Raw genomic sequence first — 242,950 nt, forward strand, 5'->3', positions numbered from 1 at the left:
ATTTCTTACGCGGATATTTCCGCTGTCCGACTCTCAATCGTGTGTTCATCCGTCTGGTTTACACGCGGGGTGACGAAAGATAGCGAACAGCCGCAAGAGACGCTTCGGTATCCCTTCTCTACCCGAGCGCTTGCGGTGCATTCGTTATTATCAGGGCGTCGAACCGAAAGTTTTTTCGTAGCGGTTTTCGTTTCGGTACAAAGAAAACTGTTCAGTTCCGGTTTAGCTCCGCAGTAAAAAAATAACGGTTCGAAGACGGTTCGAACCGGTTCAGTTTCACATGGTGTAAGGATAATTGATTGCAGCGAAAATAATCCCCTTTATTCTTTCAAACAGAGACAGAAATAAAGTAAGAGGTTACAAGGTCCTACCATGTGACTTGTAGACAAAAACACGGAGCCCGTCTTGCGCTTTGGCACATTGTTGTAATGTGAGGTTTCTGGAGTTTCCTACCCAAACACCGATGGATGCCATGTATTGTGCACTTCGAGGTCTTGCGTTACCCTCCATTTCCCTCCGGAGCATAATATTTTGTTTCGATTTTCGTTCCGTTCCGGTCCGCCCAAAAATAACGTTTTTTCTTTGGTTCGCTCCGGAGCCCTGGTTATTATTACGATAAAAGCACACACTGCCTCTCCCACCCAACGACAGCTGTGAGCGCTGTGTATAGGCCTACATGAAAGAACTGATGTTCTGAGGCTGGAACAACATAGAAGGGACAATTACATACAAAGCCTCAATTTGCCTAAGAAATTAACGATGAGAGTATATTATAAGTGAGCAAAAATGTAAGAGTGAAAGGAGGATGAGTGAGAGAGAGTGGCTGGTTTGTCCCTTCAGATGACGCACCCTGGAAGTCGCTGAGAAGGCGTGTTAGCTTAGCTCAATTGGTAGAGCCCTGGACCGGCAATCCAGAAGATGTGGGTTCGAGTCCTACAGCTGGCTAACCTTTTCAGTGACTTTCATCTTTCATCGTTATAGGCCTACCAGTCGGAGAAGCGCCTCTTGCCGCTGTTCGTTATGTTCCGTCACCCCCTTGATGAACACGCAATTGTGAGCCGGGTAGCTGAGTGAAAGAATGCATTTGTGCGCTACTCCGCGCAAGAAATATGTAAACGGAAACCAATTAATCACTCGAAAAATTAGACGGTGTCGACGCGTTATGGTTTTCTTTTTTCTCTCTCTTTTTTCTTTATCTTGTTATTGTTTTTTTTTATTCTTCTTTTTCTTTTTTTCTTTTTTGAACATTTGTTGCTGAAGTCCCGATCGCTACGGTACAGGTGCCGCAAGCGATGGAAGTAAAACTTAGAAGCTATGCCCTTTATTTAATGAATGAGCGTATGCAAATGAGCCGCTCACGTCAGCTCCTGGCCGATGTATCAAGGATCACAAAAAGAAAGTTCTTCGATAGCGTCAGCTGTTTCTGAATTATTCAGCTGGGGATTTTTCGTGAAACAGCCGATTTATCAAACTGTTGACGACCCAATTAAGCAATAATACAAAATCGCATACAATGCATTCAAGGGGTTTGGCCGAATTCATTGATTTTTTCGCCATTTCTCACGCGCAACAAATGTTATGTATGCTTCCGGTATCGTTTCTGAAGCCTGTTTTTCGCCACTGATGCAGTATCTCCATCAATTAACACGCGGTACCTTCATACAATCAAATATACGCAGAACTAGAATCGCAACATGGGATTACGTGTACGTACGAGAGACTGAGCAGAGCAGAGCTGTGAAATAATTAAGTTACAATTAAATTACGAGTAATTAACTTACCGTAATCAGTTATACCGTAACTAAATAGTTTCAGAGACGAGTAACTGTAGCTGTAATTTTACATTTTGCCTGTAGCTTGTACTCAACTCAAGTCATGGTTACTTTCTGCTGTGTTTCTACTGAGTTAATTAGGTGTAAATTTGTGACGGCTGTTCTTTGTTTTTAGAAAACCTCACGCTTTTCTACAGCGTTCATGTTTCCATTTTGCTTGCAGCTGCTCGTTTAGCAAACGTTTTTATATTCATTTGAAACGTAATATACTCAAACAACGTGTGAACTGCACAGTGATGGTGATGGCGATGTGATAAAGAAAAAAGGGGATGTGAGTTATGACGAAGTCGAACTGGCTACGCCAGTACGCTCACACACAGAAAGTACAAACAGATGTACAAACTGCGCAGTATTGGTTCTCATCCCACCTATAGTCAACACTGTATTATTTTATACCTCCGATTCTCATGAATTGAATTTATTTTTGATGGTCTGTATCAAGCACCTTGAGATTGAATACCACGTCTGCTGCCATAGAAGTAATAATTTAGCGCCAATGTTAGGTGTGCTTTCTGTTTTGCTTGCCGCTCAGGTGACCTGTTGTCAGCATATGAACTGCGTTGAACGTATTTATCTTATGGTGATAACCCGTGGCCTTACTTCGCTAGACAACTGTGACCATAAGGGACGCCACAGCGGTCGGTATTTAACTCCCCTTTATGTTATGTAGCTTGTCAAGTCGAAATTTCTATGACAACCTGTAGTTTTAGACAGGGTGTCGAACCGAAACGTTTTTCGTTCCGGTTTTCGTTCCGGTTATATCATAAACGATCCGGTACCGGTTCTGCTCCGGAGCAAAAAAATAACGGTTCATACCGGTTTTTAACCGGTTCCGCTTCTGCTGGGAATATTCATCCCTCCAACAAAAAATCAATGTTACAAAATGTAAACCCGTTTATTCCGCATACATGGTATTTAATATTGATAGACAGCTGTGAAATTGGTAGCTCCTGGTTCCTGTAGGTTACTGTCTGTTCAAATGGGCTTTCTCCTTTCTTGAAGCGCATGCTACAAACGGATTTGTTTGTCGTGATGTCATACGTAAAGTACTTTCTTGCTGGATTGGAGCGATCGCGTCCCATCCGTCTGTTGCTACTGTCTAGCCAGCAAGCACCACCGCACGAGTACGACGCAAATCAAGGAACACCTTCACTCACAAACGCGCCCGACAGCTCCGTTTTATTTTCTTCGTGTCCTGTCCACAAAAGAGTTGCCACTTCGCACGGGCTTGCCCTCGCGTATACGTAAATGTATTCAACTTAGCTGCTCTCAAACAAGGGACGCGTTGCGCGACATTACCGATAAAGAAGCCGTTATGCAGCCCTCTTGGGTCGCTGTTTAGTTGAGGAGAGTTTGGGGGGATCATATTAAAACGAACACTACGGCACATTGCTAGAGAGTCTCATGTACTTCTAAGTCTGTGTGCGTGCGCGAACGATAAACCATTACAAAGGGAGCCTAAGGGCCATAGTATACCGACGTACATTCCACCGCACCCGTAACCCTCGTATAGTATTCATGACATGACTTCAGAGCACACGACGTCTGTTTCATTCGCCTATCCGTAGTTCAAACCAGCGAAGTTTTTTCTTGTGCCGAAAACCGTTAAATATATTTTTCGGTTTCCCTCCTGAGCGAAAAAAACGCATACGGTTTCGATTCCGTTCCGGTTCGCACCAAAATAGCGGCTTTTTTCGGTTTTCGGTTCCGGTTTTCGGTTCGCTCCGACACCCTGGTTTTAGACATTGTGTGTGTGTGTGGGGGGGGGGGGGGTTGTAATGTGTGGCCACTTTAAATGCGCACAGCCTGAAGTAACTTAGGAGTAACTCAGTTACATTTGACGAGTAAGTAATATAATTACATTTTAGTTTCGCTGTAACTTAAAAACTTTTAGAGCCATGTCACTAACTCAATTACATTTTTTGATACTTGTACAAAATACTTCTACAAGATACTGAAAAAAAGTATTTAAATTAGGTTACTGTGTACCACGCAAAAGGAGTAACCGAGTAGAGTACCTAAATACTCAATTGAAAAGTATATGAGTAAAATACAAAATATTCAAACAGTACCTCGTTGCTTTCAAGATGGTATCAAGTAACCATTTGCGAAAGAGGATGCGGGTAAATCCTGGAATATCTGAGGTGAAATGCGTGCATGTGTAAAGTGGCATAGCGCCCAACCGAAATACACGAAGTTAATCTCTTTCTCGGCCTTTCTGTCCCCTGAAGAAAAAAAAGGAAGGAGGTATCCTAGAAGCAGCTTAAGAAATGAGTACAAGTTATCGGTGTTAGATTCTAAAGATTGACTAATGAACTGATTTGTAGAATACCAAGTTATTCCCAAGTGTATTTAAGATAGTGGATTGAAGCTACGTACAAGACTGCCCGACGGTGACCCGGGCCTTTTCAGTATGAGTTGCTCGGGCAGGGAAATACATTGTAATTAAAATACTGTTTAAAATATTTCTGTGTTGTTACAGCTTCAGAACATCAGTTCTCTCGAAAAATATATTTATAATTATATTTAAATACTAATTTTTGGGTATTTGTTCTTGTAAATACTTTATAAATACTTCTAAATACCGAATATACTGACTCATGTCTTAAAGTTGCCGTGCATTTGACCTTTCGGGAAGAAGGGCGAATTTGGTGCGCAGTGTTTGAGCGAGCATGCATGCGACAAACCATTTTAGAGGGCGAGTTTTTCGCTGTTGTTGCGGACAATGGTCGCGGCTGATTACCTTGTTGTACGAAGCATCTTCACCAAATTTAATACCAGCCTTTATTCATCGGCACCTGTGGAGATGCTGTTCCCCTTTGAGAATCTGATTGTACGGCCGAACAGAAGACGCCTAAAAGATGCAGTCTTCGAGAAACTTCTAATATTAAAATTGCCACGATAATCTAACAAATAAATGCTATTGTTCCTTGCTGACTTGTTGTTATGATCATCGTTATTTCTGTAATTCCATATGACATCTTCTATTTTGTATGTAAATACTCATGTTGAAAAGTATTTATGAAGAGTATTCAAATACCCCTTTTAACAAAGTATTTTGTATTTATATTTAAATACTAAAAAATGTATTTATGCCCATCCCATCCCATCCCATCCCATGAAGCATCATGGTTGCTCCAACTATTATATAAGCGATGCTAACACTTACGGTTTCATTTCCAATCATGTGCAATCGACTATACAAAAGGTAGGTGGTAATGCATCGAACTTGTAGTAGGCCACACTTTCGTTCTAGCAGTGTGTTAAAGTACTGTAAAGTAACTGTAAATATTGGCAGCAGCATTTGAAAGCTTATTCCGAAAGAAACCCACACTGCTAATTTTTTGTGCGACAGAAAACTCTAAATATTTTTTGTATAACGACTGAAATTGCGGTGAAAAGACGCCGGGCGACGCCTGGTGGGAAGCAATCGCCCATTCGTCGAGCAACTGTTACATGTCCCCAACCCTATATCGGCTAAGTCATGGGCTAAACAGCCGGCTTCTTGAACTTTCTTTGAAAAGTTTGTTCAAACAAAATAGTTCCTGACATATATTCTCTCAAAATGCAAGAACATTTGTACATCGTGGCATGCGTAACAGACCTGTAAGCAGAATCACCATGACAGTCACCTACCATGAGAGTTCGTGTCGCGTCTTAGACACAGAGTTGCCCGTAATATTAAATCTGAATTTTCTAAAGAAACGACGAGGTGGATTTGAACGAAATTTGTGGCGTTCATGTTCTGAGCAGCCAGGCTGTCAAATGAACTGGCAGTATAAAATTGTATGCCTGCTGCTTTACAGTACCTTTAATAGCAGACAATATACTGCTTGACGGAAAGCCACGCTTTTACAGGATCATGGCGAAGTCTTGGCCGCTTGGAAGACTCCGGGAGCGGATCGAAACACTCCCAAACAACTCAAAGTCCTGAAGTTAGTCAAATTTGTATTCAATTCGCTGCTTAGTTGGTACATGCTAAAACGACTCTAAGCGTCAGCGGATAAAAGTGTTGCTAACTCATACGACTATGTAAATTAGATGTTCTCGCATTCAGTTGTCTCACTTTGCGCTCACAGGAAAAAAAAAAAAAAAAACCTAAGCTAGATCAGTGAGCTGGCGATATTTACTGCAAGAAAAAGTGCACGACAGGATTGGGTTGGATTGCAAAGAAAAATAACGTGGAGATAATTGTTCCTACAATGTAGAGTCATTCACTGGGGCTTGGTGAGGTTAATGACGAAGTGCCAGGAAAGAAAATGAAAGAGCGAAAAAGAGAAAAGAATCTCATGATTGTGCGGGATTACTGTGCGTGACCGCTAAGTTCCATTGTGCACGGCGAGCTCAACAGTGCCGAATGGGGAATCCCGGTTTTTTTCAGACGTGTGAAACAGCTCGTCTACCGAGAAGCGACAGTCGAGGTGACTGATGCGTAACTGATGCCTGCTTTTCCCGCTTTGCCCGCTGACATCTTCGATCGTCTGCTCTGACATTATTCTCAAAGTGTGACTTTTCCCATCAATTTACGCAAGATTCACTTGCAGTGTCTTTCTTTGTTGTACCTCTCTTCCATTGCTATTAGAATTATAATAGTGCCGCGCAAAACAGCAACTCTACACAGTACAACGTTACATATTACTGCCTTGTAAACTTCAATCTGACGTGAAAGATTCGCCCATGTTTTTGCCACAACAAGCAGACATGACGAAGGCCTTGCGTGACCTTCCGCAAAAGAAGTCAGTTGGACATGAACAGCAACTCAATCAAAGGCATATTTCAAGATTTCACGAAAGCACTCACTGACATTTTGGCCAACTACAACTCTAGGAGTACGGTCTTGGTGCAGTTATGCTACAGGAGTCTCCAGAAGGATAACGGATATCTGTTTGCTTCACCTGCGATGTAGCTAAACCGAAGTAAGCTCAGACAGAAAAAAAAAAAAAAAACGCCTCGCAGACGCATGGGCCACACACGAGTGCTTCTGAATGTACTTCGCCGTCCTATACAGTTCACAGTTGAAGCACAACGCAAACCCTCGGTACCATACTCTATCGGAAGAACTGACGAGCTGACGTCATAGCTGCAGCGGCGTCGCACAGCTTAAAGTACGCTCCCGAATATATAGTATAGATTCCGGAAAAATACATGCGCACAGAAGACGTTTTATGACGAAAACCGGCGCTTCAAAGGTGCTGCGTTTGGCAACTAAACAGGCACTAAGAAACGCTATCGTTGGTTAACTGTCACGGGCGTATTCTAAGACGCCTTAACGTTTGAGAAAAGTGACTGACAAAGACTCGGTCTTGAGAATAATCCTGGAATACTGCCCGAGTCAGTGGCCGAAGGTGGAAGCGTGAGGACGCACAGAATAAAATTCACAAGCTTGGCGGCCGTGCTGTCAGTGACGCACGATCTACTAACGCGATGGTCGAGGATCGTGATACCACCGAGTTCACCAGGAAGTACTTGAGAGTGTCCACAACGGTCTCAATGCATTGTGCGATGTGGAGCAAGTGCACGAGTCGGTGTGGAGGCCAGTGAGCAATTAGTGGAAGCAATTATGACTACGGGAGCAGATGCCAGACATGCCAGAAGCTCAACACACTACAAACAGAACATTTGTTTATCAAGCTGTACAAGCTTCCGGAGAGGGGTCATTGACAACTATACGGATCCACCTCTGTTACGTACGCTGGTGAAAATATACCTAACTGTGGTCGAGTGCAACTGGGTTTTTTCGAGGTGGTACAACTAAGCATAACCACAACCAAGAAGATTGTTCGGGCTCTGAAGACAAGGTTCGCACAGGTTGGGATGTCAGACAGTCTGACGACGGACCATACGTTGGTAGACAGGGATTGGAAGCCTCTCTGAGAATGGGGAAGTAGATACGGTAGCATCTATTTATTAGGAAGGAAACGTCAGCCAGAAAAGGCACGTGCACGTATGCACTGTCCACAAAGTCACTGTCAAGCGGAAAGAACAATGCAGACGACACTGCCAAGCTTATGCAGGACCCCGAACAGGCCTTACTGGCACACCATGTGACATCAGGAACAGAGCACAGAGGTACTCTGCGAAACAGAGGGATTCCCGCCTTCAGAACTTCTCATGGGAAGACGACTGCGGACATCCGTTCCTACGACGGAAACAGCCTTGAAACATGACTAGACATATGCAGACGTCCACAAGGAACGAAACACCCGGGAAAAAGCAAGACAGCATCCTCGTCGGAATGCTAGGGACCGATTTCTTGTCAACCCTTGCACCCATGTCCTTACGCGAATTACAGCTCAAAAGTGTGTGACGGCCCCTCAGGACAGCCCTGGACTTATATTTTACAAATGCGACGGTGAGAGGCGACAGGACGGGCCGCTAATGTGCATGCAACAAAAAACGCGAAGACATCTACAAGCTGAAGGAGATAACCTGTAAATGAAGAGTTTGAAGACTTCCGAGAGGGACCCTAATGTAAGTACCAACGGCAAAGTCACCGGAGCACGGGTGAGCAGAACAAGGAGCGGGAGCTAGTTCGGGGTTTGGAGGTCCGCTGTTAGTACAGGGAATAAACTGTTTGCTATGGTCTCTCTAGCCCCTGTTCCCCATAGTACAACATCACTACATAAAGTCTTTGAACAGATGTCCAGGGCACAAGCAAAACAGTTGCCTTCAGTAAAACCTTCCATACTTTTTGTCAACGTTCTGTGTTTCAAGGCGTTGTATTTGCTTATCGTTTTCTCAATAACTCCCTATTATACAGGGTGTCTTTTTTTAGGCGATACAGATTTTTCATTAAAAAAAAACTAAGGGCTATAGACATGCTGTTTTCACTTCTATCATCTCTGGGCCGGCGGACGTTCTTGGCCATATGTTGCTCGACCGTCAAATGACTAATTACCTAAAAATCGTTAATTAACTTTTTATTTATAAAAGCTACGAAGTGTTCCCAATGAGAAGATCTGTTCCTTTCGGTGACCTGATATCGTAGCAGTTTTCAGAACAAAAATCCGTTCGGTAGATAGTCCGCAAAAAATTCGTCAAGGAACACCATTTTTTTCTTTATTTTGTTCATTGCGCATCTTCGGAGACCCGTCTTTCCTTCACCCCCAATGTGAGATGGTGAAGGAGCCTCATGCGTCGAAGATGCCGCCACAGTGCCGCCTCATGCGTCGAAGATTAGCTTTAACTTGCGGAAACAAAACAAAAATACATGTATCGGGTGATGCTATCAGAACTGCCCTTATCTTGTGTTGCATTTTCTGTTAATCTTTTTCCAGGACGCAAGAGGCGACAGTGTGCTCTTTCACCCTCTCACATTGGGGGCAAAGGAAAGACGAGTCTCCAAAGATGCGCAATGAACATAATAAAGAAAAAAATGGTGTTCCTTCACGATTCTTTTGCGGACGATCTACCGAACGGATTTTTGTTCTGAAAACGGCTACGATATCAGGTCACCGAAAGGAACAGATGTTCTCATTGGGACAACTTCGTAGCTTTTATAATTAAAAAGTTAATTAACGATTTTAGGTAATTAGTCATTTGACGGTCGAGCAACATATGGCCAAGAACGTCCGCCGGCCCAGAGATGATAGAAGTGAAAACAGCATGTCTATAGCCCTTATAGTTTTTTTTATGCAAAATCTATATCGCCTAAAAAAAAAGGACACCCTGTATATGTATATCATCTCACATTGTCTTGTTTCACTTCACTTTTCCTGTCTGTATTGGTACACGTTGTTTGCATATACTCGTACTGTACTAAAAATAGCAAAATTAGTATAACGGTACCACCCCAACATGTGATGTGTACCACCCGGGCTGTATATCCATATTTGCGATTCCACTGCGAAGACCTGGGTGACGCCCGTCAGTCACCACTTAGGATATATCTTGAAACCTTTCATCACCGCGCTTTACTTTCGACATATTCACCTTTGCTTCCGTGCTGCTGTTACACGTGCAGACGTATACGCACTCGGGGACCTTGACGGAGGTCGATCAACCCCGTGCATGTAAATTGCAGAGCTCCACCCAAATTGAGTCCGACCGTCTTATAATAGAGGAAAACTCTCCCGCTATCGTTTCCAATCTGGGGCGAGAAGAACTTGTTTCTTTTTTCTTTTGCGGCCGAAGCTACGGAAACCTTCTCTCCCGTGCTCAGGTGTTCCCATGAATGGCCCAGACACATTTTTAGAGGACAAAATAAAGAGTTGCCGAGGAACCGGTGCTCTGGTTGGATTTCGGATATATAAAGGCGAAACGTTTCTATGGCGGTCACATCAGTTCGTCTCATCATCTCTAGCCATGAGGACCTTTGTAAGTGTAGCTCTTGCTCTAACGTTATTCGCCTTCAAAGCGAACGTAGCTACTTTCAAAGGAACTTGAAGGGAAACCTCCACGTTTCTTTGGACAAATTTTGTCTGTTTTGTGCTCAACGTGTTACAAACTTCCCAGGTGTAATCCAAAAATTATGCATTATTCAAATATGATATACCGATACCCTAACTAAACAACTGAATTTCAAGTAGTTTCGTGAGGCATTGATGCCGGTAGTACAGAAGCGAGCGCTATGCCAAAATGGTATTGGATTCGAAAATCTGTGTATAGCACAAGTAATTTAGTTTTCGTCACTTCAGTATGCTTGGTATTCTCAACCTCAGGTACCAAACGTACTCGGAGTGCACGAATACCCCGATGCCCTAATGCAATATGCCGTGTTTTAAACATCAGGTTAACGTCGAGAATGTAAATTATGTGCACTGTAAGCATAGACATTGTGGCAGCCATTAATTGATCTTAGCTCTCTCTTGAGCCGATACTCGAGATCAACAGAAAAAAACGTTCCTCTGCATTCCATTTCAGGTTGCACTCGTCGCTCTTAGCGTTGTTGCTGCCGTTACCGCTGGAGGCCATGGTGGCTTTGGAGGCGGATTCGGGCATGGTGGTGGACACGTTGTCCTACTAAAGGGTGGCCTTGGTGGTGGCCATGGTGGCGGCTTCGGTGGCCATGGTGGCGGCCACGTTCAGGCCCTTCGAGGACCAACATACCTTGTCAAAACTGTTCACCACGTGCACAAGCTCCACGGTGGTGGAGGCCATCTGGGCGGACACGGCGGTGGATACGGCCACGGAGGTGGACACGCTGTCGTCTTGAAGGGAGGTTTCGGAGGTGGATACGGTGGTGGTCACGGCTTCGGTGGTGGTCACGTACTCGGCGGCTTGGGAGGTGGTCACTTGAGTGCAGGAAAGGCTGTTGTCGTAGCTGGCAGTCACGGCGGTGGCGGCCACGGGTGGCATTAATCACGTGAGTACTCTATACCCACACACCTGGATACTTTCGCCGCTATGGATTTGCCACCCGCAATGCCTTTGTTTTCGTTCAAGTGCTTGACCATAAATGGTCAAATTTTCGATGGTCAGTGTGTTTTTCATACGCAAGATAATGGCCGTGTTTTGCTGAATATTCTTTTCTGTCTCCTGTTCTTAGATGACATTTCTGCGACTTCCGGACTTTTCGCCTTAGAACGCAAGCTTCTAACAGCGCGAGCCGTTGAAGAAGCTGCCCTTGGACCTTGAAAATCAGGTCACTCTACCTCCTCTTGTACATATCATGTAAATAAACAATCTCTATCTTCATGCATTTACTCTTCACCTATGTCATTTCTGTCTATATATACTCTGTGCATAACTTGCAACTGGCAAATAGCTGAAACGCAGAACTTTATTCACTGCTACCACTATGAAGCACCCAGGTAATACGCGGTATAGAGTGGACGGATAAAGTGCAAAGCGGTTTAAAGTGGACAGTCCTAGCAAATCCCTGGATACTTATGTGAGGCACAAGACAGCAGTTCCGAAGCCCACACGTAAAAGAAAAAGAAGAGGAAGAAACAGAAACAAACGAGCAAAAACAAAAATATATTGAGGTACCCACGACAGTGCGACGGAGACGACGGCGGATCGGCGAAGGAGAGTCCAGGACACGGTGGTCCAAGGTAGAGTCAGTGCAAGGGCAATTAGACCCCGCTTCGCGTTGGCCAGGAGCAGCCGAGCAGCCCATTGCCCCCCCTCCCCCGAGCCCCCTTCTACTCAGCGCCGTCTATCGGCACTACACAGAAGCGCGAGCACTAATTCGACCGACGGAGAGGCACCGTCCTCTACATCTTGGTCCAGGAGCCGCGGCATTGCGCATGCGCAAAACCGCGGCGGCACCGTAGCCCACCCGACCCACTGCTGACAGGTAGAACGCAGCAACGGTTGCCTAGACACTGTCTTTTTATAATGAAATAAAAAAAAAACAACTAAGAAATAGCAAAAGTCACCGACAAGGGCAACTGAGTTGCAGATAAAAGTTCCTCAATGAAAATATATCTGATATTTCACGAAAGATACAAAAAAAGAATGTAAATACACGTACTCAGTTACTTTTACTCAGTTAATTAACAACCCTGAACTAGGTGCCTAACATGAACCTACAACCCGTCTGCACGACTTCATGCCATTAACAAAAAAGAACGAAATCGACGAATATCAGTAACATACACGATATAACTGTATCACATTCACCGCAAACATCTGCATCTTACAAACATTTATTAACATCTACAAATAAGAAAAGCTTATTGAACAGAACTGTAATTTCCGGTATAGAAAGGTTAACATGATGGAAAGTAATCGTTCGGATAGGCTGGAACATTCAAAGGGACAAACACAAGACAAGCCTCAAGGTGCCTGGGGACATGAACAGTTGAAATATGGCAGCCGTCGAAGAATCCAGACAGCGACGGGATTTGAACCAGGCATTTCTCGATTACCGGTCCAGCGCCTTGACCAATTGGACCACGCTGGCATCCGACGACTTGCCTGGGGGCCTCAATTTGACTGACGGGACACGCATTCGCTCCCACATCATCTCTACAATTCTCCTTTCACACAGACATTCATACGACACAAGTACAAGACACGGCATCTGGTGAACATGATGGGAAGTAATTGTTCTGAGGCTGGAACAAACAAATGGACAGACACAACACAAGCCTCAAGGTGCCTGGGGACATGGGGGGGACATGGGGACATTGCTGAAAACTCTGCTGAAGAGAAAACGTCAAAGTGACAAAGTTTAAATTGATTTTTTTGCGCATAAAAATTGTGAAGCACCCTTTCCGCCGAGTTCGTCGAGCCGAACCGAACCCGAACCTGAACCGAAAACCGTTATTAACCGTTATTTTTAGCCGAACCATAACTGAACCGAACCGAAACTATTGGCGCCATCTTGGAGCTGAACCGGAACTGAACCGAAACTGTACCGTTAAAAAAATCCGTCAACCGGTTCAAATAACGGTTCACACGTATTCAAATTACCGACTGCGGGAGATATTTAAATTATGCTACGTAGGGTGTGACTGATGTACGCCAACGACTTCCTAAAGGAGCGTTGCAAAGGATGATGCACAAAGGTCTAAATTTGCTCTATATGTGCAAATTTAGTACGTTTGTGGTCTAAATGAATTGCCACAACCATTAGTCTCTTTCTTGACTAAACGTGTGTGGGATTAAATGAATGTCACAGAGTGGGCACTGCATTTCACGCTTTGTCATCACAGTCCTTAATCCGTGTGCATGAATGAAAATACTTTGAATTAAACCGTGAACCGTGGTATATCGAGTAAGATGAAATAATGTGATGTGCATAGACAAATTTACCAACTAAGAATCCCTATTGCTTACTCTGAGGGCAAAAAATTGCGTAATTATATAGCCATTGTAGTACCATCAAATTCACAAAGAACACATATTTTGCGTAGATTGTTGCATTCAGAGGACCATTTGTGAAGTTTAGTAACTATTTGATGTCCTGGAGAGTAAATTTCAGGGCCAGGGGACAACAACAACAAATAAATCATGACCTGGAGTGATTCGGGGACGAAAAGGGGGAGTAAATGTAGTCGAGGGACCTAGAACCTGCAATTACTCCCCAGTCTACTTATTATTTATATATTTTTCTTAGTTGTGTTTTCTCACTTTATTAACTCCCCTGTGATGCTGGTGCTGACTTTGAGAATGGTGGTAGCAAGGTAGTCTTTGCCAATTGTTGGTACATAAGCAGAGCATCACCGTTTAGTACGCTCAGGACCAATCAGTACGTAGGTAAAAGTTGCATGTTATAGGTCTGCTAGCGCAAGTTGAAAGGATCAAAGTGATGTTTGCGATTTGCTACGAAAGCAGGCGTTACGATTTTCTTAAAATTCAAATATCTCCAAAGTGTCACATAATGTTAACTCTGATCGTGGTTGGAGGAGAACATCTTATTTAATAGTGCAAAAGTCCGCCATGAAATATTAAATGTAACAACAAAAATGTTCAAACGCAGTACACGCCTACAGCGACATTATGATGGAGTCAACTCCGTATTATGGAACCGGCTCGTGAATGGAACAGTTTAGAATTAACCGGTTTGAACCGCTATAGTTGCCTTCCGGAGCTGAACCGGAATTGAACCGATAACGTTTTCGGTTCGACTCTCTGTCGAGGAGCCCGGGGAGCACAGAAATACTCAAAAAGTTAACGATAAAAAAGATAGAAAGCAAGCGAGCTGGTGGCAGATATCCATAACGAAAACCGGAGACTAGGCGAAAATAAATATAAAAAGACGCACATAAACACAAATTTCTGTGTTTGTGTGCGTGCTTTTTTTTTATTTACCCCTAGTCTCGGGTTTCCGTTACGGAAAGAGTTATGCCTGTATCTCGAAACCGAAACGTGTAGCTGTGCAACCCGATGTTATCCCAATCGTCAGCGACAGCACTGTAACGAGGGTTGTTTACTTTCTATTTGCAATGTGGGCATGTGAGACCGCGATAGTGAGCTGTATCAGTTTTCTGTCGAACAAAGTGCTCTGTGCTACTGTTCAGCTAACACACTCACTCTTGTCGGGGAAGCTGTAAGGTACAATACGCATGTCAGCCATGGAGATTTCGTTCAAAGGAAAACGAGCTCTTGTGACCGGCGCTACTCAAGGTAAGAAAGTCTGGTTGACAGAATTGAGATTTATACCTATGCTCTTGTTGTGTCGTTACAGGAATTGGAAACTACATAGCAAAAGAATTGGCCAAGTATGGCGCACAGGTTGTTGCTGTGGGTAGGTCTGTTGACAAACTGGAGCAGCTCCGAACAGAGGTACGCTGGGCATGATAACTGATTAATACCCGAGGCAGGATGGGCACGCCTTCGCATTGTTCCTTTGTTATTATCAAGCTCACGCACATCAGAAAGAAGGTCTACATGTTTATAAGTAAAAAAAGACTGCAACGTGCTTGAACTTACCCACAGCACGTCGCTGGCGGACTAACAGGAGTTTAATACAAATTCCACTTCTGAAAACTACTTGGAAGTGGTTAAGCACCCAAGTCAATCGCTATCTTACAGTTATAGTGGTAGTTATAACACAGTACAAATGTACACAGAACAACCAGATGCAGAGCTGTATCGAAGCAAAAGCTTCAGGTCGGGTACTACTGATATTTTGAACAGAGACTGTCCTTTTCTGTTCGAAATATCGGCGACTCCCGACCTTAGGCTTTTGCTTCAGTCTGTCTTTACCGGATCACTGGGTTTTGCTCTTTTCGAGATGGTGAGCTATGGCTTTTAACTTTTTCTTTTATGTGACCTGTGGTAAATTACAAGGCACAGTGCGGGAAGTTCTTGTCAATAAATGACACGTAAGACACAGAAGCATGCAGTACATAGTTCATATCTCAAAGACGAACATTTATATAAGTTGTTTTGGAAGTTTGTATAAGCGTTTGAAGAAGCTTCCAGCTGTTCATGTAACATTGTTGTTTCATTCATGGTTGAAAGCCACATTCCGGAAGTGTGGTAAAGGCTTTGCGAACTAATTAGACATACAAATTCACGAACAACCAAATTTGTAAAATTCGTCATACTGATCCCCCCCCATATCTGTGTAACTCAGGGCTTGCCCTAACAGTCCTGCTTACAATATTACCTACGAAAAGGAAAATCATAAATAAACATTCCTTCCTTCCTTCGTAACGCAAGGCAGACAAGCTGGAGCTCATAATCTCACCTTTTGAAAAATTTCCTGTCTATGTCCCTCCACAAGTGCATTGGCAGTGGCAGCCAAAAATTGACCACTTCTGCACTTACAAAAGCCCACAAGTACTGCTGTTGCTATTATAACAAAAATGTCAATAGGACCTGCTCAATGCACTTGAAAGCTTATTGTGCAAGCTTTTGGGTATATGCCATTTCCACGTTGCACGTCTTGTATCTAACCTTTGTCACAGCCACTTGTCTTGCATTGCTTTGCATTACAATGGACCTCTTTCACAATGGCCTATGGCGATGGGTGTGGCACCTGTGACCCTGAACGTGCCACAAACATTCTCTCTGCACTGGGCAGATGGAGTTTTATGCATCTAATTCAGGTAGAACACCCCTTTCTGAGTATGCCACATGCTCAGGGGCCATGATATGGTGAGAGCCCAACTGGTGCAGCTCCAAGACCGGTTTTGTGACTGTGTACTGTTCCCCTGGGACGGTTGTTTTGTTGCGTGATAAGGGTGGTTCGCGAAAGAGCCTCTAGGCTGCAACGTGATTAGGAAAGAGGTTCATTGCTCCTCCCAAAATACAAATATGTGCAATGACCCTCATCACTCTTACCTCTCAATCACTCAGTCTTCATCATTCTTACCTCACTAATCTCCTAGAGTCTTGTCAAAATCGTGCCGCTTACTTTATCTCGAATAATTACGCTTATCGTTCCCGCATCACATCTATCAAACTGTTCCTAGGTCCTCCTCATCTCGTACTCTCTAGAACGTTCTCTCGTTTATGTCTGTTTCATAAAGTTTTGCATAATCAGCTCTTAAGGCCTAACTTTCTCGTACCGGCCTCCTACGTTTCACCTCGCCTTGACTACCCTTTCAAAGTTCCGGCACTTCTTTGCAGAACTGCTCAGCATTCGGAGTCATTTTTTCCATTAGCCATCCGGGAATGGAACAGCCTTCCAATGTCGCTGGTAATGTTTACTGACCACTCCATCTTCAAACAGGAACTCGCCAGATAGCTTGGCCTAACATTTTATGGAGTAATTCTTACTTATCTTTATATCTCTTATATCTTACATTTCTTGTGGAGGTTGGCCTTCTGTGTATTGATGACATTCTTAATACAGTACAGTGCTCCATTGGCTGGCCTTGTCATTTTTTCTGGGGTATGTATTTGTTGACATTCTCCCCTCCTCCTCCTCATGTAATGCCTGCAAAGGGTTTTTGAGGTATATCCGTAAATCAATACATAAATTCTCCTAAGACTGGCTCAGGAAAATGGTCTCAAATTTGTTCTACTTCGCTCGTTGTGGCCTGCAAGAAGTTCCAGCTTTACGAAGTCCTCTCTCAACACGGTTCGACCGAAATCCACTAGGGGCCCCAGGTTGTTCCGGTTTAACCCAAATTTATGTTTCAGACATGTTATGTTACCCCTCTTGATCATGAAGGTGATTCCATTGTAGCCCACTTTATGTTCCATTTTTCTTACTCCTGGGATGGTGATGCTTCGGAACGTGGCCTGTTCTCTTTGAAGGGTAGCTCGGGACAATGAAAAGTTTTTGTGCCAGCTGTGTATTAATCCAGCAAATGGGAATAATCTTGGTGTAGCAGTGTGCAGTTTGTCTTTCGCGAAAGATGTGGCAAAACATTAGACTGAAACTGAAACTCCTGCGTGTACCCTGTTCGTCTCAAGTGTGCATTTATATCAGTGAGCACAGTTTTGATAGAGTGGTGCTTTGTTAGATTACACTCAGGTCCTCAAAGAACAATGATTTTCAAGTGGTTTGTGCAACTTGGTGACGAAAAATTTTCTTTACCAGGAGCCAGGAACTGAGCCAGGAAGTCATGATGCACTGTTATTCCAATGTGTAATTTGTGGGAGAGCTTTCCTATAAGTATGTGAGCTGTTTGTGTGAGCAACATATTACTGAGTTGCACGCTGAAACCTTACAGTTTTAGTTCTCAACCTGTAATTTTCCAATCTACATTTTCAGGTGGATTTGAAGGGACAAATGTAACAAAGCAGAGCAACCTGTTCAGTGCCTCTATTGTTTACATCTTCTGTTGCAATTTTGTCACTCCTTGCCTTTTTTTTTTTCATACACTTTTGATTTCCTTTCTATTTTGCCTTATCGCATCTTCAGTGTTGAACGAAGAAAAAGTAACAGTGGGTTTCGTTTCGCAGGTTCCAGGCATAAAAACCATTGCTGTCGACCTGTCAGACTGGGAAGCTACTCAAGATGCCCTGTTAGAAGTGGGAGATATAGACCTTGTCGTGAATAATGCTGGAGTTGCTGTATTGGAGCCTGTTGGGGAGATTACTTCTGAGGCTTTTGATTTGTAAGCAGTGAATGATTATCTTTGTATACTTTTCTATTAGTGGAACAGTGCAAAGCTCTTACATACCTTTCGAATAAGCACAGAACAACACTCGGCTGATTGGTGAACAATAGTCACGGGCTAATACACATTATAAAAAATAAATAGAAAATACAACCACGTGATATGCCCATTTCGAATGTGTCTTTGTTAACCAATCTGTAATAAAATGGCTGCATTTTCTGCATGCAGTGTGTGATACACAGACAACTTGCACTATGCTGAAAAAAAAAAAAAACACTCCTGCTTTCAATAACCACTATTTGTAATGAAACCATTTTAAAGCAGCAACCTGAATGAACATCACTCAGTTCCTTGTGAAGCCCTTGCACCATGCAATTAGTATAGTATTTTTCTCCAGGGTCCTTGCCAGAGCATTCCTTTTTTTCTTGACAAAATCATCAGGCTCCCAACCCAAGCCAAAAAAGGCTGATAGTGTTTTGTCAAACTAACACTATGCAAATTATGTAGTTTTCCACGTGTGCATCTTAATATACATGACTGACAAAAACTTCATCTCTTATACAGACGAAAGAAAAAGGAAGCTCCAGTCACACTCAGTGTCATTGAAAACTGGGGCGTTCCCAGGATTTTTTCCAAGGGGGTGCAAGAGGGCAAACCCCCACCCCCTACCACATGTTTTTCTGGAGGCAGACGTTGCGCACTGTGTGGGTGTGGGTGTTCAGAGGTTCCTGTCATGACATCTGAGAATAATCATTACGACCTCTGACTAAAGCGAGCATTATTTTCACTAGCGACCTTGGAGTTCCAGGGGGGGGCACCCCCCCCCCCCCCCTTGCCTCTTTCTCGGTACGCCCATGATTAAAAACTACAGGGTGTTTGCTCTAACGTGTCCAGAAATTATATTTAACGCAAGCGATAAAAGAATAGCAAGTGGTACTTTTCTGATACTTGAGTAAGAAACAGGTACTGCTTTACTAGTAGCACCTGTTTCTTAGTCAAGTCGCTGAAAAGTAGTGCTCGTTTCTCTTTTATCACTTGCTTTAAATAAAATTTCTAGTACACGTGAGAGCAAACACGCTGTATAAAGGAACAGTACTCCATTTTAGCTCACCCACATGATTTATGCAAAACCTGAAAGCTTGCCACAACAATGTGTAATGCCAGTGAGCAGTTAGAGAGCTTAAGGCATACAGGTGTCCAATTCTATCAAATTACACACACACACAAAAAAATATATATACAAACTGTATATGTATACAATAACATATGTATAAATAACATAAATAATATGTATACAAACTGAACAGAACGTGATGTGTTTCAGCTAGCTTGATGTTTGACTTAGATCTGTGGAATATCACTATGGGTTATTCTTGGCTGGTGTTAGGTTTATTTTTGAGAAACTTAATGCACTTATAGATATTATGCATGATAACTGCGGGCTTTTCTTGATATGTGTTTGTCTTATTACTCTCTCAAAATGACACACTAATGACGAATCAGTGCATGGAATGGCCCTGCTCATTCTTGGGAGATCCTCTCCCTATGCACCCTCATGCAGATTTCCCTGCTTCATGCCGTGTCAGAGATGTTGAAAAACTTCCAAAAAATAAAAAAAGTAGAGCGTTCTGTTCTGAACAACCCTTTAATGATGCTTTGTAGTGCATGTCTGAATGCAACATTATTCGTATAGTTGTACTATCAGCTAACTCCTCAAACAGGATTATGTGGTTTGCTAATGTGTCCAAATGGGTTTAGGACGTTTGCACTTGCTCCTGTCTCGAAAGCTGAAGCTGCATGTCTTCTATGTTGTTCATCAAGTTGGTGAGCCTGTGTTTGCCTTGATGTGAAACATTTGCTAATCATACCTTGATGCAACTTGAAGGTTTATGATGTATGAATTCATTTCCTTCACTGTTGATATGCATGGAATAACATTATGCCTACTCACTCATTTCTTCCATCGCAGGTCATTTGCTACAAATGTAAAGGCAGCTATAAATGTCTCGCAAGTGAGTGATTTTTTTTTTCACCTGGGCATCTGTTTTTGTAAACTTACGCCTAACCTTAGAAAACGATCTTGGTGTTCCCTGTTGTGCATGGCAACTAGTTTTCTCCAACCTGCCCCTCAGTTTTGGGAACACATTTTGCAATCTGTTTCTATTAATACTGAAATGAGGGCTAAGTAGAAAGCGAGCTGGTGATAAGTATCCATGATAACAAAATCCTGAGATGAGGGACAAGAAGGGACATACACACAACGTTTCTCACACACACTTTTGTGATGTTGTGTGTGTATGTCCCTTCTTATCTCTTGTCTGGGGGTTTCGTTATCATGGACTGTTTCTATTAAGCATGTTTCTTCATCTAGTTACAGTAGAACCTAGTTGCCAAAGAAGCAACAATATCTTTTGTCTACAACCTCTGTTGCACGCTTCATTAGTTGGCAATCCACAATAGCATGGTTGGATTTGATCGTGTGTGCTCCATATTTGTTACCGCAGTTACAACTGTAAACATGACGTGCAGTGTCCTAAATCGTCTGTTGTATTTACAGTGTGCGTGTTGCTGCAACATTTAGTGTTGTTCGTTAGTTGTGTGCTACCAGTCTGAACTTGCAGTTTATTCAAAAAGAGCACCCCTCTTGTGTTTTACATGCAGTGCCATAACATGGGGAGATGTCCTGTACAATTAGCCCTGCTAGATAATAGAGCTTGCAAACATGTAGAACATGTTGGAACAACTGTGAAAGATGGAAGTCACTGAAAAGGTTAGCCAGCTGTAGGACTCGAACCCACATCTTCTGGATTACCGGTCCAGAGCTCTACCAATTGAGCTGTTGAGCTGGAACAGCCTCAGAACATCAGTTCTCCCATGTTTGAACAACTGTATCTATTGTAATGACTGTGACACTTATAGTGGTGCGAAGTATATCTGGTAGCAACCCCAAGCTGAAGGTTACACCCGCTCGTTTGCCGTACACTACTACCAGTCATTTGCTCGGCCTAGAAATATGTCACAGAGCCGCTGTGCCTATGATGGGACTCTGTTGGCATTGTTCATCTTTATCTGTGTCCCGGCGTTCTCTGTTAACTCCTCTTGTTGTCTGACGAAACGCAAGGGCACTGAAGTCAGGTTTTTTTACACACTGCTGTGTTGTCACCATGGCTTACAGTTTTTTTATCTGAAAAATAAATACATGGATCATGAAGCGAGAAGGTGTGACATAGCAGACTAGACCGGTTCCATTGACTAGATGGTTTCAGGATTGCTATATTAATTATGATATGTAGAAAGTGAAATACACTGGCTCTTGTTCATATGTGTCCCCTTTTAATTTTGTTCAGATGACACCTGGTGGGGCTGCTCCAAGTGTGTGAGGTCCAGTTTTAACTTATTGACATGATCATGTGTAGTGACGCTTCAAATGAGACATCAGATGATTGCGACTGCACCTCAGGCCGCTTAAGGCTTATGAGCAAAAAGAAGTGCTCACATACATATTTGCTGCCAAACATGGACAGAAATAACATTTCATACAAACAATTCTTGAAAACCTGGTGACATAGCTAATCCTAATCTATCATTATGCTATTATTATACAATACATTTTTTTGAGTGAGCAGCTTTTTTCCGTTCAGTGGTCAATGGCCCTTGGGCATTGGAATAGTCTATGGATGCAAGCCTTGCATTTTGCACCTCTGGCTTCGTGGATAATACCAAAATTCATTGTATTTGCATCTGTTTCTCCAGATATGCATCCGTTCCATGAAGCAAAGGAAAGTTCCAGGCTCTATTGTGAATGTATCCAGTCAAGCAGGAATAGCAGCACTGGCTTCTCATGCTGTTTATGGTGCGAGCAAAGCAGCATTGGACCAGCTGACAAGAGTGATGGCTTTGGAACTTGGACCTTATAACGTAAGAGAATAATTCTCATTTTGGGACATTAATGTTGATTTGTAGAAACATATTTGCCTCTAGTGTACAGACGAATCTGTGACAGCGAGGTAAGAGACAGAAACAGTTCATGCGATTAACTGAGATTCCTATGCTCACGCCATGCATGTAATTTTTAATGTTACTCTCCTGCCACCTGCACCCTCGGAACAGGAGCTGCACGGGTTTGACAACTTTTGTCTCATAGCCACCCGTGCCATATCTTCACACAAACCAAAAGTGCATCACACCAGCCAAGCATGTCTGCTTGCAGACAGACGCTGTCAAAAGGAGATTACGAGCACCCTATTGAGGACTGCGTCCAGTTCTGGGCTGGTTTGAAAACACTTTGCGAATATGTCTCTAGCATAAAATGGCTGAGAAGGCAACCCGAACAGATCGGAACCTACATACATTGAGAATGCAGCCATCAGACAATGTCTCGACTTCCTTTCTGCTTGTGAGACATCAACGACAATTCCTCGCTGCATCCCAAGGACCTCCCAAGGTGAAGAAGGTTGCATGCTCCGAAGGCTTCACACTGTCTGTTACACGGGGGTCTTTGTGGCAGGAGAGCCAAGAAAGCAATGACTGGCAAATCAGCTAGATGCATTGCGCAGGCATCCGAATCTCGCTTTGGACTCACCAGTTCCTGATCAGGCAGTGCAGGAATAAACACACTGAATTGCTCCTCTGACAATCTCTTCGTACTGCCACGAACTCATTAAAGGAGCAATGAAGTGACATTTAACATGGCTCAAAACCTTGTCTCATTCGTCAAGCTGTCCATTAAGAGTCACCATACAAAATGTCTTCACTGTACAGTGTACTGCCACCGTGCATTGAAGTTTACAAGGTCAGTCGGAGAAAGCAGCCGTGGAGAGCCGACACGATCCTCGCGTGACGTCGGCAAGTCCTCGTGCCCTTCTCCTTTTTTTCTTTCTGCTCAGCTCACGCACTGCTTATACTCTCATGAGCTGCGTAGGCTTACGTCACGACATACGCTTCTCCTTCCCTCATTCCCGATGCGCTCTCTCGAAGGTGGATAATTTTTTAAAGGTGCGCGGAGCAGGAGGGTTCTTGCACGCGCTGCAGGTCACCTGTGCACGTTGTTCTTTCACAGGAGCTCATCTTACTCATTGCAGAACATGCCGCAGCCAAAAACAAAAAAGAACAACAAAAAAGCGGGGCTCACATCAGTGCTCCTTTCTAAAAATAGGGAAGTCCATTGGCCAGAATAAAACAGACAGGCTAAAAAGTAGTGACAGGCTTCATAACCACTCATAACAACGGTGACATCACGGTGGGAAGCTCAGCCACCGAGTGGCCGCGAGAGACATCACGTGCTTACGAGTAACAATAAGTATGGCAGAGGTTCCCACACCTATGATTAACGCAAAGGTATGTTCCACTGTTTCTATCTCGACTACAACAAACTATAACAAAGCAAAATGTGAACAACTGCATCAGGGATACAGGGCCATTTTTTGCACAGCAGTCGAAACAGAATTGGAGTACTTTTTCGTTGACGTTCTCGTAGTCTGCCTTCCTGGTCACACACTTCCTCTTGCAGTTGCCATTTTGCTCCCAAGTGGATAAGATTTCTCGCTTGTTTGTGTCGCCTTCAAAATATTGAGCTCTTCAGCAACCTGGCGGCACGTTCCTCCTCTTGAAGCCTGTCCAATACTTCTTTCTTCTCAGTCGTCAACCCCACAAGTTTTCTCTTTGGCATCACTGTGGAGACTCCGTAGAGTTTTCTGGTGGGCTTTGCTGTGGCAAACAGCTCCAACTAAACTGAGCACAAGTGGAAGCGTGACACCTAAGCTGAGTTGTGAGCCACAGGATGTGAGCCCTTCAGTAACATTTCTTCTCCCGTTCGATGGTTTGAGTGATGTTCGGAAGTGTGGAGTGGGCTGCCAAAAGGACGTCTGACGACAAAGTCGCTAAATAATAACTTTTAATATGTTTACATCAGAAACATTGTGGGCACATCAAGCCGCTCAAGTCTACTCGAGGAGTTCTCGTCTCATCTCTCTTACCGCATTTTTCTTAGGCATTGCAGGAAGAACCCTGTCCTACTTGTGGGATAGGGAGGTGTCCAACATAGAGAATTTTGTCCCCACGTATTTTCAATGGGCGGCTGCCGGTGCAATGAAATCTTGTCCGACATAGGGAGTTGTCCAACGTTTCATTGTACTTGCAGTGAGAAAGAGCATTAGCATATGCATTTTTGCTCTTCTTTTACCATTTTCACATTCCTTCTCTCTACTGTGCTCTGTGTACCCATACATAAGTATTCTTACTCCCTTCAGATCCGTGTGAACTCTGTGTGCCCAACAGTTGTCCTAACCCCAATGGCTCAGGTTGGCTGGAGTGATCCGAAGAAGGCAGAAGCAATGAAATCGAAGATTCCACTGCACCGCTTTGCTGGTAAGGTGCATCCCATCTACAGGGACGAGCAATATTTCAATACATTTTGCGTAAGGTACTCTTTAAAGCATAGTATATGTATTTACGTTAGGGGTGTGCGAATATTCGAATTCTCGAATTCGAATCGAATATCAAACGCTCGAACTATTCGATTCGCGAATCGAATATCCAATATTCGATATTTCGAATATTCGACTATTCCACGAATATGAACGACACAACCGGAAAGTGGACTTCACCTGATGCTTCCGTGCATGAGGTGAAGCCTGCTTTACGAAATTGCTCTTGCTGCAGGACCAACACAGGTGGAATGGTGTTTCGTTTAAGATAACGTTATCCAAAGTTAGTTTTGTAGACATCGTGTGTGGAAGGGGTGGCGCCCCTCCAACATGCAGTTTAGCGGTGCCGACGAGGGACTTTGATTTGATGTCTGTGAGGTTGCCTTTAAAAAGTTAGGACTCTTGAATAATGACTACAGCCCACGAACAAGAAGGGTGTCTTAAAGATGTCCTTTACATCTAAAATTTCAGTAGTGCAACTTCCTAGGGCGAGTGCAAAGAAACTAAAGGGTGTTCATGGCGAAGCTGAGGCAGGATGCCAATTTGTTTGTTTCAGAAATGGCCTGTGGTTGTCTGAAACAATTACAGCCTCATCCATATAACATGCTACTGCCTGACATAAAATTTTGAAATGAAGGTAACCACTCCAGTACTCCAGTAAGTGTAGGCTCACCTGAAAAGCAGGAAGCACTCTCATGTAAAATTAAAGAGTAGGGGCTTTAAACAGAAGAATTGCATGTCTCTCTTGTGACAGTTAATACCAGAAAAATTACACTAAAGCCAAGGGCTACAAAATGGAAACTTTTAGTGCGAAAGTCACATGTTGTAAATTTTGCACGAATATTCGATATTCGATTCGGTATTCGGAATTTTTTCCCTCATTCGATTCGATATTCGATTCGACTTAAAATATTCGGATTCGCACACCCCTAATTTAAATACAGAGTTGCTGTTAGATTATATCTAGGGCCTGACTTTTTAGGGTTAAACCCGTATCCACCCGATATTTACCCCCCGAACGAAATCTGTAAAATTAGGGTTTAACCCGAATCTACCCGAAAACATCTGGGTTGCGTGGCGCACTCATAAGCCTGCATTAAAATAAAGTTTGATAACATTGCTAAACATTAGTTCCATGTTAAGACAAATTTTTATTAAACAAAAAAAATCACCCGAATACACCCGAATTCCTGACGACAGAATATGCCGTAACGGGATTTAACCCGAATACACCCGAATTTTCGAATGAAAAATATCACCCGATATTTACCCCCCGAATTTGGCCAAAAATAAAACCCGAAAAAGTCAGGCCCTAATTATATCTAAATATCAGCTTTAAGTATTTATTTCCTTAAATACTGTAAGTACACATACCCAGTTTACTCAAATTTGCATAATCGATCCATTTCCCTAATTACCGCACCCTAACTTGGGGCCCCCAAATATTGGTTCTATTTTTCTCCATGTATTAATGCACAATGGCCATGGTGGCATTATTGGCATACATCACACAGGAACTCTTCTAGTGCTCACAAAATGTATTGCATGCTCTGCTTATGGAAAGTAAACGCAACACACACGGAATTGTGAAAATGCGGGTGCTTCCTCGAATGTCTGAAACAAATCCGAAGATACTTATACCAGGTGTTCGACAAAGGTCCCTCGGCTAAATAATTCGTAAACAGGTGGTGGTATCGAAAAGCTTTCTTTTCACTGAGCATCCCTGAGACATCGACCAAGAACTGAACAGGGAGCGGCGAAATTGCATATGCTCATTTATTAAATAAAATTCCAAGCTTTTATATTGCGCTTTGGACGCTTTTGGAACCTTTGTTATACCGATCGGAACCTTGAGTGAAAAATATTCCAGCAAAAAAACCACGTCGATACTAGTGATTTTTCAAGGAATTAATTGGTTTCGGTTTACAGTGGAACCTCGTTATAGCGAAGTCTCACGGGAACCGAGAATTTGTTCGTTGTATCCGAAATTCGTACTAAAAGAATACCTCCAGAAATTGGAGGAGATTGCCACTAAGCTGCTAACAAGCGCGTGCACCACGTTGTGGTATGATACAGTCAGGCTACAACACAAAATGAGCACTCAAAAAAGCATATTTATTTGAAAAAATCTGTAATCGATTGTTGCCTCGTCGCGATAGCATTGTGCACGACGATGTCGCTCACCTTATCGAGACAACGAAGTCCGTTGCAAACATCTGCTTCTGACGCCGTCGGGTGTTCCAAGAGGAAGTCCTTTAATGTTCGCACCATGCTAAGCGCCTCGGCACTGGTTACGCGAGAGTTCTCCGTGCCTTCGTTTTCGCTGTCATCGCAGTCGTCATCGCTGAATGCGTCAGCTCCAACCATCGTGTTCTGCGTGGTGACGGCAGCGATTATGTCATTGTCTGATAGCTCAGCTGCCACCACGAGCTCGTCGTCGGCCGACAGAAAATCGCACCATTTGCAGACGCTTCCACACGCTGGCTTCCACTTGGTGCCTAGCCTCGTTTGTTACCGATGTCGCCTCCGTGTCAACTTCCTCCGCGATGGCCGCGAAGCCTCCCTTCGCAAAGCAGTTTCAGATTGTGGTGTGCGTGACGTTGTTCCACGCCCCGAACAACATCTCAATCGCATTTTCATTTCCAAAGACAACGCTTTCCGTTTGCGAGATATGGCGTACCAGCCGAAGGTGTACCCACGTTGTCCACACTGCCAGAAGGGAATGAATCACATTACGTGTGGTCACGTGGGTGGAGGAGGACTGGGCGCGGAGGTGGAGATGTGGCGAGGAGGAAGCGAGAGAATGGTGGCGGAGCGCCAGGCCAGGACTCGATCGCTCATTGAGTTCATTCGTCCTCATCGGTGACACGTATGCGGCGTCGCTAATCTCCATGGATAAGTCATTCCGCGATAAGAAATTCAGAGCCAAAACTTCGCAATAACCGAGGATGCGATGAAAATAGAGGAGATTACTTCGTTGTAGAAAAAAAATCCCCATAGAACCAAAGCATGGCCAATCAAGTAAAGAAAAAATTCCGTAATAACCGAAAATTTGCTGTAACCGACTTCATTTCACGAGGTTCGAATGTACATATTTCTTGTGCGGAGAAGCGTTCCCATGTGCCCCATTCTGCAAGTCGGCTTCACCTCATTACTTTCGAGCATCAGGTGAAGCCTGCTTTACACTGTTTAAAATATTCTGTCAGAAGCGTATACTAAGAGGGGAGTAAAGTCCTGTAGATCACATAAACAAAATACAGAAACCGACACTGAAGATTTTTGTTTAAGTTTAATCTATACAAGCTTTAATTTATACACGCTTGTAAATTAAACCTAAACAAAAATCTTCAGTGTCGGTTTTCCGTATTTTGTTTGAATATTCTGTCACTAAAGTCTACAAATTTTGTGAGCTCACGGTGATCACAATACTCTGGGCATTGCAGGTTCCAGTAATTGTACACCCAACTTCGAGAGTTATGTTCAGTAACAGATGGAAATATGTGCAGTTTCTAAAAAAGTACAGGAAATTCACAATGTAAACATAGAAATGAGGGGATGCACACAAAGCAGGCTGCATGTAACATGTTGAATTAACTCTCAGTGCAGTTCATCCCACTAATGCAGTCTACCATACACAACACAGAGAGGCCCTTCTCTCACGATATGTTATGCTGGTGAAAAGGTTCTCATGTTTGGAGCAGAACATCATCCAATGAGCACAACACCACAAAATATTTCACCATGCGATATTCTAAATTATTTGAATTGGGCCAATTCTGATTATTCGAATTCGATTCGATTCGCAGTGTAAGTGAAATACAGTAATCCCTCGTTACAACGAAGTCGCTTTATTCGGATTATCGCTTTATTCGAAGTTCCCCTGTGTCCCGTATAAAACGCATGCAGTTTTAACCGGATTATTCGAAGCATACTGTCGTCCGACTCCGCATTTTATGAAGCGTGAGCCGGCCCATATGCCCGCAGCTCCCGCACGAACTCAGCATTGGACTCGCGGAGCGGTGGAGACGCTGGGCAGCGTTCTCTGCAACCGTTCTTTCCCTCGTAGAAAAGAGGCGAAAGTTTCACACCATCTCCTCTTTTCTGCACGGAAATGGTAGCACGCGCGTTCCACTCGCTCGATCGGCGTCTTGCTCTCCGCGCAGTTCCCGTGTTTTCGAATGGCTCCACTGAAGATCTCACGGAAGTGTATTACGCTCGAGCAAAAAGTCGCACTAATTAGAGAAGTTGAAAAGGCTACTATGCCTTTCGTGGACGGAGCTGGCGGCAGCTGAGATCGCAAATTGCTTCGCGCACGCCGGATTTTCTAGCGGTCGTGTGCACGATGAACAAGAGCACGTCCCAGACATAGAGGACTGCGATGGTCTCTACAGGCGAGTGCATGAGCTCGTCGGACAGGAGGCGGACGGTGACTTCTCTTCGTATGCACTTGAAGACGCGGACGTCCCCGTCATCTGCCCTACCACGGACGAGGAGATTGTGGACACTGTGATAGGACGCCGGTGCGAAAGTGATGATAGTTCGGATATGATGAGCTGCGGGAAGTTCCAACCACGGCTGAGACTCAGGACATGCTCCGTTTGATCCACAATAAAATTGAGTGCGGCGGTGGTGACGACGGCCTCCTGCAGTGCGTGCACAGACTGGAGCAGGCCCTCCTGGCGCCCAACAAGGCTGCGCGTCAGACGCAGGTCACCTCTTTTTTTTTTTTAATGAAATAAAAATGCTACCATGCTGATAACTTTCCAAGGTATGTGTCTTTTGGGATACCGTTGTGTGCGCACAGTTCGGGCACCACTGGCGGCATTTTTAGCCGTTCCCGCATTTATCGAAATACCACTTACAACGAATTTTTTCCGGTCCCGACGACTTCGTTGTAACGAGGGATTACTGTATTTGTAAACTACAGTCGCTGTCCGATTTTTCGTACTCGGTGCGGATCGCGCAAAAGTCAGAATAATGGAGCAGTCCGAAAAAACGAATTTCGCTTCAAAAGTCAACTTTATTAAGCACTAGTAGGTCGGGAAAAGTTATCGATACTTTCTTGACGGGCAGTTTTCCAGCCCCGCCTGATAACATCAGGTTCTATTTCCCGAAGCGATATTTCGTCACTGTATATAGAGGAAAACACCGCAATCACCTTCGTTAGTTCAGAGTTTGACAGCTGTGCAGGGAGACAGCAAGTCGTCGATCGATATCCCGAACACGTGGAGTCATATCAGTACAAGTTCTGGCAACATTTGGCATCACAGCATTCCGCAAGTCGACTTCACCTAACGCCTGCTTGCTTTAGGCGAAGTTAGTTTTACGGCACTGTCACGCGACTCACGGGTGGAATTCGCGAATACGCTACGACAGTACATCTCTGTGCATGAGAGAAGGAAAAGGTTGAAGAATGTACGTGACAAAGCGTCTGTCCGCTCAGGAAGCACCAACAAGGGGGCATTTGCAGATGGGCCACAACACTTTGGTGAAAAAGATGAAGCAACGTGGACTTCACGTGCATTTGTTGTTTGTTTGAGAGTGATCCAATGAGACCATTCTATGTGCACGAGAGGAAAGGGAAATCCTGAGGGCGCTGCACGAAAGGCTGACCTACTTGCATAACGTATTTAGACAGCGTTGGCCGCAATGAGGACACAAAAGCGCTATGACAGGCCTCCTTGCCTTTCCTGCGGCAAAACTTTGACCCACCTCTGCCAATGGAATGCTCGATAAGATGAAGTGAACGAACGATACGAGTCGCCAATAGGAAGCGAAACTTGTGGGGCACGATCGCTATTGGTGTAGTTGTTGCCGGTTTCTAGAGGTGGAAAGGGAGACATGGTACCTTTTGACCTGTTTCAAGTCTTATTCCAAGTCCAGTTAAAGTGGGTCACAAGGAAGAAATGAGCAGTGCGCAGTTCTTTGACCTTCGCATTGCATCACGCGCGTTTGATGAGCTGGCGACCATTCGGGACGCTCGCTGTCAGGGCAAACAGAGTTCGAAATATCGAGCGACAGGGCTGTGCGGCATCTGAAATTGTGGACTTTGTTATAGATTAACTCTATATTGCCCGTGGCCATTCCGTGAACGCGTCCGAATAATCGATCATGTCTGACAAATCAGGGCACGAAAAACTACCGTATTTTCTCGATTATAAGACGACCTTTTTTTCCAAAATCCAGTGTTCCCAAGTCGGGGGCTGTCTTATATTTGAATATGCGCACCACAATGAGGTCAGGGGAGAGGCGGAAGCGGGTGAGGGGATCGGCCAATAGTGCGGTGCGACCGATATCACGTGTTGCGGTGTCAGCGCGATGCAAGTGCGGCAATGCGGGCACAATGGGGACGGCCGGGACGGCATTCATTCTTGATTCGCTGACATGGTGTCGGTCTCCAGCGTTTTGATGAAAAGTTAACACTTTCGTAAGTACAGCAATAATTTAGCGGTGGCAAGGCGGTTTCAAGTATCGGTTTCAAGTAAGTGTTACAAGGTGGCTAAAACAACAGGGAAAGATCAAGAATTGTGCCAGCGCAGTGAATTTTGGAAACTTGGTGCAGTGTGCCTGACCACGTTGTCATGCACACTCTTAAGAAATATGGTTTGTCTAACTTTTTGGATGGAACGGAGGACAATGAGCTGTGTGCAGTTAGCAACAAAGAACACAGTACAGTAGAACCCCTTTGTAGTAAACTCTCTGGGACCAGGATGAAATTTTACTAGATCAGGAGTTTTATTACATCAGGTGTGCCATTGAATGTATAGGGATTCTATCGGGACCGGAGTTCTCATTTACTATAAGCAGAGTTTTACTACAAGCGGAGTTACTATAACAAGGTTCTACTGTAGTGTGGAAAGTGATGATAAATAAATGGTATTGTGCATTGATTCTAACTGCTATTATGCCTCCCAATTCCTGTTTACTTTTTTTCCAAATTTGTGTACCCTAAACTCGGGGGTCGTCTTATATTTGAGGTCGTCTGAGATTGGAGAAAATACGGTATTCACACAGCTCTGAGAGAAAGCCTTTCGATGGTGCCACCTGTTTACGAATTACCGTATTTACTCTGATGTTTTGCACCATCGCATAATTCGCGCACCTCTAGTTTGGCACAAAAATGACAAGAAAATAAAAAATCGCGTAATTTGTGCAGTCACGTTTTCATGTGCAGATATCTAGCCCACGTGTCTCAGTGACTGCGGCAATGACTTTTCGCTTACCACGCGGTTTTTGCAATGCCGTCAGTAGTTGTAGAAGTTGCTGCGGTGCTTTTGTTTGATTTGCGCACATTTTAGAAGGATGGTCCACTGACACGATGGATGATACTGTCACTCGAACTACAAAACGCGGAAAGAAAAGCTGGGCAAACACGCTATGAATGGAGCCCGAAGTTTTAGGGTTTAACCCGATTCCCGATTCTCCCCCAAATTTGCACCCCGAACTGAAGGTTGTCTCTTTAGGGTGAAACCCGATTTTTACCCAAGTTAATTAAGTTTTCTCACCCGAATTTGCTTGAATTTAGTGCACATGTTTATTTACCTGATTTTTACCCCCCGAATTTAGAAAAAAATATTTCTCGAAAACTTTAGGCTCTAGCTGTGAACTTACAGCACAACATGACAAAGTTGGTGAACATAGTGTGCTTTCGGTTGTCAAGCACAACTAGCCAAATCTTCAAGCGGCGTTCGTTTCAACATATTTCGCCGGTAGATGAGCAGTAGTTGCGTGGTATTTGGGTACTTCTTTGGTGTGTGCACAATGCAACGATAACATCAATATCGGCTCTACTGGAAGCCTATATGATTGGCATACTAAAATTTTGAATCTTTTGCATCGTTTGGATATCGTAACGAACTTCCCCAACTTTTCCGACTTTTGGACTTTTATGGGGAGAAAAAGTGTGCAAATTATGTGAGTAAATACAGTATTCGGCTGACGGACCTTCGTGAAACACCTGGTATATACAGCAGGGGGGCTCACTTTTGTCACTACCTGTTTCACCTTCTATGGGTGAATTGTAACCTGAAGCGTTGTTAGGCTGTGTGTCATTACACTGATTACTTTTCTCCCTGCAAAGTAATCGCTCCCACTCATTGGTTCCGAGGGTCTAATAGTTATCTAATAGTGGCCTAGGCCTCTGAAGTGTATCTGCTTTGCAAAGTCTTAATCTCTCATTCTTGGAAGAGCGTGTCCAGGCCGTCAGCATTTTCTTCTGGCGTTTCTTCACCTGTGCCTGTAAACCCGTTCTCATCTTTTCTGCTCGTCATTCTCGTCCGTCCACGCTTGAACCGTTTGCTAAGAACCGGTAAGCGGTATTATGATTTGCGGTTTGGGTTACAGTTAATGGACACCAGAAATATTAGGTTACGTTATGGTTCCCAAAAAATTTCAGTTCCAAACAGTTTTCGGTTCTGTTCCGGTTGCAGTCGCTGCTTGCCGCGCTGCTGCAGCACGCAAACAGCGTAGCACATCAAGTAAACAAGCAGCCCAATGCACATTGACCGCTCGAAGACAACACGGCCTAACAGTGGGGGAACGCAAAGCGGTTGAGACGAAGCCGAGAAGATCCGAAAGTTAGGGAACGCGAATCCGAGGCCAATGCAGTTGCGACCAAGAGACGTAAACGGTACCAGACGTGTGTACTTGAAACGAGTGTGCATCAGTTGGAGTTTGCACTGGCCAGTGCGGAGTCGGCGGAGAAGTTTCTGAACAACGAGTTTGAACATGTTTTTGATGTTCGCGAACATGTGGAAAACTTTAAGGTGTGCATCACGTGCAGTAGTTCCCTGCAGTGCGATAAAATACCCACATAACGGGTACGTGTATCTCACCGTTCCGAAAAGTTTGCCCAGTGGACGATGCAGCCATTGCTGTCACATCTCCGCACATGGGTGCGAAAAGACGTGCATTTTTCCTTAAAAGTACACTCTCGCACTGCAACATAAAAAACGATAAAATATTCGATGTTTCGGAACCAATCCTAGTTCCATCATGAGGATGAAATGACTTGGCTGGGCTACCTGTTTATCTGTTAAAGGCAAATAACATTCTGGTAGGAGGCCTGGATGTTTGTTGATGGTGTTGTTTGTCTTCTTGATGAACCAGGATAAACCAAGAAGACAAACGGCGGCACCAACAGACGTTCAGGTCCCCTACCGGAATGTTATTTGCCTTTAAGAGATATACTCAATAGGTAGCCCAGCCACGTCATTTCAGACCTGATGATGGAACCAGGGCTGCTTCCGAAATGTCAATTATTTTATAGTTTTTATGTTGCAGTGCTGGATTGTACTTTTAAGGTATAAATATGACTCTCTCTGGCCTTTGGATCATTTTCATTACGTACATCAGTAACTGTGGAACACAGACAGTTTCCAAATTTTTGTTACATATTAACTTTCCACACTGTTTGTCGTATGGAGTGATTTCCGTGCTGTCAACTTTTTGGGGCACAACTCAAAAATAGACAGTCATGGTAGGATGCTGGAAAGAGTCATGCTTTCTAGACCACTTTCTCTCCTTAACACAGGAGCACCAGGAGGGTATGTTAATGCTGCCACATGGTCTTTCTGTGCTCCCGATCTTTCATGGTGTAGCCCTTCTGTCTTCCCAATCATACTAACCTATGCTATACTACTAAACTAAACCATACTATCGCTTCCCTATCATACTAAAACTCCCATCTTCAATGAATAGGTCAATAACATGTCTACCGTATATGTATGTTTGGCGTAGTGTTGCAAATCTGTGGTCATAAGAGAGACAGATCACACAAGCAAGTATCGTCCCTAGTCTAGGGTCCTTTGTTACAGGTGTTTACCATTAGCTCCCATGCATTTTAACCATTCTTTCAAAGAACTGCACGTTAATCCTATCAACTGCGCTCCTATTTCTTTATCCGTTTGTGTACTTCATTTGTGTATCCTATTGGGTATCCCCTATCCAGCACCCACTGATTTAAATCAACATTAAATTGTTCTATTTACTATCATGAAGATTTAATTGAAACAACCACATGACATGCTAATTGTAACGGTTCTATCCTGATACATTCTTTTGCAGAGCCAAGTGAAGTCTCAGATGCTGTGTTGTACCTTCTTAGCGAACGGTCGTCCATGATCACTGGCACCATACTTCCCATTGATGGTGGTTTTACAGCTTGCTGAAGATTTGGGGGGCTTTTGGTGAGCAGCTATGTCTACTATAGCCACCTTCAACTTATAGTCCCGGAAGAGGTGCATAGGTTGCACACAGCCAAAAAAATTATACTTTTGTACCCGTTTTCCCTAGAATTATATTATTGAAATGTACAATAGTAGGTGCAGCAAGGATCTCCCTAACTTAAGTTGTGGTGGATGTTTTTGTATCTGTCTATCGTACACGTCTGTGAAATATACACTTACTGTAATTTCATGCGTATTAGCCGCGGCTTATGCGCAATTTTTTTTTGTCACGTACGCTCTGTGGCTTATCCACAGGTGCGGCTTTTCTGATGACCATTTTTCCCTGGTATTTTCCCCATACGCCAGTTTTAACGAAAGGGTCTACAGTGTCTCTGGAACAGCATCGCCCTGCCGATGCACGAACAGTGCATAACAGTGGCACGTCCACATTCGAGTAGATTGGTCTTCCTGGTGCCTTCATCCAAGCAAGTTTAACGAAAGTGGTGACAGTGATTCATGTCTTCTGGAAAACGACTGACCCGTCGATCCATGAAAAACATGCAACAAGGGCACAATCCGATCTTGGTAGAACACTACAACTGACCTCCTTTGTTGTACACCATCATGCCGACCTCGGAGTATGGACCACAGGGTTTATAGCCTTCTCTATGGTCTCCTTTGTCGCACATATCAGTCGCGCCGTATTGCCCGCGGCTTATCTGCGAGTGCGGCTTATCCGCCAGAAAATTTTCAAAACGACCCTAAAAATGGGTCATGCGGCTTATCTGCAGTGCGGCTTATACGCGTGAAATTACGGTAAGAGACTTTGCAGGCAATTTCAGCAAATAAACTGTTATAGCAGACACTGGATGTTGCCAACATGATGAGCATCCCCTCTCCAAACATGCCACAGAGAATCTTTGGGAATGTGGTAAACAAATCACATGCGAAGGAATGAGCTGCTTGGAGCTTGGCTGAGGAATTTGTATCGTCATGATGACTTTCGGTGGCCTGAAAGGCAGCACTGGATATGGGACGTGCACGCCGTCTTGACTGTGCAGCATTTGCAGTGGTGGCTGTAATATCGGAGTGATATTGAAGATCGTAGGCTTATGGACTAATGACATTGAACATATAGTATGTGGCAAGTTCCTGTCAGCTACCAGTGATGCCAAACATAACATTTCTAATTCTTCATGCAAAGACAAGTTCCGGTGCTTTCACTTGACAGTAAGCAAAGTGCTGCCTTTGTAACGTTGTAGTGGATGAGGCAATTAAACATAGAAGGACAAACACAACACAAGCCTTACTGCTCAAGCATGCCACTGCTGGTGCCTTTTCTTCACCTGCCATCATTCAGTTGAAGTGTGCTCTCTTTGTGTCTACAAATTAGATGGCACACGCCTCAATCTAGCTTTGCTAAGAGTGCCTACCGTTGACAGCCCGGTTGGAAGCACTGAAATGGATCCACTTCGTAATGGTTTATTGAACAGGGCCCAATTGGAAGTGATTCCACTCGTAGGACGCCCAGCTTGCATGCGATCTCGCACAGACATGCACCAGACGGGCACCAGCTAGACCGGATCTACTAGTGTGGGCCCTGTGTTTTCGGGTTTTATGTTTTTTGAAAATCTGGGTAAAAATCCGGTTTTATTAGAGGAGCCGTAGAAGAGGGTAAAATCGGGCGATATGGGGCGGAAAAGGAGATTTTCGGGTGGGAAATTAAAAAAGTGCTTCTCGCATTTTAGGTTAACATGATATGTGGAGCAGCTGTGCTGAGTGTCCAATGCTTAGCATTCTCCAGTGCCCGTATTGGTGGCTGAATTGGCACTTTGCAAGTTCATTCATGCACTGTTTCATTTTTGTGAAAAATGCCTATTGAAGTTCTGCTTCGCTACCTTTTTGGGCATCCTCGATTTAGCCAGCCAGGGGGGAACGCATGTTTGTTATTGTCCGTGGTACGTCCACTTAGCGTACCTGCCCTAGCGCCTCACCGCCTCTGCGAAGACAAATTTTTCAATATGCTAACATGTTCACATATACAGGGTGTCTTTGTTTTAGGTGGCAGATTTTTATTAAAAATCTACGAGAGCAGGACAGATGTCGTTTTTGCAGTTGAGTTATACGACCACGCGGACATCCTCTCGAAGAAAGTATGCAACTAGAAGATGACTAATTACGTAAAATTCGTTAATGAACTCTTTAATTAGGGGATTTCGGGCAGAAGCGAGATAGCAGAATCAGAAAGTGTCCTCGCTGAAAGCCATTCCATGTCTAACAAATCCTGTTAAAATATCCATCCTCGCATTTTGATATGCAAATGAGCCGAAACCAAAACCGCGGCGACTGGGAATGCAGTGAGCACGGCGCTCATTCCACATCACAAGGCCATGTGATTTGGAATGATGGAGATGATTGGAGTAGGTGCTGATTTGCTGGCCAGATAAACCACTTTCTGGCCCAGAGGAGCCTCCGTCGGGGTTCTTGAGACTCGCTTTTTTGGTTTCGGCTCATTTGCATAGCAAACAAAAACTGCTCGTATCTTGTAGCACAGGAACATTTTGAAATCGCTGACAGCTGGAATAGCTTTCGACTATGACAGTCTTTAATCCTGCCATCTCAGTTTTTCCTAGAACTCGTTAATTAATAAGTTAATTTTCGGATTTTAGTTAATTAGGTAGTCATCGAACACTGATGCAACTGGCTAGGAAAGATGTCCGCCAGGCCAGGCATATCTGGCACTCTCGTAGATTTTACAGCGTCGGCTGTATAGTGGACACTTTCCCGAGATTGCGTCGGCGGCATTCGGCTGTCTGCACAAAACTTTTATCGCATTGCGCTCAGCGCTGAGAGTAAGGAGGAGGATTTCGCCAGTTTACAACTGCTGTTGATGGAAAGTGAGATAAAAACCAAAGTACGTCAGTTTTACAGCGTCAGCTGTATAGTGCAGACTTTCCCGAGATCGCGGCGGCGGCGACATGTGGGGGGTAAGGAGGAAAACCGCACCGGTTTACAACCGCTATCGGAGGTATCACCGGATTTTTAGTATATATAGTAGAGAGCGTACACGATAAGAACCCCTCTCACCTTGTTACCACTCATCTCGCCAACCATTTCAGCGATCACAGATCAATACTCATCACGCTTAAACAAATTTGTCTACACACTTTCATCCGGATTCATTTCACTACACGCACAGCTGACGCTGAATTTCGCATTACACGAGTTGTAACAGTCCTCTAATTTTTTAATAAAAAATCTGTGGCACCTAAAAAAGACACCCTGCATAACTCATACACAAAACAAAGAGCTTATCAATAACAAGGTCGACCTTTCCTGGTGTAAGTGATTTCTTTGGTTTGGCTTCAAGGGATTCTCCCCCGTCCTTTCTGGGGCAGCTTGTCCTCCGTAACACTGTTTGCAAAGAATAGCACTTTGCCAGAGTTCCTGCACCATATCTTTGGTGTGTTGGCAGATTGCTTTTCATTATGCGCACTGCGGCCATCGGTGCAAAAGTGTATCCATTGTTCACGTGGTACTGCAATGCCAGAAACAGTGCTATCAGTATGAGGGTATTCAAGCTCTAAGGTCTCCTAATTTTTTTTCCTATGGTGTGTGTGCGCGGGCAGCAGCATAGCAGCATCTCAAAAGATGCAGAGATGTCTTGTAATTAAGTGGGTAATTAAGCAAAATCGTCAAGGTCATCAAGCTCTCGTGGCACCACATGGTCTGAGTAACACTTCAGACACTAGATATGGCGACGTTCAGCTTGAAAGAACAGCATGCTAGTATTAGATTTTTACACCTGTGTGGGATGACACCCTCCAAAATTCATTGCCAGCTAAGTGAAACTTGCGTAGACTTCGCCGCGGCCAACGTTGCAAAAAGTGCATAGGACACCTAGGTGACTATGTAGGAAAGTGACAAAGTTTTGGCTTTCTGTTATATATGCTTTTTTATAAATAAATTAGAAGAACTTAGAACGTGAATGCCCGTCATATGTACAGGATTCGCCAAGATAAAGTAAGGGTTTTTAATGAAGATAAAGTGAATGAAAAGTGCATTTGGGAGCCGAGCTCTGCATTGAAAGGTTTATTATGTGCTAAATTTTCTTGAGAATCGCAACTTGGTCCAGTTCTTTGTGAAAAATTGAAAAAGTCTTCCCTCTTAACATACAGGGTGTTTCATCTACTGTGATAAATTCTAACTGGCGACATACTCGCCGGGACTTTTGGCAGTTACCTTCTGGAAACTTTTGCCACCATTGAGGAAGGCTTTGAACCATTTTTAATTGAGGGAAATTTATTTTTTTTCAATGGAACTTTGAAAATTGCCAAACATACCTTACTTTTTTTTACAGAAATATGAAGTCCTCCACGGATAACCGCAGACCCAACAAAACCTATGCACAGTATCGCAACACAAATTGTATTAAAAAATAGTAAAAATTCCGTTTTGGCCCCGCCTGCTTGATTTTCGCAAAGAAGCGCCCCCAAAATGTGTGTCTAGATGAGGAGTCCCCCCCCCCCCCCCCCCCCCGCCTTCATTTCTTTTCCCTCCTTTGTGATAAGACTGTTGCTTTGTTTCCTTTGTGATAAGACTGTTGACACCAGCATCAAGGTCAAAGCGGGGGAAGGAAAGGTAAAACAAGAGGGAACACTTCCTCCTCTCCCCGAACCTTAGGTGCGCTCATCTTTTCGACAATCATGCAGGCGGGGCTAAAGCGGATTTCTTACTAATTTTTTAGACTACTTCTGTTGTGATACTGTGCATAGTTTTTGTTGGGCTGTGGTTATCCGTGGAAGACTTCATATTTCTGTTAAAAAAAAAGTGAATTTCGCTTGGCAATAGACCTCTCCCTGTTTGTAAACAAATGGCGTCATAGTGTTCGACAGCGCCACCGGTTTGGTAGAGTTGAACTATGCTCGAAGCTGGGGCGAACAAAGTCGCGTCCGAAAACCACGGTCGTGAGGGGATTACGATGATCCCTGAAAGGAACGCGACCTTCGGTCCTACTTTTCTTTCAATAGGAGGTAGCGAACAAGTGCCCATTCGTGGAACCCAGCTCTCTCCTTCCGATCTGTTTCGGTTTCAGTCTGTCTACCAACGTCATGATGACGTTTCTCGGGTAGAGGTTTATTTTCAAAGTTCAATTGAAAAAATAAATTTCCCTCAATTAAAAATTGTCCAAAGTCCTTCCTAAATGGCAGCAAAAGTCCCCAGAAGGTAATTGCCGAAAGTCCCACAATCCGGCGCGTACGTCGCGAGTTAGAATTTTTTATCACTTTAGGTGAAACACCCTGTATAGACGCTTATTAACATATACAGGGTTTCCCAGAAAACGTCTCATTGAATTATAATAAACTACACCTCCTAGAGTCATGCAGTCAACGGCATTTGTTCTTACTAGGTTTTTGCCACCTCCTGACGTGAATGTCGTGTAACATAAGTTTAATTATGTAAATTTTGGCGAACTGAACTCGGAAATTTGCCAAGTAAAGGTCACTTTTTTTAGCTCGCCAATGTGAAGAGCGTGCGGAATTTACTCAAATTAATGATGATTGACAGGGATATTGAGGAGCTATCCCATCGGAAAAAAATAGCCGAACATCGTGCTCTACGGAGCTCCCAGAGGATAGCGTGCAAGGAATTTTTCAGTGTAATCGTTGTCAATTGACAGAAAGGAGGATGGGAACCCAGCCCACACCAGCATCGTAGAAAGAGATAGCACAGGCATGGCTTATCGCGTCTGACTTCCGCTGGGACCATGCCTTCCCTCTCCCAATTTCAGGAACTCTCACTTTTTCTACTATCACTTTGTGGGCTGGGTATGCACCCCCCTGTCATCGGACAGACCGCGATTCCGCTCAAAAAGTCTGATGCTCGCGCGCGTTATGCTCGTGTGCACCGAAAAGCATGATGTTCGGCTATTTTTTCCGATGGGATAGCTGCTGAATATCACTGTCAATTATCATAAGTTTGAGTAAATTCGACATGCGCTTCGTATTGGAGCGGTAAGAAAGTGACCTTTTCTTGGCAAATTTCCGAGTTCATTGCGCAAATATTTACGTAATTAAACTAACGTTACATGCCATTCACATCAGGAGGTGGCAAAAGCCTAGTAAGAAGAAATGCCGATGACTGCATTATTCTAGGTGGCGTAGTTTTTTAATTATAATTCAATGACACGTTTTCTGGGACACCCTGTAAACTCTTAACGTATGGGTCATTGTAAAATGGCCTATACCGAGTGCTAATAAGCCTTGTGTGTTTGTGCACTTGTGTAGCTTTGTAGCAGCGTAAATTTTCTTACGATATGTAATTTGCAGTTTTTTTTGTTAGCAATTTCCAACCGTAGTACACAGTTTCGTTGTACCACTTTTAGTAAATATGCCTTCCAGAGCTAATTGCAAAGCTCCCGAAAATTTACATCAGCTCAAGAAAATGACTGAATAGGGTGTTAACAATCTAGAGGAACAAACGGTTTTTCATTTTTCGTAATTTACCGGAACAAATCTGGACGCCGAAAATTTTCGAGAAAACTTTTTAGCACTCCATACGTCATTGACGAAAGTTCCGGTGTCTGCCGTGCCAGCGGTATTCTTTACGAAGCGGACAAAATGCAATTCTTTATGTTGGCTGTAAAGGGTGCTACGAAGGAAGACGAAGTGTCCACAGCTGTGTCGACACACACAGGGCTGAAGATGCTACCATTGGCTGGCCAGTCGTGAGCGGCGCGTGGACAGAAGCTTTGAGAAAAGCAGGGAACATTGGCCGGAACGGGAGTTCTGGAACGAGACCAGAGGACTAGAAGGGTCGACGCTGGCTGGTGGTTTGACTGGGATTGAGGACTTAATAAACCTACGTTATTCTTTGGCAACAGGAGTCCGTCCACTGCTCCAATCATCTCTCGTTTTACTTCATCTTTTACTTGGGCTAACCCTGTATATAACAATATCTGAAGCCCCTAGCTTTCCGTGATTCCGTGAAATATCGCAGAAATGATGATTCCCGCGGAGTAGCCTTTTTTTTTTTTTCGCGGAAATTCCGCTTAATGATGCAATTCACTCTTGAGTTATAAATTTGTGCCCCCTCTATGATGATGATGAACCTGTATGCGACCGTAGTGTCTTGCCTACATGAACGACGGCGGAAACTCCGATTCAACCACACAGTTGGAACGCTTACTTCCGACTCTCTGAGTGGTACCTACAGCATTCTTTTTCCAATGTCGGTGCACTTGTCTACGCACGTGGCCTTTACTCGCGCCGGGCTGGCGGTACGATCGTGTTACGAGTGTGACATGTAGATCCCCGAGCCGGCTCTACGAACTGATGCGACGGTTTGTAGTACCAGGTACCAGTCGTACTTCGAGGATACCGGCAAACGGCGCCGACGCGCGAGTCACATGGCGCGTTCCTTCTCTCCTTGCGTGCAGGAAAGGGTAGGGTGAGCCAGTTCCACCTAGATACAGAAATCCTGCTCATTGCTTCCTCTTCCTCCTTCGCTACGTGGACATTAAGAGTTAGAATTCGTCTACAGTAGCAGACGAATTGTGACTCTTAATTCTAACTGTGATTCTTAGTACGTGGGGACGTTCAATCACAATTCGCATACGACGGTGGCTCGTCTTCATGGCCACGACCACTGAAAGCACGTTCGTGATTGGCTGCCGCCGTTGAAAACACGCTCCTGATTTGCTGACTCTTGATTGTTACGTCACGTCGACGAGCGCGCAGGCTTTCTGTATCTAGGTGGTGTTGGGTGAGCCAACACCACCTAGATAGAGAAATCCTTGTCAATGAACACTTGTAAATAAAGCGCAAAAAGGTCTCAATCTTTCTCAAGACTGATTTTCTGGAATGCGTCTTACACTTTTTGTCTAAATATGTAGGTCTGCAGGTTCCAGGTGAACTGCAATCATTTGCGGGTGCTTGAATTCCCAGAACGGTGAATCGCAGTAATTACTGCGATTCACCGTTCTAGGAACAGACGAATTTTGACTCTTAATCGAAGGAGGGAGAGGGGGCAGTGAACAGGCCTTCTGCATCTAGGTGCCGTTGGGTGAGCGTGCATTCAGAGAACGCCAAGAACCACAGAGAATGACTTCTTGATTTTTCAACGGTTTCCGTTTGTGCACGTTAACTCTAGGCATTGCAATGTCATGTCGCACCTCAGCAATAAGACTGTGCGGGATCGTGGTCGGGAGTACAGAAACGCCGGATTCTGTGAGGGCTGATGTATGTTCTGCAAGGTGTGTGCCATGTCTGTCGACCATCGACGCAAATCTACCATCGACGACCACATAATGAGCAATAAACACCGCATAAACGCCGACAAGATGAGAAGGCAGGAAGGGAGGCATCAAGGTGGGAGTGCCGTTGCATGGTAAGTTTATCTGCATTCAAACGTGTTTTTGCCACGTTTGCAGGATGCCGCGGAAATTGATATTTTTCCCCGCGGACAGCCGCGGATTCCCCATTGTAGTCCCGCGGAACGAACAATTTTCCACCTCAAAAAGCTAGGGACTTTAACAATATCATCTCATAATTGAACCTCTCTAAGTCGAAACATCCCAAACCGAGAAAATGGTTCTGATCTGATTGTCCGTCCCATTGACACCCATGCATTTCCCGTTTCTTACCCTCCTGTAGCTGGCCAATAAATTTCAATACGGTCCTAAATTTACTTTGGCACGTACATACTGGTATGTAGATGTCATTGCAGCAAAAATAGTAAAAAGGGGATTAGTCGACTTGTCCCCTTATTGCACACAGATTCAATTATCCTAATCCATATTTTAGTCAAGACTTACTCGCAGCTGGTGGTTGGTAATGTGCGTAAAACCGTTATGCGGATAACTAAGACATCTACGTGGCCCTTTGCCATCTTCTTGAACTGCGATGATGTCGTAGAAGCCACGGAAAGAGTTGCTAAATTTGTTGTCCACACAATGTTTCTATAATGTGCAGAGCATTATTTCCACGCACTTCTGCACTTTTCCAAACGCGTCATGCTTGTGTGCACATTCATTGAATCAAACATGAGTTAACCTTGTTTCATCAGCAAGGGATGTACCGGACAGGATCCTTTATGGGACTATGCTGAAGAACAACCTCGAATTCACAAAAAGCGTGACGTCACCACGGAAGAAACAGATTTGTGAGAAGCAACAAGAACACTGTTTGGGTGACCCTATCTTCCACGGGGAACCCCAGAAAATGAGCATTCCACTGAGCAGACTTCCCATGTTGAGGAGTATGGCAGGGTCCGTCTCGATGAATATACGTTTCACACAGGGGCGGATCTAGATGGGGGTCCGGATGTCCTGACCCCCTCCTCAATTTCTGTCTTCACATATAGTGCTTAGTTGACCCTAGATCCCGTGTCTAGCATGCTGTCCATGGCTGGACCCCCTCCTCAGAAAAATCCTGGATCCGCCCCTGGTTTCACAGTCACTAGTACAAGCTGCCATCAAAAAGTGATTCTATTGAATTAAAGTGAACAAAACATACTTAAAGGCAGAACATATAATTGCAGTTAAATCCTCAAACTCTGTTGAAGGTAATGCTGTGAGCATAGGTCGGCGAATTCACCGACACCGATGGCAATCACAAAGAATAATGTGATGTTTAGGGATGGCAACGGTGTGATGTGATGTTGAGTGATGGCTAAGATGTGATGTGATGGTGAGTTTGACGTTGAGTGATGGGCAATGATGTGATGTGATGTTGAGTTTGATGTTGATGATGAGCAATGGTGTGATGTTGAGTTGATGGTAATGATGTGATGTTATGTTGAGCGTGATGTTGAATTATGGGTTATGATGTGATGTTGACCCTCAAATGAGTTGAATCATGTTGATAATGTATGTCTAGCACCGTAGCTGGATGACGGTGCGTCTACTCCCCCGTATCCGAAAAATAGTGGGTTTTTGTATTAACGCTGCACACGTTATGAAGGAGAAGCATTGAACAACAAATTGTAAATAGAATTACGAAGCGTAGAAGAACAATATTACACATATTACACCGGTAACTAAATACATGCAGATAGGAGTTCTTACCTCCTTTAAGAAGGCAGTGCAAGAAGCCGTTTCAATAGAAATTACAACAGGAGCCCTAGTAAAACTACAGAACAAGGCAGTCCACGCACCTTCAAAGGACAACGGTAAGCGGAAAAATCAAAGACACCAGCTCAAAAGGAATACTACCGTTTTGGAAACTCTGCACACAGGCCAGGAGAGTACCCCATCATTATGGCGACATTTTGCTGATGTCAACGACAAGGTCACATTAAGAAAATGCGCAGATTTACAGCAAAACAACAGACAAGTGCCGATAAAGAGAAGCCAGCGTTCGGAATCTCTCCGATGTGGACGATCTACAAACCATGATCCGATTCACGTTACCGTGTGCATTGAGGACGATGGATGCTCACGTGGAATTTGACACTGGATCGGCAATCTCTACAATGTACTAACAAGGTTCCGGAAAGCTTTACCAGAATTCAAGATAGAAGAAACGTCGACAGTTCTGAATACTGCATCTCAGCAACTCATAAAATGTGCAGACCTTCTGTGGGTCATGTTACAAGCCTGAGCCGGCGTTCACACGGGGCAACTTTTCCCAGCAACTCGAAGCAACTCAAACCAACGTCTTTTGAGCAATTTCGAGTCCGCGTTCACACGCAGCAACTCTGTAGCTCCGCCCACAAGCAACCTTATGGCGACCGGACAATGTGGGTTCGAATCGAACTGGTGGAATCTTTTATTTAGCTGCTGTTTGTCAAATTTCAGTCAGTTTTATTACTCCAATAGATCATTATTGCCGTCCAGAAGTGGCAACTGATATGTTTCCGTGAAGTTCGTAAAAAAAAGAAAAAGTTATCTTTAGCTGCACCTCCAGGATTTGAACCTATGAACCCACGAACGAAATCCACAACGCCATCGGGAGTCACGTGGCAATGCTTCCCTCTCTGATTGGCCGATGCACGAGCAACTTCTCAAGTTTTCGGTCCGGGAGCGATTCGCAGCAACTCGGAGCAACTCGAGTTGCCGGAGGTTGCCGGCTGACAGCAACTCCAAAGTTGCTCATAGTTGCTGCAAAAAGTTGCCCCGTGTGAACGCTGCCTAAAAGAAGGAGTTACCGTTATACTCAATGGATGAGCCCGGATTTACCACGTTACTTGGTAGAGACTGGATGACAGAACGACAGCTTCCGTGGAAGGACATGTTCCTCCAGACTGGGAGCCGACAATTGCACCTATCGCTCCAGAAATATCAAGCTCAACTAACTAAACGGTGTGAAAGCGAAATTCACATTGACGCTGGAAAGAGCACCATTTTTTTTTTTTTTTTTTTTTTGCGAAACAAGGATTCCTACCTTGCCCTTATTTTTTGGCCGTATTGAAGAACTAAATCGTCTGACACAGGGATTCTTGCGAAGACGGATCACATTGAATGGGCAATACCAGTGGGGAACCAAATGGTCAGATTCGGCTTTGCGGGAACGTTAAAGTAAACACACTCTTCCGTGGGTGGAGAACATTTCTACCACACTAAATGGTGGACCGTTCTTTTGTAAGTTGGACTTTAAACGGCCGTACTTACATTTGGAAGTAGAAACAGACATTGTCAACGCGTAAGGGGGTCTACAAGTTCGAATGACTGCTGTATGGAATTGCAAGTGCGCCAGCAATATTGTCGCGGACAACGGAAAGTTGTAAAGTTGTTGTTGCCGCGTACAACGGAAAAAAGTTTTACAAGGTAATTAAAGTAGATTTACACGTTAGGTTTACAGTTACAGCGGGTATATAGTTTTACAAGGGATTGATGGTGTATTGAATGTATTCCTCAATGACATCTGTATTGTGGGAAGAACCATAGAGAACAACACCTGGAGGGACACGAAGAAGTCCCAAAAAGTTATGGATTGCGCGCGACCAAAGAGAAATTGAAACATTTGCTAAATAGCAAGCGAGCTGGTGACTAGAATTCATGACGGTAAAACTCGGAGACTATGGGGACACAACTGTTACAAAACTGTTACAGATCCCCCTTGACGCAACTGTTACAAAAGAAACAACAGTTCATCTAGTCCACTGAACGTGAGAAAGCATTCGAAGCAATCGACGCTGAAATTGCTTCCGAGAAGGTACGTGTGCCTTACGATGACAAACTGCCTTTGATTATAGCGACAGATGCCTCGCCATGGGGAATATGAGCAATTTCGTCACACATCTACCCAGGTGATATCGAACGGCCAATAGCGTTTGCATCAAGAAGGTTGTCAAGAACGCAGCAAAAGTACACCAAACAGTGAACAGAATCTCTTGCTATTGTTCATGGTGCACGAAAGTTTTTCGAATACCTGCACAGAAGACGTTTCGTAATGGTAACTGACCACAGACCTTTCGTGTCTATGTTTTCATTGGACAAGAGCACTCCGGTACTTTCAGCAACAAGAATGCAGCATTATACCTTCAAGCTTTTCAGTTTGATATGAAATACAGACACACGAAGATGCATGGAAATGCAGATGCTCTTGAGAGGTTGCCTACCTCTAGTGAAGAATGGACAAAACGGGACACCATAGATAGACAACATAGAGTGGACATTGCGGCTCCGATATGTGGGTTACCATGCACCATTTTCTACTCTTCACACAGTTTCTTCCGTGGTCGGCACCTGACGTACTCAGCAAGTCACCACGGTGGACAACGACCGCAGTAACTGCATCAACCGCGCCGAAGCAACACCTCCTAGATAGTAGGTCTGCGCATTGCCCAACTCACGGAGGCCTGCGTGAGCTTTGGGAGCTGCTTCGAGCGTTTCTCTTGTTCGCTCTTTCACTGACGTCATAGCAGCATCCACAGCAGGCCTTCGTGTGTGACGCTGTGTCAAGTGTGGCGCAGGCCTGATGCTATCTAGGAGGTGTTGGCCGAAGGCAGCGGGAAAGATACCACACGTGTTGACTGACGGATTTTCAGCCCCGAGATCGGCAACCGTGAACTTGTTTTCTACGTGTGTTCCTCTTAAAAGTGCGCCCGTTTGGATTCGGCAGTAGGCATTGCGGCTTCTATATGTGGGTTACCCTGCACATTTTTTTTACTCTTCACACACGTGAGAAACGATTTTCAACTACATACTGAGAAGAGTAGTAACAGATTGCTCTTGGAGCTGCCTTGCCCACTTGCTTTGTACGGTACCATGTGTGAATGCTGCTGCGCTTTATGTCAGTTGCTTACCTACTTAGTTTGTAAGCTTTGTGGTGATGTTCCACATCTTCTCATACTGTCTGGCAACGTTGAGCTTAGCCCGTGCCCGAAGGGCGGTCAGTCTGACACCATACTTGAATTGCTGAAAGAACTCAGCGCACGATCTAGCACACTGGAGTCTGGCAGACACGACTGTTGGAAGCTGTAACATCTATCCAGAAAACTCAGGCTAACATCTCGTCATAAATTTCTAAATCAAGTTCAAGGCTGGTTGCTGTCGAAAACACGGCCTCCTCTTTGCATACTATCAAAGACAACTTTGTACACTTTAGAAACAAAATACTCGCTTGTGGTCCCGTCTTGACTACCTTGAAGATCGTTCCAGGCGTGACAATTTGATTTTCCATGGGATTGCTGATAGCCCGATGGAAGCAGTCTGAAGAGAAGGTGCTCGCTGTGCTATTTGAAAAGCTTGGCGTTTCCGTCACAGTTGGCTCCTTTCAACGAGTGCATAAAATCGGCCTTCTCAGCGACTTCCAGGGTGCGTCACTCATCCTCCTTTCACTCTTACATTTTTGCACACTAATACACACATTCATACGACAGTTCTCGAACATCGAACGTCAGTTCTCTCATGTTCAACATTTGCCGCTTGCGTCGATCCCTGTCGTATGAATGTGTGTATGAGTGTGCAAAAATGTAAGAGTGAAAGGAGGATGAGTGAGAGAGAGTAACTGGTTTGTCCCTTCAGATGACGCACCCTGGAAGTCGCTGGAAGGCGTGTTAGCTTAGCTCAATTGGTAGAGCCCAGGACCGGTAATCCAGAAGATGTGGGTTCGAGTCCTACCGCTGGCTAATCTTTTCAGTGACTTTCATCTTTCATCGTTAACTTCCCTTCGTGTTCGCCGGGTGTAGTTCCGTATCGGGACCACTCGTTTTATCGGGACCACCAAAAATTAATGAAAGCGTTAGGAAGGTAAATATTGCATAGAAGTGGAAGAAGGTCATATACTGAATCTAAAAATGTAAGAATTATAAAATTCTGTGGACAAGAAGTTTTTTAATATGCATTTCAACAACCCCATCTGATTCACTTTTAGCGCAGGAGAAACACGGGAATGCTAAGCCACGGACTCGAAACTTGCCATCTTGCGAAAGGTAGGGTCGTTGAATTGGGCTAAATCACCTAGTCTAGGTTAGGTTCTACAGATTGGGGGGGGGGGGCACGCACTAGGCGGTGCGGGCGTCGAGACACTGCCTCGGGTTAGATCAGAAGGTCCTCAGTAAAGATGGCTGATCGCCTTCAAGAAACGGGCGATATTCAATTTTTATACGTTTCACGCAATATACGAGGGTCATTCCAGTTTAATTTCGTTACTAATTAGCTCCTCTTTCACGTAAAAGTGTTGGATTTTTGTTTTCATCCTTTTTTTTTTTTTTAAACCCAGTGGTCCCGATACCGAACTACATCCGTGTTCGCCTACATTGACGACCTGCTCGTGGCCAGCTCTAGTCCCAAAGAGCACGTTCAGCACCTCCGTCTCCTCTTCACACGCGACTGGCCGCACATGGCATCGTTGTCAATGTACAAAAATGCGAATTTGGTGTGGATTCAACGGCATTGCCCCCCTCGCCAGCAAAGTTGGGGCTATCACCAATTTCCCACAGCCTCAATCCCTTCGGCAGCTTCGGCGTTTCCTCGGACTAATCAACTTTTACCGGCGTTTTATCCCTCATTGCGCCTCCACGCTTCGACCTCTGCAAGCTTTACTTAGGCGGGATACACCACGTTCCCAAAGTTTAACATGGAGTGCCGAAGCGGAGTCCTCGTTTGCCAAGATTAAAGCGGGCCTCACAGCTCAAATGCTCCTCTAGCATCCGAAACACGGAGCTCCTACCACTGTTATGGCCGACGCCTCAAACACTGCTGTCTGTGCAGTCCTGCAGCCGCAGTTCGACCGGGCGTGGCCAGGGGTCGAAACCGCAACTGAACCGAAACGGACAACCGCAAAAAAAAAAAAAAAAAAAGAAAACGTTATTTTTTGCCGAACGGAACCCGAACCGAACTGTAAACATTTCTTCTCTCCCCTTGAACGAACCGGAACTGAACCGGAAAAAATATGATGCGGAAACCGGTTCGGCAGACGGTAAAAACGCCTATACCTTCCCACTCGACTGCCGCCAACCAGCTCCCTGCATCGCTCGGAATCGTGCCGAATTCATAGAGCGGATATAACAAACTGATAAACCAAGAAGTGGTGAGTCCATGCACCTCCTACAGCCTTATCTCCCAAAGGTTCACGACATCCCTGTACAATTTTGTGACTCGAGTTGTAAAAGACAAAGATGTACTACACGACGGCTACACTTCGCATTGTTGCCTCGACTGATTCCTTTCATTCAGCGTCGCAGTATGAAGGCGACGTAAATTTTACCCTACCTAGATTTAACCTGCCGTTTAATATCACTCTTTAAATTTTAATAGGAACTATGGACATGGATGCAAGTGGAAGAAGAGAGTTGCGATTAAAGTGCTAAGACCATGTAACTGTGTAGTGTGTGTGAATGGCCATCAATGGAAGCGACACCAAAATATGTCGCTGGCATCAGAGATCGCGAACAAATCGCGGGAAATATCAGTGTTTCCCTGGATCACATGGGAAGGCTCGCCTAGTGAAACCCAGAGAGAACAGATACACATGTCGCTTTCTGCGGTACGTGTTGCCAAGACCCAGTTGAGTTGAGGGGAATTATGATGTAACAAGAGAAAGTTTGGTTGTCACACGAGCAGGTCGGGTAGTGCATGAACCTCAACGACATAACCTACAGCAAGGGATGAAGTGTCAAGTGTTTTCGGTTTGCGGCCGCTGGGGGTCGCAAAAGTAGTGCAGCTCTAGGCAACACATGAGTAATGCCTGGGGCTGGTGCCCGCCGGTTTTCCGGGGCTTTGCCGCGTCTTCTGTTCTATACCTCTTTTAGATTTGGAATAAATTGCCCCTCGGATATAACAAACTGTAAAGAAATTAAAGTACCTTTCCAAGTGTGTACCTCAACAAGATACCTCTGTGGTAAGACTTCAGCCCAATTCCAATGACAATTCACCTACCTACTATACACCCTAAACGCACCTGCTACACATCTACGTGACCGCAAAGAGGTGTTAAGGCTGGTTCACACTGTCACGTTCGCGCTTATGGGCTACGGGTTGCGCTTACGTAGTACCCATCTCGTTGCCGGCTGCGTTCCTCCATCGTTCACATTACTGCGTTTCGGCGCTCCGTTCCTCCAATGAGGAGCGGCCTCCTAGAGCGCCATCCTTCCGAAGAAAAGTGAAATAGAGCCACAAAGTAGCATGGCGTCCAGCGTCCAGCACCCCCGGTGCCGGCTGCTTTGGAAGACAATCAGACATTCCTTGACGATGTTCTTAACTGTTAAGTGTTAATGTTCTTAACTTAACGCCATCGTCGACAGTTCAACGTACAACTCGCTACTTCGGACAGATTCATTAAGTGAAGATATCACCTGACAGACCCACTGCTATGCTAATGTCATCCATGAGTTTTCTTTTTTCGTGGCATCCCTGGAGTCGCTTCTTTTGCTATTGTATAGCCAGGGAAACTTCTCAACTTGGAGAATAAGAGGTTCTAAGACATCCAATGTTTCCGCCATCTTTGCAAGGAAACGCGCGAGACAAAACGCATGCGCGGCATCCGAACTTTTCTGCCATCCTGCCAGTGCGCTTACGGTTACGGAGCTTGCGGGAGAAAAGTTGAAGTTGCCTCAACTCCTTGCGGAAACGATCTTGCGGGCGCCGTCTCTTCGTTGTCATGGCAACCCCCACCGTAAGCGCCCGTAACCGGTAGCCGCAAGCGTAAACGTGTCAAGATTCCCTTCCATCACTTACGTCGCCGGTACACATGTAGCTGATCAACACATGCGCTTGCTCCAGAATGCACAGAACCGATATACACACACTTGCCGATACAATTTAAAGTGGAGTTCCCCTCGTAATTTCAGCAGCTCTTTATCTCTGCGACAGTTCCGTTCTCCACCTTGCAAGTGGAAAATATTTGAGAGATACCGCACATATTTGCGCACTCTTGAGGCTATGGCAGTTGATAATTCGTCGCTCTACGCCGCGAGAGAACTATGTTCTGCAATCGATCTAGGTCTTGCAAATTGGTTGTGTCCACTTGAGGGTTCTTTGACGTACGCCGAGATCTCAGCATACGGCACACACACACCGTATGTAACGTCCCACGCGGAATACTGTGTGTCAAAGTAACTTGTTCCTTGCTACTAAGTCGGTGGCATCCTCGTCCGGGTTTGAACCCGCAACCTTCGGATCTGTAAGCAGGCACGCTGCCAACGCTCGTGGGGCTCGTGCACGCGAACTTTTATCTCATCCGTTTGCTGCACTTTTTTTTTGTTCGAACAGCGCACGAACCATTCTACACTGCTGTTCCATACAGCCGTTCTTTTCCGGACTGTGTGTCCGTGCCGAGAAACGCATGAGCAATTCTAGCCCGTTGTTGAGTAATGAGTAAAGATGTGCGTGAGGTGTGCCTGCATGGTCGTTCACACGAATGTGACCGTTTTCGCGTCTGCTCTTGACGGAGGCAAAAACATCACGTACATGTGAATGAACCCTTACGCTCAAAGAAGCCTCAGGATGTAGGAAGATAACAAATATATAATGTTTCCAGGTATTTTTACTCCGCCTTCAGGGCTATATCCTCGAATGCACGAAGGCAATTTTGTGTGCGTAAGCACTGTCTGGTCCCCGAGCATTCAGTTAGCGCCGGAGCCTGCTTTTGTTGAGTTTCTTTTTCCTTTTTTTTTTTTGCGCAGTGGTGCTCATTACTAAGGCAAGGACATCCTGTATGCAAATGCGCGATACTTATAAGCAGGCGCCGCTCCAAGCTCAATTCTGACAAACGTTTCCACGAAACATCATTAGGATATGCAGGAATCACGCGCATAGTAGCTACGTATTTTGTTTGTTCAGCAAGAGGATGCCTTGTTACCTAGGGCTGCAAGCTTGGCACGTCTATACTGTTACAGAGTTTTAGTGCAGCGATCTGCGGAGGCAGTCTCTTTGCTTACGCATGGAAATAGCGGGCGCACACTGCGCATGCACCGAACGTGGCTTTGCGTTTAGTTCGTGTGCAGCGTGTACCAGCCGGTTCCTTGCGTGCGCAAAAGTGATTGCGTACGCAGTATCTAACGGACTGTTTCATAACCGGCATTCGGATGGTTTTTCTTTTTTCTTTTTTTGATTCCGTGTTATCGCCACAAAGCAACTGTGGCTAACATTCGGATGGAGTGACAGAAAGGCGTGAAGCAGTCCTACAGTGGAATGGTTCCGGGAATTTCAAGCAGCCGTTCAACAAGCCCCGAAACAGCTTTTTCCTTCTTTTTTTGGCAGTGCTTCACATCGAACGGCAGCTCAGTAGTTATTTTCAAACGTTCTGTTCAAACTATACAAAGTGCACGTAGACAGAAATAAACAATACAGAACTGGAGACGTGACAGGGTGCATTTATTTTCACGCTGCTCTTTCACTTTGTGCTTACCCATTCGTCAAATACACACACGTCCTTCAACAGCATATTTCACTTGTCGGGCAAATGCACAGCTTGGACAGAATCTGAGTAGCACTCCGAATTTGATACAGCCGTGACAGTCGGACATAGTGATATTCAATAGCATGTTCAGGGCCAACGCTTTCATAGAATTCACTTTTGGGCTTTACAATCTGCGATTCAGCAGAGATGTCGCAATGAAAGGAAAGGAACCCCCGGAAAGGAAAGATAGAAAAGAAAAAAAGATATATATATATATATATATATATATATATATAAGTTGCAAGCAAGGAAAGTGACTTTGGGCGAACGCACACGAAGCCGAGAATATAATGTTTGAGTTTCCACTGAAGAAGGTCCCGCGTATTTGCATTTGACATAACGGACAAGACTTCACGCACAAATTTTGTACAAACCCTGGTCCCTTCAGCATATGCTTACGTTTTTCTGTTGGCCTCGTAGGCCGCCCCAGTATTCTGTGGGACAACGTAGCAAATTTCTCTTACTCGCAAAATTGCGTTTTGGACCAGATCATCTCCGATTCTTTCTTCCTAAGCTGTGTCCGTGGCCAAAAATCAGCCTAGTGCTGGGCAAAGTTAACCTTATTCCTTCCGTCTACTCCACCGACACATAGGCGCCGAGGGGTTCTCGATAGAAGGTGACGCACGAATTCTTGCTGTCGATAGCAGACAATGCGCAAACGCTGGGGAGATTCCTCAGTGGTGTTCTCAATATAGCTTCTGCAGTGTTTCGGGCACGTGCTACAGTCCTCGAGGCTTCTCGTGCATAAATCATTACCAAAGCTACCGAGGACGCCTCTGAGGAATCCCCACAACGTTCGTGCAAGCAGGCCCTGAATGGTACGACCCAAATATTCGTGCAACGGCGAAGCGCGCGCCTCAAGTAAATTTTTCACATACCTGGCGCATTCTCTTCGGCAATCGACTTAACAAAGTTTGATTGATGATAAGGCCTTGATATTCGCAGCATAAAAGCATTCATGCTGTGAACAGCGTCGATCGGTGAACGGGACTTGTGAAGGGTACGCATGCTGTGGCAGTCTTCTTATCGAGCAGCAGCCTGACGACCGAGCTGTAGCTGCGACTTCATTCATTTTCTTTGTCGTGGCGTGCTCATCGTTCGACATCGTTCGTGCTGCGACTGGAAGTGTGGCAGTATGCTGCCTTGACAGCTGTGAAGTACCTTCAAGAACGAAGAGTCATTGGTAAGGTTTGCTGTTCAGATTTGCCCTCTACGATATACGTAGGTATTCGTTGATCGCGTTCCAGTAGACTGCATTCGCTCTTTTATCCATTTGTTCACCAGCCTATGATAGCAGATTACGTAAGAATGTTGTTTTCCTCTTATCTTGACATTTTTGCTGATTTTAAGCGTCTTAAAAGTGTGAGTTACAGTATTTTGTGCTAATCTCTTTATGTCATTTGATACTTAGATCTATCTCCCGGCTTTTAATCTGCCAGTCGGTCTCCTTTAGATTGGGAGAATCACCTTTGAGTGCTTGTTTTGTTCATTCCTGTTTTACTAGTCTATTTGGATACGCTGCTTAGAGGGCCATGACTAGGGTTCCGGGTTTTCGGAGTTTCTTTGTTGTTATATTCGGAGAGTGTGTTTCGGATATTATTATTTTTCGAGAATTTGGAGTGTGTGGTCGCTTAGTTTTTATAACTGAGTTATTCGATATCCCGAGGAAAAGTGACGCCTGTGAAACTACACACTTACAGAAAATGAGAGGCTGCTTTGCAAAAACATTCGTTTTTTCAAGGCAGCTTCACATTCCTTTTTTAGTAGCTCCCGATGTTGCAGATAACTACATCTGTATCATCAGGTGACATGCACATCTCGCAATCCGGATATTTCTTGTCACAGTTGCCTGACATGCTGCGGGTATCCCTTGTCATCCATACCTTGTCACATCTACCTGTCTGCGTTGCAACAACTATAGCTGCCCATTCAAGAAGACAATTTGTATATCATCGGTGTTCCCTTTGATTTGTATGTCAACTGAGGAGGAGCATGGTGAAGCATGATTGCCCAGAAAAAAAAGGAAAGGAAACCCCTAGGCGCAGGACATTACCAGTAGACCCTGGAAATATCCTAAGTTACGTCAAAACGCTCTGATGTCGAGTATATAAATCACTAAATGGGGTACCGTGTTTAGTGACTCCAATGTCGAGGTGTCTGTAGGCAAGGCGAGTCCACACGCATTATATGGATGCTTCGAGCGTTGAATTAACAACAACAACTTTATTGTGAAATGATGAATGGGGAGTTTCATCGCCAGGGGCGATACTCTACCCCATTGCTGGTGGTCATGTAGGGATAATGAGCCCCTTCACAATAAGGTTTGAAGTCCTATGGTGTCCAGAAAGGTCAAAACAGCTTTGAGGGCAGAGCGTTGGTGGGCTGGACCAGGGACCAAGCAATTTTGTGTGTGAGAGAGAGAAGGGGGATCGAGAGTCCAGCTGATTACGAGACCGGGAGAGTGCGGTTCGGGAAGGTTGGTAGTGTGGGCAATGAAGAAGAATATGCTCTAGATTTTCTACAGCACCGCAGTGACAGCAGCTAGGAGAGTCAACTTGTCTCAAGCGGTAACGCCACTGAGCTGTAAAAGCCACATCGAGTCACATCCGATGAATTGATGCAGCATCTTGACAAGAGGTGTTTCGTGGCGTGCGGAAAGCGAGCGTTGGATCAACTCTTCTCAGCACAGATGGGGGAGAATGTCCATTGGCGGGAAGCCAGGGGTGTCACGAGACGTTGAAGAATGGAACGGCGGTCTCCTCTCAGCAGCGCAATACTCGTCCGTCTCTGAGAGGAGAGCGTCGGCCTGTTCATTCCCCACGACGCCACAATGAGCTGGAACCCACTGGAGAACCAGCCTGTGCTAGGCTTTGTACACAAGGTGGTAAACCATTAAGGCATCCGTCACTAGGGGTGCGGATGAACCCCGTATGCCAGAATGTTCAATAGCTTGCAGTACAGATTTTGAGTCGGTGCAGACTACCCATTCCCGCGGCGTAAAATCAACGATGTAGTAAAAGTTTCCCTTTCGGGGGTCCGGGATGTTGTGATGGAAATCCCGATGATGGTTCCTTGATATCCCTGGAGTCGGACCAGTTGAAGTGGAAGCAGGACGTCGACGCAACTGACAACAACAACTTTATTTCTGGCTTTGGAGAGTGGGGAGGTTCATCGCCACAGGCGATACTCTACCCCATTGCCGGTGGGAATGTGGGGAATAAAATATCGAGCCCCTTCACAATAACGATCGAAGTCCGATGGTGCCCAGAAATGTCAGAAGAGCTTTGAGCGCAGAGCGTTGCTGGGCAGGATTAGGCCAGGGACCAAGCAATTTCGATAGGGAGAAGATGCGAGAGTCCAGCTGACGAAGAGACTCTGAGAGTGTGGTTCGGGAAGGTTGGTAGTGGGGGCAATGAAGAAGAATATGCTCCAGATCCTCAAGAACACCAGAGTGGCAGCAGGTGGGAGAGTCAACTTGTCTCAAGCGGCAACGCCACTGAGCTGTAAAGGCCAGATCGAAGCGCATTCGGTGGATTAATGCAGCATCTTGACGAGAGGTGTTTCGTGGCACGCGGAAAGCGAGCGTTGGATCAACTCTGCTCAACATAGAGGGGGGAAGAATGTCTGTTGTCCATTGGCGGGAAGCTAGGGGTGTCACTAGGCGTCGCAGAATTGAACGGCGGTCTCCTCTCAGCAGAACAACACTGGTCCGTTTCAGATACGAGAGTGCTGCTTCTGCGGCGCAGTCGGCCTGCTCGTTCCCCACGACACCACAATGGGCTGGAACCCACTGGAGAACTAGCCTGTGGCCTCCTGCGTAGATGGTGTGGTAAGCCATTAACACATCTGTGACTAGGGGTGCGGACGGGCTTCGTATGCCGGAATTTTCAGTTGCTTGAAGTGCAGATTTGGAGTCTCTGAAGACTGCTTATTCCCGCGGTGTAAAGTCAGCGATGTGTTGTAGAAAGAAATGGGTGGCATAGAGTTCCGCAGGTGTGGAGGAGGTTGGATGTGAAAGGCGTCTTCCGTGCACTACGCCTTCGGATGGTATGACGAATGCTGAGGCGGACTGAGGCGTAGGTCCAGTACATCGAGTGACGTTGGGGATCGCATGTAAGTGGGCTCGCGGTTGTTCAGCAGGCACATGTTATTATTCTTCATTGCCTCCAACAACCTCCTTCCCCTACCGTCCGTCCATCGGCTTCCCCAGGCCGAGTTATGTGCATTGAAGTCACCCAGCACAAGCGCCGGGGCTTCCAGAGAACCAAGTAAGCAATCGAGGTCCCTCCACGGGACCTATACCGCGGGACGGATATAGATATAAGGCGGATCCTGCAGGTGACGTAATCATAAGAGCGATGACAAACTGACCCCATTTGCGCAGCAACGAGGTCATCGCGAACGTACACTCTAAATCGTTTTACACCTTAAAGGGTGTAAATCAAAATGTTCATGGCGCACATCTTTTAAGGTGTATTTTAACACCCTCGTGGCAATTGGGGTGTAAAGGTTGTAACGCCGAATAAAACTGCTGGGTTCGTGGTAATATGCTGGTAACCGTGTATTCACAATTTCCAGCATATCGCATATAATCACATTGAGGTTCATATATGTATGTACGGTATATCAAGGTGATTAAATATGTGTGTAAACATGCACAGCCGACATACAGAAAATCATGTATGGCGTGGCAACTGTGCATGGCAATGAAGCATGGCAGCTGTATATAGCTCCTCGTGAAATTGTAGACCTTCTCATGAGCAGGCACCTCCCCCATATGCATGTTCATTACTTAGAACGTTGCATTTATTCGTTTCTTCAAGGCTTTGCAGTGTTGTACCCACAAATATCTAACCCCTCTAAAATGCATTACATTGTTCATTATCCGCGACTCATCCGGATGTTTGGTCCTCTCCTAGCTGTATTGTGTATGCGTTTCGAAGGGAAACACCAGCATTTTAAGATGCTGCTAGAAAAACTCGACATTTTAAGAACATAACCCTTTCATTAGCAAGAAGACATCGATTTTATCAAATGTATGTGTGGTCGCAGCCCTTCATCAGAAATGCCACATCTACTGATGCTTCCAAGGAGATACTACTTCAACATGCCCCAGAAGCAATTCAGAGTTATATTCATGACCGTGACATTCACGCACAATCTATTGTCTATGTAAAAAGTGCAGATGATAATGATAACACATTTGCTGTTGGCTGTGTTGTTGCCAAAGAATCTTCCGAGGAGGACTTACCCGTGTTCGTTTAGATTACAGGCATATATGTTATTCACTCTGATACCGTTTTTCTTATACAAACATTAACTACAGTTGAGTATGAGCACTATCATGTATTTGTTCTGTCTTGCAATGAGGAACAACGTGTTTTAAGAAATTTAGGCACTATCTCAACAGATCTTCTAAATCTGTAGATGGTAGACGTGTTGTAAATCCACGCCGTGCACTTTTGTAATGTAACTTCCCGTTCCCGGTTGTTGTATACATTTACTTTTGTTCATGTGAACGAAAATAAACATACTCCCTTCCTACACCCAGGCGACACACTTATCACCATATTTCACCTGAGGGTGTAGTACACCATTGTTACACCCTCAGGAACTTCCAAAACAAAGTTGTAGGGTGTGAAAGGGGTCTGATCTTTGTTAATACACCAATTTTACACCTTTAAAGGTGTGAAACGATTTAGAGTGTATGGCGTTGTTCTGCTCACAGGGGATTGATGAGATCGATAGATTGTGTATCCATTGACGGCGATGTGTAGAATCCATGCCGTGTTCGCATATAGCTATGAAAGGGAACTTGTACTGTTGTAGATGTAATTTAAAATCAGGGAGCTTGTTACGCAGGCTTCGATGATTCCACTGCATTGCCATGGCCTTTCAACACTCTAAATCGTTTTACACCTTAAAGGGTGTAAATCAAAATGTCCATGGCGCACACCTTTTAAGGTGTATTTTAACACCCTGATGGCAATTGGGGTGTAAAGGGTGTAACGCCGAATAAAACTGCTGGGTTTGTGGCAATATGCTGGTAACTGGGTATTCACAATTACCAGCATATTGCGTGTAATCACATTGAGGTCCATATATGTATGCACATCAAGGTGATTAAATATGTGTGTAAACATGCACAGCCGACATACAGACAATCATGTATGGCGTGGCAGCTGTGCATGGCAATGAAGCATGGCAGCTGTATATAGCTTTTCGTGAAACTGTAGACCTTCTCATGAGCAGGCACCTCCTTCATATGCATGTTCATTACTTAGAACGCTGCATTTATTAGTTTCTTCAAGGCTTTGCAGTGTTGTACCCACAAATATCTAACCCCTGTAAAATGCATTACGTTGTTCATTATCCGCGACTCATCAGGATGTTTGGTCCTTTCCTATCTGTATGGTTGTACGCGTTTCGAAGGGAAACACCAGCATTTTAAAGATGTTGCTAGAAAAACTCGACATTTTAAGAACATAACCGTTTCATTAGCAAGAAGACATCAATGTTATCAAATGTATGTGTGGTCGCAGCCCTTCATCAGAAATGCCACATCTACTGATGGTTCCAAGGAGATACTACTTCAACATGCCCCAGAAGCAATTCAGAGTTACATTCATGACCGTGATATTCACGCAGAATCTATAGTGTATGTGAAAAGTGCAGTTGATATGATAACACATTTGCTGTTGGCTACGTGTTGTTGTTGTGAATCTTCCGAGGATACCCGTGTTCATTGAGATTGCAGGCATACATGTTATTAACTCTGATACCATTTTTCCTACAGTTGAGCATGATGAGCACTATCATGTATTTGTTCTGTCTTGCAATGAGGAGCAACGTGTTTTAAGAAATTTAAGCACTATCTCAACAGATCTTCTAAATCTGCATGCATTACCAGATGGTAGACGTGTTGTAAATCCAGGCCATGCACTTCTGTAATGTAACTTCCTGTTTCCTGTTGTTGTATATATTTACTTTTGTTCATGTGAACGAAAACAAACATACTCCCTTTCTACACCCAGGCGACACACTATCACCATATTTCACCTGAGGGTGTAGTACACCGTTGTTACACCCTCAGGAACTTCCAAAACAAAGTTATAGGGTGTGAAAGGGGTGTGATCTTTGTTAATACACCTATTTTACACCTTTAAAGGTGTGAAACGATTTAGAGTGTATGTAATGCCTCCAGTGCCAGAAGCGCTTGGACCTCGGGCAGTTGCGACGCACCAGGAAAAGCAGAGACAATTGCCTTAAGGGCAGCGAGTACCGCTGAGAAGAATCCCAGAGAAGGCATATATTCAGAGGCTGGTGAGGGTAACTGACTCCTCGTGCCTGCTGGTTCCGTGACACTGGCGTAAGTGTTTGTAACCTGCCTTGATGGACGAGGAGGCGGTGGGTGGCTGCTTGTGATAGGCTTAGCTGCGATTGTGTTCAGCGACCCTCGTTCACCTGGTGCAGATCGAGGGGGTAGTGCAGGAAATTCTTGTGCATTTGTACGAGACGGGAGTGCGTGTGGCACTACCACACCTAGGAGCGTCATACGGAAGTCGTAGTGTCCGGTCTTGGTGCCTTTTGGTGGCGGCGGTCTTGACAGGACATAAAGAGAATGATGCGGGATGGCTGGATTTGCAGTTAGCACACTTTGGCTCTCTTTTATTGTTGCCGTCTGATCTCCGGTGACCCCCCCCCCCCCCCGGCGCAGATGCCGCACTGTGTAGAACCTCGGCAATTTAGTGCAATATGGCCAAATCGTTGTCAGCTATAACAATGTATGGGACCTTCTATGTACTCTTGGACTGTGAAGGTCTGAAATCCAAGGGCAATTCGGTGGGGAAGACGGATTGTAGGTTCAAAAGTCAGGATCACGCTCCGTAACGGGGTAAACACATCACCGCCATCTTCTGCCATGGAATGCCGAAGCTGTCGCCGTGCAGATAAAACCCCTGCGTCTTTGAGGTAGAGCACGAGGTCGTCGTTCGAATACTGTCTTGGAACATCATATATCTTGCCTATATTTCTGGCGTACGATTGGGGTATTGATGGTGTATCACCGGAATCCCTGCTAAGCACTTAGCTGACAAAAGGTTGCGGGCAGCTGCTTCGGACCATACGGAGACGAAGAGAGAACCATCTCGGTGGAAACGGTGGTGCATAACCTGTTGTTGGGCTAGCAGGCGTACCTCACTAGCGACCGCATTAGAATTCACCTTCCAGAAGGAGTAGTCACTAGTTGCTGGTCGAAACAGTATGGAAATACCGCCGGCTCGGTTCTTCCTGTAGGTGACAGTGGTGAACGGGTCACGAAGGGGGAGAAGTGGCAAGGTTGCCATCGTTCATCTCATCTGTCTGCTGAGGAGCTGGCGGTACCGAAGTGTCCATGGTGTTATCGGGAACGTTCACGGTCTGTGGATTGTCGGGATCACCAGAGGAAGGGCTCCCTACCCGTTGTCGTTTGGCAGGGCTGACGGGGGACCTGTTGACCTGTGGTAAGTGTCATACAGACGTTGGACCTCCCGTCCAGATTACGGCGGGAGGTCCGTGAAGGTTAGATTGCTTCTTTCAAAAAGCTCTGAAAAAGCCTAAGGGCTGCTCCACTACAAACCGTTATCGTCGTTGCTCGACGCAACTGAAGTTGGCAGCTTGGTTTATTATACAATATTTACAACAGAGGAATGTTGACAGGAACCCGCCGGACCTCCCAGCCGCCAGTCCCCAGGCCGAGTTGTTTCGCCAAGGCTAACTCTGCATTTTATAGCCAGAGTCTGTGGCCCCGCCTGTTATTTGCGAATCTGGAGACAGCCGGTAATATTCGTTCCGGCGTCTGCTACCATAGTTGACAAAGGCCTTTGTAAGGGAGACACCCCTTAAGTGCACGGCCTAAGGACAGGCTAAACGTCAACAGTCGCGTGCGTTATTATCCCCCTTTAGTTAGTGGCGCTGTTAATCCCCGCTATACAGAATGAGGATCCCTTTCAGTACGTCAGAAAGCTTCCAGCTGACCCTGAAGGTATGAGGAATGTTATACAGCATTTCAGCAACACAGGTGCCAGAAGTTAAAAGCAATTTAGCTTAGCAGTAGCTTAGATAAGGTGCGTGTCTGGCTACTTATGCCCCAGGTGGCTAGTGACCATGGGACAAAACATTTTTTGAGACCACCTGGGCATGGCTCGGGGGAAACGGACCTTACAGATGTGCTGCAGAAAGAAAAGGATGGCATACAGTTCCGCAGCTGTTGATGAGGTTGGATGCGAAAGGCGTCGTCGTTACACTAGGCCTTCGGGTGGTATGACGAATGCCGAGGCGGACTTGCCGTCTCTGGATGCACCATCTGTATATGCTGCTGCAGACGAGCAAACTTATCGTCAACCAGAGCATAAAAATGGGCTCGAAGGACTTGAGGGGGAACCTGATCTCTTCGTTCCAGAAGGTTCGGAAGACTTACGAAGGCGGGTGGTACCGGTAGAGATTGGGCCCCGATCTTCAACTTTCACATAGCGATCGTTGTCGTTATATTTATAGTTCGCGCGCTCCAAAACCGTTTTGATAGGCTCGCGCGCGAGCCCGTGGCGAATCACGGGCCGAAGTGATGCATTTAACGCGCGTTATGGGATAACGACAAGTTCCAGCTCCGTGTGTCGGAGATTTGCGGCGCACGTCAAAAGAACCCCAGGTGGTCCAAATTATCCGCAGCCCTACCCTGCGGCACGTGCAACATGTCGCCCCACTGCGCAGACAGACCTTACGTGAACCATCACGGTACCATTACCCTTAACGACAAGTTGAAGATCAGGAGAGTTGAAGATCGGGGCCCAGGGGGCTTCCAGCGGTGTTATGTCCTTAGCTACAAAGCCAGTGAGACTCTGACGTGTCCTCTGCACTACTCGATAGAAGTCGCTTTCAGGGCGGTATCGAATTCTCCTGAGGAGCAGGTGACGGGGAATGTGCGCACGCAAACGTAGGAAGTGCGGAGCCGTTTCACGTTCACGTAGAACCTCAACCGGGAGTTCACCGACTTCAGCCAGGACTTGCCGTGTTTCAGCCATTCTTGGAACTCCAAGGCAGTGACGAAGGCTTCGAGCAAATAGGGTCCGAAGGGTATTTAATGATGTTGTGGAGATCCTGTGCAGGATTGGAAGGCTGAAAAGCACAGTCGCCCTCACCAAAGCCGTGTGAACTGCTAGAAGAGAGCGCTGATCACAGCCCCATCACGAGTCAAAAAGATGTTGAATTGCAGGGAGCCATCGCTGCACTTTGTTTTTCTAGGTGCGATCCCAACGCAGGTCCGAGTCGATAACCACGCCAAGGAAGCGATGGGAACGTACAGGCTCAAGCTTGTTGGCACCATTGAATTAAGTGAGAGACTGCTGCACAGTAGATTTGAATCAAGAGAACCACGCTTTGTTGCGGGCAAACACGAGCTGCTAACACGCGATGGGAGACCATCTTGACAAAAAATGGAAACGAACCCAGTCAACCAGGGCTTGGCTTTTCTTGCCGAGTTCTCGGTTATTGGAACCCCTCCAAAGCGGAGACTTTTCGAATTTTTCAAACTTCTTTTGAATTTTTCTGACGCGTGTTCTTCCGATTTTGTTTTTTCGTTTGCATAATGCAGCGGAAACTCGGGACCCTAACTAACATGGAGTGGGTTGAACGAACGACGCATGCATCCTGAAGATCCCATATTGCGCTGCTCATGCTCTCGTGAGCAGGGCGTGCATGGCATATATTTCAGGGAATAGAGTCTTCAGAAAAAAAATTTAGGGGGCTTTCTCCGTCAGAGAGGTCCGGGAGATTTGGGGCGTTTTTGTTTTGTGATTTTTAATTTCGCACAGAACGAAAAGCACTGCTGCAATTGTGACAAGAGTTCAGCTGTTCTTCCTGCCGATCTCCGCAACCGTTTTGGGAAGTTCGTAAAAAAAAAAGCTGAAAACAACAGGCTGTTCTTTCAGAAAACCGAACTCGAAACGAGGGCTCTTGTTAACGGCAAGCACAGCGCAACAGATCATCTCTCTATGAGACGGTAGTGCCGTTGATCCGTGAGAGGGCAGTAGAGGGGCAGTCTAACCAGAGATCTGAGTCTACGGTCCAGACTCTTGCGGCATAAAAATCTTGCTGATGTTTATGCACATATGATGCTTTTGAAGTTACAAAACTATGCTGATGTGTAGCAATTGCCAAAAAATTCCACATTCAGCATTTCTATTTCGTATCGATTTTTCTCGGTTGCACTTGTGATGGAGAGCTTGGTGCTTGACGGATGTAGCAGTGGTGGACAGAGCAGAGCACTGGACATTGCCTGTGGTGAGCTTGTCTGTCTGTGGACACGCTTGGTGTCTGGATATGGACAAAACGAAAAACGTGCAGACGTGGGTTCCATCATTATGCATGCTGGCTATTCCGTACCGCTTAGAGCTGCATGTAAAAGCAAAGAAGTAAAGAAGTGCGCCTTTTCGGCCCCAATGTGCGAAGAAGTGACAGCCATAGCTCTATCATCTTCGGCACAATGGGACGCAGTGTTTTCACTGTACTGTACACATATGTACTCACAGAGACAACTGTTTTCTCACTTGCTTTCTTCAAAGCGCCACAACAGACCTTTATGATCCGTAAAGTATGTCGGGAAGGCGAGGCACTGCCACACCGTGAGAATGTTCCTGCCGAGGACTAGGTCAGTGCACCTACTGCTGTGGGTGGTGGGTCCGTTCACGTCCGACAAGAGGCACAGGCCAAATTGGGAAGTGAGAAGGCTGCGAAACCACTCCTCCTTTCGACCACAGATGCCTATGTTGAAGTCTCCGGTGATTACTCTTACGATGGGTACGTTCTCGCGACACACTGCGTGAAATGCCTGTAGCATAAACTTTGTGACGATCGCTTGCGAGGTTCCGGGCGATATGTAAGCTGCGGCAACGATCACACTGTTGGGCGCACGTGTGACCGCACGCGGCCGACACCTCAACACCGTCACAGCAGAGTTCGTAAGCGTAAGGGGTGCGTTGGGGTTGGATCCCGCGTTCGTAGATGGTGACCCCCGCTGCTTTTTGCTTCTTCGCCACCGTGTGCGCCACTTGTCCGCCTTTGCTTCTCCGCTTTCGCGCGGCCGCTGCAACCGAGTACTTCGACCGGCGCTTTGGTCCAGGTCTCCGAGAGACACAGTAGCGGTACTTCGGCAATGATGTGGTCCAGTGCCAGCAGAGCACACGACGTGTGGTCGATAAGCGCACATGACATAGTTTATTTCCCTCTCCCTGCGCTGCGATTGACTACCGCGCTGGCCGATGGTGGTGCTGCAGGTGGAATGATGTCACGTGTGTGTGTGATGTGATTGGTGGCATCCACTGTACCATGTGATATGACGTCATAGTGAGGGGACGTCATTTCGTTTCCGCTACGCTTCTCTTAATCGCCGTCAACGCCGCAAAAAGTCCCTGATACAGCTATCGCTCCAAAATAAAAGAGAAACGTATACAGTAGAAAAATATTTGAAGAAAGATTTCTGTGAGACAGGACCCTCAAATGTTGCAGGTGCAGAGCACAAAAATAAGTCAGTGCTTGAAGAAAAAGGACCCAAAACGCAAAGGATCAAAATAACCTTCTTCGCCCCGATACCTGTAAGAAATGATATCAGACCATCTTGTGCACACTGCCCAAGGAGTTTAGGCCAATCGCCCAAAACCGTCATAGTACTAAATGGACGGCTATTCAGTGCCACGACCGGAGACTGAAAGCGACTGCGAGCGACAGAGTACCGCACCCACCACATCAGAATACGTTCTATGTCCTCGACTGCGTACACTCCGAGCAGTTAGGGTCCAGTGCTGTGTGAAACACGATTTGCCGTTTCAGTGGAAATTCTAAGCGCAAAAGAATATTCCGTGATTTGGAACAGCGGGAATTCTAAACAGTAATTGAAGTACTTCGGGTCAACTAGCGGTTCTAGATTTGGTTCGAAATTATACCTCAGTATAACGGTCTCAGCCAGTGGCCTATCCAGATTCGCAAGCACATTTCCTTATCAATGCTTCGGCTGACAGCGACAGCATGGTTACAATATGCAAAGTTATTTGAATCAAAATTCAGTTTCTCGCGACGTAAAATTGATAAAAGTGCTCGGAAGTTATGGCAAACGCTCCCCCGAGATAAATAGCGTTACCCGAAAATTTTGACAAGTAGATTTTTACTACGATTTATTAACGCGTTAGGCGAAAACCCTGTATATATGTATACAGGGTGTCCCAGAAAACGTGTCATTGAATTATACTACAAAAATTACACCACCTAGGGTCATGCGGTCAATGGCATTTGTTCTTACTGGGTTTTTGCCACCTCCTCATGTGAATGTCTTGTCACGTAAGTTTAATTATGTAAATTTTTGCGCTTAAGTCGGAAATTTGCCTAGTAAAGGTCACTTTTTTACCCCACCAATGTGAAGAGCGTGTCTAATTTAGTCAAATTAATGATAATTGACAGGGATATTCAGGAGCTATCCCATCGGAAAAAATAGCCGAACATCATGCTCTACGGAGGTCGCACAGAATAGCACACGATGAATTTTTCAGCGCAATCTTTGTTAGTCCGACCAAAGGAGGTTGGAAACCCAGCCCTCCCCGACATCGCAGAAAGAGATAAAACAGGCACGGCTTATCACGTCCGACTTTCGCTGGGATAATGCTTTCCCTCTCCCAATTTTAGGATCTGGATGACTTTTTCTACTATCACTCTGTGGGCTGGCTTCCGAACCTCCTTTCGTCGCACTGAGAGCGATTGCGGTCAAAAAGTCATCGCGCGTTATGGTCCGGTGCCCCGAAAAGCATGATATTCAGCTATTTTTTCCGATGGGATAGCTCGTGAATATCACTGTCAATTATCATGAATTTGTGTGAATTCGGCACGCACTTCATATTGGTGGGGTAAAAAAGTGACCTTTACTTGGCAAATTTCCGAGTTCAGTTCGCAAATATTTACATAATTAAGCTTGGAGTACATGACATTCACATTAGGAGGTGGCAAAAACGTAATAAGAACAAATGCTGTTGACAGCATGATTCTAGGTGGCGTAGTTTTTTATCATAATTCAATGACACGTTTTCTGGGACACCCTGTATGCGTGTACGTGCATAAGCTAAAGAAAATGAGCCGTGGAGAGTTGTAGTTGGGGAAAGGAGCAATCAAACCTATTTGTTAGGAAGAGCATTCTTTAAAACCAAGTACTAAGAAGAACTGCATGCAGAGATGTCGACGTTGTTGCAAAGGCTTATCCTTTACAGCCCCGATGGTGTAATTTATTTATTTATTTATTTTAAGGCATTTCTTTTTCTACCCACATGAACAACAGAATATCTTGGCTATTGGTGCACCCGGTACAGCACAATAAACTAAGTAACATTACCAAGATATTTAATAGACAACATCCAACAGAGATGCATGGAAAATGTCAAGCAGGGTGTTTTTTTAAATTCGTTACAGAATTTTTATTTTAAAAACTAGCAGAGCACAATAGATGCCGTTTCTGCATTTGAGTTATATGGTCAGGCGAACATTCTTCCGAAGACCCTACAAATATATACCCTACAAAGAAAATATGTACCTTCAAGAGCACTAATTACCTAAAGTTCATTAATTCACTCATTAATTAGAGGATTTCGCGCAAAAGCGAGATAGCAGAACGGGAGGAAGCAGTTTCATGTTTAAAAAACCCTCCAACGCGCACGGGTGTTGAAATACCGTCGCTCAGTTTAGCTATGCAAACGAGCCGAAACAGGAAGTACGCATGTTCGAGCGCAGAAATGACGCGACCTTCGCTTTATCTGGGTCGGAGAGCGGTCTATCTGGCCAACAGATTAGCGCCTACACCAATCAGCTCCATCGCTTCAAACTACGTGGCCCCCTCACGTGGATTGCCTGTCGCTCTTTCTGCGCTCGAAAAGTGCGTAGTTCTTGTTTCGGCTCATTTGCATTACGGAATTTAGCGATGGATATTTCAACACACGTGAGCGTTTAAGGGCTTTTTAAACATGAAATGGCTTTCAACGAGGAATATCTCCCGTTCTGCTATCTCGCTTTTGCGCGAAACCCCCTAATTAAAGAGTTAATTAATGAATTCTGGGTAATTGGTGGTCTTGTAGTTACATACTTTCTTCGAGAGAATGTTCGCCAGGACATACAATTCAACTGCAAAAAAAAAAAAAAACTGCATCTATTTTGCTCTGCTAATTCTTTTTATAAAAATTCTGTAAGGAATAATGAAATAAAAACACCATGGGCATAGGCAATACGGATGTTATCGACAATCTTCTGGATAAGATATAGCGGGCTTATCGTGGGACCGTTGTAGATGTAAGCATTAGACGTCGTCTGTTGATAACCGCGGGAACGCGGAAAGAAACACTGGACAAACACTCGGGTCAGTCAATATTGACGTGATCAGTTATTGACGTGATTAATACAAAAAGGCTGAGCCACGTATATGGGACGCCTCTGGGATAAGGTTAGCATGATACTTCTTTTAAATAATACATTATTGAAAAAAAAAATCACATGATGGCCCGACTTCGTTCTAAAGTTGCCCATTACATGTAATCGGTGACTTTAGGACGGAATCGTGCCAATGGTTACGAGCACTTTTAAAGATTGTCATGACCTTATGACGTTACGTAATTTGTGAAGTTGTTATGCCTCGTAGTCAGACTCATTGTCATGGAGCGTTCCATAGATGCGCGTTTCCTGTTGACGCGGCTGTCAAGCTGTCGGCTAAACACAAACTTGGTCACGAATAAATTTTTCACACTTGCTTTCGGCGACTCGCGCGATTTAGGAGTGGTCTGAGGGCAGCTATGCGGAACCTACGCTTCGGTATCTGGTTCCCACCGGGGGGTCTGTAGGCACAATGCGACAAGATGGAGGTACAAGATACTCGCATTAAGGCGGCAACCCCCACGGGGAGTCTATATCGTGTATACTTTGCCCCTAAACACGATCTAGCATGGAGCTTACTGAAAAGCTTTAACGGAGCCCCATTTTCGGAACAGCCGCGTCCGATGACCAGGCAAAGTGCTCACAAAGTTTTTATAGTTTGCCCCCAAAGTTTGCCAGAATAGGACACTATTGCCCTTTCGACGCGCAGTATAACCGGAAGAGATTGTACACTTCAGTGTCGTTAAGGGTTGGGAAGCAGAAGAAAAGTTCTTGCGAATGAACGAAGAGTAAAATAAAACGGCGAAGAAATGAGAGAAAAAGGTGCATAGCGTTAGTCCTTTGGGTGTGGAAAATTATCTTCGAACTGCAACAGACGCATCAGTCTTGAAGTGAAGCAGTGGAATGACTTACAATCCCCAGTCAAAATGACCTACAAGATATAGCAATATGCGACACCCAAAGAAATATTCTCCGTGACACACGAATTATCGGCGAGAAATTCGATCATTAGAAGTCGTCGTCAATGCACCTCAATCGCTCGAGAGGCAACCCTGCTCGCATCCCCCATGACGTAGAAGGTACCATCAGAGGCAGTACACGTATCCTAGACAATATCCTCTAAGGTCTACGTTAGGATATCGTCACACACCTATTGAATCTCATCTGGGGACCCATTCTCGTCAAAGTAATCGACCTCGATTACTTTGTGTCTCGCCCGTCATTGGTCGTTACGTGAGAAGACGTAAAGAACAGAGGTGAATCTCACGCGTCCTCAACCAACAGTCGAGCACTTGATCCTGCACTCTTTATACTTCATCTACTCTATATCACGAAGATTGCAGAATTAAGAGTTCGAATATATTGGTTGAGGGCGCGTGACATTCATTTCTGTTCTTCACGCTTTCTTCACGTAAAGACCAATGACAGGGTCGATTACTTTGACAAGAATAGGGCCCCTGATCGCATTGTGGGAACTGGAGATGGTTCTGCGGGAGGGGGTTCTGCACACCTCCCACTGGGGTGAGACTCCGAGACCTTAATAGTTGACCGCTCTGTACAACAACAAGACATATCGATATTTTTTTTTGTGTGTGTGTGTGTGCCCGTTTCTCATGCACTCTTAAAAATGAACTTCACCGCATAGCACGCTCCTAGCCAGCCATCATCTCAAATGATATCGTTATCTGCCCTGATTTGTTGGAAACGGGAGGCGTACGCCTTTTTTGTGACAATTACGAACAGCGCAAGTGTCACAAAAAAGGCGCACGCCACCTGTTTTCAACAAATCAGGGCAGATAACGATATCGTTCGAGATGATGGTTCGCTAGGAGCGTGCTATGCGGTGAAGTTCATTTTCAAGAGTGTGGCTTATAGCGTCCTCGATAAACTGCACCGGTGCGCCCCGGTGCGACCTGGTGCGGCTTGCCATCCTCGATAAACTGCACTGGTGCGCACTGAACGTCCTCGATTAAAGGAGTGCACCCGTTCAGTGCAGCACTGAGTTGCCCCGAACCCACACCGAGAAAATCGGCCGAGCGCCAGAGTGCAATCCCAAGAAGCATCGCGATTGCCGGAAGCACGGAGGAAGGCGGAAGCGGCAAGTAGCCAGATGTAGCCGTGCAAGTAGCAGCAGACAGTCATCGTCAGCATGGCATTCGATCGGTGCCGCTCGCCAGGTGCCTCTCGCTACGGGTCGCGGAGCCTACGAGCCACAACGAGCACAGATCTCTAGGTAGCGCATGCTAGTATCCATCAGATCCACCAGTGCAGTGCAGTTTCATGTTCGATAATGCCTCCGCCCAGGGCACCGCCAGTGTAGAGCGCCACGCACCACTGTAGTTTCGGGGCAATTCCGGAGCAAGTTTATCGAGGACGCTATTAATGTCGGCATGACTTGGCTCTTTTGGGGCTGTAAGAATCTCTCTCTCATGACATACGCCCGCTGTTTTTGCTGAACTTTGGTGGAGAGTACGATTACGTCCTGCTTTGACAGTCATTTGAAATTCATTTGAAGGAATTGCGCTGTCTTTTGTGTATTTTATAAATGAAAGGGTAGTAATTTTGAATAACGCGACAGAATACACGGACAAATTATTTATGCAGACGAAAACACTTTTATGCACGGGGGGGGGGGGGGTATATCTTTATTCACAGCAGGACCCACGGATACACACGGACTTTTATGCACATCAAGAACCTGGGCCTGTTATCAGGGACCGCGGGATGTGGTGATTCAGCAAAATGCAACGAGAAAGAGAGAGAGAGAAATACATGATGACGATGATATGGGGATGACGAGAAGAACCGTGGCGCTGTTCACATCTAAACTGCAGTTTATAAATCATCATAATGTTATGATGATTATGATTATTAGTATGATGTAACGTTTTCTTGGGTTTAGTATATTCAAGCGGAAAGCTAATTCAAATATTAAACGTTGCAACTCATCAATAACTTGAACGTTTAAAGAAAATTATTAAAAAAAAAAGAAAGAGGACCAGAAGAACCGAGACGCAACGATCCAGGCAGCACACTATTCAGGTCCATTATTGTCAGGACACTGGAACTACCGGTCCTATATAGGACCACGTTTACCATTATTCTTCCAATAATCGTTGCTGCATGGGAATGTTGGTCCAAGGTTGCCATCAACTGGTTAATATTCGCTGGTTACTGGAAATATGGTCGCCATATAGCCATGAAACAGGCGATATTGGCTGAATATGGGCAATGTGGTCTACATATAGCCGAGAAGCAAACCATATCGGATGGAAGCGGGCAATGCGGTCCGAATATAGCCGGTGACGTACCAACATTGGCTCAAAGTGGGCAATGTGGTCTACATATAGCCGTCGACCAAATAATATTAGATGCAACTGGACAATATAGTCTACATAATGCCGTCGATCAACGAATATTGGCTGAAAACTGCTAATGTTTAAATATATTCGTCGACCAAATAATATTGTATGCAACTGGGCAATATGATGTACATACAGGGTGTCCCAGAAAACGTGTCATTGAATTATAATTAAAAAAACTACGCCACCTAGAATCATATGGTCAACGGCATTTGTTCTTACTAGGTTTTTGCCACCTCCTAATGTGAATGTCATGTATCGTAAGTTTAATTATGTAAATATTTGCGAACTGAACTCGGAAATTTGCAGAAGTAAAGGTCACTTTTTTACCCCACCAATACGAAGAGCGTGCCGAATTCACTCAAATTCACGAAAATTGACAGTGATATTCACAAGATATCCCATCGGAGAAAATAGCCGAACATCGCGCTTTTCGGAGCGCCGGGCCATAACGTGCTACGACTTTTTGCGCGCAATCGCTGTCAGTCCGACGAATGGAGGTTCCAAACCCGGCCCACAGAGTGATGGTGGAAAAGGTGACCCAAGCAGCACAATGTACTGAAAGTCGAGTGCAATAGGGGAGGACGGGTAGGTGGAAGGCCTTGAACAGCCTCGTGGAACTGAAGAACATCGATAAGACACATACAGTCCACCCCTATTGCGCTCGACTTTCAGTACATTGTGCTGCTTGGGGACAGTTCCAGAAATTGGGAGAGGGAAAGCATGATTCCTACGGTAGTCGGACGCGATAAGCCATGCCAGCGTTATCTCTTTCTGCGGTGCCAGTGTGGGCTGGCCGCTGGGTTTCCAACCTCCTTTCGTCGGACTGACAACGACTGCGCTGAAAAATTTGTGGCGCGCTAGCTCCGTAGAGCACGATATTCGGCTATTTTTTCGGATGGGATAGCCCCTGAACATCACTGTCAATTACCATTAATTTGAGTAAATTAGACACCCTCTTCACACTGATGGTGTAAAAAGTTACCTTTACTTGGCAAATTTCGAACTTCAATTCGCAAAAATTTACATAATTAAACTTACGTTACACGACATTCACATCAGGAGGTGGCAAAAACCTAGTAAGAACAAATGCTACAAATTCTAGGTGGTGTAGTTTTTTATGATAATTTAATTAGACGTTTTCTGGGACACACTGTATAGCCGTCGACCAAATAACGTTGGATGAAACTTGAAAATATGATCTACATATTGCCGTCGATCAAATTTTGGCCCATATTGGCTGAGCATTGGCGTCTTGCCACGACTTCCCCATTCGGGCTCAAACTTGGCAATATGGGTCCATATGGCCAAGTTAGAGCCAATATGGGGAAAATGTCGGCAATATGGGCCCCATATTGCCCATGTGCACCCCATATTGGCTGAAAATGCGGAAAATGGGACGAATTCGTATTGGGTACTTGTACCAAAGGCCAAGCAGCACGGCAAGATTGGACGTTGAAATACCCAATATGTCGTTACATCCAACAACTTCCCGCAGACGATACACGTACATTGTTCGAAACAGTCAATGTCTGGCTATTCCTACTGTAACGTGCACTTAACTCAGCTGGTACAGCTAGTACAGCCGATGCAAAAAGCCGTCACTTTGCTTCGCGATGCCAATCGGTCGTAGCTGCGGAATAAAACGAGACGACTCAGAGCGTGTGGTCGTTTCAGCGAAATCGCGTGTCGTACAACTCGTAATGCGCATGCGCGAAACACGGATCGGCGGTTCCTTTGGAACAAAAATGTCGGTGGTTATATAATTGTCGGTGTCTCTAATGACAATGAAAGCTGGTGGTCAAGTGTTTCGCTCCCTTGTAGCGGGAGCGGATTATAAGTTTTTATGTCATATAGTACGCAGATCCCAAGGAAGGCTTCTGAGGGATGTTTCGTATGGGTTGTTCTCTGGGACTACCTGGATCCTTGAGCAAGACGGGCATTGCACCTGTGTTTAGGGCGATGTAGGGTGGTGATGTGTATTGGCGACGCAACGTGGATCAGTTAGATCTCCACGAAAAAAGCAAAGCGAATGAGGTAATCACTTTTAGTGGTAAATATTATACGGGATAATGCATTATTATTACACTGACTCATCATCGGCATTATCAAGGAAGAATTAGCACAATTCGGGCAAAATGGGCTTGCAAATATAGGCAGCCCATATTTGTCCGATGGGGAACCTGGTTGCACTTTTCATGTGCGACCAATATTGGCAGCCCATATGGGGCCGATATTGGCGAACCAGGTAGCTCACATTGGGCCAATATTGGTGTTCTGCGTGGGATATGGTCCACTTTCAAATGCAATATTGGCACAACACGCGCGCGACGAAAGTAATATGGGCTGCAGAACTGCGGACAGGCGATTCGAGACAACCGTGTCGCGAGCAGTGCCTTGATTGGGCCTATATTGACTTCCCAGTTACCCCATATGCGACCAATGTGAGGCTAATATTGAGCTGCTGCCTGGGCAATATGGGGTATACATTGGCAATACTGGAACTGAATATCGGCTGCCAATATTAGGCCTTGTTTGGGCAGGGTTGCAATTGTACAATTGGGCCAACATTGGGAATCCAAGATAGCCTATGTTTGTCCAGCCTGGGACCCACATTGGGGTACTGCCTGGGGACTTCACAAACCGGTACTTGAACCTCGACATGAGCCTCAAGAGGGTTTACATACACATTATTTCTTTTTTAATTCCATGCACCGCGAAGCAACTGTATCTGCTCAAAATTCCCGAGGATATTTTCGTTTCCTGGAGACTATAATGTCTAGATTACGAGACCGGGTATGTTGTAAGACGTAAAAGCACTGTTCACGGCTGCAGAGCCCTCTGACATTGAAAGTTCCACACCTAAGGCCCTCCATGACTAGCTGTGACGATTTCTGCGGAGACGGCGGGGTATCACCGTGGTTAATTGCGCAGCTATCACACTGCCATTGCCCTGCGAGGCAGAAGGGCCACAAGGTGACGATACCTGCACTCTTAGAAATGAACTAGCACGCTCCTATAGCCGAACGGTCATCTCGAATGGCATCGTTCGCGCCCCTGATTTGTTGAAAACTGGAGGCGTACGCCTTTTAAATCTGATAGCATATATGAACGAACCCACTGCGTCCAGGACCTGTCCAGGATGCATTGCGTTCGCCCAGCACGCTTTCGTCAACGGAGCAATACATTGGATGCCACCCCTGTGGGCGATAAGCACATCCGTCATTCTAGCTCACCATAACTAAGCTGAAGGTGTGGTACATTCACAACAGCAACATTGCACAGAGCAGACAGAGGACAGTACACGGCTCCCCAGCTCGCGTGGCTCAGTGGTTAGCGTACTGGCCATGTCACGACGAGACTGGGAGGTACACGGGTTCGAATCCCGGTGGCGGGTGTGCTGTCTGTTTTTTTTTCTCAGGCACTTTCAGACATATGCCGTCACAATTGCCTTAGAAGTCGGCCCAGGACGCACATTCCCCCAGGGCGTCAGTCGTGACGTTGCCCACTTCCAACAACCGCGAGCCCATTCGCAAGCACTCAGTGATCGGAACCGAAACTGAACCCTAACCGAAAACCGCAAAAAAAAAAAAAAAACGTACTGTTCGCTGAACCGGAACTGAGCCGAACCAAAATATTTTTTTTTCTCGCGTTGAACCGAACGGGAACTGAACCGAAATAAATTTACGCGGTTACCAGTTCGCGAAACGGTTCAGACGTAATGTATGCTGTCAGAGATCGGAACTATGATTTACACAGGAGATTGAGCCGCGTTGCCGAACAAATTCGAAACCAAAACTGAACAGAACAAAACTGCAACCCAAGTGCGCGAGGTATTTCCTTCTCGCAGCTATTGCGTTCATTCAGTTGCGTTATTTTTGAGGTAATTCTTTTCGCAGCTGTAGGCTTCCTCCCAGCAACCCCAAGTTTTCATTTTGGGCTGTGAAAATAATGGCCAGTCCCTGAGCAGGATGTAACTGCTTGTATACGACGAGTGAACATAAAGTGTACAGTACGCTACCGTAACGTTGCACCTGAAATGCAGATCTGTGTTGCTGAGAACCACTGCTGTGTACAACAACAACAACAACAAAAGTACATTTGTGTTATCTGACAATCGTAAGGATGTGCTTACTTTTAACCCATGGCAGTCTGCTCATAATTTACATTCCTGAACCTGTTCAAACCGGTTCGAACCGATGTATTGCGCTGCTCTGGAGCTGAACCCGAATCGAACCAATATGCCTGAACCCGAACCGAACCGAAAAAAATAACGAGACTGAACGAGAACGAGACTGAATCCGAACCGAAAACTGCTAAAAACCCGTATTTTTCGCTCAACCGGAACTGAAGCCAGCCAAAATATTTTTCTCTCTCGCGTTGAACCGAACCGAAACTGAACCGAAATAAACTGAGGCAGTTACCGGTTCGCGAGATGGTTCAGACCTAATGTGCGTTCTGACAGATCGAAACTGCGATTTACACAGCGGATGGAGCCGCGTTGCCAAACAAATTCGAAACCGAAAATGAGCAAAACACAACTGGGACCTAAGTGCGCGAGTTATTCCCACTCATAACTATTTGTTCATTCAGCTGTGTTAGTTTTGTGGTCGTCCTCTTGGCAGCTGTAGGCTTTCTTGTACGCGACTTTTGTCGTCCATCAACCCCAAGACTTCATTTTGGGCTGTGAAAATAACGGCCTGTCCCTGAGCAGGATGTAACAGGGTGTGTACGATGGGTGAACATAGAGAGTACAGTACGCTACCGTAACGTTGCACCTGAAATGCAGATCTGTAGCACGCAGTTGCTGTGAACCACTGCTGTGTCGGCAACAACAATAACAAAAGTACATTTGTGTTGTTTGAGAATCGTAAGGATGTGCTTGCTTTTAACCCATGGCAATTTCGCTCAAAACTCCCATTCCTGAACCGGTTCGAACCGATATTTTGCGCTGCTGCGGAGCTGAACCCGAACCGAACCAATATGCCTGAACTTGAACCCGAACCCAACCGAAAAAATAACGGTTCCGGTCCCTGCCTCTATCACTCTTGATTCGTTGAAAGCGCGGGGCGTACGCCTTTTTTGTGACAATTAACATTTCTGCATAAGTGTCACAAAAAGGCGTACGCGGCCTCCCATTTTCAACAAATCAGGGGAGAGAACGATGCCACTCGGGATGATGGTTGGCTAGGAGCGTGCTATGTGGTGAGGTTCATTTCTAAGAGTGCACCAGGAAGGGTGACTTAGGTTTCGAGGCAAATACACTCTTTAAATAAAAGGAAAAGGGACTTCGCATCATAACACGCTCCCAGCCAACCATCATCCCGATTGACAACATTCTCTCCCCTGATTTGTTGAAAACAGGAGGCGTATACCTTTCAGTGACACGCTGTTATGTTAATTCTCACAAAAAGGCGTACGTCTCGCTCTCTTCAAATCAGAGGCGCCAACTGTATCATTCGGCGCAGTGGTTGGTGAGTACAGAACTGTCCTTCTATACTCTGAAATGGATATGTCGGATGGAGCAAATCAAAAGCGATCAGCCGTATATAAACGATGTATCTGCCAAGGCAGGTGCAGCCTTCAGCCATCCTGAAGTCTACGGTGGCTTGGATTCGTCAAGGGCTACCCTCTTAAAAATGAACTTCTCCGCATAACACGCTCCAAGCCAACCACCATCCCGAGTGATATCGTTATCTGCCCATTTTTTGTGACAATTATGAACAGCATAAGCGTCACAAATAAGGCGTACGCCTCCCGTTTTCAACAAATCAGGGCAGATAACGATATCACTCGGGGTGGTAGTTGGCTAGGAGCGTGCTACACTCTTAAAAATGAACTTCACCTCATAGCACGCTCCTAGCCAACCATCATCTCGAATGATATCATTATCTGACGTTATTTGTTGAAAACGGGAGGCGTACGCCTTTTCTGTGACAATTATGTCCAGCATAAGTGTCACAAAAAAGGCGTACGCCTTCCGTTTTCATCAAATCAGGGCAGATAACGATATCATTCGAGATTATGGTTGGCTAAGAGCGTGCTATGTGGTGAAGTTTATTTTTAAGAGTGTAAGCGGTGAAGTTCACTTTTAAGAGTGTAATCAATGTTGAACGCAAACTTGTACAAAAACCATAACGACAGTGGGTGGTGTGCTGAATATGACGTTGTAAAGTATCGCTGATTTATTTGCATAGAACCATCGAACAATGAACAATGCATTACGTTGACGATATCGTCTGCGAGAAGCAAGAACACAAACATAAAAGAAACGGTATGCGGGTGAAGCGATAAGGTATTAATTAACCTTCGCTCTGAGTATGGTGCATACGTTTTTTTTTCTTTTTTTTTTAGTTTACCGCGTTTCATGAAGCTCTTCCTTCAGTATAACGCTTGCCATCCCTTCCATTCATTGAACGCCTAATTTTGTACCTGCCTAGAAATTCTTGATAAATGATTTCCGAGAAACATTGACCTGACGTAATTTTGCAAAAAAAAAAAAAAAAAAAGCCACAGGAGTAGTACAACATGGAGGAAGGACAAATGTTGCACTGTAAAGAATGAGCCAGGATTCTCCAGTACGTTTAGCTGATGTCTGCACATATGTGCGTTGAATGCGTCTTCTGGTTATTGACATGCTTCGAGATTCTTTTCGAGTCTTCGACGAGCACCGTGACATCGGCTGACTTTAATCAGTGCTCTATAAGCCCCACACAGCTTTAGGTCGATATCTTCAATAACTCTATGGGCCTTATGATGCTTTAGATGACGCTCCGGCGTCACTTCAACGAATAAGACCACTGCATGCGCTCCTCATATAAGAGGAGAAGACGTTGTGCAACGTTAGAAACTTGTAACAAATTGTAAATTCCGGGGACCGAAAGGAAAAGAAGACGTAAGCAGGCACTTTGTTGGCGTTCGTTCGTGTTCTCGCAACAAACCCGATCACGATGTCGCAACCGCCTATTTTGGCCTCTCTTTCGACGTCTACTTGCACTTCCTTTCGATGTCGGCCATATGCAAAGGTTGCTTCATCGACCGCACGTTGCACATGCGTAGGCGCCATATTGTTTTCTTTCTTGCCGCGGTGCAAAAAGAGCGGATCTGCTTCTTGAAGCCCGTGGTGAAAGCAGCGAATGCAGACACTCGAGAATTTCCTTGTCACTTGATAGTGTTGTTCTGGCGCCGCCAGCAGGGGTGGTTTCTCACACCTGCTTGAGCCAGGAACAAAGATCGCGTTCTATCTGCTCCTAGTGTAAATATACCCACAAGTCTCTATGACTCATGTAAACGCAGATCGAATGCCATTTAGGAGTGCTAAGCGGCTAAGGACATCGACCCACCAGAGCTAGCCCGTAAGAAAAATACCAGCAGATAACTATTGTGTCATCTCCATCTCACTTCTCTGCAAAAAAGAAAGAAAGAGAAAGAAGCATTGTAAGTGTGTGGACCTCATTTAAGCAGTGCATCTTTGTTCCTTCAATGCAACACTGTGCAAAAAAGAAAGAAGAAAAAAAGAGGTAGAGAAAAGAACAAGCAAAAAAAAAGTTAGTGACTGTCGATGTATTCGTTCACACCACATCCTTTTTTTCTTTTTTTGTATTATTTCAGGTTGTGTAATACGACGTTGGCATTCCTTCGATTGAAAGAAAGTGTACCTGCAACGTCCACTGCTCCACAAAGGTACCATCAAAGCGTACTCTCAAAGAATCTGCGGATCACGAAATCGTTTCTGAAAGGTGAGATTTCCGCGCACATTAAAGGGCCCTTAGTTCGTAGTTATTCCACGGACCGACCTCTGCGGCGTCGCTCATCATCCTGGTCGTAACGTAAAGCCCCGAAAAATCTATCCGATCTCTGAAAAGTCACTGACTTCACGCAAGGAAAGCACGCGAAGAAAGACTATCCAAATCCGAGAGTCATTGACATCGCAATTGTAAGATGCAAAACATGCCAAGTATAGTAATATAAAGTAGGCTGGGGGTGGTTCAGTCATGTCAACAGAATTTCTTGAAGTAAGGACGAAAACGCTATCGCGCCAGCTTTATATCCGAAGGACGGCATGAAACTTACATGTCATGTAACAGTCATGTCCTCACTCATGCTCACTCACTATCCGGTCAGCTCTCCATATGCTAACTCATGTTCAGTTCGTGACATTTAGCATGATTGAGTATGGTCATCAGTGTGCTTTGTCAGGTAAGCAGTTGGGACATATTCGTCGATAACGCCAGGTTCCTCCCTGTAGCAGCCCTGTATAGACGCCCTGGCCACGAGACTCCCCTTCGCCCATGACCCTATACGCTGCCATTGTAACCAATTTCGATGTCGATAGGGACTTAATGGGCTGTTGTGATGGTCCGGATGATGGTGCTGAAGAGGGTACCACCTAGTGGTCTTCGTCCGGCTGATCTAGGCTGATCTGCACAGCGCCCGCAATAATCCGGAGTCTTTCGCTATCCTCTCAGCTCTGCTCTCCGTTTGCTCACTCATGCTCAGGTCATTCGCCACGTTGAGCACGAGGGAGTTTTGCTGAGACATGCTTTTCTCTAGCAAAGTGTAAACCTGCTTCTGTACACTCTAGAAACAGAACTTCACCGCACAGCACGCTCTGCGCCAACCATTGCCACGAATGATAGGGTCATCTCTCCTGATTCGAAGAGAGAGGGAGGCGTACGCCTTTTTGTGGCAATTTTCATATATCCAAATTGCCACAAAAAGGCGTACGCCCCCCTCTTTCTTCCAAATCAGAAGCGATAACCTTATCATTCGTGGCAATGGTTGGCGCAGAGAGTGCTATGCGGTGAAGTTCTGTTTCTAGAGTGTACAGCTCAAAGGAGAGATGGAAAGAACGAACTCGCGTTGTGAGCTACGGAAGTATCCATTCTTCATTTGAAGAATATATCTTTTAACAAACGATACCAACACAAAAACACGAAACTGAACAAGCTCAGATGTATGCCGAATTTTAACATATAAGCTGCTTCAGATCCCTACACTCCATCCATGATGTCAGTCGTGGCAATCACGCATTGCGTTTCACTTTTGCTCCTGCAAACTCCCAATTCATCATCATAAAATAAAGTTGTTGTGGTTCCTCCAAACGGGATGCCAGCAGCCATGTCCTGGGCAAGCTACAGTAAGGTATTTCTTTCTCGTTTCCTTTACATTCCCGTAGAAGTAAAGCAAATATGGTTTTATTGTCGTATCTTCCGACCATAGCTGTACGTTATCATTACAATCTCTAATCCCTATTCTTCGGACGTGACCCAAGCGAAGTTCTGGGCAGCTCTGAAACCAACCCTCCCTGTCCACATTTCATTCCGGCCTTTACAATATGCTTGTACTACGTGTCTTTGTATGTGCACTGCGTTATGCTGCGTTTCGGGCCACTATATCCAACGAGCCATTATATCCAACGTGCCGTTACATCTGTAATGTATCTTTGGTGTACCATGTCCATTTTCACTCCCCCTCTCAGTCGCTTCCTCCCTCTTTCTTCCTTCATTTGCCATGTAACTCCATCACTGCCAAGAGTTACTCCCTCTTGCCATCCGAATTTTAGTCAACAAGTGATATGTGACATCACCCTTCTTCTCGTACGGTGACGTTTGAGTTATGAACTTGTGTACTACAGTGCAGCCTGGATATGTTGCACCATTGTTGTTATATATTCCGTGGTTTTCAATTAAGACTCTGAGTTGGTGAAGTTCTCACCCTCACGTCAAGATATATCCTGTCACGTGACCTTCTGATTACGTCGAATACTTTTCCCGGAGCTTACCGGGTGCGAGGGCGCTTCCTAATGGAGGTTGGTCTTGCCACTGTTTATATCACCCGTTCCTTGTTATTAAATTTTCGTTTCAATGAATGTCACTGAGGGAACCTCAGATGTTTCTTTCTGGTTAGTAGTTCCATGGGACCACCCATTTTCTTAGAAAAAGGTATCGCTCAAGTACCTCCATGCATAAAAGCTTCACAGATGCGTTGTTGTAAATAAAAATAAAAATGAACTGCATCTTATGTTAGGTATAGCTTCTACGTGCCGCCGCGAAGAATAAAAGCAAGGCAGAGCGACGAGTCAGCTTCCGGAAAAGCACTGTGAAAAATATAAAAAGTAAAATAAATAAATAAAATAAAAATAGAAAGTGCAGACTCCGAAATGTGGGGGGGGGGGGCGTGCACCAAGATGGCCGTGCACCGAGATGTCTGCACCGAGAAATGTCCGCACCGATGCTGTGTTATCGCCATGAGCTGTCGATATCACAACGCAAAAAAGGCACCACTTCTTGCCGATTTTTCGAGTGCAAGTACCGAAATAAATATGCAAACCACCGTAATGTACCGCGAAAACCTTTATGAGCACATAGCCCGGGTGGTTTCAAATGCATCTTTCGGCCTATTTTTAAAAATTCAATGGCATCCTCTCGTTAAGCGTCCTGTATATGTACATTGAACTATTGTGCATGTCCGTTTCGAATCGTGAATTTGCCGGTTCGGTTCTCTTCCAGTTCAGGACGAACCATTATTCATTAGTGTTTATTTATTTCTTTAATTAATTATCTGTTTTTCTGCTGCAAACGTGTACCCACGCGTTGCCGTGTACTTCTTCACGTGCAAGAGAGTTTCGAAGTATATGCACACTCGTTGGACGTGCAGACACGTTGGATGTAAGATGTTAGCGTGCTGGCCATGTCACGTCGAGACTGGGAGGTACCCGGGTTCGAATCCCGGTGCCGGCTGTGCTGTCTGGGGTTTTTTCCTGGGTTTTCCTCAGACGCTTTCAGACACATGTCGGCACACTTCCCTTAGAAGTCGGCCCAGGACGCACATTCCCCAGGGCGTCAGTCGTGACGTTGCCCACCTCTGTGAGGCCGACGACGGCAAGCCCTCTCGCCATCACCAGCACCACCACCTTGGATCTAATGTCTCGTTGGATGTAGTGTCCTGTGGACGTATCAACCAAAAATGGATGAAAGCACACGTTGGATGTAAAGGCATGATGGATGTACTGTCTCGCTTTTGGATGTACCAGCACGATGGATGTGTAGCTGACGACGATGCTAGGCCACGCCCTCGTGACCAGCCAAGCTCGTCGGCACGCATCATCTTCACCCGCGTTCATTCTAGTCGCGCTCTTGCCCAGTAAACTGGCTATTTCTCCTGCTGCCTGTCTTCGACTCTTTTCTTCACGTCGCGACAACTGGTGACCCGAACGTGGCAACGACACGATCCACTCTCGTCAAGCGAAGGCCATCACCATTAGGCTTCCTAACCGGCTCGAGGTGGTCTCGGTGGATCGTGTCAAGCCTGCCTTTCTGCCTGCCATCACCCCGGTGCCCGAGCCTTCTCGTGCCTCGTCCCCCTGCCCGCCCTCACTGGTGCACCAGTCACGTTCGGTACATTGGGCACCCGGCCCACCTTCTGTCCGTCTCATACCTCGCCGGCATACGGTCCAGGGAGGGGGTACCTGTGACCAGCCAAGCTCGTCGGCACGCATCATCTTCACCCGCGTTCATTCTAGTCGCGCTCTTGCCCAGTAAACTGGCTATTTCTCCTGCTGCCTGTCTTCGACTCTTTTCTTCACGTCGCGACAGATGTAACAGTACGTTGGATGTAATGGCATGGAGTCCGTTATGCTGAGCTTGGCGGTACGCACAGCCTCGGCTCTGCTTCAGTGTGGACGACTCGGTATTGTTATAGTGGATTTTTAAAATAACATTCGAACGTTAGGAGCATGAATATCTAGTTTTAATGACAAGCCTTCGTGCAGAATGTGCACTTGAGTTATTTGTTTGCGTTGTGTAGGTTGATGACTTTTGCATGGAGCAGTAATTAGTGTATTCCGTCCGTGTGGACACTAGGCAATCAGAACCTACAGAAAAAGTGCCTAAAAATGAATCAACAAGTGGAATTAGAACGAGACAGAGATACTGAAAAAAGATGAAAGGAAAAACGAAGAAAAAAAAGGGGAAAAGAAAAACAGAAAGAAGGAAATGCAGATAGGCAGCGTGACAGGTGATGATATTGGCGCGGGCATTTTCAACGTCAAGCGAGCGTGCATTCGGCAAAGTTTTGGAATTGATATTGACAGAGGAGGGGGCGGGGGATTCTTCTGATTTTATGGCGTAGCGCGGGGAATGACAGGACTTAGTTTTTTAATTTTCGTTTACTCCCCGCGATTTTTTCTTCCGTTCTTTTTTTTTTTTCGTTCTTTTTTTTTTCACTCTCTTCCCTTTCTAATTTCCACTTAAAGGCTGATTAACACTGCCGCGTTTACGGTTGCGGTGGTGGTGGTGGAGCAAGTGAAAGAGCTCGCCGTTTGCGGTTGCGCTTTTGTGTTACCTCCGCTGATAGCCAATCATTGCACCGGAACATCCCTCCGGATGGAGCGAAGGTACACGTAAGACGCTGTACGCAGCCGTTGCCGACACGTGTAATCCGGTGAGGTTCTGTTTTCTCGTGTGTACAACGCATGCTATAGACCAGCACGTAAGAAGGCTGCAAAAGATGGTTTCATACTGAATACTTCAAAAATGCTATGGATGACAATCAACAGCAAATAACAAGAAGAACTTAAATATCTGGGAATCACCCCCACATTACAACTTGTTCTGGTTTGGGAACCAATATCAAACGAGCGCAACAAATAAAATAACCTAAAAGGATGCGTCTGGAATTTGGTAGAACATTGAGTTTTTGGAAATTTGGATATCAATAACCAATACAGCATTGAAGGAATAATTTGGAAATCAACTGCGGTACCTGTTCTTACGCGAATCGTGTTATTGTCCATTTCCCAGCTACAGCGATCAACAAGAAGTTGTTTGCAAAATAGATCCTAAAGGGATGGATCGCAACAAAAAAAAGAAAAGAAAATGGCGGGGGGATGTTCAAGATGAACCAGGCTTGGTCCACTTTTCCCCCACCGGACGCAAAATTGAAAGCACGTTAGCTCGGGCGATTGATTAATCTTCCGCAAACGTAAATAACAAGGAGAATATTTCACCACATCAGCCTTGGTGTCATCACCACTCAGCATCATCACTCTCCCTCCGCTACCACTACTTTCCATGAAATGGAAAACGTAGAGCACGGCAGGGCAAAAAGAAGACAAAAGCGAGAGTGTAGGGCGGTCGAGCAACACTTTGCTTCACCTCACCGGTATTCTTCGCGTGCGCCTTTCCGTAGCTTCTATTCTACCAGTGGCGAGTACTTTGCAATGAAATCGAGAAAGCAGACGACTCGTCATCCATGTCGCACGAAGAAGTTACCAAGCGCTTGCCCGAAACTAAGTAAGCAGCCGACGCGGCCCGCACGATACTACCTGTGACGTGACGCAGGATACAGGAGGCCGGAAAGAAAAACTTCGGGACTTTCGGTTTCGATATAAACTTTCCAGCTCTTTTGGTAGCCAGCGAGTCCCCGACCTGCAAACCAACTTTGTTGCTCATTTCTGAAGAATGTACCAAACTAGTTTACATGGTCACTATAAGACTTTCGAATTCTCCCGGAGTGTCCCTTTAAGGGCACGCGAATAGTTCAAAACAGAGAAGGAGAAGCTCGAGGAGGATGTTGCAGCTTTCTTTGTGTGCATCGTAAGACGACTACGAAGCAACTGAGAGCGCGTGTAAGAAGCGCGTGTGTGTGAGCCTTTTGGGGGACTTTTCTATATATTTTTTTCCACCTTGCGCTCGTGTTAGGAGCGGACACGTTTTTGCTGTACCTCTGTATACTCGGACATGGTTGAAGCTGGTCGCTGAAATTAAACGTATTTGAAGTGGCAAGTACAGTTCCTTCATTCTCGGAGTGGATATTCCACAACATATTTCTGGTGCCGAAACCCGGGAACTGGCCTGGCTGTACAAGATATTGAACGTTTCGAAGACTGATCATGGACCGGCTTAAGCCTAAAAGAGCAGCACGGCGTGCACAAATTACTCGACTCGTGAACGAGGTCACGGATCTTCGGCAGGACGTCGGTGTCAGTAAGACCGTTTTGAATGGACTTCTAGCTCGCATAGAAGAAAGTTACAAGGAACTACAAGCGGTGAACCCAGAAATCGAGCCCTTCATAAAGGATGAGGATTTACCCGCGGAGTACGAAGCAGTATTCCGATATGAAGAGCAAACTGCTAATGCGACTGCGGAACTACGGACACGGCTGGCTGATTTTCAGCTTTTGGAACGGCACATGGCTTCTCCTCAGTCGGAGCCAGTGTCGCCTCGTATGCCACAGATCAACCAACAAGTCCAAGCGGGGATCAAGCTACCTAAGTTGCAGTTGATGACCTTCGCCGGTGAGCTCACAGAATGGCGACCATTTTGGGAGCAGTTCAGGACGGCAGTACATGAAAACCAGCGGCTGAATAAGACAGAGAAGTTCCAGTACCTAAACACGTCGTTGAAAGGACGAGCAGCTGATTCCCTTCGTGGACTGCAATCAACAGAGTCTTCCTACGACGACGCGATTGAGATACTATCGCAGCGTTTCGGAGACACCTCTCTTATACAACGGGAGTATCTCGCGAGGCTACGGGATTTACCAGCTGTGAAATCACAGAGAGACGTACATGGACTACGGTCTTTGTATGACCATTTACAAGCCAACATGCGAGGTCTCAAGGCGCTGGGAGTGTCAACAAGTAGTTACTCGTCGATGATGGTCGATATCCTTTTCTCAGCTATCCCTACAGAGATGGTGGTTGAGTACCACCGAATGCATCGACACAAGAGGACCCCCAGCGACGACGGGACCGCAGAGCACAGGGATAGGTCTACCAGGCCAGTTGCTCAAGATGACTGCGGCGTAGAGACTACAGATGAGTTGTCGAAGGTCCTCGACTTCATCAGAGCGGAATTAGATAGCCTAGAACGGTCTGGACTGCAATACAGTCAGAAGGCTTCAGGGGCCCAACATACTAACGGGGCAAGAAACAAACTTATTCCTACCGGAGCGGTTCTCCAAGCATGCGTTGAAGGAACTCCAAAGTGCGTGTTCCGTGCATCAACTGGCCACAGCACACTGGACTGCAATGCAGGACTATCGATCGCCGAAAAGCTTAAAAAACTGTCAAAGGATATGCGCTGCTTTCGGTGTACGAAAAGAGGTCACCGGTCCAAGGACTGTCGTGTTAACGTTGTCTGTAAACATTGTGGAAACAGACACGCTTCCGTCGTCTGCGATCCCTCAAAGAGACCAGGTCCGACAAGTAGCAACGACACCGTGACCAACATAATGACCACCACCCAGCACAGGGACCAACGGGGACGTGCCGAGGTTCTTTTGCAGACCTTCAGACTATGGGCGTCATCTGACACCGCGTGTACCCAACTTCGTGGCATCATCGATGGAGGTAGTCAGCTGACCTTCATCCGTGACGACATTGCGCAGAAGCTGAAACTGAAAGTTGTAGGTGAGAGCAAGTTGCGGTTGAACACTTTTGCCAGTTCGTCTACCGCTAACAAGACCCACTTAGGGAAGGTGGTTGAACTTCACCTGCGGAGTCAGTATCGTCCTGTGGACTATGTCATACGCGCAACCACTATTCCGTTCATTTGCAAGGATCTTGCGGAAATTCCAGCTAATCAGGAGTTCGTCGAAAGGCTTCGTCGACAAGGACACCAGATAGCCGACGACTCCTTGTTCCCCAATGTTCAGTGTGAAGCTGGCATTGGACTGCTAATAGGCAGTGACGAAATGTGGCAGCTCTTGACAGGAGAAGTGAAGAGGCATGCAGACGATGACAAGTTGGTAGCAATTGGAACAGTGTTTGGGCCAGTTTCAAGGGCCTTCACAGGTCACACATGGCTATGCTGAAACTTCAGCAGCCACGACGATATGCGTCTTAAGAACAGGAGTTTGTGTGGATCCAGATGATGTGCTGGAGAAGTTCTGGAAGTTAGAAAGTATTGGAATCGCAGACGTAACGACAAACAACAACGAGCATGACACAGCGGTGCTTGAAGAATTTCAAAGAAACATTCGTTATGTGGACGGCCGGTACGAGGTGGCCCTACCCTGGAAGCCTCGTACAGAAGAATTGGAAGACAACTTCGAGGAAGCCAACCGGCGACTGCGAGGACTTACGAGACGGTTACTCCAAAATGACTGCTTGACGAAGTATGACGAGGTTATAAGGAGCTACCTTGAAAATGGGCACGCCGAGAAGGCCAACGAAGACACAGCCCTGACTGGTTTGCATTACTACATGCCTCACAGGGCAGTAGTACGTAGCGAATCCACGACAACGAAGATACGTGTGGTGTTTGACGCCTCATCACACGCATCTGGAGCTACGTCGCTGAATGACCACTTGGAGAAGGGGCCTAAGTTGGGAGCCGATTTGGTGCCTGTCCTGTTGCGTTTCAGACTACACAGAATAGCAATCACAGCGGATATCCGAAAGGCATTTCTGCAAATCGGCATTCGAGAGAAAGACAGAGATGCTCTCCGTTTCTTGTGGTTTAACTATGCTCCAACATTGGACGATCCACAGCCTGAAGTGGAGTGTTGGAGAATGACGAGGGTGCCTTTCGGGACATCGGCGAGTCCTTTCCTGCTGACTGCAACTCTACAGCATCACCTGAGATCAGTAGAGGGGTCGAACAAAGATCTGGCCCAGGCACTAATAAATTCTTTCTATGTCGACGATCTGCTTGTGGGCGTAGCCAACGTTTTGGAAGGGAAACATCTGGTCCAAAAGGCGGAAGACATCTTTCAGAGGGCAGGAATGAAACTAAGCAAATGGGCGTCTAACTCTGCTGAGCTACAGACTATGTTCCTGCAGTCCGACACCGGCGGAGCTAGCGAAGGAAAATCATTCGTCGACACTGCACACACTAAGGTACTTGGGGTGATGTGGGACCGATCTAGTGACAGACTGAGCTTCTCAGCACATCACCTGCTGGATGTCATTGCCGACATGAAAGACAGCAAGAGGTCCATACTGCAGGCTTCCGCCAGACTGTTCGATCCTCTGGGGTACCTGTCACCGTATACCATTCGAGTGAAGATGCTTTTCCAAGAACTCTGGAAGGCGAAGATAGATTGGGACTCCAAACTTCCAGAGGAGATATCGAAGACATGGAACCTCTGGCTTAAGGAGCTGCCCGACCTACATATGATCTCAGTGGAAAGATGTGTGCTTCCAACCGAAGGGTCTTTGTACACTTATGAAATGCACATCTTCACGGATGCTAGTCCGCAGGCATATGGAGCATGCGCCCTCCTACGGAGCACGAGTGAGATTGGAGAAACAAAGGTATCCCTGCTGTTTTCAAAGTCACGAGTGGCACCACTCCAGAAGATCACTTTGCCCAGGCTGGAACTAATGGGGGCCCTGATAGGAGTGCGAATAGCCAAGTTCCTGAGTCAAGCGCTGTCTTTGTCGAACCTTGAGACGACATTCTGGACCGACTCCACCATTACGCTAAGCTGGATCCGAGGTGACTCAACGAGGTGGAAACCCTTCGTGAGGAACAGAGTGGCAGAGATCCAGGCGAATAGCCGTCAGCAGCAGTGGAGGCATTGCCCAGGCTGCGATAACCCAGCGGACGCCTTAACAAGGGGACTCACCGTCAGGTCATTAAGTCAGAACACACAGTGGTTTGAAGGACCCGGGTGGCTTGCCCATCCACGTACAGTTTGGCCAAAGCCTTGCGTTGAAGAAGATGCGGACTTAGAGAGCGTCGAGGAAGAAAAGCTGAGAGCCGCACTAGTGATTGCAGGTGATTTAAAGGGGCCTTCTCCTCTATTCGAGCTTTCTAAGTACAGCAGTTACAACCGCGTTGTGCGGGTTACCGCATGGATACGAAGATTTGTGTGGAATTGCCGCACTAATGTAAAAAACATGGGAGCGCTTACGGCATCTGAAGTGGCGGAGTCCGAGATGTTATGGGTGAGACATGTGCAACGTGAAGTCTACCCCGAAGAGACGTTCGCACTCAGTCGCAACGAGCAAATTGCCAAATCATCCAAGCTTCTGAGGCTGAATCCGTTTCTCGATGAAAATAGAGTGATGCGGCTTACGGGCAGACTACAGTGCTCGGACAACACTGAAGATATCAAGCATCCCATTCTGCTACCAAAGAAGCACACGCTATCCAAGCTGATTGTTCGGAATGCACATGAACTAACGCTACATGGAGGGGTACAACTGACATTGTCGACCTTGCGAGAGAAGTGGTGGATAGTCCAGGCCAGGCAGATTGTGAAGTCGATCATACACGACTGCACGATGTGCGTAAGGTTTCGTGCTACTCGAATCACAGCGCCAACTGCGCCTTTGCCAGACGTTCGGACAAACCCGACTCACCCCTTTGAGACCACAGGTGTCGACTTTGCGGGACCGTTGTACATCAAAGCTAGTAAAGGTTACGAATCTTCCTCTAAGTCATATATCCTCCTCTTCACATGTGCCACGACGAGATCGATTCATCTTGAGTTAGTGACCGATACAACGGCGAAAGCGTTCCTCATGGCGTTCCGACGATTTATATCAAGAAGGGGAACTCCTTCTATCATATACAGCGACAATGCCCTTGCTTTCAAGAAGGCGTCGAGGGACATTCAAGACTTGTGGAGGATAATGCGTAGCACCGAATCACAAGACTTTATGTCTGCAAGACGTATTAACTGGAGGTTCATCGTAGAACGGGCTGCATGGTGGGGCGGAATGTGGGAACGACTGATACGGACGGTCAAGAGCTGCTTGCGGCGAATTCTGGGAAGACAGTGCCTCACATTCGAAGATATGGAAACTCTTCTTCATGAAGTAGAGGCAGTTGTTAACTCCAGACCTCTCACCTTTCTTCATTCCACTCCCGACGAACCTGCCGCGCTGACTCCAGCTCATCTACTAATAGGCAGGACCTTAACGGCACTACCCGAGAAACCTTCGCATGAAGTTCAATCCTCGACAGCCCAGTCAAGCATCCGAAGATGGCGACACAAACAGAAAATTGCAGACATGTTTTGGAGAAGATGGAAGCAGGAGTATCTCCTCGAGCTCAGGTCAGCTCATCAAACAAACGCAACGGAGTGCTTCCCAAAGCTTGCGGAAGGGGACGTCGTTCTTCTTCACGACCATAAGACACCTCGACATATCTGGAAGCTGGCTAGAGTCAACGAAGTTCATCCCGGTCGATATGGCAATGTACGCTCTTGTACAGTGAGGCTACCCAATGGGACTATAACTCGACGGCCTGTGCAGCTATTGTACCCGTTAGAAATGACTAGACATTGACTAACTCTATTTTGCGCGGGGGAGGATGTTGCAGCTTTCTTTGTGTGCATCGTAAGACGACTACGAAGCAACTGAGAGCGCGTGTAAGAAGCGCGTGTGTGTGAGCCTTTTGGGGGACTTTTCTATATATTTTTTTTCCACCTTGCGCTCGTGTTAGGAGCGGACACGTTTTTGCTGTACCTCTGTATACTCGGACATGGTTGAAGCTGGTCGCTGAAATTAAACGTATTTGAAGTGGCAAGTACAGTTCCTTCATTCTCGGAGTGGATATTCCACAACAGAGCTCGCGGAGTTCGCGAAATGTAGTCGCCGCGAATATATCCCTGTTACTCGATTTGCGAAAATTGAGGGCCGCGAAATTAAAGGGTTTTACCCTACAAGGACCATTCTTCCTGATGTGGAAAGCCTGATTGTGGGTAACCATTAGAGGGACAGGACCAACACACCACTCGTGCAGGAAGGGAGTTGCCTCAGGACAGAAGCCGCCGATATTTCGAATTTCTACCCATCTACACCACTCGTGCGTTTGTTACACTCAAATCATTATTTCACCAGAAACGTCAGCTCGACACCGATATGTGATGTTTCATTTTGCAGAGTCTCAATCGCTTGTTTTACAGTAGCCGGTAATGCAATTTGAAAACGTCTCCAGTCCGTGAGGGATCAACAAAATATACGACAAATATATTTATTGATGTCAAGACACCTAGATTCAGGCAACAAGGCACTATACAAAAGCTGAAGCATTTATCACATAGCAATATCACAGAACAGTAAATATCACAGGATGTTTTCTTCTAGAACAATGCTGAGCCGGCATTTTGCATGGCATATAGTGAAAATCAAGGTAACGTTGAAGTCCTTGTATGACCCCGAAACCGGCTGAGAAATACGTTTGTAAATGCATACCCCGAGCAGCGAGCACCGAAGGTTGAGCATGATGGTTGAGGGAGCTGCAGTAGGAGGCTGTGGTGTTCGTGCTTCACTTTCTGACGTGCTAACTGGGTTGTTTGAAGGAGACCCTCGTTTTCCAAATTTTCTAGATGCTGGGACGATGAGAGATCTCGCTGGCTTATTGAAACCTCTTCATTTTGTTGAGTGATTTGGCACACCATCGACACTCAACACGCTGCTTGTGGAGTTACCACTGCAATAAATTTATGTGTTTGACAAAAATTCTGAAAGAGAGCACTGAATGCAGGCAAGGGAATATTTTGAACTTGAAAATGATGACAAATGAATATAAATTTTGCGCGCCTCCACTTTAGCAACCTAACTGTCCAACGCAAAACAAAAAGTGTGATAAGATCACTCAAGATAATTTTCTTGCTGTTTCGCTCATTGCTTTGACAGAACTTACAGGTCAGGGGGGCCGCGCTTTGCGAAACTTCATTTGAAAGGTAAATTTTGTGTGGTGCGCTACTGCTTTATTCTAGCGCATCTGTATGAAACACAGAGGGAGAAATGTGAATCTATTTGCACACCCACAATTCATTTCATGGTGCAAGAACCAATTTGAGCTCTTACGCAGAATAGCATGAACTATGGGAGGGTGTATACAGTAGATACACCACCCCCTTCATGAGGTAGCTCTCCTGTTTGATGACAATACAGAGTGTGCTTTCAATGTAGTTCCGATCGAACTCCCAGCAATCGTCGGAACTGCGTATCCCCCCACGGAACTCCCAGAGCTTCTCTGTTACGTGACATTTGGGAATCAAAATCGGCACAGTTACTGCTACATCCCGGTCATTCCCTAATCGCCATGCATGCCACGCACATTTGGTTCAGCCAGATCACGAGTTACTGACTCATATCGCAGTAAGCTCTCCCCATTTAGTTAATCGCATCGATAAACAAGAGCCTGTGCCAGCGCATATTCCACATCTAGTTCTCATCAAATGATAACGCTCTGAGGGTCACCGCCTACATAATCAGTGTCTCTAGTACTAGTGTTATTAGGAATAATCACAGTGTACACAGATGTAATTCGGCAATGAAGATTTCTTCTCTCTCTGTTACATGCACAAGCGTTCATAAAACAAACACTAACTTTAAGCTTCCACATTTAACCCACCTTGCCTCTTCGTTTTAGTCGATGTTGACAGAGATCTCCTGAACGTCAAATTCCGTAAATTCCGTCAACAATATTACGGTGCATTTGTTCCACTCGCAAGCGTAGACAAACAGTTAACCGCGCGTCCTCGCGTTCTGGGGTTATGGTGGTTATCGCTTATCAACCGCCAGGCGAGAGAGAGACGGTTGGCGACGCAGGTAAGAGCGAGAGTAAGCAAACACAAGAAAAAAAAAACAGAGACGTTTTGGCTTATCCAGACACAAATAGGCGGCACATTACTGTAAGGATATAAACTTCGAAGGGGCTTGCCCCCGACCGTCGCAGTAAACGGACACAGCAGCCAGCGTACACTTCGTAGAACGTCACCGTCCACGATCTGTTTATTTTACACTATATACATTCGTCCCAAGGACGCAGCATTTGGGAGACCTCAGTTCCCCGAAACGGGAAGGGCGCCTGTCAGCTATTGCTGTGGGAACGGCGCCCACCCACACACCCGGCCAACAAATCGAAATGCATGATCTGCATTCCCCGTGGAAAGTACATGGGCAGACTTCCCAAGCCTCAGCATTAATAACGCTCCCATCCCAAGATGCGCGTCATGTAAATATCTTGGTGTCACAATCGATAGCGCATTACTCTGGACTAAGCAAGTGAACGAGACTATCTGCAAGGGAAAGAAAACGCTCAACCTGCTTCGCAGAATCAGCGGTAAATCATGGGGCTGCAATGCGCGGTCATTGCTCACCCTGCACAAAGCCCTCATCTTGTCACGCATTCTCTACGTGGCGCCGTACGTAGACCTTGCGCCTACACAATGGCAGGACCTTGAGCGCCTTCATCGCGCCAGAATAAGAACTGCGCTTGGTCTCCCTACCTTTTCTAGCGCCACCCAAACGTACCTGGAAGCTAAGGAAAAGCCTGTCAGTGTCCACTCTGAGCTCAAAAGACTCCAGTTTCTGGATAACGCGGCAACATCTATCAACAAGCATTCCCTCTTCACAGACATCGAACAAAGGACACACACATCCCTAGGACGCCTGGCTAGTGCCACCTGCGCCGCCATCGCGTGAGTTCGTGCCAGCAACAACGCTTCACATCCCGGGTTTACGGAAGAAGAGCGAGTCCAGCCCCCTGGTGGCCAGGATGGCGGCTGAGAACCTGAGAAGCGACGTCTACCACACGCATACTCTGGTGTTCACGGATGGCTTCATTGACCACCGTTCCGAGAGCGCTACCAGTGCGTACTACAATGCACATGAACATGGCCTGGCAAGGGAAACCAGTTCGTTACCCTATCTCATCTTCGACGGCCGCACTCCTGGCCTTGTTACACGCAACTGCTGCGGTTCAAGTCACTGGAATAGCTAAGGCCGTTTTGCTTACGGACTCCAGAACTGCCCTCTGTAACGTGATGAACCCCATGTGTGGTAGTATCCTAGCCCGCTGTATAAGGAGGTCGTGTGGTCAGCATAGGCTAACCGGAGGTGAGCTTACTCTTCAATGGATCCCGTCTCATGTCGGCATCAGAGGCAACGAACGAGCGGACCAGCTAGCATCCTCAGCACACCACAGCTGCAGCCCATCCTTACCAGTTCAGGCCGACACCGACAGGCACATGGCTATTAAACAGCTAGTTGAAGTGCGTCATCCTGGCATACAGGACATCATGCAGAATCATCGACCCTCTCTTCCCACGAAAGAACTTCCCCGTGTTATGCAGACAGTGCTCCATCGGTTACGCACGGGATCTGCCTTCACGTACTCGCAACTGTTCAAGATCGGCTCAGGGAAGGACTCCAGTTGCGGTTGCTGTAATCATCCGGAGACTATCGCACATATCCTGGCAGAATGCCGCGCATACCATACTATGCGGGAAACCCACCTTCCCCACGCCAGGCCTGGCATACTGACGGACGTCCTCTTCCCCGAAGGTTCTTATGCAGAACGACTTTCAAAAACTCGCGGCCTCGTGCGTTTTCTTCAAGAAACGGGCCTCGCGGAAAGACCACTCTTGCGCACCTCTCATCTACAGTGTGCCTCCGTCCCATCAGTATCGGTCATCCTGCCTATGCCTCACTTTGAAATCGTCAACTCTCCTCTCCCCCTCTTTTTTTTTTTTTTTTTTTGGCTATAGTCGTGACGATGCCCACTTGAGTGCGGCCAACAACGGCAAGCTACTTCGACCCCCCCCCCCCCCCGGCCAACAGGGCCAAAAACGCTTCAAATAGGCGTTTTTCCGTCGCAAGCGGCACAGTAAGCATATTAATAATACGCTGTAATGTAATGTAATGTACGCTGTAATGTAATAGCCCAGCTGCGCACAAGGCGAAACGACTTACATTGTGTTCAGTGTGAAAGTTGAAATAATGACAAAAATATTTTGTAATTTGTTTTGACTGCTGCTCGATATGCCATAAACAACCTGTAGCTGTAGCGTTCTTTCAGTGTTGTTCAGTGTGAGTGCGACCGGGACATCGATTATGTAAAATATGCATCTGGAGGCTTAACCACACTTCACGACTCAATGACATCGTTTCCGATTTTAAACGTTAGAAGTGAAAGCTATGATAATTCGTGGATTTACGTCGCGAGGCTGTACTATAACAACTCAAATCAGCTTTCTTATTCTTCAGTTTCAATAATACATCATTAGTTTTATTTACATTTGTGTTTAAATAGTGTTATTCTAGTCGTAACCGTACTTTACATAGGAGTAATAGTGACTTTTGTAAACCGATTTGCCTCTGGGCTTTCGCTTCCTCAACAGTAGAGACCAAATCCATCACCGAATCCATTGAACTACGATGCCTACGGAAGCCTGACATTTCCTGGGGGAAAACACACGTGATGGCTGTCTTCTTGGACGTCAAGCGGGCGTATGACATCGTAAGTCACCCCGGTGTTCTGCATGCGTTACTTCGGTCGCAAGTGCCTGGGAAAGCGCTTGCATGGCTTTCCGACTTCCTGAGCCAAAGGCAAATTTTTGTCAGAACAGGCGAGGGTGACACAGAAAAGACTGCTGTCCCGCAGGGTGTCCCGCAAGGAAGTGTCCTAAGCCCGTTACTATTCAATATCGTCATGGCTGATCTCAAGGAATGTCTACCGAGGAGAGTAAATCTCTCCATATATGCGGATGATGTGTGTATCTGGACTGTCGGAAAGTCCCGGCCGGCAATTCAACATCGGTTGCAAAGAGCACTGGATGCCATCAACAACTTCTTCTTGAACGCGGGGATGGATATCTCCACCGAAAAAAGCGCTGTCCTTCCGTTTACTCGAAGAGAGATGCGGAGGTTCCAACTGCGGATTGGGGATTGCCCCCTCATACAAGTCAAGTTTCACAGGTTCCTGGGTGTTATCCTGGACCGCAACCTGTCGTGGCGAAGGCACATTGACTTCATCACCTCAAAGGCTCAGCGCTGGGGGAATGTGATTCGCCACTTTGCCGGCGTGCGCTGGGGCTGCACTGAGCGGGATCTTCTTGTGCTCCACAAAACTCTGGTTCGCGGCTCCCTGCTATACAGCTTGCCCGTATTGCACGGTATATCAGCCACGTCTGAGCACAAGCTTCGGTGTACACTGGCACGCAGCCTGCGGACGTGCCTTGGTGTCCCGCGCAGCGCTGAGACACGGATGGTGATCGCCGACGCCGGGGAAATACCCATCGATGTCCTCCGCCGAAGAGAAACCATCCGACACTACTACGGTTGCTCGCTCACCACCGGCGTCATCCTCTGGTTCAAAAGCTACGTAGGCGGAAGAACAGTAAACTCTCGCTATGTGTTACAGCAACATCTGGAAACATCCCTGGCTTCACTGTTGCCCCGACCGCCCCTTCAGTGGCACCATGGACACTGCCGAGCCCATCCCTCTCGACACACATCCCTGGCCTCCTGGGGCCGAAGAGCCAGATCCCCGTTTCGGTTCTCAAGCAGTCTACTTTGGAAATGATGGATACAAACTACAGAGGCCGCACGGCTGTGTTCACAGATGGTTCGTCTACGTCGGATGGCTCCTCCGCTGCCTTTGTCATACCGGAGGAGTCACTATCATGTGGGTTCCGCCTGTCACATCGCACTTCGTCGACCTCTGCGGAGCTGTATGCCATCTTGTTATCTCTAAAGTCTGTCTCAAAGTACCCTCCCCGTTCCTGGGTGATATACACCGACTCAAAATCAGCCCTGCAATGTGTAGGAACCATGGGCATCCGCGGCTCGTTGGCCCCGGTGGTTGTTAGTATCCTGACGGCGCTCAAGGTTCTCGGCGAACAGGGACACCGGGTGACCCTACAGTGGGTCCCCGGCCACACCGGCATTCAGGGCAACGAAGAGGCAGATTTGGCGGCTGCTGCGGCCCACCGTATCTCCAGAGCCCTGCCCATTATCCTCTCCAACGGGGATAGGCGCTCCTACTTGTCTGCGTTGGTGTCACCCTTGGCCCGCCAGCAATGGCTGCATGACATCACTCAATGGTCGCTCCTCCATGCAGTGGACCCGTCATTATCATTTAGGATGCCAGGTGGCTTCCCTCGCAGCTTTACGACACTCCTGCGGCGTCTACGACTCAACGTCGCCTTCACCCCTGCGTTCCGTGCTAAGCTGGGTTACAGTAACACGGCGCTGTGCCTAGCTTGCCGCACCCCAGCTACGATCCCCCATATCATCGAGGACTGTGAGCGGTACACGTGTGAACGCCGGGTACTTCGACGCCAACTTGAACTCCTCGACCATAGACCATTCAGCTTGTCCAAAGTACTTGGCCCATGGAGCTCCCCTGAACATCAGTGCCGGGCTCTTCGCTCCCTTTTTGTTTTCATGCAGGCCACTGGACTCCTTGAAGAGCTCTAAACGGAACTCCGACCTGTCGTTGCTTCATTCTCACCATAATTCATCCTCTCATATTAACCACTGTGAAATGGGGTAGTGTCCTGTGGCTACCACGGGGAAACATCTCATGTCATCATCACTTCTTCATTTATTGTTGTTGTTGTTGTTGTAAACCGACACTATTATTTGAAATACCAGGCGGTTTCCCTCGCCTCTTACCTCTCTCGTACGTCGTTTACGACTTAGCGTCGCATTCACCCCTGCACTCCGGTATAGGCTGGGCCACAGCAACACGGCGCTGTGTACAACTTGTGGTGTCCCGGCAGCAATCCGACACATTTTAGAAGACTGCAGCCAGTACGTATGCGAGCGACGGGCCTTTAAATGTCAACTTGAAATGCTCGATCAGAGGCCATTCAACATCTGCAAAGTTCTCGGCCCATGGAGTAACCCTGGACATCAGTGCCATGCACTTGGCGCTTTTCTTTCCTTTCTGAGGGCCACCGGCCTCCTTCACGAACTGTAGGGATTTCCTTCCCTCGTCATCCTCTCATATGAACCTCTTTGGAATGGGATAGGGTCCTGCACTCAACGCAGGGAAACATCCCACATCATCATCATCCATTCATGTTGTTTGTAAACCGAGGATCACCTTCTGCGAAACGGGGAATGCCGGTGTCGTCTGCGAAAATTACAAACTTTGCATCCGAGCAGTTAACACTGTCCTTTCTACAAACGTTAAACAAAAGAGGGCCCCTTACGCTTCCCTGCGGATCCCACTTTGAATTTTCATATGGCTAGATATTATACTATTTCTTAGGACATGTTTGTACTGGAGTTTTAAACTCTTATGCCATAACAATACAGCTTACACCCCATAACTTTATGGTATATACAGAGTCAAAGGCATTGGAAAGGTCAATGAAAACTTCGTGGTGAGATGCTTATTTTCAAACTTATTTAATTTGTTTTTGGTTTATTAGAGCTCTTTTTGTTGAGCGTCGTTTGCGAAAACCAATCTACGAATCTGTAATAATCGAATCTAAATTTACATACGATAACAATCGATCATGCATCACCTTTTAGAATCCTTCGGACGAACAGGAAGGACTGATAACGGCCAATAGTTTGACTCGTTTGTCTCCACCTTTATGCACAACCGATACCTTAGCTACCTACCTGAAGTTTCTTGAAAAAGCAAAACAAAATGAAAACATTGATGGATGATGTGCGTTAGGAAGCCCACTCTGTAGCGCGTTTTTATAAGAACTATAGCTTTCTTTCGGCACCTAATGAAGAAGAACTTCAAGGGTAAGGTCGTGCTTTTCCTGTGCTTCTGAATAGCCTCATTGGCTCCAAGATGCACTCTCAATGGCAACATGACATTACCACCAACTCTCTGCTTTACTCCGTTGACCCCACATTGTCCCTTACTCACCCCCGCCGAATGCCACGTTCCTTTACCACAGTCTTCCACCGCATGAGATTAAATCAGGCTTTTACACCGGCTTTCAAACACCTCCTCGTTGTTGGCGCATCCAGCCTCTGTTCCACGTGTGGGGTGCGCGGTGGCCCCCATCACACCCTCGTGGGCTGCGGACAGTACAATCGCGAGCTCGCCCGCATGGAAGCTTCTCTGCAACGCCTCCATCAACACCAGTTCGACTTTGCCAAAGTTCTCAGGCCATGGTCGGACCCCTCACATCAACCCCATACAAGGCCTACAAGTTGTTGCTGAGTTCCTCTCCAGCACTCGACTAATGGAATAACTCTAAAGGGACACCTTTCCATCATCATCATCACTTTCTCATCGCTTCCACAGGCGCTGATGTCTGTATAACGTTCCCTACAGGTCAACAAGTCCCTCCAGCCCTTCCAAACGACAACGGGTGGAGGGCCCTGATTCGGGTGAGGTCGACGATCCACAAGATATGAATGTTCCTGGTAACACCATGGACACTTCGATACCGGCCGCTTCCCAGCGGACAGATGGGGTGAACGATGCCCACACTGCTACAACTATTGATGACCCGTTCACCACTGTCACCTACAGGAAGAACCGCGCCGGTGGCATTCCCATACTATTTAGGTGTTCCCAGAGAGCATTCGACCGACGACCTCGTGCTCTACATCAAAGACGTGGGGGTAATATCAGCACGGCGACAGGTTAGGCATTCCGTCTTCCCTATACCGAATTGCCCTCGGATTTCAGACCTTCACAGTCTACGAGTACATAGAAGGCCCCATTCAGTGTTAAAACTGCCAACGATTCGGCCATGCTCGAAATTTCTACACGGTGTGGCATATGCGCTGAGCCTCACCAAAAGTCAGATTGCAACAACAAAAGACAGCCAACGTGCGCTAACTGTAAATTCGGCCATCCCGAATCATTTTCTTTATGTCCTGCGAAGACGGCCGCCACCAAAAGACACCAAGATCGGATACTGCGACTTCCGTCTGACGCTCCCAGGGACGGTGGTACCACTTTCACGTCCCGAACAAATGCACATGAATTTCCGGCACTCCCACCTCGACCTGCACGAGGCGAACGGAGCTCGCTGAACACCATAGCGGCTAAGCCCATCACAACCAGCCACCCTACACCCCCTGGTCCATCAAGGCAGGTTACATGCACTTACGCCAGCGTGACTGAACCAGCAGGCGCGAGAAGACAGTTGCCATCATCAGCCCCTGGAAATGTGCCTTCTCTGGGACTCTTCTCTGCGGTACTCGCTGCACTTAGGGCTATTGCCTCTGCGTTTCCTGGTGCGTCGCAACTGCCCGAGGTCCAAGCACTTCTAGCACTGGAGGCATTATCTTTACCACAGTATGACGGCATCGTATAGAAAGGCCATGGCGATGCAGTGGAATCCTCGAAGCCTGCGTAACAAGCTCCCTGATTTTAAATCACATCTACAACTGTACAAGTTCCCTTTCATAGCTGTATGCGAAGACGGCATGGATTCTGCACATCGCCGTTAATGGATACGCAATCTATAGATCCCATCAATCCTCTGATAGTGCGCTACACTCTTAACTCGGTACCCTTTAGTAAAGGGTAAAAAATCGCAATATTTTACCCTCTATTTCAGAAGCTACCAGGTACCCTCTGAGCAGTACCTTTTATAAAAGTTACAAGGAAACCCACTAATTAGAGGTTACGGCCTTCAATCCAGGACCTGCCCGTAAAGGTTACGCCAACTTGCGGCGTTTTATACAGGATTTTCATTTTTATTCGCAACAGAGTAGCGCTCATTTGGCAGGTGGGTTATGTGAATTTTTGCTAATGAATCGATCCGTAGTTACAAACACATGCGTCAGGAAATGTCGGAAATGTTTGTAACTACGGATGGGTTAATTTGCGAAAATTAACATAACCCACCTGTCAAATGAGCGCTGGTGTGATGCGAATAAAAGCAAACACCCTGTGCGTGGGATATGGACAGACATTTACAGAACACACCAAGGTACCAAAATGAACCAGCAGAAAAGGAGATCTTGAACATATGTATATTACAAAAACAGAAGTCTGTCGAGAGGTGACACATTGTGCACAAGTGCGATTCTGATGTGAGGAGAAACCATGGTCGCTTTACCATGTATGTGGAAAAAAGAACTATCTTCTAAGTGAGAAGCAATGCATAAAAGTGCGAGGAAGCCAGCGAGTCAAAACAACTGACCTATGTTTGCTAAGCTGAACGGACCCAACAAAATGGAGAATTGCAGCAGAAAAAAATTTATTCCACATTCGTGTTGCACAGGCGAGCGCAAATGGCAATATAGTATTACATAAAACGCACACAACCTTGAGGAATATGAGTGTACAGTAACGCAGAGACACTACATTACTGCGTTATCAGCGTTGGAGGCGCTCTGGGACGAGTTTGTAAGGTACTGCATTGCGCTGGTGACGGTGTGTGAACCTGCATGTGGGATCCTGGAAACAAAAGTTTGGGCAATGAGAGTTACGGAACCATTCATATCCGTACAAAGCACAAGGTACAAAGCAGCATAAATGCGGGAAGGCGTTCACTCCGCGATTGAGTCTTAGAATATCGTAAGAATACAACAAGTAGGCAGCTGCGAATTATATATCTCGATGCATATATCCGCAGCTCGCAAAATGCACGCCGGTGTATTGACTTGGCGACCAAGTAAGAGCAGAAAAGTAGCAAGCGTAAGTGGCGTTCATATGGAGGACCGCAAAACGCTTGCCATAATCACAACAAACATGCACCAAGAGCTCTTGCTATCAAAATAACGCACGTACCTAGCACAAAATGTACACTTACCCAGTGTATGAAGTGTGTGAATTAGGGCTGCGGTGGTGACGTTCGTTTTCCGTTATATATTCTTTGCAATCTTCGCACTCACTACACTTTCCCCTGAGAACACAGAAGACATCTAGCTTTTCCGTTGTTCCTGACGATACTATGATAAACGCGAGGAAAACGACTGATTAAAACAGATTACACTTGTTAACGGACGGACGACGAGCGTTAAGCGCTCGGCTACGCAGCGAAATCGGAAATCTTGGTGGTCGCGGCATTGACAATGGTTTTCCACGCTTTAGAAAGAAACAACCTATCAGTGTTCCAGACTGCGAACTTATAATCGGTGTTCATACAGCATTGATAACATGTAGTCGACGTATAGATGACGCTGAAACAGATAAAAAATAACAGCGTAGAATCGCAACTGTCGTCTCGAATGGGAGGCTGAAACGCGGCATTATGCTGAAAAACAGAAGGAAAACAAACGATAAGAAACTAACAAAGAAATTATCGTTGGAGATTTCGCTTAGAAGTTACAGTGTCGGAGTAGAGGGTACATTTATAAGTTACAACAAGCTGTTTTTGTTTTTTCCGAGATGTAACTTCTATTCGAGTTGTAAAGACATGACTTTGGTCGCTTGTAACCTCTAAATATACGTTACAGTGGTGTAACCTATAAGAAATCTACGTCTATATAGAAGGTACATGTTTCTAAAAGTTACAATAAAAGGTACGTGTTTAAGAGTGTATACGTTCGTAATAACCTCGTTGCTGCGCCCATAGGTTCAGCTTGTCATCGCTCTTATGATTATGTCGCCTGCAAGATCCGCTTTGGGCCCATGCTGTTAACGGTCGTCAGTATCTGTATACGTCCCGCGGTACAGGTTCCGTTGACCTCGAACGCTTACTTCATTCACTAGAAGCCGCGGCGCTCGTGCTGGGTGACTTCGATGCTCATCAGACGGCCTGGGGAAGCCGAAGGACGGACGGCAGGGAAAGGAGGTTATTGGAAGCTGTAGAGAATAATAACATGTACCTGGTGAACAATCGAGAGCCAACTTACATGCGATCCCCAACGTCACTCGATGTATTGGACCTCTCGTGGTGCTCAACCGACATGATTCGCCACTTATCGTGCGCTACGGATGTCGACACTAGAGGTAGCGATAATTTTTCTCTGTATATCTCGCACGATAGACTGCCCCTCTCAGCAAATACTGGCCTGATTTCTTTCACGAACAGGAGACTTTTTCGTGAGGGCCTCAGAACATCTGTGCACACCGGTATGTCTTCAGAGCCTCTCTCGCAAACAATTAGTCGCGGCATTCAGGGCGCGGTGGTCATGTCTAAAAGGGTAACAGGCCATGTCGGTCATTCTCCAGCAATTGACGACCTTAGAGCATTACGTCGCTGAGCAGAAAGAACGGCTCGTCGGACAAGGCAACTTACTGACATAGTGGAATACCGCCGGATGAAAGCTAAAGTAACAAGAGAACTTAAAAAAGAAGACCAGAAGCGTTGGCGTAAGTTTTGTCACCACCTTTCACCGTTCGATCGGACCACGAAAATCTGGAGGGCAATCCGATCTCTGAAGGAGGCACCCCGTAAAAAAGTCATCTCGCGGCCTTAGTTATCGTTAAGGGTGTGGACGAAAACACGCTATAGCGACTTACACCGCCGGCTGCGTCGACGACTCCAGTACACCACAGTTTTGTCCACAGTTTGACGGCTGAAATTCACCAAGACTGGCCCAGTCCACCGGAGGTTATGGACCGTGACTTCACACTAATCGAGCTACAGACAGCGCTGAAGTTTTTAAACGCCGGCTCGTCCCCGGGACCTGATAAATTCACCTATGCCGCACTGAGAAACCTTGACGGGCGGCCACTCCAAGCTCTCCTTCATGTGTATATAATACGTCTTGGCAACGGGGATCTCTACCACCTGCCTGGAAGTAGGCATTGGTTGTTTCCATCTTGAAACCAGGCAAGCCCCCCAATGCCCTATCCTCCTTTCGCCCTGTGAGCCAGACAAGCTGTATGGGAAAACTGATGGAGATATGGTTTTGCATCGCCACGACTGGTGGCTCGAAAAGCAAGGTGTGTTCCCTCATGAAATGGCTGGATTTCGTTGCCACCGAAGCTCCATCGATCCAGTTCTCGACCTATAGTCTCTACAGTCGAACGTGCTCGTGCTCATCGGCGGATCGTCGTATTCGTTTTCCTGGAATTTCCTTTCAATCACCTGCTAGGATGAATGGGTGAGCACAATTCGCAAATTCAAGCTTTTCTCTACTTATTGCCACCGGGTTGATTTTTCTTGTGTCTATCTCTGCAAAATATATCGCGTCACATACTCATTTAGAAACAGGCTGATACCATTTTCTTCTCTCTCTCTTTTTAAGAGGAATTTACCAACTGTAGGTGTGCAAGACGTTACCATTTCTCCCAAGTGGAGCATAACAAACGCCGAGCATGCAGAAGCGAACAAACAGTACACTTTGAGCCCCCATGCCGTTGAAGCCAGCAGGCTTACACGTGTTATGGGAAACAATGTAACATTCGACGACCAGTATCAGCTAAAATTATTGAACCTAGACAAGAATGCTTCACCCACGTCTGTTTCGCATCGTACTAAAAGAAAAAGAAGAACATTTAAAGGAGGTAAGAACGAATAACTCCTATCTGCACGTATTTAGTTACGGGTGTAATAGGAGTAATATTGTTCTTCTACGCTTCGTAATTCTATTTACAATTTATTGTTCAATACTCTCCCTTAATAACGTGTGCAGCGTTAATACAAAAATTCACTTTTTTTCCGGATACGGGCGCTGTTTACCTGCGTCGAAAAATACAACAAAAATAAACAACTGAGAAAAAAAAAAAAAAACGCGCGCACAGTAGCTTTGCAACTGCTTGTACAACTAAAAACTAGCCTCGTTGTTCATATTTCTCCCTATCACATAGTGCTATGCGTTGCGCAAAACGTTGGAACGTACACGTATGCACGCAAGGAAATTGGATGGATTCTGAAATGCTAGAAGAGACTTGCATCATTTTCCATTATATTCGGTGGGGCTTAACCTATGAGAGTATAGTTGAAACCGAGGAGGGGGATCGCATGCCCCCCTGGCTGAATGGCGAGAAATTAAACAAATAGGAAGAAAAAGAAAAAAAAACCTGTTTTGTCGATGCGTCGATTTTCCTCCCTCTGTGTTCCATGTTTTCCATTTTATTGAAAGTAGCAGTAGTGGTAGCGGAGAAAGAGTACGTTGATACCCGAATTTGAAACGGAAATACTTTTTCCGCTACAATTTAAAAAGTAGCGGAACCCCTACTCAGCTGCAGGAAAAAGTTGCGAATACTGTGGCGGCGCTATCCTAGTAGCCCCGCTGCCCCGCTGGCACAAAACTGTTCGTCGGTCAACAAATAAACCTGTACGCATTCCCACCATTTTGACCGGCAGTCCGGCAGCGCCAATAGTTGCAGACGGAGCTTACTTTTTTGAACGCGGGTCGTAAAAATAGAGTTTACTATCCAGTGACCACAGAAAACAGGCGGAGTAACATAGACTCGTTGCCACTGTCGCAACCCATAAAAGAATAGGCACTTATAGACCAGAATAACATCAACAGTAATATTTCGGCTTACGTAGGTAACGGTGGAATATTCGGCAACAGAGCGAAGCAACGCACATAGAGACATAGAGAGGATGGTGAAATGGGGTTGATGCAACGCATTTTTGCGCAGTGTTACGTAGTAGATGCCAGCACAAGAGTCGGAGACAATAAACGCGTATTATGGAACTAAAGAAATAAAGCAACTGAAGACTCTGGTGCAAATACCCCGACCGTATCTGGGGGAAGCATGACTCCGTTTGTTTTCGCTGGCACACATAGAAACGGAATATAGACGCTCCTAAGCAACTGGTGGCATGCGGAGCAGATCTTTATATAGAGTGGCGGTAATTAACTACGGAGACAAGGCGTTCTTCACGGTGAAACCTCCGCAACAAACTCATTTCTTCCCCAACTGTTCAACGTCTCACTATCTCTTTTCTAGATGCAGACGGTTCGGATCTTGAGTAGGGAAACGCTTACTGTGAGTCTTTTATTATCGGTGTTGGGAACGAATTTCCCAGGCGGCAAAACCACATACAAAACAACTAACGCGCAACAAGATCGCAGTAAAGCAAATACGGTGGGTGGAATAGTGTTACTATAGTTGGAAGAAATAAGGCCTCATTTCGCTTTAGTTCGACATTCTTCCCCTTATATTACGTAAAGGTTATTGGTATTATGTAGCTTGTTACCGGGTTTTTCTTTCCGAAGGAGAAACAGATTAATTTGTATGTGCTTTTTGTACTGTCGACGAATGTAGAGTAGCGAAAACAATGGTTAATGATTGGGAACACTTCACCGAGGCGGTTTGCTGTTCAGCTGTTTGATACATCTTTATGTGATTTACACATTGAAGGTATGAGGCGGCATAAAGTATAACATATGATAGAGGCGTCTTACGATACACGAAATGATAGAAGCCTTTGGGTCGATAATAGAGATTTGAAGCATACCTACTGAGAAAAGGTAATGGGAGCGTTGTGTAGGCATTTGTGAGAAAGACACCAAGAAAAGTTAACCATTTGACGTCAGTTCAAGGAGTAGTGTAAAACTGGGGAATGAAAAAAAAAAATACAATCCTTTGGGCAGGGCATATACATCACTTTGCGCAGTTTTTATTTCTGTAGACAAAAAAAAAAAAGACACGAATAAAACAAAACGAGTGCATTTTGGTCCAACTGACAAACTCATTGAAGGTAGAGTACAACATGACGTTCACAATATCCGAAGGGTTATTGCAGCCAACTATTCGGGTTGCCGGGTTCATTTCCAATCAATGTACCAAACGGCCCTATAGTTCACGCTCCCGGTGTGCATACTGGTGCGAAGGCGAACGTCACGCTGAAACCGTGCGAGGTGGGCCCAAGAACTTATTCTACGTCAAAATCATAGCGCACACTGAAATTGCAAAACCTGGAATCCGAACACATGGACTAAGTCTGTCTTCCGTTATAGGAAAATTTATTGACGGTAACAACACACAACATACAACACACCCGGGCGGGACACTACTATACAGCATGCAGTTCTAACTACAGGGTGTGACTCGTGACTAACTACGTGACTCGCATTTTTACATATAACTCGTTGTCTACTTAGCCGAGGAACTTCCGGTGGCGCACGACGGCGTATTTATGCGTGCGAAAGCTACAAAAAAATCCTGGAAGCCATACTCAGTGTAAAAAAATAAACAGAGCGCGAAAACACGAGCTTCCATGCATTAGAATAGGGCGGTCATGACAGTGCATGGTAGCGCATTTCGATCTCACGAGAGTTATGTGCAGGCACCGCTAGGGGTACTGCCGATGAGCATCAATGTGGGACATCGTTTCGATTTAGGTACCGATAGCTCCCCTAGCGGGACTTGAACACAACTCTCCTACGTCTACCATGTTGCCCTTTCACATACACCCTGTTGTCCACCATGTTGCCCTATTCTGATGCACGGAAGCCGACGTTTTGGTTGTTCCGTTTATTTTTTAAGCTGAGTATGGCTTTCACAATTTTTCTGCAGATTTCGTACGCATAAATGTGCCATCGTGCGCCACCGGAAGTTCGTTAGTTAGGTAGGCAACAAGCTATGTGCCTAAATGCGGGTCACGTTTTTCTGCACACACTCTGTACGTTATGTACGTTCGTTTTAGAAAATATTTACACAACAACAACACACAACACACCCTAAAAAACTTGGCATCAACTTAGTGTCTGGCAGTAATAGTAGTTACAATTATGTACAGCTTATATCTACAGTCAGTATTATGTACACTCATTCCGGTAAGTATTTACGTATGAAAGAAAGATGATGAACAACAACAACTACATAGATGAATGGATGATGATGATGATGTGAAAGATGGTGGTGGTGGTGGGATGATGTAAATGAAATTCATGGAGGGAAACCGACGACGCTCACAGTTCCTCGCCTCACAATAAGGGAAGGATGATCTCGCCACCTGCGCGAGAACTCGGCCTCTCCAATAGAGAAAAGTTCGCGTTGAAGCTCGCTCGCCAGAAGAACACGCACGTTCCTCACTAATAGAAATAGAGTCCAGTCTTCACGATCATTGAAAGAAATAGGTCACCACCGGTAATTTCCTGCGGAAATGACGTCAGTGTCCTCGCTTCTGTGTCAAGCGCCTCACAGATTCCGATAGGCAAGGTGCTTTGTGATCGCTGCGTGTTTAAAATTGGTTTCCCAGTCGCTTCTGAAGCAGTATGGGTGGCTGTTGCGCTGTTGGGACGGGCTTACTATTCCCTTCAGTACTACAATGCCAGGTATTGGCACAGCGACGGTAATGCTGCGTACTTCGCCTACATATGAATATATGGAAGAATATGAAACCCACAATATCAAAAACGAATTTTTGACATTTTGATTTTAACACATTTTTTTTGTTTTCAGCTCCAGCTGGAAATCGCTCCTTGCACATGTGACGCACGCTTGAAGTTCGCTTATTGCAGCCGTTATACTCATATGTTACACGTGCGTGCTTGCAGTCGGTAAATTAGTTTATGTACACACACAGAAAAACACAGTCTATTCCTGTGTCTTACTTTTACATTACATGTCTCACTTTTAACATTGAGCAATTGGTTAAGGTCCCAACAACGGTATCTCTTGCTTCATCTAGTATCCTTGACCTTGTCCTGTGTTCGGCGCCCAGCCTTATTTCCCCACTTTCTGTGTTCGATGGCCCTAGTGATCATAAATTTCTGTCTTTTTCTATTCACGTTACTCTACCCCGGATGCGCAGTCGTAGAAAGCCTCTTAAAAACTATAGAACTGCCAACTTTTCAGCGATTAATACTACAATGTCATCCTTCTTTGATGTGTTTGTTGCCGATTTCCACTTGAGGACCGTGGAGCAAAACTGGTGTCTTTTTGAGGCGAAACTTAAGGAACTGGAGGATGTACATATACCTACGTTCTATGTCACTTCTTGTCCTACGGTCCCTTGGTTTACTTGGTTTACCAATCTCAAGCGTCTTCGCTCAAAAAAGAAACGCTTATTTCGGCAAGCCAGATTTTCTGGGTGGGAAAAATATCAGACTGCCGAGAGAAAATTCAAAAAGTGCGTACGTGAGGCTAAGTCAATTTTCTATCGTTGCACACTTCCCTCCCTACTTAGGAATCAGCCCCGTTACCGACACACCAGACACGGAAGCCGACACTTTTCCCATGATTCCTACAAAGTACCGGTCACCTATTGCGCCGTCTTTGCTATCTCCCTGTACTTTTTGCCGAAACACTATACCTGCACTCGTTTTTCTACAGCAGTTCTGGACCGTGTCTTTGCACACGTTTCTTTAACAAGCAGTACTGTAGAAGCGGAAGCGGGAAGAACCTTCATGAAACACCCGGTATACCGGGTGTTTCACGAAGATCCCCCTGGCCGAATAATTCGTAAACAGGTGGCGCCGTCGAAGGGCTTTCTGTTTGGTAAAGATCATTGGGTCATCGGTCATGAACTGAGCAGTGAACGGCTCATTTGCATACGCTCGCTAATTAAATAAACATCCTAACTTTTAAATTTTACTTCGCACGCTTTCGGAACCACTGTTTTACGTATCGGGACCTTCAGCGAAAAATATTCAAAGGAAAAAAAAACGCATTGAGACTTTCATTTCGTGTCAATTTCGTGTTCATCTGCCTGGTTCACGGACTGGGGCGACGGAAGGTTAGGAACAGCCGCAACAGCTGGCTTTCACGGCGCAGAGCCACCACCACCACCACCTTTGTTTTTAGTTGGTGGCAGATTATGCACTTTGTAATGTCGTCTCTGCATTAGTTTGGATATTGCTCTCCTCTCGTGCTGTAGTTTTCCGTCGAAAGCGTCGCGACCGGCCGTGAAGTCCTCAGAAATTTGTGCCATGACTAGTGCAAATTCACTGCGCTATACCGGCAACCTGCAAAGATTGCAGCCGTCCACTTGTTGAATATGGTACTGCCCCCTCGACGACCCATCACTCCTTTCTACAACTCCTTTCTTGCTGTTATAGTTTATCTGCTTTCTTCGGCTGACATCTTCAAACACGCCGATGGAATTGTGGATCCACAGGATTATATCTACCACAGAATTATTCTTCAAAACATCCATTTCCCGATTTGTTGCTGGAATCCCAGCGTTCATATACACTTGTTGAAACGAACATTTTGTAAGAGGCCCTCACAAAAAACAGAAGAACAGTAGTAGCTCCCAGGTTACCAGGAGACGTCGCCGGTGTTTTGCTGGGATGTATCGGGTAGCCAGGGCGAAACCACGTAGTCTAAACAAAGCGGAGACGCCAAATGACACCGCTGGAGACTGAAAACGCCGGTCCAACTTGGCGTCTCTTGCTTGTATTTCTCGGAATGTGTTGGGAGGAGCAGATCGTCTGTCAAGTGTTGGTTTTGCTTTTTCATTTCGTCCAGCCCAGTAACACGAAGCGCATGGGGCTCCAAAGGGCACCCGCTTCAGAGTCAGGAACGGCGCAAATTGCGCAACAAATGCAAGTTCGATCAGATCGGCTCGTGTTGTTCGCATTGAATAGTCGGCTAGCTGGGATGGTCTGGTGTGCAGCAGCATCGTCATCCGTTCTGGGTGAGTAAGTTCTGTGGATTTCTCTTTTTAACCACATATCGATGACGAATGCAAAACATCTCTGAGCTCTAATTCGCTCGTTATACCTTTTACAGCTTGGTTTCGGTTTCTTAGAAATGCGTCTTTATTGAAACAGAATACTTGGAAGTGACCATGGGTCAGTAAGTATTGCAAGACATGTGCAGTTGCCTTGCTTTCACGTAACGTTATTTATTTGTTCCCAGAAATTCTGAGACGCATCCACACTTTTTAACAATTTTGTTTGTGATTGCTTAAGCGGAAGGCAGAGACCGTAGCTGTAACTTTCAGGTTAGCGTTGGTAACATTCTCGAAATGTTTTACGCACTGCGTTTTCGTCTGGACAGTCATTAAATGCCAGCTTGCTTCGCCGATGGTAAATGGTGGTGATAGTATTATCACGCACATGTAATTCTGACAAATACTCAATATAAGCAGTAAATATCATGCATTACAGTCTCAATCAAACAGCGTTGCCCCGGTACATATGCATGTATACTGGCGTATTTTTTAACGATGTGCATTCCCCTCGACTAGCCCTCTGCAACGACCATTGTTGCTTACAACTTCCACGCTTTTTCTTAGTGGGGATTCTTATCTTGTTGGTGTGCAAAAGACTAGCCCTGACTCACTCAAATTGGGGATTGTCAAACTATTGCGAAAACACGACTACTCCTTATTTTGTTATTATTTGCTCATTGCAGCTTGCCTGAACGATGGACGCTTCTCCAGGTCCTGCTGCTCTTCAATACCAGAAAATGGAAAACTGTAGGAAGTATGGCCTGACATCTCAGCGTACGGTAATTCCACCTTGTAGTGTCCATACGTCGAGACATCAGGTCTGTCTTCCTGCAGAATGATCCATCGACTGCCGAAGAATGTCAACTCCCCATATGTGTCATTCGATTTTTTTTTTTTTTTGCGTCATCGTGCTATGATTTCGTTCTATAAGGAATAAACACTGTCGTACTTACTTTATGTGTTGGGTGTACTGACTGGGGGATAGGGTGGGGGGGACAGTGAACCTAATTATGAAATATAAAATTTGCGATATAAGATTTGCGTGATATAAGGTTTGCATTATGCAGTTGCTTAAATAGTGGCTGGTAATCTAACCGTCGTGTTCAGAGTTAACATCCCACTACATCATCATCATCACTTATTTGTTAACGAGAGGATCGAGAGGTATAGCAAGCGAGCTGGTACGTGGTATAGATCCATAACTTAAAAACCCGAGACTGGGGGACAAAAACGACAACACAGACTGTATTGTCGTTTTTTTTTTTTTTGTCCCCCAGTTTCGAGTTTTTAAGTTATGGACGTATTTGTTGTTGTTGTTCAGATTTGTGCGAAAAATAATTCTGACACGCTGAACCTTGTCTAGACATCTGAGTTTTCTCTTGTCTCCCGATTTTTTGTATGTTTATTTATCAACAAAACGTAAATGTACGCCAAGAAAAATAAAGACGAACTCTGATTTCTAAAAGAAAAAAAAATGGAGATGTTAGTCCCGAGCCACTCTGGACTGGCTACTCCAGGACGTGTTATTCAGAAAAGAAGAAAGGGAAAGTACACAAATCTATACACTTTGAAATGGAATCGATAAAAACATCACCACAAAACTTTGCACCAAAGGCAACAGTGTAGGAGAGTTCATGCGTGAAAATCTCAATGAACAAAAGACAAAGAGCGCCACAGAGTGTCATAGAGGTCCGTCGAGACGAGGAATTGCACAAGGGCGCGTATGGCATGTATGAGCTGATTTCCGGGCCAGCACCCAAGAACCTTTCCGGTGGAGTATGGGCGATTATCCAGGCGGGCGAGCGATGACACAAGGGTACAACGGTGTGCACTGTACCTCGGACAGTTTTAGAGTATACAGGGTGTCCCAGAAAACGTGCCATTGAATTATAATAAAAAAAACTACGCCACCTAGAGTCATGCGGTCAATGGCATTTGTTCTTACTGAGTTTTTGCCACCTCCTCATGTGACTGTCGTGTAACGTAAGTTTAATTAAGTAAATTTTTGCGAGCTTAAGTCGGAAATTTGCCTAGTGAAGGTCACTTTTTTACCCCACCAATGTGAAGAGCTAATTTAGGCAAATTAATGATAATTGACAGGGATATTCAGGAGCTATCCCATCGAAAAAAATAGCCGAACATCAACAACAACAACTTTATGTTTATTAACATTATGTTTATTATTAACAACTTTATGTTTATTAACATTATGTTTATTATTAACAACTTTATGTTTATTAACATTAACTTTATTTTCGGTCTTGGAGAGAGGGGAGTTTCATCGCAACAGGCGACACTCTACCCCAGTGCTTGGTGGAATGGGGGGAATAAAATAACGAGCCCCTTTACCGAACATCATGCTCTACGGAGGTCGCACAGAATAGCGCACGATGAATTTTTCAGCGCAACCTTTGTCAGTCCGACGAAAGGAGGTTGGAAACCCAGCCCTCCCCGACATCGCAGAAAGAGATAAAACAGGAACGGCTTAGGCGTTCGACTTTCGCTGGGATAATGCTTTCCCTCTCCCAATTTTAGGAACTGTTACTTTTTCTACTATCACTCTGTGGGCTGGCTTCGGAACCTCCTTTCGTCGCACTGAGAGCGATTGCGCTCAAAAAGTCATCGCGCGCTATGGTTCGGTGCTCCGAAAAGCATGATACTCGGCTATTTTTTCCGATGGGATAGCTCGCGAATATCACTGCGAATTATCATGAATTTGAGTGAACTCGGCAAGCTCTTCATATTGGTGGGGTAAAACAGTGACCTTTACTTCGCAAATTTCTGAGTTCAGTTCGCAAATATTTACATAATTAAACTTGGAGTACATGACATTCACATTAGGAGGTGGCAAAAACCTAATAAGAACAAATGCTGTTGACCGCGTGATTCTAGGTGGCGTAGTTTTTTTATTATAATTCAATGACACGTTTTCTGGGACACCCTGTATACACTCGTCCTAAGGACGCAGCATTTGGGAGACCTCAGTTCTCCGAAACGGGAAGGGCGCCTGTCAGCTATTGGTCTGGGAGGGGCGTCGCACCCACACACCCGGCCGACAGGGCTGCTTTCGCAGGCCATCTCGGCCGACTTGAAACAATCCCTCACATTCGGCCATCCTGCTATGATTTCGCCCACGAAATGAGATTGACATAGCATCACAACATATATGAACAATACTCCGGCAGTAACATAGAGTAGCAAAAATATTAAGCTTAGTCGTATACAAATGCACTACTGGTATCGTATTACACAAAACTTGTCTCATACACAATAATTTTGTAAACATTACTTCAGTACAGGTATGTGAACACATTTGTAGCAAAACCGTTTAACAGCATTTTACATATCTTAAAATTAACCGAGCATCACCTCAATTGCGCAATTACTTGATCAAGATACATTACAGGGATTGTTACTATAGTACTATCTTGAACTATACACCTATACCAGCTCCTGTGGCATAGTGGTTAGGGTGGCCGCTTTCCACGCAGAGACAGGGAGGTGACACGGCTTCGAATCCTGTCACCGGCTGTGCTGTCTGAGGTTTTCCGAAGACTTTCCAGACGAATGTCGGCACAGTTCCCCCTGAAGTCGGCCCAGGACGCATACTAACCCCTCTGTCGCCCACTCCTTCCTGCTGTCCTTTCTCCATCTGTTCACGTCTGTACGGTGCTCATAGCCACAGTTGCTTCGAGACGCGAACACGGAATTAAAAATAACTATACACCTCGCATTTAAATCCATTTACAGCGCCAGCATATGGTCATTGAAACAACTTAATCAGGCCATGGCGAGTACCTTCGTAAATCACGCCACCTCATGTAGCTAATGTTCCTCGCGTCTACTGTTTGATCGCCTGTGCTCTTCTGCGGTCGCCTGCAATATGCTGAAGTCACCTGTGTCATACCGCAGTATTCCTCCGTGTTGCTTTGTGAGATGGCGGAACAGGGGAAGGGTGGCTCACGTACTATACAGGGTGTTTCAAAAAACGTGTCATTCGGACTTGATAACAAAACGGGGCGACGGAAAAATACGGGGTAAACGGCACTTGTGTGGCAACTGAATTTGCCATCTTGCAAAAATATCTTCATTTGATTTTAATTAAAATAAATTGAATTTCTTTAATTGAACTCCAAAATTTCCCAAGTCAACCTAACGTTCTTTTTGTACAGAATTAGAGAGCCCGTAGCGAACTTAGTCAGATCCACTAAGAAATCCGCTCGATATTGTAAATGGAACTGCCCCAAAAAAGTCCCGAAATTGAGGCTTCAAAGTTTCAGGTATTTAACGGACACATTTAACGGACACGTTAATGACACGTTTTTTGAAACACCCTGTATACCCCCTTCACCCCCTGCCAATGGTGGCAAAGGTTGGCGCGCACAGTGCTATCCGATGAAGTTCTGTTTTTAGAGTGCGAGTTGAAACTGAATTGCTCATAAAGTAATTAAATTGCGGATACAATTACAAACTCATAATTGCAGCTTGCACAGTTACATCTGTGAGGAATTGGTTCAAGTCGGCCGAGATGGCCTGCGAAAGCAGCCCTGTTGGCCGGACGCCCTTCCCAGACCAATAGCTGACAGGCGCTTTTCCCGTTTCGGGGAACTGAGGTCTCCCAAATGCTGCGTCCTTTGGACGAGTGTATATAGTGTAAAATAAACAGATCGTGGACGGTGACGTCCTACGAAGTGTACGCTGGCTGCTGTGTCCGTTTACTGCGACGCTCGGGGGCAAGCCGCGTCGAAGTTTATTTCCTTACAGTGTTTCAGAAGTGGGATCAGTTCCCTTTAGCCCCTCCGTCGCTACACGAGCGACTGACGACGTACGGCTACGAAGTTTCTGTAAACTGACAATGATGCCGCCCACACTACGAAGTAACGGGTCAGTTTCAACGACAGATTCCCCAACGATGGGACGCAACGACAACGAAGTTTACTCCGACGGAACGTCCGACACGATGCACGATGCCCACCAACCGAGACAGCGAAGCCATTTAGATCTCTTACTCGCGCACCTGCGAATTCAAGGGGCCACCCGAGACGCGATGCTACGGGAATTACTGCAATCCAGGACCTCCAGAGATGACGGGCCTCTCGCTAGGCCAATTCTTCCAGATGTGTCGAAAGAGGTACAAGCCTTCAACGGCGACGGCGACGAGCGGAGGAATGGCTCAACACGTGCAACCAGCTCGCAGCGCAATGCAGGTGGAGCGACCATTCCAAGCTGATGCTGATCCAGGCGAAGCTAACCGGACCAGCAGCACAGTGGTACAGAAGCAAGGTACAGGACTGTACGACGTGGGACTTATTTGAAGCGAACTTTAAATGTTTGCACCAAGTGTGAGTTTGGTGTCAAAGTTTGACGATATGAGGAAGCGAGTGCAGCAGAAGGGTGAGTCCATAATGCTGTATTTCGTGGACAAATTGCACTTGTGAAAGCGATGTCATGTAAGCGATAATGAGACCAAATATCAGATTTTATTAGGCGCTCTAGACACAAGATTGTATCAGATGCTGATGCCTAAAATGCATGCATGCGTAGAAGATTTGCGCATGACATGAAACGATGTGGTCAGTAAGAGCTTGAGCGCAGGGAGCTATTTGCAAGCGCAGCTTCAAAAACGCTGCACGAAAGAGAAGAAGAGCACGCGAGTACGACAGAGCAGAAAGTTGGAAGACACGCGCCCGCAAGAGGCGGAAGATTGAAGTGTTTCAACTAGAGTCACTAAATAAGCTACGCTTATTAGCTTATTTAGTGACTCTAGTTTCAACTGCCATGAGTATGCAGGTCATATATCTAAGCACTGTCCAAAGGAAAAGCGCAGGTTGTTCTGTACGAATTGCCACCAAGAAGGGCATGGGAGGCGTGACTGTAAACTGTCTGAGACGAAACGAAACGAAACGCTTTGCATAAGAAGCTTCAACGTAGGAAAGTACATAAAGGAAGCTACAATTAACAATACACTAACGGTAAAAGCTTTCATCGACAAAGGTAGCGAAAGAACGATTATCACGGCATCTACAGCGCTTCGTTGCGGAGCTGTGGTACAGAGTGGTAACGAAGATGATGCCTTCTACGGACTGGGTCAAGCCAAAATAATGCCATTGGGAAAAGTACACTTATAATTTCAGTTGACGACGTTATCGCATCTGTTCAAGGTTACGTTGTCGTGGACAAAGTGCTCCAGTATGAGATGTTGATTGGACGAAATCTCATTGATCGGCACGAGGTTGTGTTCATAAAAGCGAAAGATCAAGTGAGACTTTTTGACTGCACGAAGAGTGGTCCATTCAAGGACTTTGATCTAAGATCCAGCGATCCAGAGCATGACGTCTGTCATCCAGACGATGTTGAGGAGCCGCGGAATGTGGTCCACTACGACGAGATGCACACTCCTACGGTAACGGAGACGTCAGCGCCACATTGTGCACCCGAGAAGGAAGGATTCCATCCAATGAAAGTAGCGCATGCAGAACTCATTGTGCCAATCGAAGACTACCAATGTATACCAGATGTACCGGAAGACGAAGTTATAGTGTCGGTCCAAAACGAGGAGCAAAGCGCCGCCGATGCAAATTTAGGTGCCTGACAACCACGAGCAAACGCCCACGAAGCAGGAGTTGCTGCGTGCAGTAGATCCTGTACGTCACTAAGCGAGTCAACCAAGGACACTGTCACAATGGCTAAGGAAAGGGATGCAGTTTCCTTCTGTTGTGCAATTCACGGGGGAGTTTATAGCGATGAGAAGGAGCTATCTACTAGGTATCTACAGGGTGTTTCAAAAAACGTGTCATTCGGTCTTTATAAAAAAACGGGGTGACAGAAAAATACGGGGTAAACGGCACTTGTGTGGCAACTGAATTTGCCACCTTGCAAAAATATTTTCATTTGATTTTAATTAAAAGAAATTGAATAATCTTTAATTGAACTACTCCAAAATTTCTCAAGTCAACCTCACGTTTTTTTTTACAGATTTAGAGAGCCCGTAGCGAACTTAGTCGGATCCATCAAGAAATCCGCTCGATATTGCAAATGAAACTGCCCCAAAAAAGTCGCGAAGTTGAGGCTTCAGTGTTTCGGGTATTCAACGGTGCACCAAATCAGTCGCGAAGATGCGCAGAGGGCAGGACATGCTCCTGCCCCCACGAAGCTAGAACAGTTTATCGCCGGACCGGCGTGCACCACAAGACGCGCCGATAACAAGGCGGGTGACATTCCACCATACGTTGATAAGCGGCAAACAAAAATGATTCCGCCTTTTTTTTCCCGCCCTGTTTTTTTTTTCGACCTTCTATCTTTCATGGGGGCAGGGGCATGTCCTCCTCTCCACGAATCTTTGCGTCTGATTTGGTGCGCCGTTAAATACCTGAAACTTTGAAGCCTCAATTTCGGGACTTTTTTGGGGCAGTTCCATTTACAATATCGAGCGGATTTCTTAGTGGATCTGACTAAGTTCGCTACGGGCTCTCTAATTCTGTAAAAAAAAAACGTTAGGCTGACTTGGGAAATTTTGGAGTTCAATTAAAGAAATTCAATTTATTTTTATTAAAATCAAATGAAAATATTTTTGCAAGATGGCAAATTCAGTTGCCACACAAATGCCGTTTACTCCGTATTTTTCCGTCGCCCCGTTTTCTTATAAAGTCCGAATGACACGTTTTTTTAAACACCCTGTATGTTTATTCACACAAAAGGAGATGTCAGCCAGGCAAGTGCCGGCTTGCTACTCCTTGACAAGAAAAAGGGCAGGGTTATCGCTTCCGATACGAAGAGAGAGTAGGGGGTGGGCATAAGCCTTCTTGTGTCGATTTGCATATATGATAATTGACACAAAAAGACCTACGGCCCCCTTTCTTCCAACCAGAAGCGATAACCCTATCATTCGTGGCAACGGTCGGCTAGGAGCGTGGTACGCGATGAAGTTCTGTTTTTGGAGTGTGCTGAAAAATTACTGAAAAGTAATTTTTACAGGTCTGCACATGGTCATTACTGACTGACCGAGTAACAGACACTGTCTTAGAATAAGCAGCTCGATCAGATTGGAAATTGGATGTGATTGGTCACATGACCATTATGGGACGTTCACGGAATGCAGCACTTAGGTCTATACATGAACGATTGGGAATTTGTCCACCTTTTAACGGATACCAGTATATTTAGCGCGCCAGTGAAAGATATGTATATTGCGAATACCGAATCATGAGATTCTTCTGTTTTTAACACTGAGGAAAACCATAGTCCAGAAACTGTCGTGCCGTTATTTAATTTGGCGGAGCACAGCCAAAATGGCCGGCTCATTACGGTTGCTCTGTCGTAACGAGCCAATACGCCGCAGAGTCCCGACAGTACGGAAAGTGCCATTATGGGAGAGTGCACAAACACGGCGGACCACATCAGCAGGTCGCAGTGTGTCGTTATGGAAGAGTGTTTCGATACGGCTGCGTCTGACTCAGGCGGGCGGTAGTCGAGGACCATTTCAAGCTGATAGCTTTATTCGGCGGAATCACCGTCCACGGTGTGAAAGGCAATGTGTTTCACTATTTGAAGAGCACGGGAGTTGAGCGTCGCAGGTGTGAATCGCGTGGTGTCGCATTCCCAAGCATTTCATGACTGGTGGTCGGAGTGCGAAGAATAAAGGGTGTGGTGCAGATAAACCTAACCGGCATTTTCACGCGTAACTCGTTGTCTAGTTACCTGAGGAACTTCCGGTGGCGCACGATGGGGTATTTATGCGTGCGAAAGCCACAAAAAATCCGGGAAGCCATACTCAGTATAAAAAAAAATAAAGAAAAAAGAAACAGCGCGCGAAAGCGTCGGCTTTCATGCATTAGAATAGGGCAACATGGCGGTCTCAGGTGAGTTGTGTGGAGGTACCGCTAGGGGAGCTATCAGTGCAGAAACCGCAAACGATCTCCCACATGGATGCTCATCGGTAGTGCCCCTAGCGGTACCTGCACACAACTCACCTTAGACCGCCATGTTGCCCTATTCCAATGCATGGAAGCCGACGTTTTCGCGCTCTGTTTATTTTTTATTTTTTTACAACAACTACATGAATGATTATGGGATGAGGTGATTCACCGCAACAATTGCGTACCATACCTCAGTGCCTGTGGGTTAGTACATGGGATGATGATGAAAAAGATGAGGATACACACTCGCACACATCACACACATGACAGACACAAATGAGATATCACACACGTGGGTGCGTCTAACTCGTAACTGATGGGATAGTAGTTCATCCGGTTGGCTACCGGAGATGAAATGCTGTGAAGAACACATCTCCGCATTCATGGCAACAGCTCTGAGGTCACAGGAGTTCAAGCAGGTTAGAAGACGTCAGGAACACATAGACTGAGTGAAGGCAAGGACGGTGCTGTACAGGGTTAGACCAAGGACCCAAGATTGCTGCAAGGCTGAGCGGTTTGTTGTTGAGACGGGTCATGACACGTCTTTCGTAGCTTTCCGTAGCTTTCCCACGCATCAATACTCCATCGTGCGCCACCGGAAGTTCCTGAGGTAAGTAGACAACGAGTTACGTGTGAAAATGCCGGTTAGTGCATAATGTAAAACCCCGAGCCGAGCCAACCCGAGCCAATGCCGGTTAGGTTTATCTGCACACACGCTGTAGGTCTGGGTGCATGCTTTTGGGTGTGGTCAGCTCATGAGCAATCTTTACCACATACCACGCTGGAGGTCGACCTTTGCACAGAATCGTAGCGTTATCGCACCTGATGTGGCGAATTTCCCCATTCATCGTCATTAATTTATATCTTGTTGTTGTTGTTCTTGTTTGGGAAAAGCGCAGGGCGCACACCTTTTCGTGACAACTAAAATACGTACAGTTCACCCCCCGTTTATCCGGGCTTCACTTATCCGAATTCCGCGCTATCTGGATAAAAAAGATGGGGACAGATTTCGGTTCATGCAATTTTGCCTGGGTTTCACTTATCGGGATCCGGAAAACAGGATTTCCAGGAACTTCTGAGGGAAACGCCCAACAATTGATTTTACTTACCCGGATTGATGAGTGGTTAGATTTGGGGACCCCTGGGGGAGTTTCTGTGACGAGGGTCCAGCACAAAGTGTCCTGCTGTTGTATCCGGATGTTGAGTCAGAGACAGCGTGCGACCTACATTTTGTTAAGCGCGGGGACGACAATGTTGAAGAATTTTCCCCTTTCCCATTGTTCCCATGTGCCACGCATGTTGACCAGTTCAATCATTCGACGCCATTAGCAAAAGTGATTCTTTCGAGTATGTCTCCGACCTTACACGCGCCTTGTCAGCGAAGACGTCGGAGAATAGCGATTAGCATGGCGTGCAAAGCTGCAATATGCAGATTCCGGATAACCAGGGGTGAGGAACTCAATGCTGTGAGACTTGAAGATGCACGTCGTCCACTGAGAACGGCATTAACTTTTTTTTTTTTCAGCATGTTTCTGAAGTTAGCGTCATAGGTAGGAGTTTACAGGAGCTGAATGTGTACAGTGACATTGCAAAAATGTCGATGGACAGCTTCTTATGTCTTCCAAAATAAAGCACAGGCTTTGTTGACAACTGATGGCCCATCGCCTCTCGAGTTTCATTTTTCTGGATGCTCCGCTATCCTGACATTTTCGCTGGGAACCGCAAGTGTCGGGAACACGGGGGTCGACTGCAACTGCGTAAGTGTCACAAAGGGCCTACGCCTCTCGTTTTCGGCCAATCACAGGAGAGAATGATGCCATCGGAGACGATGGTTGGCTAAGAGCGTGTTATGCAGCGAAGTTCCGTTTTAAGCGACGTCTACCACTCACATCTCTAGTATTCACTGATGGCTATTGACGACCGTACCAAAAGTGCTACTTGTGCCTTCCACATCCCATCAGTGAACGTGGCCTGGTAGGGGAGATTATCGCGTTACCCGATATCCTCCACGACTGCTGGACTCCTGGCTCTCCTGCACGCAGCTGCTGCGGTCCAGGTGCGAGGGTTCGCCAAGGCAGTCCTACTCACAGACTCGAGAAGCGCTCTATGGGACGTGATGAACCCCATGTGTGACAACATCTTAGGGCCAAGCATCAGAAGATCGTGCGCTCAGCATAAACAAACCGGAGGCGATATCGTCTTCCAATGGATCCCGTCCCACGTCGGTGTCGGCGGTAACGAAACGGCGGACCAGCTGCCGTCCTCGGCACACCTGGGCTGCAGCAACATTTTGCCAACTCCGGACGACAACGACAGGCAAAGGGCCGTTCAGCAGCTTGTTGAACGGCGCCACCCTGGGATACGAGACATCATGCACCATCATCGCCCCCTTCTTCCCATGAAGAACCTTCCTCGAAGCATACAGACCATGCCCCATAGGCTCCGCACTGGGTCTGCGTTCACCAACTCTCAACTATTCAAGATCGGCTCTAGGGGTGACGCCTGCTGTGGCCACTGTCAACAACCTGAAACAATCGAACACATCCTGCGAGACTGCCGAGCGTACCATCCTGCGCGCGAAGCCCATCTTCCTCGCTCCACCTCGGGCACGCTAGCGGACATCCTCTACCCCGGTGCTTCTTCTGCCGAACGTTCCGCTAAAGCAAGAAACCTTATTCTCTTTCTGCAGAAGGCAGATCGTTCTGAAGAATGTCGAAAATAAGTCTGGCAGCTTTGCTCTCCCTTATGAAAAAAACTATTGACGGTCTAGAAAAGTTCTGTTGACAAATGTCAATAAGAGTATAAAGAAACACGGTAGGTTGTCTATAGAAATTCTATTGGCTTCCTATTCCAAATTGGCCACCGTGTATGTATTGAGAAGTGTCAATAGACATTATGCAATACAGACTCCATACAAAGATGCGAAATAGCGGCTTACGCAGCTGCCATTCGCTACACCCTGGCATGGTTTAGTTATCGAAAATGTGTCTAAGAGACCTTTCAAAATTTCCTGAGAGGTCTGAGAGAGACCTTTCAAGAAATCTTGAAAGGTCTGGTAGGACCCTTTAGCACTTCTGAAGGGTCTGAGAGGACCTTTCAAGAAATCTAGAAAGGTCTGGTAGGACCTTTCAGGCAGCACAGAAGGGTCTGAGATGGCCTTTTAGAGAAAATCTGGAAGACGTTGCAGAATAAGTCATGTAGCCCTGAGGGGTTTGGGGGGACCTCTCAGACAGCTTTGGCGACGGTGCGTCGTGCAACACCTCCCAGAGCAAGTTGCTACATGCGACACGGGACATGCTACCTCGTCCGCTTGCTTTGGAAAATAGTTCGCAAGATTTCACATGTTTGTGCATTATTCCTCCAAGGAACACGTGCCGTGATAACCTTGTATTGCCGTTCCCCCTTGAAGCTATTGTTCTTGCAATATGTGCATTATTGCACTGCACGTAAGTGGAAGCGTTTCGGCCAGTCGCCAGCGGTTCAATCAGTCTGTTGTGAAACGTTGAAGTGTGAGGACGTCGGCCGCGGATCTCAAGTAATTTGCGTTTTGTCTTCGGTATTCTAACTGTTTTTGGGGTATGTAGACGATGTCTCAAATATGCTTTTGTGAGTGACAGGCATTCCTGTTCACTTTACGCTTTTACCACTGTTCGCAGACACGCATTATGAGCGCCGATAGGAAGATTACCAACCACGTTACGTTACAATCGGCGCTTTCTGCCAAACGGTATATGATATATATTTCGATGCCTACACACTGACTTACACTGACATTTTGAAATTGTATTTCTTACAGATGAATCTCGAAAGAAGTGACAGGGCGCTGACAAGCTGGTGCATGATGAGAGAGGCGGAACCCGAGACGGGGAAGGAGAGAGACGACACAACAAGAATTCTCGTACTGAAAGATGAATCTCGTACGAAGTGACAGGTGGTGAGAACCCAATATCGCCAGTTAGTTGGCGTCTTACGCAAGCAAGGGAAACTAGACGGTACATCGCGAGTCCCTAAGTATACGTACAACAGACGAACTTGATCACCGAGAAGCAGAGTTCCTCAAGAATATTTTTCATCGCCGCTGTACGGACATTGCGAATATGTGTCCCATGAGCTCACGCTTTGTGGAATACGACAGTATATGTTGATGATGACTTGTATGCTTTCGTATAGACATGTAAGTGCTAAATCTAGTTTCTGTTGCTGCTATTTACCGTTTCGTGTAGTTTCTTGCGAGCGAACCTTCAATTAGATACGTATTCACAATTCTGCAAGACATTTGAAATAACTGTTAGATAATCTGATAGCAGTGTGCATGCCTTGAGTGTATCTGTACATTCGAAGGAACTCAATATATGTGGAGTTTTGTGACATGTACTTGTCTGTATCTATCTCTGGTGTATCATAGCACTGTATGATTGTACCGCTCCGACGACAGGTGTAGCGTAAACGGCGAATTTGAACATTGATGCTCCGATGTCAGATCTGGGCATTAGCTTCTGAGAGGTCCTGAGAGGTCCTGTCAATCTGAGAGGTCCTCTCAGCCTGAAAGGTCAGCCTGAGATGTCCACCAGCCTGAGAGGCCCTCTCAGGCTGAGAGGACCTCTCAGTCCTATAACACATTAGACCTGAGGGGTCTTTTCACTAGGGTGATCATGCAAGACACGTAAGCTACAGGTATATAGCGACTCTTAGTTTGCTTTATGGCATGTTCCACGATGCAGCGTAGCTGCAGATCACTTTCAGATATAGAGACAACCAAGAATCCCAAAGTGCTCACTGCGAAAGGTTAAGAAAATTCTTTCCCAGGACCACTAGTACAAGCGGTACTGCTTCGCGGCTTCGAAAGGTACTGCCGTTCCCTTCCTATTAGAAAACAGGTGCTATACAATGTTTTTCGCGACAGCTTCTGCAAATTCGAGAGTCCTGCTCGCCTATGACTCATAAAGAAGGGTGAGCTGTCTATGTCTAATTCGATTACGCACGAAAACAGCAGTCAAGCGAGGAATTGTTTGGAGTATTAACTCTCAATCAACGTAACCTCTGTGTTTCTTAGTCTGTGGCACGTACCGGTACGTGCCACAGGAAGACTGAATGACATTTGTCAGAAGGAAAGGGCGATCCTGTGTAAGATTTCCCTCTCCCAAAATGATGACTGCCTATGTTACATGCCACAGAAATGCAACATTGTAGCACTGCTTAAGTTTGGCTTTCGATTGACCTACTCAATGTCTCAAAGGAAATAAGGCAGTAAGAAACACGGGCGTTAGGTTGATTGAGAGTTAATACTCCCAACAATTTCTCGCTTGAATGTTGTTCATGTGTGCAATCGAATTCGACTTACACAGCTCACCCTTCTTTTCGAGTCAGAGGCGAGCAAGACTCTGAAATTAGCGGAAACTCGCATGACAGATGGGGTAGCTTCGCCGATGATCATTCTGCATACCTGCCAACTCTCCCGAATTATCCGGGAGACTCCCGAATTTCGTTCAGTCTCCCGATTGTACGGACGCGTCCTCCAATCTCTTGGAAAAATGGGTTATTGGGCTTTTTTCTCCCATTTTCCTTTAAAAGCTGCATAAACATATTCCTGAAGAATTAGACAGCCCGTAATACGTGTTTCGTGGCATGACCATCCATGGCTGGAGGTCGCGGCAGATCGCGTGTCTCATTGTGTCCGTGTTTCTACAGAAAAGACTCGATATTGTCCTATCATCAGTCTAGTCTCGTACAGTAGCTTCGTCTCCTGTGATGGCGCTCACCAAACAGAAGAAATACCTGCACGTATTCCTCATACGTGCCAAGTGCCTTTTCACGGGTGTTCCGGTTGGGCATAACAAGCCGCGGAGCGTTAGCGATCACGTGTGACTGCTGCTTCGAAAGATGTTCCCAAAATGTGACTAAGCGAAGAGCCGCATGTGCGGACCGACGAAGACCACTGGTATCATCGGTGAAATGGCTGCGGCCGCGCAAAATGCAACGTTGGAGAGCTTGAGACGACGCGACTTCGCAATTGCGGTTGATGTAAGCAACGATAGTGCGTCGTAGCTCCAGCCGATAGTGGCTACGTACGACATAGAGGAATCGCAATACAGTCGGTGGCAACACTGTTTCGAGTGTAGAGATTAATGTGTAGAGATTAATGTAGAGATTAATTTTGAGTCAGGTTGGCAGGTATGCTTCTGGTTACCGTGGTACAGGAAGCATCCCAATGAAGACTACTGAGGGATGCTCGCATGTATCGGTGGTGGGTAGTTACTTTGAACTACCCAAATCCCAGAACAAGAGGGCTCACACAATCCCTCTCTCTTTCACCCCTCCCCTGGGTGCACCGAGCCGCCACTCCAGAGCAGGCTGACCGCACCTACCCCCTACATCACCCTCCCCTCTCGCGTGGCAAATAATATCTATGGGTGCACCGAGCCGCCACTCCAGAGCAGGCTGACAGCACCTTCCCCCCTACATCACTCCCCCTCGCGTGGCAAATAATACGTAGCACCCGTTTTCTCTTAGGAAGGGCAGTACTGGGAAGAATTTTCATAATCTTTCGAAGTGACTTTTTCGGACATGTTGGTTCTCTCTATATGTCTCTCACTATATCTTTATCTGTTTGGTTTTTAAGCTTCCGTAAACAATGTGCGCTCATTGTGCGTTATGGGAAGTGCAGGAAACGAACAAAGAAAAGCACAAAAGCAAATGTGTGGTGGACGAGGTTCAAAACAATGACGAAATGTCTTACTCCCACGGACCCCCGTTCACCGTAGAGGGTACGTCCTCAAAGTGATCTGCGGCTACGCTGCATTGTGGAACGTGCAAACAAAGTAAGAATAACTATATAGCTGTAGCTTTTGTGTTTTGCATCACACAGACACACACAAGATAAATCATGCCAGGGTGTAGCGAATGGCAGCTGCCAAACCCGCTTCTTGGTATTTTTGTATGGAGTCTCTATTGCATAATGTCTATTGACACTTCTCAATTCATACATGTGTGACCAATTTGGAATAGTGTGTCAATAGAATTTGTATGGCCCATGTATATACAGTAGTACATACATAGAAAATCAATATGAAGGATATAAACATTCTATTTACAGAAGTCAATAAACTGATAAAGGCAATAGGATGTCAATATAATATATAGACTTAAAATAAAGAGTCAATACGGAGTCAATGTGCTTTTTTGTGACCTCGGACAGCTATCCGAGGTCACAGCAGTGTACCAGTTAATCCACAACACAAAGGAAATGTGCCACAACACAATTGAGCTACCAGTAAGCAGGACTACATTTATTTTTGAAACCGCCAACAGTCATACAGACACCGTTCTGCGTATGCTCCTTCTTCACTCTGTCAGTATCGAATAAGCCATAATCAGTGTTACCCACATTCTGCTGTTCTTGTGGGTTTGCCTCTGTCACATCCGGAGTTTTGTCACAATCAGAAGCAACCGGCCTGGAGATGCCTTGTTGCAGCATTCAGAGTGTTCGCCATCACTGTGTACTTTGGCGGAGCGGACAAGGGGGCATGTCGTGGAACTGTTCCAGGAAGTGTTTCAGCCCGGGGGGTTTGGTATACGTGCCCTGAGGGCAGGCACAGCGGGACACCCGCGTGTGGGGGACCCCGAAGGCGAGAGATGAGCTCCCTGTCTTTCTGGAAGTTGAAGATTTTCGCTCTCTCTTTCACTGTATATGTTAGTTTTCACTTGTTTTTAGAATAACGTAGTGTGTATGTGTCCACTGTGGAGAGAGGGTGTGTATCTGTTTCCTCCGCATGAGAAACACGGTGGCGATTACAGAGCAGCGTAGCTTCAGTCAGATATTTTCTCTACAGAGCGGATATTTTATGAGTTTCCGCAATATTCTTTGGTGCCGAAACCCGGGACTGACTGCGCTGCATTAGCCAACGAGAGTTTCATCAGGGAATCGTGGAGCGCCTGAAGCACCAGCGAGCCGCACGACATGCATAAGTAACAAAGTTGATCCATGAGGTAACAGAGCTTCGGAGCGACCACACCGTCAGCAAGACCACACTCAATGGATTATTGGCAAGACTCGTTTCCAGTGACGGCGATCTTCGAAAGGCCAATGAAGAAATTGAACCACTCATAAAGGATGATGACCTCGCAGCCGAATACGAAGTAATAATCGGGTATACGAGGAGCAAGCAGCGAACGCTATCGCGGATGTTCAAACATGTTTGGCCGAACTGCAGCTAGGAGAGAGAACTTCGCCGGACGCAACGCGACAACCACAAGCAACTGGCCCTCCAGAAAATCATCACGTGCAATCTTCCGGTGTCAAACTGCCCAAACTTCAACTTCAGACCTTCGCAGGTGAACTGACACAGTGGCTGCCATTTTGGGAGCAATATCGTACGGCGGTCCATGAAAATGTAAGATTAACGAAGACGGAGAAGTTTCAATACTTAAGCTCCTTGTTGAAGGGTCAAGCAGCATCCGCCATTAGGGGACTCCAGGCGACGGAATCGTGCCATAACGTTGCAATAGAGATACTGACGCAGCGCTTCGGGAACACTGGTCGGATTGAACGTGGATACCTAGCGAGGCTAAGAAACCTGCCACCAGTAAGAAGGGAGTTGCCTCAGGACAGAAGCCGCCGATATTTCGAACAGAGACTGTTCTTCTTCTAGGCGCAGAAGAAGAAGAGTCTCTGTTCGAAATATCGGCGGCTTCTGTCCTGAGGCAACTCCCTTCATACATTCTACCAGTTCGCTGGATTTCTACCCATCTACTGCCACCAGTAAGGTTTTCGACAGATGTGGCGGGACTTCGAATATTGTACGACCTCGTCCAGTCCTATATAAGAGGTCTGCGAGCGTTGGGAATACCGACTACCACCTATGCGTCAATGATGGTTGATATTCTCCTGTCGTCTCTACCCTCTGACATGGTCGTTGAGTATCAACGCATGGTGCGGTATCGGACTCCTTTGTCCGACACCAACGGAACAGAGAATGACACGTCGTCACGTGCCTCCGAATCAGTGTTGCCAAATCTCATTCGCAGGAAGTCGTTAGTCGTTTCGAAGCCCCGAAAAGGCGCAAAAAGTGGCTAAAATTGAAACTGAAAGTCGCTAAAAAAGTCGCTGCCTCTATTGTGCCCTTTTTGTTCGTTGCATGTTAGGAAACAATATGGTGACGGCCCTACCAAGATGATCCAGAGAATGAGCGCAGTGGATGGCCAAGAGAGAACATGAAGAAATGGGCATGAGTGGATAAGAAGGAGAGAAAGTAACTGAAATTCGGCACTTTGAACATCTTCTGCAGAACTTTTTCTCGTTTTGTCACCGGAGGCACTGAACATGGTTTGTTTATTGCTGGTTCCCATGCCTTCTCGTGTTTTTGCGAACTGCTTGTCTTACAATCTTGCATAAATCTCACGCGCAATATAGATGCACAGAACCCTAGAATACTGGCAGCATTTCCCAGCTCTTGCGGTATTTCTGATGTTAAGAGGTATTTGGGAAAGCGCTTGCGTCTAGGCTACGTAGCGCGTCAGAAATGGGGCAAACTGGAAACAGCTGAAAGAAACTAGCGCTGCGAAGAACAACAATATATGTGACACTGCGCGCTGCAGGGAGCACGCTGAGAGATCTCCGTTACAAGTGATTGGCCCTGAGGAGTTAGGGCCAGCGAAAATTAACGCGATTGCATATTATTCTTCGCTAGAGCTTGTGGGCCACTGAAATGTGACAGGAAAATCGCGATTCTTCCCGACTTCGTGAAGGAATATTTGCGTCGCTAAAAAGTCGCTGAACATGTCAGAAAGTCACAAAAAAAAGTTTAGCGACTTTTCCCCAAATTTGGCAACGCTGCTCCGAATCAACTACTCGGACAGACGCGAAGGCGAGTGACGAGCTGTCCAAAGTGCTACATTTTATGCGTGTAGAACTTGAAAGTCGTGAACAATGTGGCGCGAAAAGCCGCAGTGTTACGCAGCCGGTTCATCAACAGCTCAGAGTGAAGCCCAATAGAAACATTGCAACAGGTGCTGTGCTACATACGCGCGTGGGAGCCCCTAACTGTGTTTTCTGTGGGTCTACTGATCACGATACCCCAATGAGCAGAATTGATATGCCAACGGCTCACAAAATGGAGAAGCTTTCGCGAGAGATGCGGTGCTTCCGCTTTACAAAAAGGGGTCACCGCTCAAAGGACTGCCGTTCCAGGATCACCTGCAAGCATTGTGGACGAAAACATGCGTCATCAGTATGCGACCCATCCAAGAGTACTCTGCTGAAAGAAGTGGTTGGAGATGTTTCGACCACTACCAACATGATGGCCACAAACGGCGCACCGCACAAGCAAAATAGTGAGGTACTGCTTCAGATTTTCCGTACGTGGGCGTCGTCCGACGCCGAGTGTGCCCTTCTCCGAGGCGTCGTTGACGGGGGAAGTCAGCGCACTTTCGTCCGCGAAGAGATTGCCAAAAAACTGAAGCTAAAAGTAATCGGTGAGAGCAACATGCAAATCAATACCTTCGCTAACGGCGCGCCTTCAAACCGAATACACAAGGGGAATGGTAGAGCTTCGTCTTAGAAGCCAATATCACCCAAAGGAGTACATCATGATGTACTCCTGTAGTAGCCCGAATGCATTCGGGCTACTAGAATACCATTCATCTGTAAGGATCTCACAAGCACTCCGGTGAGTCAGGACTTTGTGGAATGCATACGCCGTCGGGGAGAGTTCATCGCAGACGATCTGTTGCCTCCTAATGTGACGAGTGAACCTCTCATTGGGCTTCTGATTGGCAGTGATGAAATGTGGAGGGTACTCACCGACGAGGTAAATCGATGGAACGGAAACGAGAGCTTGGTTGCAGTGGGGACAGTTTTCGGGTGGACCTTCCAGGGACCGACGACGACCACCAGCCATTGCACCGAGCAGTCTACGGTAGCACAGTGCGTCTTGAAGGCTGGGGTGATGATGCAAGAAGAAAACGACGCGCTGAAGAAATTCTGGGAATTAGAAAGTATCGGAAATGTAGACGATGCGAGCACCAAGGCCGACCAGAACTCTTTCGTTTTAGAGGAATTCGAGCGCAACGTACAACTGCGAGGAGGCCGGTATGCATGAGATGGCATTGCCATGGAAAGCCCGCAAAGATGATCTACAGGACAACTACACAGTAGCCAGAAACAGACTGCAGGGCCTCGAGAGACGGCTGAACCGGGATGGCAACGCTGAGGACTATTACCTATATCGAAAGCGGACACGCCGAGAAAGTGACTGAGGACGACGGCAATTCGACCACTGTGTACTACACTCTTCAAAATGAACTTCACCGCATAGCACGCTCCGAGCAAACCATCATCTCGAATGATATCGTTATCAGCCCTGATTTGTTGAAAACTGGGGGCGTACGCCTTTTTGTGACAATTATGAATAGCATAAGTGTCACAAAAAAGGCGTACGCCCCCCGTTTTCAACAAATAAGGGCAGATAACGATATCATTCGAGATGATGGTTGACTAGGAGCATGCTATGTGGTGAAGTTCATTTTTAAGAGTGTACATGCCTCACAGGGCCGTCACAAGAAACGAATCTTCGTCGACCTGGGTCCGGGTGGTGTTTGACGCGTCCTCACATGCTGGTGGAGCAACTTCATTGAACGACCATCTTGAGAAAGGCCCGAAATTAAACACCGATCTGGTTTCAGTGTTGCTGCGCTTCAGAATGCACAAGGTTGCCCCAACGGCGGATATTCAAAAGGCCTTTTTGCAGATTGGCATTCAAAACTTTGACAGAGATGCTTTGAGATTTCTGTGGTTCTCTCAAGTCCCGACCCCAGACGAACACGAACAGGAGATTGAATGCTGGAGGATGACGAGCGTGCCTTTTGGAACCACAGCGAGCCCTTTCCTGTTGGGCGCTACGCTACGCCATCACCTCCGAGCGTTTGAAGAGTCGGACAGAGAACTGGCTGCCACCTTGATGGAATCCTTCTATGTCGACGACCTGCTCACAGGAGCCGCCACAACAGACGAAGCGCTAGAAATTGTCCGGAGACCCAGAGAAATTTTACAGCAAGCTGGCATGAACTTAACCAAGTGGGCCTCTAACTCTTCTGAGCTGCAGAGTGCATTTGAGCACGAAAAGAACAGCACTGATGTCGGAGAAAAGTCATTCTCGGAACCAACCCAGGCCAAAGTACCCGGGGTGGCGTGGGACAGGAGTACCGACTATTTCAAGTTTTCCGGCGAGCATCTCCTGAGTGTCATTACCCGCATGAGTGACACCAAACGATCGGTGCTGCAGGCCTCCAGCAGGATTTTCGATCCATTGGGCTTCCTTGCACCCTACACCATCCGGATAAAGATAATTTTTCAGGAACTCTGGAAAGCAGGGCTCGACTGGGATGCCACGCTTCCGAATGACATATCAACGGAGTGGCGCTCCTGGTGCTCTGAGCTGCTCAGCCTGCACGAGGTCTCAATGGAGAGGTGCCTACTACCTGGCATTGGCACGGTGTATTCCCATCAGCTCCACATCTTCTCAGACGCATCCCCACAAGCATATGGGGTGTGCGCCTTTCTTCGAACCAAAAGTGATGCAGGAGAAACAAAGGTGCGGCTCATATTCGCCAAGTCTCGTGTCGCCCCACTCAAGAAGCTTACATTACCCCGGCTGGAATTGATGGGCGCGTTAATTGCCGCTCGCGTAGCCAAACTGTTGACCACCGCTCTGAAGATGGAAGCGAGTGAGCTTATATTCTGGACCGACTCGACTATTGCGTTGAGCTGGATTAAAGGGGAAGCGAACCGGTGGAAGCCATTTGTTCGCAACCGAGTCACGGAAATTCAGGAAACCACTGAAGGGTCACAGTGGAATCACTGCCCGGGTACAGACAACCCTACGGATGCCCTTACGAGAGGACTAACCGTGAAGGCGCTTATCGAGGATAAGAAGTGGTTCGAGGGTCCAACCTGGCTGGGAGAGACAAAAGAAAGCTGGCCACGGTCATTCGCAGAGGATGAAGAGAGCATCAACAAAGTCGAGAACGAGAAAGTAAAAGTGACAGCGTTAGCTGCTCAAGTCGATCCAGCTGTAACAATTCCTCCGCTGCTTGACCTGAAGAAGTACAGCAGCTATCGTCGTCTACTTCGTGTTACGGCCTGGATAATCAGATTTTCGCAGAATTGCCGTTCTAGGTCACGGGTTATCGGACCACTCACCACTACAGAGCTCAACCAGGCAGAGAGGTTTTGGGTGGCACGTGCACAGAGCGACTGCTACCCTGAAGAGATGCGTGTACTTGAGCACCAACAGAGGATACCCGCCGCATCTAAAATCACACAGCTGCAGCCTTTCCTGGGCCCTAAGGGAGTGATGCGCCTTTCGGGACGATTACAATGCTCTAATAATCCTGAGGAAGTGAAACACCCTATATTGCTAGCGAAAGAGCATTCCCTCTTCGAACTTGTTGCACGAAATGCGCACCGCCGCGCATTACACAGTGGCGTACAGACCACGCTGACTCCTCTACGTGAGAAATGGTGGATATCCCAAGCCAGACAGTTGGTGAAATTCATCACGCGCCGCTGCAAAGTTTGGGCAAGGTTCCGAGCTACTCGGGCAACAGCCCCCACTGCACCTCTACCAGCTGATCGTACGAACCCAAGTCACCCTCTCGACACCACTGGAATTGACTTTGCAGGGCCTGTGTATATCAAGACGTGCAAGGGGTCATCTACGAAGTATTATATTTCATTTTTTACTTGTTCTACGACATGGGCCGTACACCTTGAATTAGTCACGGACCTGACAACGAAGTCCTTTCTCTTGGCTTTCCGGCGATTTATTTTCAGAAGAGGAGCACCTTCAACCATTTACAGCGACAACGCTCTTACTTTTAAGAAAGCGGCGCGAGACATTGCGGAGCTGTGGAATATTATCCCCCCCCGGAGTGTCGATTCACAAGACTTCGTCACCACAAACCGTATCACTTGGAAATTCATCGTGGAGAGAGCCGCTTGGTGGGGTGGCATGTGGGAAAGAATGGTGTGGACAGTGAAAAATTGCTTGCGAAAGATCCTGGGACGGCAATGCTTAACGTTCGAGGTGATGACAACCATACTGCACGAAGTGGAGGCCATGGTGAATTCCAGTCCCCTCACGTTCCTACATTCTTCCCCAGAAGAGCCCAGCGCCTTGACACCTGTGCATTTGCTACTCGGAAAAACACTGACTGCACTGCCCGAACAGCGTGGCGTCCATCAGTACCAACGTCCCATGGAACTAGTGTCAATAGGAAGTGGATTCATCGACAAAAAGCTAGCAGATCAATTCTGGAAACGTTGGAAGAAGGAATACCTTCTAGAGTTGAGATCAGCTCATCAGTTCGGTGTTTGTTGTCCAACCAATCTTACAAAGGGTGACGCCGTGTTACTACAGGAAGACAATATTCCTCGACATTTATGGAGACTGGCGGAATTACCCAGCTCTATAAGGGATGAGATGGTAAGGTGCGGTCGTGTGGAGTGAAGCTATCGAGTGGCAATGTAACTCGCCGACCAGTTCAGCTCCTGTTTCCCTTGGAAGTCAAAGAAATGAATTAGGGGCAACATGCCTTTCGAAAAATGAGCGTAGTGCTTTTTGACTCTTTTTTTTGGGGGGGGGGGGATGTTGCAGCATTCAGAGTGTTCGCCATCACTGTGCACTTTGGCGGAGTGGACAAGGGCGAATGTCGTGGAACTGTTCCAGGAAGTGTTTCAGCCCGGGGGGTTTGGTATACGTACCCTGAGGGCAGGCACAGCGGGACACCCGCGTGTGGGGAACCCCGAAGGCGAGAGATGAGCTCCCTGTCTTTCTGGAAGTTGAAGACTTTCCCTCTCTCTTTCACTGTATATGTTAGTTTTCACTTGTTTTTAGAATTTTTAGAACTTGTTTTAGAACTCTGGATTTTACGTCCGCTGTTTCCGGCGGGAATCTCGCGGAAGCGGCCACCCAGTGTAACTATTTGATCCATTCCTTGCTCTAACGCTCACCAACGGTCCCAAGCCGAAGCCGAAGCTACAGCAGGGCCAATATATGGTTCGCACAAGAACGAAAGAGAGTCATAGTTACCCCGAAGAGTAGACGCTGCAGCGCGTGCGTGGGGCACTGGCCGCGGCGCTCACAAGGACAACTGCATTTCAGCGTGCTAAAAAAGACGCTGAAAGCATACTTACTATACGTCCTCGTTTGACTGCTGTGTGAAAATTTGCGAAATCCATGATATGGAGACCAATGTGTTCTCGTTCGGGGACTGAGAGGCACTTGGACTCTTATGCTAACTTCTTTTATGTCCGAACCGTTTCGTTGCGAACCGGTTACCGCTATTATTTTTTCCGGTTCTGCTCCGGTTCGGGTCAACGGTGTCATGAAAATAACGGTTCTGGTACGGTTTTCGGTTCGGTTCAACACCCTGGTTTTAAGATTATGGACAGCTAGATGGGTGCGAGTAAACGCGTAAACGCTGATCCTGATCTTGTGGTGTTTGGAAGGGCTGCTTGCGACGCACTTGCCCAGGTTAACCCGTAAGGTCTCGCGGTCAGAGTCAAAAGATTTTCATCTTATTTATTGATAGCCTTTCATCGAATAACTAACTATTCGTGGAAAACTCTCTTTCCTCCTGCAGTTTGTGTACCATATTTCAGGCTAAACGAGTGCCTCGTTAAATATTTTCTAAGTCATGCGCAACAATTATAAATAGATGACGTCAATGATATGGGGTGCTTCAACGCTGGATCGCAGTACCTTGCGATACGTTAGATGAGTAGTCTGAGAATATATATTGATATAATAATCAGTGAAATCAGTTAAGGGGTTCGCAGAATAAAAGCCATGCGCGCTTATTGTGGACGGAATATTAAAGCAATGGAGGTTGCGTGAGCTACCGTTGGTAATAGTGAGTTTTAGTGCATCGGAAGAATTCTACGAAAGCGATACGATAAAAGAAGTTATCAAATCCAAGCTTAGCAATGTGATGTCACTCTCTCCAAAGAAAGACGGTGATTGGCTTAATTTTTGAGAACTGTTATCGTGAACACCTTTCAATCTACTGGAACTGCCTAATGTGTCTGAAACGCTACTAAACATATATTGTGGCGCGAGCTCCTCTCTTTTCTCCTTGTTTTATCATTTCCTATGACATTCTTCTTAATGCCGTGTTAGCGCCGCGAAGCAACTGTGGTTATGAGCGGCGTACAGACGTTGGCAGATGGAGAGAGGACAGCAGGAAGGAGTGGGGCACAGGTGGTATGGCATTTTCACCATAAGCAAACCCCGTTGGGCAAACGTGCCGTCCCCAGAAACCGAGGAATAGGCGCAGACATACCAAGGTGTTCAGACCTATAGTTGGACGACAGATTTCGTCAATCGTCGCATTTTTCGGCATTTTATAACTCAAGGCCCGAGCACATTCATTCCTCTTCGAAAAGCTTCCTAAATTGTGCGTAAGAGCAGCACCTGGAATATTGATCAATCTCTTTTGGTGCAGTTACGGCAAGCATCGAGATCACATTACTTTTTGGAACAGCACGAGTACCTGTCACGGTGAAGTCATACTAAACTTACACTGATTTTCAGTTCTGTTATCCATTCAGTGTAAACATTCAGGGCCCTGAGGTTTCTATTACTAATTATACTAATTAATAATAGCCTGCTTCTTCCAAGTGGACATGAAAAAATGAGCCCTTGTATCTGTCGTCCGGACAAAAGTGTCAATTACGTTGGACAGCCTGATCGGAAGGGCGGTTTTCTTATAAAATATGTGAGCTACGTTGTTCATCCGACGCGCAATCGCACATTTCTGGGAATGACGAATGGAACACGTGAACAAATCTACTGCAAAACAGTTATATGAACAAATTGTGGGCTTGCGTATCGCAGGAGGTTTGGGAAACGCTTTGAGTTCACTCACTTTTGTTGCGATTGAATTTTACGTCGAATCCTAAAAACTGCAACTTCGTTCCAACTTGTGTACCGATATGGTGAACCAAAGAATATGCAGTTCATCTTGACTGACGATATCCGAAACAACAACAACAAAAATAGATTATGACGATGAGATGGGGTGTTTCACCCATTGCACGTGGAACATTATATGAAGATGATGAAGGAAGAATGAAAATACGAGAAGGAATTAAAGCGTCTGGAGCAATCCAGTGGACGACAGGAAGTTCATGAACAGGTGAAGAACCCGAATATGGAGCAGAGGAGCTTCATAGGGGCCAATGAGTGCAGCTAAATTGAGCCGTCTTTTGCTGATACGGGCAAGCTCATCACACAGACATCTCCGAAAAGACAAACATGACCTTTAGCTTTTTCCATTCTTACCTGAATCTAAACTAAACTTTGGCTGCCGTTTCCACACACAGGGTGTGCTTTCTCGTCCACTACGTGCCCCCTTGAAGTCCGACTCCCTCTCCAAGTCCGGCCTCTCGTGCGGGCAATGTAGACTGGGTATAGAAGCGCAAAACGTTTAATGTCTTTACTGCTACTGAGGTATTCATACTAAAGTATTTCCGCTACAAATTCGGCTAGCGGTGGACTGCTTCTCCGCTACTTTTAGACCGTTGAACACAGCGGGGGACAAAGCGAGACACCGGTGAAAGTATTTTTCGTTCTCATATTTATTTTATTTTATTTTATTTTATTTACATTCAGAAGGACATGTCTGGCAGTCCTATTCGATTTCAACTACTAGCATAAGTTATGAACTTATGACCTACTGAACATAATGAAAAACATTGCATTTATATTCTTGCATGCATGCACGTTGATATATTTCAGAGTTATCTTATCTTATCAGTTTATCTTAAGTGAGGCAAACAAGCCGAAGGGAGCTCCATCTAGGGACAAGCGCAACACATAGAACCTCCTTGCCACTGTTTGGCTTTTTCGTGAATTACTTCTTGAGTTTATTTTGGTGGTGGTGGTGGTGATGGTGAAAGGGCTCTGAGTTTATTTTAACTTCACTGTTGACAGAAGGTGAACGTATATTGCGTCGTGCAGAACAGGAAGCAGAAAAATATGAGAAACACAACAAAATGTCTCCATGGTGATTTCACGGAAAAAGCTTTTTCCTTTAAGTTCTTTACGTTTTCTTTCTTTTTTTTTTTTTCTTGTAGTGCAACGTCAGACACGTGTGAAGCATTTCTGTCGAGATTAAATAATTTAAGCTGATATAGATCGTCGAATGTGATTCAGATTCTTTTTTTTTTCTTTTTTTAAGTTTTATTTATTTATTTTTTCATATGAGCCCGCGGGTGTTGAACTTCGCCTTCTTTGACAAACACCTTATTTGTCTACGGCATGGCACTCTAAGGACCATGCTTGTCCGATTGTGTGGCTAGCCTCGGCGTTATTTGCATTCTACCTGGTAGCAGTGGTAATGTCTTACGTACCCATAGTCGGCGAAAGCCCTCGTAAAAGATACTAGCCTGTCATCAAATCAATGTGTTAAACAATTTGGTAATATACCATATATTTAGTGAAGGCAGACGCAGTGAAAATACATCAAGCCAGTGAAATGAAATAGAGGCAGAACACGAAAATCAGTTCGGTGGCAGTCAAGCAAGGGGGAACACCTCGACGTTGGGAACAGCGAAGATTTCGAACATGAGGCTTCTATTGCACAACGATAGTCTTCTAACATTATCGCGTTCCACAATATGACGTATATGCACATAATGTGAAGACGACATCAAATACATTGACTGCATGTGGGTTAATTGAAAAAAATTAATTAGTAAGCCATCGTTAGACACACGGGCAACGAGATGCCTGAACGGTTAGGGTACAGTTTTGTGGGGGGAAAAATGGCGAAAGGCATGTTACTTTATTTTTTTTACTTTATTTTTTTACTTTTTATTTAGTAGCGGTACCGCATTACTTTATCGAACTTGTGGCGACGCTAGTATGGCGCTACTTTGTGTGGGATAGCGGTGTTCTGTCACTCAGTTTTCGCTAGCGGGTTCAACACTGCACCTCAACACTTATAGTTTAACAGTTACACTTCGGAGGTTTCCGGAGACCATCACGAATGTTGCAGTAATATATGCGTCCGACAGTCAGCATATGCAAGATACTTAGAAATTAATTTGTCCTTCATTTAACTTGCAAGTGCAATGATTTGAGGAAACATGTGACAGCGTTTTCACTAGTATGCGCCAGTCGTGTATCGAGGGTACGTAAGAAAATTTGGCACTCTTTCCACCTCACTACACTACTTAGCATAGCTGTAATATACCACGGCATACAAGTAGAAGAGACTGGTGTTGAGAAAGTGTTGCGCCGCTTTAGTTACAATGTAAAGGAATACATGACGTTCTCGGGTAAGCATAAACAAGCCCCCGCCACAACTTCCGGTGCCACGAAGACTTCCGCTCCTTCCGCGACTAAGGACGCTCGGAACCAGCCGCCATGCAGAATTATATCTTCCGCTTTCCTGATTTGTTGACAACGGGAGGCATACGCCATTTTGTTGCAATTTGAATTGCCACAAAAAGGCGTATACGACTCTCTCTCCCCTCAAACCAGAAGCGAGAACTGTATCAAGCGGCGCGGAGGTTGGCACAGAGCGCGTTCGCTGTGAAACCGGATGTCGTTTTGGCACCAAACCGGAAGCCGCGAAAACGGCATGTATACAAACAAGGTAACCACCCTGTAGAATTCCAAAAAGATAACCAAATTTAGTCGAATTTACAAGGGGGCGGGGTTTAATAAATAACCATAAAACTTTAGTTAGGATTGCGAACTCTATCTCATACTTAATATTTTTGCAGCGGGGGTTGTGGAAGTTTTCTACTCTCCATTTTATATTTTGCGACCTCCGCGTGGCGCGTGCAAGCACGAGGCAACTGATTAAAAATGGCAGCCTCACATCAGGTTTGCACCAGGGATGTGCAATGATGGGTCATCCGCTGCCTTGTGAATGAAGGGGTGAAACCCATCGACATTGTACAATATGGTAGTGCATCGGAGGAATGCACAAGATGGTAGTGCCTGCATATCACTACAACAAGTGTGTGAATGGGCGTGTAAGCTTGCAACAGGCGAGACAAACGTGTTCGACTCGCGACGACCTGCATGGCCGTTCGCACGCTGCTGTAATGTCTGTGCTGCTGTCGGTGCCGCGGATGATCTTATTCGTCAAGACAGACGCACCACTGCCAAAGAGCTGGCCGATTGCCAGGTTGTATTGCTCGCTTGGATTCCCAGCTACAGGGTGGTACAAGCACAATGCCTGCCCACATCACATCTCTAAAATAGTACTGCTCTCGTCCTGAAAACGAAGAGAAGGCGTTCACTACTTTGTCTTCCTCCACGGCGATCCAAAGGGAGACAGGGAGACGGCCGTTTCCCAGGAGTCTTACACATGAAATGAAGGAACGTCGCGTCGACGCATGTACAGTTCTATTAAGACTCTGTCAGGAGGACGGAGAGGAAATTTTGAGCCGTATAGTCACTGGTGTGACGAAAGCTGTGCATTACTTTTAACTACAAAGAGAAAAAGGGCAAGCACTAGTGATGCAAAAATATAGAAACTTTCGATATTGATGAATATCAACATCGTAAAAAAATAATCAATTAAAATATCGCTATTTATATCGATAAATTATCTACATGTATATATATGTAATCAGCGGAAAAAGCCATTAAAGAGACAAGTAAATGACACTAGACGTGTTTGAAATTCAAAATTACAGATTAAGATGGCTTCTATGGCTGCACGCAGAGAAACAGATACTCATGGAACGATGCGACAGCACCAGAGGACACGTGTTTCGCCTTTTTTGCGGCTCGTCAGCTCTGGGTAGCTGCGCTGCTCGAGCGACCCCTGGTTTGCCAATTCCGAACGATGTGCAGCTACCTAGAGCTGACGAGCCGCAAACACGGCGAAACACGTGTCCTCTGGTGCTGTCGCATCGTTCCATGAGTATATATATATATATATATATAGGTATTCAATAAAGATCAGAAGTGGAGACGGTGCTTCTACAGGACAAGGAATAAAAGGGGAACTTTATTAAAAACTAAGAGGGAGTATTCGACGTTTCAACAGCAGCGCTGTCTTCAACAGGAATGGGATATTATTGTGACGCAAGACAATTGCAAAGAATGAGAGGGGAATATGTACAAGGGGAGAGGGCAGCACACATGCTTTGTCAAACAAAGGTAAAAGGGTACAATGAATCACAGGCAGTCATATTCTTCGCCGGAGGGCAATGATTTCATGGGGTGACCAACCGGGGAGTCTGAAAGAGATACAAAAGAGTGTATGTATTTTGAGAGAATTAGTAATTTAGGTTGCGAACTGTTGAGAGGACGCCGGGGTCCTCGTTAATCTGGCTTTTAAATTTGTAGATCAGGAACGATTCTCTTTGTTCTCTAAGGCGTTGGGATGGAAAACCCGATTGCAGAACGAAAATGGCTATGTCGTTAATTGAGTGGCCGGGTTTACTAAAATGTCGAGACACTGGCAGATTAGGTTTCTTTGATACGTCGGACCTGTGGTTGTTGAAAGGACGTTAGAAGAGTTACAGTTAAATGGACCATTAATTTTTGTGCGATAGCTGGAATTTGTGCTTTCTACTCTGGTAGCAGTTTGCATTAATTTACAGATCTGGCCAGATGCCAGATGCCAGATCTGTAAATTAATGCAAACTGCTACCAGAGTAGAAAGCACAAATTCCAGCTATCGCACAAAAATTAATGGTCCATTTAACTGTAACTCTTCTAACGTCCTTTCAACAACCACAGGTCCGACGTATCAAAGAAACCTAATCTGCCAGTGTCTCGACATTTTAGTAAACCCGGCCACTCAATTAACGACATAGCCATTTTCGTTCTGCAATCGGGTTTTCCATCCCAACGCCTTAGAGAACAAAGAGAATCGTTCCTGATCTACAAATTTAAAAGCCAGATTAACGAGGACCCCGGCGTCCTCTCAACAGTTCGCAACCTAAATTCCTAATTCTCTCAAAATACATACACTCTTTTGTATCTCTTTCAGACTCCCCGGTTGGTCACCCCATGAAATCATTGCCCTCCGGCGAAGAATATGACTGCCTGTGATTCATTGTACCCTTTTACCTTTGTTTGACAAAGCATGTGTGCTGCCCTCTCCCCTTGTACATATTCCCCTCTCATTCTTTGCAATTGTCTTGCGTCACAATAATATCCCATTCCTGTTGAAGACAGCGCTGCTGTTGAAACGTCGAATACTCCCTCTTAGTTTTTAATAAAGTTCCCCTTTTATTCCTTGTCCTGTAGAAGCACCGTCTCCACTTCTGATCTTTATTGAATACGTTTATTTTTCGTGGTCAACCGCATTCATTTATTTCAACTTTCATATATATATATATATATATATTGTCGGGGATTAAGAGGGAGCAACTCAGCGGGACAACCGAGAGGTTTATTCTGACCAGCAAGAAGAAGCAGGCACGCGCGATCATTCAGATGCGAGCACGATCAGGGCATCGTCTTCATTATCTTCACGACATTACCCCCCCTCCTTCGGAAGGCTGGGCTGGGGGTTCGGCCGGCCGGACGAAAGGCTTCATACGCAACACGTGAACAACTTCTGTTCCACGTGAGCGGCGGTCAGGCGGCGGTAGAAGGGGTGTGACCTCGTAGTTGAGAGGGGAGAGCTGCCTAGTCACGCGATACGGGCCAACGTAGCGCTTCAAGAGCTTCGTGGAACGGCCAGGCAGACGTGTTGGTGTCCACAGGAGAACTTCATCTCCGACGCTGTATTCCACAGCGCGGTGGCGGGCGTCATACCGGGAGCGGTCTTCGTCTTGCGAAGCGAATGTGCGTAGGCGAGCCAACTGACGAGCTTCTTCAGCGTTAGTGACGGCGTCGGCCACCAGTAGAGGCGGAACGGCCTCGGGAGGACAAGGCAGCAGGGTATCTAAAAGAGTTGTAGGTTGCCTGGAGTAGAGAAGATAGTAGGGGCTATAGCCGGTAGTGCGCTGTCGTGCGGTGTTGTAGGCATAAATGACGTATGGCAACACCATGTCCCAGTTAGCGTGGTCGCAGGAGACGTACATCGAGATCATATCGGCGAGTGTGTGGTTGAAGCGCTCAGTTAAGCCATTCGTTTGTGGGTGGTAGGACGTCGTGAGGGCATGGACCGTGCTGCAGGCGTCAAGGAGGGAACGAACGACAGCGGACAAGAAAGGGGTACCGCGGTCACTGAGAAGGGTACGAGGCGCACCGTGTCGAAGGACTATGCGGTGGAGGAAAAAGTGGGAGACCTGGTCCGCCAAATATTCGTGCGCGACGAACGTGCATACGCCGGTGGACCATCCAAAACTTGTGGAGGAGGGCTAAACCTCGGGACATACTGCGTGCGAGGTTGCCACGGCCGTGAGGCGCAAACTTGCGCGTACGTTGGTCTAGAGATTGCCGTTGTATCTGGGGGACCAAACACGTCTTCTGTGCAGGCGGAGGGAACGGCAATGGGGGCGATCGTGTCGTTGGGTTGACTACAGACGTGAGGACGAACAGGAGGTGCAGGAGAAGCGTACATGATGGATTGAAGTTCTTCGGCGACCACACGGCGTATGAGTTCAAGTAGCGACTGAGTGTCGCAGGGTGAAGACGTAGCGAGCGTTTGTGGTAACCGCTGAAAACTGGATGATACGCGTCGATTTCGCAATTCTTCAAACTTCCCGCACTCCTCAACGACTTCCGCAACGGTTTTGGGAGATTTTGGTGCCAAAAAGTTAAACAGGTCGTCAGCAATACCCTTCATAATATGGTTGACTTTGTCCACCTCAGGCATAGCAGCGTCAACGCGGCGACAAAGGAAGAGCACGTCCTCTACATAGCCCGTACAAGTCTCGCCAGGTAGTTGCGCTCGTGTGGAGAGGTGCTGGAGAGCATAATGCTTACGTTGAGACGGTCGTCCAAACACCTTTGTTATGCCATCGGAAAATGCTGACCAGGACGTAAGTGTGGCCTCATGATTTTCGAACCACTGTAAAGCGGTGCCTTTCAAAAAGAAAACCACATTGGCAAGCTTTGCTGTCTCGTCCCAGCCGTTATGCGAGCTCACCCGATGGTACTGAGCGAGCCAGTCGCTGATGTCTTCGTCGGCCGTGCCGCCGAAAGGCGGGGGGTCTCGCTGCCGCATTTGGCAGGTACGAGCCGTAGGAAGGGAAGCCGAGCGGTCGGGAGGGGCACCTTCGTCCCCGGAGGACGACAGCATCGGGGTGGTCTTTCGTCCGCTCCGAAGCTCCAGGAACGAACGTAAAGCGTCGGAGATGGGAAAAGGTCCGCACCTCCACCAGTTATGTCGGGGATTAAGAGGGAGCAACTCAGCGGGACAACCGAGAGGTTTATTCTGACCAGCAAGAAGAAGCAGGCACGCGCGATCATTCAGATGCGAGCACGATCAGGGCATCGTCTTCATTATCTTCACGACAATATATATATACAGATACTCATGGAACGATGCGGCAGGACCAGAGGACACGTGTTTCGCCGTGTTTGCGGCTCGTCAGCCCTGGGTAGCTGCGCATCGTTCCGAATTGGCACACCAGGGGTCACTCAGCGAGCGATATACACCTGGGAGAGTGACTGAGCACTCCTCAATGCCACAGTGCAAGCCAGTGAATTATAATGCAGGGAAAAAAGCCATTAAAGAAACAAATACATGATACTAGACGTGTTTGAAATTCAGATTAACATGGCTTCTATGGCTGCACGCAGAGAAACAGATACTCATGGAACGATGCGGCAGGACCAGAGGACACGTGTTTCGCCGTGTTTGCGGCTCGTCAGCCCTGGTTAGCTGCGCATCGTTCCGAATTGGCAAACCAGGGGTCACTCAGCGAGCGATATACACCTGGGAGGGTGACTGAGCACTCCTCAATGCCACAGTGCAAGCCAGTGAATTATAATGCAGGGGAAAAAGCCATTAAAGAAACAAATAGATGATACTAGACGTGTTTGAAATTCAAACTTACAGATTAACATGGCTTCTATGGCTGCACGCACAGAAACAGATACTCATGGAACGATGCGGCAGGACCAGAGGACACGTGTTTCGCCGTGTTTGCGGCTCGTCAGCCCTGGGTAGCTGCGCATCGTTCCGAATTGGCAAACCAGGGGCCACTCAGCGAGCGATATACACCTGGGAGGGTGACTGAGCACTCCTCAATGCCACAGTGCAAGCCAGTGAATGCAGGGAAAAAAGCCATTAAAGAAACAAATAGATGATACTAGACGTGTTTGAAATTCAAACTTACAGATTAACATGGCCTCTATGGCTGCACGCAGAGAAACAGATACTCATGGAACGATGCGACAGCACCAGAGGACACGTGTTTCGCCGTGTTTGCGGCTCGTCAGCCCTGGGTAGCTGCGCATCGTTCCGAATTGGCAAGCCAGGGGTCACTCAGCGAGCGATATACACCTGGGAGGGTGACTGAGCACTCCTCAATGCCACAGTGCAAGCCAGTGAATGCAGGGAAAAAGCCATTAAAGAAACAAATAGATGATACTAGACGTGTTTGAAATTCAAACTTACAGATTAACATGGCCTCTATGGCTGTACGCAGAGAAACAGATACTCATGGAACGATGCGGCGGGACCAGAGGACACGTGTTTCGCCGTGTTTGCGGCTCGTCAGCCCTGGGTAGCTGCGCATCGTTCCGAATTGGCAAACCAGGGGTCACTCAGCGAGCGATATACACCTGGGAGGGTGACTGAGCACTCCTCAATGCCACAGTGCAAGCCAGTGAATTATAATGCAGGGAAAAAAGCCATTACAGAAACAAATAGATGATACTAGACGTGTTTGAAATTCAAACTTACAGATTAACATGGCTTCTATGGCTGCACGCAGAGAAACAGATACTCATGGAACGATGCGGCAGGACCAGAGGACACGTGTTTCGCCGTGTTTGCGGCTCGTCAGCCCTGGGTAGCTGCGCATCGTTCCGAATTGGCAAACCAGGGGTCACTCAGCGAGCGATATACCCCTGGGAGGGTGACTGAGCACTCCTCAATGCCACAGTGCAAGCCAGTGAATTATAATGCAGGGAAAAAAGCCATTAAAGAAACAAATAGATGATACTAGACGTGTTTGAAATTCAAACTTACAGATTAACATGGCTTCTATGGCTGCACGCAGAGAAACAGATACTCGTGGAACGATGCGGCAGGACCAGAGGACACGTGTTTCGCCGTGTTTGCGGCTCGTCAGCCCTGGGTAGCTGCGCATCGTTCCGAATTGGCAAACCAGGGGTCACTCAGCGAGCGATATACACCTGGGAGGGTGACTGAGCACTCCTCAATGCCACAGTGCAAGCCAGTGAATGCAGGGAAAAAGCCATTAAAGAAACAAATAGATGATACTAGACGTGTTTGAAATTCAAACTTACAGATTAACATGGCTTTTATGGCTGCACGCAGAGAAACAGATACTCATGGAACGATGCGGCAGGACCAGAGGACACGTGTTTCGCCGTGTTTGCGGCTCGTCAGCCCTGGGTAGCTGCGCATCGTTCCGAATTGGCAAACCAGGGGTCACTCAGCGAGCGATATACACCTGGGAGGGTGACTGAGCACTCCTCAATGCCACAGTGCAAGCCAGTGAATTATAATGCAGGGAAAAAAGCCATTAAAGAAACAAATAGATGATACTAGACGTGTTTGAAATTCAAACTTACAGATTAACATGGCTTCTATGGCTGCACGCAGAGAAACAGATACTCGTGGAACAATGCGGCAGGACCAGAGGACACGTGTTTCGCCGTGTTTGCGGCTCGTCAGTCCTGGGTAGCTGCGCATCGTTCCGAATTGGCAAACTAGGGGTCACTCAGCGAGCGATATACACCTGGGAGGGTGACTGAGCACTCCTCAATGCCACAGTGCAAGCCACTGAATTATAATGCAGAAAAAAAAGCCATTAAAGAAACCTGTAATTGTAACCTGTTAATCTGTAAGCTTGAATTTCAAACACGTCTAGTATCATCTATTTGTTTCTTTAATGACTTTAATGGCGCCCGATAAAAGGATCGAAGTTCGCCCCCAACTCACCAAATCCCCCCCCCCCCCCCCTTCTTGTCTTGGCTTCGAATAGGGCAACATCCTTGCGCTTGAGGAAAGATTGACACACGGACAGGCTCGAAAACCACCAGACAGACATGTAGACCTAAATACACAGAAGGGGACAAGGATATGAGGAGCACAACGAATGCAAAAGGTTGGAGGCTTCCCGACACGGGTTAAATGGGTTTAAAGTAGCACACAAGTCATTTTTAACATCGTGTTTTCTTCCTGTAAAACTGTTAAGTAGGTCAGTAAGATGCACAATGAGAAGTAATTCACACCACAGAGTTGTAATTATCGCAGAAATTGAATTTAAAGTATACCGCAAAAAATGACCGTGCGCAACAGCGGTGGAAAGCAGTACCAGCCTGGGATCTGCCTGGGATCTCGCGCTGACGCTACAGGCGCTACGCTTGCCGATTGGTCCAGAGAAATGTTGTCTGCTACTCGGCTGTTCGTGGTTCTGAAGAAGCATTCCTCCTGGCTCGGTAATGATCCGCCCGCTCGTTCTATCCCCAATTCTCTGGGAGATCTGGCAAAACTGGTCATTACCGACATGTGTCTAAAACTGAAGTCGCACGAGCACCCCCTATAGGGGTTTCACAGGTGAAAAAGTTAGGGGGGTGTCACTGAACATTTGGGGGATGTTAGGGGGATCTGGATCACTGTTCCTGTGCATTTGACCTTTCGGTAGGTTGTGCTACTTGGATAGACACATCGATAGCTGCAGGTCTCAAACACAAAACAAGGACGATACCAACCAATGGATTTTCTTAGGCAGGGCAAAAAAGCGGTGACCATCCGTGACCCTCCTTGTGCTTTCGCTTTCTGAATGCACGCCTTTTCCGCGTTGACACCGCTATTTGCATATCGCATAGTCTTTAGTGACCGTGTCCGTGTAAACAAGCTTCGAAGCCATCTGCTGCAGGCGTATCGATAAACACTCGCTCACAGCAAACATCTACAACTTGTCTATTAGAAGCACATCCGGCTTCTCTAAATTCAATATACGACCCCTCGTGTAGCGTACGTTTCATTTCAAATTCTGTCCGTCGTCGCTGTTTTCATTGGGCCCTATCGTGTTCAGCCAGGAAAGCGTAATGCTTTGAGAAGTTGTGATACGAAGCGTCTGGAAACTTTATAATAAAGTCAGTAATTTGTGGAAGACTTCCGAGACATCATGGGACGATGAACACAAAAAATTGAGCCGTTGCTCTTTGTAAAGGCGTTGCCGTAGCTGTAAACTGACGCGTTTTACTGGGCAGCAGAAGAATATAGAGCGTTGGTGGGGCCGTGCAAGGACGAGAATTCCTTTCTGTGCCACGTTGTGTTTCCTATCTTGTATTTACCTCATTTTTAATGCGTTAGCATCAGGAGTGTCAAAATGCAAAAAGCTGTATGTATATGTATGTGTGTGTGTGCGTGTGCGTGTTTCCGTGTATGAGATGATCAAGCCTCATCGAGACAGACGTATAAGTGGACATGTAAAGGGGATAAATATAAGAGGGTAAATGTAAATGAAGGTAAATGATTTGAAATCGAAGTAGTTGAAGCTTATTAAGAGTAAGAGGAACGGGTAATTGAAGGTAATTAGATATAATTAAAGGTAATTAAAGCGAGAAAGTTGAGTTTAAAGGTAATGAATGTAAGATATATGTAATTAAGAGGAAGATTAAATGTAGTTAAAGATAATTAATGCCAATAAAAGGGGAATTGAAAGTAATTAAAGCAAGTAAACACATGGGGAATTAAATGAAGTTCAGGATTACCTCAGGTAACCGGTGGTTACCTTCGGTAATTAAAGGGTAATTGAAAGTTATTGAGGCTAATTAAAGGTTAATTAAATGGAGTTACATATAGTGATTGACAATGTCGAGCAGGAAGTGAGGTATAGACAGGAGGTGGACAACCGGAAGTCAGGTTAGACTGGAAGTGGAGAACCGGAAGTCGAGTTGGACCAGAAGTGGATACCGGAAGTCAGGTTTAGACGAGAAGCGGACAACCGGAAGTCAGGTTTAGACCGGCAGTGGACAACCGGAAGTTGGGTTTAGACCGGATGTGGATACTCGGAAGTCAAGTATGAACCGGAAAAGGCACTTAATGCTAACGCATTTCTCTCGCATTTACCGCTAAATCGCCACTGATTTTTTTTTTTTTTTTACGTTTCTGCTGCCTATAGGTGGTATGTTATAGTCACGTTGTGACTAAAACTTCATTATTATCATGTTAAATTATTGTTAGCGTGAGTCAACGTGAAAGTTCTGCCTTCGTGGCGCGTGTAGGCATACTACGCACGTCGTGTTTGCCTTTATACTTGTATTTCCAAATTGCAAGAGCCCAATCGTTACAGAAATAGCCGATACCCTCTCGGAGTAAACGATGGAGGCTACTTTGGTATTTTTCTGTTTGAAATAACGATACAGGGAGACTATCTCGCTTCAATATGACCACGTGATATGACGAAAACAGAGCGCTCGCTGCGTAGTGAGATGGTCACTTTCGAGGGGGGGGGGGGGAGAGAGGGAGAGACGCATATCCTGATCCCACTATTCAAGAAACGTGGAGCCGAGAGCCTCCTAAAAACCGTAAGGAACTAACTATCAACGGTCTCATATACAGTAACGTAAGCTCCGGCTCTCAACATTTTGTAGCAATGGAAATGGTCGTCACCTCGACAGCCATCTGTGGTCGAATGTGACACCGTCTGTACGGTAAATGCTTTGACGTCGACATCGGGTTCTGAAACTAACAGCGGGCAACATTATTTCCCTCTTATTGCCCCGTGCGCCGGAAAACCCCGAATCATCATCATCATCTTCTTCTTCTTCTTCTTCTTCTTCTTCTTGCTCCACCGTTGTTGCCCTTTTGTGGGACGCGTCTCACTTCCCAGTGTTTGTGTTTTCCTCTCGTCCATGTTTCTCTCGTGTGCGTTGTGGGCCAAGGAGGATCAGGTAACTTTTTCCCATGTGCTAGAGGACCCTCCTGTCTGTTTTCTTTTCTTTCTCCGTTCTTCCACTCTGCAGTGGGCAAAGTACACTAAAATTGTGCTTAAAGTAAAATATCAAAAGCTGAGGATGTATAACTATGTTTTGATTGTTATTTTTAGAATTATGTTTCTTTTCTGTTTAGTTTTTTTGTCACTGTGCTGTCTGTTGCTGTGCGTAGCGTCTATGTGATGGTGATGACGACGATGTCGATTACAAAAAAGTCTGGACGTGAGTTGCTTATTTTCGTCGAAGAAGACGAAGAAGATAAAAATCCGGCACTGGGAGAACTAGGGACGAAACATCCACGACCTCAAACCCAGCAAACCTTTTAATGGAGAAACAACCTACGTTCCCAACAGTTCCCTGATAGGTGGCAAGGGGAAACTGAGGGAATACCGACACAATTCCCTTTACTGTCGACATCCCTAAATTCAACAAAAAAGCCGGGCAAGAGGGTCACTCAGCTTTTCGAGAATGACAGTCTCGTGGAAAAGCAGTTAACAGCTGAACATAAAAAAAGTCTCGTATCTAAAAGTAGTTCCCTGTGTTTCGTGTTCTATGTTCTCTATGTTTCCGTTTTGCATGGACAATTTTGGGCACTTGAGTACTTGATCGGAAAGTACCGGAGAAAGTGCATTACAAAGTATTTTCAGATATATTTAAAGTGAAGCACAAGTACTCAGAAATGCACTTAAAGGAGTACTTACGTATTTGGTACTTCAACCACTTCTCGTCACTGGACTTCCATTACAGTCTTAAATTTTGTTCCCATCGGCTACCATGCTATTCTCGGCACAAGCGGCCGTAAAATGTTGTGTCGCACACGGCCGAATACATTCGAAACTCTACAGGTTTTACACTGTGGGATACACATACATCGTTGCAGAGTGCGGTGCAACAATGACGTCTGCTGAAAAATACGATATTCCTTTACCGAAGAAGAATATTGATGCTCTACTGTGAAAGTAAAAATCGCTCGCCACACAAGAGCTCCAACACCCTGTTTTTCGCTTTGCCTGGGTTTGTCCAATGCAAGGTTTCTTTCTTGCGGAACAAGCACTAAAACGCGTAACATGACCCTACGGTTTACGACGAGTCGTTTGCAGTGCGCAGTTTTACAGCCCATTCGACCTCGCGTTTTCCATGGACAGGAATACAAATACTGCATGCTCACTTCAGTTTCGGTAAAAAATCAGACAAAACGTCCTCTGCATCCTTTGTCGTGTGTTTCTTTACCTCTAGTTTCAGTGTAGCAATTGGGAGACACTCAAAGTTCCTAGATATTTAGTATATCAGGATAAACAAACGCAATAAACTTAGAAAGATACATGTTGTGGTGACTCCTTCTAAGAGAGACGATGCCCACCACCTTGTTTCAAATTAATGTTTTGTTGTGTAAGAGTACTGTGTACACGAAATGTGTATACATATGTGGACGTCAAGATGCATAATTATTAGACAAAGTGCAGATAGTATCAGTGTAAATGAGAGTTAGTGATGTGTAACCAAAGAAGTTAAAGTCTCAATGTGCGTAGACTATATCGAACTCGAATATTGTAAAGGGTGGTGCTGAAGAAGGCAGTAAGGGAATAGATGGTAGCGAACAATGCCCCTGGTTGGTGTCACAGAATCCCGGAGATCGGGTGCCTCTGCGGCCAGGTTATTTTTCACACAGCCGAAGCGTTGGGTAATAGCAGTTAGACGTGCAAGTGACACGAAACAGGAGTCATGTTTACTCAACAAAACAAGCTTTACTTTAGAGTAAAACAAGGAACACACGATGCTCAACTGATATCATTACAGTGTCCCAATAACTTATACGGCTACAAACGTGAACTCAGTTACTACATACAGGCTTGAACAACTACTAACACACCACTTGCCACACATGCCTATCATAACAAGAATCAAGATTAAGAAACTAATCGAGAGTCTTATTTGTTGGGGCGAGAAGTCTTCCGAGTTGGGGCTGGTGTCCGGGGTTCCTTTTCTTCGTTGTCCTCGGTGGTTAGATTTGCGTCACTTCACCTCACTATATGTAACCACACCGTCGAACACACAAATAGAGCTGTCCTGGTGTCCCCTCGTCGTCCGTCATCCGTACGACGTTCCCCTGCGGCCGTGTGCCGTCACACCCCCTGTGCTACGAGTTTCCTTCCTCGTTCCGAGTCCGACCAACACTGCCGCTAAAAAACGGCGGCACCTCTTTACCTCAAACGAGGCCGAGAGTGCAAAAGCATCTTAATCGAAGGCACATGGCTCTCCGTACTTTGGTATGCCTTTGATGTTCGGACCCTCCCTTACTACATGGATCTTAATACGTTACGCCTGTTGACTTCAGGCGCCGACACTTCTCCCGAAAGCTTTCATCCTTTTACCCGTGAGATTCACTACTGCTAATCTTGAAAGCGGTCTCCGCGACTAGCCCAAGGCGAAAGCCAGGCGTTCTTGCCGTTTTGTTTAGTCCAGACTACTCGTCTGCTCACAAAACCCGCAGGTGTGTCTTCGCAAATAAATGTCTCGGCATTGAAAACAGATATGAAATTCAAAATGAATTCAAATATACGAAATACAAATAATGATCAAGCGTACCTGGCGCACCGTGACAGTTGGTACAACAACAACAACAATCGATGAGAACGATGAGATGGGGGGGGGGGATATGTTTACTAAGAAAAAAGAAAGGAAAGGTGAGATGGGGTGCTTCACCGCGGTGGTGCGGTACCCTATACCCCATAGCACGTGGAACATTATATGAAGATGATGAAGGAAGGATGAAAATACGAGAAATTATTAAAGCGTCTAGAGCAATCCAGTGGACGACAGGAAGCCCATGAACATGTGAAGAACCCGACGATGGAGCACAGGGTCTTCATATAGGGGCCAATGAGTGCAGCTTAATTGAGCGGTCTCTTGCAGACACGGGCAAGCTCACTACACAGTAGCCGCCTTTGCGGGCAGTAGAGTGCACATTCCATAAGAATGTGCTGGGTGTTCGCCACGACACCGCAGGTGGAACCGTGTCTTCCCACTTCGCCTATTCCCATTTCGCCTAATGCTTTTTAGCGGATTATCTAGCAATCCCTTAGGGGGTTCACCAACTTCCAACTCAGGGGGGTCCCATTTAGCCTAATGTATGCTGTAGACAGTTCCACTTCGCCTACTGATCCGTGTCACGAAGGCGGTCCACTAGCGTGCTGCCAAAAGTCACTTTCTTCACATAACTTTACAACCTCGATGGTTTTATTCAAGCAAAGCATTGAGTTAAATGCATTTTTTAGTACTTCCTGAAAAGTAAATGCGAGAAATTTGTTATTCTTTGTCGGGAAGTCAAAGTTAGTTACGCATCTCCACATAACAACTTTATCCCTTTGCTAGTTCCATTCAAGCGTGCTGCAAAAAGTCACTTTACCTGTTACATTTCGTATCTGTGTGCTAAGCTAATCAGGTCTGTCACAGGTCACGTGCACAGGGACCACGTCACGACCATCTGGTTGGTCACGGCGTACCCTTCGGCATGCCTTCGTGTTCCCTCCGCTCTATTCACGGGTTGAGTTTTCTTTCTTTCTTTTTTTTTTTTTTTTTGAAGTGAGCAAAAATTCAAAAATCTGCCTCTTATTTTTGTTTATTCCAAGTCGAATTCCCTGAGCCGCACGAAAAACCTGTGTCCCTGCTAGTGATTTTGCAAAGTGGTACACTCTAAAAACTGAACTTCACTGCGTAGCACTCCTGCGCCAACCGTTGCGACGAATCATAGGATTATCACCTGTGATTCGAGGAGAGAGGGAGGCGTACGCTTTTTTGTGTCAGTTATCATATATCGAAATTGACACAAAAAGGCGTACGCCCCCCTCTGTCTTCTTTGATTGTCATGGTTTCTCATCCTGTGACCTACAAGTTGTAGAGTGTAGCAGGAAGATCCCACCCTGGGAACCACCTCCAAGATATGACACTTCCTTGGCAAAATACAAGAAACAAGACACTGCTTCATCAGTACTCCAAGAAGAGTTTGCACACTTGAAAGACAGTTTTGATAACCATACTGAGATTTACACAGACGGGTCGAAGTCTAGTGCAGGTGTGAGTTGTGCCATGATTTGTGGCACGCACACAAGGTCTCATCGTATAAAAACCTCTGCATCGATTTTCACTGCCGAGGTTTACGCCATCATCTTGGCGCTCAACTACATCCTTCAAAATTCCATAAAGTCTTCGGTTGTATATACAGACTCCTTGAGCTCCATTAATGCAATCTGTAATCAGCACATAACAAAAAACTTTCTTGTGCAGCGAGCAAGATCCTTAGCCAGTTCGATAAAAACAAAGGGCTACTCTCTCATCCTATGCTGGGTGCCCAGCCATGTAGGCATCAAAGGAAATGAGTTGGCAGATCAAGCAGCTGCAGCTGCTCTCCAAAATAACATCACACCTTTTGATATGTCCGTACAAGACATGAGATTGACACTCAAGAAATCACTGCACAGAATGTGGCAATCATTTTGGAACACACAAACAAATAACAAGCTCCACTTAATTAAACCTCAAATTCAGGATACAGGAGACCGGCTGGAAAACCGCCTGTTGTGTACTTTACGAGCAAGGTTACGTATAGGCCATACGTACCTTACACACGGGTTCTTACTTCGGGGAGAGGAGCCACCTCAGTGTGCGCACTGTGGTCAGCTCCTGTCTGTTGTACACATACTCATCGCATGCACACATCATGAAATCCATCGCAAACATCACTTCAATGTATTTTATAAATACTTCTTACCTCTTCACCCAGCCCTATTGCTTGGTGACGAGGCTCTCGTCCCTTTTACAAGCGTCTTTGATTTCCTGAGAGACGTTGGCGTTATTAGCCTTCTGTAGTCTTACACGTATACACTCATCTTTTATTAGTCATCGTGTTTACTCTTAAATAATCATAACATCACCAATGTCTCAATCATACCTCAGTGTATGGCGCATTATGATCTTTGTTGTCAATGCGCCATTAAACTCCCAATCATCATCATCATCATCATCATCACCTCTGTCTTCGAATCGGGGGGCTTAATCGCTTCCTCGTCGTTACGGTCGTTACAAGCTAACGTGTGGCGGGAAATTCAAAAAGGCGGGCGCGAAATTTAAAAAGGTTGTGGTAAAACACGTGCACGGCGCTCTTCGCGCGATACGTGAAGGCCGTGGTACACGTCACGCGCATTGTGTCACGTGCCCACCTTTTTAAATTTCCCGCGAGTCGTTAGCTTGTAACGACAGTAACGACGATGAAACGATTATCATACGTGGCAATGGTTGGCGCAGAGCTTGCTATGCGGTGAAGTTCAGATTTTACAGCCCTACAGCAAGCCCTATCACCACCACCACCACCATCAGTTTTTACAGTGCAACGGGTCCATTTCCGTGTCCAGTCTGTATGGAAACTTATCTCTTTTTTACGTTACACATTCATCCATCCATCCACTCATGAATCAACGAAAACGTTTTACTCGATAATAATCTAGTCACTTTATTATTTGTGGTATCGCACACACCTTCGTTTGCAAATGTAAAGGGTCCTTGTTTCGGACGACGTAAAGCTGTCGTCGGACGAGCGCATTCATTTCTTGCAGACATCACTATCGGGGCGGCGCATGCAAGTAACGCCCACTTGTCGACAGTCCCGTTTCGCCTAATGAGATTGCGCAGCAGTCCCATTTCGCCTAAAGCCAGTCACCCCTCCCGCCTCTTTAATCCGATAATCCGGATTAGGCAAAATGGGAATAGGCGAAGTGGGATGTAACCGGTGGAACAGAGGCTTGTGTCACAGCATCTGATCATGCACTTGAATTGGTTATTGTGTCACAGCATCTGATCATGCACTTGAATTGTGGGGTGAAAGCCACATTGAGGCGAAGTCTACGCAGGAGGGAGGTAAAATTGCGTAATAAACGGACAGGGAAAGAAAACGACAAATTTGGGTCTACCAAATACATGAGAAATTGAGCCGTGATGTCCTGGCGCCATTGCTGTAAAGCCAAGGATTGAAACCACGCAGTTAGTAGGGTCCTTCTGTCACCCCTCGATAGCACAATGGGCACGGCTGTCTGGTTGGTATGTGGACTTTGCATATTATGCTTTTTCCTGTCCTATAAACACCCCCCCCCCCCCCCACCACCACCACCATACGGCTGATGGGACCAGGATCGCAATCAGGTCGGTTGTGCGGATGAATGGGGGGGGGGGGGCGATTCGAACATTGTTCTTGCAGTCTACATGGTTCTTTTACAGTTTGGAGCATCGCTCATACAAAAATTTAAAGGAGCATTAAAGTGGTATCTAACATGGCCAAAAACTGCTGTCATCTTGTAAAGCAGTATGTGAAAAGAATTCCCACAAAATATTTTTGTCCAAAGTTGTTTCCCCGCGGCGCAATTAATTTGCAACATCGCCCACCAACTCTCTCAAATCCCCCACTCTAGTGTGACGTTTGTGGTAGAGAGCCCCCTCATTCGTTGGAAGGAAAAACCGTCTGCTACGAACATTGCGAGCTGTTTCTCGTTGACTTCTATTCTTTATATGATTTATATCACGTTTTCTAGTAAAACAAAGCATATATTCAGTCGGACAAAATAAGGTCGCAATCACAAGAGTAATATATCCGTGGTTTCTGTGCAATCTAGAACTCACAGTAGCAGAAGGCAAGCGATGACGGCGGTATTGTGGCGCCACCTCTTAGCCACTGAACCAACTCTGCGGTGAAAACGGTCATAGAGGCTGCACACTGTCGGGAAGCACTGGGGTATCGCTGTACAACACACAGTTAATTCCACTCGTTCTTCCCGTGCTGTCTCGATCATGTGATCCCAGGTCCAATGAGGAACGTCCCTACCACTCGCGTCATATTGACGCGCGTGGCGGCGCTCATCACGTGTCTGTCGTGAAGGCGAAGGAGGGTGTTTCGCGCACTGGCGATTCGGTGGGCTATTGCAGGCGTCCCAATTTCGGTACGGATGCACTAAATATGGGAAAACTGTTTCCTGCCGCCTAACATTCCATACCGACAAAAAACAGAAATAAAGTTGTGTGCCTCTAGACTGCTCCTTTAATGTCGTCTTGAAGGAGTTCATTGGCCGTGGGTAGGATAAGGGAAAAATAAATGAAAAATATACAGGGCGTCTTTCTTTATATCCTTTACAGATCTTTTTAAATAAAAAAAGGTATGAGAGGCAGTATATGCATGTTATTTTTGCAGTTGGGTTATACGACCGGGCGGACATCCTCTGGAAGATAGTTTGTTAACTATAAGTTGACTAATTACCTGAAATTCATTATTTGACCTCTAATTAGCGAATGTCAGACAAAAGCAAGATAGCAGAGTGGGAGAAAATCGTCGTCGAAAACCTTACCCTTTTTTAAAAAAATCCTGAGACGCGCACGTGCATTGAAATATCCATCGCCCAATTTTGATATATGCAAATGTGGCAAAACCGAAACCGCGGCGACCGGGAGCGCAGGGAGCACAGCGCTCATTCCACGTCAGAGGGCCACGCGCTTTGGAGTGATGGAGATGATTGGATAAGTGCTGATCAGCTGGTCAGATCAACCCCTTTCCGGCCCAGATAAGCCGACTGAGGCCGTGGTCAAATTACGGTAAAGGTTCCATCACCACCACCACCAGATAAGCCTCCGTCGGCAAAGCTGATGGACCCCTGAGGCGCTGTGTTTCGGTTTCGGCTCATTTGCGCAGATCGCGCAGAGATGTTTCGGCTCATTTGCAGAAATTCGGCGATGGATATTTCACGGCACACGCTCGTTTCAGGATTTTAAAAAGATAGAATGACTTTCAACAAGGATTATCTCCCATTCTGCTTCTTGCTTTTGCCCGAGGTTCTCCAATTATAACCAGTTAATTAATATGTGGTAATTAGTAAGGTTCGAGAGTAGTAGTAGATGGAAGTGAGGACAGTGGTAGTTAGTAAGGATTAATTAGGTAAGTTCGCCAGGCCGAGTCAACTGCAAAAACGACATCTATGCTGCTCTCATAGTTTCTTTTTATAAAAAATGTGTATAGGACAAAAAAAAAAAAAAAAAGGAGAGAAAGAAAAAACGCCCTGTATCACCTTGGGACGAGACATTCATCCCGTGTTGAGTGTTCGTTTTTGTCTGCTCTTCCTGTTGAATTCATAGGGAACACTCAGGTTTGAAAATATTTCAGCGTAATACGTACCTGTTGATCTAAGGCCTGTTGATACGTGTCCAATGCAACACATAGTACGCTATGTAACATAAGAAACATCCCACAATAGAAACCAAAGATAAGCCCAACGTTTATTATGTACTCAGCACGTTCAATAAACACACGTCCATAAATAGTTAGACAATTTAAAAAGAAAAAGAAAAATGCTCGGTGAGCTTGTTTTCTTCATCTCCAGGGGCGGTCCCCATTTCAGCAATCTAAGCACTCTCTTTCTCCACAGCATTCCCTGACGGTGCCGTTGGTGACAGCATCGGATGCAACTAAAACGAGCGTGTTGGGTCGTGCACAGTAATAGGATGCTAATTAAGCGAGTGAATTATCCATGAAACCTCGCGAAAGACTGACAGAATCCATTAGTGGCCTGACACTGTCGCAGACCATTCATCTTTGTCTGCGAGAGTCGTTCCCCGAATGTGGGTCAGACTGCTGTCTCACACGTATTGTGCACATAAAAGTCAGTCCGACATCAAAGTTGCTTCAAGCTTTATGCAGATAGATGTCGTGTGTTCAAATCCCAAATTTCGCGGACGCACGATGTTCGGTTCGCACGCGCGGAGTGGAACTGATTCTCCGCACTCCACTCACGCAGTCCACGCATTTGTAGTATTGAAATGTTTATGTCTTTGGGCAACAAGTTGCGGTGAAAGTATTTAGTTGTACGGAATACATTGGAAATGAAAAGAAACAACGCACCTTTTACTCTCGCCAGATAGGGGCACTCCGCTCCAGTACTTGCGCCTTGGAGAAAGAGCTCGGTTACTGTATTTCCCAATAATGAGACTCGCACAATCACCGCTATGTTCAACATGCAAGACTCCGGAGGACACACTCCATTTAATCGTTCAGTGTCGAGCCTACAAATCCTTACAAAGAAACAAACAAATCGCACCGAGAAAAATTCGAGGCAGCACTGCAAAAGCTCGACTCTCGCTCCTTCAGCCTTTGTAAACTGCTGGGACCCTTGCCCTGCCCGCAGCAACAACGGAGAGCAGAGAAAGCTCTCTTCGCTTTCCTCAAAGAAGTCGGCATCGCGAACCGCTTGTAACCTTGGACCGCACAACAAAGGCCCCAGACTTGAAAGCTACTTGTGACACTCGTGCCAGAGTCACACACATGACAGAGTGTGTCACACGTTCTAGCAACATCGGGATGGGCCACCACTTTCAAGATGGTGGTGGTGTCAGTTAGAGGAATCAAATTGCTCTAGACGCCACGCAGTCATGAAGAAGGAGAAAAATAACCAAGTACTTTCAGGGGTGTCTGAACAAGCCAAATCCGACACGTTGAGCGACGCCTGCACTCTTAAAAATGAGTTTCACCACATAGCACGCTCCTAGACAACCATCATCCCGTTTGACAACGTTCTCGCCCCTGAATTGACCTTTTTCACAACGGCTTATGCGCATGACCTTGAGGCGCCGGAGAGGGTTATCTCTGTCTTCACTAGATGGCGTAGTATGAGGACGACAGAAGTGGGGACCAGTGGGGAGACCGCACGAACGGTGCGAAATCGTCGGTCCCATTCCGGGCCGGATTTGATCCTTTGTGCTACAAGAGCAGCATGCAGGGACACCCCCTCTGAAACTCGGCTTGACCTGATAGCAGAGGACTACGCAAGGAAGCTAAGTTTACAGGGTGGTGTGTGAGTACGTGAAGAGGAACAGATTTGGACAGGGAGAGGAGGACATATCTGAGGCGAACAATTCCCTTTTCGCGCCCCGACCTGATAACAACACCGATAACACGCCCGGGAGCTTTCGCGTAAGATAAAGAATAAGACGCGATGTATAACTGTGGGAACCAGCATGAGACTTTACAGATATCGGGAGATTGCTGGATGAAATTGGCAGGTTGGCGCCTGTGATAGCCTTCTGGACGACAAATTGACTAAATGCGAGTTCTAAGGGTGCAGCAAGGACAACAGCTACGGTCCGCAGACGATACACACACTACGTAATTTTATGATGATACCGTCAGTATCAAGTTGGTATCAAGACTTATTACGAGCTAAAATAGAGGAACGTGACAATTTGGCGCCAGTGAGTGCCACTTGGGCGACGATTTGGCAAAATGTCTGAAATATATAGATTGGGCTGGTTGGTGTAAATCCACAAGCGACCAAAGAACAAACACGAAACAACAACAGAACGACTTGCGTGTGATCTTGTCTCCTGTTTGTTCTTCGGTCGCTTGAAAATGAACGATTTGACCAAACGCTACTTCGCAGACTGTAGCAAGGGAAACAGGTATGGGCCGCGGACTCATAGCTATTAAGCGTGGATATAGAGACTACGTAATTATATGATGACATCTTCGATATCACGTTTATATCCAGAGTTATTACTAAATGAAATGGAAGATATGGACAATTTGGCGTCTGAGAGTGCTGTGGCGATGCGAGTGGTGGCGTCTGCGAGTGGCAATGATTTGATCAAACGCGACTTCGTTGGACCAGAGATTTTGGTGCAGAACTAAATACATTCAGAACCGAAGGTGTGTATATTCCGAAATCCCAGCAGTGGGTAGGAATACAGAACGTCACCGATACACGAGGCGGTGAAGAAATAGAGAACACTGAGTGAATTTTATTTTAGTGTATTTACAATACTGTTTACCCATACTTGCAGGTATCGTCGCAGGTGGATAGGTCACACGGCAATTTACAACAACACAAGAACAGACAATTACAACAGATGTTGCAGTTTCTAACTTAAGGTCCCATGTCAGATATTGCCTTCCGCAGGTAAGCAAATTTGATTGGTTGAAGTGTGGGAAAGGAAAATCAGTGACGAAACCAAAATAACATGAAAATGGGCTTTTTTCTGGGGGTTCATATTGAAACACGTTCGGTGCTGTGTTATCGCATCTCTGAATGGCAATGCACGTCTGCCGCCCCCCGCCCCGAAAGGAAACATTTCCGTGACGTGATCCAGCGGGTGAAAGTATTTCTACCGAGGCGGACATTCGACCTTTGCAACAACAAATGTAGGGTGCATCGGATGCACCGTACGGATCTTGTTGTATTCAGTTTTTTGTTTTTTATTGCGTGTTAGCGCCGCGGAGTAACTACAGCAATGAGCGGCGTACAGAAGTCGACAGATGTCTGTTGTATTCAGTAGTATAGTTATGCGTGGAAAATGCGAGGTGCTCCAAAAATAAATTGCATAGCAATCAGCGAGTTTAGGTTAGCTTGAAACGAAACAACAATAACCGGGTTTGATGGTGCGACCCGATCCTTCAATCCCACCTATACCTTTCAACTTGATCTCCAATGTTTATTGTAGATTTCCAATAACCAGTTGTAGGAATCCATGGTATGAAGACTGACATGGGATTGAGTATAGCCTGTATATGTATATAAAGTAGAAACTGGAACAGGGTAGAATATCGCCGGTGGCGATTAGACACCCCAAACATCAAAAATAAAGTTGTTTTTAGCAGATTTGGAGATAACGCTAAACAAGTGCTACACGCCCTAGAGTACCTTATCGCTTAAGATGAAGCAATGCTTAGACCATGGTAATCAGGGCTCTCACACACGCCGGCCACATGTGCATGGCTTGCAGTCAGCTATTCTGTGCCCTGAGGGCTCTTGACCACTACATAAAATAAAGCTGCCCCCCCCCCCCCCCCACCCGATAATGAAGAATTCGGAATGAAACCAGGTTATCAGGCATTGTTTTTACCTTTGCTAGATGTAGTGCTGCTCCTGTCGACGTTAGGAAGTACATTCACATTCGAGCAGTTCTTGTGACTCATGAACCTCAACAAGTAGTTATAGCGATCTGGTCTGAACGTGCATTTCGATAAACTACACTGTAAGTAATATGATAATTGAGAAGTAATAGTGGAGACAACTGCAGAGAATGGCATCATCTTAATTATTACACTAAGTTCATGGGCTTGCAGCATAGCAGCAACCTCTCCGGATATCATGCGCGAAAAACTATACGGAGCACAGAGAGGCGCAGAGGAAAAAAGGAAAAAAAATAGAGATGGAGTAGTTATGTACAAGGTCATTGTGTGAAAATTTTTAATTATTTCTCTTTCCCTTATTTTTTTCCTTTTCGCGTTGAAAATGCAAGCAAAATCAACAATACAGTGTGTAAACCGACAATTTCAGTGCTCCTGAACGTTGGGATAATATACGAAGAACTTCAAAACGCCTTTCAAATTTTCAGTGTCTCATTTGGAAAAGAAGCTCATTTGTTTCTGTTGGTGTGTCAAGTGAAGTTTTTCATTGACGAATTGTACATGCGAATGCCTAATAACTATACCGCTCAGCTGTTTACGCTAAGGTACTTTGCTATAATTGCAGTCATTTCCAGGGGTTTCATTACCCCCACCCCCCCAGGGAGGTGTACATTCCCCCTGAATTCTTCCAATCACCCCTCTGTAGTTCATGAGATTTCCTGATACAGCTTGGCCACCAATGCATATACCCATAGATATGTATCCATAAAGATATACTCCCCTATGGTTCGCTACACTCGAAATCACGCAGACATGTTATCACGCCGGGTACCGCATCTTGGCTTCTATGCACATTGATGATAGTGCCAGCCGCAACAACAATGATAAAGAAGAAATTGTCGTTGCTCTTCGGTGCTGATACAAGTTGCGCAACGGACTAAAAGCTGATACCTGCCGTTTGAATTCAGCATGAGAAAGCCGCGACGATATGGAAAGGAAAAAACAACTTGCCAAGATACGGGGCACAAAAGTGAACTTGCACGGCAAATTGCCAGCAGTCCGAACATTTACGCGGCAGCAGACACCTACGAGCACTGGTGCTAAAGTCTGAGGAAAAGACATCATAGATGAAAATACATCTCCGTTACGAAGCCGTTTGAATTTCACTGTTTATGGTAATCAACCAATTTTTCTCGAAGTGCAGCACGCATAGAGAAGTACATGATTCGCTTACACGTCTACCTGCAAGAAAAGGCCCACAGTCTCCTTCTCAAACATTGCATCACTTGCCAACTTCTTTGAGACAAGTAAAAAGTAACCTTTCTGCAACCCCGATGATGGCAGGGGCATCCAAGGAATACACCACAAAGAGTCACTGGTGTATTCTGCATAGCGAAGTCATTATCAACGACTTATACTAGGCCCTTGTACTGGGATTTTAACAGTGGTGACCGCAAAATTTGGAAAAGGCGCCGGCAGGGCCCTTTAAAACGGGCAAAACCCTTTGTATCATGGTGTCAAAGGCATATTCGAGACGGCTTATGCTAATGACCTTCCCACTGGGATTGTAACGGAGGCGACCGCAAAATCCGTAAAAGACCGCAGCAGAGCCCTTTAGAACGAGCGAAACCTCTTTAATCATGGTTCCAAACAGACTTTATCAACGGCTTGTGATGCTCTTCTACTGGGATTGCAACAAGCGACCACAAAATTCGGAAAAGGCAGCAGCAGAGTCCTTTAAAACGTACGAAACCCCTTGTATCATGGTACCAAAAGCATATTCATGATGGCTTATGCTATGCCTTTCTACCGGGATTGCGCAAGAGGGGACCGCAAAATTCGGATACGGCGCCAGCAAGGCCTTTTAAAACGGGCGACACTCCCTGTATCATAGAGCGAAAGAAAGGAAGTTATTAGTGGCTTGTGCAATGCTATTCTGCTGGAGTTATAACAGAGGCGATTGCCAAATTCAGAAAACGTGGCAGCAGAGCCCTCTTAGACGAGCAAAGCCCCATGTGTCATGCTGCCAAAGACTTATTATCAACAACTTATACTATGCCATTCTACCGAGATCATAACACAGGCGACCGCAAATATCGGAAAAGGATGCAGCATAGCCCTTCAAAACGGGCGACACCCCTTGTATCATGCTGCCAATGACATGTCATCAATGGCTTGTGCTATGCCCTCCTCACTGTTAGAAAAAAAGACATAGAGAGGGTATAATAATGGGCTATTGTACCTTTTTATACCTTCTGTTGCAAATATATACCTTTGGAGGGTATAGAAAAGGTACAAAGTGCCGATTTATACCTCCAACCATGCACAAGGGTATAAAAGAGGTATGAAGGAGAGATAACGTAACATATTTAGACCTCATCATCACGTGTTTATATCTTGTGTATAGCATACAACCGAGGCTATAGCTCCTAAGGTATAAGTGCAGGCTGTTTATACCTTCACCGTTTTTATACCTTTACTTGCACCACGTGTTGAACCACATACTTTTCTTTTGTTGAAGAGTGTTTAAGAAACACAGACTTCGTTAGAGTTGCATCCACAATATACAGGTTGAGTTTATGACTGCGTTATATGTAAACTAAACTAACTAAATCTTGCCGTTCTCACCCGTATGGTTGCCCGCCAGGCGAATGATGCTCTACAGTTTGTCAAGTCGCCAGCCGTATATCAGTATTTGTTTTCCTTCAGATGTCGATGTCTGGATTTGGTCGATCCAAACTGCCGAACTCGCGGAACACAATTCTCTGTGGCCCATCTCCATCCCCATATCATCGTCATCATGTATTTCTCTCTCTCTCTCTCATAGAGGCAACAATACACATATTTTTTATATTATTTTATTTTGTATTTCTTTTTATATGGGGAACTCGTATGGCGTACTCGAGCGTTGCTCTCAAATAGTTTGAATGTGTGAGTGTGTGTGAAAAAGAAAAAAAAAGTTTTCTTCTCATCAAATGTGATTTCAACTCCCTCTCCTAAAAATTTGTCGCAAACTGGATTAGAATATACCTCTGCAGATGTACAGTTTACGTGAAGAAAAGGAATAAATTATATACCTCCACTAGGGTATAAACTATATATACCTTTCCGGAGGGTATAAATTTTTCTAACAGTGTACTGGGATTGTAACAGAGGCTACCGCAACGTTCGGCAGCGGATCGAGCCCTTTAAAACGTGCGAAGCCCCTTTAATCCTGCTGCCAGGGCGTACAGGTTGGGACAAAAGTTTACGGAACACGCGAGCGACGTACTGTTTCTCCGGTGCGACACCCTAGCGGCTGCCGGAAGCGAGTGAGTTCACTGTTTCGGAGGGGTGGAAGGGTGCGCTGTTAGCGACACAGAGCGGTAACTTGTACATCCCAGGCACGCATAAGCGACACTGGAACCTGGAACCACACTGTGTGTCGCTAACAGCGCATCCGTCCACCCCTTCGAAACAGTGGACTCACCCGATTCCGGCAGCCGCTAGGGTGTCGCACCGAAGAAAAAGTACGTGGCTCGCGTGTTCCGTAAACTTTTGTCCCAAGCTGTACCTGTTTCCCTTGTACATGGAGAGGTCGCGTTTGAAGAAACTGCTTCCAAAACGACACTCGCGAAGGCAAAAAAAGAGAAAAGCTATCAAATTTGGGGCTTAATATGAGCTCATATAAAAATAATATAAGAAATGTCTGAAGTTCGTTTTACAGGATGTATACATGAAATCCAGATTTCGGAGTTTGAGCCCCGTACCATTTTCCCCTTTTGCACCCTGAGAGGTCGCGTTTTACAAAGTCGCTTCCAAAATGGCACTCGAAATGGCCAAATGGCCAATTGCGTCAACTTCGGGGCTTAATATCATTTGATATAATAATAATATTAAAGATGTCCGAATCTGATTTTCTAATGTGATTATCTGAAAGTAAGATCACGGGGTTTGAACCCTGAACCTTGTTTCCCTGTTGCACCCTGAGAGGTCGAGTTTGACAAAATCGCTTCCAAAACGGCACTCGAAATGGCCAAATGGCCAATTTCATAAAATTCTGGGCTTAATATAGATGGGTAGAAATCCAGCGAACCGGTAGAATGTAGGAAGGGAGTTGCCTCAGGACAGAAGCCGCCGATATTTCAAACAGAGACTGTTCTTCTTCTGGGCACCGTCCTCATCATTGGCATGGTATTTAAAGGGTTAGGTGTGACGTGTTTAAAGGTTCATGCGAATTGTGGGTCAACAGCCCGGAGGGAAGAAAGGTTGCTTAATATAAGCTCCTAATATAATAAGGAGGCTTAATATAATTTGATATAACAATAATATTGAAGATTTCTTATGCTGATTCTGTAATTTGTATATCTGAAAGTAAGATCACGGGGTTTGAACCCCGTACCTTGTTCCCCTGTTGCACCATGAGAGGTCGCGTTTGACAAAATCGCTTCCTAGCCGGCACTCGAAATGGCCAAATGGCAAATTTCGTCAATTTCGGGGCTTAATATCATTTGATATTAAAATAATATTACAGATGTCCTAAGCTAATTTTGTAATATGTATATGTGAAAGTAAGATCACGGGGTTTGAACCCCGTACCTTGTTTCCCTGTTGCACCCTGAGAGGTCGCGTTTGACAAAATCGCTTCCAAACAGGCACTCGAAATGGCCAAAAGGCCAATTTCATCAAGTTCGGGGCTTACTATCATTTGATATAACGATGATAATAAAGATGTTCTAAACTGATTATGTAATATGTATATGTGAAAGTAAGATCACGGGGTTTGAACCCCGTATCCTCTTCTTATGTTGCACCCTGAAATGTCGCGTTGACAAAATCACTTCCAAAACGGCACTCGGAATGGACAGTTTTATCAAGTTGTATAGTTTAATATAAAAGCGATATAAAATACAAAACGGTACCATTTGTATATTACTCACTCATAATAAAGTTGTCTATTCTGTCAGCCCTTTTGAGTTCTGGAAAAAATGACCGTTCGCCTTTCGAACTCCCTCAGACCGGCCATACAGTCTCAGCGCATGCGTACTACGATAATACTGGGACTTAGTCCGTCGAGCGCCTAGGAGGGGAACCCTGTCTGAGTCGCAACTTTGAAGGCCCTGGGTGCATTAGGATTAACACTCACACACCGTGCCGTGGTTGGTATGTGGCCTGGAGGATACACTGAACAAAAATAGGCGATGACATTCCCAGAATTCGACTGTCTTTGTCGAAAAATCGTAGTCTAAACATGGGCGCTGTGCAAAAATCGACGGAATCCCCATAGGCGCAATGCATTAAAATCCATTTGGCCAGGGTGCACTAGGTTTATATTCTGCTAGCGCCTTTCATGTCTCCAGGTGTTCTTTACATGGTGTTCTTCTCTATTAGGCGATGAGATCTTAAAAATTTTATTCTGTTTTGCTGTTAATTGGCATAAACGGTGTCTCCCATTGAATTCACATCCTGTAAGGCCGCTTCCCGCATAGCATCTGGGCATAGTGGCGGAGTGCGCCGGCGTGGCGGGGGGGTGACCGCGAATTTTGGGATTGCCCACGTGTTTGTTTTGACGCGCTCCTAGACCTGGGCGCCGATGCCACATTGACCGGCGGCAGCGTCAGCGGCGCGAGGGTGTAATCGCGTAAGCCGTCCACAAGCGTATGCAAGCGCTGGTGGCCCGCGAGATGTATACTGTCTAGACTACAGTCGAAGGCACATCCTAAAAACGTTCCACTTTTTATTTAAAAAAAAAGGTCTAACCGTAACAAATTTATCACAAGCAATAGATCTACTTCGATCACATTTTGACTAGAACAAGCCGTGAAAGCCCGTACTCTGTGCACAGTAAAATGGTTGCACACTCGTTGTACCCTCAGAGGGAATTTTTACAGAGGGCATAGTTGTCATGCACAAAAAACAGCCCGGCCAGCGGGGGGTTGAGGGGCAACGGCCCCCTTGCCCCCCTTCGCGGTGCCCATGGGGGTCAACCTAATACTATCACGAATGAAACAATAATAATACAACAACAATAACAATAATAACACAATAAAACAACAATAATAACAGACACAACAGCCAAACAACAATGAATATGAAACAATGAATGATATATATATACAATGAATGAACAATATATGAAAACAACAATAATAATAGTGACACTATAACAGCCACAAAGCTCGAGCGTTTTCTACATGTCTCCTTTTACCAATTGTTTTGCATTCGTTCAGCAACGGTGAGAAGGTACATTTTCATGTACCAACATACTCACTTATCGAAGGGCTTATTTCCATCCTTCTCGTTTGCGTTTGTGAGGCACTCATCGCAGAAGAAATCAGAGCCAATCTTCCGCTTCTTGTCACCATCTTGCAAAACTAAAGTGGCAAAGTAACGCCACACCGCGCTCGTTTTAAATGCACTTTAGCTCTTGTCAATAGAGAACAACGACACGCGCTCCCAAAACGGAGATTCTGTTTCTGATGCCATGACAGTTCAATACTCGTGAGGCCAAGACCGGCAGAAGTGCGCGAAACTACTTTGAGCTTCCCGCTCCGCAGCGGAACCGATCGGAACACGGAACGCGCGCGGGATATCGGTGCGACGGGGTGGCGCCAGCGGCGGCGTCATTGCCCGGAGAAATGGCGGCGGCGCACAGGTCTACGCGATCCGAGCGTAGTTCGCTGGAGAGCCGCTAGGATACGACACGTATGTGAAAAAAGTGCATTGTTGAAAACGGTAGGCGGAGCCTATTTTGTCGCCATTATGCACGTACATAATGCTACAAAATAGGGTGCGCCTCCCGTTTTCAACACATCAGGGACGAGAACGTTCTCATTTGGGATGATGGTTGGCTAGGAGCGCGCTATGTGGTGAAACTGATTTTAAAAGTGTGGGCGCACGCTATGAGCACTTGACTGACGAATTCTCGGCTCCCTCTTCGACGGCACATTCTATGCCACTTCACTTCGTTCTGGTGGCTTCTACGTTTACACACATCCGGCCACGGTAATGTACAAACGCCGTCGAACTTTAGCGTAACGCGCGGGAGTGTGTGGCCTACACAGACGCCAGCGCCGCGGAGCGTTGATGCTGGGTTTAAGACAAACCCAGCGGCCAATGTGCTGTCCTTCGGTTGGAGAACCCGTGCCTTTATCGTGATGACGAATGCACCGCGAGCGCTGTGTAGAGAAAGGTATCAGCTGTCCGACTGCCAATTACGTGTTCATCCGCCTGGTTCACATGTGAACCAGGTGGATGAACACGTAATTGGCAGCCGGACAGCTGAGCAAAAGAGCGCATTGGTACGCTGCTCCGCGCAAGAAATATGTAAAGCGAAACCATCGAACTAATTACTCGAAAGAATCGCTAAGTGTCGATGCCGGTCTTGTTCCGGAATATTTTTCGGTGAAGGTCCCGATCGGTAAAACAGAGGTTCCGAACGCGTCCGAAGTAAAATTTAAAAGGTGGGAGTTTTATTTGATTAACGGACGTGTGCAAGTGATCCGCTCACTGCTCGGTTCTTGGCCGATGTCTCGGGGAGCGGAGGGGGGGGGGGGGGGGGATATGTTTCATGATAAGAAAAAAAAAGACAGAAAAAAGAAATGTTAGCCATACACGAGGCATGTTATTCCCTAAAAAAGGGAAGACTCTGTTCGGGCAGTCACTGCAGGGAGACACCACAAAATGCCCAGGAGTTTTGTTTGCTCTTGGAATACCAAGTCGGCGTGCTGCCTGGCTGACCTTTCCCCTTTTTCTTTCGGTTTTCTTCTTTCTGTCTGCCAATAAATCCCAGGAGTTTCAAGAGTGATCACTGAAAGCAAAGCGTTCCGATAGCGCCACATGTTTACGAATGATTCATCCGAGGAACCTTCGTGAAACACCCGTATACGAACGCATAGCGTACACACAGCACATAATATTCGTAAGGGTCTTTGCATGAAGCAGAACTCAACTGTATCCTGCCTCTTGTGGAGTTATCGAGATTATGCGTGCAGGATTATGCGAACTTTGGCATATATCTGGCATGGAAGAGACACCGCTTCGATTAGAAATTTGCATATGGAATTCCATATTCGGAAATCGAATGGAATACGCAGTTCTTCGCTTCAACATTCGAAGAATCAAAATATTCTCGCTGTCGTATTTATCACGTAATTTCGGTGTAATATGCGAAACCTATACATTTTCCCTTACACCCGTCATTGCAGACACTAGAGCGCTATATTGACTTCCACCCCCCATGTATTCAAGAGGGAGTCTATATTGAATGGCCTCTGCAGGCGGGCCCATGGCATGTACGATCCATCTCCGATTACTCATCGTATACTGACGATAATCATATACAGGAGCACCTGCCCGAAACAGGACAGAGTCTCTCTGTTGGAAAGCAATTATCTCATGCAGTCCAGGCGGCATTAATTCGTTTCGCCGCATGATACAGCGATCAGGATTGAGTTGATCAGTGGTGTAGATTGCGGTTTCGTACAGGAACGCCAGACAGAACACTGGCAAGTAAAGGAGGGTGTTTGTACCAACGTTCCAGGTGAGACAGTGCCGATACAAGGATGCGGACTGCAGATATTTAGAGGGGGGGGGGGGTCCATCACAAAATACGAGATACGGTGGGTACACGTCCATAGAAAAATATATTATGAGAAATATTTCTCCATTTGTTTAGCGCAAAATTGTTATGTACAGCAATAAACCAGGGTTCTCCAAAACCGGGTAACACTTCCTTGCACAAACTGTGCAACGAATGTGGTACATGTACTAATTTCGTTATTGGCGATGATTCGGCGGCGTCATTCGCGATGCCAAGACACAAGGTCTACATAGTAATTTTCAGCAAAAAAGGAAGCGAATCACGCAGCTCACGAAAACATACTTATTGCATTCTCAATTAACTGGTGGATTTCACCCTCAGGAGCAACAGTTACAAGTGTAAGTCTGTCGAACTAAAACGTCGAGGACACCCGAACTTCGCAGAGACCAGAAAACACACGACCACTTCGTAGCTTTAAAAAGAGACGACTATTTTATTTACAAAAAGAAGGGAGAGACAGAGGCACCAGAAAACCAGAAACAGTGACCAGATGCGCCTCTCGGAAGACGTTGCTTTTGGGTATCAGGTTACACTGACCCATTCGGGGACGTTCCAACGAGGGGTGCAGGTGCAGCGCCCTATAAATAACATGAACTGGTTGACGAGCCACCGTGGCTCACATGAACAGTCGAAAAAACACAGTTCGACTGGCATCGTCAACAACATTCTCGATTACGTTGTTACACGTTGTGATATTCGCCACACAAGTATATATATAGAGTATGATGCAGCAGAGTCCATCAATACATTTTAAGTCATGTTAGCAATGTCTTTGCCTTTTTTTTAATAGCAGCAGCAACAACAACAGCACGTTTTAACAACTAGAGTAATGGATGATAGAGGTTTCGAACCCACGCGACTACGGTAGGTTGAACAACACGTACGTGAGTTAATGCGCCGGATACATTAAAGAATTAAAGTAAGGGAATCATGAGGCACATTGTTCGCTAAGATAGCTGTCCCTCCTTATTCTTCCACATTGTGTATTCAAAATGTCTTATGACACACACCTCTCAACGTTACACTGAAAACAAGAATGTGAGGCCAAGACGTGTGGCAGTCCAAACAGAAATTACAAACACACACATACCAGAAACTATATTGTGATTGGATAAAGATCATGTGATAGAAATTACAAAAATACTTCAAAGCATGGAGTGCAAAATGTACAACATTACAAAGGTGCCTCAAAATGCACTCTGATGCTATTTTTAGCTTGAATAATAAATGTAAATGAACTGTACTCCCGTAGGCGGATTTCAAAAGAAAAAAGCAAAGTTTGTCCGGCAGATAGGGTACCGAAAAGTATTTGGCTCACGACTCAGAGAATAAGGACAGAGAAAATTACATATCCTCCTGCTTTCCTTTAGTAAAGACACCTTATGATTCCGGAGGTCTGAGGCGCATGCATAACGAAATTCAGACGAGCATCAGCAGCCTCAATGCAATTGGATACTCGTACTGTGCCTTTCTGTGTCCTAGAATTTTACGGAAGCTTCCCACGAAACTGGTTGCCAACCATCACAAGAAGATGCTAAAGCCCAAGGCAACTGTCAGTACGAACACTATACCACTTCGCTGCTGCCAGCGGCTCGTATCGGAACAGCCACTGATTCTTCACTTGGCGTGACTGACTGCAAGCAGGCGCTCAAGGATTTGCAGGACTTAATTCGCCTCACAGCGGAGGCGGAAGAACACGCCCAAGGAACGCTCAAATCAGGTGATGAAGCGTATGTGTCTGGACGAAAGGCAAACTCGACTTCTGGATTAACAGCAGCGGCACTAACAACCAACATGACATAATTAGACAATTATGTTATTAAAATATTCCAAACACCAACATGACACGCTCTCTTATGAGTTATGAGACCGGTAGGACCACCGACTAAGGGTTCTTTCACAGTCCGTTTTTCTTTTTTTTTGTCCGTTTGCTTGAAAAATAGAACCTACGGGTAATCGAACCCCGTAGGTTCTAATGGGTCCGTTTTGCATCCGTTAAAAACACGGACAAGAAAAACGTTCGTGTGAAACAGGCCTTTGTCACATGCATGCGTATTGTCCAGATCAGAGCAGCATGGAGCGATTGACTGTGATGCAACTATGCCCTTACGAGAGAAACTGTTTTAGTGTACCGCCAACGGGAGCCCGGTACACTACCGCGTTTATCGCACTCAATCAACAGATGAGATTCTGATTCACGCACTCTGTCATTGGTTCCGGTTAGGTACCATAACTTGACGGTGACGTTACCAATGGTATACTAAAAGTCGCTGTTGTCCAGACATTGATGTCTCCAATGTATCAAACGGAACCACATTGCAAGACAGTGCAGATCGTGATTGGTTTGCAAGACATGCTTAAAAAGACACGCAGCGACACTATGCGATCCTGATCGACTTCCAACAAGCAGACGACATGTACAAGCATAACAAGGGGCTGCAGGATTAACTACGAATAGTGCAGTTTCGGACAGCGCTCAGTTTGATTCAGAAGTCACGATGACAATGGGAGCCAATGGACGCAAAACGAGAGCCAAATGGGAGCCAAACGAGACTAACAGCAAGCTGGTGTTGCTGCAAACCATTATGGCAACCCTTGAAGGAAAACGAAAGAGCAGAAAAGCTAGAATTTTGTTCGACATCGGTAGCCAGCGTAGTTTTATCGCAGCTAAGTTGTCTCACTCAGCTCTTGGAACGCGAACACCTCGGATACGGAGGGCTCACAGCCACAGGTTCCGGTGATCATCCAACGTCAAAGGCGTTCAAGAAGGTTCGAGTTTTACTATACGCCTCCTCAACGGCCATTACCACGCTATCGACGCGCCGGAGACCGAACAAATTTATCAGCCGCAGAACCCAGCTATGCCCCAGAGTGGGACACGAAAACTGATCCGTAAGCTCCGTATGGCTAGCGAATATGGTGTTGACAGCAACACTAAAAGAGTGGAGATACTTGTAATCAGGGGAGTCCGGATGTCCTGAGCCCTCCCCCCCCCCCCATTTTGTATCATTGCATAGAGATTTGACCTTATGTAGTTTAATAGGATGCTGTCCAAGGCAGAATGCCCCCCCCCCCCGACACACACACACGGAATAATCCTAGATCTGCCTCTGCTTGTAGGAGCTAATAACTACTGGGAGCTCATCGACGGCACTATACAGCGGATAAGCTCTCGCTTTGCCGCAATGAGTACAGTGCTAGACATAAGTTTATGGAACACGCTCCGGCGCATTCGTTCCCCAGAGTGACACGCTGGCAGCGAATTATACCGTACGGACTTGCAAACGGGTGACTGAAATACCTAGGCACATGTCTGTAAGTCCGTGCGGTCCCATTCGTGTCACTCTGGGGAAGGAATATGCGGGAGCGTGTTCCGTAAACTTTTGACCAGCACTGTACAAAGCTGGGGTGGGTGCTTAGCGGACACGGAGGATCAAATATACAGGAATCTGTCTCGTCATACGTGTCCGTCTTACCAGGACCGGCGATAGGGGGGGGGGGGGGGGGGTATGGCGACCGCCTTAGGCCCCGCGCACGAAGCCCTCAACCAGGGATTACGTTTTTTTTAAATATCAAGTATGCACTTCATCGCACGCGCGATCTTCGACTAAAGCAGAAATGAGAGAAGAATGTGTTATGTGCCATTCCGTCATGTGATGAGAAAAAGTCCCACTTTGCCAACCCTGCAAGCTATACTGAGGGTTTCGCACCCTTCTCTCCTACTGCCATTTCCCGTACTGCTAAAATCTCCCACTGCGAAAATCTTATCATTTCTTATCTTTTCATTACTGCTGGTGTGAAACAGGCCCCGCGATGTGCCTTTGCCTCAGGCCCCACACACCCCTAGTACCGGCCCTGCGTCTTACGCACGTCTGTCCAGGATTGCACAGCTGAGCTGCTCATGCGGAACTTTTGGGAGGCTGAAAATTTCGGTTTTGGAAGGTAGAAAGTCAAAGCCAGCATAATAAACATCAATTTTGGAAGATCTTAACAACAATATCATGTTCATAGATGGTCACTACGAAGTTCGACTCCTGTGGGAACAAGACACTGACTTGGATGATAACGGGAGAAACGCCAAGGTAGACGGCTTGTGCAGCATCTGCAACAAGCTCAACCCAAGCTAGAGATATAGGACAATGCAGTTCGTCAGTATTTGAAAAGTCAGTAGAAAAGGTTGATTGATTGACTGAGATGTAAAAAATATCGAGAAGTAGAAAAGACTCCCGAAGAGCAATTGGGAGAGTACAATAGAGAGCCGGTAATAGAAGGCCGGTATTCTACTTGCCACATCACGCTGTAATTCGACAGGACAGTATCACAACAAAGTGCCGTGTTGTTCGATGCATGCAGGACCAAACCACACTCTTAAAAAAAGGATGTGTTGTAACTCCTTTTTGGGGAGTACACCCTTGCCACATATATCACTCCCTTAAAGGAGTCTCCGCACTCCCTTCATAGCTATGAAGGGCGTGAGGAGATTCCTTAACGAGGGTAATGGAGAGTAATTGTACACCCCAAAGGGAGTGATATATGTGGCAAGGACCGCAGCGTGTACTCCCCCCAAAAAATGAGTTACAGCACCCTAACATCCTGACCTTGCTCCTTCAGTTTCGTTGTCGCTTTAACAGCAAATATTGAAAAGGCCTTCCTAGAAAATCGAATAGCACCTGACGATCGTGACGCCCTCAGATTTCTTTGGTTCAAAAATGCGCCAACAAGTGACGAATTCAAAACAGACCCGGAAGCCTGGAGGATGACAAGAGTGACCTTCGCAACCAAGCCAAGTACCCTCTTACTCGCTGCAACGCTATACAGCACCACTTCAAGACAATTGAACGGGAATTTCCGCAAATATGTGAAAAAATGAAACGTTCTATTTACGTAAAACAGAAAAAGAAGCGGAAGTTCTCTTGGAGTGGGAATTAGAAAATAAAAATATGGAGATGGTGCCTCCTACAAAACACAGGGGCCGGCTACTCCAAAACACTTGAAGATAAAAAATCTAGTAAGTCTAAAAAGTTAGAGGCGCTGCAACGTCCACAAGAAATGTCATTAAAGCAGCTGTCGCACCCTGTCTAAGATCCCCCGGCCATTCTCCGAGGAGCTTCCCTAAGTCGAGAGGACGGTGGTCCAGTCTTTCCAAGGCGTCTCTGAGGTCATTACGTTGGACACTGCATCTGGAGCAGTTAATTAATATGTTCACTGTTCTCCACTTGATCACACGTGAGGCAGTTCGGCAAGTTTACCTTCCCCATCTTGAAGTTCTCTACTGGGATATGGGCGATGCGCTTCGTCTACAACTGCAGACAAGCACAGACAGGTCGGCTAACAGTGGAAGAAATGTGTGCGGCAGCAAATTATTGGTTCAGAACGGTTAAAACGATGAGCTTTGTACAGGATCGCGAACAGATGCGTGAAAGGACGCCTCTGAAACGATCGAGTGTTTTGTACCAATACCCGCCATATCTAGATGAAGACGGGATCATGAGGCTGACCGGAAGACTCCAGAAATAAAGGTCGTCATACGAAGAGAGACATCTAATTACCCTGCCAAATGAGTCGTCCTACACGGAACTGAGCAGACACACAGGACGGTCCTACACGCTGGGACGCGGGATACTCTCATGGAAATCCGCAATGCCTACTGGATATTAGAGGAAGATGTTTTGTAAAGCGGATACTCCGAAACTGTGCACTATGCAAGCGTTTCAAGGGAAGGCACGGTTGCGGCTCTCTTGCGAGGACCGAATCACAGAAGCAGGCCCCTTCTCTACCATTGGGACCGACTTCGCAGGGCCACCACTAGTTACAACATCGGAGGACACAATGGAGGTCTACATAATGGTGGTCTCATGGCCCACTACAAGAGACGTTCATTTAGAGCTGGAAACCGACCTGAGGACCTATAGCTTCCTGCGTTGCTTTGGGCGGTTTACCTCGCGAAGAGGTCTGTGTCGCACGATATACAGTGACAACGGCCCCACATTCAAACGCAGCAACAGATAACTACAGAACTCTGGCACGTAAACAAAGGCCAAGAAATCGATTACTATCTCGCCTGCAGAGGTATTAGCTGGAAGTTCATCCCAGTGGTTGTTCTCTGGTGTGGTACTACGAACGCATACGATACTCTCCATCAAACAAGTCATTAGGAAAACAATTTGAGGAATATTTCTGGAGTTCGACGATGTTGCAACTATACTTACGGAAGTGGAGGCAGTTATAATTTCAGCACCCCTAACGAACACATACAACGAATTCGGCGAATCAACGCCTTTGTCACCTGCGTTGTTTCTGACAGGCAGACGTGTAACGGCATTGTCGCCAGGAGAAAATGCGCAGGCGGGATCTCTGAGTGACGTATGGAAAACCAGACAACAGATGTTAAGGGAGTTATGGATTGCTTGGAGGAGAGGGTTCATGAGAGAGCTTCGGTCGGCACATCTAACATCATTCCAGCATGGCGATGAATTCAAGGTGGGCGAAGTAGTTCTAGTAGGTAGCAAGAAAGCATGACTTCTATGGAAGGTGGGGCAAATAGAAGCCATCAATAGAAGATGAGATAGCGCACTCAGGTCCTGCACTGTGAGGACCGCAAAGGGTATAATTCAAGGTGTGGCAACGAAGAACCTGAACTACATGTTTTCTATATATAAATAGCGAGTTTTAGCAGGTCGGAAGCGCCCTACGAAAACGACTTCCATAAAGCAAGCTCTCAAATCAAAGATCAGAACTGCGATGTCAGCCACTTCGAAGGAATAAGGCTATTGGCGTACCGTGTTTTTGGAAATAGAAGAACCCAACAGGGAAGAAGAACCCCCTAGGAAGAAGAACCCAACAGAGTGCAGCTACGAGCACGACGTTTGTATTCTTGCTGTTTCTCTTCTTTCACATCGCAAGTACAATAGTCCAATTTTTGGTGAACGCCCTCAACGGGCTGCCTAACTACGCTGCCTAACTACGCTGCCCTTCGCAACGCAAATAAAGAAAAAAAACAACAACATCGCATAAATCACTGCCAGAAAGGAAAGACCGCTACGACATGGCTCTGGTCGAGCATTTTCTAGCAAACAGCTTGTGTCAGCTACGCTTTGAAATGGTGGTATTCCCAATTTCATCGGGCCGCTTCTGTTCCGTTGCCTTTGAGAACGGTCGCCCTGTGGCTATTCATTATCCCTTGTTCGCCATGAAGTCGCTCTGGTTCCCCTCTATTTCTCTATTCACAACGAGTTGTCTTAAGAAGAGGCGCAGTATCCCTTTTCGGAAGTGGCTCAGTGAAATATCTCGCCGGCGTTATCTCGAATGAACTCGGCAATGAATAACTGGCGCTTTAGTCTTTTTTCCTTTGTTGTATGTGCGTGGAGGGGGCTAGGGAGCAAGGCCAGTGAATGGATTACCGATGCGTTTAGAGATCTCATTTGGAAGTAAAATGAATTATGTTCTCGTTTCGTAGCGTTGCATGTGTTCTGAGTGATTGAATTTCGTGTTGTAGCCCAATGCAGCGTGCTTCTGATTTAAGTACTCCAATTACAACGTGACGTGGGTGAAAGGCGATGATTGTCGTTTGTTGAGTTTGGTATGTGCTCTCTTTGTGGTATGGTTTGCATTTTTATGAGTCGGTATATGTTGATTGATTGATTGATTTATAAAAGAAACACACATTAGCACATTGTGTGGGAGATCCTAACAGGCACAGGTACTTGTGCATCTGCACAGAGCCGTAGCGAGGCAGGTTTGCGCCCAGGGCAGTGTAAATCTGAAGCGCCCCCCCGTCTCCCACTGCCGCCAGAAGCCGTGTAAAGGAAGAAATGAGAACGCTTATTTGCTTTGCTGAGATCGTAAATTCAAATTTTCTTCGTTCCCACTTTATCCTGACCACCCAACCTGCCAGGACCTGCGGTCCGGGGCGCCCGGGGCGGCTGCCCCTCTCGCCCCCACGTCGCTACGACTCTGCATCTGCATATGTAATAATGAATGGAAACATAAGACTACTCCTCAATGTGCATTCAGCCTTAGAGGTGCACACGGCGCCTGTAAATAACGTACGTTGCAACATTCACAAGCGACGGAGATATCCATTGTTTACACTGAGCAGTATTGAGCAGGGAATGGTAACGGGCGTATTTTCGTTATATTTGCGTGACTGAAACATCTCTGTTTCCCGTGTCCGATACCAGCTCGTGCGAAAACACGCGTGTGGTAACTCTCATGTATATTTCTCAGAAAGATCTTTCCTCACGCTGTATTCTCCCCGTACGCGGGACGGGGTTTTCAGACCTTTCCTGTGAAAAGCACTTGTGCCCACATTCTTGAGCCTCCCACACATGTGTGGACAATGGTACTAAGTAACTTAACATAAGGGACACTGCTCCCTTAACGCTAACTTTCCCTGCATGCCTTCTCGTTTCCCGCGCAGGCTGCGTGGTGTCACGTTACTCCTGATCTGCGAATAAGGTAGTGGCGAACTACCCAACGCAGAAAACACACGAGCATCCCTCAGTAGCCTTCATTGGGACGCTCTCTGTGCCACGGTAACCGCCAGCATGATTGGCGAAGTTACCCCACGAATGCGTCTAGAAGTGGACTATACCTGGATGCCCCCCTCATCGTGCTGGTATACACTGCGCCGGGCTCACCTAAAGGCAAGGTCAAGAAGTTCCTTCTAGTCAAACTCTTCAATTACTCTGCAAGCAACACCTTCGTAGAAAACTTGAAGGAGCACAACATGTCCATGACTGTGATGTGCTACTTCCATGCGGACATTAAGAAGCGCAAGGACAACTGGTTCGCGGAACTTTACCACAACCCGTACGGAAAGTGCTATAGATTGTGTCTTCCTCAGGAGCATAGACAAGCTAGTGGTGGGCTGGTGGCCAAGTACGTCAGCTACTTCAGTTTTCACAGGCCTCTACTGTCCATCGTCGGAGAATGCCGGCGATGAGCTCTTAAATGCTTTCGCATCTCATTGACAATCTGTACAGCGATTTCTGCCGTAATTTTTTCTTTCTATTTCTATTCTATTCTTTTCTATTGTTTCTTTGGTTGGAAATGACGAAAAGAAATGCTTCCGTTGCAACAAGAAGGTGAGGGGAATAGTGGTGCAAAACTATCGATAGTACTATCAATACTATCGATAGTCGTATGAGAATCACACTATCGATAGTCGTATGAGAATCACACTATCGAGAGCAAGGAAACTATCGATAGCACTATCGCTAGTAAGAAGACTGTCGATAGAACTATCGATAGACTATAGTCGACTGTCGATAGTAAGGAAACTATCGGGAAGCTGATAAAAATCGAAAAAGAAAATGCCTCAGTACAGAGCAGCTTTCCCTCCGACGCTGACCTTGAGCTTCTCGTGCCGCTCAAACCAACCGCGAGGCCACGTGATACTCTGTGTGAGTTTGTTTTCGTTGTCACTGTTCCACTGCGAAAACGAAGATAGGAACGAAAGCATCGATAATGAGAACCAAATCCTACCTCTTGATAGTAATGAAGAAAAGAAAAGTGCTACCGATAGTCAATTATCGTAAAACTTTCGACACTATCGATAGTTTTGAGAAATACTATCGATATACCGCATATTAGTGCACTCACCAGATAACATCACACCTGCTCTGTTTACAAGTGTGATATTATCCGGTGAGTGCACTAATATGCTACATGATCGAACTTTACGATACGCCATATCGACCTTCACGTGAGTTCGTAGCGGCGGCTGAACTCACACCTTATCAGATGATTGCGATCGTGAGTTTCGAGGCCCGAAATTCCGAGCTATGAGGTTCCGCGCGGCGGTGGAGTTCTGCTTTAAAGGAGCACTGAAGTGTCCCCCCCCCACACACACAAACACCAATTCTTTTTTCTTCTCCTTTTTCGCCTCAGCGTGTTCTGCAACGAATAAAATGAGCTCCCGCGAAAGAATGACGAGTGCAGGTGACATACGAGCGCGTGTCATCTCTTCCGCGCACCTTTAAAGAACCCTCCACTCGTGAAAAGAGCGTATCGAAGAACGAGGGAACGTTGTGATGTAACGTGGTACCCGGGCACGTGACTCGTGACGTAGAGCGCCACAGCTCAAGCACACTCTTATAAATGAACTTCACCGCATAGCACGCTCCTAGCCAACCATGATCTCGAATGATATCGTTATCTTCCCTGATTTGTTGAAAACAGAAGGCGTACGCCTTTTTTGTGACAATTATGAACAGCGTAAGTGTCACAAAAAAGGCGTACGCCCCCCCCCCCGCTTTCAACAAATCAGGGAGGATAACGATATCATTCGAGATTATGGTTGGCTAGGAGCGTGCTATGAGGTGAAGTTCATTTTTAAGAGTGCAGGCATAAGGAGCGCTTGAGCTGATAATAAAAAAAAACAAAACAAAGAAATAAAAAGCACGGGGCGCTTCCTTACGTCTCGCGAGGATCGTGTCGGCCGCCCGCGTCTGCTTACTATCAATTATTATTTCTTTTTTGTAAATTTGATTGCGCAGTTATAGTACGTTTCTGCGCACGAGAGAAAGAAAGGGTTGGAGAAAGCACGTGACAAGCGTCTGTCCACTCAGAAAGCAGCAATAAGGGGGTATTCGCAACAACACTATGGTAGATGAAGCAACGTGGTCCTCATGCGCAGTTGTTGTGGTACCTTATTTGAGAGGGATCCAATGAGACCGTTCTACGTGCACGAGGGGAAAGGGAAAAGCTGAGGGGCTGTGCGAAAGGCTGACCTACTTGCATAGCGTATACAGCGCAGAGAGAAAATATGTTGATACCAAGTAGAGAAGAGATGTGACTGGTTACGACGATGTTTCTTTTCCGAATGAATAGCGCTCGTGGCGGATGATAGGCAAGATGCGATGTGCGAGAAGTGCGCTCAATTATGCTCAGGCTAGGTCCATCCAGTCGCGCCATTTCTCGGGATATACCATAGATGGCGGAACGCGGGATTGCTCGGATGGCTCAGGAGGATCTCATTCGACAGAAGATCAGAAGATTGTTGCGCATGTTAAAAACGTAATTCTTGTGTGAGCATCCAAAAATGCATAACACGAAGAGAGGTCTGTAACAGATTGATCATATGTCAACTGGAATGCTACGTCCGCTTCGTGTATTTCGGTGCCTTGAGAATAGTGGGACCGGTATTCACAACAAATGACCCCGTGCGTGCGCATTGCTGCGGTATCGTGTTCGTTACAATATGTTATCACTCAATAGCACCTGCGTTTGAGAGTTTTTCACTTGCAATGAAAGTGTTTATCAAGTCATGTGCAGTTTCCTTCCTTGAGAGAGTACGGAGACGTTGGCATGAGACGCCATCCCCCCCGCGTTGCGGAAACGCTTCTTACGGTTAGCTTTGGGTGTTTCTCGACAGCGTACGTCGCTTGCCGCTGGGAAAGCTCGGCACTCTACCGCTCGCAAAACGCCTCATGCGGTTGGGCCTTTAGGCGTAGTTTTTTGCTTGACGGGAGAGAAGACATACCAACTGAAAGTTTGATTTTTTTTTCTTAAACTAAAGGCGAATTCCGCTGGTCGCTTTCGTGCAACGCAGTGTAGTTTGCCGGTGTGGGTTGAGCGTAGAAACGAAAAAGAGCGCCTTCTCCAACGGGGGTTGTTCATCGTCAAGTTCGCTTCCGGTTTATGAAGGTTAATTCTGGTGTTCCGCTCTTCATTCAGTTTGGATTCTGGCCTATTATTTTCAACACCTTTCTTTGTACCTTACTCTTACTACTCTTTGTACTCTTACTGTTTGTAGCGACTTAGGTTTTCCCCACATTCCGGACACTCGTACGCAATACAACGAGGCAATAAGTCGTTGCCGTCGCTATCAAAGATTGACACACACCCTCGCACAATTTAAATTTATGACCGCACGCAGTAATGATCCAACTCGCTATTGGCACGACCACCAGAAAGAGGCGCCCTAGAAGGCGATACGTCCTGCCACACACCCATCTCAGTCCGGAATGCAGTCTGGATAAATAAAGCGGAACCCGTCTAAGGGCAATAAATAAAGGCGACTCTAAATGTCAAAGCATCGTGCCGAAGGAATGGCGCGTCTGGACAGGTTATTAGGAGGCAGCGATTGCTTACTTTGTTGTTTCCCAATGTGTTTTCGATACTGCCACGTCAACCAGCGGCTTTCAAAGCGTTTCCGGAAAATCATGCGACAACGGAAGGCCAACTGTCGGAAATTTCGCGCGGTACAGAAAGACTGGTGTTAGCACTTTTCATACTATCGGCTATATCGCGCTCGTCGGAACTCTGAGCCTTTTGGGCATGCACTCACTTTTGATTTGTCACGACTAAAACTCCGGGCACTTGTCCTCATTTTGCGGCATTGTGGATGCTGTAGAGAACCTAGAGCATTCCTCTACTGTTCTTCTGAAGGCTTCTTCGGATAAAGATTACAGGACGGTTACGAATCGTGTAACGCTAAATTCAGCGTCAGCTGCGCGTGTGGTGAAATGAGGCCGGATGAAAGTGTGTAGACAAATTTATTTAAGCGTGATGAGTATTGATCTGTGGTCGCTGAAATGGTTGGCGAGGTGAATGGTGTCCTGAACGAGGGGGCTGTTCTGGAACACCAAGTCTATGCATGAGCTATGTCTAGTTGTGGGTTAGCGGATGTCGGTGCACAGGTGAAGGTCCAGTTGTTCGGACATATCACTTAGGAAAGTAGTGGTCTTGGCCAGTGAAACGTCCACGTTGAAGTTCGGGCGCGGCGCGAGGCGAGAAGTATACACACAGCCACCACGAGCCCTGTGGGATACTGCACGGCACAAATTTCTCCGACGTCGTCTCCAGGAAGGGTGACTTCCAGTGGTGCAGCCAGTAGTCCGGCACGCAGGTAAATGGCAACCCCGGCCGCTCGGTTGTCCTTGCCACTGCGCCGCGCCGCGCAGCAGCACTTGTAGCTGTCGACTTGTATCGGTCACTCCGTCTTCATCCACGTCTCGGAAAGACACACAAGTGATGTCTTACGGAGGACATAGACGTGTGCAACGTCTTATGCGTGGAGCTGTACGGAGCGTACATTTCGGGCTGCGAGTGTCAACCAGTGGGGCTTGTCTAATTGTTCCACGCACTGCGTAGTGATGGTGCGTAGGCGGTGCTTTTGATGAAATTCGTCCGCCAAAGTTCTGTCGATATTCGTCTAGTATGAGTTTTGTGCGGACATGCGAATGCCGACGACGCTGATGCGATCTCGGGAAAGTCTCCCGAGTGTCCGTTGTCTTTGTTAACCTACCTCTTGTTTTTGGTGATTCAAAACTGGTAACCTGGAATGTATTGCACGTGAGGAGTGCGTAACTGGAGGAAGCTGGTGCCTCCCTCACGGGAGTTGAAAGATCGCGGAATGTTTTAGTCGTATACAGTTTAGGGTTTACATCTTTTTTGTGAGTGCTTCGTTCCCTGTTATTTATTTAGTCATCATCTGTTACCGCACTGGACGTTCTAAATTGTCTTCCCTCTTCGTCCAACAGTTAGAGTTAACGTCTCGCTGCAGAAGACAGGAGTCCTGCCCTTTACACGTAAAAGTCTAAAGGGGTTCCCCCAACCCTAGGGAACCTGTACCATGGACATAGTAACGCAACACCTCTTTCTGGGCGTAATTCTGGACGCCGGCTTGACTTGGACACCGCATATACTAAGAAAAACGCCTTGAAAGCAGACGCTTATCGCAACATCCTGCGTTCCCTTCGATGGCACATGAGATGGGGAAGCTTCTGTAGATCTTAGACTACTCAGGTCCTTTCAGAGAACACAAGGCGTCCGTGAAGCGTCCTCACAAGGGCATCGCGTCCTCGTCCTTGGAAGTACATCCATGAGACATTCTGATTGTGCTCCTATAGCGGACTGTCCTGCTTGTGTCAGATTTGGCTTTCCCACACTCTAAAAACAGAACTTCAGCGCATACCACGATGTGCGCCAACCATTGCCACGAATGATAGGGTTATCGATTCTGATTGAAAGAGAGAGGGGGCGCACGCCTTTTGTGGCAATTTTGATATATGATAATTGCCACAAAAAGGCGTACGCTCCCCCTGTCTCTTCGAATCGGAAGCGATGTTTGGTTGATTGTATTAGTGGTTGGCGTATAGAACGTACCCTGCGGTGAAGTTATGTTTTTAGAGTGCAGGGTATAGTACGAGGGGAACATTGATCGAACAGTACTTCCTGCAGGTTTCTTTTATGTGCGAGTAAAAACAACGGTGCACGAAGGCATGCTGAATTTAGTCAGTACATTCACTGATGTATATTTAGTAGTCAGTACATTTACTGATGCACAGATTTGTACATCAGAAGGCACTACAGTCTTTGCCAGTCCTTCACGGGGTCTTGAACACATCGGAGCTCATGTTGCAAAAGCTGTACTTGCCCAAAATTTACGCCTTGGTCTGGGTTTGCCTCGAGCAGCTTCCGGCAGTTGTGTGCTTGCGGAAGGAAAAGAACCGCTAGTACAAGCTGTGCGGGTGCAAGAGGCACTCGCCTCATGACCCGTCATAGGAAACATCCTCTGGTTGGGGTTTTATAAGCTCGTCACTCAATACGAAAGTCAGCTCAGTAGATTTCATCTCACTATACATCCCTCCACTGTTGCGCCATATGTATTACGTTCCCCTGTGGTATTCGTTCACGTGCCTGGTGTTCCCAGTAAGGTTCTGTCATCAAACAGTGCGTCTTGGGTATGATGCCTGGGTTTTATAGCGGTCACAGGCATGCCTACACGGATGGATCCTGCTCATTTGACAATTCCTTTTCTACTTTTGCGATTCCTGACACCATCATTGAAAACTAGTTTCGATTGTATCACGTGTCATCATGCGCGGCAGCCGAACTCTATGCAATTATCCAAGCTTTTCTGTCGGCACAGTTGTCCCCTAAGTCGGAACATGGCGTATATACACTCTCAGAAGAAGAAGAAGAAGAAAAGTGTAAAGGTGGTAACTCCACGAGTTACCACTTTGTGCGTACGTTACCTCCTTGCTCCAAGACCACAAGGGTGGTAACTGTCCTCGTTACCACCTTCATGGTAGGGTGATAAAATCTTGCAAATCTTGTGACTGTGTGCATTTAACGCAAGTGTTGCATCTCTTTGGCCGCCCTCGGTGGCTCAGTCGGCAGCGTTTCCCCCTGCTTATCCAAATATCGCAGATTCAAACCCGGCCGAGGACGGCGACAACTTGGTGGAAGGGTGCAAGTAGCTCAGACACGCCGTCTTCCGCGAGCGGCGTTAAATATGGTTTATCGTGTGCCGAGATTTCGGCGCACGTTAAGAAGGGAACCCTCAGGGGTCAAAAAGAGACCCGACCACTGTGGCGTCGCTCATGATCGCAGCTGTCTCGCGTCATCAAGCCCTGAATTATTGTTATTACGCCCTTCTGTAGGTGGCATAGTCACCTGCTACATGTGGTAACGTTACACCCTTGCATGAGGTGTAACTTTGCACCCATAACCAGGGGAGTAACTTTACAACCTTTTGAACCGAACATATGTTGCAGTGCAGTTACCCTCAAAAGTTTTTTTAATTACGTGTTAGCGCCGCGAAGCAACTGTGGCTATGAGCGGCGTACAGACGGAGAGAGGGCAGCAGGAAGGAATGGGGGACAGGGCGGGTGGGTGGGTGGGTGGGTTAGCATGCGTCCTAGCCCGACTTCAGGGAGAACTTCTGGAAAGGACATTCGTCTGGAAAGTCTTCGGAAAACCCAGGGAAAACCTCAGACAGCACAGCCGGTGACAGGATTCGAACCCGTGTCACTTCCCAGTCTCGGCGTGGAAAGCGATCATCCTAACCACTATGCCACGGGAGCTGTTTTTTTTTTTGTTTTGTTTTTTCAAACTGATTTTAATGTGTCAATGGTATATACAAGATACGGTGTAGAACAATAGATATGTACACTATCTACATTACAGCACTATAGTTTCCAGTGACACTCTGCGAACAGGCATCTAACTTACAGCACAACCCAAAAGGGTGGGAGGGATGGAGCAATACAAAGGGAAAAAGAACACAACAATGTCTCAGTAGTCAACGGGTCCCGCCCGAAGGAGGTCAATCACGTGCAGCCACTTCTGGGATGTCTCCTCACAAGACGTGCACATTAGAAAATCTCCCAGTGAAAACAGCATTCGCCCGAAATATTGGCCACGATCCTACAGGCGGTTCATTGGCGTCATATATCCTACGTGCGACCCACAACGCATATAATCCCAATAGGATTAAAATATCCCACGGCAGTGCGCTACCACTCCGCACAGGAAGATAGCGAATTGAACGGGGAGACAAGAAAATATCTTCCTTGAATGTGCGCTGGAAGACATCCCAGAAGAAGATGGCATCCCTACAGCCGAGAAAAGCATGTTCTATTGTTTCCTCCTGAGGGCAGAGCCGGCAGTTGAAATTGTTCCAGGGAACCCAGAAGCCCCTGTCACGAAGCCAGCCACGGGAGCTGGTGTAACAACTCTATCCTTCTTTCTGAGAGTGTACTAACCACCCTTCTCTTTACGCCTTCCTGCTATTCTCGCGCCATATATTCACGTCTGTACGCCGCTCGTACCGACAGTTGCTTCTCGGCGCTACCATGTAATCAAAAATATACAGGCTCTTCGGTACATATACAGACTTCAAAAGCATTATCGCTGGGTTCTCTGCTGTGACCGCAAAGTAGCTGTGTCTGCGCTCCGTACACGTGATCAGAACTCCGAGTGTGTGACGCCCTTTTTATCCATGACGCTGTTGTCCAGGGTGGCCACGAGGTTGCATTCCAGTCACTGTGGCGCCCGTGGCCCTCACGCACAAAAGACAGGCGCTGACCTCGACTCACCGCGCGGACGTTATGAAGTCATAGGTCGTCCCTCTCCTGCTTGTTACACCCCGGGGGGGGGGGGGGGGGGTGAGTCGAGAGTGAACGAGCGCGGCTGTGTTTGTGTACGTTTTCTTCTGAGAAAAAAAACCTTTTGTGCTGTTCGCCAAATTGACGCATATACTTTCATCAGGTGTCTTAAATTGAAAATATTTTGGATGGCCCTCCGTAATCCTTTAAGGCAGAATGACTTGATTGAAAACATTAAAAACCCTGCTGGTAGTACACTTGATCTGTTGTTACGTGATAATTATGTAGCGCACGTTACACCTGTCAGTTTTCCCACTGTAAAGGTTGACTCTTGGTAACCCCCCCCCCCATCCACTCTACAGTAAATGTGTCTGTCACCTGCCTCTCTATGACCTGACCTATGTTTCACTATGCCTTCCCGTGTGCCTCGCTATTTTGCATCGCTGATGCATAGGCTCCGTCCCCGGGTTTGCTTTCACCCCTCATTTCAAGCATCTCCTCGGATGCTCCGACTCCATGCTCTGCTCTTGCTGTGCCGTTTTGGCAGATATGCAAGCATGTGCTAGTCGACTGCCATCTTTATAGTAACTCCCAAAGAGCAAGACTTCAGTGTCGCCTGCAATCGATCGCTATCGCACCAGTCACATTAGCAAACATCCTCGGCCCTTGGTCTAACATGATCGAATATCGTCGTGCTCTACAGTATTTCCTTATCTTTCTCCGTGACACCGGTCTCCTCTCTATTCTATATGTGCCTGCGTACCCCTGTGTGCTGTATTTTTGCCTATAGCGTTTTGTTGATGCTCTCGCCCCTATGTTGACTCACCGACGCCACTGACTGTCGACCGCTCACTTCAGCGTCGTTCATCGTCTCATCATCATGTCACATCTCATTTCGTCCACTGTGCCTTGGGGTATAGTGGGCCGCACCTCATGTGGCAAATTTCCCCATTCATCAGCATACATTTATCTGTTGTTTGTTGTCTCTCTTCAAAAGCTACACCGCTCTCAGATCGTTTTATGTATGCAACCGGTATTTTTTCTTTTTTTACCATTAAAGACATTCCCCTCCGGTAATTATGACGATTCTTATCTGGGTTACTGGAGCTGATGTATATATAGCTGTGTCGAAGTTGACAGAGGTCGTGAGAGCCAGTATTGACACTCTTATATCGAAAGCGACTGGAAGGAAATCACGGTATCCTTACTGGTTTTCTCACGAACTTAAGGACGTGTTAAGGGAAAAAGCTGAAATATACCATAGGAAGTTTAAACGCAGTGGTGATAAACTATGGTGTCAGAAATTTTGTGAATATCGCGCAAAGCGGAAGAAACTGTATAATCGTGACAAAAAGAGCAACGACGATTATGTTGCTGCAAGTGGGCCTCTATACATATATAGTTGTCCTAAAACTTTCTCGAAGTTTACCAGGACTCGACGTAATCCCTTGCAACATAGGATTTCTCTTCAGGGCACTTGACAAAATAAAACATCAGCGGTAAAAAGACAGAAGCGACATGGCCAGAAGAGAGAGACGCAGAGGCACGCTGAACTAGCAACATAAATTTAATAAGTACAAACAATTGTTTCCAGGAGGCTGCATCCCTACAAGTATGTGACTCTTCTAAATCAGACACTTCTAAAGTGAGTGAAGTTTTGCCGGCTACTTTTCATCAATGATGCGAACAAGACCCTGCACACCCTTCCATATTCTAGTACATCTGCTTGCCTCTCACTGCCACAAATTACAGAAACAGATGCCTGTCATGCGGTCGAGAGACTTCAAAGAAAACTGTTGGTGTGGACTTACTATGTTCACACTAACAGTTTTCTTTGCTACAAATGGAGGCAGGCAGGCAACAACAACAACAATAACATAGGTTAATGGATGATGATGATGATGTGCAGGGATATTTCCCTGCGTTGAGTGCAGGACCCTACCCCATTCCAAAAAGGCAGGCAAATGCAGGCACTATGTCCGACATAGTGCCTGCATTTATAGTGAAGGGTTGCAGCGATGTTCTTACCGGTACTCCCGCGAATATTTAACCCGTCACTGTCACAGGGTACGTTTTCCATTTTGTCGAACTGTGGAAGCACTCGGAGGTTGTTCCTATTCACAAAGGTGGGAAATGTGATGAAGTGAAAAATTACAGGCCTGTCTCCCTTTTGTGTAATTTTTTTTAAAAGTTTTCGAAATGGTTCTACGTATTATAGCAACTTGTCGCGTCATTTCCCCCCTCCTTATCAGGTGCCAAGGTCGCTCAGTCTAAACCAACCTATAGTTGCTTTTTTAATATTATTTTTGCTTCACATGTTAGACACAGGGATCAAGTAGATACGGTATATTTTGATGGCACGGTTGATTTCCAAGTTGGGGCATGATGGCCTTTCAGACTCAGTTTGCGACAGGTTGACGGGCTACTTGACTTATCGCTCAAACCAGGTGAAAGTTATCGGTGCTCGTTGAAACACGCTTATTGGGTTGGATTGGAAAAAGAAAGAAAAATATGGAGAGTTAGTCCCGACCCAGTCAGAACTGGCTACTCCAAAACGCGTTTGTGGGTGAAAAAAAAGAGCTAGAAAAAAAGCTTACTGGAACTTCTGTCGTCCCTCACTTGTTCACTGTTATTGTCAATGACCTTGTAAGCTCAATGAAGCATTATCAACCACTTCTGTTTGCTTATGACGTTAAGTTACTCAGGTCATTAGCTGCACCTGGAGGATGTCTCTTCATTCAGGAACTATAGCCCTAGTCGCTTATGCGCCATAAAAACTCTAATCTTCATTCATGAAGACATAAATGCTCTTGTCAAATGGCCTCGTGCTAAACTTCCAGAAAACCAAGGTACTGACTTGTACTACAAAAATTATGTTTGCATACCACAGCGATACCACAGTTTTACCTTTGTGTTCATGGTACGCGATCTTGGTGTTACTTTGGGCAGTAGACTCATTTTGAGCGATCATGTCACAGGTACTGTTAAAAGGGCTTACCTTGTGTTTGGAGGGATAGCAAGTTTGGTGAGAAGTTTCAATAGTTATTCCACTCTACTTATACACTGCATCAGACCGGTATATCCAAGACCGGTGCGGAGCAGATCGAGGGCGGAACGAAGGTTTTTGAGAACTGTCAAGTGATCGCTTTCCAGACATAAATGATCTTATTCCTAGCCATGCTCTCTGAAGGAATTTACCGCGATCTATTAGTTATGTATGAAGCTCCGAGCGCTAAAGCCTCAGAGCGCATTTCCGCGCCGCGCGCGGTGGAAGGTGGAATTTCTGGAGTGAGATCGTCGGTCGTGGGGAAAACAAACGGGTGGGTGACTGGGTGTACGTCAGATCCTTACGCAACTGCTGACTTTGGTTTTCTACAGTACATTAATCCAGGTGATCAGATAGTGTCCGCGAAACGGTTTCCTGCAACCAGGAGTAGCACAGTAGTTGTAGAAAATAATGCAGTATTAGTTATGCCTCCATTCCTCTCTGGTGTACAGTTTACGGAAAAAGGATTATCAGATTGCTACAACATTGCGGAAGTTCGCATTTACGTTTAGAGAGTGATACAGCGCACAAAAATATAGAACATTCTTAACCATCGTGTACCTCAGGCGCGGATCTAAGCGGGGGGGGGGGGGGGGTCCACTTATTATAGGACACATAGAACGCCCTATGCATCTAGAAATTTTCGGAAAAGTCGCCCATCTTGAGGTTTCAAACTCTCATTGTGGAGCTGTTGATTTCTTCAGGAATGACATACACAGTTTTGTGCGCGTACTTCGACGCTCCCTTCTTCATAGTTCCTAAATATTGTGCGTCATACGAGGAGCATGCTCCTGACGCTGGTGACAGAACAATTTGTGGTGTCCTTCTTTTAATTGCTTTTATTTGTGATTGTAGCTTGTTTCCCCTGTTTACTATAGGAGCACCATTAGTCAGGCCTTTCTGCTGTGTGCTGTTCATGGGCACCCCAAAAATAAAAATAAGACAGATAAAAAAAAATAAAGTGACGTTTTCAGTCGATATGTGTTGCCGACAATGGGCCTTACGTGACTCTACTGCAGCAGATGAGATGAGGGCACCGAAGGCAGCAGGTAAATGGGGGCCTCCACAGATATTCCAGTTTTCCAGATTACCTATGGTATTTGTACCCGTGGTCCGCGTGGCCTAATGGATAAGGCGTCTGACTTCGGATCAGAAGATTGCAGGTTCGAGTCCTGTCGCGGACGCGTTTTTTTTTTTCTGATTTGGCATGGTAAGTTACAACAGCTGGTCTAATCAAAACCTTTTTACTGTCGTATCCAGAAACCCATATACAAAACCGGTACCACTGTGTTCGGCATTGACCAACAGCCTACATGGCTATTTTTTTTTTCGTCCGAAAAGTGCTTAGATGTAAACGAATTTTAAAGATCAGCGCTGTCTCCGGGGCTGCAGAAGCTAGAGCACTGCACGGGCCCGGGCCCCCGACCCGGCCCGGGCCCCCGACCCGGCCCGGGCCCGACCCGGCCCGCGGGCCGGGCTGGGCTTGTTATTGGCTGTGTGCTCCGGGCCGGGCCGAGCCCGGGCCGACAAAATACGCCAGCACCACGGGCCGGGCCGGGCCGGGCCCGGGCCGACAAATATGTTCCCGAGAGTCAGGCCCGGCCGGGACACGCAGCTAATTCCACACATTGGAGATGCATTAGTTCATATCATCATGCGCTTGCGTCATTCCTGTGCATATTTTGCAAAGACAAGCAAAGGGTACTGCATTATGCATATGATTCGACCCTCTAGAACATTCTCCAAGCCACTTTACATTGCTCCTCACTCCTCACATATTTCACAATCACTTTGGCAAAGCTTGGTGAGAGGGATAGGGACTGGGAGAAGCAGTTTGTCGACAGCATGCTCTATCTCCGCAAAATCTTGACAGTGTAACGATAACGCCCCGTGCGTTCTGGATTTAATTTGGTCTCGTGCGGTTACGCTGTTAAACCGCCATCACTTGTATGTTTGTCTTCTCTCCTTATAAATTTACTTATAAATTTGTTTGATAATCGCCAGAAACGCGTACGTCGCGGCTGGAAATACTAGGCCGGGATCTACTCGCCGGGTCACCGGGCCGGGCTCTATTTGCTTAGACGCCGGGCCGGCCCGGGCTCTAGTCACTGGGTCACCGGGCCGGGCCGGGCCGCATAAAAATATGAAGGTCCGGGCCCGGGTCGGGCCGGGCCATTTTTCGATGCGCCCGGGCCGGGTCGGGCCCGCAAAAGTCGGCCCGTGCAGTGCTCTAGCAGAAGCTCCAGCGGCGTGACGTCACTCCGTAACCGGAGGAGTCAGGGGGTGGCACGCAGAAAAGGAAAAGCGCCGTCCAGACGCCGAGTAACTCTATGAGACGGCCGCTGCATTCCTTTTTTCAAAGGCGTGCCATCATTGGCCGGTTACAGAATGACGTTTTCTCGTTTTTCCAGAGAGGGAATTCCGGCATACTCTCAACATCCGCCATCTGCTCTTCTCGTGTATTCCGTCGAATAACAGTGAAACTACACGAGTATTTCGCGTGGGATTTTAGATGCGGTGGTCAGTGGTCCGCGAGGAATTAAATGACACTATAGCTTCGAAATCGACTGGAGCGGATGCGACCGTCCTTTTAACCGTCCGGATTTGCATCCCCCTTTTTTTTTTTTTCCATTTCCAAACGTTCAACCGAGACGCTCATTCATCGTTCGTACTTGTGTCCCAGTTTACCGGCGTTTGCTATTCAGAATGGGCCTGGTATAGAGTTTCCAGTGTGCCTCGCGTGGGGAGTAGCGGGCGATGGTAAGCACATATTGCTGGAGTGCCGACGGTTTACGTCAGTAGAATAGAGCCGTTACGCACAACGACATCCTTTTTCTAATCCAGTTCTAGGAATTTCTAATCCACCACCCATTTCTAATCCAGGTCAAGCCAGGTCTAATCCAGGCTCCACCACTTCATGGTGATCCATCCAATTTCTATGTGATTGGCTACCCTTCATTGCCACATTTGCTCACTCGCTCATAGACACCAAAATTATCTATTCTATTCAATTCTAAGTTGGTTCATAGGCTTTCAAATCGCTCTTTTTTCTAATCCATTTCAAGGAATTTCTAATCCACCAGCCAATTCTAATCCAGGTCAAGCCACTTCTAAGTCCTCTGGTTGGTTGGTCACAGCTCCACCCCTTCATCCATCTAATTTCTATGTGATTGGCTACCATTAATTGCCACAACATCTGCTCACTCGCTCGTAGACACCAAAATGATCTATTCTATTCAATTCTAAGTCATAGGCTTCCAAATCGCTCACCTGTCTATTGGTCCGGGGGTGGTCACTTCCATTCATTTCTAAAACCTAGTGATTGTCCTATTGGCTGCCTCTCATACATGCTCGATAGACTCATTTGTCATTTCCACTCTCTAGTTACTCGGCCACAGTCTTTCAACCGCATATTGCTTCATAATTTCAACCGCAGCATAGACAACCACTCATTGATCAATTCCATTCATTTCTGGGCCAGCTCACAAGCCCCCCCCCCAAATTGCATATTGGCTTGGGACGCTTTCTAGTTAATCCAGGACAACACTTCGGAACAGTAAGGACATAGAAAAACACGGGAAATAGTTTTCAACATTTATTAGACACATCATGGCATTCTCAGAGAGATTGTAGTTCTCTCTGGGGCACTTCCAGCACACTGGACATTTCCATTAACATCCATGGCGTTTTTCGCATAAGTACCATGTGGATCACCCAGGCGTTCGTCCTTCTCCATCCACGGCTCAGTCCCAGACCACACGCGAGAACAGCATGTCACAGAAGTATCAGTTCTCTTCCCGCACATCTTCTGGAGCGAAAAAAGAATGTTATGAGCTTCACTATTTACATCATCCATTTAAACTTACCATATTCACAGCTTCCGTAAGGGTAGGATTCGATGTCATTGCAGAGGTATCGCTTGTCGTCATATGCCATCAGACTTCTTTTGACATTTCTGATGGTGTACATGCACTGTTTCTTTCCAACTATTGACACTTGCTCATTCGATATGCTCGTGTGATTGAACAAGGTATCGTAGTATGTCTCATGGAGGAGGTGCTTGCGTACAATATTTTTCTTTACCCCTTTAGCTCTTGCAATTTGCTTTTCTCCAGCTAGTTTGATAGAGTACATTTTAGCTTTCAAGCATATTACTTCTTCGATAGGTACACTACCAGTTTCGCTTTTGAATGCGCCAAGTCTTCCACGATTCTTTTCACTGTACAGTGGATGATCCCGATCAAAGGAAGACAAATCTAAGTGGTCGTCGGCGATCGCTCGTAACTGATCTTCGTAGTCCTTGCAGAATAGGCCAAGGATCAGAGAATCCGTGTCAAAGTAACAGGTAATCACCGGACAAGTGAGCTTGCTCAGCAAGGTTTCATAGTAGAATGAGTACATGGTTAATTTACTGAGTTCTAAAATCGTAAACCCAATCTGGAGCGGGAAATCGCATCGCACCTTTCTTTTGCGCATTTCGTACATGACACAATCCGGGGACAAAATTTCCATCCTCACGCATTCTGCCCGACTCCCGAGGCGACTCGCCGTCTCCTCATCGAAGGCTACTCGAATATCACGCATGTTAAATTTATTTAAAAGTGTTCTCCCAAAGACTGCATTATTTGAGAGTTTGTAGAAGTTTTTTTCGAATGCCGTGCCCGAGGCAACACGTCTGGCAACATTGTCCTCGATGTAGGGACGCAGGAATGGCGCCTGGTGAAATTTTAGAATTCTGTGAATTTTTGTCACCCTCATGCCTAATCTACAATAGAGTGCGAGCAGCGCGTAATGAACAACGTACTCGACTTTGTCTTTGCACGTAAGCAACAGCTTTTTGCTGTTAGCAGGCTGATACATTAATTCTTCGAGAAGCCCTCGCTGGAATGGCGAGAGCCATTCCTTTGGGACTACTGCCTTCTCGGGAGCCAGGGGGAAGTACCTCGTTAGAGTGTGGATAGATTTTGGATACTCCAAGTCACATACGTACACGTACCCCACATCTGAATCCGTGGGGTGACGCATAAAATCCACGGAGCTAAAATCCTCGACCCATTCGAAATCACCGACGGGGAGGTGCTTTATCATACTAAATCCATAAAGATTGTTGCAATCTATGTATGATATGTACACCTCCTCTTTATCGGGATCATAGCCACTACACAGAGGGCTGTTAGCCTGCAAATGACGCCTGCTCGCCTGACAGAGCCCACCTCTAACGCCCGATTCGATAGTTCTGTACATGTCCTCTTCGGTGATCAATTCCAATTTTGCCTGCGTGTAATTTAGGGCGCATTGCCACGAATAGGATGCCAGAGAAACACAATGAAGCAATTCCAATCCGCGTGCGCTGTAGCACAGACGTCGGAAGTGCTGCATCACGTCCGCATGTAATATGGCATCCGTTTTCAGGTACAATGCATTATAATCCCTCAAATTTGAGCACCCAAAATGTTCAAATACGAGCAATGCATACTGGTAGTCCTCCTCACTTATATCCTCCCCCGTGAGATCGTTTCGAAAGAAGGATTTTTCTGGCAAGGTCAATTCATCGTAAACTGCGAAAGAACTGACATAGCTGTACGGGAATACACCTTTACGAAGTAAAATTTCGTAGTCCTTTCCAAATACCTGCTTCAAGCATTGGAATGCCTCGGCTCCCCCCATGGATTTGACGGTTTCCACGAGGTCCCCCAACGACGAATTTAGGTACTGCATGGTATCTCTGAAGAGGAAGGTACCAATTTCGAACGAACGAATTTTTTCCATGGAGCTGGCCACAATGAAGGGAGGTCGCTTCCACCCGAGAACGTGAAATTCCCGTAACAGTCCAGCCAGATCATAAGACAAATTGTGGACCATGATCGGCAATTTTTCTCTGGTAGTGCACGCGACGTTACAGGGGTTGCACAGTGTAGCGATATAATTTGTCTCACCCGCAGTACAATGCTTCGAATGATCATGATGCCGGACACGAGGTAGGTCTTTCGCGAATTCCCGTTTACAGTATGCGCAGTGGGTAGCAGCTCTGTGCTTGGCCTGTTGTTCATCGCTCAACACCATTGCAGCGGGGCAGGCGTTCAAGGCAATCATTTCATCACGCATTTCCATGAGTGCCTTCACACACTGCTTTGCCGCATCTTCCCCATGGTGTGTTCTAATGCGCATCACCTTTGAGTCATGGGTACGCACGAGCACAGCACAGAAGCTAGAGGTAATGTGACGTTGCATGCCAACACCACTGGGTGCGAGTACGCTCTCAGTGTCCAACGCAACGACATAGTTGTACTGTTGCATGTACTGTATTTTAGTAAACTCTACAAAATTTTTTCCCGGCTCGCAAAATTCCAACAGGATTTCGTTTATGTCCGTGCAAAGGCGTCGATGTTTCGCCATGCTCTCTTCCTTCACGAAAGAGCGTGTGCAGCGTTCGCATACAAAATGGTTACTTCTTGTTGTCAACAAGCGTTCGAGGGACTTTATTCCAAAAAAATGCTCATCAACCTCCAAAAGATGAATTTTCTTTTCGAATTCCAGTTTTGCGGGTCGCGACACGTGCACTCCCTGATCAACATAGGCGTAGACATACACGGATATCTCGTTTTGGACTTCAAATTCATCCAGATCAGAGAATGAAACAGGGAAGCGGCTTGGCCACCAGTAATCTGCTGCATAATTTTCACATTTTTTCCACGAATTCCTTTCCTGTGGATGCAGGAGAGCGAGTGTATTGTATTTAAAACATTCACCCTCCTTGCGTGCTGGTAAATGGATATTCGTTAACACATTCCTGCGTTTAGCCAAATTTGTGGGAAGTACCCCCTCGCATCCAAACTTTTTAGTTTTCACAGCGGAAATACACATTTGAACTTTTTGGACGTCGGTGGATACAAACCCACTACCCTCACGCTGGTAATTTTCAATGCGCCCGGTGGACTCCTGAATCACGTCCATCAAAGTATTTGCAATAGCTCCGTCGCTGTGGACTTCGCGAGCAAGCGCCATAAAATGAGCTATGTGTGCGGTTATATCCCCTCGATTTTCTTTCATCATTAGAACATCAGAACAAATGCAAAATCTAAAGGGTATTCTTTGCGCTCGCAAAATAGCAATTATATTGTGGAGGTGGTTCATTAAATATTGTCGCAAGTCCTCTACTCCCTGATCGTGAACAGATGCCAATAGCACAAACGCTTTGACGGTACCTCGAAATGCACTATCAGTTTGAAAGAAAGGCAGGAAGGAAATGTCCACATAGGGATGTGATCGCTCGACGTGAGCATGCAATGTGCCAGGTGAAATGTCTGGAGAAGATGGTGAATTCTCTTCCAATGGCTCATCATCACCGATATCATGAGGATCAAAAAAGCAGAACACGCATCTAGGCACTGAAAAAAAAAGAAGCAACACTAAGAAAACGTGCACCACAGAGCGTGGATGAAAAATACTTACTTTTGAAGCGAGCTCCGCACACTCCCGAAGCGATGCGAAGACTGCTGCCTCTTTACACATCCTCCCCACTTATATAGCGGCGACCTCGCTGCATGCCCCAACATGCATGGGTGCGAGGAGTTGTCATAGCCTAAAAATAAACTTGCTCTGCATGTTCAAGGTCGCAGCTTGCCCTTGGCTTCACGTAATGCTCAGTCCGCCTACACCATTGCCGCACCTGAGTGCAAAGTTCGCTATCATCACGTGTCATTCCGATATGCAAGTTGCTTCCATGATCAGGCGCACAACCATCCCTTTTTGTTCACAGTGGCTGTGGAATTTCAATAATATTACTTAAATGAAACAAGTTGCAGTGAAATGCAGATTCATCTCAGACAGGAATTTCTACCCTCAGCGTTAAACCCTCAGATACCAGCATTTCTGCTCGAATAGCAAAATAGCTATGACTTCAAAAATTAAACACATGCTAACAAACTACCATCAACTGACAAAACACCCATTTCTGAGCTGTCAGATAATTATTGCATAATGCTACATGCACAGCCGCATCGTCGTAAAGAAACCACAGGACAAGGGTACACAAATTCACTTAAGCGATGAGGGAAAAGGCTTAAGACCTCAGGAATAATCGCAGAGTCACCACACATCGCTACGCGGCTAGCACAAGATAACAACAAGATACTAATGGCGGGTAAAATCGTAACACTGCTAAACAAGCCCCAACATGCCATGATGACGTCACAAACCGGGAAAAAAGCACACACGCGCGCGCACACAGCAGCTCAGGAATGCACAAGGAGAGGTGCTTTATTGGAATTTCTACTCCTGGCTCAGACTGCTCAAATACCCATAACTGCACGATTAAGCACTGCTTACTTCATCGAGCACCCAACAAAATCTAACAAACAAACAAACAAAAACAAACAAACCCACTTTCCATGATAGAACACTATTCAGCTTTACCAAGTGATTTTCTTCTGCTTTAGCAGTGAAACAATAAAAGAGCCATGAAAAATTACACGTACTTTTGCTTGAATAGCTATAACTGCCAAAAAAAAAGAAAGAAAGAAAAGAAGAAAAAGCGAAGCCCATGCTAATAAATGGAGAAAAAGGCACTCATTTCTGCTATCAGATAATTATTGCATAATGCTACATACACAGTGGCGTTGTCCCTGTGTAAAGAAAGCACAGGACAAGGGTACACAAATCGAATTGGGAAAATCACTTCTACTCGCGCAGCATAATACGATATACGCTGATATTTTTTTTTTTTTACGGGCGAAAATTGCAATAAGAAGCCACTGCTACGCAAGTGCAACAACCCTTATTTTTAAACCAACATTTCATGCAATACCACATAAATTTATCACTCGAGTCACACGAAAAGGCGTACACAATGTACTTACTGGTTAAGTGGGGTCACAGTTGCACACACACACAAACACAACACAGACACAACGAGCGACAGTGAAAAATAAGAAATTACACGCACTTCTGCGCGAATAGCAAAGTGTCAAGCATGACAAAACACATTTTCTACCACCAGAAAATTATTAAACAGAATAATACAATCTTCGCAAAAACTAAGCTTGTGTGGCAAACACACAACCTGAGGGACACACCCATTCACATCTGCTTTCTGAATTTGTTATACATGCGTGAGCGATTCGATAAGAATATAAAGCACGATGCTTGGAGAAAGCATATTTCATGTGTAGCTCAATCTACTCTATTGAAAATGCGATAAACCTTATTTTTCAAACAAAAAAAAAATCACAGTCGGCATAATATACGGCAATATCGGCAATATCACTGAAGTCAAACATATTGAACTTACTTGTCAAGTGGGGTCCCAGTTGCACAAACGTGCACGCGCACTCACACATTTTTAGTGCCTCACAACGAGCAAAAACCCGAGGTCTATTCACAGCCACAAAAATTCGTATTATTCCTCACGTCAATAATTATCCAACCATCGTCAAAACGGGGAACACGCATATGCCAATGCGAAACAATAGGCCTTCCCGCCGGATGTAATACGATATCGCCAGTCGACCGTCCCAAAGCAGAAAAGAAACACAGCATCTCAGGAATGCATGTCGCCTATACATCCAAGAACAGCGTGCAGCAATTATAATACAGAATAGGATTCATTTCTTTGTACTTTTGTTTGCTTGCATATAAATATTTCACAAGAAATATTACAGAGTGTAAAAGGAGCACTGCATTCGCTACACCCTGCTCTTATCATTTTTAAACAAACCAGTTTTCATAACCACACTACCATTCACTAAATAGGGGAGTCACTAATGATTCAAATAAGATAAAATATCATTCCATCATCATTGATTGCAAACTTCACGCAAGAATAAGCAACTGCTGCGCGTCGTATTTTTCTTATAAGAAACACCAAATCTCACCGTGTTAAACACCAACAGCAACGATTTTTTTTTATTTTGTATTTATTTTTGTCGTTTCCAGCAGCTTAATACTTTGTGCGAGTCATCAAAAATTTAAAATTTCTGATCTGCTGCTGTTAAAGTGATAAAACAGTGCGCCTGAACCGCGTCCCCACGCGAGCCGCATCCCGGCCCGTTCACGCAGTTAGGACACGCTTGACGCAATGACGCGCGCTCCGTTATGGTTTCCCCCGTGCGGGCACACTGTTTTATCACTTTAACAGCAGCAGATCAGAAATTTTAAATTTTTGATGACTCGCACAAAGTATTAAGCTGCTGGAAACGACAAAAATAAATACAAAATAAAAAAAATCGTTGCTGTTGGTGTTTAACACGGTGAGATTTGGTGTTTCTTATAAGAAAAATACGACGCGCAGCAGTTGCTTATTCTTGCGTGAAGTTTGCAATCAATGATGATGGAATGATATTTTATCTTATTTGAATCATTAGTGACTCCCCTATTTAGTGAATGGTAGTGTGGTTATGAAAACTGGTTTGTTTAAAAATGATAAGAGCAGGGTGTAGCGAATGCAGTGCTCCTTTTACACTCTGTAATATTTCTTGTGAAATATTTATATGCAAGCAAACAAAAGTACAAAGAAATGAATCCTATTCTGTATTATAATTGCTGCACGCTGTTCTTGGATGTATAGGCGACATGCATTCCTGAGATGCTGTGTTTCTTTTCTGCTTTGGGACGGTCGACTGGCGATATCGTATTACATCCGGCGGGAAGGCCTATTGTTTCGCATTGGCATATGCGTGTTCCCCGTTTTGACGATGGTTGGATAATTATTGACGTGAGGAATAATACGAATTTTTGTGGCTGTGAATAGACCTCGGGTTTTTGCTCGTTGTGAGGCACTAAAAATGTGTGAGTGCGCGTGCACGTTTGTGCAACTGGGACCCCACTTGACAAGTAAGTTCAATATGTTTGACTTCAGTGATATTGCCGATATTGTCGTATATTATGCCGACTGTGATTTTTTTTTTGTTTGAAAAATAAGGTTTATCGCATTTTCAATAGAGTAGATTGAGCTACACATGAAATATGCTTTCTCCAAGCATCGTGCTTTATATTCTTATCGAATCGCTCACGCATGTATAACAAATTCAGAAAGCAGATGTGAATGGGTGTGTCCCTCAGGTTGTGTGTTTGCCACACAAGCTTAGTTTTTGCGAAGATTGTATTATTCTGTTTAATAATTTTCTGGTGGTAGAAAATGTGTTTTGTCATGCTTGACACTTTGCTATTCGCGCAGAAGTGCGTGTAATTTCTTATTTTTCACTGTCGCTCGTTGTGTCTGTGTTGTGTTTGTGTGTGTGTGCAACTGTGACCCCACTTAACCAGTAAGTACATTGTGTACGCCTTTTCGTGTGACTCGAGTGATAAATTTATGTGGTATTGCATGAAATGTTGGTTTAAAAATAAGGGTTGTTGCACTTGCGTAGCAGTGGCTTCTTATTGCAATTTTCGCCCGTAAAAAAAAAAAAAAATATCAGCGTATATCGTATTATGCTGCGCGAGTAGAAGTGATTTTCCCAATTCGATTTGTGTACCCTTGTCCTGTGCTTTCTTTACACAGGGACAACGCCACTGTGTATGTAGCATTATGCAATAATTATCTGATAGCAGAAATTAGTGCCTTTTTCTCCATTTATTAGCATGGGCTTCGCTTTTTCTTCTTTTCTTTCTTTTTTTTTGGCAGTTATAGCTATTCAAGCAAAAGTACGTGTAATTTTTCATGGCTCTTTTATTGTTTCACTGCTAAAGCAGAAGAAAATCACTTGGTAAAGCTGAATAGTGTTCTATCATGGAAAGTGGGTTTGTTTGTTTTTGTTTGTTTGTTAGATTTTGTTGGGTGCTCGATGAAGTAAGCAGTGCTTAATCGTGCAGTTATGGGTATTTGAGCAGTCTGAGCCAGGAGTAGAAATTCCAATAAAGCACCTCTCCTTGTGCATTCCTGAGCTGCTGTGTGCGCGCGCGTGTGTGCTTTTTTCCCGGTTTGTGACGTCATCATGGCATGTTGGGGCTTGTTTAGCAGTGTTACGATTTTACCCGCCATTAGTATCTTGTTGTTATCTTGTGCTAGCCGCGTAGCGATGTGTGGTGACTCTGCGATTATTCCTGAGGTCTTAAGCCTTTTCCCTCATCGCTTAAGTGAATTTGTGTACCCTTGTCCTGTGGTTTCTTTACGACGATGCGGCTGTGCATGTAGCATTATGCAATAATTATCTGACAGCAGAAATGGGTGTTTTGTCAGTTGATGGTAGTTTGTTAGCATGTGTTTAATTTTTGAAGTCATAGCTATTTTGCTATTCGAGCAGAAATGCTGGTATCTGAGGGTTTAACGCTGAGGGTAGAAATTCCTGTCTGAGATGAATCTGCATTTCACTGCAACTTGTTTCATTTAAGTAATATTATTGAAATTCCACAGCCACTGTGAACAAAAAGGGATGGTTGTGCGCCTGATCATGGAAGCAACTTGCATATCGGAATGACACGTGATGATAGCGAACTTTGCACTCAGGTGCGGCAATGGTGTAGGCGGACTGAGCATTACGTGAAGCCAAGGGCAAGCTGCGACCTTGAACATGCAGAGCAAGTTTATTTTTAGGCTATGACAACTCCTCGCACCCATGCATGTTGGGGCATGCAGCGAGGTCGCCGCTATATAAGTGGGGAGGATGTGTAAAGAGGCAGCAGTCTTCGCATCGCTTCGGGAGTGTGCGGAGCTCGCTTCAAAAGTAAGTATTTTTCATCCACGCTCTGTGGTGCACGTTTTCTTAGTGTTGCTTCTTTTTTTTTCAGTGCCTAGATGCGTGTTCTGCTTTTTTGATCCTCATGATATCGGTGATGATGAGCCATTGGAAGAGAATTCACCATCTTCTCCAGACATTTCATCTGGCACATTGCATGCTCACGTCGAGCGATCACATCCCTATGTGGACATTTCCTTCCTGCCTTTCTTTCAAACTGATAGTGCATTTCGAGGTACCGTCAAAGCGTTTGTGCTATTGGCATCTGTTCACGATCAGGGAGTAGAGGACTTGCGACAATATTTAATGAACCACCTCCACAATATAATTGCTATTTTGCGAGCACAAAGAATACCCTTTAGATTTTGCATTTGTTCTGATGTTCTAATGATGAAAGAAAATCGAGGGGATATAACCGCACACATAGCTCATTTTATGGCGCTTGCTCGCGAAGTCCACAGCGACGGAGCTATTGCAAATACTTTGATGGACGTGATTCAGGAGTCCACCGGGCGCATTGAAAATTACCAGCGTGAGGGTAGTGGGTTTGTATCCACAGACGTCCAAAAAGTTCAAATGTGTATTTCCGCTGTGAAAACTAAAAAGTTTGGATGCGAGGGGGTACTTCCCACAAATTTGGCTAAACGCAGGAATGTGTTAACGAATATCCATTTACCAGCACGCAAGGAGGGTGAATGTTTTAAATACAATACACTCGCTCTCCTGCATCCACAGGAAAGGAATTCGTGGAAAAAATGTGAAAATTATGCAGCAGATTACTGGTGGCCAAGCCGCTTCCCTGTTTCATTCTCTGATCTGGATGAATTTGAAGTCCAAAACGAGATATCCGTGTATGTCTACGCCTATGTTGATCAGGGAGTGCACGTGTCGCGACCCGCAAAACTGGAATTCGAAAAGAAAATTCATCTTTTGGAGGTTGATGAGCATTTTTTTGGAATAAAGTCCCTCGAACGCTTGTTGACAACAAGAAGTAACCATTTTGTATGCGAACGCTGCACACGCTCTTTCGTGAAGGAAGAGAGCATGGCGAAACATCGACGCCTTTGCACGGACATAAACGAAATCCTGTTGGAATTTTGCGAGCCGGGAAAAAATTTTGTAGAGTTTACTAAAATACAGTACATGCAACAGTACAACTATGTCGTTGCGTTGGACACTGAGAGCGTACTCGCACCCAGTGGTGTTGGCATGCAACGTCACATTACCTCTAGCTTCTGTGCTGTGCTCGTGCGTACCCATGACTCAAAGGTGATGCGCATTAGAACACACCATGGGGAAGATGCGGCAAAGCAGTGTGTGAAGGCACTCATGGAAATGCGTGATGAAATGATTGCCTTGAACGCCTGCCCCGCTGCAATGGTGTTGAGCGATGAACAACAGGCCAAGCACAGAGCTGCTACCCACTGCGCATACTGTAAACTGGAATTCGCGAAAGACCTACCTCGTGTCCGGCATCATGATCATTCGAAGCATTGTACTGCGGGTGAGACAAATTATATCGCTACACTGTGCAACCCCTGTAACGTCGCGTGCACTACCAGAGAAAAATTGCCGATCATGGTCCACAATTTGTCTTATGATCTGGCTGGACTGTTACGGGAATTTCACGTTCTCGGGTGGAAGCGACCTCCCTTCATTGTGGCCAGCTCCATGGAAAAAATTCGTTCGTTCGAAATTGGTACCTTCCTCTTCAGAGATACCATGCAGTACCTAAATTCGTCGTTGGGGGACCTCGTGGAAACCGTCAAATCCATGGGGGGAGCCGAGGCGTTCCAATGCTTGAAGCAGGTATTTGGAGACGACTACAAAATTTTGCTTCGTAAAGGTGTGTTCCCTTACAGTTACCTTAGTTCTTTTGCAGTGTACGACGAGTTGAGTCTCCCAGAAAAATCCGCTTTTCGAAATGATCTAACTGGGGAAGATGTAAGCGATGAGGACTACCAGTACGCTGTGCATGTATTTGAACATTTTGGGTGCTCGAGTTTACGGGATTATAACACATTGTACCTGAAAACGGATGCCCTCTTACATGCAGACATAATGCAGCACTTCCGACGCCTGTGCTACAGCGCACGCGGATTGGAATTGCTTCATAGCGTTTCTCTGGCATCCTATTCGTGGCAATGCGCGTTAAATTATACGAATGCAAAATTGGAATTGATTACCGATGAGGAAATGTACAGAACCATCGAATCGGGCGTTAGAGGTGGGCTCTGTCAGGCGAGCAGGCGTCATTTGCGTGCCAATAACCCTCTGTGTAGCGGCTATGATCCTGATCAAGAGGAGGTGTACATATCATACATAGATTGCAACAATCTTTACGGATTTAGTATGATAAAGCACCTCCCTGCCGGTGATTTCGAATGGGTCGAGGATTTTAGCTCCGTGGATTTTATGCATCACCCCACGGATTCGGAGGTGGGGTATGTGTACGTATGTGACTTGGAGTATCCAAAATCTATCCACGCTCTAACGCGATACTTCCCCCTGGTTCCCGAGAAGGCAGTCGTCCCGAAGGAATGGCTCTCGCCATTCCAGCGAGGGCTTCTCGAAGAATTAATGTATCAGCCTGCTAACAGCAAAAAGCTGTTGCTCACGTGCAACGACAAGGTCGAGTACGTCGTTCATTACGCGTTGCTCGCACTCTATTGTAGATTGGGCATGAGGGTGACAAAAATTCACCGAATCCTAAAATTTCGCCAGGCACCATTCCTGCGTCCCTACATCGAGGACAATGTTGCCAGGCGCGTTGCCTCGAGCACAACGTTCGAAAAAAATTTCTATAAACTCTCAAATAATGCGGTATTCGGGAGAACGCTTTTAAATAAATTTAACATGCGTGATATTCGAGTAGCCTTCGATGAGGAGACGGCGAGTCGCCTCGGGAGTCGGGCAGAATGCGTGCGGATGGAAATTTTGTCCCCAGATTGTGTCATGTACGAAATGCGCAAAAGAAAAGTGCGATGCGATTTCCCGCTCCAGATTGGGTTTACGATTTTAGAACTCAGTAAATTAACCATGTACTCATTCTACTACGAAACTCTGCTGAGCAAGCTCACTTGTCCGGTGATTACCTGCTACTTTGACACGGATTCTTTGATCCTCGGCCTATTCTGCAAGGACTACGAAGATCAGTTACGAGCGATCGCCGACGACCACTTAGATTTGTCTTCCTTTGATCGGGATCATCCACTGTACAGTGAAAAGAATCGTGGAAGACTTGGGGCATTCAAAAGCGAAACTGGTAGTGTACCTATCGAAGAAGTAATATGCTTGAAAGCTAAAATGTACTCTATCAAACTAGCTGGAGAAAAGCAAATTGCAAGAGCTAAAGGGGTAAAGAAAAATATTGTACGCAAGCACCTCCTCCATGAGACATACCACGATACCTTGTTCAATCACACGAGCGTATCGAATGAGCAAGTGTCAATAGTTGGAAAGAAACAGTGCATGTACACCATCAGAAATGTCAAAAGAAGTCTGATGGCATATGACGACAAGCGATACCTCTGCAATGACATCGAATCCTACCCTTACGGAAGCTGTGAATATGGTAAGTTTAAATGGATGATGCAAATAGTGAAGCTCATAACATTCTTTTTTCACTCCAGAAGATGTGCAGGAAGAGAACTGATACTTCTGTGACATGCTGTTCTCGCGTGCTGTCTGGGACTCAGCCGTGGATGGAGAAGGACGAACGCCTGGGTGATCCACATGGTACTTATGCGAAAAACGCCATGGATGTTAATGGAAATGTCCAGTGTGCCTGGAAGTGCCCCAGAGAGAACTACAATCTCTCTGAGACTGCCATGATGTACTCAATAAACATTGAAAACTATTTCCCGTGTTTTTCTACGTCCCTACTGTTCCGAAGCGTTGTCCTGGCTTAACTAGAAAGCATCCCAAGCCAATCTGCAATTTGGTGGGCCTGTGAGCTGGCCCAGAAATGAATGGAATTGATCAATGAGCGGTTGTCTATGCTGCGGTTGAAATTATGAAGCAATATGCAGTTGAAAGAGTGTGACCGAGTAACTAGAGAGTGGAAATGACAAATGAGTCTATCGAGCATGTATGAGAGGCAGCCAATAGGCCAATCACTAGATTTTAGAAATGACTGGAAGTGACCACCCCCCGGGTCAATAGACAGGTGAGCGATTTGGAAGTTTATGAGCCGACTTAGAATTGAATAGAAAGATCATTTTGGTGTCTACGAGCGAGTGACCAGATGTTGTGGCAATTAATGGTAGCCAATCACATAGACATTAGATGGATGAAGGGGTGGAGCTGTGACCAACCAACCAGAGGACTTAGAAGTGGCTTGACCTGGATTAGAATTGGGTGGCGGATTAGAAATTCCTAGAAATGGATTAGAAAAAAGAGCGATTTGGAAGCCTATGAGCCAAATTAGAATTGAATAGAATAGATAATTTTGGTGTCTATAAGCGAATGAACAAATGCGGCAATGAAGGGTAGCCAATCTCATAGAAATTGGATGGATCACCTGAAGTGGTGGAGCCTGGATTAGACCTGGCTTCACCTGGATTAGAAATGGGTGGTGGATTTGAAATTCCTAGAACTGGATTAGAAAAAGGATGTCGTTGTGCGTAACAGCTCTATACTACTTACGTCGCAAAGAGAATAGCTCCTGGCTGGTGTCCGGCGCATGACAGGCCACCCCGCTCCTTTCGCTCAGCCTTTGGGTTCCAATGGGATAATCTTCACACGACCTACTACTATACTAGAGACCTGGCCATCCGCAAAACTTCCAGCACCGGGGTAGTAGTTCTGACAATCGCCGCTACGCTATGGGATTTGGCGCTAGTTAGCACTATTCGTTACCACGTGATTTGCCGAAACCGCGGTAATGTACGATGGGCTGTGTTGACAACGACGAAGAGGTACGGAAGAGGGTAGCGCGTGCTTAGCAACAGCCTAGTAGCCCTGTGCAGCAGATGAACGACGGTGGCAGTGATGATAGTAGTGCACATGTCATTTTCTCTCCCCAGTAATGATGTGGCGCATGCAGCGGCCACTAGCGTAACTAGCCCATGACCCGGCTCTCCCATAGGCGGTTGCCATTTGTCCAGGTCTCTAGTATAGAGTAGGTCGTGAATCTTCATAATCAAAGACAAGCCATATCTCTTCTACCTGCCTTCCTGGACCAGTCCGGACTAACTAGAGCATTATGACAATGAAAGTGAACTGCCTCTGTGCTAATTCTGCGCTCAAACTGCATCTGACAGTGTATTTTTCTTCTATTTCGTTCTATTCCTGGTGTGCGTTGCGCTTATGCGCACCTGGCAATGGAGCAGGTAGCGCCTTTAATGGCTGCCGAACGTGCGAAACTTTACTTTTCATCGAACCTACCACCACACCACACACCCACCACGTCATCATTCCATTTGAATAGAATATTTATTTCACCCGTCTACGAAATGTTCAAAATATTACAAAGCCTGACTGCCGAAAAATCTCAGACAAGTGTGCCACACGGCCGCCATCCCCCCGAAACAAAACGATGTCATTTACCTTCTCCAGTTCCAGTATACAAAAAATGCAAGGTACGTACTATAAGTGCATTAACCTATGGTTGCCTAACTAAGAGAAGTACACTATGTATAGATGAGCCCCGTCAGTCGTACACGTCCGTTGTGAAGAGCAACGTGGCGGCAGGACCACTGTCGCAAAAACTCCTGCTCACCCAACAAAAACAGTCTGTGTTCTAAGTAGTCTGTCACCAGTTGAGTCACCATGGAGAGTCTAGGGTGCATCAGGCGGTTTCTTCTATTCTGAGCTACGGCTGTGCAGCGAAATTTCCAAAGCGTAAAAGCTGTCATTATCATGATTAGCTGTTCGAACCTTGTCCTCATCTGTTGCATAGGCCGATACCGAATGGAAAAGCGGCGACACACGAGTGTCCACAGAGTCTTTGCTGTGACACACTCTCGTAGCACATGGTCACTATTCTCCTCCGCGCCGCAGTTGGAACATGAGGGACTGCTGAGAAGACCCCACCTGGCCAGTTTGTCTTTCGTTGGCAATATGTGCCAACTTGCTTTCCAGAAAAAATCGCTCACTTCACTGTTCAGACCAGTGGGCTGCCTTCCCTTCTTGAACCTGCCCAAGTGCGCGTCACCTTCTTCGATGCTCTTTTTGTGGAAGAGTTCTTCGCATAAGCGAGAAACTGAGGCGAGTCGAGGGTCCGGATCAGGCACAGCTTCCTGTAAACGATTGAATATCTGGACTACCTTTTTGTAAATCAATGGTGGTTCTTCAACCGCCGGACATCTGTTTCCGAGTCCACGCGGCACTAGTACTCTCCTTGATGGTTCTAGCCAGAACAGTACCAGCGGCCGAGCAGGGGAGTCAACTCGTTCCAGAATGTGCAGTACTCCTTTCATGGCAAAGATAGAGGAATACATCTCGATACACGGAAAGCTCCAGCCACCTTCTGACTTAGGCCATCGCAAGATGTCCCGTGGTAACCAGTGTTTTCTTCCGTTCCAGAAGAAACGAAATACGAGAGAGTTGATTTTAGCTGTGATTCTGGCTGGGGGATACATGATGCGGGCAGCATACCACAACTTGCTACAGAACACAGACTTGATCAAGAACACCCGTTCTTGGAAAGAGAAGTTGAACTGCTGGGCCACTTCAATTTGTCCAGCAAGTTTCTCCAATATCACGATCCAGTTTCGCTCGCTGGCTCCGGCTTGTGTGAAAAGCACGCCGAGGATGTTTATTTCTGGGGTGTATGATATGTCTGGAGGAAGTGGCTCTCTGAAACCCGCCACCGTAAGCGCCTTTGACTTTCGTAAATTCAGCTGGGCTCCCGATAGTTTTCCATACTGCCGAAAATCTCGAACATGTGTGTTACACTGTCGCTGTCCCTTAGAAATAAAACGATGTCATCCGCATAGGCAGATATTTTAACTTCTCCAGTCCCAGGGAGAGGAAACCCATTGATGCGTGCAGATAGCGCAACATTACGAACAAATGGCTCGAGACTGATTATAAAAAGCATGGGGGACAGCGGGCATCCTTGTCTGACCCCTCTTGTGACTCTAAAAGGGGCTGATACTTCTGCATTGACGACGATTTCTGAAGATATATCGCTGTATAGGTTTTTCACCCACTCAGTGAACCTGGGAGGAAAACCAAAACACTGCAGCACCCACAGAAGGTAGTCATGCTCCACTCTGTCAAAAGCCTTCTTTTGGTCCAGGGACAGCAAAACACCTGCTTGACCACTCGAGTTCATATAGGCTAACATGTCTCTCATAAGTGTAAGGCTTTCGAAGATGTTTCTACCTTGCACTCCACATGTCTGGTAAGGGCTTATGATAAACGGAAGAACTGACGCCAACCTCCTGGCGAGCACTGTGCTCAGAATTTTGCTGTCGACGTTCAGGAGCGTTATTGGCCTCCACGCGCCAGGGTCTGATGGATCACTGTTTCCTTCCTTTGGTAACAAAATCACCCGACCACGTTTGAAGGAATCTGGCATGACACCAGATGTTAGAATTCCATTCAACAGGGTTACCAGACCCTTTCCTATAACCGGCCAGAAAGACTTATAGAACTCTATGGGAAACCCATCTGGCCCTGGAGCCGATCCTGTCTTCATGGCTTGTATGGTTTCGTATACTTCATAGGCCGTGGTTGGTACAGTAAGCGGGGTATGGTACTCTGCCGGCACTTGAGGAAGATTTGAACAAAAACCCTCTGCACTAGGCGGGGGCCATTCTCCTTGCCGTTCAGTCTTGAACAGATCTTCAAAAAAACCAGTGAACCGAGCTAGTATCTCTTCCTGGTCATATGTAAGGGAGTCATCATCACGGCGAACGCACTCAATTCGGCGCCGTACATTGTGACCAATTTCAGCATTGTGAACATAGCGCAGCATGTCTTTGTTTTGGATCGGGCAATTACGACTTCGCAGGATACAAGATGCCTTGATAAGCCATTGCAAGGTGCGTCTCTGCTCCATTAGCAGTTGGTGCAGATTGTCTTGTGCCAGTAGAGTAGCTGCGCCACCTCTTTTTATTATCTTAACATATGTTCTTATGGTTTTGAGTTTGGCAATGTACTTTGCTTTCTTGTCTTTGCCGGCTTGTACGCACGCTTGTCGCCATTGGTCCTCACAGTCATCCCAACGTCTGGATAAGTTTTCACTTGCCGCTAACGTGGTGGTTGTAACACCTGTTAGGGATTGTACGGCATCCTGCTCCCGTAATACCGACGTATCAAAACGCCAGAAGTGTTCTTGAAAAGGCTGAATTTGAAATCCTGTAAGTTCAACTAGCACAGGAAAATGATCTGAGACGTGGCCTGCGGCAGCTGGAAACATCAAGACTTCACAGCCTGAAACATTCTGTGATAAGCAGTCGGAGACGTAAAAACGATCCAGTCGTGAGAGTGATGTCCCGCGGGACCATGTGTGACAGCACGTATTCGGGTGCACCAAATCCCAGCAGTCCTTCAATTTGAATTGCGCAACCAGCTGGCGGAGTTCACGCGCGTGCCAAGCTGGCCGTAACGCCCCTTGGCCTCGTGTGTCTTTGTTTCCGTCCAGGACACAGTTGAAGTCGCCGCCCAAAATCACGGGGTGGGGGTCGAGCAGAAACACATCGAGATCTTTGAAGAAACTGTTGGCATGTCCTTGACGAGCTGGAGCGTACACATTGATTATGCGCACTTTATCCGAACCAATTATAAACTCAACGGAAATAACGCGGCCTTCCGTGTCACTTGTGAAAGTGCATCTCGACACCAATTGATGCCGAAGAACAACGAGTGCAACCCCTTGTGATTTTCGAGTCGCAAGAGAGAAGAAAACTTTCACATTATGGTGATTCTCGAATTCTACAACGTCACTCCATTTCATGAAGTTCGTTTCTTGAACAAGCACAATGTCGCATCCTTGAGCACGGGCTAGTTGTAGGACGGTGTGCTGTTTGGTGTCGCTTCTGAACCCTTGTGCGTTTAACGTTAGTATTCTTACTGACATAAAAAGGAAAAGAAACATGACGCTTTTAGTCTGTAGAATAATCACTAGTTTCTGAAGAGCTGCCTACTTTCATTCTCTTGCTGCTTACTGGACCTGAGGCTGACGACGATGAATCGCGATCACTTTGCTGTTGCAGTGTAAGTTTAGTTACGCCATTCTCTTCAGGATTAGCGTTGTCTAAAGTACCACTTTTCCGGTCGTTAGCAACACCTCGTGCTACGTTTAACCTTTTGACAGCTAATGACGCAGGCCGCTCTAGTCGTTGGGCTACTGGATGACCACTGGTGGTTGAAACTTGAGGGGGCGGCAACTCCAAGGGATGTCCTATGTCGTTTCCGCCAAGCTGTACCGGATCCTCAACCTTCTCCTCTGCTTCGAAGTTGCTAGGGCTGATTTCAACCTCATTGTCTTCATCCAACATTGACGAAGACTCACCATGGCTGTCTATGGCTTCGCCGTAAATAGTTGTGCTGTCGGTTTCCTCCCCACAGTTCCCTGATTTAAGGTCGTCATCCACAAAGTTATCGATCGAAAGTTCAGGAGCACCAGCCGTAACCGACGCCACTATGTTTCCTTCCTGAAGCTCTTGACCAGGTGTTTGCTGCTGCAGAACCTCACTGCCATCGTTGTTGGTCTGCTTTGCGGACACAGCTTCAGCAAAAGTTTTACGCCTGGTGCGGTCTGCCGTGGCATGATCCTTCTTGCATTTCCGGCAGCGACTTTCACACTCCGAGACTTCATGGCCAAAGTTGGAGCATCTCCCACAGAAAGGTTCTTTGCAGTCTGACGGGAAATGTCCAGCTTGCTTGCACCTGCTACAGACTCGTTGGACACCATGGTAGTCACATGTCACACGGTATCCCATAACTCTAATAAAGTTGGGAACAGGATTGTCGTGTCTCATTTGTATTTGTACAACACGGTGCCCGTTCCTTACTGAAGGCCTGTCGACTGTGAATGACCTCTCCAATTTGACGATCTCCCCATGCGGGGCTAGTGCTCGTAACAAGTACTCATCGGGGACAAATCCAGGTAGGTGCATGCAGGTTACCCGGACAAGACGTGGACCAAGCGACTCTAGAGCTGACTCCTTGCCGCAGATGACTATGCCACCCCGAGCGAAAAGCTTGCTCAGGGCAGCTGACGAGAAGACGGTAACTTGAAACAAGGCACCGCCTTGATGCTGGACCATGTAGACCTGGTCCAGGCCGACTACTTCCGCCGCGCCGTCGGCGACGTCAACCAGAGATGCTTCGACGGGAGCCCTCACGTTAAACGCCAGGGCTTTTGTCGGACAGAAGTTCGACGATGCCATTCTGAGAACTCCACCTCCAGGGTCCCGACGGCGAGTCAGAACCCAGGTTCAGAGCTCACAGGGCTCTTACGAATCCTTAAGAATGGGCGAGATAAGCCTAAATCAGAGCAGTGAACAAAACAAGTCGTCTTCACTCGATGACGATGACGATCATTCCATTCCATTCCATCATTCCATTCCATTTATCCATCCATTCCATTTATGTATGTGTGTGTTATCTCATCTATATATGTCTATCGGGTGGCTTCCGGGTATTACGCCTACTTACAAGTAGATGCACAGCTCGATAGCGTATTACGAATGAAAGTCAGCCAGACGTGGCTTTAAGAAAAGGAGACCGTTGGATGCGTTGAGTACAGCTGTTAGGCGTTGTGCAGGGCTTTGCACAAGTGTAACATTAATTGCCCACGTTGATCGTTGGCAGCCTTGCTCTGAGTGCACTCTTTATAAAATAAAACAAAACAAAACAAAACAATGCTCGTATGACGCTATTCTGTTTTAGTAACTAACGCTCTTCAGCTTCCCTTGATTGACCGTAAACTCGACGGACGACAAGAATATGGGGAAGCAAAAACCAGCAGAGGAGCTCACGCTCATCAACGCTAAAGCAAAGCATAATACGCAGAAGACCACGCTTAAATTATCGCTCTTCAACTAGGCACAAGCGCTATACCGTCGTGCTTCGGGAAGTAATTTCACAGCGCGCTCATTAAAGTAAAGAGATATTCGCGGAAAATGAACGCGTGCATGCTGGGATGGTGCTTAGAGATTGAATGAGGCAACCGTGGGAAACCAATCATGCCGTGCGGCTAGAACACAACCTCCAATTCACGGGTAGAGTAATTTACTCCAGCTCATCGTGTGGTCACCACGATCGCGCGCATTTCCTTCAAATGGATGCAATATTCGCGGTTGCACAGGGTTGCCTCAATTTCTGAGTTTTACATGATCTAAGTCTGTGGGAAGATTTCTTTAGCTCGTATACGACGACTATATATCGCGAGCGTTTTCCCAATTGTTGCTTTAATGTTGGTAGCGTGCGCAGTCGTAAGTTTCTCGTTATTTAATTACTAGCGATTAGCAAGTTAATGTGGAATGGTGGCGTTGCGAAATATAAAATTAAAGGAGCGATGCGGCGCTCGTTAAAAATATCTCGGAAGAAGTAGAAATTAGGCTTGCAAGCCCTGGGCACGTAGATGCTCGCACAAAATATCACTGGACGATTACGATAGTCCGTAATGCGAGTTGAGGTTGAGTTGAGGTTGAGCTATACACCACTGTTCTGATTTTCCACACATAGCACTTTCTTCAGGTAGCACACATATCCCAGTTCTTGATGGTCATGGGCGTGTTTCATTGCGCTTATACAGGGTGTCCCAGAAAACGTGTAATTGAATTATAATACAAAAAAAAAAAAGAACTACGCCACCTAGAATCATGCGGTCAACGGCATTTGTTCTTACTAGGTTTTTGCCACGCTGGTTTTGTGCATGTCATGTAAGGTAAGTTTAATTATTATGTAAATTTTTGCGAACTGAACTCGGAAAGTTCTCAAGTAAAGTCACTTTTTTACCCCACCAATGTGAAGAGCGTGCGGAAGGTATTCAAATTAATGATAATTGACAGGGATATTGAGGGTCTATCCCATCGGAAAAAATAGCCGAACATCATGCTCTACGGAGCTCCCAGAGGATAGCGCGCGACGAATTTTTCAGCGTAACCATTGTCAGTCCGACGAAAGGAGGTTCGAAACCCAGTCCACACCGACATCGTAGAAAGAGATAACACAGACATGGCTTACTGCGTCCGGCTTCCGCTGGGATCATGCTTTCCTTCCCCCAAGTTGAAGAACTGTCACTTTTTCTACTATCACTCTGTGGGCTGGGTTTGCAACCTCCTTTCGTCGGACTGACAGCGATTGCGCTCAAAAAGTCGTCGCGCCTTATGGTGGGGTGTTCCGAAAACTATGATGTTCGGCTATTTTTTCCCATGGGATAGCTCCTGGATATCACTGTCAATTATCATGAATTTGAGTAAATTCGGCACGCTGCTCATATTGTTGGGCTATAAAAGTGACCTTTACTTGGCAAATTTCGGAGTTCAGTTCGCAAATATTTACATAACTAAACTTACGTTACATGACATTCACATCAGGAGGTGGCAAAAACCTAGTAAGAAGAAATGCCGTTGACCGCACGATTCTAAGTGGCGTAGTTTGTTATTATAATTCAATGACACGTTTTCTGGGACACCCTGTATAGGCAGGCAGAAGTCGCAAACCGAGCATGGCTCATTCGGCTGCTCTCGTAGCGCCCTCCTCCTTCACTTCCCTCCTCGCCCCATCTTCGCCTTCGCCGTGTCCCCCTTCTTCGCTTTCCTCCTCACGCCCTCTTCACTTTCGCCGTAGTCCCCCCGCTCCTTTCCTCCTCACGCCCTTCCTGACTTTCATCCTTCGCTTCGCTCCTCGCTCGCTCTGCCGGTTACAACGCCGACGCCGCTCAACGTAGGAACGGGCGCCTAAGGACCAGCTCTCACTTGGAGACGACCGACGCGACGTCGGAAGTAGAGGCGCATTTCCGCCGCCCCGTCAGAGTGCACGATTTTCATGTTTCCACTACAGTGGCATTCCGTCGTCCAAAGCCTGTGTCACCTTATTGGTCGCGAGTATATCGTTCTCGGCAGCTCTCGCCGACGTCGTGGAAGAAGTTCGGCATGGCAATTTTTTTGGCTCGACGTCTCTCCTGTCCCAACGCCAGAAATGCGCGTCTATGTCCGCCGCCCGCTCACGGCGTCGCGTCGGGCGTCGCCAAGTGAGAGATGGGCCTAAGAGCTGCATTCTAAAAGTACGAGGGTAGCGCGCTGCCCTGGTACGCAAGAGAGCTCTCAATTTCGCGGGCCGGGAAACATCCTCCCTCAGCCTGTCAGTCGGTGACGTCATCTGATTCGCACAATAGTGAGGCTTGCGTTTCATTTTCTCGTGTTGTTATTCGGCCAAGGTATATAGCTTGCCGTCTACAAGTCGCGTTGCTCTTTCATTGCAGCAAACGCTTTTTCGCCAGCCAATGCAAGTTCTCCCACCAGTCCACGTTACGCGAGCTGCAAGCACGGAGAGACGGTGAGGGTTCATCGCCGCTGGGCGCATTCTTGTAGACGAATTTTCCAGAGTTGAGGAAGTTACCGTCCAAAAGGAACTCGTTACAAGTTAAGTTACCAGCCGAAAAATGTAAGTAAGTTACTACCTAAGTTACTGGTTATGAAAAAGAACTGGAAGTTACCACGTTACTTTTGAAAAGTAACGAGTTACTTTTAAGTTACACTGTGCAGAATGTGTTTGTATTATAATCCTGAGCCCCGCCGGTCTAGGTTAGGACCACAAAGATCACTACAGGAAGCGGGCCGCGGTGGGTCGGTATTAACGGTGCATAGAAAGCTGAGACAAGATGTCTTGCCTAATGCGTCATACTTGTAGGCCAATCCATGGGGTGATGAGAGAGGGGATATTCGGGTGTTTCACTTAAGAGTGGCCCAATTTTTTCTTTAATTTTTTTGAAGCTGAATTAGGATAGTTAGGCTAATTAATGGAAAACGCTGATGCTCAGTGCCAGCTGCTGTTTATCACAGTACATCGCTAATTGGCTTAGTTATCTCAATTAAATTGGGAAAAAATTTGGGAACGCACCCTGCTGCGTTCATTAGTAAAGGGAAGGGTCGGTAGTACATGGGATCGGCTTGCATGCAATTTCTCGGAGAATAATTGAATAGAAGGGAAAAGTTGAAAAGAAGAAGATACCCAGGGGCCCAAAAAGCATAAAAGCCCGTTCAACCCATCATGCCACTATGGACCCAGGAGTGTCACAGGTTCGTAAAGAACACGAACAGAACATGATCCAAGGACGCTACAGGGATGCGGACAATGTGGCGTCTTGCGTAGGATGCGAACGATACATGAATGTGGCAGAAAGAAAAAACAACTTTTATTTGATTACACACACTTGTTTCTTTTTGTATAGGATAAGGCACAGAAAGCAATGACTAGATGAAGGCACAAATACAGCCCGATGATGGGTGAAACTGCGTACGCCTAAGCTTCTTGACAGTGGAACGCACAGTTTAAAGCACGCTTCTGTTGATATTGAGGAGCAGCTGTTTTTCTATATTAGCATCACTCAGCCTTCCGCGTTTTCGAACCAGTACGTCGCCTGCCACGCTAAACATTCGTTCTACAGAGGCACTTGATGGTAGTCCCGTATTATACTTTACGAATAGCTCTTTGATGCCAGGAAAATTAACCACGGTAGACAGAGCTGCGTCACGGGGTAGTGACAGGAAACTTTCCAGTTCGAGTACGTTAGCCTCGTCTACTTCAGTTTCATCTAATACGGAATAGAAGTCGTCGCTCCTTCTTGCTTCGCGTTTGGCCTTCTCACTCCTTGACGACCGACCCAGCTCGTGCTTGATTTGCTCGTAGAGGGCTGATTGCTCTGGAGCTGACAGCCACGTCAAGTTCGTCTTGAATCTGGGCATCAGCGCGGTAGCTACCAGAAGATCACTGCGACTCATGAGATGGCCGAACCTGGCGAGGTGTAAAGCGATATTAGTACTCCTACACAAGTGAGATGAGGCAATGTGTCTCTCCTCCTTAGGACAACATTAGATATGGGGATTTACCGGGTTCTGACGCCCTCAATAAGGGCTTCAGCCAGTGGAGCGCAGAAATGCAGGTCCCTGTCACGGATGATTTCCAGCTCCCTTTCCAATGCAGCAATGGTCCGAAGCAACGTCCCCATAAGGATGTTTTTGTCCCCCTGGAGTATGTCCACGCATTCGCGATTGGTTTCATCACCTGTGTTAAATACGGTAATAACGAAACGTAATGCTTCATGTCACACTGCCAGGGCAGTAAACTGGTCCTGGGTAATCATCAGCTGACTGTAGATGGCCTAAATCCTACCGCACAATCACTCACTTCGACGTATTCCTGGAGAAACTCCACGTCTTCCTGCTGAAAGCGCTGCAACTGTAACGTGTCGCAGATACCGTTGATGTCCTTTTCCTGGGTAAAAGCTTCACCAAACAATCTAGAGCATCAGAGAAGGAGTTCCACCGGGTGACGCATGGGACAACTAAGTAACACTCGCATTCTTTGTGAATGGCTTCTGCCGCAACGTTAGACTGGTTCTGCTTGCTCCACAAGGCCTTGCATCTTTGGACCGCCCTTTTGAACGTCTTGCGGAACAACGGTGTGTTTTCAGCTTTGCCCGCATCTTTGGTAGCAATAAGATTCATCGTGTGAGCAGAGCAACGTGGATGAGAAGGCAAGAGAGATCGCTCATCTGAGTCATCATCCACGTTATGCTGAAGCACGGGCGCAAGTTCAACGTGACATTCTTCAGAACTGTCATCCTCCTCCGGGGCGCTCCAAAAGTTCTGGAAACAGCATACAGTATTCGGAGAAACTGCATCGCTTTCTAGTATGGTGCATGCCTACATGTACAGCTCCTGTCAGAGTTCTGCATGGAGGTAGGAAAGCAAGGAGGTGTCACTATCGCGTTTCCCTGTTGGAGCGAGCCAGGGCTGGGCAGGAATACTCAAAATTTGTATTATAATAGTGAATAATACAGATACATAATACTTGCTAAAAAATTGTATTATAATATTAATACATTTAATACATTTTATTTTCAAGTATTATAATACATAATACTATTACTTCCCTGTATTACTCAAGTAATACTAGTAATACTTTTGTGCCGTGGCAGACAGTTATTAGAAAAGGAATCCCAGACATATTTGTGAAGCCACCGGTCCGGTCAACGCATGTTTATTTCAGTTGATTGCACTTAAGAAGAAACATCTTTTCAGATACGCCATCTTCTAACCATCGTCTGTTTGGTCTGAGTAGCAGGTTCGCAAACGAAAACAATCGTTCAACCGGCGCGGGCGAACATAAATTAGTGTTGAACTTTAAGAAAACACTCAACTGATTGGTAGTCGTCAAACATGAACAAGTCTACGCGCTTGTCATCGAGGTACCTGGGGACTTCCAACTTCGCACGGCACAGTGCACAGCTCTCAGGGCATTCTCTCGCGGGACGCAGGTGTGTGTGTCTATAATCCCCTTTTTTCTGCCTTACTTTCTGACGCACCTAGAGTGACTCCAGACGCACCGACCCTGGCTCCATTCTATGATATGACCCCCTAAGGGCTCCGGGTTGTTCACCCAGAGTGGAGAAGTTTCTCAGAAATTTGAGTCAGCCAGCTCCTGTAATCGTCCCTTTGTTGCACGTTGAAGTGTGATCCTCTGTTGGCAGAACTAGGTCGTGTTCGTAGGACTGGAATGGTACCGAAAGCATACACGTGTAAGACCCATCACCTCAGGCAGGACATGTCATAAGTATTACGAGTTTTGCAGTAATACAATGCAAGTAATACTCGAATTTTTTGTATTATAATACGTAATACAAATACACTTATCAGATGGGTATTATAATACGTAATACAAATACTCTAAAGTATTACAGCAACGGTATTATAATACAATGTATTTGTAATACTGCCCAGCCCTGGAGTGAGCGTGCCGGGTCGGCGGCGCCGCGCAAGACATTGTTGGATCGAGTTGATCATCATAAACATGGCGTCCCGCATTTTTCTGCGTATTTTGAGTTGTTGCGTGTGAGGTGGCGAGCCCAAAAAAACTGCCGTGAAGCTTCGATGGCCCGTGGAAGAAGTAGGGAGAAGTCCGCGGTGTGATCCACGGGGCAGGTTTCCTCCAGCTTGCCGCCTGCCACCGACTCACAACATCGCAATCTACCATAGTGCAACGGTCGGCTGTGAACGTCATTCAGCAACTCACGTCCTCGGATTACGATACATATTGAAGAACTTCGTGTGAAGATATAATCTGAAGATATAATCTGGTGTAGCAACGACGTGCCTCTCATTTTGCTATCATTGTGATCTTGTGACCTTTCGTTGTCTTGCTTTGGTTAGGTGGTGTAAGCTTTTTTGTAGCTCTCATGCTAAATGTCGACGTAAATAACAATTGCGGTCTCTGTGTCACTCCTTGGCGGTCGTCTGTTGCGCCCAGGATGAGAACAGGTGAGCAAAATTCCGATTCAAAGCGGTTCAAAGCATCAACTCCCAGTATCATGAAAACGAAACTAAAGGGGAGGTAACGTCATGGGCAACAAGCAATGGCGGTTTTGACAGGAGTGACCGCAAGAGGGGTTACACGGGCAGCTAGGCTCATTGTCACCTCCTCGTTTTCTTACCTCCGTGGAGTTCTGTAAAGCGGGTCACCCTTCTTTTTTAAGTTCAACCTGAATGCAGCTGTACAATGCCTAATTATTGATGTAGTCTGCCATTACACTGCGTGTAAACGCGTCAGCTAACTTAACGTATCATACTGTGGTCAACTTCCGACACTCAGCAATATCGTATAGCGAAACACGGAAGGAGAAGACTAGCAACGCTCTCCAAAGGCGTCCTATGAACGGGACACACCTGAACGCTTTGACGAAATTCGCCCCGTTGTCAGTGGTCAGGAGCGATACCTTGTTCCTTATTCCAAAGTCATCTAACACAGTGCATATCACGGTTATGAGGTTTTCGAATGTTACTCTGCCCATAATGCGCCTGCAAGCCAATGCGGCGGTTCGCCTCTCCTAAGTATCGTTGCACAGCCACGAAACCGTCAACCCGATGTAGGTCCTGTAATCGAATGACAGCACAAAATTATGTCTTGGTGACCGTGTGCCCCCTGCAGTATTGCGATGTCGTAAAAGTATGGTGAGTCGCATAGCCGTTCGCAACTCACAAAACGAGTGACGAATGGACGCTCGTATGATTGACATCACCCAAGCAGACTTTTTTTTTCTCTCATCTGAACCGATTAGACCTGGAAGCAGGGTTCGGGGATTAGGGCACGGGGGCATAGTGGCGAGGTTATCCCATCTCCCCCACGTATACCAGTTTAACCATTTTTTTGCGCATGCATGAAGGAGACAGAGGGTAAAGGGTGACGTTAGCGTGCCACAATATGTTCTGAAGGTCATCCGCCGTCAAGGGCTAGTACCGTACCTGTGAAATGTGGTCCAGCAATCCGCAGTCAGGGCCACATGTGTGCATCTCACAAGAACGCTGCGAAGCTTGCCGAGCATACCGTCGTATGACGTATCCAGTCGCTTCATGAACATGTCACGTGTTACCGGCTTCAAGTTAGGCTTTGCCGCTACGAGGAGAGCTCTCGTGTTCGGATGATCTAACACCGAGAATGGTTGTAATGTCCCAACAATAAAGTCGTGGATTAACGAATCCCACTGCGCCTGTGAAATCCAGGATCTACCCCTTGTTACTTCAGATATCTTGGGCTGCTTAGACGGCCCAGCGTTCACACCTGGATCCACTGCGGTCATTGCCGTCTGTGTCTTCGATTCCTTCAGGCCACTTACATGTGACGGATGTCTTGCCTGCAAGCCACAAAAATATCAGTCCGAACCCTCAAACAGTTAATGGTGAACCGCAAAATGGAGAAAAACATATCAAGTATGAGATCAGTCTAATATGACCATGTGTCGTTATACGACATTAAAAGTAATGCAGCAAAGTTGCTGTAAGTTGAACATGCACTACCTTTATGTGCTTCCTCAAATTGCCATTCGAAGAGTTCGACGTCCGAATGAATTTTCCCGCAGGAGCGCACAGGAGGCACCCGAATTTCAAGTTGCACGTGTCTGAGTCTTCGGTACACAGCTCGTAAAACTTTGACAAATGGGGCCATGGCATTTTAGTCGCAGTGTTCTCTGCCATCGGGTACACGACGAAGAGAAGTTCGTCACAGCCGCGATAAACACAACCCCGACACACGGAACACGTAAACTACCATTCGCCTCCAACGCGATGCGTGTCTTCTTTTGCGTCTCAACGGCATCGGGGTAGACAGAGTGGCGCCGCTCAGGGTCGGTGGCCGAAGTGCAGCCGGCGCTCGACGGATGCCCGGAAACGTCAAGAGAAGAATGCCAATTATCATAACAGTTTGCGCTGTAACCAAGAAAAGGAAAGTACCTTGTAACTTCAGGCCGTTAAGTTACCCAGAAAAGGAACGAGTTCCTCGTCAAGTTACTGGACCTCAGAAGTAACGAGTTACTTGTAACGAGTTACCCTCAGCACTGGAATTTTCTGAGGAAATACGCGGTCCCTACAGGAAATATTTTGCGTGACAGTTCCTGAAGGTAGTACCTATATTCATATCACGCGGTAAAAATATGTTCGAGGTGCCCATGTGCCCTTTAAGGGACAAGCTAAGTGACGAGTAACGTCAATCTTGGATGCCATTTATTGTGCGACTATATTGACATTATTGACGGGCTACAAATATTCACCGAAGAACCGTAAAAGGAACCGCAAAGTAGCCGACAGACAGGTTATGTTGCCGGTGGAGTTTAACAGCTTGTTGCTCGTAAAACCAGCACAGCAAGTTATACATGTGACAGGGAACGATAAATTTGCTAGTAAAAATGCGGTAAAACCAGAGCCGTGTATTACAAGGGAGTCTGGCCATTAATGGGACCTGCATATACCTGAGGCTCCACCCACTTTTTGAGGTATCTAGCCAATCACAGGTCGAAATACAGTTTCCCATTATTGCAGGCCATCCAGTACTTACACCTCACCCTTATTTACTGGGTGCCACCATTTTGGAGAAACTACAGGTTTTCCCGATCATTTTAATCCTTTAATCCATTGGTCACTCAATTTAATCCAAGCGCTATACCCAATTTAATCCAGTGGTGAACCAAATTAATCCAGACACCAACCAATTTAATCCAAGCGCTACCCAATTTAATCCAAGCACTTGTAAATGCATTCCCTATCTATTCAGCCATGTCATGACTGAGACTTTCATGATTTCGCCAATGTATCATGACCTTACGACTACTGATCCAACAACCATTTTGCAGTGTCATGCGGTGTTTTATTATTAATTTTTGTCATTATGACATTTCATGACTATTATCATGTTGTGTGCAATGAATCAATTTTATGGACTGCCGCTGCTTCAAACAGTGTCATACAGTGTTTTATAGCTACCGATGTTCATTATGACATTTGATGAATATTTTCATATCATGTGCGATGAACCAATTTGATGGGACTACCACCGCTTCAAACAGTGTCATGCAGTGTTTTATCACTACCGACGGTCAGTACGACATTTCATGGCTATTTTCATGATATGTGCCATGAATCAATTTTATGGGACTACCGCTAATTCAAACAATGCCATAGAGTGTTTTATGACCACCGACGGTCATTATGGCGTTCCATGACTATATTCATGATATGTGCCATGAATCAATTTTATGGGACTACCGCTACTTCAAACAGTGCCATATAGTGTTTTATGACATTCCATGACTATTTTCATGATATGTGCCATGAATCAATTTTATGGGACTACCGCTGCTTCAGACAGTGTCATACAGTGTTTGATGACTACCGACGCTCATTACGACATTCCATGGCTATTTTCATGACATGTGCCATGAATCAATTTTACCGGACTACTGCTGCTTCAAAGAGTGTCATACAGTATTTTATAACTACCGATGGTCATTATGACATTCCATGACTATTTCATGTTATGTGCCATGAATCAATTTTATGGGACTACCGCTGCTTCAAACAGTGCCATGCAGCGTTTTATAACTACTGATGGTCATAACGACATTCCATGACTATTTTCATGACATGTGCCTTGAATCTTCGCGTTTTATTTATGGAAAATACAGAAGATCTGATTCACCATCTTGTCTGATGAAGCAGTATAATATGCCTACTTTACAGGCGCGCAGAAAAATAGCCGGGTTATCGTTTCTTGGTAATTGTTCATCAGGCAAAATAAAATTGAAGTTGCCAGATTGCGTGAAGCCCCTCTCAACTAGGCGTACTCGTCATAGCCAGCACGAGTTGTTGCTTACTCCAGTTTTTGCGAGGACCTGTGCCTACAAAACAAGTTTTTTTCCTAGAACCATAGATGAATGGAACTCGCTTCCATCTCAATTTTTTTTCATTCGGGAAGTTTTGTTAGTGAGCTTGAACGTATCTTTTGTTGATTATTGTATGGCAGAGTGGCTGTATAGGCCGGTTTCACGTCAGTTCAGGCAGGGGGGTCCCATCGACCTCTTGGATTTTCATTATTTTTTTTTATACTTAGAAGCTCATCGTACATGATGACCAACAGCGGTAAAATTAATAATTTATACGGAATAGTTTTTGGGCAAAAAAAATAGAGAAGAAAGAAAACAGGCCCCGCAGTCGAGTGTTTCAGTTTTGCCATGTTTGCACACGTATAGCTCCCGAGTTTTAAAAGATATTGTAGGGAAATTTTTTTTATGCTTTAGTATGCCTACAGGCCAGCAGTCCGAGCGCAAATTTTGGCGCGCAGGTGCAACGCTCTGTGATACGAAAAATGGGGAACATGCTCTCTCGCGCAGTTTCGTTCCAACTTCGACGCGTGATTTCTCTGGCTGTAGATGTTCCTCATTACCATATTTGGTATCAGTTCACTCAGCCTTTAATGCTCTTTAATCAGCAAATTCAGCAAAGTTTGAAGCAGCGCTCACCCTGCCCGGAATTTTCCCCAAAGCGGACAGTGACCTACGGCGAATGACATCACCACCCGGACTTGACCTTCTGGAATATTCCCGAATCTGACTCACTGACAAACGCCTGTGGCGTGCCCGTACCGATTATGACGTCATGTAGCAAACCTATTTAAGAAATGTGTAATCAGCTACGCATCTTTTGTCCTGACGAAGACAGTGCCACTGTCGAAACGTCGACCCCTTGCCCATTTTACTTTTTAACGTCTCCCCATGTAATAAACTAGTGTTTTTAACTTCCCTAAAATCTGTTTCCGCGTCTTTTTTTGAACTTCTATATAATAGAAGGGGGAGACGTTAAAAAGTAAAATGGGCAAGGGGTCGACGTTTCGACAGTGGCACTGTCTTCGTCAGGACAAAAGATGCGTAGCTGATTACACATTTCTTAAATAGGTTTGCTACATGACGTCATAATCGGTACGGGCACGCCACAGGCGTTTGTCAGTGAGTCAGATTCGGGAATATTCCAGAAGGTCAAGTCCGGGTGGTGATGTCATTCGCCGTAGGTCACTGTCCGCTTTGGGGAAAATTCCGGGCAGGGTGAGCGCTGCTTCAAACTTTGCTGAAAAAGAAAAAAAAGAAAAAAAAAAGAAAAGAAAAACAGAAGGGAAACGAAAAGGAGGAAAGTGTAGCTCATCTAGGCGGCCAAATTTCTTACCGTTGAAAGTGCTCCCAGATCTTCGTTAATGGTTGATTGGAATTTGTAAATGAGATAAGATTCGCGTTGTTCCCTGCACCGATCTGAGCTAAAATTTGACTGGAGAATAAAAAGTGACACGTTATTTAGTGAATGACCTGGTTGTTTGAAATGGCGAGAGACCGGGAGGTTTGGCTTTTTGGTAACGTCAGATCGGTGGTTGTTGAACCTGATCCGAAATGATGTTTTAGTCTGACCTACGTATTGTGCTTGGCACATGCCGCACTGAATGACATAAATGACGTTAGATGAATTACAGTCGAAGTCACCATTAATTTTGACGGAAAAATTGGAATTTGTACTTTTAAGTACTTGGGTGCTTTGCATTAATTTGCATATTTGACACCTTCGACCATCGCACGGGTGACATCCGTTTCCTGGATGCGCTGCTTTGCTAACTTTAGAGCTAACTAGATTATCGTGAAGGTTGCGCCCGCGCCTGTAGGTTACCCGCGGTGGCTGAGGGAAAATTTGTCCCATGCGCCCTGATTGGAGAAGGATACTATGATGACGGTTTAGTATATTGTTAACGCTTGGAATATTGCTGCTAAATGTTAAGATGAGGTTTACGGAACCATTATCTAACACGCGTTTGTGGTTTTCGAACAGGGATTTGCGATCTGCTTTGCGGGCTTTGTTTAGAGCGTCGTCAACTAAGCTAGGTGGAAATTGACGACCGATGAATGTTTCCCTAAGTTAATGTTTCCCTAAGTTTCCTAAGTTAAGGAATACTTTCATGACAAACCTAAGTCAGATTCCAACCCATTTAAACCGCTATCCAACCTTACGCCAGAGGCTAACCGTGAAAAGGCTCTGGACATGTACATCCGTGCAGTTCAAAAAGATATCATTAACGCTTACAATAAATCATACAACAGCAAATCGAAGCCAAATCTAACGCCGGCTGAGCAGCGCAGCCTTTCTGAACTTCGGGACCGCAGTGACATAGTCATTAAAAAAGCTGATAAAGGTGGTGCAATCGTAGTAATGGACAAAGAAAACTACATTAACGAAGGTATCCGGCAATTATCGTGCGCATCGTTCTACAAACTCCTCGAGGCTGACCCTACAGAGGAAATTACGGCTTATATTATCCGCAGTCTAAAAGATCTAAAAGCAAGTAAAAAGATAGATTCCACCCTATACGATTATCTACTCCCAAAAGACCCCGCAGCGGGCAGGTTTTATATGCTCCCTAAAATCCATAAACCTGGAAATCCAGGGCGCCCAATAGTTTCATGCAACGGTACAGCTACCGAGAACATTTCAAGCTTTGTTGACCACCTTCTTAAAGATATACCTCCTAAACTACCATCCTACATTAAGGACACCAATCACTTTCTTCAAGTTCTAAGTGAATGTCAGCCTCCTTCTTCCAGTTTGCTAGTCACGCTAGACGTTTCCTCTCTATATACTAACATCCCCCACGAGGATGGCATTGCTGCAGCTGAAAGGGCATTTTCAAAATATTCTGATACCTCATACGATCCTTGTGTCCTATGCACATTTCTCAATCTTATTCTGAAAAATAACAACTTCGAATTTGATGGTAAGCACTACTTGCAAGTTCATGGCACGGCTATGGGTACAAAAATGGCACCTAACTATGCAAATATATTTATGGGAGCTCTAGAGGAAGAATTTCTGTCTAAGCGCCTGAAGAAGCCCACGCTTTACAAGCGGTTCCTCGACGACATCTTCATGGTGTGGCCACACTCAGAAGATGACCTAATCACATTTATCAGCGACTTTAACAAAGCACATCCGGCCATCAAGTTCACCCATTCTTATTCCCCTTTAACTGTTAACTTTCTCGATGTCCAAGTAAAGTTAACCAACGGGGCCTTGTCCACAAACCTGTTCCGTAAACCTACGGACTCTCAACAGTATCTAGCATTTAACAGTTGTCACCCGCGTCATACTAAACTTGCCATCCCTTACAGCCAAGCACTTCGATACAGGCGAATCTGTTCCAGTGACGATGACTTGGACAGAAATCTAGCTCAACTTAGGGAAACATTCATCGGTCGTCAATTTCCACCTAGCTTAGTTGACGACGCTCTAAACAAAGCCCGCAAAGCAGATCGCAAATCCCTGTTCGAAAACCACAAACGCGTGTTAGATAATGGTTCCGTAAACCTCATCTTAACATTTAGCAGCAATATTCCAAGCGTTAACAATATACTAAACCGTCATCATAGTATCCTTCTCCAATCAGGGCGCATGGGACAAATTTTCCCTCAGCCACCGCGGGTAACCTACAGGCGCGGGCGCAACCTTCACGATAATCTAGTTAGCTCTAAAGTTAGCAAAGCAGCGCATCCAGGAAACGGCTGTCACCCGTGCGATGGTCGAAGGTGTCAAATATGCAAATTAATGCAAAGCACCCAAGTACTTAAAAGTACAAATTCCAATTTTTCCGTCAAAATTAATGGTGACTTCGACTGTAATTCATCTAACGTCATTTATGTCATTCAGTGCGGCATGTGCCAAGCACAATACGTAGGTCAGACTAAAACATCATTTCGGATCAGGTTCAACAACCACCGATCTGACGTTACCAAAAAGCCAAACCTCCCGGTCTCTCGCCATTTCAAACAACCAGGTCATTCACTAAATAACGTGTCACTTTTTATTCTCCAGTCAAATTTTAGCTCAGATCGGTGCAGGGAACAACGCGAATCTTATCTCATTTACAAATTCCAATCAACCATTAACGAAGATCTGGGAGCACTTTCAACGGTAAGAAATTTGGCCGCCTAGATGAGCTACACTTTCCTCCTTTTCGTTTCCCTTCTGTTTTTCTTTTCTTTTTTTTTTCTTTTTTTTCTTTTTCAGCAAAGTTTGAAGCAGCGCTCACCCTGCCCGGAATTTTCCCCAAAGCGGACAGTGACCTACGGCGAATGACATCACCACCGGGACTTGACCTTCTGGAATATTCCCGAATCTGACTCACTGACAAACGCCTGTGGCGTGCCCGTACCGATTATGACGTCATGTAGCAAACCTATTTAAGAAATGTGTAATCAGCTACGCATCTTTTGTCCTGACGAAGACAGTGCCACTGTCGAAACGTCGACCCCTTGCCCATTTTACTTTTTAACGTCTCCCCATGTAATAAACTAGTGTTTTTAACTTCCCTAAAATCTGTTTCCGCGTCTTTTTTTTGAACTTCTGTAAAACTTCGTGGCCGTTTGATAATCCTTTTACCTCACCCTATATATATATATATATATATATATATATCGTGCGCATACCTCCTACAGGTATCTGCCGAAACAGGCGAATGTTAAGGTATATTTCGAAAAAACAAGGATTTTGAGCGTCCGTTCCTTGAAAAGGCCCCTTTTTATTTCATTTATATTTTGCCAGGACATGGCCCGATGTTAGACTTCTCATCTTACGTAAAAAAATTTTGCTTCAACAGGCGTACACTGGCGATTAGCGCGTTAAAACGCAGCCCTGGTCTGCGTGCGTACGTGTCAGAGCTCGGCTGCCGGTACCGCGGGATGGCGGACCTCGTGTCGATGCTCACTTTGTTTGGGCAAGGTTGTCTGGCCTTAGCCTTAGGCGCCAACCGCATGGCGCGTATTTGCCAGCCGAATTGAAGCGGAGCGTGTGCCGAGCGTGTAACCGAATGACAGAACAATAGGCGCACAGCCGAAACGCTCATATCTGGCGGGATAGAAATTTCGGCAGTGACGACCCGTAGCGGAATCGGGCCAGCCAATCAGCAGCGAGAGGAAAGTGCACGTGACCGCCTTCCCTCCAGCACGGCGAGCGGCACATAAACAGAAAACATGGCTGCCCGATTCGTGGTGTACGATGTTGAAATCTTGGAACATGAAGACGGACGAGTACAAAGACGTAACGAATCATTTATTCTGGATAGAACTCGCGGACGAACTCGTAAGTGTATTTACGCGTTTAAGCAAATGTATTTATACTTATCGAAGAGCGGGGAGGATTGGGGCCGTTAATGTCGATGGCGTAATCGACAACGAACATTTTAGCGAGTTTTTAAACAACGTATATGTGAGTCAATAAACTTTTTGGACAGTACGCTTCGTGCGTGTCTCGCCTTTCTCCATGGTGTCATGCGCCTACAATGACTGATTACTTGAGTCCAGGTTCGACGTCTTTGGTATTTGTATGCGACTGAAATTGGGATGTGACTGAAGTTGGTTGTCATGTTTCATCGCTGCTGCTTCCAGCACATGATCGCCACTGTCATGTATACTTAGTCTGATTATGTTGCCGTGATTACTTTATATCGCAAAGCAAAGCAAAGCAAGCGACCGGCAGCATGACCAGCTGGGACCAGGCGAAGCCAGAAGCGCCTTGGGGACGCGCGGGTGCACTAAAGAGGACGCACATCTTGACTGCTCGAAGTTTTACGAAAGTGGAAACAGATGACATTGTGTGTTTTCATCAGCATAGCTACAATGCAACTAGTATGTATGTAGCTACCGCGTCCACAGCAGGCAGCCGACGCATCACCATGCCAGCCACGCTCGCCGAGAATCCGTCGCATGCGGTTGGAAGAGCTCTGCTCACGTTCCGCGCGGTTCGGCAGAGACAACGCTGGCCCATTTCGGCTGTAAAATGCGCTCCATGCGGTTGGCGCCTTACCTGAGCTACTCGTCGGCGAACTTTTGAGGTCCTGCTGAAGATAGAATTCATGCTTAGGGGTTAGTTATTTCCAACAAAGCATCTGAATGAAATCCTACGTTGCCGTAAAGCCGTATTTCAACGACTAGGTCAAACTCAATGGTCAGCGAAGGTAAAACCTCACTCTTGCAAGCTGCGTACACGGTGATAGCGATACTGTCGAAATAAATATCAAGATAGAATTTGCTTTTTCCAGGGTTCCCGCGAGTTCCTGCGAAGCTTGCTTTAATTCATTTTACGATATTTTTAAGTTATGCAGAGGGCTTTTAACAGTAAACGCGTGTTCTGTGCTGAACTTGCAGCAGTACATTTTTTCTCAGAGCTAGGGAAGTGGGCGGGTTCTCGTATTTGTCATAGTTACATTAGAAAGGTTCAGAGCAGAGCCACATGGGAGACGCACATAATGCACTTCGATTTCGCTGAAAACTGAACAGTAACAATGCCTAGCGAAATACAAGCGTGCCACTGAGGAAAAACAGATTTCCATATTCACATGTGCAGTAACAGCTGGCACGGAAACGCACAGTTTTGGTGTGGTGAGCGAAGACTTGTGTCACGATTCAGCACAGTCACTGTTAACTTCCATAGCTATTGAAGAATGGCTTGACGAGAACGTTCCTTTTGCAGCTAATGATTTACGTGTCAGATGAAGCGGCGAGCCATTTTAAAAATCGGCATAGGCTCTATGAGCTCTCCAAATCTACTTTTGCGAGCGCGACGTGGCTGTTCAGGAACAGACCACTACAAAAGTGCGTGTGACAGGATCGGTGGAATAATCAAGCACCATGCCACAACACCTAACTTGTATTCACTCGAGCAAGATGTCATCTTAGAGTCGCACCTAACGCGCTTCCATTTACTTCATGTACAGGCTGAGGACGTGGCTTCTTTTAGAATGCAAAAGAAGAATGAATGAGTAAATGTATACCGGGCATCAAAGTGGCATACTAGGTTCGGATGCGTGGCAAAGCAAGTCATCGGAAAGTCGAGGCCGAGAAACATTCATAGCTAGTACCGTGGGCAGTGAATGCAGAAGAGTGACGTTTTCATAGAAAGTGGGTGAAATCATTTGTCGCTGTCATTGCAAAATACTGCTTTTTCGCAGTCTTGTATGGACGAAATCTACCACTTCTGATTACACAAAGCTGTCCCTTTCTTGTACGACATCGACACGAGGTCCGCCCTCCCGCAGTACCGGCAGCCGGGCTCCGACACGTACCCACGCAGACTAGGGCCGCGTTTTAACGCGCTAATCGCAGTGTACGCATTTTGAAGCAGAATTTTTTTACGTAAGATAAGAGGTCTAACATCGTGCAATGTCCTGGCAAAATATAAATGAAATACAAAGGGGCATTTTCAAGAAACGGACGCTGAAAATCCTTGTTTTTTCGAAATATACCTTAACATTTGCCTGTTTCGGCAGGTACCTGTAGGAGGTATGCGCACGATATACAGGGTGTCCACGCTAAGTGTGAACAGATTTTTTAAAAATATATCAATCACTTTTTCCGAGATGAAATCAATTGCAATATAGCATATGCTGAAGGGCACTCCCTAGGGGGGCATTAACAGACTCCTAAAGCAATGTCTTAATTAACTTTCAATAATTAACTTTTTAATTATAAAAGCTACGAAGTTGCTCCAATGAGAACATCTGATCTCTTCGGTCACCAGATACCAAAGCCGTTTTCAGAACAAAAATCCGTTCGATAGATCGTCCGCAAAAAATTCGTGAAGGAACGCCATTTTTTTCTTTATTTTATTCATTGCGCATCTCTAGAGACGCGTCTTTCCTTCGCCCCCAATACGAGAGGATGAAAGAGCACACTATCGCCTCTTGCGTCCTGGAAAAAGATTAAAAGAAAACAGAAAATGCAGCCCAAGATAAGGGCAGTCGCGATAGAGTCACCCGAAAAATTTGTGTTTTTGTTTTGTTTCCGCAAGTTAAAGCTAATCTTCAACGCATGAGGCGGCACTGTGCTCTTTCACTCTCTCACACTGGGGGTAAAGGAAAGCCGCTTCTTTGAAGATGCGCAATAAACCAGATAAAGAAAAAATGGCGTTCCTTCACGAATTTTGATGACACTGCAAAATGCAAGTGTTGTTGGATCAGTAATCCTAAGCTCATGATACACTGACGAAATCATGAAAGTCTCAGTCATGACATGGCTGAATACATACGGAATACGTTTACAAGTGTTGCTTTGATTAAATTGGGTAGCGCTTGGATTAAATTGGTTGGTGTCTGGATTCATTTGGTTCACCACTGGATTAAATTGGGTAGCGCTTGAATTAAATTGAGTGACCGATGGATTAAAATGAGCGGGAAAACCTGTAGATTGACTTGGATTGAAACGGATATCACTGGTGACAGACCAAAACGACGAATTTTGCACCCACTTTTATCAACGCCATCTGCACGGAGAGAGGCATGTTGGGAAGACTAAGAACTGCAGAAATGATTGCTGGCAGAACTGATTGGCCAGGAGAGCGGCAGAACCGATTCTTCCTAACAGACGGCTGCCGGTATGAACTTTTAATCACGTAACGTAAGTAGATGGAATCAAAAATGACCAAAGATGTATGGATAAATAAAATTCAATGATATAATACAAAATCTTACGCATCAATGGCGTCTTTCGTGCTATTTTCTTGAGATCGCGGTCTTCACTAGGCCTAACGGTAGCGGCGAAACATATCATTTTTGCCTAAATAATGATGGCGGAGCGAAAGTTGACGCCGGTTTTGAAACTACAGCTTTTTCCGGCTTTATTAATGCTCTTGTGGTACATTTTAATCCTTATACCATGACATTTAATCCATTTGACATCGGAATTAATCCTCCTTTCATTATTTTTAATCCTCATTGCACAGAATTTAATCCGTCTCTCATGCAATTTAATCCAAGTGACTATGTGTGGGCTACGTGACTTTTTTGAGTATTTTGGGACAATTCCCATGTGTACGCGTATTGCACATGCTTGTCACTAATATTGTGGGTTTCTGCACCATACTAGGATACTGTGGGACTGTCAATCTGGATTACGGTATAGTGGGACTATTCCCATGTCTACGAGTATTACCCATGGTTTTCATTAAAAACGTGGGTTTCTGAACTGTAATGGGACATTGTGGGACTGCCAATCTGGATTGTGATATTGTGGGACTATTTCCATGTCTATAGATATTACATATGCTTTTATTAAAAGCATGGGTTTCTGCATTGTAATGGGATACTATGGGACTGTGTATATGGATTACGATATTGTGGGACTATTCCCATGTGTGCGCATATTGCCCATGATTTTCATTAGGTATGCGGGTTTCTGCACTGTAATGGGATACTGTGGAACTGTGGATCTTCATTACGATATTGTAGTGGAACTATTTCCATGTCTATGGGTATTACCTATGCTGTTCATTAAATATGTGTGTTTCTGCACTGTAATGGGGCACTGTGGGACTGGCAATCTTGATTACGATATCCTGGGACAATAAGCATGTCTATGGGTATTCCCCGTGCGTTTCACTAAAAACACGGGTTTTTGCACTAATGGGATACTGCGGGCCTGTCAATCTTGATTAGGGTATTTTGAGGCAATTCCCATGTCTACGGGTATTACCCATGGTTTTCATTAAAAACGTAGGTTTCTGAACTGTAATGGGACATTGTGGGACTGCCAATCTGGATTGTGGTATTGTGGGACTATTCCCATGTCTACGGATTTTACCCATGGTTTTCATTAAAAATACGGGTTTCTGTACCGTAATGGGATACAGTGAGACTGTCAACCTTGCTTACGATATTGTGGGACTATTCCCATGTGTGCGGGTATTACCTATGCTTTTCATTAAATATGCGGGTTTCTGCACCTTAATGGGATACTGTGGGACTGCCGACTTGATTACGATATCCTGGGACTATATGCATGTCTACGGGTATTCCACTTACTTTCCGTTAAGAACGTGGTTATTTGCACTGTAATGGCATACTGCAGGTCTGTCAATTTGGATTACGATATTGTGACACTATTTCCGTGTCAATGGGTATTACCCATGCTTTTCATTCAAAATGCAGGTTTCTGCAGTATAACGGGATACTGTGGGATTTTCTATCTGGTTTAGGATATTGTGGGACTATTTCCATGTGCGCGGGTATTACCTGTGCTTTTCATTAAATATGTGCGTTTCTGCACTGCAATGGGATACTGTGGGACTGGCAATCTTGATTACGATATCCTGGGACTATAAGCATGTCTATGGGTATTCCCCGTGCTTTTCATTAAAAACGCGGGTTTTTGCACTGATGGGATATTGTGGGACTGTCAGTTCTGATTACGATATTGTGGTGCTATTCCCACGTCTACGGGTATTCCCCGTGCTTTTAATTAAAAACGCGGTATTTTGCGCTGTAATAGGATTCTGTGGGTCTGTCAATTTGGATCATGATAGTGTGGGACTATTTCCATGTCTACGGGTATTACCCATGCTTTTAATTCAAAATGAGTGTTTCTGCACTGTGATGGGATACTATGGGACTGTCTATCTGGATCACAATATCCCATTACAGTGTAGAAATTCGCATTATTAATGAAAAGCATGGGTAATACCTGCACACATGGGAATAGTCCCACAATATCCTAAACCAGATAGACAGTCCTGTAGTATGCCGTTATACTCCAGAAACCTGCATTTTGAATTAAAAGCATGGGTAACACCCATAGACATGGGAATAGTCCCACAATATCGTAATGAAGATTGGCGGTCCCACATTATTCCATTACAGTGCAAAAAGCGCGTTTTTAATGGAAAGCACTGGGAATAACCGTAGACTTGCTTAGAGTCCCAGCATATCGTAATGAAGATCGACAGTCCCACATTATCCCATTACAGTGCAGAAACCCGCATATCTAATGAAAAGCATGGGTAATATCTGTACACCTGGGAATAGTCCCACAATATTGTAATCTATATACAGAGTCCCACAGTATCCCATTACAATGCAGAAACCCACGTTTTTAATGAAAACCATGGGTAATACCCATAGACATGGGAATAGTCCCACAACACCATAATCCATATTGACAGTCCCACAATATCCCGTTATGGTGCAGAAACCCACAATATTAGTGAAAAGCCTGTGCAATTTGCGTACACATGGGAATTGTCAAAAAAAAACAAAAAAAACAGGCATGTAGCCCACACAAAGTCACTTGAATTAAATTGCGTGAGAAACGGATTAAATTATGTGAAATGAGGATTAAAAATAATGAAGGGAGGATTAATTCCGATGGCAAATGGATTAAATGTCATGGTATAAAGATTAAAATGTACGACAAGAGGATTAATAATCGCGGAAAAAGCTGTAGTTGCAAGAGGCTATCGAATAGATACATTTTCTGAGATTGCAGCTCTACTTCTTTACAGCACCTTTAAAGAACACGCTACATTGGTAGATCATATACGCTAGCCGAAAGAGCATGAAGAAAAATCCAGAGCGGCAGCTGCCCTCTATACAACTATTACTTCCCTATCGTAACATTGAAGCGGACGAAAATGCAAAAATTTCTCCTAACCGAATGAAACATACAGTTACGTTGACAGCAATATAAAAGGAACGGGATTTATGCGCGAATGCGGAACGGCTTCCCATTGGTCTCCTAAAACGATCTTCCGATAGGACAAATTGTTTCAGGAAACCAATGAGAGGCCGCTCCACATTGTGGCGCTTCTCGAGAAGGAGAGAAGGTTCAATCTGCGGTTTTCGTTGGCGCATAAATCACGAACGACGCAACGGATAAATCCCGTTCCTTCTGTATTGTTGTCAAGGTAACCCGTATCTTTCACTCTACGAGGAGAAATGTTTACACTTTAGTGCTCCTTTAATCGATTTCAGGGCGTTCGTTACACTCTTATAGACTGCTGACGTTCGTTCGACGAACACTCCAGGATAGCTGAATTAAAAGGTGCGCTAGCCAAGTACTGGCAGACCTCTCTTAAAGGAGCATGGAAGTGACATTTAACATGGATCGAAACCCTGCTTCATCTGTGAAGCTGTCCACCAGGAGTCACCATGCAAAATATTTTTCGCTCTACGGCGTATTGTCACTGCGCAATCAAATTTACAAAAGACAGTCGGAGAAAGCAGTCGCGGACGAGAGACACGAGTGCCGCGTGACGTAGTAACTGTTGAGTGCCTTTTTCCTTTGTTTTTTTTTTTTTCTCGGCTCACGCGCCGCTTATACATGCTTGAGCTGTGCCGTTGGACGTCACTGGTCACGTGACGGAGCCCGTGATACGTCACAATGTCTTCTCGTTCGCCGATGCGCTCTTTGCATGTGGAGATGTTTTTTTAAAGATGTACGGAACAGATAATTGCGCGTGCTCTGTAGGGCACCTGCGCTCATCTTTCGCTGGAGCTCATTTTATTCGTTGCAGAAGACGTCGCAGTGAAAAACAAAAAAATTTTGGGGGTCACTTCCATGCTCTGCTTTAAAAGGAAGAAGAGAAGGTGTGCTAGGAGAATCCATGCATGCGCTCAGTCCACGTTGGAACAACACCTGTGCATTGCATCACGGCAAAGCTGCAGATAATCGAGCTCTGCACAACAAAAGTCATCGGACACATTGTCAGACGTCGATAGCAAATGCTCAAACTCTAAAGCTGTACTATATGCAGGTCCCGCGAGTGACAATTCAAATTGTCATAAGAGACTAAAATCAGTCCTCGAATATAATGCGAACGAATATGCGAACGAATATAAATACGAACTGAATCTTTAACGTTGTCGGCTTTACTGCGGGGGTCATGGTTTGTCGAAAACAAATTGTCTCAGCGGGAGCTAAAGAAACGTTTGCAAACACAAAGTTTGCACGTTTGAACCGAGATCAACGGTCCCTTGACTTATTTTTTCATTTAACGCTTAACTCTGCTTCACCAAACGGAGTTATTGTCACAGAAGCATTCGTAACGTCACTATAACTAACGTTTGTACAAAAGAATGGAGCGTTAACTTCAAGTTTTAGCAACCCTTGATCTCGGTTCAAAGTTAATCGGCGTTGGTGAAACCCGGCCGTCACGTGCCCTGTCTGGAGCGCAGGCGTTTGTCTGCTCAGTGTCACTTTTCGTTTAAAATATCCGTGTCGTTTTGGAAAACTGACTCATACGAAGCATGAGTAATGCATTAGCGCTGAGGCATGCATGAAAAACGTTCCCAAAGCGCGCAGTCTGGTCATAGTCACTTTGAAGCTGCTGCTCGACTTCATGTAGGGTTCCGTTTTCCTTCACCGGGTAAATTTTGCGCGTGATGGAGTAAAGTGACTAATTAGAAGGTTAGTGTACGCTGCTTCCCCCTCTTTATGCTCTTTATGCGTTTAACGTTTGGTACGCCAGAAGACATGACGAATTTGAGCTGCCTTGTACCATCCCGTGTCTGCATGACTGCAGATCGTTACGTATATATGCTAAGACGCGCTAGACATGCCCTCTGGCTTAAGGTTCCAGGTGTTGAGGTGAAGGTTTGGTTCGTTCACTCTGCGTCGTCGTATAGAGCGGCGTGCTGGAATGTGAATACGAAGCATCATACTTATTTATAATGCATGATATACACGGTGTTGTTTTTATGCTTTACATATTTTTCAAAAACAGCTATGGGAGCAGCACTGATGCCACTTTTGCATGCGGCTTATGCGGCCATGCGGGCATCCTGTGGGAAAGAGCATGTAACTACTGCATGCCTAATTACCTAAAATTCGTTAATTAACTTTTTATTGAGATATTTTCGGGAAAATGTGAGGTAGCAGAATTATAGGCACTCATTCTTTGAATTCGCCCTCTTTTTAAAAAAATCCTGAAACAAGCACGTACTTTGAGACATAAATCACCAAATTCCGATATGCAAATCAGCCGAAACGAGAACTTCGCACTTCTCGAGCTCTGAAACGACGTGACCTCCGGCTTATCCGGGCCGGAAAATGGCTGCTGGTGGTGGTGATAATGAAAGAACTCGCCATTGCCAGCCTCACAGAGATGGGCAACGTCACGACTAACGCTCTGGGGGAATATGCGTCCTGGGCCGACTTCTAAGGGAACTGTACCGACATATGTCTGACAGCGTCTGAGGAAAACCCGGGAAAAAGCCTACACTCTTAAAAAAAGGGTGTACTTTAACTCCTTTTTCTTGCCACATACAGGGTGTCCCAGAAAACGTGTCATTGAATTATATTAAAAAAACTACGCCACCTAGAATCATGCGGTCAACGGCATTTGTTCTTATTAGGTTTTTGCCACCTTGTAAAGTTAATGTCATGTACCCCAAGTTTAATTATGCAAATACTTGCGAACTGAACTCAGAAATTTCCCAAGGGAAGGTCACTTTTTTACCCCACCAATACGAAGAGCGTGCCGAATTCACTCCAATTCATGATAATTGACAGAGATATTCACGAGCTATCCCATCGGAAAAAATAGCCGAATATCATGCTTTTCGAGCACCGGACCATAACGCGCGATGACTTTTTGAGCGCAATCACTCGCAGTCCGACGAAAGGAGGTTTCGAAGCCAGCCCACAGAGTGATAGTAGAAAAAGTAAAAGTTCCTAAAATTGGCAGAGGGAAAGCATTATCCCAGCGAAAGTCGGACGTGATAAGCCATGCCTGCGTTATCTCTTTCTGCGATGCCGGGGTGGGCTGGGTTTCCAACCTCCTTTCGTCGGACTGACAAAGATCGCGCTGAAAAATTCATCGTGCGCTATTCTGTTCTACCTCCGTAGAGCATGATGTTCGGCTATTTTTTCCGATGCGATAGCTCCTGAATATCCCTGTCAATTATCATTAATTGGAGTAAATTAGACACGCTCTTCACATTGGTGGGGTAAAAAAGTGACATTTACTAGGCAAATTTCCGAGTTCAGTTCGCAAAAATTTACTTAATTAAACTTACGTTACACGACATTCACATGAGGAGGTGGCAAAAACCCAGTAAGAACAAATGCCGTTGACCGCATGACTCTAGGTGGTGTAGTTTTTTTATTATAATTCAATGACACGTTTTCTGGGACACCCTGTATATAACTCCCTTTTGGAGAGTACAATTACTCTCAAAAAAGGAGTCTCCTCACACCCTCAAGGGAGTAGCATAACACGTTCCTCCCTGCCGGAGAGTAATATTACTCTCCAGTAGGGGGTTAGGGTAGGAGAGGGAGAGGGTTAGAGGGAGTTAGGTTCCCTAAAGGGAGTGAGGAGACTCCTTTTTTGAGAGTAATTGTACTCTCCAAAAGGGAGTGATATATGTGGGAAGGAAAGGAGTTAAAGTACACCCTTTTTTGTAAGAGTGAAGATAGCACAGCCGGCACCGGGACTGGAACCCGGGTACCTCCCAGTTTCGACGTGTCATGGCCAGCACGCTAACCGCTCAGCTACGCGATCTGGCAAACGGAAAACGTAAAATCAGGACATCAGTTCAGCGCGTTCTCTAATCAGCTCTATGGCTACAAAACACGTGACCCTCCGACGCGAACGCCCGCGATCCTTACGCGCTCGAGGGGAGCGCATTTTTTGTTTCGGCTCATTTGCATAGCAAAATTTTGCGGTTTATGTATCTCAAAGTACGTGCTCGTTTTTAGACTATTTAAAAAAGAGGAGGGATTTAAATAATGATTGGCTCTAATTCGGCTATCTCGCATTTCCCCGAAAACATGTAATTAAAATGTTAATTAATGAAGTTTAAGTAACTAGTCGTCCAGTAGTTCAATACGCTTCCCGACAGGATGTCCGCCTGGCCGCATAACCCACTTGTTAAAACCGCATGTAGGTAGCTCTTCTTGTAAATTCTGTAAATGATAAAAAACCGCCCTGTATTTCTAACACAAAATAGAGCAAGTCCGGGTAATACGTGTCTGAGCCGTTGAAAAGCACTTTAAAGATTAAATATACGGTGAGACCAATGCTAGAAGTTATTCGACGCATGCGTGCGGCAGGTACGCCTATAGTGGTGCAGTCTCGGTGAAGGTATCTCATGCTGGTGAATAAGGCTTCTGTGAATCACCGCTATATAGTCAATGCGATCTGGCCTGCGTTCTCCTCAAACATAGTCCCTCCTCCTCCTCGGTGTTTAAAACATGTCTAAGAGACTGTCCAAAGGCAGAGGTACAGGACCCGTAATTATTTTATTCTTGCTAGCCCTGTAGCAGTATACTTCTATTCGAACGCTATAGTCGTGTTGAACTTAAAGGAACCATGAAAGGATATTTAACAAGCCTATTATCATTTTCAATTAGTTCCTGTGTACTAAAGCATTCACTCTGTGAAATATGAAGTTGAAAATGGTTCAAATAGCGAAAATATTCTGTATTAACCACGAGCGTGAACGGCAGCTGCTACGACCCGCCTCCGAGGCGAACTGGCCGAGGCAAGCGCATGTTGCCAATTCGCGGACGGGCGTTTGCGAGCAAATTGCAAAATTTGCAAGCAAGCTTGCATACTTCGCCATGAAATATGCTTTAATTTGATCTGGAGACAAGATTGTATCTAACCGTTGACACAGAATCCTACGAGAAATGTAATATAGCCGTTGACTGTCAGCACGGTTACCCGGGGCACGTTTTCCTCTCTGAACCACTTCTTCGTCAGAAGATGTCTCTGTCGGTGACCTTTTACAAGCTGCTGCGTACCGAATGATTCGTAGACGCTGTGTGTGTCGCATAATATATTCTTCCATCGCTGACAATTTGCCTTTCGCCATATATTTCAACTGATTTCGACGGCAGATATACGACGACGTTGTTGCCAAACCGAAACCATGCACCCACGTGGTCCCGCGGGGTGTGTCCTCCTCGTCGTTCACAGTTGACTGAAGGGATCGGATGGCGATGACGTAAGCCCGCTTCTAAGGTCTGTATCCGGCGGTCACGCCCGGCTATTTTTGCCTCGTAACTGCGCCCCCGTTGTACCGAATACGGTTAAAAGTCGATGTGTGTACGACCGTAAAAACGGTTTCCTGCAGAGTACTCGGAATTCGCGAATCATTTCATGGTCCCTTTAAGAAGGAAAAGAAATCTAGTCCGTCAGCTCTCAAAATATTCCTGCGCCGCAGATAGGGTGGCTGGACACAGTGAGGTCACGCTCCCTCCTTGCGCCAGATAATGTAATCCACCATACTAACTCCGCATCCGTATTGGCTGTTAAAGGGACAGTCGCATCGACCACAGATCGATTCCGAAAGCACAGTGAAATGAGATTCCCCGTCCTTCACTGACCATGACTCCGAAAGTCCCATCCCGATCGACGGAATACTTTTTGCATAATTCGTGTGTAAGCGGCGCTACAGCAGACGACGGATGCGGGCGTCAAGCGGAACTCCCTGCTGAGAATCTTTAGCAACGTCACATGGAATCTGACCAATAAGAACGCGGCGAGCCAGAGGAGTCCCCGCGGCTTGCATGAGCAAGGTCAGGGAGACGAAGGCGAAGGGCGAAGGCACATACGGAGATGGCGGACTCGGAACGCGGAAGTGGCGAATCATGCTGTTCAAATGCCTTTAGTAATAGCTCCCGTAACGAATATACATGTTTGATGACGGCCCATATTCGACGGATCCGCTTCTTCTGCAAGTCGCTGGTGGTGTACGTGCCGCAGCTGCGTTAGCGCAACAGAACGAGCCTCAGGACCACTGCTTCATGATCGGAGAGCTCAATACTTAATCCCGTGACATTCACACTACGACGCAGGAAACAATCCAAGTGTTTGTGCGGCGTCTGTGCTCCCCAGGAACCGGATAAGTACCTATATGCTGCAGTGCTGGTGAAGTGGCAGAGTTGTGCAATGACGGCACGCACCACACGCACGCATCACAATTTGTTCCCAGCTCTCTGTCATCGGCCAGAACTTCT

At 46.0% G+C, this 242,950-nt stretch overlaps 5 protein-coding genes, 1 long non-coding RNA gene and 1 other non-coding gene across 9 annotated transcripts; 4 read left to right on the forward strand and 3 right to left on the reverse strand.

The window, feature by feature from the left end:
- The first annotated feature begins 10,048 nt into the window (after positions 1 to 10,048).
- LOC135399218 (acanthoscurrin-1-like) lies at positions 10,049 to 11,439 on the forward strand. The gene is made up of 3 exons (XM_064631006.1): positions 10,049 to 10,148; positions 10,695 to 11,136; positions 11,320 to 11,439. Exons 1-2 carry the CDS (start codon positions 10,137 to 10,139, stop codon positions 11,130 to 11,132), a joined length of 450 nt encoding a protein of 149 aa, XP_064487076.1. The 5' UTR covers positions 10,049 to 10,136; the 3' UTR covers positions 11,133 to 11,136; positions 11,320 to 11,439.
- A 3,196-nt stretch (positions 11,440 to 14,635) lies between these two features.
- Positions 14,636 to 35,700, forward strand: LOC135378280 (L-xylulose reductase-like). Of its 2 annotated transcripts, none has more exons than XM_064611263.1 (7): positions 14,636 to 14,849; positions 14,911 to 15,008; positions 18,087 to 18,241; positions 20,214 to 20,256; positions 21,998 to 22,162; positions 24,493 to 24,610; positions 32,857 to 32,996. In XM_064611263.1, the coding sequence occupies exons 1-7, from the start codon at positions 14,789 to 14,791 to the stop codon at positions 32,979 to 32,981; spliced, it is 765 nt and encodes a 254-aa protein (XP_064467333.1). In that variant the 5' UTR covers positions 14,636 to 14,788; the 3' UTR covers positions 32,982 to 32,996. The 2 variants fall into 2 exon arrangements, with proteins under 2 accessions (XP_064467333.1, XP_064467334.1); XM_064611264.1 differs by lacking the exon at positions 32,857 to 32,996 and adding an exon at positions 34,735 to 35,700 and having other exon boundaries at positions 14,640 to 14,849.
- Positions 35,701 to 54,816: 19,116 nt separating this feature from the next.
- Positions 54,817 to 222,940, reverse strand: LOC135399244 (uncharacterized). The gene is made up of 3 exons (XR_010424229.1): positions 222,663 to 222,940; positions 222,111 to 222,499; positions 54,817 to 54,841 (listed from the first exon to the last, which is right to left on the reverse strand). It is a non-coding gene; the product is annotated as an uncharacterized LOC135399244 (long non-coding RNA).
- Trnar-ucg (transfer RNA arginine (anticodon UCG)) lies at positions 192,126 to 192,198 on the forward strand. The gene has a single exon. It is a non-coding gene; the product is annotated as a tRNA-Arg (tRNA).
- LOC135399226 (uncharacterized) lies at positions 194,597 to 199,509 on the reverse strand. 2 transcript variants are annotated; one of them, XM_064631028.1, is made up of 3 exons: positions 198,467 to 199,509; positions 194,881 to 198,402; positions 194,597 to 194,819 (listed from the first exon to the last, which is right to left on the reverse strand). In XM_064631028.1, coding segments are annotated over exons 1-3 (3,543 nt in total). In that variant the 5' UTR covers positions 198,468 to 199,509; the 3' UTR covers positions 194,597 to 194,799. The 2 variants fall into 2 exon arrangements, with proteins under 2 accessions (XP_064487098.1, XP_064487089.1); XM_064631019.1 differs by having other exon boundaries at positions 194,597 to 194,822.
- On the forward strand, positions 202,428 to 207,544 carry LOC135399236 (uncharacterized). Its single transcript, XM_064631040.1, has 3 exons — positions 202,428 to 203,673; positions 203,738 to 207,259; positions 207,318 to 207,544. Coding segments are annotated over exons 1-3 (3,546 nt in total). The 5' UTR covers positions 202,428 to 203,672; the 3' UTR covers positions 207,341 to 207,544.
- On the reverse strand, positions 217,994 to 219,068 carry LOC135399240 (uncharacterized). The gene is made up of 3 exons (XM_064631055.1): positions 218,998 to 219,068; positions 218,700 to 218,874; positions 217,994 to 218,604 (listed from the first exon to the last, which is right to left on the reverse strand). The coding sequence occupies exons 2-3, from the start codon at positions 218,816 to 218,818 to the stop codon at positions 218,142 to 218,144; spliced, it is 582 nt and encodes a 193-aa protein (XP_064487125.1). The 5' UTR covers positions 218,819 to 218,874; positions 218,998 to 219,068; the 3' UTR covers positions 217,994 to 218,141.
- Positions 222,941 to 242,950: the final 20,010 nt, after the last annotated feature.

The sequence above is a fragment of the Ornithodoros turicata genome, chromosome 1, assembly GCF_037126465.1.
Source record: "Ornithodoros turicata isolate Travis chromosome 1, ASM3712646v1, whole genome shotgun sequence".
Lineage (NCBI taxonomy): Eukaryota > Metazoa > Arthropoda > Arachnida > Ixodida > Argasidae > Ornithodoros > Ornithodoros turicata.

What these genes read in the sequence shown, in the direction of transcription:
- LOC135399226 (XM_064631019.1), bottom strand. An exon ending in TTACGGAAGCTGTGAATATG is followed by an intron (nt 194,823 to 194,880) that starts GTAAGTTTAAAT and finishes TTTTCGCTCCAG; the next exon opens with AAGATGTGCGGGAAGAGAAC.
- LOC135399240 (XM_064631055.1), bottom strand. Translation starts at nt 218,818, where the DNA reads ATGGGGACGTTGCTTCGGACCATTGCTGCATTGGAAAGGGAGCTGGAA. An exon ending in ATTGAGGGCGTCAGAACCCG is followed by an intron (nt 218,605 to 218,699) that starts GTAAATCCCCAT and finishes ACACCTCGCCAG; the next exon opens with GTTCGGCCATCTCATGAGTC.
- LOC135378280 (XM_064611263.1), top strand. Translation starts at nt 14,789, where the DNA reads ATGTCAGCCATGGAGATTTCGTTCAAAGGAAAACGAGCTCTTGTGACC. An exon ending in TGTGACCGGCGCTACTCAAG is followed by an intron (nt 14,850 to 14,910) that starts GTAAGAAAGTCT and finishes GTGTCGTTACAG; the next exon opens with GAATTGGAAACTACATAGCA. An exon ending in TCCACTGCACCGCTTTGCTG is followed by an intron (nt 24,611 to 32,856) that starts GTAAGGTGCATC and finishes CATTCTTGGAAG; the next exon opens with AGCGTGTCCAGGCCGTCAGC.
- LOC135399236 (XM_064631040.1), top strand. An exon ending in TTACGGAAGCTGTGAATATG is followed by an intron (nt 207,260 to 207,317) that starts GTAAGTTTAAAT and finishes TTTTCACTCCAG; the next exon opens with AAGATGTGCAGGAAGAGAAC.